Here is a 288358-nt window from a genome sequence, read left to right on the forward strand (position 1 = left end):
AAAAATATAATTCATAGGGCCTACCCCAGACCTGCTGAATCAAAATTTCTGCCAATGAATTTGAATTTATTTTAAAGTTCCTCTGGTAATTTTGATAACTGACCAAATTTGATTTTTACTGAATAAAACTCATGTTAAAAACTGCTATCATTAATACCAGTTTTAACAGCTCATTTTTACAGTGTGATTATGTGTTTGCTTGGCAGTTTAGTGCATGTGATACATGATACCACCATAGAAAAGAAGAGCCATGGGTTAATCTCATTTGACAGATTAGGAAACAGGAATAGAGGTAAAGTAACTCACTGAAGTTGACAGAGTAGGATGATGGCAAAGTTGGGGTTGAAGCCTAGGTCTTTCTGGAAACTTAGGTTTCCCTAACTCTAGAACTAGATTGGTAATCTTCAGCAGTACCCTAGTCTACCCATTCTAAAACACTACCCAAACACCTCTCTGTTTTTGGTCATATGGTGTTCAGTAGCTCCACAACAACTAAAACCATTTGAGCACATTTTTTTTTTTATTGGGTTTTGAGCAATGGGTAGGAATGTGTTCCCAACTGCAAATCCATATGAAATTATGAGCAGATTCCCCTCAATTCTTCCTTCTGTTCTTTTAATAGTGTCAACACATTTGTAGCTTTTAGAATTATCTACACATTTTAGAGCTAATTAGAAAGCTTTTAAAAAATGATGAAATATTCACAAAACCTTTCTTTTTTTTTCTTTCTAAACACAAACAAGAACAAATACCCCTTTACTTTTAGAAAACTACTCATCAACAAAAGAATCCAATGCTTCTAAAGACCATTTTTTTTCTTCTTTTTATTTTTCTTTGATCTTTATTTGTTGGCTTCCATTATAACCGATTTGTTAGTTTCTAGACATGAACTTGGACCTGTATATGATATGGACTTAGAATTATATGTGAAAGATCAGTTATAGTTACTAATGGGAATTGCTAACTTTGTATTAGTAAGGATGCTGACCACACCTCTGCAATGAAAGGTCCAAAAACAGAACATCTTATATAATACACGCATTTATTTTATTTTTCATGCTCATTCAGGGCTGTTATAGAGGGTTAAAGAGATTGAGCATCCAAGGTTCTTTTACCTTTTGGTCTTGACCTTCTTCCATGTGTGATACACAGATCATGGTTTAAGGACTGCATTGACCCGGACTTGCAGTAAAGCCAGTGTGAAAAGATAAAGATAGGAAGAGTGGTGCACTTCTTTCTTGTATTTTCGTGACCCCAAAGTTGCTCACATCTCTTTTCTGCCTATGCCATTGTAAAGATCTGAGTCACATGGCTACACCTAGATGCCTGGGAGACTGTACAATATGGCTAGATATGCAGCCATGCCCTCAGGTAGGACTTACATTACTGTATAAGAGGAAAGTGGACATAGAGGAGAAGGCAACTGGCAACCTCTGCCACCATCTTAAAGATCCCATTGTTTAGGAGGTAAGCATTTATGAGTGTTTAGAAGAGGTACAGTTCTATTTTTTCCACCTTGGTGCTGTTTCTTGACCTAGTTCACCTAATCCGTAGTTAAAATTTAATAAAGAAAGCTTAAGACAAAACTTAGAACAGACACCGATAGCATCAGTAAACATTTCTTCTTTTTTGACTGTGCCTTCTCTCCAGGTGCTAATGGAGTCCTGATGGATGATAACTTTACACTAAATCCTAAGATTTTTTTTAAAGAAAATATTTTCTATTAATGTAGTGCAGCTTCAGTGCCTTCTGTCAAACTAAGCATATATTCTGCTACTGAAAGCAGCATAAAAAATAGAAAGGACATTTAACATTCAACAAATGTCAGGAAACATTCATCCTACTCTTGACTCTACAGGTGACTAACTGAATGGTCTTTGGCAAGATATATTGTGACCTTTAAAGTGTTGTGGGCTAAATAATGGTCCTCCAAAGACTTCCAGATCCTAATCCTCAGAACCTGTGAATATGACAAACAGGAATTTAATCAGCAGGTGGAATAAAGGCTGACCTTGAGATAGTGAATTTTACTGTATAACCCTTGTGGCTCCAATATGATCACAAGGGTATTGTTTTAAATTATTATATTTGGGGTAATTTGTTATATCAATAATAGAAGATGAATATTCAATTATATTTATTTTTAAATGATTTTTTTAAAGATTATTTTAAAATACTTTTATAGGTGGACCATTTTTAAAATCTTTTACTGAATTTATTACACTACTGCTTTTGTTTTATGCATCCCTGACTCTGAAGGTGGAGTCTTAACCATTGGACCACCAGGGAAGTCCCTACATTATATTTAGATTCAAGAGTTTTACTACATGATTCAAATCATCTTTGGACTGGCACACTAAATACACCATCTTAGTTAATCCTTTGAACTCTATGAAGTGGTATTAAAGGAGACCCAGTAAACAAGGAAGTTAAATAACTTGCTCAAAGTCACGAAGAAATTGCTTTAGAGTTTATGATCTCTTATTTAAGACATTGTCTTTAAGAATCTTAGAGGGGTTCTGATGCGTTAATTTTAGGTTATATTGAATATCACAGAATAGGAATTCACAAACTTTTCTATAAATAGCCACACAAAAAAAGTTTTAGGCTTTGGAGGTCAAATATTCTCTGTTCGTCCTCAGTTCTACCATGGTATTATTGGAACAGCCACAGACAGTATGTCCAACACAACTTAATTCATACAAATTTACAAAAATAAGCAGTGGGCCAAAATTAGCCCATTAATATTGTTTACCAACTACTGCTCTAGAATAAAAGAGTTTAAATATAGGGAAATCTTCTATAAAATAATTCTGCTGAATGGAGATTATCCACTATGTGTTGGTAAAAACTTAATAGAAAGTATAATTAATGATGAATTGGATTTATACTAGTACGTCCCTAAATAAAATTCCTTATGATAATATGAGGGAAGTGAAAAATAGATGTAAAGAATTAGATCTGGTAAACAGAATGGCTGAATAACTGTAGATGGGCGTTTGTAACATTGTACAGGAGGCAGGGACCAAAATCATCCCAAAGAAAAAGAAATGCAAGAAGGCAAAGTAGTTGTCTGAGGAGCTGAATGCAGTTTCAGAGAATAGCAAGGAGAGATAGGAAGCCCTTTTTAAATGAATGATGCAAAGAAATATAGGAAAACAACAGAATGGGAAAGACAAGACCTCTTCAAGAAAATTGGAGATCCAAGGGAATATTTCATGCTAGTATGGGCACAATAAATGACAGAAACTGTAAAGACCTAACAGAAACAGAAGTGCTTAAGAAGAAGTGGCAAGAATTCACAGAAGAAGTACACAAGAAAGTTCTTAACGACCTGGATAACCACAATGGTGTGGTAACTCACCTATAGCCAGACATACTAAGAGTATGAAGTCAAGTGGGCCTGAGGAAGAATCGCTACCAACAAAGCTAGTGGAGGTGATAGAATTTCAGCTGAGCTGTTTCAAATCCTAAAAGATGATGCTGTGAAAGTGCTGCACTCAATATGCCCACAAATTTAGAAAACTCAGCAGTGACCACAGGACTGGAAAAGGTCAGTATTCATTTCAATCCCAAAGAAAGGCAATGCTAAAGAATGATCAAACTACTGCACAATTGCATGCATCTCACATGCTAGCAAAGTAATGCTCAAAATTCTCCCAGCTAGGCTTCAGAAGTAGGTGAACTGAGAATTCCAGATGTTCAAGCTGGGTTTAGAACAGATAGAGGAACCAGAGATCAAATTGCCAAATCCACTGGACCATGGAAAAAGCAAAGGAATTCCAGAAAAAAAAAATTTACTTCTGCTTCATTGACTATGGTAAGCCTTTGACTGTGTGGATCACAACAAACTGGAAAATTCTTAAAGAGATGGGAACACCAGACCACCTTACCTGTGTCCTGAGAAATTTGTATGCAGGTCAGGAAGCAACAGTTAGAACTGGACATGGAACAACAGACTGGTTCAAAATTGGGAAAGGAGTGTGACAAGACTGTACATTGTCACCCTGCTTATTTAAATTCTATGCAGAGTACATCATGAAAAACACCAGGCTGGATGAATCACAAGCTGGAATCAAGATTGCCAGGATAAACATCAGCAACCTCATATATGCAAATGATACCACTCTAAATGGCAGAAAATGAAGAGGAATTTAATAGCCTCTTGAAGAGTGTGAAAGAGGAGAGTGAAACAGCTGGCTTAAAGCTCAACATCGAAAAAAACTAAGATCATAGCATCTAGTCCCATCACTTCATGGCAAATAGATGAGGGAAAAGTGACAGATTTTATTTTGGGAGGTTCCAAAATCACTTCAGAAGAATTGATGTGTTCAATGTGTGATGCTGAAGATTCTTGAGAGTTCCTTGGATTGCAAAGAGATCAAACCAGTCAATCCTAGAGGAAATTAACCCTGAATACTCATTGAAAGGACTGAAGCTGAAGCTACAATAAGTTGGCCACCTTATACAAGGAGTTGACATTGGGAAAAACCCTGATGCTAGGGAAGATTGAAGTCAAAAAGAGACGGGAGCAACAGAGGATTAGATGCTTAGATGGTGTCACTGGATCAATGGACTTGGATTTGAGCAAACTGTGGGAGATGGTGGAGGACAGGGGAGCCTGGTATGCCACAGTCCATGGAGTTGCAAAAATTTGGACATGACTTAGGGAGTGAACAACAACTAGTTCTTTCCAGAAGCTATTTCCTTCCTGATTTGCATCCCTCCCTCCCTTTCAAATCCCATATCTACACAGCTAACCCCTCTCCTCTCACTTTATCATCTAATCTCATCTTCTCTTATACCTACTTTGATCAAACCATTTAAAATGACAACATTTTTGCCATTATGGCATGATAGATCCTATTTTCCTTGTTTTACATATTTTTCCTCTAAGATATTCCTTAGCTTTTAATATATAAAATATTTGTACACTTTATTTATAAGCTAGTGCCTGTTTTCTCCTAATAAAAATGACCTTTGCTTGGTTTGTTTGCTGATATATCACAAGCACCTAACACAGTACCTGGTACATAGCATACTATCAATAAGTATTTGTTGACACTTATTGTTTGTGATATATTATTTGTATTTTTTTGATCAGTCCAGATTTGTAAACTATTAATTTCCTACACTTTTAGTGCCTAAGTGACCACAAGATTTCATTTAATAATAAATATTATTTTCCATTCGAATATTGCATCTTCACTGCCTGGCTAAACACAAACCTGATTTCATCTAACCTACTGAATCTTTCTGCAATTCAAATGGAGATGAAATTTTCTATTCCTAACTCAAAACTCACCTTCCAATGCAGTTTTGAATGTTTGTAGCTTTTCTCCCCAGAAAATCTCACATCAGTGGTCATAAAGCACTTTGAAAATATTTCAGAAACAAGTGGCTATTTAAATGCAAGCTCCATATGATAATGAAGGAAAGGAAAGACATTGCAAGACACAAGTGAAAGATAGAGCATGCTTGTGTTTATCCTAGAGCTGTATTGGGATTCCTATCATGATTAATGATGCAATAATATAATAAGAACTCAGTGGCCATGAGGCAGTGGCATTTGCAAGTAAAGAATGAGATCGGAAAGTAATCAGCAGCAAGTCTGAACTTAGTTAAGGTTCCAAGTTATGCACCATTTTTTATATCATGTTAGTTCATTTCCTTTCATATTACTACCCTAAATCATTTTGCTCTAAGGAAGAAAGAACAGCTGAGTGGAGTATGAAGATTAACAGGCAGTATATCTATTTCTGTTTGCTACGATGAACACCTAAAGTTTAGAAAGCAAATCAGAACTTCTTGATTTGCAAATTGGATGGGAAAATTGCCCGAGAACAGATTTCCTGCTGAACATACTCTCTAAACCTGGTCCTACTGAAATAATGGAATGTTGGTCCTTGTTAAACCACCTTTGAGCTGTGAAGAGACCACAAATATATAGGTAAGCAATCACAGTAAGTAGAAAAAAACCAAGTTTTCACAACACTTTAATCAAGTTGAAAGTCTGATGATCTGAAAGGGGACTATTCATTAATTCAAAGTCTGCATCTCTGGAATTTTGCATTTCTTTCTTGATATCAGCCCTTCTTTGGAAACCCAGGCCTTGTTCTTTCTTTTTCTTACTTTTAAAAAATACTTTTTATTTTATATTGAATTGTAGCCAATTAATGATGCTGTGACTGTTTCAAGTGGACTGCAAAGGGACTCAGTCATATATAGACACGTGTCCATTCTCTCTCAAACTTCCCTCCCATCCACATTGCCACATTAAATTGAGCAGAGTTCCCTCACTATACAGTGGGACCTTGTTGGTTAGATTCCATTTTAAATATAGCATGTATGCTTGTCAGTTCCAAAGTCCCTAACTGTCCATTCCTCTCACCCTTCCCTCGGCAACCATAAATCTGTTCTCTAAATCTGTGAGCCTGTTTCTGTTTTGTAAATAAGTTCATTTGTATCATTTTCTTCTAGATTACGCATATAAAGGATGTCATACGAGAATATCTAGGTCCATCTGTGTTGCTGCAAATGGCATTAAATCATTCTTTGTAATGGCTGAGCAATATTCCATGGTATATATCTATCACATTGCTTCACTTCTAATTGACTGCTTGACTTCTCCATCTATAAATTCTGCCTAAGTCCATTGACACTATAAATCCATCATCCCCACACAGAATTTGTTCCGTTCCGTTCCGTCGCTGTTACCTTCCCTTAAAATGCCTGTTTATAGCACTAGTCGGGCTTCCCTTTTAGCTCAGCTGGTAAAAAATCCACCTGCAATGCAGGAGACCCTGGTTCAATTTGTGGGTTGGAAAGATGCCCTGGAGAAGGGATCAGTTACACACTCCAGTATTCATGGGCTTCCCTGGTGGCACAGAGGGTAAAGAATCTGCCAGCAAAGCAGGAGACCTGGATTCGATCCCTGGGTTGGGAAGGTCCCCTGAAGGAGGGCATGGCAACCCACTCCAGTATTCTTGCCTGGAGAATCCCATGGACAGAGGAGCCTGGTGGTCTACAATCAACGGGGTCACAAAGAGTCAGACGTGACTGAACAACTAAGCACAGCACAGCACCAGTCACACAGATTTGATTCCTCCTGTACTTTTACTGTCTAATCACTTACTAAAATCATATAAATCTTACAGTGATGCCCCTGTTCTGCAGTTTTGGTTTCTGCAATTTCAGTTACCTGTGATCAGTTACAGTCTGGAAATGTTAAATGGGAAATTCCATAGATTAGCAATTCATGTTTTAAAGTGGATGGGTGCTGTTCTAAGTAGCATGATGAAATCTGGCACCATCCTGATCTAACCTGCCCAGGACAAGAATTATCCCTTTGTCCAGCATATCCTGCCTGCTAGTCACTGAGCTGCTGGCTTAATTTCCAGATTAATATCTGTAGTATCGCAGTACTTATATTCAAGTAATCATTATTTCACTTAATAATGACCCCAAAGCACAATAATAGTAATGCTGGCAACTCAGATATTCTATTGAGAAGCTGTAAAATGCTTCCTTTAAGTGAAAGGTGAAAGCTCTCAACTTAATAAACAGAAAAGGAGTTGTATGCTGAGGTTGCTGAGATCTATGGTAAGAATGAATTGTCTATTTGTGAAATTGTGTAGCCTATTTGTGAAATTGTAAAAGAAAACCAAATTCATTCTAGCTTTGCTCTTGCACCACAAACTGTATAAGTTATGGTCACCATGTATGATACACATTTAGTTAAGAAGGAAATAGCATTATATTTTTAGACTAAAATATTCACATAACTTTTATTACAGTGAATTACTATAATTGCTATCTGCTGATAAAGCAGAGACATTACTTGGCTGACAAAGGTCCATCTAGTCAAAGCTATGGCTTTTCCAGTAGTCATGTATGGATGTGAGAGTTGGACTATAAAGAAAGCTGAGTGCCAAAGAAGTGATGCTTTTGAACTGTAGTGTTGGAGAAGGCTCTTGAGAGTCCCTTGGACTGCAAGGAGATCCAATCAGTCCATCCTAAACAAAGTAAGTCCTGAATACTCATTGGAAGGACTGATGCTGAAGCTCCTGTACTTTGGCCATCTGATGAGAAGAACTGACTCATTGGAAAAGACCCTGATGCTGGGAAAGATTGAACGTGGGAGGTGAAGTGGATGACAGAGGATGAGAGGGTTGGATGGTATCACTGACTAGACAGACAAGTTTAAACAAACTCTGGGAGTTGGTGATGAACAGGGAAACCTGGCTTGCTGCAGTACAAGAGGTTGCAAAAAGTCAGGCAAAACTGAGCAACTGAACTGAACTGATAAGTATTTTATCATTAATTGTTGTCATTCATCTCTTATGGTGCCTAACATGTAAATTAAATTTTATCATAGGTAAGTATGTATAGGAAAAATATAGTACATATAATGTGAGGCTGTGTGTGCTTAGACACTCAGTCATGTCCAACTCTTTGAGAACCCATGGACTGTAGTCCATCAGGCTCCTCTGTCCATGAGATTCTTCCAGCAAGAATTCTGGAGTGGGTTGCCATTTCCCCCTCCAGGGAATCTTCCCAATCCAATGATCAAACTCACAGTTCCTGTGTCTCCCACATCAGCTGTCAAATTCCTTACCAGTAATGCCATGCCACCTGGGAAGCCCATAGGGTTCACAATTTCACGCATCCCCTGCGGATCTTGGAACACATCCTTTTCAAATAAGGAGGTCTATTGCATATTCTCAATGTCCTTCATATTGTGTTCATTTTCACCTATGTTACACTAAATCAGGCCTTTATAACGTTTCTACTTTGTCATTATAATAGTCTTCTCACTGGTCTACTGCCTTCTCTCTCTTCAAGGCAACATTCTGCAGCACGATTAATCTTCCCAAATTATAACTCTGACAATAACCTGCTCACATCCTCGCCCACTCTTCAGTACCTACCATTAAGGATGTACTTCTCTTTGCATTCAACTCCTCTGAGATATTGTTGAACTACTTTACAGAAGCATCTCCAAAATGCTGCCAAACACAGAGACCAAACTGTGGCAAAAACCTCCAACATTAGTGCTTTTGCTCGTGATATATTCTTTATCTAGAATGTTCTCCCTTAACTCTTCTGCCTGTGACAATTCTACCTATAAATCTCAGACGTGAATCTCTTTGTTAACATATTCCCATTTTTCTTAAAGTGTTGTATCCTGCCTCTGTTGAATGTGTGTTATCATTTGTTAGTATTTTTTATATCCTCAAGCCACTCCAATTAGGGCAAGAACAGTGCTTCATCCACATTTGTATCTTTCTTGGCTTCTTGCAAAGGTATCATAGTCAATAAGCTCTGATTACATGAATGTGGGAACTTCCCAAGTGGCTCTAGAGGTAAAGAACCTGCCTGCCAATACGGGAGACACAAAAGACACAGGTTCGACCGTTGGGTCAGGATGATCCCCGGGAGTAGGAAGTAGTAATACTACTAATACCCTAGTATTATTGCCTAGAAAATCCAACAGACAGAGGAGCCTAGTAGACTACAGTCCATGGGGCCGCAAAAATTCAGACATGACTGAGCACACACATGCATGTGAAAAAAGTAAGCTGAAGCCAGGAATATGAACAAGAAAATGCCTAAAGATTTCTAGAAGCTAGTGATTTTCAACCTTTTTAAATCGCCCTATTCTGAAACTTCTGAATGATGCAATTTTTTTCACAAGGGAGATCTATGTATTGGTATTCAGTTAATCAAGTATTTGGAACTGTCTAAGTTTCTTAGGGCCTAGAAAGATCTAAGTTTCTTTATAAGCACTTTACTTAGCAAGATTTAACCATGGATCTAGAAGCAACTGTTACGCATTTGAAGTATTGATGAGTATAAATGTTTTAGAGAGATATCTACAATTAATATAATGGTCTATAAAAATATCTGTTAATTAAATAATTGACAAATCTCAGATGTCACTAAGATTTCTGTGATTTATCATTAAAGTTATAGATAATAAATAAGGTTTGTTGCCTATACTGGTAACTAAAAGTGTTAAAGAAATATTTCAGTTAAAACTAATGAAAAAAAGCACAGTCTTCTCAACCTTCTAACTCTGCCATTGTATCTCCATTTCATCATGGTAAAGTAATCTCAAAACACATTTATATATTTGAAAGAATCTTAGTAATTTTTTTTGCAATGCCCACTGAGACACTCTGCATCATTTTAGAATATCTCAAAGCAATAGATTTGCCTCAGTATCCAAAAATCTACAGATAATGACTCCCAAGAAGATTCTGCAATAATTATTTTACAACTGCAAAGACCCTATTCCAAGTAAGCTCACATTCTGGGTTCTGGGTCAGCCTAACTTTTATTTAGAGTACATTATTCAGCCTACTGTGCTGTGTGCTTAGTCACTCAGTCACGTCCTACTCTTTGCAACCAAAAAGTATACCGCTAGGCTCCTCTGTCCATGGGGATTCTACAGGCAGGAATACTGGAGTGGGTTGCCTTGCACTCCTCCAGGAGATCTTCCAAACCCAGGTCGCCCACTTGACAGGTGGATTCTTTACCACCTGAGCCACCAGGGAAGCCCAAGTCAGCTTACTACAATTACAAAAACAGAAATATTTCCCATTACTTTGCCAACAAAGGTCTGTCTAATCAAGGCCATGGTTTTCCAGTAGTCATATATGGATATGAGATTTGGACTGAAAGAAAGCTGAGTGCTGAAGAATTGATGCTTTTGAACTGTGTTGGAGAAGACTCTTGAGAGTCCCTTGGACTGCAAGGAAATCCAACCAGTCCATCCTAAAGGAAATCAGTCCTGAATATTCATTGGAAGGACTGAAGCTGAAACTCCAATACTTTGGCCACCTGATTCGAAGAACTGACTCTTGGAAAAGTCAGTTTTTCCAATGCTGGGAAGAATTGAAGGAGGGAGTAGAAGGGGATGACAGAGGATGAGATGGTTGGATGGCATCACTGACTTGATGGACATGAGTTTGAATAAGCCTCGGGAGTTGGTGATGGACAGGGAGGCCTGCTGTGCTGCAGTCCATGGGATCTCAAAGAGTCGGACATGATTGAGCAACTGACCTGAACTGAGCCAATATTTTAGGCTTGTCTGGTGGCTCAGATGGTAAAGAATCTGCCTGCAATGCAGGATACCTGGGTTCAATCCCTGGGTCTGGAAGATTCCATGGAGAAGGTAATGGCAACCCACTCTAGTCTTCTTGCCTGGAGAATTCCATGGACAGAGCAGCCTGGTGTGCTATGGTTCATGGGATCACAAAGAGTTGGACACAGGTGAGTAACTAACACACACATACACACACAAAAGCCATGTTACATTAGCTATCCACATCCTCACCCTGAACCTCAGAGGTTTAAACCATCAAAGATTTCTGTTTCAGTCATACTACATGCCTGTTTCAGGGCAGCTACCCCATATCTACCCCATTCAGTGGCCCAGGCTGACCCCATATCTACAATCTCTGTGGCAAGAGAGTGAGGAATCTCCCTCTAAGAATGATACCTTTTCTCACATGTCACTGGCTAAAGTTATATCTAACTCTGTGGGTACAGAAAAGTGCAATTTTACTTATGTGCCTAAAAGAAAAAGAAAAAGTGCTTAGTGAACATTCCTTCTAACTGCCAAGGTGTATCTTGTACTGACCCATGGGTTTTACTGGGCAAGTGCAATATGAGCATTTTCCCTTCTCCATAGAATACAGATGCCTGATACCCTGCCCCCACCCCAGGCATCTTTATCTAGTTCCCCACTTCCACAGGGAGAGTTGTGTAGTTTTGTCTATCAACTGAGCCTTTGCCTGAGAGAGTAGCGCAAGTCAGGAGAGAGAGGATTCAATTTTAAGGTATATTATATTAATCCAGCTTTATAAATAATAAAGCATATGGTTTAATTCCTAAGAACTCAAAATTCTATTTCTCCACTTTAAAAATATCTGACAGTAAAGAGAATAATTAATCGTTATTAATAAATGGAATTCATCAGAAACCTCAACATTTAAGGACACACATCATCCTGCAGTATATTTTTGCCAAAAATTCTTTAATTTACTCCTGAAAAAAATATCAGTCTCAAATAGAAGCATCTTACAAAAATTTTGGCCAATTAAAAATATAAAGATCATGAAGACAAAGAAAGACAGGAACTCTTCTAGATTGAAAGAGAGACTAAGGAGATGTGAAAACTAAATGAAATGTGGGATCCTGCATTGGATTCACTTTTAAAAGGAATAAAAATGAAAATACTGAGATACTTGACAAAATTTGGAATAGTATTGCAGAAATGCTAATTTCGCGTTTTTTATTATTGTGGTTACATAAAATGGGGATTTCCCAGTGGTTCAGATGTTAAAGCATGGCCTGCAATGCAGGAGACCTGGGTTCGATCCCTGGGTCAGGAAGATCTGTAGAAGAAAATGGCAACCCACTCCAGTATTCTTGCCTGGAGAATCCCATGGACGGAGGAACCTGGTGGGCTACAGTCTATGGGGTTGCAAAGAGTCGAAAATACTAATTTCATGTTTTTGATTATTGTGTTTACATAAAAAACTACCATTTAGGTGTATGTATGCTCAGTCATGACTGACTCTTTGGGAGTCCATGGACTGAGTGTAGCCTGCCATGCTCCTCTGTCCATGGAATGCTCCAGGCAAAAATACTGGAGTAGGTTGCCATTCCCTTTTCCAGGGAATCATCACGACTCAGGGATCTAACCTGCATCTCCTCAATTAGCAGGGAGATTCTTTACCGCTGAGCCACCTGGGGAAAAACTAGATGAGAATGACTTGGCCTATTTTTTATGATATTTTATATAAAATGATTTCAAAATCAGAAGTTTAAAAGGAAAGAATAAACTTTAAAGAAAGAGCATAACAATTTTGAGAAGCAAAATCCTGGGCAGAAGCACTTCCAATTTCCTTGTCCAAATCTTTGTCTTCCTGGAATCTTTTTCACTTAATCCAAAGTATTAATCATTTCCATACTGTTGTTGTTGTTGGTGGTGGTGGTGTTAAGTTCCTCAGTCATGTCCCACTCTTTGCAACCCCATGGACTGCAGCAGCACAGCAGGCTTCCCTAACCCTCACCATCTCCCAGAGTTTGCTCATACTCACGTCCATTGAGTAGGTAATGTCATTCAGCCATCTCATCCTCTCCCATCCCCTTCTCCTCTTGCCTTCAATCTTACACAGCATCAGGGTCTTTTCTAATGAGTCTGCTCTTTGCAGGAGATGGTCAAAGTATTGAAACTTCATCTTCAGCATCAGTCCTTCCAATGAATATTCAGTGTTGATTCCCATATTACCAAGTCTAATGATCCTAAGCATATTTTGTGGTTGGCCCTGTTGGATTATCTTTATCTCTTTTCTTTCTTAGCAGTTGCTCTGGGAATTGATCCATGTCTCTGAGACTCCTATTTAGAACAAGTCACTTGTACACTTCTGGAATTTATTTGCTTAAAGGAAAAAAGAGATTTCATGTAAAGAAAAACCATATCTTGTGCATCACAATATAACTTAAAATGCGATTTTGCCTTGGTGAACTCAAGGTAAATGTAACTGTTAATTATTATGATGCTGTTTAATCACTACATTTGCAATATTTGCTTCAAACCTAGTGACAAGTTCTGTTTTGAAAATGACCACTTTTGATGAAACAGTCAATAATTAGAAAATCAATGTTCAGTGAGCTTACTCAGACACTTGAACCAACAAAAGAGGACACAAATCTGATCCAATCTTTCTAAGGAAAATTATGCCTCAATGCAGCTACTTAGTTCCACTTACATAACCTGGCTTCTAAATAGAATTTTTCTTTCCCTCTTACGTGCATGCTCAGTCTCTCAGTCATGTCCAGCTCTTTGTGACTCCGTAGACTGTAATCTGCCAGACCCTCTGTCCATGGACTTTCCCAGGCAAGAATACTGGAGTGGGTTTCCATCCCCTTCTCCAGAGGATCTTCCGGACTCAGGGATCAAATCGGCGTCTCCTGAATCTCCTATATGGCAGGTGGATTCTTTACCCTTGAGCCACCTGGGTCACCATCCCTCTTACTTATTACTTTCCAAACAAATATATGCATTTACTCAAAGGTAGAAGATTTCAAAACTAGTGTTTCTACACCATGTCCCATAACCACTAAATTTAGAGTCTTTAATATCTCTTGCCTAAAAGTCTGTCATTATTTGCCTTTTTGCTCATATGCATGAGCTGAGACCCATGACACTACATATCACCCAAACCTCACACACTCACAAGCTGCAAATCTGTCATGTACATGCCAAACAAGCAAATAAGCAAATGCCACCAATTCATAAAGGAAAATGGTCCAAAACTCCTAATGCTGATTTCAAAGTTCTGTATAACCTGGTCCCTCTCCAGTCTCCTGCTTTGTTACCAGACAGTAAAAATATTCTCTCCTGACATGCCTTTGCCTGGGATGGACCCCGGGGCCTGAAATCTCATCCACTCAACTGGCATCAGTTAGTAACAGTATGTTGGAGAATTTCTCCATGCTGTTAGTAGCCCAGTTTTCCCTACTGAACTCCAGACTACATTTTCAGATGTTTATTGCTCTTCTTCAGTTTCATGTATTACAGTTTCTCAAATTCAAAGAGACCCTAAAGAATCACCATTTTCTCTACCACCCAAACCTATTTCTTCTTATTTGTTCTCTATATCCAGGAACGAAAATTTATTGCAGCAGTGATCTCAAGTTAGAAATTAACGCTAACCATTTTTTTTTCTCTCTTGCATACCTTATGCATTTGTTGTTGTTCGGTTGCTAAGCTGTGTCTGAGTCTTTGTGACCCCACGGACTGCAGCACGCCAGCCTTCCCTGTCTTTCGCTATTCCCTGAAGTCTGCTCAAGTTCATGTTCTTTAAGTAGCTGGTGCTAGCCAGTCATCTCACACTCTGTCACCCTCTTCTCTTGCTTTGTCTTTCCCAGCATCAGGGAAGTCCAGTGAGTCAGCTCTTCTCATCAGGTGACCGATGTAGTGGAGCTTCAGTTTCAGCATCAGTCCCTTCAATGAGTATTCAGGGTTGATTTCCTTGAGGACTGACTTGTTTGATCCCCTTGCAGTCCAAGGGAGTCTCAAGACTCTTCTGCACCACAATTCGAAAGCATCAGTTCTTCAGTGCTCAGCCTTCCTTATGTTCCAACTCTCACATCTGCACATGACTTAAACACACTCAAAGCTATATCTTGTTAAAGACCTAACAATATCTTGAATCCATCTGCTTCTTTCCATTCCCACTCTAGTGCTCTAAATGGACACCATCTTATCTCTAACTTTCATTATTTAACTATTTTCTCTAGTCTCTTCATCTGTCCTCCTAAGTATGAGGAGACTTTCCTGTGTATTTTTTTCTAATATAGACATAAGCCTCCCCAACTAGACCACATCTCTATTTTTTACAATTGTAAAAAATTTGCATGCCTTGTATAGCCTCTAGTGTATATTCAGTTTTTGTAATTATTGTTAAAAATGTATAAAGTATTGGTGAAAAATAAAAGTGATTATTTTGTTAGCCACAACAAAATGAATAGAATAGAGCTGTATGATATAGAAAAAAAAAAGAGTACTTTACAAGAACAGATCTAGAACCAATTTTTTAAGAGCTGATTTGGATATGTATGTAGTTTCCAGTTGCCTAAAATCGTTTATTTCTTCACCTTCACAAAGCCAAAGCTGGACTTCTTGATTGTTAAGACAGTCTCCCATTCTGAGCACTTGACACATCAAAAGATCTCAGGGTCACTTACATCAAAGGATCCTTGATGATAAAAGAGATTTTTCACCGAGATAAAACCTAAAAGTCTCCATGGGATATTGATTTATTATTGGACCCTTGTTCTAAGATCAAACATGTCCCAACTCAGCCAGATACCAATCTACACAAGGTATCAATTGATTAAAAGGTGAGAAGCTGGAAGGTGAAACCAATCAAATGCTAGGGTTTGTATACTTTCATCCCTGAACACTGAGGTTCTTGAAGAATATTCCATTCACATCCTTGTAAAAATGGAGGCAGTCTTTTCATTTAAGCTACCCACTCTGAGTCATACAGGCAAGTGTGAGTCAAGTTTTATAGTCAATCAAATCAAAACAAAAAATTAAAGTCATTAATGTCAAGAATTAATAAATCCATTGAAAAATCTATTGAAAATCAGAGTACCACTCCTGTTTCTTTGTCCTAAACTTTTGACCCTAGGGATTTGGATTTGTAACGGTATAACTAACATGTCCTCACTCCTTTAAAAATAAATGCTTTACTATTTCTACTTTGCAAATAAGTTCATCTGTACCATTTTTCTAGACCCCACATATAAGCATTGTGTGCATTCATGCTTAGCTACTCAGTCTTGTGTCTAACTCTTTATGACCCTATGGACTGTAGTCTGCCAGTCTCCTCTATCTATGGGCTTTTTCAAGCAAGAATACTGAAATGGGTTGCCATTTCCTCATCCAGGGGATCTTCCTGACCAGGGATAGAACCTGGGTCTCCTGCATTGACAGGCAGATTCTTTTCTACTGAGCCATCAGGGAAGCCCCACATATAAGCATTAATATACAATATTTGTTTTTCTCATTCTGGCATAGAGAATAAACTTATCACTACCAAGGGGTTGGGGAGGGATGGATTGAGAGATTGGGATTGATGTATATCCACTACTACGTTGAAGCAGACAGCTGGTGAGGGCCTACTCTATGGCAAAAGAAAAAATAAAGAAGGTATAGTCTGTGGGACATATATTAACTAAAAATTTCATTCCAATATACATTCCATACAACAGATACTCTTTGATTTTACTTATACAAGGTACCCAGAATAGTCAAATTTATAGAATCAGAAACTGCATCAGTAGATGTTAGGGGCCAGGTGGTAGGAGGATGGGGAGGGGGAATGGGAATTAGTGTTTAATTGGGACAGAGATTCAGTTTAGGAAAGTGAAAAATCTGAGAGATTGAATGATGATGAGAGTTGCACAACAATGTGAATGTTCTTAGTGCCTCTGAACTATACAGTTAAATACGCTTAAAATAGTATGTTTTATATTATGACTTTTATATATGTGACTTTTACCACATCAAAAACATTTAAAAATTATAAATAGAGAAATAAATAATTCCCTCCATGAACACAGGCAGTTAATTCAAATCTGTATCATTTTGCTACTTGTTCGGTGTTCACAAGGCTCTTCCATCAGCTTTAGGATATGTGAAAGCAGATTCACTGTTTTTTTTTTTTTTCCTGATGCTCAATTTCAAGCACCAGGCCTGGCACTTAGTAAACATCTAAGTGTTATGAAGAGACTCATTGATTATATCTGTGCAATTTTGGTACTTTAACTTCATTCTACCTGATATCTAACCATTCTCAGGAGAGACATTTTTCCTATCACGAGTTCTAAACCTTGGCTGTAAAATTAAAATCACCTAGGAAGCAATTTTTAAAATATTCAAATTGCTTCATCCCCTACACCAGTTAAATCAGACAGACTAAGGGGTCCAAAATGAGTACATCTAAGAATTACCATGGAGTGCTTGTTAAAATTCAGATCCCTGGGTCACAAGTCAGAGAATTCGAATCATTATACTTAGGTGGGGCCTTGGAGTCTGCCTTTTAAGAGGTACCCCTAGGTTGTGATCTTCTGTGTTCACATTAAAATGACAGTGCTACATTTAATCTTTTCTGTAATGTGTTTGTGTACAGCTCAGCCTGGATTCAACTCTTTAAAGGTCAACAGAGTTTGCTGCTGTGCTCACAATTTGTTTTGTTCAATGGACACTTAGTCATGTCTGAGTCTTTGCAACCCATAGACTGCAGCACACCAGTCTTCCGTGTCCTTCACTATCTCCCAGAATTTGCTCAAACTCATGTCCATTGAGTCAGCAATGCTATCCAACCTTCTCATCCTCTGTTGCCTCCTTCTCCTCCTACTCTCAATCTTTCCCAGCGTCAGGGTCTTTTCCAATGAGTCAGCTCTTCACATCAAGTGGCCAAAGTATTGAAGCTTCAGCCTGAGCATCAGTCTTTCCAGTGAATATTCAGGGTTAATTTCCTTTTGGATTGACTGGTTGGATCTCCTTACAGTCCAAGGGACCCTCAAGAGTCTTCTCCAGCATACAGTTCAAAACCATCAATTCTTTGGTGCTCAGCCTTCTTTTTTTGTTGTTGTTGTTGTTTTCTTTTTCTTTTTAAAATTTATTTATTTTAATTGGATGCTAACTACTTTACAATATTGTATTGATTTTGCCATACAATGACATGAATCCACACATGTACACCCGGGGCGGATTCAGCCTTCTTTACTCTAAAATCTATAACTATGCCTAACTCTAAAATCTATACATCACTACTGGAAAAACCGTAGCTTTGACAATATGGACCTTTGCTGGCAAAATGATGTCTCTGCTTTTTAATATGCTGTCTAGGTTTGTTATAGCTTTTCCTCCAAGGAGCAAGCATCTTTTAATTTTACAATGTTCACAATAGTCATGGACTAATTATACTGGAAGAATCCCTTCCGGAAAATCTATACTTCAAATTGAAAATAATGCCTTCTGAGAAGGCTCTGTTGTCATCAGTGCTAATAATTAATAGCTGGGTTTTGCTGTAATAAATTTATTTCTTAATTGTTGAATGCTCTCTTGATGATTTGCTTTATGTTAGTTCTACTCTGCAAAACTCCTTGAGGTTATGAATGGTTATAATCACAGAATATGGAGTCAAACTTGGATTTTAGTCCCAGCTGAATTACTTCCTAACTAAATCGTATGTCCACACAGTCTACTCCTCTGTAAAATGAATACAAATGCATCTAATTCATAGGGTTGATTTGCCATCATTTAATGAAATACCTAGCTCAACACACAGGAAACACTGCATTTTTTTAAAGCTACCAGTTACTTCTTTATAATATTTTGTATACTTTCTTGCACCAGGAACAAGCCTGGGCCTTTTACAGGTATTTACTAAATATTTTCAATTGCACAATAGTAAAAGGGACTGATACTTTTTAAATGTCTACTGGACATACCTTACTGTGCTAATGTTTTGCATTCATTTTCTCACAACATTGAAGGAAAGTTGACAGGTAGAAAACCACATTCAGAGAGTCTGGGTAATTTAATTAGAGTCAAAATGTGAATGAGAAGCATAATTGATATTGGAAACTACAGTTGACTTCAATGCCAATATTGCACTACACAGAACCAACCTTGAGAGGAGCGTATGCCAGGGTTCCTTGCATTTAGGTGGCCCACTCTGGCTGTTGGACTCTGCTTTCCTATGGAGTAGAGACATTGCAGGGAAAACGTTCAAGACAACATACCCACTAATGTTTGCACCCACATTCTAATCCATAAATCAGTCTCCCAGGACCCCAGATTTCTCTACCCAAATATCCCTGGGCCAACGGAAGGCAGATTATGGCATGCTTCAGGTCCTGAGGGAGGGCCAGCATGGTGGACCTTGGAGGTTTATTGTCTTCATGGTCCCTGGAAGAGCTGGATGAAACTGGATTGGGAGAAGAGGAGATGGGGTTTCAGCATGAATCTGCCCCCAAAGTCACCATGTTCTGCTGGTCCAAGAAAGTCAAATGCTCCCCTGCCTTCCATTCTGGAATAAAGGCAGATTTGTCAATGTATTTTGTTTTCCAGTTTGTTAGTTTAATGTTGGAGTCAGGCACAAATGACTGACTCCATGGGATCACAGAGTCAGACACAAATGAGCAAGTATTGTGTGGCCTAATTTATAACTTTTATTGATTTAGTATGTAAATAGGTATGTGGCTTTCCCTTCATAGTCCTACCCAGAACTCCATGAATGCTATGGTGTGCTGAGTGCTAGGTTGCTTCAGTTGGGTCCGACTCTTTGCAACCCTATGGACTGTAGCCTGCTAGCCTCCTCTGTCCATGGGATTCTCCAGGCAAGAATACTGGAGTGGGTTGCCTCCTCCAGGGGATCTTCCCAACCCAGGAATCGAACTTTCATCTCTTATGTCTCCTTCATTGACAGGCAGGTTCTTTACCACTAGTGCTACCTGATAAGCTGTGGTGTGAACACCTGTAAATAAATACACATTTCTTGTTTGATTTAGGTGAGAAAATTATTATTTAACTCTGATATGTCTCAGAAGCAAGATTATAAGCATGCTTTTTAAAATATATTTAGCAATTACAGTTAGGTTACTGGCTTCAAAAAATGATTTGAAGTGATTTATATTAAAAGACAGAAATAAAATAATCAAAGGAGAAAAATTTTCACCTGCATAATCAAAGGGGAAATCCAAAATCACTGCAGATGGTGATTGCAGCCATGAGATTAAAAGACTCTTACTCCTTGGAAGGAAAGTTATGACCAAAGTAGACAGCGTATTAAAAATCAGAGACATTACTTGCCAACAAAGGTCCTTCTAGTCAAGGCTAAGGTTTTTCCAGTGGTCATGTCTGGATGTGAGAGTTGGACTATAAAGAAAGCTGAGCGCTGAAGAATTGATGCTTTTGAACTATGGTGTTGGAGAAGACTCTTGAGAGTCCCTTGGACTTCAAGGAGATCCAGCCCATCCATCCTAAAGGAGATCAGTCCTGGGTGTTCATTGGAAGAACTGATATTAAAGCTGAAACTCCAATACTTTGGCCACCTGATGCAAAGAGCTGACTCATTTGAAAAGACCCTGATGCTGGGAAAGATTAGGGGCAGGAGGAGAAGGGGACGACAGAGGATGAGATGGTTGGATGGCATCACCGACTCGATGGGCATGAGTTTGTTTAAACTCCAGGAGTTGGTGATGGACAGGGAGGCCTGGCGTGCTGCGGTTCATGGGGTCACAAAGAATCGGACACAACTGAGAGACTGAACTGAACTGAATCAAAGGGGAAAAGAAATATGAGCATGGAGGCTGACAGACTTTATAAATAGCAATAAAAGGCACATCAAATTAAATAGGCTCTGTTATATTTGAATTGGGGATCTGGAAAGTGCTAATTTTAAGTCACCTAGTTCTTATGTCCCGAAAATTGTGTTAAGAAATCTTTCCACACTGTGAACACCACACAGAGTGAAGCCAAGGGGCCTCCTCAGTGTTTTCATTAGCATAACTGGATATGTGATATTCCCCACCTGAAACTTTCCAACCAAAGGAGAAACAAGCAAAAGACACAGGCTCTCAGGTAAACTCCATGCTTAAGGTTTTCTGCTCTTTAAAACCATCTTTTATGCAATATCCACATGAAGACATACACATTGGATGACCCCAAATAGAAGGACATTTGGCCTCTAGAGGCAACTAAAAAATAATTTCCTTTTATTACATATACTATGTTTCTGAAATGTTTTTGAACAATTTGTATTTTTAAAATTTGATTATTTAGAAAAATTATTTTTCCTATATTAAGATTTTAAATAACGTTTTAAGAACTCTAATGACAAATGTTGTCTCTATTATAAACTGGTGCAGGTGAGATTTAGGAGTAAAGTGAAAAGTATGTTAACACCTTTATTGATTGATTCATCCTCCAAATAGTAGGTGAGTGAGTGTCTATCGCTGTGCCAGGCAGAGAGAGGCGTTGAGTAGGCAACAGTCTATATATGATATTTGGCCCACCATTCTTGGAGCTTCTAATATTGCACAGGACCAGCAAACTAAATAGCAAATTTCTACACACACTAAATAGTAAATGTTTCAGTCTTTGTGGGCCAAGAGGCAAAACAGAGGTTGTTAGCTTCACAGATGACACTAGTGGTAAAGAATCCAGCTGTCTATGCAGGAGACACAGGAGCCGTGGGTTCGATCCCTGGATCAGGAAGATCCCCTGGAGGAGAAAAATGACAACCCATTCCAGTTTTCTTGTCAAAAGAATCCCATGGACAGAAGAGCCTGACGGGCTAAAGTTAATAAGGTTGCAAAGAGTCAGACGTGATTGATCATGTAAGCACACATGAAGGTATTGAGATATTCAGTGAGAAAACAAACTTCCATAAATTTGGTATCAACGTGAGAAATTCAAAACCAGGGTGAAAGGGGTGGATTTGAGCTACTGCTATAGTTTGATAACTCCTTGCATAGTGTATAGATAGTCTTTCACCAGTAATTCAAGGCATAGTGTGAACTAGCTGCTGCAGCTTGCATAGTGTATAGATAGTCTTTCACCAGTAATTCAAGGCATAGTGTGAACTAGCTGCTCAGCTTTGACTTAAATTTATATTCACTCATTCATCAAATATCTTATACTCTTGCATTGTGCGGGCCTGATATAAAGGTCAATCTTAGTTCATCCTCCCTCTCCATTTCTTTTTAATAAAACTACCCAGTTAATAATTATATGGAAAAATATTTTTTCACACACACATTTTTTTCTTTCTTTTTTTTTTTTATTTTTTTATTTTTATTTTTTTTCACACACACATTTTTTTCAAGTACTCCATGCACCATATTATCGAGGAAATATAAGCCAGCCCCAATTAGGAGATGAGAAAACTTAGAGCCAATAAAAGAATGTAAATTTGAAGCCAATACAAGAATGAGAATTTCTTTTTAATATTTAGGTTATTTATTTATTTGGCTGTGCCGGGTCTTACTTGTGACACTGAGGAACTTTACACAGAGTTTTTAGTTGTGGCATGTGGCATCTAGTTCCCTGATTAGGGATAGAACTTGGGTCCCTTGCATTGGGAGTGCAAAGTCTTAGCCACTGGACCGCCAGGGAATTCCAATAATGAGAATTTTTTAGAGACATTCGAACCGACCCCAAAGACATGCTTGTTTAAGCAAAATCGTCTGTGTACTTTCTTGGATTTTTTGTTCGTGATTTTCAGTAGAAAGCAGAAGTGTAGGGGGGAGGGCCATGCCTTTGATTCAAACACCCATTCATCCATTTGTCCATTCATCTATTCCTCCATGTTTGTTGAGAACCTATTCTATACTTTTTGTTGTTGTTCAGTTGCTCAGCCATGTCCGACTTTTTGCGACCCCTTGGACTGCATCATACCAGGCTTCCCTGTCCTTCACCATCTCCTGGAGTTTGCTCAAACTCATGTCCTTTGAGTCAATAAAGCCATCAAAACCATCTTGTCCTCTGCCGTCCCCCTCTCCTCCTGCCTTCAATCTTACCCAGTATCAGGATCTTTTTCAATGAGTTGACTCTTCGCATTAGGTGGTCCAAGTATTGGAGCTTCAGCTTCAACATCAGTCCTTCCAATGAATATTTAGAATTGATTTCCTTTAGGATTGATGGTTTGATCTCCTTGCTCTCCAAGGGACTCTCAAGAGTCTTCACTAATACCACAGCTGAAAGGCAGCTATTCTTCAGTGCTCAGCCTTCTTTATGGTCCAACTCACATCCATACTTGCCTACTGGAAAAACCATAGCTTTGACTATATGGACCTTTGTCAGCAAAGTAATGTCTCTGCTTTTTAATATGTTGTCTAGGTTTGTCATAGCTTTTCTTCTGAGCAGCAAGTTTCTTTTAATTTCATGGCTTCGGTCACCATCTGCAGTGATTTTGGAGCCCAAGAAAATAAAGTCTGTCACTGTTTCCATTGTTTCCCCATTTATTTGCCATGAAGTGATGGGACCGGATGCCATGATCTTAGTTTTTGGAATGTTGAGTTTTAAGCCAGCTTTTCACTCTGCCCTTTGACCTTCATCAAGAGGCTCTTTAGTTATTGAGGATAAGATATACACCTAGCCATATGAAAGACTAACTAGCTTTAACATAGAGTGTCTCTCTCTCTCCTGAAGGGTAAAGTATAAGCTTATCTCAGGAAAGGGCTTGAGAAAATAAAAAATTATTGCTTTCTCACTGGATCTCTTATTTACTCAGGTAAACTACTAGACTGACCTTATCCACCCATAGACAGCCCTTCTCTGTAAACAAAATATCTGAAAATAGTCATTGAGTAATTCCATCAGTACCAATATCTATCTTTGATTTGAATCTTCTTGCATACAGAATGATTTTAAAATGCAATCACATCCAACTTAGGTCAAACAATTCCCTGAAATAAATCTGTGACAGCTCTGGTTCCCCTTGGCTTCTAGTGGGGTCTAGTGTACGCTGTCTTAACCAAGGACACTAGAAAATATCTGTTGCTTAGATTGGAAAAAAACATCTTATAAATTTGCTGTTTTTCTAAAATACATAAGCTCTTCAGTATAATAGTTGGCCAGTTATAAAAATTCTACTTTATTGGCAATTGTCTAGTGCCAGAGGCCATGCTAATACTTGAGATATATTCAGTTCAGTTCAGTCGCTCAGTCGTGTCCGACTCTTTGCGACCCCATGAATCACAGCACGCCAGGCCTCCCTGTCCACCAACTCCCGGAGTTCACTCAAACTCATGTCCATCGAGTCGGTGATGCCATCCAGCCATCTCATTCTCTGTCGTCGCCTTCTCCTCCCGCCCCCAATCCTTCCCAGCATCAGAGTCTTTTCCAGTGAGTTAACTCGTTGCATGAGGTGGCCAAAGTATTGGAGTTTCAGCTTTAGCATCAGTCCTTCCAATGAACCCCAGGCCTCATAAATACTTCATGGTGTCATTAGGCTATTATTCCATTTTATAAATGAATAAACTGAGGCTTCAGAGCTTAAATTGTTTCCTTTTTCATGAGTGGTGCATTTGAGATTCAAATAAATGTTCTGAATCCAGGGGCTTATATTTTAAGGACTTTACTATAGAGTTGTTTACTTAGTTGTTGCTATAAGAAATATCCTTTCTCCTGAAGAAAACTCATATATAATAATATACAACAAATTGCAATATTTTATTTTATAGATATATATTTTCTAGCAGTAGCTTAGGCAGACTAATCATGGAAAGATAAGGAAAATTAGACTTTTAGGCTGGTTCCCTAGCACACATGAGGAGTAAGTGTCATCTTCACATATTTTTCTCTTTTATTGGTTCTTCTGTTAAAACAGTATATATTATCATTTTGCCGCACATCTGAAACTATCACAATATTGTTAATCAACAAAACTCCAATATAAAATAAAAAGTTAAAAATAGTATACATTGATTCGTAGTTAAAAATTAAAGAAGAAAAATGAAAAAAAAGAAAGGATGAAGAAAAAAGAATAGCAACATGATTAATAACATAGGAAATATCAACAATGATAGTGAAATAAACATTTGAGATAAAACACAATGTTTTAAAAAGAGCTATAGATCCAATACTTTTCTAATAAAGAGGACAATGAAATATTGAAGTGTTAGAATTCGTTTAAGAGAATTTGTGAAGAAATAAGGGCTTCTCTGGTGGCTCAGATAGTAAAGAATCTACCTGCAATGTAGAAGACCTGGGTTCGATCCCTGGGTTAGGAAGATTCTAAAGTTATTTTGAGGTGTCTTTTTTTTCATCCTCTCACCTTCTTTTATGAGGTTATTTTCAGCATAGGCTTCAGTACAAATATCCAGAAGCAGAATCACAAACTTCTACCATGTTGCTAAATCTGGAGGTAAAATTCTTCATTCTTCCCCCCTCCATTTATCTTCCTCTGTCTGAGGAGAAATACATGATAGGAGATTAAACCTCCTCGACCACAAAATTTACCTATAAAATTATCTATAAAATTCAGCTTCCTGTTTTCTGTGAAGCTTCTATCTTTCTTATCCCATTCAAAGCCTGTGGTTGTCACATCCTTAAAGATATCCTCGGGTGGGAAATCACAACTTTGTATTCCTACATCCCAGGTCCCATCTATACACTCAATCTGAAAAATATTAACTCCTTTGAGCCTCAGGGATTTTGTTGGTCATTTAAACTCATCATAAAAGTACATAGTTGGCAACTAAGACTATACTTTGCACAAGTAGCCAGTTTATATGGATACACATTTATAATCATTCAGCTGTCATCAAGTATTGTTGTGGTTGTTCAGTTGCTAAGTCGTGTCTGACTCTTTGCAACTCCATGGACTCTAACACATCAGACTTCCCTGTCTATCACTGTCTCCTGGAGTTTGCTCAAACTCATGTCCACTGAATGGGTGATGCCATCCAACCGTCTCATCCTCTGTCATCCTCTTCTCCTCCTGTACTCCATCTTTCCCAGCATCAGGGTCTTTTCCAAAGAGTCAGCTCTTTGCATCAGGTGGTCACAGTATTAAAGCTTCAGCTTCAGCATCAACCCTTCCAAGTCCATTTTAACCTCCATTGGAAGCTTTATGCTTTGCTTCTACTGATACTCTGTTGGGTTTGCCAATGTGTGTGTGTGTGCTATGTGCCATCATGTCCCACTCTTTGTGGCCCCATAGGCTGTAGCCCTCTAGGCTTCTCGGTCCATGGTATTTTCCAGGCATGAACACTGGAGCAGGTTGCCATTTCCTACTCCAGGGGATCTTCCTGACGCCGGAATCGACCTCATGTGTCTTGTATCTCCTGCATTGGCAGTCAGATTCTTTACCACTAGCACCACCATTACGTAAGATTAATCTGCCTATGGTTACTAAAGCATTTAGATTGGCATTTTTCAAGTCTAGTTTATATCAGAACTGTAAGCTGATCTTTAAAAAAATTGTTGCTTTAGCTCCATCATAGACCAGTTCAGTCAGAATCTCTGAAACACACATGAAACATGAATATCACAATTTTGAAAAATCTTCCAACATACTTCTAAACTAGAATCAGAATTGAGAAAGGCTGAGTAGAAACAGTTAAGTAGGAAGCAGAGGCTATGTATAGAATCTTTATGGGAAAATAATCTGGATAGAAGGTTTTCTTTTCTAGGATTACCAGGCAAAGAAAAATTTCCTTATTGCTTATTATTCCAAATGGAGATTTGGAACTTGTTTCAAAGCACTTGGAAGATAGATTGAAAGTTGAAATATATGTCAAGTCAGAATCCTCAAAATATTAGATATTAGATTTAGTGAATTTTGGGCACATTTCAACTGGTCTGCCAACTTTCAAATGTTGTGCAATTATTATCCAAAATGTACTTGAAACCAGCTTAATTTATTCTTTTATCTTCTTTTTGATGTAACTATAGATGGAAGTAGAACGCAATGTAATTGTGTTATTTCAGACAATAAAACAAATCATCTACCACAGGGAAGTAATCAAGCCATTTAAATTTATCATGGTTGCCTGAACACCTGTCTTTTTTTATTTTTAGGCCTAACTATATTCCCCTAATAATTCTAGTTGAAAACGAGTCATCAACACAGCAAAGTAAATATTTCTTCAGGAAAACAGCATGTAATTGAATCATCTATTCAATGTATAAGCTCAGCATAAAATAATGTGAAGGTTTCTAGAGAATATTAGCATTTTAGAGGCATTGACTTTATTTCTTTTTTTATATAAAAAGAAAAGCTTCTTGATTAAAACCTGTGGGCTAGTTTTCTTTTGATAATGAAATTCTTGTTAATTCGCTTTGATGCAATGAAAAACATTGAAGGTGGTAATAAATTCTGCAACCAGTGAAGCACTAAAGTCATTTCAAAGACCTATTTTAAGTTATGGGCAACTGTCCAGTGCAAAATTTTATTTATGCATAAATAGCACGCTGTTTCAATATCTATAATACTAATGGGCAGTATGTAAATGGGAAAATGAGGAAAAGGTTCTTCTAAAGAATGCAAATATGGGACTGAGTCAAACTATTACAAATTCTTAATCAATATAAGTTACTGTTTGACTGCTTGTGATCATGCTGCTGCTGCTAAGTCACTTCAGTCGTGTCCGACTCTGTGTGACCCCATAGACGGAAGCCCACCAGGTTCCCCCGTCCCTGGGATTCTCCAGGCAAGAACACTGGAGTGGGTTGCCATTTCCTTCTCCAATGTGTGAAAGTGAAAAGTGAAAGTGAAGTCGCTCAGTCATGTCTGACTTGTAGCGACCCCATGGATTGCAGCCTACCAGGCTCCTCCATCCATGGGATTTTCTAGGCAAGAGTATAGAGACTAATTAATTTCTTCCTAAACCAGAGGTTAGAGACTATCTATGAAATGTGAAATAATAAATATTTTAGACTTCTTGTCATATTGTCCCAACTGTAACTAAACCCTGTCATTACAGTATGAAAGCAATGATAAACACCAAGTATATCAACTGATAGGCTTCGCTGTGTTCCAATACAAATTTATTTACTAGTGGTACTTCTCGACAGGTAGGGAGTAGTTTGCTGACCCTGATTCAAATAACCTTTTTTGAAAGTGAAATTCTGCCTCTTGGACCCACATCACTAATCTGGAGATTTTCTATATAGTTTGCAAGCTTTTTGATGTATCTGCTGCTTTCTGGTCAGTTGATTTGAGATTTCCAAAACTTTTTGCTAGCATATTTTAGAAAAATCAAGGGATTGGATAAGTCTAAAGGAGATTTGACAGAAAAGAAACCACATTTAAAATAAGTCTGGGGCTTTTACGATCCCTTCTGACCCATGAATCAACTAAGAGTAGGGAGACTAACTGGGCAAAAATAACCACAAACTATATATAAGTTTGAAGACATGAAATTAAAAAAAACAGCTGTTTTGTAAAGGTTTCCTTTAAAATTAACTGACATATTTCTATGGTGTTTGGTAGCTGTCATATGCATTTTACTTTAAAATTTGTTACATCTTCCTATGCCACCCCTTTGTGCTTCAGTATAACTGTAACCAAGAGTTCCATTTCTCAAGCTACCCTCAACCCCTGGATTTAGAGAAAAGCAAATGAACTCAAAATTCTAGAACTGCATCATGTAGATATTTTGTAAAAGTCTTCAGACTTAAAACACACTGCTTGGCAGAAATATGATTGAGGCCAGGAGGTGACATCCCAAGAGCCCATATTAACTCAGCTCTGTTGAGGAAGCTAGTCCTTAGAAGTATTAAGAAGAGAGACAGACTCGGCATCAACTTTGCAAAATCATAAACTCTGCTTTTCACAATGATTTCTTTCACATCCCTAATGGATTTCTTCAGGGCCTCATTTCAAAGTCTTGGGTTTCAGGTCACTGAAAGGAGTCTGTAATGCTGAAATACATTTCCAAGACACAGAAATGGTTTAGGACCAGAGTTTTTGTGTATGATTAACCTTTGTGGGGCATGTTCCCTTTTATGGATCTGTAAAAGAGAGGCTGAGTGAAATTAAATTATATTATTAGCTTCCTTCTTCAGTTCTTTCTTTGAGGAACTTTTTTATCAAACAGGATTTAATAAAGCAGTCTTTATATGTAAGCAACAAATATAGTAGAGTTCCTGTTCCCTGAGACTAGGAATTATAAGAAAAGGAATAAAAAGGATATGCAATTCTGGCCCGAGTTTTCTCTTTCTGGGATAGACTCTTTAAATTCATTCCTTATATTTCTCTCTCTCTCACACACAAAAAGATATCACATAGTCTTAATGATGGAGGCAACTGGGAAACTTGAGGAATATAGAAACAATTTCATGAACTTAAAAGTGGTCTGAACTGATAATTCAATAAATGTTATCCATTAAAAATTTAACAAAAGTACAATAATATTAATTAAATTATCAATAATGTAGATACACAAATGACATGCTGGGGAAAACCTTTTTCTCAGATGGAAAAGAAAAATAAAAATGTGAAAAAATGATCTTGCTTTAAAGTCAAAACCATTTTATTTTCACTATTTTGAATTTGTCTGGTCAGTGCCTCCCTGGTGGCTCAAATAATAAAGAATCTGCGGGAATGGTAACCCAATCCAGTATTCTTGCCTGGAGAATCCCATGGACAGAAGAGCTTGGAGGGCTCTTCCATGGGGTCACACAGAGTCAGACATGACTGATCAACTTCCAGTGCACAAATTGATACAAAGCAAAAGTACACTATTCAGCTTTCTCCTCTGCTGAATTTAAGCTATTAAACTGCTAACAGAGATGAACTACTCTTCTTTGCGTTCACGGAAAATGTGTGTCCCGCTTTGCAGCGAAAGAAAGAAGAATATGAACACAGTAAAGAACCACATGAATTTACAGCCTACCCCACACACCCCTGCTCCCGCCTCATGCACACAAATATTACAGACTTGAAATTTCAAAGAAGTAAAAAATGTATGGGAATTTGGACCCCTAAAAATAAGAGCTAAAGTGTAATAACTAGCAATTCGGTGGCTACTATGAAAATAAAAATATTCGAAATTGAAACGCTGAATAGTTGGAATTAGAACAGATGCAATGGTTTGATGATATTTTACCTTTTTCCTTTAGGCTATTTCTATTCCAAAAATTTATGATTGGAACTCAATGACAAGTGAATAAATCTAATAGAGTATGACTTGATCCAAGGAAAGTATGCCTAAATAACAATATATGTGCTAAATGCTGAAAGGAAGCTTATAAAGCAAATATTTTAAAAGGTAGGACATTTTCCATAGCCATGGAATAGCCAGACAAAGATTTCCAGGTGTCAAATGAGATAAGGAATGATAAAAATCGTGTTTTGCAAATATGTTTATGGTCATGCTTTCATGACCAAATGAATAAAAAGATAAAAGGTAAAAAGAAAATCTCAGTACATATATTTGTTTCATTGGGTATAGAGTTTAAATGTTTAATGAACTTTCATTAATTAATTAAAATATGGAAATTAAAGATCATCAACCCCAGGCAAAAAAAAAACTATCTAAATTCTACACTAAATTTTCCATTTTGTGACACACTAAGAAGACATGACATGAAACGATGATGGACTTCCATGGATGCATGCTGCTAAGCATCCAATCAAAGAACCATAAAGAAACTAATGGAAAATTCAAACCACTAGTATGACGTTTACAGACTGAGATTGTAATTTCTGTAAAGATCCTAGGTCTGATTAAAAACTCCTCTCCTTGCCTCTATTGTGTGCCCAATTCTATAATTATTATCTCGATCCGGGTGATGCTACCTGCTCAGCATCCTCGATTTTTCCATCATTCAATAGTTAGCATAGAAAGAAGAAAAAGGGCAGTCGAGTTAGATATCAAGACGGTTAGATATCATCACAGACTTAATGGACGTGAATCTGAGAAAATTCTGGGAGATAGTGGAAGACAGAGGAACAGAAATATTTCACTCTGATCTGCACTCCAAGCATGACAAATCCAGTCATCATGACTCAGCAAAGATGACCCAAGTCTCCTTTTCTAAATGTTGCTTATTAATACAGTCAATTATTATTGTGTGATAAATACATATCTTGCTGTATATCTCTGTCAGTATGAACAGATAACTTGATGATAATGTTTTATTGAAAAATAAATTAAAAATCATTGTCATTTACTTACCTAGTTAACTTTTCTCTTGGAACAAGTACCAAAAATTTTGAAAAGCTTTCAGATCCTTATATTAATTCTACATGTGATACAATTAAACATTAACCGAGAGGCCCTTGAGATGGAAGAGATGTATTATTATGCTTCTTGTCTATGTCGTGGTGCTCACATCTTGCGATGGTTATCTGCAATCTGGTTACCTGCGATCTGGTGTCTAGAGATTTTATTCATTTCATATTGGAGTTTTCACTGCTTTTTTTTTTAAACATTATCCTCTATATCGTACTCACAATTATGCTGTGCTGTGCTGTGCCTAGTAGCTCAGTTGTGTCTGACTCTTTGGGACCCCATGGATTACAGTGCACCAGGCTCCTTTGTACATGGGGATTCTCCAGGCAGGAATATTAGAGTGGGTTACCATGACCTCCAGGGGATCTTCCCAAACCAGGGATCAAACCCAGGTCTTCCTCATTGCCGGTGGATTCTTTACTGTCTGAGCCTCCAGGAAAGCCCTCTCACAACTATAAAAGCCTTCATTTCTCCCATTCACCACAGTTCTTATCTCACTACACTGGAAAATGGCCACTGTGCTTATTTGCTCTGAGCTTAAATCACTGCGGATGCTGATTGCAGCCATGAAATTAAAAGATGCTTACTCCTTGGAAGGAAAGTTATGACCAACCTAGACAGCATATTAAAAAGCAGAGACATTACTTTGCCAGCAAAGGTCCATCTAGTCAAGGCTATGGTTTTTGCAGTGGTCATGTATGCATGTGAGAGTTGGACTGTGAAGAAAGCTGAATGCCGAAGAATTGATGCTTTTGAACTGTGGTGCTGGAGAAGACTCTTGAGAGTCCCTTGGACTACAAGGAGATCCAACCAGTCCATTCTAAAGGAGATCAATCCTGGGTGTTCATTGGATGGACTGATGCTAAAGCTGAAACACCAATACTTTGGCCACCTCATGCGAAGAGTTGACTCACTGGAAAAGACTCTGATGCTGGGAGGGATTGGGGGCAGGAGGAGAAGGGGATGACAGAGAATGAGATGGCTGGATGGCATCACCGACTCAATGGACATGAGTTTGAGTGAACTCCGGGAGTTAGTAATGGACAGGGAGGCCTGGCGTTCTGTGATTCATGGGGTCGCAAAGAGTCAGACACAACTGAACGACTGAACTGAACCGAACCATGATATCAATTAATAAGTTATTTAATAGGTGGCAATAGTGGTAAAGAACCTGCCTGCCAATTCAGGAGAAATAAAAGATGTGGGTTTGATCCCTGGGTCAGGGAAGATGGAAGAGGGTACAGCAACCCACTCCAGTATTCTTACCTGGCGAATCCCATGGACAAAGGAGCCTGGTGGGTTACAGTCTATGAAGCTGCAAAGAGTCGGACACAACTGAAGCTACTTATCACACACACACACAAAACCTAATTTCATTCCCATAATGGACTCCGTCATATTTTGAATTTCATGTTCCATTAGTACTCCATTAAATGCAAATTTTATTACTCCATTTTATATAAAAAGATGAAAGAACCTCCTAAAATGGATTCTTTTGTTATTCAGTTATTCTTTTGTTATCAAAAATATGTTTCTTATTCTCTCGAAATGTTGTGAATTATAAAGCAGTCTGGATATAGAGATCATGAGTCCATGATTATTCAGGAAATTTTCTTTATCTCCCACTAATAGTGGTTCACCCATGTCATATAGATAAGAGAGTACAGTTAATTTTTTAAAAATCTAGGGCATTTTTCTGTCATTTTTTTAAGCCTAGCTAGATCGAGATTGACAACTTCATTGATTGACCATTGCATTCTCGTAAATTAATCATTCTGATATAAATATTTGTCCACATGTATTTTTCTTTTCCATGGCTCCTTTATTGCCTATGGAATTAAGTCTAAATTCTTTAGACTAGCAGCTAGCTTCCCTTGACATCTGTCTGATTCTTATTTTAGTTAATACCTGCTCCCACGAATCTACTTCCACATTTCATTTCGAATTCCGTCAAAGTAGTCTATCTCATTGACTCCACTTATGCCCTGCCAGTTAATTTCCTCTCTCCATGGTAATACAGTTTCCTTTCCCCTTCTCACTCACTCACATCAACACATGCAATCATTTAGTAAAACTTTTCTTGCTAAAGCCATCACTAACTTCCGGATTGGCAATTTAGCAGCTATTTTTAAATTTTTTATATGATTGCATTTATGCCCTTTGTAAAACTCTATTTGTCTGGCGCTTCTAAATCTCTTGGTTCTCCTCTTCATTTCTTTGTTCTTTTTCTCCTTGTTCATCTTCTTCTTTAAGTCTCAGGAACTTAGCCTGCATCAGTTTCTTTTTCATAAGGCTCTCCCGTTCTCTCTCCTTGCTCCACTCCTCTTTGCCTGGCAGCAATTCATTTCTTCTCTTTTCCCTTTAAAAGTCAAATAATCCCATGGACAGAGATGCCTGGCAGGCTATAGTACATAGGGTCGGAAAGAGTCGGACATGACTTAGTGGCAGAGTACGCATGCGTGCATTAAAGAACCCTCCTAGGCTAAAAAAAATTCCCTTGTTTTACACCCTCAATTTTCTGATCCTAAAATTTTACTTGATGGCACTTATCACAACTGTAACTAAACAATTATCTGTCTTCTGTCTTCCCTTTTTTCCCTGAGATGTTTCTTCAGAGTAATAGGGTGGAGGTTTAGCATAGAGCCTGGCATGTAGTAAAGACTCTAGGAATATTTCTTTAATGGATTTTGAATAAAAATTTCTCTTCCTTGCCACACCTATCAAATGTTACTATTTCTCATTGTCCTATCCTTTACCCACTGTGTACTGGGTGGTGCCAATCTATCATCTTTCACTCCAAATTTTATATTGATGACAGCAAGATAAATATCACTCGTCCAAAAATACTTCCTGCTGGACCACACTACTTAGATTCCCCAACAGCACTGTAGAACTAAATTAAAAAGAAGTCACTTGTGTCAGGGATGAAATGGAGACAGTTAAGCACGTGCATAAACAAAATTTAACCTAACCTGACTGAAATGTATGGCTCTGTTCTAAGAAGTCAGCAGAGATTACCAGTCAGTCTCCAAACATTAAGTATGTTCACCCCGTCTCTGAACTTGTCCACATAACTCAGTGATTCTGATTCAAATCGGTAAGAATAGTAATCAACCCATCAGCTAAAAAAGCCAGGTAACTTTTGCATTTACTCCAACTCTGTGAGCAACTCAGAACTTGAGCTTTCTAACTTGAAACTTAAAGCCTTGCAATAAACTCATCTTTCTCCTTTGTATTACTCAGTGTGAAGATTTTGTTTTTTGATAGTATTCAAACTTTGTATATCTAACATTTAGTGAAGGTAAAACCTTGCTCCCCCAGCCACCACCCTGATAGCATACTCTACTTGAATTGCTGGCTATAAACATTTTCTACTCTTGATGCTCAGAAAGATTGAGGGCAGGAGGAAAAGGAGGTGATAGAGGATGAGATGCTTGGGTGGCAGCATCAACTCAAGTGCCGTGAGTTTGAGCAAACTCCGGGATACAGTGAAAGGAAGGGAAGACAAGAAAGCCTGGCGTGCTGCAGTCTGTGGGGTTGCAGGCTAGGACACAACTGAGCGACTGAACAACAGCCCCTTGCATGTCTCTAGTTCTACTAGTTAAACAAATCTAAGAAATCGTGTCTCCCTCTCCTGTCCCCATTGACCAATGAGCCAGCAAGTCCAGCCAACTCAGCTTGATTTTTTGTTTGTTTTTTAACTGGTTCCTTCAGCACATCCCACCTGTAATTTCCATTAACCATCTCTTTACATTTGTAGTGAAACACGCTCCTTGAAATTTTCTTCTTCTGGCATATAGGCGGCCTATCTAAAGCTCAAATGTGAGGAGCCCACACCATTGCTTAGATAATGTTGATGGTTCATCATCATCTATAAGCTAAATTCAGTAGGTCAACATATTCTACAAGATCTTTAATCATTGTCTTAGCTTGGCTTTAGCAATCTCCAAATTGCATGTTTTGCCCCACCAACACCAAACCACTTGGAATTCCATCATATGTGATGTTGCTTATTCCTTGACCTTGCTGTCCATTGTGATGGGTAAGTTGATGAATGCACTCCTTTCACCTGACTAATTCCTACACGTCCTATAGGACTCAATGCAGGCTTCATTTCATAGAAGAGGCAAACCTGATTTCCTCTCCCTTAATCACACAGCCCAGGTCTATTGCCCTTCTTTCTGCTTACATTGTATGCACTGTCTCTGCCATTTAATGCTTCATATTAGATTTGCAATAGTACAGAACTCCTTGAATTCAAAGTCTGTCCTTATTCTTTGTATTTCTGACAAATGTACTCATTGTAGGCACTCAGTTAATGTTTCATGAATAAACAAATAAGTATATTTAGCAATGAAAAGATGCTAAAAATTGTCAAAGATTTAAAACCAACCACTCATGTTATTAAAACATCTACAACCAGAGCCCTATACTCAAGTCTATCACTCATGTCTTTATGTGGAGAGAAAACTTTCCACTGTACTTCATTGCATATAGATGCTTAAATATGTCAGTACTTGGTTGGTTAATTAATTTTTTTAAATTCAGAATTGTCCCTTTGACTCTCTAGTTTTCAAAAGTTAAGCTCTAGACTTTGGGGGTAGGGTCTATGTTTTTTCTCTCTTTGAGCTTCTAAAAAATTGCCTGGTGTTTATCTCTTAAGTAGTTTAGATAGCTTTAATATGTTGTAGCCAAAGAAAGATAAATATTGACTTCATAAAAACAGATTATATGTTTTCATATAAGCCGTTTAGTGTGTGTCTTCTAACAAAGATAAATATTGACTTTATGAAAGCGATTTATATATTTTCATGTAAACATAACAATTAAGATCGTTAAAGGGATTTTTTTTAATGAAAAGGAATTGGAACATAATTTTTAGTTACTGTGTTATTCATAAATATATCCATCAATGACATTTGATTAGAATGTAAATCATAACACAACCTTAAAAATAATATACCTAAACCTCATTGATTATGATAAAACTAGTTTGACTGAATCATTTTTATCTTTGAATGCTAGCTGATCTATAATGTTTCCCATTTGAAGTGTCTCTGTGAAATTCAATATTTGTCAATATTCAGAAGGGAAAAAAAGGCTAATACCCAGTTACCAAATTGTATCCCCAAAGAGAGGGGGTTTCCTGGTAGCTTAGATGGTGAAAAGTCTGCCTGCAATGCTGGAGACCAGGGTTCAATCCCTGGATTGGGAAGATTCCCTGGAGAAGGGAATGACTATGCACTCCAGTATTCTTGCCTGGAGAATTCCATAGACAGTCCATGGGGTCACAGAGAGTCGGATATGACTGAGCGACTAACACACACACTAACATCCCCAAGGAGAATGCTGTCTTCTAGAACATGATCTAATAGATTGCAAGAGATAAAGTATTCTGAGGAGACTGTTAACAACTTCTATTCTGAATAATAAATGCCATTGCTAAATCACCAATATTCTTCTTTTAATCTTAATTTTCTATATAATTTTTGTGCCTTGGAAAGTTTACTCTAATGCTTTCATCTCTAAAGTGGAGATAATGTCTACCTTACAGAGCTTTATAAGGACTGGAAATAATGAGTGGAGATAAAGTACTATAAAAATATGATCCTTGTCAATCCTTGACTATAATTCCTCCTAGAGGGCAAGTGGTGCCTTCTGTACTTCTGTTGCATCTACAGAGAATAATCTAGAAACTTTTGTACAGAGTTTGACATTACAAGCATTTGCTTTTATGACCTTGCCCAACTTAGAAACAAATGTTCTGACCACTGCATACTAGTGGCAGTGTTATCTGGCATTGCCAATAACAATGACATAAGAACATTAATATGATTAATAGAATCAAGATAATAACCTGATGATAACGTTTGTATGACCAACCTAGACAGCACATTAAGAAGCAGAGACATTACTTTGCCAACAAAGGTCCGTATAGTCAAAGTTATGGTTTTTCCAGCAGTCATGTACAGATGTGAGAGTTGGACCATAAAGAAAGCTGAGCACCAAAGAATTGATGCTTTTGAACTGCGGTGTTAGAAAAAGACTCTTGAGAGTCCGTTGGACTGCAAGGAGATCCAACCAGTCAATCCCAAAGGAAATCAACCCTAAATATTCAATGGGAGGACTGATGCTGAAGCTAAAGCTCCAATACTTTAACCAACTGATACAAAGAGCCAACTCATTACAAAAGACCCTGATGCTGGGAAATATTGAAGGCAGAAGGAGAAGGGGACGACAGTGCACAAGATGGTTGGATGGCATCACTGACTCAATGGGCTTGAGTTTGAGCAAAGTCTGAAAGATGGTGAAGGACAGGAAAGCCTGGCATGCTGCAGTCCACGGGGTCACAAAAAGTCAGACATAACTGAGGGACTGAACAACAACAAAAGGTTGTAAATGTGGCGAAGTGATAAAGAATCCATCTGCCAATGCAGGAGATGCAGGATTGATCTCTGAATTGGGAAGTTCTCCAGGAGTAGGAAATGACCACCTGCTCCATTATTCTTACCTGGAAAATTCCATGGACAGAAGAGCCTGGTGTGCAGCCCATGGGGTCACAGAGTTGGACATGACTGAGTGACTGAGCGCGCGCGCGCACACACACACACACACACATACACACACACACACAAGGTTTGTAATTAGTTTTAACCAGCCATCCTGGTTTGCCTTGAGCAAAGAGTCAGACACGACTGAGCGACTGAACTGAACTGAACTGAACTGAAATGGTTTCTGGGATAGAGAACATCTAGTGCTAAAACAAGGAAAGTCTAGCAAAACCAAACTGAATTGGTCACTGAATCACCTAGGGCTTGACTTTTGCTCACTGTTGTATAACCAAAGTCTTCAACAGGGCTTAGACTTCGATTAATTTCTCAATTCCTATTCACTATGTGCATGAATTCATTTTAATACAAAAATAGTCTAGCCATGTTCTATACTTTACCATTTACTTTTTTCCTCCAATGATTTATTTTCTTTCTGTCTATGTTTATGGCTTCAAAATATTAATACTTTTACATAGAGACAAATTTGATACATTATTAAAATGCTCTTACATATTATTCTTTCATGGCTTAACACATGAGAAAACAGGTGAAAGCACTTTCTGAGCTATAGAGCACAGAGTTTTTATTTTTGAATTATCCTATGAATACCTAATGGCATCCCACTAAATTCCATAAGCCCAGTTTATCTTTGACATTAATCTAATTGTAGATTTTCACTCCTGAACATCAGAGCTTTCTCTGGTTACTAATATGGCTTTTAAATAACTATCACAAATCACTCTCAGGATTTATTAGAAAATTAATTTTATAAAAGTTTAATGATGTCAATAAATGGAAAACATGTTGACTAATAAATGAGATTTTTATCTTAGTTTCATTGTCTGGTGAATAATCTAATCTATATTGGCATTTGTTTTCAGTAGGAAGTATGGTAACAAGTTTATGTTCATAAAATTATATATATATATATACATATATTCTGCATCTGTATTTTTCAGTATTGTGAATTTCCTGCTTTCTTCATTTTTCTTGACGGTAGAAGATATATTAATCATAATAAAAAATATCAGATCTCTAAAGTGGAGTTCAAGAATAGAAATAAAAGGAGGTATCACTCTGAAAGTGCCTAGGAAATAATTTATTCACCTCTATAAGTTGTCCCAATATTGATAGGGTTGAACTCCAGATTGAATAACTAAATATTGTTTAGAAATGACAGATTCTTACTTTATAGTACTTACAGAAAAATTTGAAAACATGCTAAGGAAAGAAAGCAAGGAATAAAATATACTTCCACGTAAAGATTTGTCCTAAAAAAAAAATGCAATTGAGCTCATAAAGGCTAGTATTAACTTTTTAAGAGTGACTTATTTGCAAGACTATTGAAAAAAATTTAGGGGGAAATACATAGCTACACGACATTTTTGTGGTCAGCATTAACTAAAGTTCATTTGTTAACATCCATTTATGTTAAAGAATATCTTTACAAGCATGCGTTATTCTGCTTGAGAGCTGCTGGAAAGAGAAACTTTATTACTTCTCCCTTTCATTTTGTAAAACTTTATTTTTTAAAAATAGAACTAACCATAGGACCAGGAAGTCCAATTCAACATTTGACTTTTGAGGCATTTTACAAATTTTGTTATAGTTAAATTTTTTCATAATGATTCCATTAGTAAAGAAACCCATGATTTCTGTAGTGTTAACAAATTATTTGATTTAAAGTTTTATAGTATCTACCATAAAAAAGTATATACCAGAAAATACATCATAATTACTCTTGCATATGCTTTAATATATTTAGTTCAATTGAAGCTTCATTTATTTCTCTCAGAGAATTAGACACTTTACAAAACTACCAACTCTGTTTAAATGAAAATTAAATTCCATTTTAATTTACCAATTTTAATGTGGGACTAAGGACTGAAAAGAAAGAATTACTAATTATCAATCTGAAGCCTTACCAATACATAGACATGGTAAAGGGTAGGGACTCCCATAATGGATGGATTTTTGTCAGGATCTCCTAGGGCTGAGTTAGGTGGGTGTTCTGCCAAGTTCTCAGGGTTGGAGGACATAAATCAGAATGGGTGCTCCTGCCTCCACAGAGACCAGCCCCTCTCTGTCAAATAACATTGAATCTTCTCTTTGATCCAAGTAAAAAGCTATATATTAACTACTTCTGCCAACCAGATAAGGACAGGATTGATACCATTTGGACAAATTCAAATTCAGCGATTCGGCATCAAATATATAATACAGTGTAGCATTAATAACCTGGAAAATGAAATTAAATTACTGGACCAAATATTGAAAGAAAATCTTCATGGTCTGGAGTCTTGTAGAGCTTTTCCTTCTGTATTTTGCTCAGATGATGTGGAAAAGAGTCTGATGCTGGGAGGGATTGGAGGTGGGAGGAGATGGGGACGACAGAGAATGAGATGGCTGGATGGCATCACAGACTCTGTGGACATGAGTTTGAGTGAACTCCGGGAGTTGGTGATGGACAGGGAGGCCTGGCGTGCTGTGATTCATGGGGTCGCAAAGAGTCGGACATGACTTGAGCGACTGAACTGAACTGATATATGAGTATCCTCATTTACTGTGCATTAATAATATTTATAAAATATAAGGATTTTCCAGTAACATGTGCTTTCATTAAAATAGCTTAATGCATCGCCTATCTTTGCAGCAACACTCCATTCTCTCTCTCTCTTTCTTTTTATTCTGGACTAAGGCAAAAAAAAAAAAAATGGAGTTTTCTCACTGCTGCTAGGCACTTGTTATACAATTTAATTATATAATTTATATGCAATTTATATATTTTCTCAAATAATTCAAGAAAGGTTGAAATCTCAAAAGTTTGGTTGGCATCTCTTAAAGACACAAAATGATGGGAACTGGTTTTTAAATGTGTTTTAAGAATGCTTCTTTGAGCTTCTACATTTGGATCTTAATTGACAGTGTACTATCAGTAATTCTAGGAGATTTTTTTTTTCTCTCCTAGAACCAGATGTATCTTATTTTATATCCTGGAAAGACAACCGCATCACAGCTGGCTTCTATCTAATACAGAGTGTGCAGGAATTCATATTTCTTCTTATGGCAGAAGAGAAAAAAATAGAAGGTAATTTAATGTTTTAAGGCAACAGATTGACTTATTTTTATCTGGTTGCTTTTGTAGAAATCATATTCTAATCAAATACAAGAATGTGTATATACTTTGGGGAGAGTTTTTTAAAAAAGAGATTTGACTCTGTGAAAATATATTTTATGAAAAACAGACACCTGGCTTCCTAGAAGACTATGACTCCTCACTCAAGCATTCATGTGTTATACCTGTGATATTTAGTGATAAAATTGTCTTCAATATCCTTATTAATCCCAGTAAGCTGAAGCACCAAATAAACAATTTAAAACATTATTTAAAAATTTGTTTCAAAGCACCACACTGTCCATAAGCACTCATCTGACTCTTTGACTTGTCTAAGTATTTTGAAGATTATGCTAAGAGGATAAAATGTTTAAGTTTTCTTTTTTTCACCTTGATCAATATTTACTTTGGAAATGTGGGGTAGCTTGGTGCCATCCACCTAATACTTTCCTCATGTTTCAGTAAATCTTTTTCTATAAACGTCTTCTTCATTTTCTTTCTCCCATACAAATAACCCTTCCATTGTCAAGTTATTTATCAACAGAACTAAATTCAGAATTTCAGAGTATGCAGGTCTCAAATAATGTCCTGATTTTTGACATTTTGATTATAAAGCCTAAAAGCAATTAAGCAATTAAACAATTCCTCAATAAAAGAATTGAACAATGTTCCAATCATTAACCAATGGTCCAAAATTCTAAATACCTACTTTAATCTTTGGAAAAGATGGCATTTGATTCCAAAATGTTCAGAATATGAGGAAAAATGATCAAAGCTATATCAGGTCCTATGTATGTGAATTATACCAAATTCTTCTCATATTTTGCCACCATTAATGTGTTTGGACACATGCAAAAGAATTCAGGAGTTTGAGATGATAGCCAGTTATAAAAGAGCAAGAGTCCAGAATAGAAAAAAAAATATTAGAGAAGATTCCTTCTAAAGCATTTTTTGATATTTCCCCCAAGTCAACTGCATATCCTTAGTAGGAAAAATAAATATACATACTAAAATTATCATTACATTATTTTAACTTGGTTAATTGTGAATGACATATTTTGATGCACATGAATATTTAAGCATACTGCTGCTTGGTTACCTTTGGATAGAATAAGAACAGTAACAGACATAAAAGGTGTGTTTAGCTACAAGGATATCAAGGATAGACCAGATATTTAAGCAGTGAAATGGACCTTCTGCTGAACCAAGGAAGTCCATTTTGAGTGATGAACTCTGGTTAGTACAGCTACCTTATTGAAGCTCCCAAAACCAGTACACGATGCATAGCAAATACATACACTGCTAATCATAAACTCATATAATTCATTTTCATGTCCTTTAAATAATACTTTTATAGTACTACACCCTTCATCCCTAAAACCTGCAATGAGGAACTTTTGTCAAAAGTATTTCTAAATTGACTGGAAAAGTCAAGTGTGGCTTAACAAATCGTTTATCAATACATGTAGATTTTTTAAAAATTCTAATATGTATTCATTAGGGCAACTATAATCTCTTATGGCACTATATTCACCTTTTATTCTAGTAGAATTTATCTAACTACTCAGCCACCCCTCACAGTTAAGTTCAGTTCAGTCGCTCAGTCGTGTCCAACTCTTTGTGACCCCATGGACTGCAGCATGCCAGGCCTCCCTGTCCATCCCCAACTCCCAGAGTTTACTCAAGAGGAATTGTATGTTGGAACTAAGTTCTTAAGAATTAAAAGCTCAAATGAAAGAAAGTTTATAATCACCAAAGACAGAGCTCAGAGATCAGAAACCAAGAAGAGAAGGCAAGATGCTTTTCCTTCTGGGTTTATACCAGTCTTCTTTGTATTAGCACTTGATATTCCTTGGTGAGTTGTTTGGTTGGTTTCTAAGCTGATCTGCAGTATGAAGTACATGCAATACTGAATCACTTGACAAATGATAGCCAACATGTGTTTTCCCTTGAGTCTTCTCCACAGTAAAAGCTAATGTGAATTGTATTCCTAACAAAGAAAGGTAGGATATGAGGGAGAAAAAGCCACTGAAGAACTGGTGCTCAAAAAATAGAGATGAGATCCTTGTGTGGTCTCATTTGTTTGCTATCTCTTCTTCCCAGTTCTGTGACCTATTTTGCTAGTAATTTGTTTTTCACACCTGGAGATCACAAAACCCTGGTGTGATGTCCAGCCTGTAGAGTTATGTGTGAGTATCCAAGTTGTTCATTCATTAGGAGCTGAAGTTTTCTCCAGTTTATCTCTAGTTTTCTCTAGTTTAACACTTATCTCACCAATGATGTGGCAGATTTCAAGGGCCAGCAATAAGAGGCCGATATTTGGGAAGATCTCCTGGAGAAGGGAATGGCTACCCACTTCAGTATTCTTGCCTAGAGAATTCCATGGACAGAGGAGCCTGTCAGGCTACAGTCCATGGGGCTGCAAAGAGTCCGACATGACTGAGAGACTAACACACTGTTACACTACTGTTTTCACTATGCTTCATGTGCTAAGGACAAAAGTCAGACATACACTATATTAAAATATCAGGAGAGTGCTGAGGTATCAGTAACTAGAATGTTCCTTTTTAACTTGCAAGCTAGTGGATATTCTCATACCAAAAATATCTCCGGTTCCTTGAAGTATCTTTAGTGAATGACTAGTGTGTTAGCATTACTATCTCTTGGTAACCACCCATTGGCCGTAGCAAATCCATACTTCTTTACCACTCTGCAATCTGCATTTGGAAGAACAGAATCATCTCTTCCAGAAGAATGGGGGAAAAAATCATGAGGAGATTTTGATCATAACAGTAACCTGATTATTTCAAAACTCTAGGATCCTGCCACCTAACAGGAAAATTAGAGCTGGCCCCTGGTAATCAACTGATGTTTCTTTAATGATATTACATATAGGTCATGAGTGATTCAAGTGCAGAAACCAGGTTTACTAATAATGTGTCCACAGCACTAACATCAGTGTTTAACACATAGTAGGGCTTTAAGTTAGTGTTGAATTGAACTGAGTTTGTTGACACTCAGCACCAACAATGATTTTTCAACTTGGATAATTTAGAATTCTGGGATTGTACTTCATCTAGACGGCAGAATTTTATTTAGGAGCCAGGGAATAAATTATACTGAAACTTTCCTTCAAGTGGAATTGAATTGGCTTCACAAAAATCTAAAAATGTGAGCATTCTATAAAGGGTGACACTAATGAAAAGAAAAGAAGACTACAGCATCTTTCAATATAGATCAGAAACTCACATCATCTAATGAAACAGGACCCTGTAGAGTCTGGTGCTGTGACTGAAGATTACTGTAATATTACCTTTCTCAGAAAGCAGGAAATCTAGTTACCTTCAAGTTTCTCACATTTGAGCCAAACTACAAATGAGTTGTATCCACGTACAGAAAAACCAACAATATTTTATTTATAATCTTATTTTTAGTTTTTGAACTACAAATCGGATTCTAGATTTGTTTAAAAGATCATGGGTTTTATAGATGCTCATATGTAAATTAATCTGTTGCTTGCTTCCTTTTTTTTTTTTTTTCTTTCCCATTGAATGGTCCTCCTCATAAATACAGAACAGGTCATTACATGAAAAATATAAGATCTTGCATTTTTTCCTTGTTCTCCCTTAAAAATCTATTTCTAATATTGCATTCCTCATTGGACTACTTCATAAGGGCATGAGGGGGAGGGCGGAAAGAAAAGAAAGAGAGAGAGAAAAAAAAGGAAGACAAAATAAGACTGGATCTCACCACTAGAATTCACCATAAAAATCTCAAAGTATAACAGAATTGTTACAAAATTTCCTAGACCGGTTCTTTAGGGAATTGAGATCTCCTACGAAAAATATGGTGATAGGGAAGGCAGAGACGAGATGTGGGAAATAGTAAATAAGTGCAGCAAAAACAGGTTCTGAGGAATACACATAATTTTGTCTGCTTTAGATCACAATAGAATTTTTAATAAATAAATCTTTTCTTTTTTGTTTTTTTTTTTGTAAAGACACTTTTTTGAAACAGTAGATTTAGCCCAGTCATTTGTGTCATTTTTAATAAACTGTCTTTTTTTTTTATTGTTTGTTTTCCGTAACTGTCAGTGTTTTTATATTTGAGTCTCTTGGACATTGTCTTTAGAGTTCATCCGGATCAATAACGGTTCATGCACTGAACTGTGTATTGAATTTATTGTGTTCACTGTGGTTGTGTGGTTGAAAGGAGATTTGTAAGAGTTATAGTGATTGAGGTGCTCGTGCTCAATCGCAGGCATGGGCAGGTGGCTCTCCATGGGCGCGTCTCCTGTGATCTCATCATCCACGTTAATGATTTCAACAGTCCTCGTGGGGGCGTGATGGTTCTGCCGATGATGCTGCTTCCGCATCTTGTAGAAAATGACCAGCATCACTGCCGCCATGAGCGTGATGGCCACGAAACAGCCAATGATGATTTTGGTAGTCTTCATGACCTCATCGATGCCTGGGATCCCACTGTTTACGTCAGTCACGGGGATGGTGAATGTTTTTTCTGTTGACCTTGTGCTCTGTGGCGTGAGGGAGGTGGTCACGTTAGTGGTCTCCCAGTCGATCACCGGAGTGGGACCCACATTGTTATCTGTGGTCCGTGCCTCATCCTGAGAAGGTTCCATAGTCTCTACCGTGACAGTTGAAAAGTAAGAGAAGGGAGTAGTGGTTGCTGCAGTAACATTCAGGGTGGCTGAAGCGGTGGTATTTCCCACAGAATTACTCACCATACATGTGTACACGCCTGTATCTTGTACGGTTACATTCGTGAAGTTTAACGTGCCATCGCTGAGCACGACTATCCGCACTTTATACGCCCCATGTGTCATGACGGTTCCGTTTGGAGTAATCCAAGATACGGAGGTTAGGGACGTGGAGGCCCGACATTTCAGCTCAGCTGCCATGCCTTCAGTGACATTGAGGTCTGCTGGGGGCTCCACAATGACAGGAGCATAGCATGTGAAATAATTCTGGTCAAGCTCCCCAATGTACCTCCCTTTCAGATTGGGAGGGGTGTTACACCGGGCGCAGCAAGCTGTATTGGAGGGGGCCATGTCTTTTATCCACCAGCTGAGCCACAGGATGTCACAGTTACAGTTCCAGGGGTTGTGATGTAAGTGTATCCGCTCTAGATGATGCAAGGGTGTGAAGAGGTCATGAGGCAGTAATGTCAGATTGTTGTGTGCCAGGTTGATCTCCACCAGTGACTGAAGGTTATCAAAGGCATTCCGTTCAATCACTTGAATCTGGGACTGTATCATCCACAGTTTCTGAAGGTGCATCAAGCCCTGGAAAGAGCCAGGCCTGATGGCAGACAGATGATTCCCAGAAAGATCCAGCTCATCTAGTTTTATGAGCGGTGTGAGGTTAGGGATTTCTCGGAGGTTGCACATGGCAAGGTTCAAATACCTCAAGTTAGACAAACCTTCAAAGGCACCTTCTGAGATGTATGAAAGCCTTTTCAATTCCCCTAAGTCTAGCCGGCGCAAAGAAGGGATTCTGTTAAAAGCATAAGAAGGGATGCTTTCGATGGGGTTGTTTCGCAACCAGAGCTCCTTCAGTTTAGACAAATATACAAAAGCTCCATTCGGGATGGTCGTAAGACGATTGTCAAAGAGTTCCAGCGTGTTGAGGTTTGCCAGACCATTGAAGGCCCCGATTTCAATTGTTCTGATATGATTCCTACTCAACTGTAGGATTTCCAGGTGCCTCAAGTGTTTGAAGCTGTTCACTTTGATGATCTGGATTTGGTTCTCATGGAGGTTCAGCAGCCGTGTGTTGGTGGAGATGCCATCTGGAACGTCACGTAGGTTTTTCCGAACGCAAATCACCTTGCTGAACTGGTTGCTGCAGGAGCAGACGGAAGGGCAGGTTTGAGCCCGCACCAGACCAGCCACCACAAGAAGTTGAAGAGCCAGCAGCACCACAAGCAGGGGGTCAAATAAGGCCCTGTTAAACCTAGGACCTATCATTATCTGCTGTGGATGTAAGGTCATCTTGTTCAACATTCATAATTTATCTGGTGTTGGTCCTTCTGGAGTTCAAATAATCTGCAATGCAATAAGAGCAAAAAAGAGTATTAGATCTCCTCCAAATGTCTTTCTCGAGTCATTGTCAGTGAGACAGTGTATCAGCTCAAGCCTTCATTTCTCAAACTAAGATAACAATAAATCTAATGCCATGTACTGAGTGATGGGGCTCATATTTATTAAGAAGTGTTTCCATGCTTTGAGTTATCAGCCAGCCACAGCCCATATTCCATCATTTGTGCAATCACAGAGAAATGGAAGCATGAGGTAGAGGGTTTGACTGTAGTGTTTATCAACCAAGGGTGACCTGAATGCATGAGGACACATGAAATGCACCCCATCATTAGGTTCAGTGTCCAGACCAGATTGGAAAAGTTCAGAAAATAGGGGGACTATACCAATAAACTAAAAACTCCCTTGCAAAATTATTAATAGCTGACATTTTATCAAGGAGGAGTCTATGTGCCATAGGCTATAGACTTCACAAACAATCCAAGAATGGCTACATAACTTGCAGGGCTCAAGGCAAAATGCAAACATGGGCTGTCTTGTCAAAAATCGTTAAGAATTTCAAGGGGTTCCCTGATGGTCCAGTGGTTAAGAGTTTGCCTTCCAATACAGGAGGTGTGGGTTCAGTCCGTGGTTGGGGAGCTATCCTACATGCCTCTTGGCTAAAAAAGCAAAACATAAAATAGAACACAATAGACTTTAAAAGTGGTCCACATCAAAAAGAAGTTTTAAAAATTTTACTAAGGATTTCAAATCAGTTATAAAAGAACATTAAGTCAAGCATGGGCCCTTCTGAATATGGAGTCCTTTGTAACTGCACAGGCTGCGTTCCCTGATCCTTTCTTTTCCTTACTGCACTTCTCTGAGGAAGGAATTGTTATAGCCTCCATTTTGAAGATGAAGACATTTAATCGTTCGGGAAGTAACATGCATATAGTCACATGGTTAACAAGTAGAGAATCAGGGTTCAGATATTCATGTCACTGGTCCAGGAGAATATGATCTCAAACATTCCGCGAAAAAAGTTTCTGCAAGAATGATGGCAAAAGCAAAATATTTTTCACAATTATTTTTGTTAAAAAACCTTTCCTTTGGGGGTCACCTCAGCTGCAAACACTGGCAACTTAATGTATGGTACCTGTGAAAATACACTGAAATAATGACACGCACAAATATGTGTAAATTTCTAGAGATTTTTATATGTAAATCTCATGATAACAGAGCCAACTGCTACCTATAGGTAGACATACTACCAATTAAATCACATCTCATGAAACATGTTTATGTACAGAAAAAAATCATAGTATTAAATATAACAGGATTGTATATGTATTATGTCCTTACTCTTATTGATTTCTGGGAAGGGAAATAAAACAACTTACTTTCTGCATCTCTTACACCACAAAGAGGAATTCCAAAGCTTGTGTTACCCAGTATACACCTCATTCAACTGGCTTATCATGAATTGGGCACCTGTGTGATAACTTCTCCCAAATTCCTCAATAAACAGTGCTTCTTCTAAGAATCTCTTGGGAAGAAAAAAATGGGAGACTTATCATAACCAATTCAAAAAGGCATTGAGACAGTAATTTAGTATTTACCATGTGTCACCTTGGGCAGGTGACTTATCCTCTCCATGGCTCAATCTCATTTGCACAGTGGGGATGATATTATTATATAACCCTTAGTGTTATTGTCAGTAAAAAAGTAATATCATAAAGAGCTTAGAAAATGCCTTCCACACTGAAGGAACTCAATAGACATTACTATTACTACTACTACCATTTTGCTATTTCCCTTAGTTAGACATTTTGCTAAGTGCTGAGCACACAAAAGTGAAGACTATAACCCTCACCCTTGAGGGAACTATAATTCAGAAGGGAAGACAAAGAGATGAAACACAATAATATATGTTCATTGCTATGAGACCAAGCCACACTGGCACATGGGCACCAAAGTCACAGCAACTAAATCTGTGATGGTATAAGTAGTCAGGGGATTTTGAAAGAGGAGAGTCATCTGATCTAGATTTTGTAGAAGTTGTTAAAGAAAAGAAAAAAGAGCAGAGGGACCAGCCTGAACCTAGACAAGGAAATAAGAAAGTACTAGTATAACCAAGGAATCATAAATCCCCTATAGCAGGAGCTTGGAAGGCCCAGGAAAGAGAATGGGAAAGAAGTTGGGATGAGATCGGATCAAGACTCAAGGTAAGCATTCCCGCTTATCCTGCAAGTGACTATTCAATATTCTGCTTATAGAAAGAAATGCTGTCATCAGCTTTGTTTTCAAGAATGGTAATGCTACATTAATATAGGAGACAGAAAATCTCTAGAAGAAACCCACAGCAAGGAGAAAGATTAGTGAAATCTTCCACTTGCTCTAAATGAACCTTGGAGAGAAGTCAATGCCGGAGATACTTGGAATTTCTTGGCCACTTCTATGCATACCATCCAAGGTCTTGAGAGATTGGCTGTATCCTCCTTAGGACATAACCCTTCTACCAGTAGTAAGATTCTCAGTATAAATTAGCATTTGTAAATAAACACATTTTCTTAGAGTACACAAACAGAGAGGAGACTCTGTTCCAAAACTAGGAGATGTTTCACTCAGTAGAGATGTCTGTCATGAGCAACTCTTAAACACACACCCACATTCACAGACTGTAGAAAGTGACCTGAGTCTTATGAACATGAGGTTTAAAGTCCAGATACTTTCTGGCTTTAGTGGCTTGTTTCGGTCTCCTTCCCTACAGCAGCAGAGAAATTTGAGCAGTAGGTTGTGAGTTATTACTCTTTCTTTCAGGACTTGCTTCTTCCCTCCAGGTTCTTGCAGCTCTAGGCTGACTTCTCACACCATCTAGTACTATGATCATTTATCACTGGTTCTGTTTCCTGCACTAGCCTGTGAGCTCCCTGGGGACAGTGGCCATGTCTCTTCTTAGCCTCTGGACAACAGAGTACCTAGTGTGCTGTAGACACTAAATCAAATGACTGTTGAAAAAGTGCAAAGCATTTACTACCTAATTCCAACACTTCATATATGCATATTTTCTGAATTTTCTGATGTTTTGGTATCAAGGCCTTGCTGATTCTGGAGAGTCAGCCCAACCAATAAAAACTGTTAGTTGCTCAATCGTCTCCAACTCTTTGCAACCCATGGACTACAGCCCACAAGCTTCCTCTCTTCGTGGAATTCTCAAGGTAAGAATACTAGAGTAGGTAGTCATTCCCTTCTCCAGGGGGACCTAGGGATTGAACCAAATTCTCCTGCATTGGAGGCAGATTCTTTACCATCTGAGCCACCAGGGCTGTGCCCATCCAAAGGCTAGCCAGATTCTAGAGATAGTAAAGGGCAGGCCTACAGGCATGTCTGTCATATTTAAACCAACCATTCTGAAGCAGGCACCCCAACCACTTCCTTTAGCAGTTCTTACAGTGCTCTTTAATCTCAAGCCACTACCCCTCTGCCCTCATCATCTCAGGGTCAGATTCCAGGCAACCAGACAGACCCTATGTCCCAGAACCCACTGCATTTACTCACATCACAGCAGTGTGGTGGCAGGCTTCTCACCCTAAGTAAGGTTAGGAGGTACCTTTCATTGTAAATTGAAACACGACCTTAAAAACCCTTGTAGATTTCCATTTTAAATAGGTTGCTATTTAAGTTGCCAATAAACATAACCATTGAAAAATTTTCATTCCTGTGATTCAGTTTTTCTTTCACATGTTCCCCGCTTCTCAAAACATACTTCTGAAAGTAATTGGGAATTTGAAAGAAAGAGAGGGAGAAAGGGAAGGAAGGAAGAGAAAGGAAAAAGAATATCACCTAAACTCTAATATATTAACTGACTGATGCTTTTAGGTTAGGGGTCCGAGAGCCCTACTTTTCTATCCCTCCTCTCACCTCCCAGCCCATGACTCTCCCTAGAGTGCTAGGGTCTCTGGCACTAGAGGTCAAAATAACTGGTAGACTGGAAATAGCACAAAGTGAAAAAGGTAAGTCCTTACTCGGCCATTTGCTACTGAGCGACTTCACGTTCACTTTTCACTTTCATGCATTGGAGAAGGAAATGGCAACCCATTCCAGTGTTCTTGCCTGGAGAAACCAGGGACGGAGGAGCCTGGTGGGCTGCCGTCTATGGGGTTGCACAGAGTCAGACATGACTGAAGTGACTTAGCAGCAGCAGCAACATCCCTTTAAAATATGAAATAATAAAGACAACCATGTCCAATGGGCAAGAGAAGAGGCTTATGATGAATTCCTGATTTCATATGCCTGCTTGAATACACACAACCCTATTAATGGGAAAGTTACTTCATCTGTCTATAATTTACTCTTCCCATCTGTAAAAGTAGCAGAGCTAGTTAATCAATAGGCTGTTATTAGTACTGTCATATAATATATACAAAGTTACTGACTCATAATAAGTAATATACAATACTGAATAAATATTTAATACATATTAAAATAAAGTGATGTAAGCTTCTCCCATCACTTCATGGGAAATAGATGGGGAAACAGTGGAAACAGTGTCAGACTTTATTTTATATGCTCCAAAATTACTGTCAGACTTTATTTTTGGGGGCTCCAAAATCACAGCAGATGCTGATTGCAGCCATGAAATTAAAAGATGCTTACTCCTTGGAAGGAAAGTTATGACCAACCTTGATAATATATTAAAAAGCAGAGACATTACTTTGTCAACAAAGGTCCGTCTAGTCAAGGCTATGATTTTTCCCGTGGTCATGTATGGATGTGAGAGTTGGACTGTGAAGAAAGCTGAATGCCGAAGAATTGATGCTTTTGAACTGTGGTGTTGGAGAAGACTCTTGAGAGTCCCTTGGACTGCAAGGAGATCCAACCAGTCCATTCTAAGGGAGATCACTCCTGGGTGTTCATTGGAACGACTGATGCTAAAGCTGAAACTCCAATACTTTGGCCACCTCATGCGACGAGTTGACTCACTGGAGAAGACTCTGATGCTGGGAGGGATTGGGGGCAGGAGGAGAAGGGGACAACAGAGAATGAGATGGCTGGATGGCATCACCGACTCGATGGAGGTGAGTTTGAGTGAACTCGGGAGTTGGTGATGGACAGGGAGGCCTGGGGTTGCAAAGAGTCGGACATGACTGAGCAACTGAACTGAACTGAAGCTTCTTCCTCTTAGATAAGATAGGAATAACACTAATACCTATTATTCAAAGTTGTGGTAAGGATGAACTGGAATGACCAGAAACACACTATCAGTAAAACATATCCAAATATGATGCATTGCTCTTAATTGTAGAGTATATGTGTCTCCCTGTTTTCAGTCTCTGGGCTGTTTTATTTTCTACTTCTTGCTTACTTCAAGGTCTTTTTGCTATTGCAATTAATGAGATTGCCTGTAAATCAGTCATAGGTAATGATTTATGAATTATAGCTGGTTCAAAACTAATTTATAACCTGCAGCAAATAAAGTTTGGTACACACCCAGAATCAAATAAACTACTATCAACAAAAGGTTCCTATTTTAAAATCTAAATTATGTTACTTTACATCAAAAGCCAGGTTTCAACATCTCTTTCAGAAGATGTTTTTATCACATCAAAAGGAAATTAATTTAAAGGTGCACACTATCCATTACGATGTCATCTCGCAGCATTTATTTACAAATGGATCTGTGTGGGTTTTGAATTAAACTATAATACTCTTAGCCTTGTCCCAGAGGATATCCTGACTTTGTCAAGAGACCTTTCTTCTTTCCTTACCCATGCTTCCGTGCACTGAGAGACACAGAAGGGACTCAGGAGGGAGAGTAGCTAATGGGGATGCTTTATTTAGCACAGTATCATTGCTAAGTCAGCATAGACTGCTGTCTAGACATTGGAACTAGTTTGCAAGTGAGGTGGGAGAAAGATAAATTTAGTTAACCACAATCAGTCCTCATGTTTCAGTAGACCACACATTCATTGTCATATATACATGCAACGAACCTCTGTAAACACTGAGAAGCCAAACCATTAACCCCCATACTCAGAATGGACACTGAGACCTCCAGACCATACCTTACCATCAACATCAACTTGACTTAGCTCTCCCATGGTTTCTATTAGCAACTCTATCCTTTTCTGAAACTCTCCTGCCAAAGCAAACAGTTTCATGGTCCTTACAGAAATTTGCCCAAAGATCCTTCAACTCTTTCACAAAAAGCATTAACTGTGCTCTAAGATTCTTTGGGAATTAAAATGGACTGGAATGGGTGATCACTGACCTAGAGCCAGACATCTTGGAATGTGAAGTCAAGTGGGCCTTAGAAAGCATCACTACTAACAAAGCTAGTGGAGGTGATGGAATTCCAGTTGAGCTATTTCAAATCTTGAAAGATGATGCTGTGAAAGTGCTGCACTCAATATGCCAGCAGATTTGGAAAACTCAACGCTGGCCACAGGACTGGAAGAGGTCAGTCTTCATTCCAATCCCAAAGAAAGGCAATGCCAAAGAATGCTCAAACTACCGCACAATTGCACTCATCTCACACGCTAGTAAAGTCATGCTCAAAATTCTCCAAGCCAGGCTTCAGCAATATGTAAACCGTGAACTCCCAGATGTTCAAGCAGGTTTTAGAAAAGGCAGAGGAACCAGAGATCAAATTGCCAACATCCGCTGGATCATGGAGAAAGCAAGAGAGTTCCAGAAAAAACATCTATTTCTGCTTCATTGACTATGCCAAAGCCTTTGACTGTGTGGATCACAATAAACTGTGGAACATTCTGAAAGAGATGGGAATCCCAGACCACCTGACCTGCCTCTTGAGAAACCTGTATGCAGGTCAGGAAGCAACTGTTAGAACTGGACATGGAACAACAGACTGGTTCCAAATAGGAAAAGGTGTACGTCAAGGCTGTATATTGTCACCTTGCTTATTTAACTTATATGCAGAGTACATCATGAGGAACGCTGGGCTGGAAGAAGTACAAGCTGGAATCAAGATTGCTGGGAGAAATATCAATAATCTCAGATATGCAGATGACACTACCCTTATGGCAGAAAGTGAAGAGGAACTTAAAAGCCTCTTGATGAAAGTGAAAGAGGAGAGTGAAAAGGTTGGCTCGAAGCTCAACATTCAGAAAACAAAGATCATGGCATCTGGTCCCATCACTTCATGGGAAATAGATGGAAAAACAGTGGAAACAGTGTCAGACTTTATTTTTGGGGCTCCAAAATCACTGCAGATGCTGATTGCAGCCATGAAATTAAAAGGCGCTTGCTCCTTGGAAGGAAAGTTATTACCAACCTTGATAGTATATTAAAAAGCAGAGACATTACTTTGCCAACAAAGGTCTGTCTAGTCAAGGCAATGGTTTTTCCCGTGGTCATGTATGGATGTGAGAGTTGGACTGTGAAGAAAGGTGATCGCCGAAGAATCGATGCTTTTGAACTGTGGTGTTGGAGAAGACTCTTGAGAGTCCTTTATACTGCAAGGAGATCCAACCAGTCCATTCTAAAGGAGATCAATCCTGGATGTTCATTGGAGGGACTGATGCTAAAGCTGAAACTGCAATACAGATGCGTGCTGTAATTCATGGGGTCGCGGAGAGTCGGACACGACTGAGCGACTGAACTGAACTGAACTGAACTGAAGATTCTTTGGACCTTTTGCCTCACATTGGTGTTTTCTCCAACACTGGATCTTTGTATCATTCTTCTTACTTGATACTCATCAAGTTCCCATATTGAAAAATGCTCCTAAAAATTAAAATTCTAATTCTCAATAAATTATGGCTTAATCATCACCATTCCATTCAGACTTTACTGGATTTCTATAGGGTTTTAGTAAGGAAAAAGACTCAGGTCTGTCTTACCAACCATTCTTGCTGGTAACATTTTCAGAATCAACTGCTTTATGAAACTAAAGTTGGGTCATTCATTTGAAATATGCTTGAACTTCAATCACTCTGTCTTCTTCTTCTCTAAATTTGTTGTATACCCAATATCCTACTCCTGTACTCTTTCCTTAGAAAATTTTGTTCAGAAAGATTCAGTCTCTTCTTAAAAGAAAAAAAAAAACCCACAGAATTATTTGCTTTGGGAGAAGGTTATCCAGATTGATGTATTAATAGAATCTGGCTTAAGTTAGGACCAAGCAAACTTTTTCTGTGAAGGGCCAGATAGTAAATAGTTTAGGTTTTTAGACCATATGGTCTCTAGTTGCTACCACTCTGCTCTGCCACTGAAGCTTGAAAATAGCTCTGGTCAAAAAGTCAATGAATGTGCATGGCTATCTTCCAGTTAATGAATGCACATTCGAATGTCTCAAATATTCTTAATATTTTTTCAACCATTTTAAAATTTCTAAATATTCTTAGTTCATAGAGCATACAGAAACAGATGGTGGGCTAACCTTTGGACTATTGTTTGCTGAGTTCTTGTCTAAACAAACATTAATTGTTCCATTCTTATTGCCAGAGACTGGTTGGTTCTGCACATGTGACACCATCTGGCCAATAAGATGCAAAGAGAGGTCAGCTGAGGGGATTCTGGGAATTTTTATTTTTTTCCCCCAATAGGAAGAAAGACAGGGGAAGGAGTAGTTCTTTATTCTGTTTCTGGATGTTGTTGTGGGTGTAAGATACTGAGAACTGCTACAGACAATTTGTGGCCAAGAAAGCAGGCAGCCTGAGGACAAAGCTGTTGTGCTAAGGAAGGAAAAAATGGAAAGAGGGAAGAATATGCATTCTTGATATTGTGACAAGCAGCTACATTAACAAATCTGGTAACTGTTTTTCCTCTCTATTTTTTTATTATATGCAATAATCAGTTCCATACATCATAAACAGCTCATTATTTTTCTGGTTACATGTAGTCAAACCTACCTGATATTTTCATATTTGTTCTCCTCTCTCCCTCTATCTGTTTCTCACTACTCCTGCTTCCAAAACCAAAAGCAAAGAAAAGGCAAAAGAAAACAATCTAATTTCTTAAACCATTATATATCTGAGACCTATCAAAAAAGAACAAAGTAAGCTGAGGCGACGTGATTTGCTTGTAAGAAAGGAAGTGAGGCTCATCCTCATCTTACTAAGAAAACTTTCTATTATAATCATTTCTCAAGATAGCTCTTTAAATTTTTAAGAGTGCTATAATACACAGGAAAAGGGAAAACAACAAATTAAATAACACCATTATCAAAGGTAGCTCACCCCTCTAAATCTAATTTATTTTACAAATATTTCCTAATATAGTTCAACTTTTTCCCATCTGAAACCCAATTTTGCAAATCCGTTGAGCTTTCCACCCCTCATGGAGGAATATATGGTTCTGCAGATTTTCAGGGAAAGAAAATTTTTGTAAATATGCCTAGGGCTGACCCTCAAGGCAAATGTAATGGAAATGATGCAAGGTTTAAATGGCTGTAACCCAGGTATTCAACCTGTCAAGTCAACAAGAGACTCTGGCTGTATACACTGACCTTGCAATGTTTCTAGAAAATGTTGGGACTTAAAAAAAGATTGATATTTAAGGAAAGAAAAACTACCTAGCTCTGCATTTCACTTTTGTATACAACCTGCTCGACTTACAATAAAAAAAAACAAAAACAACTATATGTGTTTAGTGTTTAGAGGTAACAAGATTACAACATCATTAGATAAGAAGATGGAGAAGGCAATGGCAACCCACTCTAGTACTCTTGCCTGGAAACTCCCATGGATGGAGGAGCCTGATAGGCAGCAGTCCATAGGGTCACAAAGAGTCAGACATGACTGAGTGACTTCACTTTCACTTTTCACTCTCATGCATTGGAGAAGGAAATGGCAACCCACTCCAGTACTCTTGCCTGGAAAATCCCATGGACAGAGGAGCCTGGTGGGCTGCCGTCTATGGGGTCGCACAGAGTCAGACACGACTGAAGTGACTTAGCAGCAGCAGCAGCAGATGAGAAGAAGCAATGAGTGGAGAAAACTACATATATATATATTTTTAAGTAAGAAAAAACAAATTAAATGATGTGGCCAATACGTTGCTATATTCTGTCGAGTATAAAAAGGGATAGAAAAGAATCTAAGGTGACCATACCTTTTAGAACTTTACAAACTTACTGGAGCTATAATACAAACGCATAGATACCTATCAAAAATAAAAAGCACGCATATGTGTATCTAGAAACTAATGTAAATCAATGTAGTCAATATTCAAATCCCATAAAACATTGTCAGATGTCATAACCAGAGAAAGTTTTAAGAGGGTTTGAGATTTTATGTAGGTCCTTGCTGCTGCTGCTGCTGCTGTTGCTAAGTCACTTCAGTCGTGTCCGACTCTGTGTGACCCCATAGATGGAAGCCCACCAGGCTCCCCCGTCCCTGGGATTCTCCAGGCAAGAACACTGGAGTGGGTTGCCATTTCCTTCTCCAATGTGTGAAAGTGGAAAGTGAAAGTGAAGTCACTCAGTCGTGTCCGACCCTTAGCGATCCCACGGACTGCAGCCCACCAGGCTCCTCCATCCATGGGATTTTCTAGGCAAGAGTACTGGAGTGGCTTGCCATTTCCTTCTCCGATATAGGTCCTTAAGGGGATATAATTTTGTATTGAAGCAGGTGGTAGAGGAGATAATGGATGACTTGTAAAAGCAGAGGGTCTTACTACATGGCTCAGTGGTAAAGAATTCACCTGTCAATGCAGGAGATGTGGATTAAATTCCTGAGTCAGGACAACCCCCTGGAGAAGGAAACGGCAACACACTCCAGAATTCTTGCCTGGGAAATCCCATGGAAATGAGCCTGGTGGGCCACAGTCAATATAGTTGCAAAAGACTCAGACAGGACTAAGCAACTAAATAACAGCAATTGTAACAAAAGCAGGGGAGTAGGAGCATGAAATGAAAGAGAAATGACTTAACGGAAGCATGTGACTTATACAACAGAATGAAGATTGCTAATCTGGCCCTGTTGAGGGGCACTATATGTCTGGCAGGAGAGTTTGGATTTGCTTCAATGAGGAAATTTAGGAAGAAACTCCAGGCTCTTAAGCAGGAAAGGGTGAGAGCATTATTTGGGGAGGCTCTGCCCTTATGCATAAAAGAAACTGGAGAGAAGAGTAGTTGATGGAAAAGTCAAATGACTTCAATAATCAACATCCTTAGCATTACTTTAGAACTGAATGGAACAGGTCTTCAATCCGATTATCTGTTGATATGGATAGCAATCCAATATCTATACATTATGAGACATGTAAAGCCTCAAATTAATCAGTCCAGCTTGAAATCCTGTAGAGGATGAAATACCAATGAAGGCAAAATTAGCTTCTAGAGACAGAGAATGAGATGACTGGATGGCATCACCGACTCGATGGACATGAGTTTGAGTGAACTCCGGGAGTTGGTAATGGACAGGGAGGCCTGGCGTGCTGTGATTCATGGGGTCACAAAGAGTCGGACACGACTGAGCGACTGAACTGAACTGAACTGATGCAGTCACATTAAAAACTATCAGGTTACACAGAAGCAGCAGACTATCACTTTGAAACTCTGATGCACAAATAAGGAAAGATACAATGTTTTTAATCTCTAATGTGGTTCATGTCCACACTGTAAATTATATACAGAGAATGACTAAATATACATTCAGCTTTTGTTCTTTGATGATATAATGCACTTCAACTTTATGTTGAAATATAGAAGGATATTCAGTCTATATTAGCAAAACCCAGTGGGACAAAAATCAGATTTAAAGTGAAATCAGGTCGGTTAGAGGGTTGGCCAAGTATTACTAATCATTCTTTGGTAAACTGGCTTTCTCTGAGCTGCACCTTCCTAAGTGGGAGTGATGATAACATTAATAGACATTGAGAGGATTATATGAATTAGATGCTATAGTATCTACTGAAAGAAAATTCCCAAACCTGCCCTATACCTTCATAAATGCCACTAACATACATCCAAATGCTCAAGGCATAAATGGAAGGATCTTCCTTGACTGTTCCTTTTCTTTATTTGCATTTAGCATAACCCTACTCATTAAAATATTGACTTCACTATTAAAATATAAGTGTATTCCTCATTGTCCCTTTCTAGATAAAATAATCTTCGTTTCCAACTTGGACCACTGAAATACCCTATCAGTTTCTCTACTTTTTCAAATGCTGTACCACAGTTAATTCTTCATACAGTATTTAATGAGGTAGGAAATAGCAACCCACTCCAGTATTCTTGCCTGGGATATCCCATGGACAGAGGAGCCTGGTAGGCTATAGCCCAAAGAGTCACAAAGATTCTGACATGACTGATACTGAGCATTCACACACAGCATTTGGAGTGAAGTTTAGAAATATAAATATCTTCATGCCACTCTCCAGTTTAAAATGTTCCTATTAGCTTCATATCCTTTTGGAGCAAAATGGAAGCTTTTTTTGCCACTAATATATGATTATCTGATACTTGCGTATCCTCTTATCCTTCAGTTCCTCTCATTTCCCTCTGTCTTCAACCATATTAAATTTCCTTCATTCCTCAAGTGTCCCAAGCCTTTTCCTCCCTCAGGAACTTTGCACTGTTTCCCTCTGCCTGCAACACCTGGCCTTTGGTTTCTTCATGATTGATATCCCTTGTCATTCAAGACTCCCTTTAAATTTTATTTTCTCAGAAAATTCTTTCTTGATCACTCAGCCTAAAACAGATCTTCTATCACCATCAATCAGATTACCATTTTTATTTTATTTGTATATTAAAAAAATTTTTTGCCCACTCCATGTGACACATGAAATATTAGTTCCCTGACTAGGGATTGAACCCATGCCTCCTGCACTGGAAGCATAGGGTCTTAACCACTGGACCATAAGGATAGTCCCCAGAATACCATTTTTAATTTTCATCAGAGTACTTCTAATTTGATACTTTCTTCATTCACTTCAATGTTTATTTTCTTACTGCTTGGCTCATCTGAGTAGAATGCTAAATTCCTTGGAGAAACATCTTATCAACCATAGTGATATTTTTCCAAAAAATACTCATCAAACATTTGTTAAATGCAGGAAAGAATACATAGGTGTTCAAGCAGACAGAAACAGTGTGTAGATAGTTAAGGCTATCCATTCACTGATGACCTAAATAATGTCATATTTACTAATTGATCCTTAGCATCTAGTAGAGTCCAGCTCACATAATGGGACTTCCCAGGTGGCTCAGTGGTAAAGAATCCACCTGCCAAGCAGGAGATGCAGATTCAATCCCTGTATCAGGAAGATCTCTTGGAGGAAGAAATGGCAACTCATTCCAGTATACTTGCCTGGGAAATCTGGAGGAGCCTGGCAGGCTACAGTCCTTGGGGTCAGACACGACTTAATGACTAAACAACAACAACAAGCTCACATAATAGAAATTTCATTAATTTCTGGAATGATCCTTGTTCAGTTTTTGGTTATTTTCATAGAGGTCTTACTACAAAGAAAATCTGGAGAGAACAAAGCAATATAAAGGTCATTCCGCTGTCTCCTTGCCCTCTTTGTTTATTTATTTATTTATTTTACAGGAAAAGCCTTCTCTGTTTCTTCATCTATTCTTGTCAATAGCAGTCCTGTTTTAAGTTTGGCCAGACAATGCCCTCTGCTGTATGTGCCTAAAATAGCATGATTGCCTTGAAAATTCCAACCAGATGATGCAATGAAGTCTTTTTCTTGATTTGCTTCATGTGGCACTCAGATGCACTGCAGATCTAGGGAGGTTTGATTCAGCTTTCAGGCCCTCCATTAGGGCAGACCACTTAGGGCAGAACACAAGAATTCTTATAAGCAGAAAGTCAAATCATCTACATACCTCCTTTAAAGTGGAAGAGTATCTTGATCATTACGTCCCTGCTTCTAGAACACATCTGAAGCATTAATTAGAAAATCCTTGTGTGAAAATGATCTAATTCTTCTGTTGCAATCGAAAAGAACAAGATGGATTAGGCAAGGTATTGGGGTAGGCGGTGACAGTTCCAACTTTGCCTTAGCAACAAAAAGTCAAATCTATTTCATGTTAGGAAAGCAGACCTAGAAATACAGCCAAAGACTTGGCAAGGCTAAAAATAAAATTAATTTGTTTTTTCCCTGTTTTTTAAGCCTCACATGATGTAGGAAAGCTAAAGTGTACCTAGTACGATGCTTTTGACTATTTATGAATCCTTTGGATCATATGCATGTTCTGAGCTTGATTATTTATGAAGAAATGAAATATAGATGACTCCCTGTTTCTCGAATTAAAGGGTGGGGTTTGAGGTGTTCAGGGCTGTGTTTGCGTTTTTATGATAGTTGTCGGCTATGTTGGTTTAGTGAAATGCATAGCCAAGGAAAAAAGCTTGAAACCTCAAGCGTCATATACTGCTTGATATTTCACTCTTCAGGAAATGAAATCAGACCATTCCAATGATCAGAAATGTTGCCTGCCTGTAACAATGCCTGTATTCACTTGTGCACTCATATTTTTTTAAGTCTGGAGCCTTCCTTCTCCACATAGGAAAACTTCAGTTTTCCTCTTTTCCTATTCATTCTTTCTTTTTACTCCGATTCAAGGTTAACCAATTGATTCATACATGCTATTCCTTATCTCCAAATTAGTCTTTTCTTTTCATACTGTTCTTGAGGGAGATTTTCAAAGTAATGCTTTGCACACTTTGTGTAAGAACACACAGGGACCTTGGCAAGTAACTGTCTAAGAAAACATAACCCAGCAATAGTCTCCCAGTGCTTACAGAATAAAAAACTAAACCTCTTACATCCTCTACCCACTAATGCCAGCAGCACCCCCAATTGTGACAATCTGCAGTGCCTCCAGATATTGCCAATGCCCCCTGGGCGGCAGGGAATGTGACCTCTTGAAAACTGCTGCCTTAACGTGACACTTAAGACACTCCACGACGCTCAGCCATACTGTTTCTCCATCTCCTCTCCCACTGTTATCCATAGTACAGTCTAGGCTACAGTCTGTTTCTGATTCTAAAAATATACTCCCTACTTCTCTTCTCTTCTTCAGAGCCTTGCTCCTGTTTTTCCCATGCCCTGGAAAGTCCTACCTGGATTTTTCTTTCAAAATTGTATCCCAGAGATAATTTATAGTGACCATTTCTAGTTGATCTTTCTTGGTTTTACTAGCCAGCATTAATCCATCCTTTCCCTAAAGATCTCCCATGCCAAAACTAAAACATTTATGAAATCTGTGTTTGAATGCAAATGTTTGGGAATGCATTCAATCTAGTTAATCATAAGCTTCTTAAAGGCAGGAATTGGATCATGTCTAGGCACTCAGTAAATACCTGCTGAATTGCATTATGGAATGTGCTGCTGCTAAATCGCTTCAGGCGTGTCCGACTCTTTGCGACCCCATGGAGTGCAGCCCGCCAGGCTCCTCCATCCATGGGATTTTCCAGGCAAGAGTACTGGAGTGGGTTGCCATTGCCTTCTCCTTATGGAATGTAGTCCATATTTAAATTCATAGTCAGGAGCCAGGTTTATTAGGCAATTTTATCAAGGTTTAGTGATAAGACCCATATAAAAAAACAAAACAAAAAAATAAAAATAGCACACAACTTAGCACAAATGGTAAAGAGGGGTCTCATTAATAACTTCTTGTCTTCCTACCCCCCCTATAAAAACTTATAAATACAATAACTTTGAGATGAAGTAGATTGTAAAAAATCAACATGTATATGGATGATTAAAAACAATTGATTAGGATAAAAAATAAAAATCTATCCTTATCAGCAATAAACTGTATCCTAAAGACCACATCTGAGTTCCTGGCACATGGTGTATACTAAATATCTACGTATTGAGAGAGAAACAGAGAGAGAGAAGAGGGAAGAAAAGGAAGGAAGGAAGAATAATGGGCTCAAGAAAAAACTGGTTGGTGCAGATTATCAACTACTTACATAACTAAGTGAATATTAACGGAATATAGAATGTTTTTTTAAAAAATAAGAGATTGAAATGTGTGTCTTGTCTATATACTTGTCTGTAAAACTGCCTATAGGTTGGAAATGATACTTTGATTTATATACTCCATTTGTGAGCATACATGAGTTAATAAAGAAGGATTTCGAACAGTGTCTGGTACACAGTCAATACTGTATGAATGTTCATTGCTGTTTTTCTTGCTATTTTTCTAATTCTGGTGACAGCTGAAATCCAATTGCGGAGAATGATTGATGCATCAGGCTAACATAATCTGATGCTAAAGCAATCCAAATCATACAATCAGATTTTGTTAGTTTGACTTCTTATCAGCCACCTTATTTAATTATAATTTGCTTTTCCATGAAAATTCATAGTTCAATCCCTGGATTCCTGAGACATTCATGAATGGATTTCAAACTATTTATAAATCTCTTGAAATCATGTGTAAATTTTCTTATAAATGTGATTGTATATTTTTATAGGAAGATTATTCATTGGCTATGTCATCACATTTTCAAAGAGATTTATGATTCAAAAAAGTTTAAATCGTACCGAAAACGATTTGACAGACTAAAAAGCATTTGAAGGGTTTGCTAGCTATAATTTAGTAAATTAGCATTCTGTTCTCTATTCTATATTTCCGATGTGTTTAGTAAGTGTGACTACACCCTTCTCATGATGAGCTACCAAAACCAAATTTCTGAAATGAAGAAACTAAAGACTTGATCGAGGTCTTGAGTAAATTCTTCCAGACAAGTGTCCATTGGGAAAAGTCTTGGAGTGCAGTCTTCTCTGGTGATGATGAGACCTGTCATATACCTTAAACATTGGTACTCAGGGATAATTTGTCACTCCATGTCATTTCTTTAAAAAATTCATGTCAGCATAAGAATCAGAATGATGCACAATGAAATAGGATCCAGAATTTCCTCCACAGAAAAGAAACAGGGACTTCTCTGCTCTAGAATTTTCCTTCATTTCGCTAGCTGAATTTGCTGTTTATCTGTCTCTTAGAATATTTTGGATAATCATGACTAATTCCAAAGGAGAATAATGGTTATTACTATTAGTGAAGGTCTACTATATAACAGGGATGAGAAAAAATAATATTCCATTAAAACAAAAACAACTAAACCCTAATGAAAACCACCCTCTCCATCAAAAAAGGAAAAGATCTAATGTTTAATGAGGTTGAATTGCAAAAACTGGACACATGTTTTAGCCTCTCAGGATGCACAATAAAATGATTCTCTCTAATCTTTCAATTTGAAAAATGGAATAAAAGAAGCAAATAAAAGAGGGTGAGAGTTTCCAATTATATTTATAATTACATTTAATCAAAATATGAAAACTTATTTTTCTAATAATTACATTCCCCTGTTGGTCCACAGAAGCTAATGTTTATTCTTCTGTCTTTTTAAACATATTTGTATATTAAATAAATAGTTTTATACATTTTCTGTCTGGGATAATGAAAGGGCAAGTAACTAAAGAAACTTTTGAAAATCCAACAAGCCTATCCTAAGCATAAGTCCTTGGCAAGGTGGGTAAAGAAGGATTTGATTTCTGGAAGTTGGTCATACAGTTAATGACCTAGATTTCCATGTTTCTTTTGGACTTAGCTGAGAGGAGCTGATAGCCATTAATACCCAACTGATCAAGAATCCTTAGGAAATGCCCTGTGCCAAGGTCATCATTGCCTTCTTAGGTTGAAAGTAAACCAACTACCAATAGCAACCAAAATGCATATGGATTTCTGTAATTACTTTTAAAACAATTTAAATTGCCATGCAAAGAATCTGAAGAGAATAAATACCACATATACAAAGAAATTCAGATGTTTAAATCACCTTCTACTACTTTGTCAAGTACTTTCTTCCCTGTTATTATTAAACTTTACACAGCCTTAATTTCCTAGATTGTGATCACACACACATACACATATACACACACAAACATATACATATGGGCGTGCTCAATCTGTCAGGTCCAACATTTTGCCACCCTCTGGACTATAGCCTTCCAGACTCCTCTGTCCATTGACTTTTCCAGGCAAGAATACTGGAGTGGGTAGCCATTTCCTACTCCAGGGAACCTTCCTGACCCAGACCCAGGGATTGAACCCGCGTCTCCTGTGTCTCTTTCGTTGGCAGGAAAATTCTTTACCACTGAGCCACCAGGGAAGCCCTATATGTGTGTATGTATATATGTATACATGCATACATACATGCCTGGGCCTCCCAGGTGGTACTAGTGGTAAAGAACCCACCTGCCCGTGCAGGTAAGACATAGAGACTCGGGTTCGATCCCTGGGTCAGGAAGATCCCCTGGAGAAGGAAACGGCAACCCACTCCACTAATCTTGCCTAGAGAACCCCATGGACAGACAAGACTAGTGGGCTGCAGTCCATAGGATCACACAGAGTCGGACATGACTGAAGCAACCTAGTAGCAGCAGCAGCATATATGTGTAAATATATACATATATACCTACATATATATGTAGAGATGTCTGGGATTCATTTCATAGTAGGATGCTGGGAAAGAGAATCTCCAAAAGTCATTTCAACTCCAGTAATATATGATCCTAAGTAAGTTCACCAGCACTGTATGAATTCTACCTCTGAGGGAACTCCTCCTACTCTGTAACTGCCTGTCATTTGATCATTTGAAACACTCTGTTAAGACATCCCTAACACAAACAACAGTCATGAACCATGCCATTGTGTATCCTGAGTGTATATGTGACTGTGGGGATAATTACAAGGAGGCTGGTGTTCAGAGAGAACCAGTAAGATTTAAACAGTCAGTGCCAGCTATGTAGACATGAGATTTAGTAGGATATGTACATTTGGATAAGCAAAATGTCTGGCATTCCAAGAGAGAGAGAAAAAAAATAGGCATTTGTTTCTTCAGTAATATTTGCTGAGTGCTTCCCAAGTGTCAAGCAGCAACCTCAGGTCTTGACACTTAGGGCTAAGTGTCAACCCACCCATCAAGAATCTTTTAGTTTGCGGACTTCCCTGGTGGCCCAGTGGTTAAGAGTTTGCCTTCCAATGCAGGAGGTGCGGGTTCAATCCCTGGTAGGAGAGCTAAGATCCCACATGCCTTGAGGCCAGAAAACCAAAACAGAAAACAGAAACAATATTGTAACAAATTCACAAAGACCTTTAAAAATGGTCCACATTAAAAAAAAAAAAGTACAGTTTAGTGGGATTCATAGGGGAGTGAACAAGGAACACAGCAGAAAGTGCAAGGGAAGAATGCATGTAATAGGAAACACACACAAAGGCAGAGAGAGAGAAAGAGAAAAGAGTTTGCAGGAAAATAGGCGTGTGGTGGGTGGGGAAAGTATGGCAGCGAATATAAGCATTAAACAGTCTGATTTCTAGACAGTCAACCTGATTTCTACTAGGAATCTATACTGAAAAACAGGTGGATAAGGTAGAGGAAGTAAAATAACACCAGATTGTGAAGAATAGACAAAAGAAATGGGAATCTATATTGATTCGTGGGATGGGTTGCTTGGACTTGATTTTTTTCCTTTTGTTGGTAAGGAATAGAACAATGAGAAGGGTATGAAAAAACAAATTTGAATAATAGGGGATATGGCTAGGAAAGAGAGCACTGTAAGGCCTGATGGTCAAATACAAAATTATGTCAATGATTGATGTTTGAGTTAGTAGGGACCGGTACTGAGCTCTGTTTTTACCTAAAATATAGGGTGAACACGCCAGCATGCTCTTTTCCTACATCTGGCGCACAGTCCTTAACTTGGTGAGACTCCCTTCACACCTCATCGGTCTCCTGGTTCCTGACCCACCACTGACTGCTTCACATCTGTATAGATTTGGCACTCTCTAAAAGATCAGACTCGGAGAAGACAATGGCAAGCCACTCCAGTACTCTTGCTTAGAAAATCCCATGGATGGAGGAGCCTGGTAGGCTGCAGTCTGTGGGGTCGCTAAGGGTCAGACGCGACTGACTGACCTCACTTTCACTTTTCACTTTCACACATTGGAGAAGGAAATGGCAACCCACTCCAGTGTTCTTGTCTGGAGAATCCCAAGGACGGGGGAGCCTGGTGGGCTTCCGTCTATGGGGTCACACAGAGTCGGACACGACTGAAGTGACTTAGCAGCAGCAGCAAAAGATCAGACTATGCCAAAGCCTTTGACTGTGTGGATCACAATAAACTGGAAAATTCTGAAAGAAATGGGAATACCAGACCACCTGACCTGCCTCTTGAGAAACCTGTATACAAGTCAGGAAGCAACAGTTAGAACTTGACATGGAACAACAGACTAGTTCCAAATAGGAAAAGGAGTACATCAAGGCTGTATATTGTCACCCTGCTTATTGAACATATATGCAGAGTACATCATGAGGAACGCTGGGCTGGAAGAAGCACAAGCTGGAATCAAGATTGCCAGGAGAAATATCAATAACCTCAGATATGCAGATGACACCACCCTTATGGCATAAAGTGAAGAAGAACTAAAGAGCCTCTTGATGAAAGTGAAAAAGGAGAGTGAAAAAGTTGGCTTAAAACTCGACATTTGGAAAACTAATATCATGGTATCTGGTTCTACCACTTCATGGCAGATAGGTGGGGAAATGGTGGAAACAGTGTCAGACTTTATTTTGGGGGGCTCCAAAATCACGGCAGATGGTGATTGCAGCAATGAAATTAAAAGACACTCCTTGGAAGGAAAGTTATGAACAAGCTAGACAGCATATTAAAAAGCAGAGACATTACTTTGCTAACAAAGGTCCATCTAGTCAAGGCTATGGTTTTTCCAGTAGCCATGTATGGATGTGAGAGTTGGACTATAAAGAAAGCTGAGTGCCAAAGAATTGATGCTTTTGAACTGTGGTGTTGGAAAAGACTCTTGAGAGTCCCTCAAACTGCAAAGAGATCCAACCAGCCCATCCTAAAGGAGGTCAGTCCTGGGTGTTCATTGGAAGGACTGATGTTGAAGCTGAAGCTCCAATACTTTGGCCACCTCATGCGAACAGCTGACTCATTTGAAAAGACCCTAATGTTGGGAAAGATTGAGGGCAGGAAGAGAAGGGGATGACAGAGGATGAGATGGTTGGATGGCATCACCGACTCAATGGACATGAGTTTGGGTGAACTCCGGGAGTTGGTGATGGACAGGGAGTCCTGGCAGTTCATGGGGTCACAAAGAGTCAGACACGACTAACCAACTGAACTGAACTGAACTGAAAACATCAGAACAAGTCCTGTACATTTGGTCCTGGCTCCTACTGAAGATCTCAGGGCCGTCCCCTTCCAGTTCTCAGCATGACTTAAGAGTTTAATAAATTCACCCAAATGACCCAGAAAAACCTGATAAGGAAACTTTAATTGAGTCTGTTTATGAGATGTGAGCAAGGGGAGGAAACAGAGTAGACTCTTTCTGTGATTTCCAGGCAATGTTGTTTAATCAGAATACAGATAGCAGGAATGGCCTCCTAATTGAACCTGGAACTGGTTTCATGTAACCTCAACACTGTTCACAATGCATAATGAGGAAACCTGGGTGATGACATGTCAGATAATGGAAGTGACTGTCATCACTGATTTCTTTGTTTTCCCTTAATGACCACAAAAGAGGGAATTATGTGGCAAATGCAGGCATTTGAAATAAGATTCTTATTTATTTACTCAAGGCAGTCCTCATTTTGTTCCCTGCTGTGTTAACCAGAGGTCATGCATTATCGAAAACAAGTCCCCTTTTTTTACACAGTTCTTTTATAACAGATTTGCTCTCAGTTACCATGGAACCTTGCAAAATGAGGACTCAGTTCCAGTATGCACAGGCTTCAGTTAACACAGTACCATGCAAAGCCAGAACTCCCTGTTATTCATTTGTCTACAATGCATCATTTCCAAAAATATATCATGGAAAAAACTCAGGAATATACATGACAAGCAAGAAAGAACTGGATATCCTATGGTATCTTAATGGGGTAAGAAAGTAGAGAAGTCTATGCAGGTCCTTATTCAAGCCATTAGTTAGCTACTTTCTTCATGATTTAGATAGTGAAAATTACTTTTTGGTTATCTCTCCTACCATCTTTATTCCTTAAAGAATGCACTTTCGAAAGAAAAATCCAATTGAAAAACCACAATGGTAACAGTCATATCCCAATACAGATATTATAGTTGTGGGGTGACACCTCTAATGCAAGCCACTTAAATTTTCTGTACCCTTCTAAAAGGTGAAGACATACTACCTATGTCTGCCTATGCCACAGGAATACTGAAAGGATAAAATTTATTCAAAAATAAGTATAACAAAGAGTAAAACCCACAAAATGAGGGTGATTATGATATGGTTGTCACCACACACTTCCCAGTTTTGTCTTTTAAGCTGTAGTTGCCACTTGAACAGAAACACAAGATAGATGGAAATGTAGGAAAACAAAAAACAAAACAAAAAAACCCTCCAAGATCAGTAGCATTATCCACAGGCAAAATTGTGCCCACTATTTGTCTTTGTCAATAGAGTTTTATTGGAACACTGCCACACCCATTCATATCTGTATTTCCTATGGCTGCTTTCATAGTAATGTGCCAAATAGTGTAGTTGTGCTAAACTATATGGCTTGCAAAAAAAAATAAAACCTATACAGCTTCAAAACACTTACTCTCTGACCCTCCATAGAAAGTTTGTTAATCCTGCTCTAGAGCACGTGGAGGAATTCCTTTTCTTACACATTTTCCTCGACCCCTAAACAAACAGGATGATCTATTAGGGCATAAATGAAAAAATATTAAACTTTCTATTTATCATTCACTGTCATGTAAGAAAGAAGAAATAGAGATTCAGTTCCACTAATTTGGCGATAGTACCATGTGTCATGTAACTTTTATGAGGAATCTGAGCAGGAGAGGGAGTTCCACAACTCGGCGGAGTTTTCTATGGAGTCATTCTGTGTCCCTGTGGTTTTAGTACATCATGACGGACTGCTATCTCCATGTGTCTAGCTCAGTGACCTTGGGATTTATTTTATTTAGTTTTAACTAGACTAAAACAAAACGGAGAAAGGAGCTTAAAGAAATTCTTCTGAAGACAAAATAAACAAATGGGAACTAATTAAAATTAAAAGCTTCTGCACAGCAACGGAAACTATAAGCAAGGTGAAAAGACAGCCTTCAGAATGGGAGAAATAATAGCAAATGAAGTAACTGACAAAGGATTAATCTCAAAAATATACAAGCCACTCCTGCAGCTCAATTCCAGAAAAATAAATGACCCAATCAAAAAATGGGCCAAAGAACTAAACAGACATTTCTCCAAAGAAGACATACAGATGGCTAACAAACACATGAAAAGATGCTCAACATCACTCATAATCAGAGAAATGCAAATCAAAACCACAATGAGGTACCATTTCACGCCAGTCAGAGTGGCTGCTATCCAAAAGTCTACATGCAATAAATGCTGGAGAGGGTGTGGAGAAAAGGAAACCCTCTTACACTATTGGTGGGAATGCAAACTAGTACAACCACTATGGAAAACAGTGTGGAGATTCCTTAAAAACCTGGAAATAGAACTGCCATACGACTCAGTAATTGCACTCCTGGGTATACACACTGAGGAAACCAGAATTGAAAGAGACACATATACTCCAATGTTCATCCCAGCACTGTTTATAATAGCGAGGACATGGAAGCAACCTAGATGTCCATCTGCAGATGAATGGATAAGAAAACTGTGGTACATTTACACAATGGAGTACTACTCAGAAAAAAAAAAGAAAGAAATTCTTCCAAAGACAGCACAGAATGAATATTCTGGTCATGAGGCAAGCAGAAGCACAGAACAAATGAAAACGGCAGAGCTAACATTTTTATCTCCAGATATAAAGTTTGGCTTGAAGCTCAACATTCAGAAAACAAAGATCATGGCATCTGGGCCCATCACTTCATGGGAAATAGATGGGGAAACAGTGTAAACAGTGTCAGACTTTATTTTTTTGGGCTCGAAAATCACTGCAGATGCTGATTGCAGCCAGGAAATTAAAAGAGGCTTACTCCTTGGAAGGAAAGTTATGACCAACATAAATAGCATATTGGGCTTCCCTGGTGGCTCAGAGGTTAAAGCGTCTGCCTCCAATGCGGGAGACCCGGGTTCGATCACTGCATCGGGAAGATCCCCTGGAGAAGGAGATGGTAACCCACTCCAGTATTCTTGCCTGGAGAATCCCATGGACGGAGAAGCCTGGTAGGCTATAGTCCACGGAGTCACAAAGAGTCGGACACGACTGAACGGAACGGAACGGAAATAGCATATTAAAAAGCAGAGACATTACTTTGCCAACAAAGGTCCATCTAGTCAAGGCTATGGTTTTTCAAGTGGTCATGTATGGATGTGAGAGTTGGACTGTGAAGAAAGCTGATCGCCATAGAATTGATGCTTTTCAACTGTGGTGTTGGAGAAGACTCTTGAGAGTCTGCAAGGAGATCCAACTAGTCAATTCTAAAGGAGATCAATCCTGGGTGTTCATTAGAAGGACTGATGCTAAAGCTGAAACTCCAATACTTTCGCCACCTCATGCAAAGAGTTGACTCATTGAAAAAGACTCTGATGCTGGGAGGGATTGGGGGCAGGAGGAGAAGGGGACGACAGAGAATGAGATGGCTGGATGGCATCACCGACTCAATGGAGGTGAGTTTGAGTGAACTCTGGAAGTTGGTGATGGACAGGGAGGCCTGGCGTGCTTGATTCATGGGGTCTCAAAGATTCAGACATGACTGAGCGACTGAACTGAACTGAGGAGCTCTCTGGAGCCATACAATGGTTATATTTCAAAGAAATAGTTGTTCTGCTTAGTCTTGAATATGCATGTGGGCCTATGTGAAGGGTAGGAAGAGGAACAATCACTCTCTCCAGAAGTCCTGTCCTATCACTCTCTTATCCTAGCTGTATACTCTTTTCTGAACTCTCTGTGTACCTACCCACATCTCTGACTGATACCTGGCTTCTTTAGCATTTTTTCTCCCCATGCCCTTTTAAATCAGCAACATTAAGACACATTGCCCTACAAAATCAATGCCTCATTTATACCTGGAATTGAAGATTATATTTCCGCATCCCCCTTTGGATCCTGGGAGAATGACCTAAAGACAGTCTGCAAGAGACAGGCTTTGCAGTTACCACCTCCTCACCTTCCTTTCTTCTTTCCTGCTAAAACGTTCTCTCTCTCAACACTGATTAGACATGTGTGTGTGTGTTCAGTCATGTCCTACTCTTTTGCATCCCAGGAACTATAGACTACCAGGCTCCTCTGTCCATGGAATTTTCCAGTCAAGAATACTGGAATGAGTTGTCATTTCCTTCTCCAGGGGATCTTCCCAACCCTGAGATTGAACCTGAGTCTCTTTCATCTCCCGCACTGAAGGCAAGTTCTTTACCATTGAGCCACCTGGGAAGCCCATTGATTAGATAGGTAAGTTAGAATCAGTTGAGTTTAGGCTTAAAATTCATGAACATGGGATGCAAATTAAGAATAATAGACTTTGAGAGTTTTAATTATAAAAAGAAATCCTAGGGAAAGAAGTCCAAACTCCATTTCCTCATTTACTATATGGAAACCTTGTCAATAACAACTCTGAATTTCACTTCTCCCAACCTGTAAAATGGATGTGATCTTATCTGCCTTTCCTTTCTCATTGTTATCAGGATAGCTTGAGATAGTTTATGAATTATGAAATAATTTAAAACTAGATGTATTACACAGAGTTAGGAGACTGATTGTTTTTTCACTTTGTGTCCATACAAACAAAACAAATCAGAAAGTTGGGAGGGAGAGAAAAAGCAAAAAGGGTAGTATATAGATTTCTACATGACTGACTCTCTGTGTACTTAACATGCAGCTTTATTTAATCCTCATAAATCCTGGGTGTTCATTGGAAGGACTGATGCTAAAGCTGAAACTCCAATACTTTGGCCACCTCATGCGAGAGTTGACTCACTGGAAAAGACTCTGATGCTGGGAAAGGTTGGGGGCAAGAGGAGAAGGGGACGACAGAGAATGAGATGGCTGGATGGCATCACCGACTCTGTGGACATGAGTTTGAGTGAACTGCAGGAGCTGGTGATGGACAGGGAGGCCTGGCGTGCTGTGATTCATGGGGTCGCGGAGAGTCGGACACGACTGAGCAACTGAACTGAACTGAACTGAAATGAACTGAACAACTGCATGAAACAGATACTCTAGTGCTTTGTCACTTACCCCAAACTGCACAATTAGGAACTGACTTTAGGTCTAAGTCCACTCCTTTTCATCACTGCAATGGACAGATCCACTTTCTACTAGCCGCGCAACTTTTGGATACCTGACGCACTTTTTTGGCTGCTCATTTTTCTCATTTATAAAGCGATGAAGACAAGGATCACTACTAAGTTATACTATCTGGATTAGCATGTCTCATCCTAATAAAACTCCATTTCTTAAAAATGCTCATATTCATTCTGTCTTTGAGAAACCGAGACAGAATATTTATTTATCTATTTTATCTTAAACTTTTTACTATATATTGGAGTAAGGCTTTCTTGATGGCTCTGACCATAAAGAATCTACTTGCAATGCAGGAGACCTGGGTGGGTTCAATCCCTGATCGGAAAGATCCCCTGGAGAAGGGAATGACTACCCACTAAAGTATTCTTTCCTGGAAAATTCCATGGACAGAGGAGCCTGGCGGGCTACAGTCTATGGGGTCATAGAGTTGGAAGCAACTGAGCAACTAACAAACAATCAATTAGCAATTTTGTGATAGTTTCAAGTGAACAGCAAAGGGACTCAGCCATACATATACAAGTGTCCATCCTCCTCCAAACTCCCCTCCCATCCAGGCTGCCACATAACACTGAAGAGAGTCCCCCATGTTATACAGTAGGTCCTTACTTGTTATCCATTTTAAACGCATGTGTACGTACCAATCCCAAACTTCCTAACAATCCCTCCTTCCCATCCTTCCCCCACTGATAATCATGAGTTCATTCTCTGAGTCTGTTTCTGAGACAGAGTACTGAAGCACTATATTCAAGGTTTAGATCCAGACTGTGATGAAGTCTGAATTTCAACCACCAGCCCCAGTTCCATTTTCCTTTCAGTCCATGGCCTGGCTATACATTTTGTGGCATTAGCTAAGACAACCTAAAGGAAAGTACCTAGTAAATTGTCTGACACAGTTACACAGTATATAGTATGTTTTTGTCTTTCTAAGTAAACTCCTCCTTTCTCTTGGAATATGATCAGCACAACAATTATATGTTCCATTTAGAAGAGTGAAAATTAGGATGGAAGAGAAACATCAGTCTGGGGTAACTAAATCAAGGAAAAACCATCGCTGGGGTATGAATGTGGACTGTGATATGTCGCCTGCAGACTTTCAACTGGCAGCTAAAGCTTCCTTCTTATAAGCATGCGCCACTTCAGTAAACTTCACTCTCAATTCTTTTGTTTTTGAAGAAAAACATTTCCAGCTAATAACACGATTACACTTAAGTATCAGAGCTCATTTTAGTATTATTGCATTTGTTAAATCTGAGTCCAAATTACTTCCTCATTGCTAATAAGAGAAAGGGGGGGAGGAAAGTGGAGTGGGGGAGGGGACCAAGATGGGAAGAGGCGGTTGTGAAGGTTAAAGGAAAAGAAAGACACATACACAGAGAGGCAGAGAGAAACACAGAGCACCATCAATGCTACATATAGCCTCAACTCCAATAAATGTCAGTTAAATTCGCGGCCCATGGTTTCTATGGAAACCCTCTTAAGTTACGAGTGGAACACAGACATTTTTTGGACAGCAATTCATAAGCTGTTTATTTAATTATGATGAAACATGAAACTGTAAGAGACAATACCATTATCATCCTCACAGTATTTAGAATTCAATGAATAAGTATGAATAAATAAAAAAGTTGTGTTTTTTTTTAAATCATTAGCTTCATATGAGTTGCATCCAAATTAAATGCACCTTGTTTTTCTAGGACTTCACACGTTATTTCCTGCAGGCGAACCCCAAATTAGCCAAATGACATTCGTTAAGAGGGTGTTCTTTGTAGGCCTCATGCCAATTACCCCCTCCCCCATATCCAGCGAACAAAACCAAGGTCACAGCATATTTTCAATTAAACCCAGGATGGCACCAAAGTGCAGCACAGCTGGAAGAGCAAGCACATTATTACCCCATAGATCATTTTTGAGCATTGAATAGGTCTCTAGTGTTTTTCTGTTTTACAGGCATTTGAATATAAAAATAAAGAAAATAGCTTCAGATTAGTTTCTGCTTTCCAAAATAAACAACCACTTTGAGGGCATTATTCCTGGTGGTCTGGCAAAGAATGACTGGAAGCCATGACTTTTCTGTCCCTGATGGTTGGAAGAGGTTTGCTGAGACTTTAATTAGGCAGCAGGGAACCACATGACTGATGGACTCATTCATATCTTCGTTCCTTCAGTAAACAAGCACCTGATGCCTACCTACTATGTGTCAGGGCCTGTGGCTGGAACAAGGGAGGCGAGAAGATTAAACTCAAGCTTCATTGTGGATTTTTACAAAGGAAATACATTAATTTTGTTGATAAATATTTGTAGAGGGTCAACCATTGCTCATAGACATTAGACTAAGTAGATAAATAAACCCAGGATCCTGCTTTATAGGAGATCACCATATAATGAAGACAGAAAGACACGTGACCCTAAGTCTTAAAGCAAGGAGGCAGTATTTCTGCCTCCTGCCTTCTGACCTTCTCTCTCTATTAGGTAGAAATACCATCCTCAGATGCCGTGGGGCAGCAGAAGGTAAATGTGTTTATGTGAATGGCATCACTGGCTGGTGGAGGGTGGAGAGGGGTGGGGGAGCTTCAGGAGTATTTCCAGAAGAGAACCACATTTCCAGCTCTGTCTATGCGCGGTGGCCTGAGATCATCTTTAGCCCGTAAAATACAACTGAAGGGAGAGGCGCTCACAAGAGAAAGAAATCCCAAGAAGAGCCATCTCTGGTGTCAAGCTGGGACCATGAAGGGCATTTCAAAAGTGAGAAAGAGAAATTTGCAAATATGACTCAGAGACTGTCTTTTCCACTCTCTTGAAGCCAGTTGTTTTTTTCGTTTTTTCTTTTTTTGCAGTTCAGTAGTGGTTTGCAGTAGCTAGGCTTCCCACAAGTTATTCGTGCTGCAGCAAAGCCAGTCTTTGGCTGTTATTGGATTTGACAGTGTATAATGAGCCACTTCACATTAGCTGCTGCTGTAGTGTTCAGCATATTGTGGCAAAGATTTAGCATGAATCATCACCCACCTAGCTCTCCACTGTGGACTCTATGCTGTAAACAGGCAATGTGTTTGCCAATCTAAGAGGGGGGAGAAAGCATCCATTAGAATAATTCAGCACATTTCTCGATCTGCTGTTCCCCCCATCACCACAGACAACACTGGTGACAATATTTGTTAAATTGCCACTGTATTTTTACACTCTTCTGGGCAGAAAGCCAAAGCAGCTATTTTAACCACTGGCCATTTTGAACAATGCATTGTTTAATGCCAATAAAAAAACACATTTAGAGTTGGAAGATCTGTTGTCTATACTTGGTTCTGACTTATTAGATGTATGACCTGAAGCAAGTCACATTTTCTCTCTGATCCTCCATCCTGTTCAGAACCACCTCTTCACATCAAATGAGATCATGTCTTTTGAAGATGGATAGGACACAGTTAAAGAGATACTCTGAAATATTAAAATCAAATGTGCTGTTAAGAGTTTGACACAGGCAACTGCTGCAAACTCTAACTGGGATATTTTCTACATCCCCAAGCAAGAGAGATACGAACATTTCTTCCTCCTGTGCATCCCTCATCTACCACTACCCCCTTCTCAACACTCCTGTGACAATGGTAAATCAAAAATTAGAATCAAAGATAGAGGGCCACACAGGACTTGGAGCAAAGAAATACAAAGGAATAGAGCTGGCATTTTGCGAAGTATAGTGAAGTAAACTAAATGATTTCTAATGCCAACAAATTACAAATCTTTCTAGGCCAAACCTCACCATACAGTTGGTACAAACAGGAAACCACTAGAAAATGCAGATGGAAGAAATCCATGAAATTAGCAATCAAGATCAAGGGACTGACACGAACGTTGAAATCACCAAGAATTATATCAGGAGGAGGGCTGAAGAAAGCATCGGGAGGCAGATGTTAAAATCATCAAGGAACAAAGAGGAGAGAAGACTGGGTGTGTGGTTGATTCCAACAAGGAGGCGTTAGCGGGTGTTTGGTCTGATGGTGCAAGCGTCAAAGCTGGGCATTTTGCTATGTTAGAGAGTTTTGTTTGGAACAGATAATATAAGTAAAGAGCTTCTCAAACTTCTCAAACAGCACTATTACTGTATAAGTAAAATTGAATATGAGTTTGAGTGAACTCCGGGAGTTGGTGATGGACAGGGAGGCCTGGCGTGCTGTGATTCATGGGGTCGCGGAGAGTCGGACACGACTGAGCGACTGAACTGAACTGAACATCTATTTCAGAGATGCTATGTGGATTTTATATCATTGGCTTTAAAAACATGTAACTCAAACCTACAGGAAGTTTCCCTAAATCCCACGTTTTCAGGAAACATTAACAACCCTTCAATAGGAAATATGAAATTTGAGTTAGAAGGTAACATGCCTGGTATTTACAGCAATGTGAGAGTGAGACGGTAGGTAGGAACGAGCCTGTGCAGAGAGGGAAGCAAAAAGCTGGGAGTCAAAGCTGTGTTTATTACTGAATCCAGTGGCTGATTCTGTTTTCAGCTAGCTTAAAATCAGCAACATTTGACATCAGTGACTTTTCTGTCCTTCCTGAAACACTCTCTGCACTTGACTCCTAGGAAACTGCTCTCTCTCCCCGCCACCTCTTTGTTTACTCTGCTCAAATTCCATCGCTATGTCTGGCGCTTCTAAACGTTGGAGTGTACCAGGGCTCAGTTAGTGGGCTTCTCCTTTGTCCAAGTGATTCTTTAAGTGAATCCTACAGTGAGTTTAGAAACCATCTACAAACTGAGCACCGCCAAACATTTATCTCCAGCTGGCAATGCAGACTTGTAGTATATGTATATAACTGCTAATGCAAGACTTCCACTTGAAGGTACTGAAAAGCAACCTGTCCCAAAATAAAACTCTTCATTCCAACTCAACCTCCATCCCTAACAAAGACTTTTCTAACAGCAACTCTATTCACTCATTCCTTCAAAAAAAAAAACATTAACCTCTTACCAAGTGCCAAACAATGGTTCCAGGGACCATCCTTGTAAGAACTCAGGACAAAGTCCCCTTAATACTTTATTTTTGGGTCTCATCCCTAGTTTTGCATCCTATTATTTCTAAATCTTATTACCTTTACAGCCTATTGTCTATACAATGGAAATTCTGGTTATCAAGGGTCTTGGCACTTCTCACCTCCACTGCTACGTATTCAGTTCAGTTCAGTCGCTCACTCGTGTCCGACTCTGCGATCCCATGAATCACAGCTACATATTAGTCCATTATAATTGGATGATTTCAACAGCCTGTTTCAATATTTGGTATCTTTGCTTCTGTTCTTGCCCCTCTTCAGTCTTTTCTGCACACTGTAGAGAGATCCTATCAAAATGAAAGTCAGATCACATTCGGTCTTCTGCTCAGTGCTCAATGGCTTCTGATGTCACTCAAAATAATATTACAGGGCTTCCAGTGGCCTAGGGGGCCATTCAGAGTTTTCTTCTGCATCTCTCCTTCTTTAATCCTATCTTGCTACCACTATCACCTGGACACACAGCTTCCTTGTTTTGTGATTGTTGTTGTTGTTAGGTCGTGCCCGATGCTTTGTGAACCCCATGGGCTGTAGTCCACTCCCAGGCTATTCTGTCCATGGGATTTCCCGGCAAGAATGCTGGAGTGGGTTGCCATTTCCTTCTCCCAGGGAAACTCCTGACCCAGAGAGCAAACCCATGTCTCCTGCATTGGATTCTTTACCACTAAGCCATCTGGGAAGCCCACAGCTTCCTTGCTGCTCCTCAGATATACCAAGAACACTTCTTTCTCAGGGTCCTCACACTTTCTCTTCCCTCTCCCTGGAATGATCTGCACTCAGACAGACCTGTAGCTGGGCATACACATGATACTGGCGGTACCACCTTTCATCCAGATACTTCTATGCTTTGCTTCTTCGCTTCCTCCAGGTCACCTGCTCAGAGAGGCCTCCTTTCCTTGAAGATGCTGCCTACAGTATAACTGCCCCTTTCCCTACCTTTCTTTATCCCTGTATTTTTCTTTATTTCTCTTCATAGCATTTTTCACAACTAGAGAAAATACACACGTAGTTATGTATTTCGGAGAAGGCAATGGCAAGCCACTCCAGTACTCTTGCCTAGAAAATCCCATGGATGGAGGAGCCTGGTAGGCTGCAGTCCGTGGGGTCGCTAAGGGTCGGACACAACTGAGAGACTGCACTTTCACTTTTCACTTTCACACATTGGAGAAGGAAATGGCAACCCACTCCAGTGTTCTTGCCTGGAGAATCCCAGGGACGGGGGAGCCTGGTGGGCTTCCATCTATGGGGTCACACAGAGTCGGACACGACTGAAGTGACTTAGCAGCAGCAGCAGTTATGTATTTATCTGTATGTATGTTATTTACTTTCTGTCTCCTCCAACAATCTGAGGACACAGAGTTTGTAAGATTTGCTTATTGATGGAGCCCCATAATAGTCTTATTTTATATAGATGAGGAAACTAAAGCTTCAGAAAAGATGAATGCCTCTCAAGTACTTTTCTTGAGAATTATCAAGCAGGAAGGAGAGTACAAAGATGGAAATGATGATGAATTCTAAATCAGGGCATGTGATAGACTATAGAAGTTAAGTTGATCAATTCTGTCATTAGATGTAATAAGTCTGTAACTTGGGCAAATACCATACTCTTCTGAGACTTCAGTTTCCTCATTTGTAAAGTAAGGGTGATAATACTACCAATAACCTCAGAAGGTTTTTTTTTGGCGGGGGGGCTCACCCTGTGACTGGTGGGACCTTAGTCCCCCAAGCATCAATCAAATCTGTAACCCCTGCAATGGAAGACAGAGAGAGTCTTGACCACTGGACAGCCAAAGAAGTCCCTCAGAAGGTTGTTCTGAACCACGAAATGAGGTGCTGACCAAAAACTACTAAACTTGGAAAATCGTAAGCTCTCAGACAATAGGAATGATTATTATTAACTCAGAGGTTTTCACTCATTACTTATTAAGCGCTGCTCTAAATACTTTCATGCTGAGTTACTTCGGTCATGTCCTACTCTTTGTGACGCTATGGACTGTAACTCTCCAGGCACCTCTGTCCTTGGAATTCTTCAGGCAAGAATACTGGAGTGGGTTTCCATGCCCTTCTCCAGGGGATCTTCCCGACCCAGGGATCAAACCTACATCTCTTATGTCTCTTGCATTGGCAGATGGCTTCTTTACCATTAGCGCTATCTCTAAATACTTGGAGAGTGGCTAAAAATTTACCTACTTTTATGAAATGATTATCTGGTGTTGAATGTGGTGCACATCCCTAAATATGTGATCATGCCTGAACATGGAAAATATAAATCAAGATGGTAAACCATTGACTTTTTACATAACACCATGGAAACAAGATTGGAAACAAGAAAGATGGTGATGAGAATGGTAACTTTTGTTTCTATTATTCATTGCAGATTAGAACATCTTCTCGCATACATTATCATATCAGACCATCATAATTATGGAAAGCATGTAGAAGTGATTATACTTTGTTTTTCATTTTTCAGATGAGATGTTAAAGTTTAAGGAAGTTAAATAATGTTATCAAGTTTCAAAAGCTAACATATAATAGCTATTGATACAGGAAGTTAAATCTTTGGAGCCCTAGACTAGTGCTTGGCCCAATATATGTTTTTAACATGAATATATTAAGGGAGGGAAGAAGCTACTTATGCTGTGAATTCTTCCAATGTTCTCAAAATTTGTAGGAAACTGCTTTTTTTTGTTCCTTGAACAGATTTCACTATTACTTCCATATGAGGAAAATGAAAAGAACATTTATTGAGCAATTATCAACTTTTGTGTTAGTCATCCACATTACACTTACATGTCTTTCTGCATCATTAGACTACATGTCCTATTGAGACAGGCACTATATTCCATTTTATGTGCATGCTCAGCTCAGTTACTGCCACATAGTATGCATTCAGTACGTATTTCCTAAATAAGTGGATGAAACAGCTTATTTGGTTATATACAGAAAAAAACGGTGGTGAAAGTACATCCTGAATCCAAATCACTTAATCAGTCAGTACAATTAGAGCAAACCTCAAAAAGTTGCTATCTTGTAATCACAACCTGTTGACATCGACAATTTCATATAGTCCAAGCTAATACTGATAGTTCCCAAAGATGAACAATGATTTTGGGAATGCTTTCCCAATCAAATTTCTGAAATTTATGGAAATCCTCTTCAGTTTACTTCTCATTGTAAAAATGTTTATGCACCAAAAAAGAGCCAATATTTTGATTTTGGTGGAAAGTCTTCTAGCTTAAAACATTCAATTTGCGAATGGGTAATTAAAATAAAACCAGAATAAGCACATTCAGTACTGAGATATAAAGAGGTCATGTCTATTGATTACCTGTATCAGGTCCACAAGCATACAGCAGAAAAGCCAACCACTTGCTCTGCCATAACCTTAAATCCAACGGTACAGACATTGGTACATCAAGGTATTCATGCTATTTTCTCCTAACATCGCTGCTCAAATATTATGACTTCTCATAGTTCTATTGTGACTTCCTCCTTTGTTATTTGACTTTCCCATGGAGAGAATTAATGATTTGCTCATCATTTTTTCCCCCACAGTATTCTCTTCATTATACCATCTGTAACTTTGGGAAAATCAAGACCATCTTCTATTCACTAGTACATGGCCACTACAAAACACTCTTCTGGGCGTGCACAGGAGGTAGCTCTCACTTAGAGTGGAGTACCTGAGGGATGCAAATCTACATGCTACATAAATGTTGTTTTGGCTCCTAGTAGTATCCTCGTTTCACTTTGGATGTGTGGGAGTGAGAGATGGTACATACTAAGTGTCCTTGATTCTCAAATCACAGCCTTCTGCTCTAACTGATCTATATCCCTGATCAGAAAGGACACAGGATAGTTGTGGTCTGCGTAAATGTGGCATTTATCTTCATGAGTGCAGTAATGAAGAATGGACCAGGATTGGTACAGTCATGAGTGACTCATCCCATTTCCCCTCACAAATGAGGATAAATGACACAAAACATCAGCACCTATGCATTCTGTATATTTCCCCACATTTATGTCTACAGATGCAAACATAGAGAAGGTATTTTCAAAGCCTGATTTTTTTTAATTTTATTTTCAAATATTCAGCTAACAAGAACAATGGAGAACTTGTGGGAAAGTCATAAGGGATGAAAAATGCTGAAATCACTTCTATGAGATAAGTGATGCCACTGGAGAGGACACCTCAACAGACTCTATCTCTGGAAATTCTAAAATGACTATATGCCTCAAAATAGGATTTCCATGGGTCTCTGGATGATGTTATTAAGATAATGCTATGAGAAAGTCACAAAGGACCCCCCAAGAATACTTCACTAGAGCACTCACCAACCTGTAGAAAATTCACAAAGATGGTACTTCCAACAGAGTGACTTCTAAGACCTCATATATGTATAACAGACAGTGCTACTGGTTTACTTTATTCTCATATGACATTCATTATCCTCAGAAGATATGCATTACTTAATTTCTGAATTGGACTAGGATATCCTCACTGAGCTTTTTAATTGCCGGTAAGATGGACAGGGTGCAGAGGACTGAATAATGGCATCATCCCAGATCTTTTCTGTGCCTAACCCTACAGCCAGATAATGTGGGGATTGAGTGTGAGCCCTGCCCTGTGGGGTATGGGGTTTTCTACATAACCATGATGTAGCACCATTGAGAGCACATTGGATCATTTTAAGTTCTTGCATTCAAATGTAAGCATATAGTAAAGGAAATTTAAACCTAATCAGAATCTCTCCCTGTTAGGAAGAATCTACTTCCCTAGAGTTAGTTCGCTAGAAAATTATTATTCCCAGCTAATCAGAAGGCCAAATCTCTTCTCTGCCAAAGCAGTTGCGAGTCACACTTTTACCTCCGATTACCCATATCTAACTTATTTCCAATGTTGTTAGTCTTCAGGATCATTTAATGGTAGGTGGTGGACCTCCACCAATAGGCAGAACAGATCCCAACCATCTTCTCCAGTCTAATTCTCATACTTGGCCTGATGACATCATTTTTTCAAATTCATCTTTGACCCTATGCTCCAGTAGATTACACTCTATTCTTGAATTACTTTGGGAAATGTTACTAATTTTATCCCAATTCCATTCCTCCATATTTATTTGCAACCTCTTACAGGGACTCTTGTCTTTGTTATTATAAAATATTCAAGAACTGAGGCCCTCAGTGACTAAGGGCCTGGCTTGTTCTTCACATTTCTAGATACCCAAAATTACCAACTTAATCCCCTCCAACACTGATAGGTTTTCTGTTAGGCATCTCATTCAACATGAATTGAATGAGGGATGATTCTAGACACTTAGGATTCTGTAGCACATCAGAAATGGACAAAAAATCTCTCTTCATAGGGCTTGCTTTTGAGGGTTTAGACAGATAATGTAAACAAACCAGAAAAGATCAGATAAAGATGAGTATTGAGATGAAAATTTAAGAGTGATGAGTCAGGGAATGACTGATAGGAAATACTACATGAATTTGGTCTAGGAAGACCCCTCTGAAAAAGAGACATTAAACTTTAAGAATGACAAGAAAGAACTCAGACATAAATATAAATATATATATATATGAGAAAAATATTCCAGGCAAAGAGAACAGTTAACATAAATTCTCCAAGTTTGAGGAAGTGCTGTAGTCTAAATGTTTGTGTCTACCACTCACCCAAATTCATATGTTAAATCCTAATAACCAATGTGATGATGTTAGGACATGGCACTTTTGGGAGGTGATTAGGTCATAAGGATGGGGCCTTCATGAATGGGATTAATGCCCTTATAAAACAGGCTCCAGAGAGACCCCTAGCCCTTTCCTCTATCTGAGGATACAACGAGGAGTCTGCAACTAGGAAGAGGGCCCTTACCCGACCACACTGGCAAACCAAACCTGTTTCTGACTTCCAGTCTCCAGAAGTATGAAAAATAAGTTCTGATGCTTATAAGATATCCAATCTGTGGTATTTTGTTATAGCAGTCCAAAAAGACAAGACAAGAAGCATGTTATACTTAAAGCATAATAAGGGGAAATATAGGCTAGTCTGGTATGAATAAAGTGAGAAAGCAGAAGAGTAAGAGATGTGAATGAGGAGTATAATAGTTTCCTTTGGTTTCCATAATTATCACAAAAATGATGGCATAAAACAACAGAAATTGATTATTTCCCAGCAGTCTGAAATTAAGAAATCAGCAAGGTTCTCCAAAAACTTTAGGGGAGAATTCTACTTTGCCTCTCCCAGCTCTGGTGACCCCAGACATTACTTGGTCTATAGCCACACAACTCCAACCACTGCCTCAGTCTTCACAGGGGCTGCTTGTCTTCTCCATGTGTCTCTTGTATGACTGTCTCTTATAAAGACACTGGTCATTGTATTTAGGCCCACCTGGATAATCCAGGATGACTTCATTGCAAGATACTCAATTACATATGCAAAGATCATTTCTTTTCAAATAAGGTCACATCTGTAGGTTCTGGAGCTTAAGACGTGAGCACATCTTTTAGGGAGCCAACATTCAGTTCATCACAGAACATTAGCACTGGGAAAGAGTCCACCTGCAATGCAGGAGACCCCAGTTCAATTCCTGGGTTGGGAAGATTCCATGGAGAAGGGATAGGCTACCCACTCCAGTTTTCTTGGACTTCCCTGGTGACTCAGATGGTAAAGAATCCACTTGCAATATGGGAGACCTATGTTTGATCCCTGGGTTGGGAAGATGCCCCTGCAGAAGGGAACGGCTACCCACTCCAGTATTCTTGCTTGGAGAATTCCATGGACAGAGGAGCCTGGTAATCTACAGTCCATGGGATCACAAAGAGTAAGACACGACTGAGCGACTAACACTTTCACTTGGTAAGACTGGTAGGTCAAGGAAAGCAATTTCTTTGTATACTATATGCAGTGGCAAGCTCTTGCAGAGTTCCACAATGGAAAACAATACAGCCTCAGTTCAGTTCAGTTCAGTCACTCAGTCGTGTCCGACTCTTTGCAACCCCATGAATCACAGCACGCCAGGCCTCCCTGTCCATCACCAGCTCCTGGAGTTCACTCAAACTCATGCCTTATTTGACTTTTAAACTATCACACTTCTAGCATGAGAACAGAATGAGGTCACAAGTAGTAGGTCAGTAGTACATGTGAGAGATGGCTTGATCTAGAGTGGCAGCAGAATAGAGAGAATTAGATAATTAAGGCTTTTTCCTGGAAGGTAATGTCAAGAATATTTGTCCAGGGATATGGGGATGACAGGAAAAGAAACCAAAAATTTGCCTTCTGCCACCTTCCAACCTAGCAGTCCAAAGAGCAGCTGTTCTGATCTCCCCACCACCATGCTCCACATGCTTGTGAGAGCATTTGTGTCAAGAGAGCACTTCCACTTCCCTAGCTATTCTTAGAGCTTTGAAAATATTATCATCTTTCTTAGTCTGGCCCTTGTCCGAGTCCTTATGGCTGGTTGGGTCTCATCTCATTTTACTTCAAGCGTCTGTCCTGCCCAGTGACCAGTCTTGCTTTATTTATTTATGTGTTTATTTATATATGTACTTTATTTATTTATTTAGACCAATCGTGTCAAAACAGTAAACAGTCCTTTCCCATTCCAATTCAGTACCCTGCGCATCCAAGAAGAACCTCAGTGATTTGATTATAACCTGAAAATAGTACACTATTCAGGTTATGTCCAGGAATGTCGGAGATTCTGCATTTTCTTCAGGTTAAGCTGGCACTCTGGGTACAAGTCTAACAAAGTTTCAGAACCTAACTACAACAGTTACCCTCTCTGTCACTTGCATTTATTCCACACTTAAACTTCTACAGAAGTTTCAGATTATCTTTTTACTTTGGGGACATCTTCTGAATACACAAAGAGATTGACTTAAGCAAAATAATACCCATTTTTTATGGTAATGTCTTTTGAAGAAAGGATAATTTCAATCAAGTATGACATTTCCCTGGTTAGGTTGAAGTTCTGATAGACTACTGAAATTTAGGGTATCTGAGTAGTTCAATGAAGACAGAGAAAGGAGAAGGCAATGTGCTGTGGTTCATAAAGTGAAGTCCCTGGATAAAGGCCACATCTTCATATTGAGTGAGCCATTTGATGGAATGTAAATAGAAGCCGAGAATATTCTCTTGGATTCTGGGAGAGAAACAAAGCAACATGAAATCATTGTCCTTATTCTGTATATGTAGCTGTTCCAATATAAGCTGTTTCTAGAAGTTATTCCAGAGCCTTTACATAATATTGTTTCTGGTAAGTGCCTCTCAAGCTTATTTCTAAATAAGTTCCATTTTTCACAATGATTTCAACATCAAAAGCTACATGCATCTGAAACTAAAATTTCAATTTATCTATTACAGTTTGCAATCTATTCTTCTGTCTCTTAAGAGCAAAGGAAAATTTAGGATTTGGTATTCCAAAACTAACAGTAGTTAGAAATAACCTTACTAGACCAAGCTTAAAACCTACCAAGAGAATATATTCTCTGATATCTAGCGGCAATGAAAAGGAACCTCTGCGGTCTGGCTCTGAATAAGAACATTTGCGCATCTGAGAGACCTTTCCTGTGATCCATCAAAGTGGCAATTGTTTAGAAATACAGGTCACCAAGGACTTCCCTCATGGTCCAGTGGTTAAGCATCTGTCTTGCAGTGCAGGGCACGTGGGTTCAATTCCTGGTAGGGGAACTAAGATCCCACATGAGGCAGAACAGCTAAGCCCGTACACCACAACTAGAGAGCCCACGTGCCATAACTGCTGAGCCTGCGCGTTAAAACCAGAGAGCCCTGCATGCTGCAACAGAAGATTCTGTGTGCTGCAGCTGGGACCCAACGCAGCAAAATACATAAGACACTTTCAAAAAAAATAAAAGAGAAGAAGAAAAGAAGTACAGGTCACCAACTTAATACCTATCAGCATATGGAAAAATTAGATTCAGTCCTATTCTTATGTTGGGTCTATTTAAATGAGGACTGCTGTTTTCATCATGAAACCTGTATCAATAATTTGTGGGTTAAGAGAAGGAAAAGAGTACAAGAAAAAAAAATGCTAGATGAATATTCATCTCTTTGCTCAGTTATTTAGTCATTAACTAATTATTTTGTTAGCTTTAGGTCACCTACACCTTACTGGGAGAAGGCAATGGCACCCCACTCCAGTACTCTTGCCTGCAAAATCCCATGGACGGAGGAACCTGGTGGGCTGCAGATCATGGGGTTGCTAAGAGTCGGAAACGACTTCACTTTCACTTTCACTTTCATGCATTGGAGAAGGAAATGGCAACCCACTCCAGTGTTCTTGCCTGGAGAATCCCAGGGATGGTGGAACCTGGTGGGCTGCCGTCTATGGGGTCGCACAGAGTCGGACACGACTGAAGTGACTTAGCAGCAGCAGCAAACCTTACTGAGTTTGAAATGATTAACTGGGAATTGGGCAGACAGTGAAGTTAGGGTGGATCTTAATTATGCTACACTGCAAGAGAGTGAAGTCCATACTTCCGCATAAAGGAAAAAATCCCCTTAAAGATGGAAATTGGTCATTGATTTTTTTTTTTTCCTTCTTCTTCACACTCAAGAGTCAAATCCTCTTCCCATTGTTATTGTTTGGAGAATCCTGATCAAGACAGAGATCTCAGATGTCAGAGAAAATGTTCAAATTGGAGTTAGAGAAGCCATTCCCAGGTTAATGAGCACAGAGCAGCAGGCATTTAGGAGAGTTTATTTGGAGAAAAGAAACATCTGCAGAAATCAAGTGATTAAGATGTGATACTCAAAGCGAACTCTGAGCGATCTCATTAGCAGAGACTAAGAATAGTCAACAAATGTAATAAGAGCTCTGATACAAGGTCACAAGCATCCCAGTACAGGCCAGCTGTGTGGGACTCACTGAAGAGGAAGATAGGGAACCTGACTGGATCAGATCACGAAGTCTTCCCTAGATGACATGAGTTTTTTCCCAGGTCCTAAGGGAGGAAGAACCAGAAAGTTTTGTACAAGTTTTCATTACATTTTACTCATAGTTCTCCAGATGTGCTTATCTATATTAAAATAGGCTTCCCTGGTGGCTCAGACAGTAAAGAATCTGCCTGCAATGCAGGACACCCCAGTGATTCCTGGGTCAGGAAGATTCTCTGGAGAAGGGACTGGCTACCCACTCCAGTCTTCTGCCTGGGAAATCCCATGGACGGAGGAGCCTGCAGGCTAAACCCACTGGGTCACAAAGTGTTGAACAGGACTGAGCAACTAACACTTTCGCTTCACTTTTTCATATTAAAATGCATTCCACAATTTATTATTTATTGTTCCACAACATGTGTGCTAAGTTGCTTCAGTCATGTCGGACATTTTGTGAGTCTGTGAGCTGTAGCCCGCCAGGCTCCTCCATCCATGGAGATTCTCCAGGCAAGAATATTAGAGTGGGTTGCCATGCCCTCCTCCAGGGGATCTTCCCAACCCAGGGATCGATCCCAGGTCTCCCCCATTGCAGATAGATTCTTTACCATCTGAGCCACCAGGGAAGCCCCATTCTACAATATCAGTTCAGTTCAGTTCAGTTCAGTCGCTCAGTCGTGACCGACTCTCTGCGACCCCGTGAATCACAGCACGCCAGGCCTCCCTGACCATCACCAACTCCCGGAGTTCACTCAAACTCATGTCTATCGAGTCGGTGATGCCATCCAACCATCTCATTCTCAACTACTTTGAATAGCTGCTGTACAAATGTCACTTTCTCAGATTTTCCTTCACACACGTTCCTCAAAGGACCCCCTACTCATTTGCACATAGCTACTCATATTCTTGCTCTGAAATTACCTTTTTTAAATCTATTTCTTTTTCTTTAAAAAAAATAGCTTGGCTATGCTGGGTCTTTGTTGTGGCATGTGTGGGTTCCTCTAGTTGTAACACTAAGATTTAGTTGCACTACAGCATGTGGGAACTTAGTTCCCCATTTAGGGATTGAACCTTTGTCTCCTGCGTTGTTTTTTTTTTTACTTTACAATATTATGTTGGTTGGTTTTGCCATACATTGACATGAATCTGCCTCGGATGTACATGTGTTTCTTAACCACTGGACTACCAGGGAAGCCCCTATTTCTGCCTTTTTAAAGCTATTCAGGAGAATATGTTTCATGAGTATCTGTGTGTGTTAGTCACTCAGTCATGTCCAACTCTTTGTGATCCCATGGACTGTAGCCTGCCAGGCTTCTCTGTTCATGGGATTCTCCAGGCAAGAGTACTGGAGTGGATTGTCATTCTCTTCTCCAGAGGATCTTCCTGACTCAGGGATCGAATCCTGGTCTCCTGCAGTGCATTCAGATTCTTTACCATTTGCGCTATAGGGAAGACCCTTGTGAGTAAAGGGACATTACATAGCTTTTCCACTATCTTATTTCCCGAGCCTAGAATAATATTTGGACAGGATAAGTCATTCAAATGATTATTAAATTAAAAAAATGCTTTTTTATGCCTTTGTAAAATCACTACCTAAACTACACCTTTGTGTCTTACTATATAAATGAAAGAATGTTGAAATGGAGATTTCAGCCAAGGAACCAAGATACAGTAGATGATACATTTTAAGGAGACAGTGGAGACTTACAGTGGAGACAGTCATAAGTGCCCTCACAGCTCATAACCTCTTATACAGACCAGATATATATGAATGGGCCAGAGAAAGCTCATAAAAAAGATTTCTTTGGAGAGAGCTATCCTATGCATCCCAGTCCTAAGGGAAAGGGTGGGGAGTCTTACATCCTATTGTTGTTGTTGTCCAGTCGCTAAATCATGTCTTTGTGACCCCATGGACTTTGTGACCCCATGGACTTCAGCATGTCAGTGTTCCCTGTCTTTCACCATCTCCATCTCCTAAAGTTTGTTCCAATTCATGTCCATTGAATCAGTGATGCCATCCAATCATCTCAATGTTCTGTCACCCTCTTCATCTGCCCTCAATCTTTCCCAGCATCAGGGTCTCTTCTAATGAGTCAGTTTTTTGCATTAGGTGGCCAAAGTATTGGAGCTTCAGCATCAGTCTTTCCAATGAATATTAAAGACTGATTTCCTTTAGGATAGACTGGTTTGATCTCCTTGCAATCCAAAGGGCTCTCAAGAGTTTTGTCCAGCACCATAGTTCAAAACCATCAGTTCTTCAGAGTTCAGCCTTCTTTATGGTCCAGCTCTCACATCCATACATGACTACAGGAAAAACCATAGCTTTGACTATGTGGATCTTTATGGGCAAAGTGGCACCTTTGCTTTTTAATACATGGTCTAGATTTGTCATAGCTTTCTTTCCAAGAAGCAAGCATCTTCTAATTTCATGGCCACAATCACCAACTGCATTGATTATGGAGCCAAAGAAAATAAAATCTGTCACTGCTTCTACTTTTTCCCCTTCTATTTGCCATGAAGTGATGGGACCAGATGCCATGATCTTAGTTTTTCAAATGTTGACTTTTAAGCCAGCTTTTCCACTCTCCTCTTTCACTCTCATCAAGAGGCTCTTTAGTTCCTCTTCACTTTCTGGCATTAGAGTGATATCATCTGCACATCTGAGGTTGCTGATATTTCTCCTGGCAATCTTGATTCCAGCTTGTGAGTCATTCAGCCTGGCATTTCACCTTATGTATTCTGCATATAAGTTAAATAAACAGGGTGCCAATATACACTCTTGGCATCATCCTTTCCCAATTTTTAACCAGTCAGTTGTTCCATTTAAGGTTCTAACTGTTGTTTCTTGACTTGCATACAAGTTTCTCAATACACAGGTAAGGTGGCCTGGTATTCCCATCTCTTTAAGAATTTTTCACAGTTTGTTTGGATCCACACAGTCAAAGGCCTTCTCATAGTCAATGAAGCATGAGTAGATGTTTTTTTCTGGAGTTCCCTTGCTTTCTATGTGATCCAGCACAATTGTTTTGAAAATTTAATCTCTGGTTCCTTCATCTTTTCTAAACCAAGCTTGTTCTTGTACACATACCGCTGAAGCCTAGCTTTAAGGTCTTGCATCCCAACCCTTCATCTAGTAAAGAGAGGCTTTAAGAAGATTATTAGAGGAAACTTTTTGAGTAACTTATCAGTGGGCCATGACTTACCATCATCAACATGAAAGAGAAGATTGTAGAAGAATCCTATCCCTCATCTCAAGACTAAAGGTAGGACTGTGATGGCAGACTAGAGAAGATCCAAGGGAGTTCTGTCTAAATCTCATTTGAAAAATCCCAAAGGCAAGAGACCAAATGTTGCTCACACATTTTAGGGAGTTGATGAGAGTCTTGGAGATATTTTAGATCCTATGCAAGAGGTTTGCTTGCAGGAAGTCAATAGCTTACCAGAAGGAATCTGCAAGTATTTCTGGATGCCCAGAGGCTGACGAAGGAGTCAGTGATGTGTCAGAGAATAGATCCTCACTCTCAGCAAAGCAAATTTGGGGGGAGTGAGAGTGGAGGGCAGGTCACCAAAGAACACATGCACATGGAATGTCACTGTAAAAAAGTCAGTTTCAAACGTCTGGCAAACCCAAAGGTATCAATTCAACTCAAGACAGTACCAAGCAAGGAAAAGCTATTCTGGCCCCCTCTAACCTGATTTGCCTAACCATGATCCAAGAAGGAAGAGTGGGCAGAGTTGGCAGATGGAAGAGGAGAAGGAAAAGAGAACTAGGTGACAATAAAGAGAAGAAAACAGTCTTGTCTAGACCCTAGACTGTCATGTGAGGCTTCCTACTCAAAGTCAGGCCTGTGCTAGAGAAGGCAGGAATCTCAATGTGAAAATAAGTTCACAGTTTTAAGCACTAATATAATTTGAATATGTCAATTACTTACCACAGGGCCTTCAGTTCAGTTCAGTTCAGTCACTCAGTCATGTCCAACTCCTTGCGACCCCATGAATCACAGCACGCCAGGCCTCCCTGTCCATCACCAACCCCCAGAGTTCATTCAAACTCATATCCATCGAGCTCGTGATGCCATCCAGCCATCTCATTCTCTGTCGTCCCCATCTCCTCCCGCCCCCAACCCCTCCCAGCATCAGAGTCTTTTCCAGTGAGTCAACTCGTCGCATGAGGTGGCCAAAGTATCGGAGTTTCAGTTTTAGCATCAGTCCTTTCAATGAACACCCAGGATTGATCTCCTCTACATAAATATTTCCAGAAAGTTTTCATCTAGAGGCAGAAGCAAATCTAGTTCCAACAGGATACATTTTAATTGGGAGAGAAAAATGAAATCATCTTATGATTCCATTATAGTTTATATCTATTCAATATAATAGTTAACTATAATTTTACTAATAACAACATCATGGGATTTAGAGTTTGAAATTCCCAGTACAAAGCTCTCAAATTTCAAATTTTAACCTTATTTCTCCCTGGCTATGCTTCACATTTTGCTAATGATTGGCAATGAAGAAAATGGCAGTCAAATAAACTATTAACTTTGGAATAGGACTTCCAAATCGATACACATAAATCATTTTTTAATCAGCAACAAGCAATTTCCAGTGTTTAAATATTTCACAAATATCTGGTATTTCTAAAAGAACTCATGAAAGGACAGTACATTCAGGAATTATTTGAAAATTAAAGGCAATACATCCTGTCATATATTCAAACTTTGCTGAACAATGTAAAGAATCTGGAAGAAAGAGATAAAATAATTATGTGTGGAAGGGATGGGATACATGATAAGACACAAAGATTAGGAAAATACAAAGCAGTAAATATTTGGGGGGAAAATTAGGTACTGAAAAGGATTGCTTCCATTTCAGTCGTGTACTACTATTTAACCTCAATGAATCTTTCTGAGTTCTCGTGAGTTTTATACAATATTTGACCACAAAAATACATGATTTTACCAAATGCAGCATTCATACGGCTACTTTGGCCTGTTTGGTTGTTCAGTTTCATTGTGTGCCCCATATTTTCCCTTTCTTGACTGTCTTTAATAGGAGTACTTGAAACATTCATTCTGTATAGTAAAGAGTAGTCAGCTGATCTGACTGGTTGAAAGGTTGAAAAACAGCCAATTTGCATGTTTATCCCAACTTAATGTTTGTCAGATAAAGGCTCTTGGTCACCTTTAAAAGCTGGCAAGCTAAGAGAAATGCAATTCAGGAGCATTATTAATTAATAAAGACAGATATTAATTACTTAAGTTATTAGGACAAACTTATCCTGATAAGAAGTCTTTAGTTTCAACACATATCAACCGATTTGACAATATTATCACATATTAAATGCTCTGCTCTGAGCTATAGGGAAAATAGAAGCAATTGAGACTGAGATATACACAAAGGTTTTGTCCTTTTTCTCATTTTTGTAATTCTAGAAACCATTGCTGACAGGAAGAAAAGAAAGGGAAAATAGATGCAGAAAAGGTAGTATTGTTTCCCAAACATTTTATCCCTTGAGACTAGAAAAACTCTACAAAGACGAGTTTGACTAAGAACACAGCACTTTAAATATTCATGAATGAGTGCAAGTGAACAATGGATCATATTCATAGATCCAGTGATTCAAATCCTTACTCATCGTCATCATTGCTTTTATTGTCTGGAAAACTGGTTCCGGAAAAAAGGAAAAAACAGAGAGACTGACCATTTGACCATTTTTATCCCGGGTGTCATTTCTAAGTCCCAGGTTTGCCGTCCGCTCCTCAGGGACTCAGTCTGTCTGTCCTTCATTAGCTCATAAGCATCCTATTTGCAAACTCTTTCACCTTTGCTTCCCTTTTGCCATTGTCCTTTGGTGGAAAGGTTAAAAGAAAATGATTTCTAATAATTTGGGGTAGAAAGTTAGAGAAAGAGATATAGACAGAATTAATAAAGAAAATGCTTCTTGGACTTGCTTGGTGGTCCAGTGAAGAATCCCCCTTTCAGTGCAGGGTTTGATCCCTGGTCTGGGAAGATCACACATGCTGCAGAGCAACTAAGCATGTGGGCCACAGCCACCAAGCCCATGTGCCCTGGAGTCCGTGCTCTGCAACCAGAGAAGCCACCACAATGAGAAGCCCACACACCCATCTAAGAGGAGCCCCAACTCACCGCAACTAGAGAAAGCCTGCCTAGCAGGAGGACCTAGCATAGCCAAAAGTGAATCAGAAAAAACAATCTTTTTTTAAGAAATTCTTTCCTTTAGGTCCAGGGTAAGAGGGACAACAAGGAATCGCCTGTTGATTACCTGGGATCTCTACTGCAGACTGAGACTTCTTTCATCTCTTCTCTTGAGTGAGTCAGGACACTGCTCTGTAACTATTCTTCTGCCCAAGTAGCAAAGCCCCTCACCCCGTTTGTAATGACCTCCTTGAAGAAATACGCAAGGGTTTTGTCATCTTTGTAGCTACAAGTTCTTCTGCTTCTTCCCTTGTTTTCTGTGTCTATTAGGGTCAAGTACTAAAATAAATGCTGTATGTAAGGTATGTCATTTACATCTTCTTCAATGGTAAGGAAATAGTGACATGATAAGATTATTGAGGGGCTTCCCTGATGGCTCACATGGTAAAGAATCTGCCTGCGATGCAAGAGGCCTGGGTTCAATCCCTGGGTCGGGAAGGTCCCCTGCAGAAAGAAGAAAATGGCAACTCACTCTAGGATTCTTGTCTGGAGAATCCCATGGACAGAGGAGTCTGGCAGGCTACAGTCCATGGGGTTGCAAAGAGTCAGACACGACTGAGAAGCCAACGCACACACACACACACCAGGTTATTTAGTCAAAGCTGGTGATCAGCAGAGCCAGGTTTCCAGAAGCCCAGGCTGTCCAAAATCAAAGATGAGGCACTTTAACTTATAGTTCTAAGCACCTAGTACTCAGAAGGAAAGGGTATGGTGGCCTTTACTGCGGTCATTTTCATGAAATAGGATTTAATTTAATTCCCAACTTATCCTTAGCCTTTCTGGATGAGAGGTTCTCGTTTGCCATCTCACCTCATCTGCAGGCTCCATTATCCCTCTAATCACGTCCACCACCTGTCTCTTTTGTCTTGTGCCTTCTATGGTCATTTTGTTAAAGGGCAGCAACAATATTGCACCATGTCTTGATCAAGCAGGCACCCTATTTGTCAAGGAGCCAAGCAAGAAAAGTCCTTAGAGTGGTCCCTTTAAGACAGTGCTTGGCCTATTTCCCAGAAAGCCGGGTGCATCTTATCCGTACCCAAACCTCTGTACCACATACAGGTACATCTATATCCATGAAAGGTTTCAGAATTATTTTGAACCAAATTTGACAAAACAGCCTAGAGAGAAGGACAGCTCCACAGTATCTTGAAGGCTTGATTTTAATAAGGATTGGCTCTCTTTCAGAGGGTTTAGAACAAAGTGTGCTGCATTTCAAAAGGGGTTACCACCTCCTTTGATATTCTCAATCTCTTCTTATTCATACTGAAGGTGAGAGTAAGGTAACATAAACTCTCTCTTAAAGAAATCACTGAGCAAAATATTTCCACTCTAAAGCCATCTGGTGTTCAGGTATCAAGTGTACAGATTGAACTGTGGCTGATTCCAGTCCTCTGTTAGGATGTGAAATTGAAAGGAATTATACATATATTTTACTGTCTATATATGCATGAATATGTGTATATTCTGAAATTCAACATGTTGTTATGTAGGAACTGGACACTAAATTGTTTCTACAGTCAATACGTCCTGTGAATAGATATTGATTATAATAGCATAATAGCAGTTATGGTTACTTGGTAGTAAGTACCACATAAAAGAAAATTCTAAAGTCAACTGTGGTAGGCACAATTCTAAGATGACCTTGAGTCATATCACTGTATACCCTCTCCACTCTTTTGAGTATGAGCGGCACTAGTAATCAGCTTCTAACCACTAGAATATGACAAAACTGGTGGGATTGTTACTATCTTAATTGGGGTACATTATACAGCAAAGGTGATGGAAGGTCACTGCCGTGATTGTGTGTGTGTGTGTATTAGTCACTCAGTTGTATCTGACTCTTTGCAAGCCTGAAGTCTGTAACCCACCAGGCTGCCCTGTCCATGGAATTCTCCAGGAAAAAATACTGGAGTAAGTTTCCAGTCCCTTTTCCAGGGGAACTTTTCTATCCAGGAATGGAACCCAGGTCTCCTGCATTGCAGGCAGATTCTTTACCATCTGAGCCAGCAGGGAATCACCTGATGCAGTGATTACATGATGTTAAAGAGGCTGGGAGCCAAACAATAGATGCTTTTGAGCTGTGGTGGTGGAGAAGACTCTTGAGAGTCCCTTGGACTGCAAGGAGATAAAACACTCAATCCTAAAGGAAATCAACCCTGAATATTCATTAGAAGGACTGATGCTGAAGCTGAAACTCCAATACTTTGGTCAAGTTCAGTTCAGTCACTCAGTCATGTCCAACTCTTTGCCACCACATTGACTGCAGCACAACAGGCCTCCCTGTCCATCACCAACTCTCTGGAGCTTGCTCAAACTCATGTCCATCAAGTCAGTGATGCCATCCAACAATCTCATGCTCTGTCATCCCCTTCTCCTGTCTTCAATCTTTCTCATTATCAGGGTCTTTTCTCTAATGATTCAGTTCTTCGCATCAGGTGGCATAAGTAGTGGAGTTTCAGTTTTAGCATCAGTCCTTCCAATGAATATTCAGTTTGATTTCCTTAAGAATAGACTGGTTGGATCTCCTTGCAGTCCAAGGGACTCCCAAGAGTCTTCTACAAGATGAAAGTTCAAAAGCATCAATTCTTCAGTGCTCAGCCTTCTTTACAGTACAACTCTCACATCCATACATGACTACTGGAAAAACCGTAGCTTTGACTATACATACCTTTGTCAGAAAAGTATCTCTGCTTTTTAACATGCTGTTCAGGTTTGTCATAGCTATTCTTCCAAGAAGCAAGTGTCTTTTAATTCCATGGCTGAAATCACCATCTGCAGTGATTTTGGAGCCCAAGAAAATAAAGTCTCTCACTGTTTCCTTTGTTTTCCCATCTATTTGTCATGAAGTGATGGGACCAGATGCCATGATCTTAGTTTTCGGAATGTTAAGTTTTAAACCAGCTTTTTCACTCTCCTCTTCCACATTCATCAAGAGGCTCTTTAATTCCTCTTCAGTTTCTGCCATAAAGGTGGTGTCATCTGTGTATTTGAGGTTATTGCTATTTCTGCTGGCAATCTTGATTCCAGCTTGTGCTTCATCTAACCCAGCGTATTGCATGATGTACCCTGCATATAAGTTAAATAAGCAGGGTAACAACATACAGCTTTGACATATTCCTGTCTCAATTTGGAACGAATCTGTTGTTCCATGTCCAGTTCTAACTGTTTCTTTATCTGGATACAGATTTCTCAGGAGGCAGGTAAGGTGGTGTGGTATTCACATCTCCTCAAGAATTTTCCACTATTTGTTATGATCCACACAAAGGCTTTCTCATGGTCAATGAAGCAGAAATAGATTTTTTTCTGGAATTCTCTTGCTTTTTTCTATGATCAAACAGGTGTTTGCGATTTGGTCTCTGGTTCTTCTGCTTTTTCTAAATCCATCTTGAACATGTGGAATTTCTTGGTTCACAAACTGTTGAAGCCTACCTTGGAGAATTTTGAGCATTAATTTGCTAGTGTGTGAGTTGAGTACAATTGTGAGTTAGTTTGTAAACTTTTGGCATTGACTTTCTTTGGGACTTAAATGAAAACTGACCTTTTCCAATCCTATGGCCACTCCTGAGTTTTCCAAATTTGCTGGCACATTGAGTGCAACACTTTAACAACATTATCATTTAGGACTTTTAGGGCTTTGAAATAGCTCAGCTAGAATTCCATTACCTCCACTAATTTTGTTTGCAGTGATGCTTTCTAAGGCTCACATTCCAGGGTGTCTGGCTCTAGGTGAGAGAGCAAACCTTCGTGGTTATCTGGGTCGTGAAGATCTTTTCTGTATAGTTCTGTGTATTTTTCCCACCTCTTCTTAATATCTTCTGCTTCTGTTAGATCCATTACTTTTTGTCATTTATTCCACCTATCTTTGCATGAAATATTCCCTTGATATCTCTAATTTTCTTGAAGAGATCTCTAGTCTTTCCCATACTTGTTTCCCTCTATTTCTTTGCATTGATCACTGAGGAAGACTTTCTTATCTCTCATTGCTATTGTTTGGAACTCTGCATTCGGATGGGTATATTTTTCCTTTTCTTCTTTGCCTTTTGCTTCTTTTCTTTTCTCAGCTCTTTGTAAGGCCTCCTAGGACAATCATTTCACCTATTTGCATTTATTTTTCTTGGGGAATGTCATGAAACTCTGTTCATAGCTCACCAGGCATTCTATCAGATCTAATCCCTTAAATCTGTCACTTCCACTGTATAATCATGAGAGATTTGATTTAGGCCATACATGAATGGTCTAGTGGTTTCCCTACTTTCTTCAATTTCAGTCTGAATTTGGCAATGAGGAGTTCATGATCTGAGCCACGGTCAGCTCCGGTCTTGCTTTTGCTGACTGTATCGAGCTTCTCCATCATTGGCTGCAAAGAGTGGAATCAATCTGGTTTCAGTATTGACTGTCTGGTGATGTCCATGTGTAGAGTCTTCTCTTGTGTTGTTGGAAGAGGGTGTCTGCTATGACCAGCGCGTTCTCTTGGCAAAACTCTCTTAGCCTTTGCCCTGCTTCATTTTGTATTCCAAAGCCAAACTTGGCTGTTACTCCAGGTGTTTCTTGACTTCCTACTTTTGCATTCCAGTCCCCTATGATGAAAATGAAGTCCTAAAGGAAATCAACCTGAATATTTATCGGAAGGACTGATGCTGAAGTTCTGATATTTTTGCCACCTGATGGGAAGAGCTAACTCACTGGAAAAAGACCCTGATGCTGGGAAAGAAAAGGTAGGAAGAAAAGAGGACAATCGAGGATGAGATGGTTCGATGGCATCACTGACTCAATGGACATGATTTTGAGCAAGTTCTGGGAGATAGTGAAGGACGGGGACACCTGGCATGCTGCAGTCCATAGGGTTGCAAAGAGTCAGATGTGACTGAGTGACTGGAAAACAACAATATAAGATCTGCCTGAGGAGATTGTTACAAGAGAGTCCTCTACGGGCTTCCTAGAACTAAGCCACTGGGTGTTGTTAAAGGGTGATGTGACAAAGAACTACATGTGGCCTTTAGGAACTAAGAATGTCACCCAGCTGACAGCCAGCAAGAGAGCCAACACTTGAGTTCTAAGCTCCAAGGAACTGAATTCTACCACTAATTACTTAAGCTTATAAAAGAACCCCCACCTCTACCTAGAGTCTGACCGATACCATGACTGCAGGCTTTTGAAACCCTGAGCTGAGAATCTAGTCAAAAACTGTACCAAAACTGGGATGATAACTGCATGCTTCTTTAAAAAAAAGATTTTATTGGAATATAGTTGATTTACAATGCTATGTTAGTTTCTGCTGTACAGAAAAGTAAACTAGTTATACATATACACATATTCACTCTTTTAAAATTGTTTTCCCAAATAGGTCACTACAGAGTATTGAGAAGAGTTCCCTGAGTTCCAATAGGTCCTTATTAGTTATCAACTGTATATACAGTAGCATGTACATGTCAATCCTAATCCTACAATTTATCCTCCCCCCCTTCTCCTGGTAACCTTATTTTCTACATTTGTGACTCTATTTGTGTTTTGTCAATAAGTTAATTTGTACCATTTTTTAGGTTCCAAATATAAGCAACATCATACGATATTTGCTTTTCTCTGTCTGAATTACTTCACTCTATGACAATTTCTAGGTCCATCCACATTGCTAAAGGTGACATTATTTTATTATTTTTAATGGCTGAGTAATATGTACCACATCTTTATTCATTCCTCTGCTGGTGAACATTTAGGTTGCTTCCAGACCCTAGCTATTGTAAATAATGCTGCAATGAACACAGCAGTGCATGTATCTTTTTGAATTAAGCTTTTCTCAGAATACATGCCAGGAGTAGACTTTCTGCATCATGTGATAGCTCTATTTTTCATTAGAGCTAGGGAACTTCCATACTGTTCTCATAGTACCTGTACCAATTTACATTCATCTCCATACCCTCTCCATCACTTAATGTTTGTAGACTTTTTGACAATAGCCATTATGACCAGTATGAGATGATATCTTATTGTAGTTTTGATTTGCATTTCTCTAGTAACTAGTGGTGTTGAGCATCTTTTCATAAGATATGTTGTTTTAATCTAGTATATTTTTAGCAATTTATTACACAGCAATAGAAAGCTAAATATATATGTACAAATATATTTACATATATTATATATATATATATATACTGATCTCCAAAGTGTAGGATCTACATTTCAGTCATTGACAAAGATATCTCCTCTCCATAGATCAGCAGAATATGAATAGAAAGTGTTCCTCAGGGGGAAAATAAACCCCTACATTAGATATTATAGCTTATGAATTAGTGAACATTAGCACGTCCAATAGATTTTGAATGAACAAGTTTGATACCAATCTAGTAATTAAGCTCAGTACATGTTACCAAAGTAGAGTATAAATGTATTTCTCCAGAAAACTTAAAACTGTAAAAATGAAATCACTGTAAAACTAAATTATGCACATGTGTTTACTAAGAATCCGTGCATCATACAGATATAATCTTAAAGAACATATTCTTTTGTTGGCCAAAGTGTGAAATACGAAAAAATATGGCATATAACCAAGTATGCCAAAGTACTTGTGTGTGTATCTTGATGTGTATCTGTGTTTGCGTATCTCTGCATGCATCTGTGTGTGCCTACATGTTCACAGCCATATGTTATGTGCATGTCTATCTGTGTGTCTCTATCTGCTTATAAACATGTCTGTGTGTTTCTGGGTGTATATATTGGCTTGTATTCCGTTTTGCTTGTGTCTGTGTGTGTTGTGGGAGGCTGTATGTATTTCTATAGGGAGGAAAGAGTGTGTGTATGTGTCTGTGTGTCCATGTATGTGCAAGGACTTGGAGAAGATGGAAAATGGACAAATGACCTTTTTAAAGACCTCCATAAGTGTTAATAAGGAACAGAGAGGAAAAAACAAAGCCATTGACTTTGACTCTGCAATTCAATATTAGTTCTAATCCTATAATATATTAGCTCTGTGACTTTGGTAACCTGCTTCAGTCCTAAGCCTTGATTTTCCTGTGTAGAAAATGAACTGCTTCATAAGAATTAAAAGCATCTCACTGCTGGTAGGAACATAAACTAGTTCAACCACTTTAGAAAATTGGTTGTTTTAACAAAGCTGAACATAGTCATGCCCTATGACGCAATAATTCCTATCCTACAGCCACTATAGATGTGTACTTGGTTTTACCAAAGGCACGTATTAGAGTGTTTACAGCAGCACTATTTAGTCCTTATAGGCCAAAACCATAACTGTCCCAACGTCCATCATCCAATGAATGGGTAAGTTCTGTATGTGCATACAGAGGAGAAGATACAGAAATGAGAATGAACAATCTCACATTTAATAGTCTCACGACAATATGAATGAATCTCACAGATATAATGTGAACCAAAAAAGCCAGATACAAAAGAGTATCATATGATTTATACGAAGCACAAAACACATGTGAATATAACCTAAATAGGCAAACTTCATCCAGGCCCTTAGAAGTCAGGATAGCCAGTGTCCGTGGGGAACATCCCAAGGGAGCATCTGAGGTGGGGACTTTTGCCAGCTTCCTGTTGTGGGTGCCGGTTACCTAAGTGTGTTCAACTTGTGAAATGTCAAGAACATGAATGCTGCTGATATGTGTACCTTTCTTGCTAAAACATGAAATATTAGTATTCAAAATGCTTCAAGGCTCTCATAGCATCAGGCAGCTGTGAGAAGCACACAGGATAATGCATAGGCAAGTGGTGGGAACAAGCTGAAGCATTGCAGCCCTATAATAAAATGGTTTTCAAACTGGGTAATGACCATTCGCTGGCCATGAAATCGACTGATGGCTCATGACCTGCTTTAAACAAAATGAAAGAGGATATCAGAGAGCATTGTAGATTGGAAATTGTTTTGTGATATATGCATGTTTATAACAGAGTTATAAATATGTGTTTATAACTGGGTTGAGATGTAAAATGTACTTTTATTATGGGTCACAATCAAAGAGTCAAAGTTACTGCTATAGTGTGCGCTAATGTAAGTTCATCCAGGAGCATCCCTGGCTCATTGAATGCTCCTACCCATCCTGTCCCTGCATGATGACCCCTTGGGTCAGAGACTTCAGGGAATCCCACATCAATCAAGTGAACAGGCATTTCAACAGGGGCACCCAGGAGTGCAATTAAAGCACGCCCACTATATATTCTTCAGTAATACCAATTCTTGGACTTATCACTCCTGGTCCTTTGTCAGAAGACCTAGGACTTTCCACCCAGTATACGACCTAGAATTCTGCAAATTGCTCCCACAACAGGGAAAATTGCTCTCTTCCAAATCAGAGGTTTTCCTTGAAAGCACACAGGCTCTGTTTCAACCATTTTTCTCCATAAGACTGTAGCAGATGTAGAAAGTGGTGGCACTGTGTATCAGCGAAGATGTGGAATGGAAAATATTGCTCATTTGCATACCCTCAAAATAATGGGAGGAAGATAATAATTAATAGCTATTTTTACAGCCCTTGATTTAATTAATTCCAGCTTAGATGTTTGTAAACATGTGATGTTATGTTTGGATAAATGTGTCAATGTGAAAATTAGTCACTAATACAAGGCATTAAAGGAAAAAAGAAAAATGCCACAAGCAGAAGGCAGGCCTAGGTGGTTCCTCATTTTCTAGTTTAGGACATGTATACCCACAGAAATCACCAGTGGTGATATTCCATGCAAAAAGGGCTCTGGAGAAAGGCTGGGGAAGCAGTATGGAAAGAAAAAGGAATGAATAATAGGATTAGGTGTGGATTGAATAGAGACACAGACATAGAAAATGGACATGTGGACACACTGGGGGAAGGCGAGGGTGGGCGAGTAAGATTGACATATACACACGATCGTGTGTAAAACAGATGGAACCTACTGTATTGCACAGGGAGCTCAGCTCAGGACTCTATTAAGAACTAGAGGTGTGGGATGGGGAGTGGGGAGGAGGGAAGTTCAAGAGGGAGGGGATGTATGTATACATATTGTTGATTCACTTTGTACAGCAGAAACTAACACAATATTGCAAACCAAACATACTGTAATAAAAATGAAATAACGAATCGCCAGTCCAAGTTCAATGCATGATACAGGATGCTCGGGGCTGGTGCACTGGGATGAACCAGAAGGATGGGATGGGGAGGGAGGTGGGAGGGGGGTTCAAGATGGGGAACACATGTACACCCAGGGCAGATTCATGTCAATGTATGGCAAAAACAATACAATAATGTAAAGCAATTAGCCTTAAATTAAAATACATAAATTTAAAAAAAATAAAAAATTTTAAAAATGAAATAAAATATTGGATTCTTGTTCAAATATCTATTAAAGCAGAGTAGAAAATGTCAGTTTCTCAAGGTGGGGGCCCTTTACTCCCAACCTACTTATGCACAGTACTTTTTCCTGTGGAAAGGAGATTTGAAAGCAGGAAACAAAAAAGGGACATAATTGAAGAAGAAATTTGTTTCACTGAGAGGCAGAGGTTATTCCGAGGTCTTCGCAAAATCAAATGGGGACCAACCAGTGTTAGAAGAAGGACCGTTAACAGGCACAGTGATATAATATGCAAGTTCACTGAAAGATTAAAATTTGGGGGCGAGTCATTTGGTTTAGAGTCATATGGCAAAGATTTTAAAAAATGGGGCTCTGGATAGGGATGCACAGTGGACAAAGTAGCAGAGTGATCTGGGGATGATCAGGAGGGGCTCTTTCAGACTGGCCCTAGTTCGGATCCAGACACCTCCGAATCAATGAACCCACTCCACATCTGTGTGAATTGGTAGCACACAGGGCAGGAAAGGACCCTGGCCATTTCCACAGTATGAAGGGGGCTTCCTTGGAGTTTATTAAAGCTGGAAGCACAGAGGACACAAAGGTTCCAGGCCTTCTAATCTGACAAATGCTTCTGCTCTGTGCAGGGTCAGATGGGGAAGAGAAACCTCATATCGGAGTTAATGATCATAGTCCCGCTTTGCTAATTAATGCCACTGACTCATGTGGTGTGAAAAGGCAACTTAAAAGGCTCCACACCAGCTGAGAAGTGGGAGCTGGAAGAGGAAAAGCACAGGAATCCTTTACGTAACTAAGAATGAAGGAGAATCTTTAATTTTCTGTTAATTACATCTTTTCAATCTATAATTTCTGAGCAGGACAGGCAGGCAAAATCAAATCACTGCTGCCGTGACACAGCGGTTCCATTTTAATTAAAAGCCACCTCCTTCGGATCACCTCACGGAAGGGCACAGGCTGGAGCTACCCTGGGTCTCATATTTATTTTAGTTTTTCTCCTTTAATTTTTGCATGAGCAATTCTAACCCTTGACTTTCACAAAATAACATTTCAATGGAGCCTTTTAATTCATAATAGCTATGAAAGTTAAACAGTATGCACACCCATGGACTTATATACATTTATATACAGTTACATATGAGACTATAAGGTCCAAAGAATAATATGATATTGCATTTTATGTTTCAAGGGCATAGTGAGCTCCAAGTGGGAGGACCCTGAAATCTTGAAAGGGTTTATGTTTTCTGTTAACTACTAATAGCTCACTTGCCAGTCACTTGGTGGATAATTCTTTCCATACAAACAGTTTCAGTATTATATAAAAATGAAATTCTTGCACAGGAAAGGATATAGATATCAGTACATATATACATTATTTTAGAACTCTGATTAGGAGATCAATTCTTACATAAGATAGAGGGTTTTTTTAAAGATGTTTTTGATGTGGACCAATTTTATGATTTGCTTTATTTTTGCCGCTAAGTATATGGGATCTTAGCTTCCCAACCCGGAGAAGGCAATGGCAAGCCACTCCAGTACTCTTGCCTAGAAAATCCCATGGATGGAGGAGCCTGGTAGGCTGCAGTCCGTGGGGTCGCTAAGGGTCGGACATGACTGAGCGACTTCACTTTCACACATTGGAGAAGGAAATGGCAACCCACTCCAGTGTTCTTGCCTGGAGAATCCCAGGAACGGGGGAGCCTGGTGGGCTGATGTCAGTGGGGTCACAGAGAGTCTGACACGACTGAAGTGACTTAGCTGCAGCAGCAGCTTCCCAACCAGGGATCAAATCAGCACCACCTGCATTAGAATGCAGAGTCTTAACCACTGGGCCACCAGGGAAGTCCTACAAGATGGACTTTTAATGTATAAATATTTGAGAGGTGGGGAGTCAATCCTAGGGTATGAAATTACCTGAGATAAATGTATTTAATTACCATTTTCACCACTGAGGTGTGCACATTTTGCATTATGAAAATATGTGTATATATAATACATATAAATGCATACTTTGATTTGATAAAGTCTGTTTAATGTGTATATTTATTTTGGGGAAAAAAAACCCGTTTGTCAGTCGCAACAAGTTTACTTTTCTGTTGTATTATCTGTTATCTACTATGAATCAGGGGCTTCCCTGGTGACTCAGATGGTAAACAGTTTGCCTGCAATGCAGGAGACCCAGGTTTGACTATTGGGTCAGGAAGATTCCATGGAGAAGGAAATGCAAGCCACTCCAGTATGCTTACCTGGGAGATCCCATGGACAGAGGAGCCTGGCAGGCTGCAGTCTATGGAGTCACAAAAGAACTGAACACGACTGAGTGACTGAATCACACCCTCTACCTCTTGACCAACTCCAGTCTCCCGCATAAAATATATATAAACATAATGTTTCGCACCATTTCTTTATAGGCACTAATTATATATACAGACAGGTCATTTTGTTTCAAACAAACCCCTGACTAGCACTGATTCCTGCTATATTATTAGAATGTTAATTTGGAAACTTTCTAATTGCCCTTCCCTTTGGAGACACAAGCTAATGTTAGACTTTAGTTATGAGACACATTTAATTTCTTTTGTGCAAGAAGATAAGCTCGTAATGTTAGCCTGGCTTTACAATAATGTAATACAGACAGTGGTGCCAGAAAAGTCTTCATGGAGGTATTATTGAACAGAGTCTCATTCTGACCACGCATGATAACATTGCTAAAACTCTACCTGAAGGGGGTGGGACGGGTGAGTGGGCTTCTGCTTATGAATATTTATCTTCTCCTCTAACCCAAGACACACACAGGAATTGTTCAAAGCAACTAAAAACTGTTTACCCAGTGAGTCATCACACAATCCCTGCTTTGTCATAGCTGCACATTAATCTGGATGGAAACTCTGTTCCAGTGGTAAATACAAAAGCAGAGCACCTCATGCACCCAAGGAGACATTTGAAAGGGCTCACTTAGTGAAAACATCTGCAGGGTCTATTTTAAATCGAAGCCTCAAAATTATCCTCAGTGAAAGTAAACTACTCATTGCACAGGGAACTAATGGGCCTCAAGTAAAGCTACACTAAGAGAAGAGAGAAGAAAAAATAGAAAAAAAATCTAGAGAGGAAAGGCAAAGTGGATAGAGGAAAAAGTGAGATAAGAGGACATTCCAGAATTATCCCTGGGGTGCAACAAAAGCTACTAGCCTTCATGTCTCCAAGGTTAGAGAGATGCTATGAGAAATCCAAGGGCTACCATAAGGCCGTCTGGGGTTAGAACATTAGAAATCCAAGGTACGGGAAAATGAAACATTCTAACTGGCTACCAAGTGCGAGTTGACCAGAGAGCTGACACTTCTGCCTCTGGGATTTTCAGGCTCACTTTATCTTCCCAAAGCATGAGTAGGAAATAAAATGCAGATGTTTTTGTTCACAACGGAATAGATAGTTATGTGACTTCTCAGAGCCTGTTACAGGCTAATATACTTTTTCCAAGGTCAAGGAGGAAGTGTGTAATATATAGTGAGAAAGTGGACCAAGGGCTCCCTTTATCCAGAACATGTACGTTTATATTTATTCCCCATAGCTTATTTTTGGAAAAACTTTTAAATTAAAATGGGGTTCCCAGGTGGCTCAGTGGTAAAACACCTGCCTGCCAATGCAGGAGACTCCTGTTGCATCTTTGGGTCGGGAAGATCCTCTGGAGGAGGAAATGGCAACCCACTCCAGTATTCTTGCCTGGGAAATCCCATGGACAGAGAAGTCCAGTGGTACAGAGCATGGGGTCTCAAAGAGTGGGAGACCACTGAGTGAGCATAGCACGTATCTCAGTTAAGATATCTAACAACATCTTAAGATATGTCTAAAAGCTATTAAAAACTATGAAAAAGTTTCTTCTTTAAGCTGGAGTAGAGTTGGCTTAAAATGTGTTAGAGTCTGCTTTACAGCACAGTGATTCGGTTTTCCATATATATATATATATATATGTATGTATATTTATTTTATAGTCTTTTCCATTATAGCTTATTGTAAGCTATGGACTGAAGTAGGTAAGGCACACGAAACAAATGGTATAAAATCCGTTCTGAGCTCCCCCATGAATTCAATGCCGCAGGTGCACAGTGTAAACCTCTGTGGGCCTTGACTACTTAACCTAGGTTTCATCGATTTCAATAAAACTGAAGACCAGGAATCACTTTCACATGGAGAAGCCATATCCCCAGGGTTATTGTTTAACCCCCAAATAAATGGATGAGTTTAGAATCCCCCAGAAACATGAGCTATCCCTTTTCAAAACTGTCACCAGAGCCTGTTAGATGGCTAAGAACATCTACAATTCATGGCGAATCTGAAGGAGATACTGTTGCCAGCAGCTCTGTGTGTGTGTGTTACATTTTTTAAATTTTTTTTTTTCTGCCTGAAACTATATTTATAAAGTAACCATAGAAAACTCCCAAGTGTGTCTTGAAAATCTTCTTCCTATGCTACAACCATAATCACAGTCTAGTATTTATCCATATAACATTGCTGTTCACAGAGACAAAGGAAAAAGTGCAAGAGTCATAATAATAAGCAATGGATATTTTATTGCATTTTAGTAAAGTATTTTCCTACTCATTAGCTTACTTGATTCTCCCAGGGGAGAGGTCAAAGAATTTATAAATAATATTTCCATTTTAGACCAGAAGGAACTGTGGTCAAATGCTTTCATTAAAGTCACAGAGCCACTCTGTGATGGGGGTGGTACTAAATCTGTAATTTTCAACCTCAAACCTCCTTTCCTTTCATTATAATTTGCTGCGGACTGAGCGACTGAACTGAACTGAACTGAATTATGTAAAAAGTGAAGTGGGAAGATTAATGGTACAATATAGTTAGAAGGAGAGATGGCAAGATTGTAACTAGTCTCTTCTATTTCACGGTAACATAATCTTACTTTATCATCAAGAATTACCTCTTACCCACTTTGAGCACTAACCCCATCAAGCAGTGATTGCATAATATATTTGATTGTGTCAAACACATGAGGTTGCTTACCCACAAAGCAAATGGTTTAACATCAGAGACTAAATTTACCATTAAATGAAAATTCAGAAAGTTGCCTAGATGTTTTAATAATTCCAAATCTCACAGAAAAAAAATGTAAAAAGAAAATGGTCACTCTGCTGTCTTAACATCCAGGCTTCCCAGTGAGAAGGGAAAACCAGATTCAAGTCCTATTGATCTCTGGGAAATCTTCCACCTAGTCACATTCATAGCTGAATTCATCTACCCTTAAGAAGACATGATTCAAACCTAGACAAACAACCTACAGACAGAAACCATTTGAAGTCAGAGTCTCACTTCTGGAGGGATGTTGGAGACTGTCTCATCAAGGCAGTCTCTGCTCTGTGCATGCTCAGTCACTCAGTCATGTCCAACTCTTTGTGACCCCATGGACTGTAGCCCTCCTGGCTCCTCTGTCCATGGGGATTCTCCAGGTAAGAATACTGGAATGGGTTGCCATGCCCTCCTCCAGGGGATCTTCCCGACCCACGGATTGAACCCACATCTCTTATGTCTTCCGCATTGGTAGGTAGATTTTTTACCACTTGTGCCACTTGGGAAGAAGTGATGGCATTTTCTCATCATCTGGATCCTCAGGCCCTGACCCTTCGGTGCTGCTACAGACATACTAAATGCAAAGGCTTGCCCTTGATGAGCTGCAGAAACCTAACCAATCCCAAAGCACCCAGTCTTGCTTAAAGCTTCCAGAACGCAAGGTCTCCTCCCTACACGGAGAGTCGGACAGATTCACAGTTTGCAGCAATTCAGCGCTTGATTACACACTGTCTTCTGCTCTCTAATTGTTTTCTGTGTTTCTCTCTTGTTTCCCCAACACACTCCTTAGTCATTTAATTTATTTTGAACTCCCAAAGCATCTCAACCCATCACTAGGGTATACGACTTCAGCTACTCTGTGCCCTGCCCTGAGCTATATTCTGGGGCCATCAAGGTGATAAATCAGGACGCTTTGTCCTTCAGAAGCCCCCAAGGTACCAAAGGGGACCCTCACATTTACAGGTCAGATGGATAATATGCAAAAGCTGTATCAGCAGAATAAATACACTGTGTGGGTAGTTTGAGGGCGAATGAGACGTTCTCTGATGGAAAGGGAGGATGTGAGTGAGGCAAGGGTGTTTCAGGTAAGAGGAGTATGACCTGCTTTGCCTGGTTTTAAAGAGGAGATTTGGCATGTTTTGAGAACATCAAAAGGTATAGTAAGACTGCACACAAAGGATGCAGACATTCAACTGGGTGGGCTCACACAGTGAAGGGACCTTGCATAGTCTTCCTGCTATAAGGTAAGTTCACTGAGCGCAGAGACACTGTTTCCTTCAGTGCCCCATCACCAACACCTAGGGCAGTGTCTGGCAAACGGTAGCTATTTAGGAACATTTACATATAATTAGACGAAAGAATAAACCAGTAATTCCATGATACTTAAAGGGAGCTGAGCATGCTATTCAAGCAGTGGAATAACATGATTAGATTGGGGTTTAGTTTTTAAATTTTTAAATTAAAAATTTTTTTTGATGTGGGCCATTTTTAAAGTCTTTATTGAATTTGTTACAATATTGCTTCTGTTTTATGTTTTATTTATTTATATTTTTTGCCTGTGAGGCATGTGGGATGTTAGCTCCCCGACCTGGGATCAAATCCACAACCCCTGCATTTGAAGGCAAAGTCTTAAGCACTGTACCAGGGAAGTTCCTAAACTGGTTTTCAAAGACAACTTTATCTCTTACCAGGATTCTTTCCTTCTACTTTTATAATTTCTCTTCTTATAACATATATGATTTAGTATGTCTCCAGTTTCTGTATCTGTCCTGCTATTATGAATTCTTAACGAAACTACAAGGATACTTACTTAAAAATACAAGCCAAGTCAGGATCCTCTCTAATCAAAACCCACCACTGGCTGTCCATCTCACTAAGGGTAAAAAACATAGTCCCTCCAATGACCTGAAAGGCTTTATACCATCAGTATATCATGACTTCACTGTCTTTTAATTCCAACTCTCTCCCCTTACTATTTCCTTTCCAGTCCCACCTGACTCCATGCTATTCTTTGAATAAACCAGGCATGCCCCTGCCCATTCTCTCAATTTGGAACCAATCTCTCTCAAATCTATGGAGTTCACTTCCTCAGTTCATTTCAGTCTTTGCTTAAAAGTCACTTCTCATAATATGCTGCCTTAAGCCAGTTGTTCAAAATTTCATACCTTATCTTTCCTCATCTCTATTCCCTTTACCGACTCCACTTTTAATATAGCATTTATCTCACTCAACCAACTCAATAACCTTTTTTTCCTATGTATTATTTGTTTTACTCATCTTCCCTCACTTAACAAGAACAGAGATCCTGTCTTTATTTTTCCCCACTGATATAACCTATGTGTTTACGGCTAAAATTAAGCCAGGCACATAGTAGGTGCTTTATAAACAATTGTTATTTTTTGCATTGAATGTTTAGATATTTGAATAACAAATTCAGTTTTGGTAAGTATAACACAGTAGGAGATTCATATGACTTGCCAAGTTTCAGTTCAGTTCAGTTCAGTTCAGTCACTCAGTCGTGTCCGACTCTCCGCGACCCCATGAATCACAGCACGCCAGGCCTCCCTGTCCATCACCAACTCCTGGAGTTCACTCAGACTCATGTGCATCGAGTTGGTGATGCCATCCAGCAATCTCATTCTCTGTCGTCCCTTTCTCCTCCCGCCTCCAACGTTTCCTAGCATCAGAGTCTTTTCCAGTGAGTCAATTCGTCGCATGAGGTGGCCAAAGTATTGGAGTTTCAGCTTTAGTATCAGTCCTTCCAATGAACACCCAGGATCGATCTCCTTTAGAATGGACTGGTTGGATCTCCTTGCAGTACAAGGGACTCTCAAGAGTCTTCTCCAACACCACAGTTCAAAAGCATCAATTCTTCGGCGATCAGCTTTCTTCACAGTCCAACTCTCACATCCATACATGACCACGGGAAAAACCATAGCCTTGACTAGACGGACCTTTGTTGGCAAAGTAATGTCTCTGCTTTTTAATATACTATCAAGGTTGGTCATAACTTTCCTTCCAAGGAGTAAGTGCTGGTAGGAACCAAAAAGTGCAGACATATCCATTTGCTGCTAAAGGTAAAGGTAAACTAGACAAGTTGCAGAATATATCTGGGATTGATTGTTTCATGCTTAAACTTCTATGTGTGTGTGTGTGTGTGTGTGTGTGCATGAAAGCCCACTCCTTGTGACACCACAGACTGTAGTCGGCCAGATTCCCTATCTATGGAATCTTACAAGCAAGAATAACTGGAGCGGGTTGCCATTTCCTTCTCTAAGGGATCTTCCCAACCCAGGGATCAAACCTGCATCTCTTGCATCTCCTTCACTGCAAGCAGATTCTTTGCCAGCTGAGTCACAGAAAAGCCCAAACTTCCATGGGTCCTATATGAAAACCAAATGTCCCATGATTTCTGTTTGCTCCTCCAGACCCAGCCTCCATCCTAGTAGGACAAGTGCTTATACGTTAGAATCAATGGCTTCACCCCACAGGGCACACCTGTATCTGAAGGGAGGAAGGCAGGCCATCCCTGTGGGGTCAGCTGGGTTCTCTGTGACCTTCTACAAATCCCATTGCTCTTAAAACGATCTCTGCAAAGCTCTCTCCTTCTGGTTGCCAGTAACCTCTCCCCACGAGAGCTCTTCTACCATCCTAAGGTTACTTACTCCACAACCCTTGTGGTTCAGCAAACCACTGACAGCTTTGAAAAGCCATCCCTTTCTTAAGCCTTACGTGAATTTTGCTAATTTGATTGTGCCAGCTGTTGAGTTTCCTGTTGAGGCCTCCACAATTCACATAAACTCTTTGGAATTTAGTTTTCACATCAATAAAGTAAAAATAGTATTCACCACTTACAGCCATCAGTTCAGTTCAGTTCAGTTCAGTCGCTCAGTCGTGTCCGACTCTTTGCGACCCCAAGAACCACAGCATGCCAGACCTCTCTGTCCATCACCAACTTTCGGAGTTCAGTCAAACCCATGTCCATAGAGTCAGTGATACCATCCAGCCATCTCATTCTTTGTCGTTCCCTTCTCCTCCCACCCCCAATCCTTCCCAGCATCAGAGTCTTTTCCAGTCAACTCGTCGCATGAGGTGGCCAAAGTATTGGAGCATTGGAGTTTCAGCTTTAGCATCAGTCCTTCCAATGAACACCCAGGATTGATCTCCTTTAGAATGGACTGGTTGGATCTCCCTGCAGTCCAAGGGACTCTCAAGAGACTTCTCCAGCACCACAGTTCAAAAGCATCAATTCTTCGGTGATCAGCCTTCTTCACAGTCCAACTCTCACATCCATACATGACCACTGGAAAAAGCATAGCCTTGACTAGACAGACCTTGGTTGGCAAAGCAATGTCTCTGCTTTTTAATATACTATCTAGGCTGGTCATAACTTTCCTTCCAAGGAGTAACTGTCTTTTAATTTCATGGCTGCAGTCAGCATCTGCAGTGATTTTGGAGCCCAAAAAAATAAAGTCTGACACTGTTTCCACTATTTCCCCATCTATTTCCCATGAAATGATGGGACCAGAGGCCATGATCTTTGTTTTCTGAATGTTGAGCTTCAAGCCAACCTTTTCACTCTCCTCTTTCACTTTCATCAAGAGGCTTTTTAGTTCCTCTTCACTTTCTGCCATAAAGGTGGTGTCATCTGAATATCTGAGGTTATTGATATTTCTCCCGGCAGTCTTGATTCCAGCTTGTGCTTCTTCCAGCCCAGCATTCCTCATGATGTACTCTGCATATAAGTTAAATAAGCAAGGTGACAATATACAGCCTTGACGTACTCCTTTTCCTATTTGGAACCAGTCTGTTGTTCCATGTACGGTTCTGACTGTTGCTTCCTGACCTGCATACAGATTTCTCAAGAGGCAGGTCAGATGGTCTGGTAGTCCCATCTCTTTCAGAATTTTCCACAGTTGATTGTGATCCACACAGTCAAAGGCTTTGGCATAGTCAATGAAGCAGAAATAGATGTTTTTCTGGAACTCTCTTGCTTTCTCCATGATCCAGCGGATGAAGGCTATTTGATCTCTGGTGCCTCTGCCTTTTCTAAAACCTGCTTGAACATCTGGGAGTTCACGGTTCACAAATTGCTGAAGCCTGGCTTGGAGAATTTTGAGCATGACTTTACGTGCGTGTGAGATGAGTGCAATTGTGCGGTAGTTTGAGCATTCTTTGGCATTGCCTTTCTTTGGGATTGGAATGAAGACTGACCTTTTCCAGTCCTGTGGCCACTGCTGAGTTTTCCAAATTTGCTGGCATGTTGAGTGCAGCACTTTCACAGCATCATCTTCCAAGATTTGAAATAGCTCAACTGGAATTCCATCACCTCCACTAGCTTTGTTCTGAGGCCCACTTGACTTCACATTCCAAGATGTCAGGCTCTAGGTCAGTGATCACGTTATCGTGCAGCCATAGTGACCATTAAATGAAAGAACACTTGTAAAGTTCCTAACAAAGTAGCTGACCTGGAAAAAAGTATTCAAATAATACAAGTCTCTTGATCTGCCTTGTTTGTAACTTATCACACTGTACTATGATCACCTGCTTACGTTGTCTGCTTCTCCTTGGGGACTAAGTGTTCTTTAAGGGCAGGGCCACGGGCACAAAGATCCAGACCTGTGCACACAGCAGGTGCCTTGGAGATGTCAGTTACATGACCATGGAATGAGCATAGAACACCAGCAGTAGCGAGAAGAGAGGACCCTGAGGTCTCGTCAGATAAAACCAGAATATAAAGCCGCAGAATTTAAAGTTCAAGATGTTATAATTAAAGATAGGAAAGTCTACTTTGATCTTTTTGGCTATATATGTCTATCAACAATGTTGATAACCCCTGTCTTGAATGTTTATCTGTGTGTGTATTTGCATAAACATAATAGATAGATGATGGATAGGTAGATTGAAATATAATATATATATCACAATCTCTCAGTCAACTGTTATTTGGCACATTTTCAACAAGAATGATGCCTTGAAAATGAAATGTAACTAATTAAGTAGATAATTACACAGAAACCATTTTCAATTACCTAATATCTTTTAAAAAAAAACTATTGGATGAGTAATTAAAGTAAGAGTGAATTTGATTTCTAAAATCTGACTTTGTATTTATGGTCCAAATAATATAATTATCAAAACAGTCAAGGTAGTAGTTCTTAAAGATTAAAAAGCTAAAAATCATGCATGAAAATACAAACCTAGTCACCTATACACATACATATGGGAAAATTGAAAGACATATTTTTTTATTTAAAAAATGACAATGAACAACCTAATATGATGGTTTGCTCAGCAATTTCCACTGTTAACTTAGAGTGGAAATGCATCTTTTAAAAATCCCTCATGCCCCAGGCTTTCAACCTAGAGACCCTAAAGTCAGAGGGAGTGTATGCTGGATGGAGGTTATCCTTGCAGCATATCCAGAAGTCTAGTCTATGCATCATGCACCAAATCAGCAGAATTAAGGGAATGCATAAAATAACACATTTCCGGGGATTCTTTCCTTTTAGAACACAGCGAGCCCCCAGTTTCATCTCACTTGTCTGTTGATCTCCTCTTTGCTTGGCTCTTGCCAAGAGCAGTGCTTCCTTTTGCATCTGTCACTGCACCTCTGCACCACTGCACCCAGACGTGCTGCTATTCTGTTGCTGAATTTCATGACTGTTGAGCAGTTGCTTGTGTGCATGTGTTTGTTAGAGCATATAAGTACATAAACTAATGTTTGCCTTTCAGTGGAAATGGCATTCTGCTTTTTTGCTTTGCATTTTTTCATGAAGGCGCCATCATTTTTAATTTGACAGCATCAGCAGCTAAGAGTGGATTCAGGTCAGAGAGGGGTGGCATATTGCCTCTGACTGTGACCCCCAGCAGCGCTGAAAATCCAAGAATGCTACCTGAGGTACGAAGGGTTGTGTGTTTAGCACACACTTCAGTTAGATGCACTTAGGATTGAGAAGCTTCTGCCACTCCTCCTTATGTAGCCTTGGGCATGGCACTGGCTTTCCCCAAATTTCCCTCCTTTTAAAAGACATATAATTAGAGGAACGACTTCACACTGTTAGTCTGAGGAGTAAATAAGATGATATATTTACCATAGTACGATGATAGATTTCACACATAGTAAGTGTGGAAAGGAGCATGATGAAAAAGAAAGAAGACAGAAAAGGAAAGGCAGAAAAAAGGCAGTGAAGTATCAGAACAGCCCAAAGCTGAGAAGAGTCAGAAGGGTGCATGAATGTATGGAGGGAGGCAGGGAGGCAAAAAGGCAAAGCAGGAGGGAAAGGTCATGACCCTCCTGCTGTTCAACAGAAACTCTGTCAAAGGGAACTTCCTCCTGGTCTAGTGGCCAATTTACACAGTGCTCTATTTATTCTGAACAAATAGCACAGGTTCTTTAATAATTCCAGTCTTTTCCATACCTGCAAAATATAATTATATCATGTTTCTTGGTGATCTCTTAGTAGTCACTGAGAGAAGAAAAGGCGAGAGGTATATAACTTCTTTTCCTGAATTTCCGTGGCCCTTTAGCTACAATTCTCAAATGAGATTTCTCCTTTTCTATCTTGATTTTTTTTTTTTTTTCTGAATGGTGTACATGTCTTATCGTCTTTCCTTAGACTATATGCTCCTCCATGGTATGCTCCTTTCTGATTCACATCTCTGATGTGATATGATTGGTTTAACAGATCTTCAGGAAGGAGATGCATGTGTGTGTAAACAACCAAAAGATAAGTAGCAAAGCAATAGGCTGCCAGGGCCATTGGTGATTAATACTGGGAAATAGCAAAGAGGCTTATAGCAAGGGTCCCTAATTTGCTGTTTTGTATGGAAATCAGTCCTGAATATTCATTGGAAGGACTGATGCTGAAGCTGAAGCTCTAATAATTTGGCCACCTGATGTGAAGAGCTGACTCATTGGAAAAGATCCTGATACTGGGTGGGAAAGATCCCACTAAGATCCCACAGGAGAAGGGGACGACAGAGGATGAGATGGTTGAATGGCATCACCAATTTGATGGACATGAGTTTGAGTAAGCTCAGGGAGTTGGTGATGGACAGGAAAGCCTGGCGTGCTGCAGTTCATGGGGTCACAAAGGGTTGAACACGACTGAGCGACTGAACTGAATTGATGACAGGGAAATAAGTTTGCTAGGAAGTCAGGAAGGAAGGGAGGGAGGAGGTAGGGAAGGAAAGAAGGAGGAAAAGAAGGTGGAATGAATAAAGGAATAAATTCAGGAGAGCGGGAGATAGAGAGGGAAATAAAATTTGCTTGTTAAGTAAAGAAAGTTCAGCCTGTTTCACTACTGCAGGACTTCTTCCCCAGGGCCATTAATGTGTTGGAATTAATATTCCCCCATGAGGAATCTCCTGGCTGCTCAGTAGTTAGGACTCAGTGCCTTCAGTTCCAAGGCACTGGTTCAATTCCTAGTGGGGGAACTAAGTTCCCACAAGATGCACAGTGCAGCCAAATAAACAAAATCCCTAATAAAAATGGACATTAAACAATTCCCATGTTGGGTCTATAGAACATATCACAAGTACCAAACATATTTGACCAAGTAATTATATCTCTACATATCCTGAAACAGTAGTACTCATCATATCAATCTGGATAATAACACCTTTTGAATATTTTTGGAGATTCTTTGTAGCGATGCTAAGCCTGAAAAATATGTTCTCTGTGCCTCAAACTAAGATGGCTCATTGTCATTCCACTATCATCATTCTTTCTCTCCAGGATATAATAGAAAAAAGGTGCTTTGTCCCTCCCTCCTTTCCCCTATTTGAGACATAATACTCTGTATAATATTTATTGAGAGTAAGCGCTGGAGGAGAAGGGGACGACAGAGGATGAGATGGCTGGATGCCATCACCGACTCGATGGACATGAGTTTCAGTGAACTCTGGGAGTTGGTGATGGTCAGGGAGGCCTGGCGTGCTGTGATTCATGGGGTCGCAAAGAGTCGGACATGACTGAGCGACTGAACTGAACTGAACTGAAGAAGAGGTAGGGGAGAGAAATGAGAAAAACAGTTATGATTTTTTTTTCTCCTCTCCCTCCAGTGAGTTTGAGGTTAAAATTCTACACTTCACTTGATAGTAAGGCATACTGAAAATTATTCTCTTGGGCTCACCTCTGCTCCTTAGGTTTACAGGGTTAGTTACAATACAGAAAAATAGATCAGTGTGGGCTTCACGTGCAATAGAGGCGGCGTGCTTTGTGATGAACTTTCCATGTAGATGACAAACTTAGATGTCACAAAGAGTCAGGTGAAACAGGACTCGTTATCTTGCTGCAGACTGTCTGAGAGCCAGGCTAGTTCAGCTTCGTTTGATGGCCACAGAGCAAGATAACGTGGGTAATTGAATAGCTAGTAAATTCATTTCTGGTCCATTCTTAGCCAACCATGAGGAGAGAGCTTAATAGGGAGTACGATGAGAAAGACACAGAAGCACTTAAATGAGCAATAAGAAAGAAGAGGAAGAGAAATGGAGCTTAGCCCCATCACAGTCAGAGGTCACCCAGAGCTGGTACCTAACCCCAGCCCACCCAGGATTCAGAGTCTTCTTCCTCCTTCGGATGGCCTCCTGAGGCCAATTCCTTCCTCTCCCATATCTCTGAGTGATGGACAAGAAACACAAGTGACTGAATATTCACTAATGCGAGGATTTTTTATCCCCTGGTATCTTCTCTCTCTTATTAGAAGGGCTAACTGAGTTGGAAGGAAGCAAACCCAAATATTTACATCTGTTTCTGCCTATTAATTGGGAGGTACTTAAAATATACTCTCTTGAGCAATAAGTAAAAATTATCAATAATAACGATACTGATTATAATTTATTAAACACTTATTATGCTAAGCACATTACATGCCAGGCTCATTTAATTTAATCCTCATAACTCTATTGTGAGATAGACATTATTATGTCTATCTCCCCAAACTAGGTCCCTCTCTAACCCTCATGGTCCCATCCAACCTGGTCTAAACTCCCAGGTATAAATCTCACAGACTACCCTGCCATCAGCACCGCAGGAAACAAAAGATCCAAAAGAAAAGGAAAAAAAAAAATCATCTCCGGTTCTTCAGGGTATATATAAATTACAGAAAAGCAACTCTTGAATTTCTGCCTCACTTTAGCCTCTCAATGTAAGGCTTATATTTAAAATAATTATACAAACTAAATGCCACAGAATAAATCATTTTTAATATTCTTATTTTGTAATCTTATACAGCCCCCAAATTATGAAAATAATGCTAATTGCCTGCAAATTGCCTGCAAAATGCTCAATGACAATGTTTAGTTAAAAATAAAAAGATACACAGCCATGTTTACAGTGTGACACAGATATACAAACACATGATAACCAAAATGAACACATCTCAAATTGTAAATGTGCGTGGAGGGATATGTGATTTTTGTGTTCATGTGTTTCTTTCAATCTGTCTCTGTATTTTCAGAGTGTTCTTAATTTTCTTTGTAGCTAACATATACTGAATATTCACCATGCACTATTCTAAGAATCTTGCATGTATTAACTCATTTAATCCATGCAACAGTGTTACAAGGTAAGTGCTGTTACCACTCCTATTTTACAGACGAGCAAAATGAGGCACAGAATTATGACTCTTGCAAAGGCAGCAGATACCTCAGCCTACCCAGGTGGTGTGCTCATAGAACTTTTAACCATGACATGCTGTTCCCTAGTAATAAGATTAGCTTTCTAACAAGAAGAAAAACTACATTAAAATATTAGTTTATTTTTAAAGTGCACTCTGCAAATGTGGTAATCATCTGGGAAACTCGGGGATGCACAAACTGGGGTAAGGCCAGAAGGAATTTAATCGAGGCATTTCTTTTTCTTTTTTTTTCTCTTTTAAAACCATCATTTCATTGGGTTTCAAAAGCCATCAGATTTGCTTCAGGCCATTAAAAGGCAAAGTGGACATTAATTTTTGAATTTGAGTGCTTTTTTTCCTTTGTACTTATCAATAATGAAATTAAAATGGAGTTCCTGTTTGGGGCAAAAAAGAAAAAGACATTCAATGCTTTGCTTTCTGTGCTCACAGTTCCAGAAATGTACCCAACAGCTAAGCTTGCAGATTGAAATGTTCTTCCTGTAATAATCAGTCGCCTCATGCCACCTGCCACCCAGGGGGGTAGGAGAGTGGAGTGGATTACTGAGAGGCTCACCACTGTTCAGGTGTGTTCTTTTAAGACCTTCAGTTCTACATTGTGGTTTATGGCCTGGAAAGTGGCTTCCACAATGTGATCAAGCTAGGATAATGATCTAATTATAAAACCAATCAGAAACTTGTGCAGCGTTTTTTTGGTTTTTTTTTTGGTTGTTGTTCACTGAAAGGTTGGGAGATAAAGATAGAGAAAAGAAAAAACCATTGGAATGTTTGGAAAATGGAAACATTGATTGGAATGCTTGCATTTCAGAAGTGTGAATCTCAGCAGAGGCCAATTGTATTCCTTCTCAATTCTCAATATCTACTCTTCCATGTCACATCTAGTCTGGGGCTAGATTTTAGACCTTATGGATATGGTTGGGGTTGGAAATCACTCTACACATGGATGTAATTGGGGGGATCAGCAGTGCAAACTAAAGTTCTTGAGAAGGGGTCAAGAGTTGAGTGCTGGCAGTTCTGAAAAAGGCAGTAATATAAATCACTGACAGAAGACAGAGCTTGGGGTTAAGATTGAGAGAGGAACCAAGTGGCAGCCAGAGCATGTCAGTAGCAAGGAAGAAGCAGGTAAGTCAGAAGCAAAGAGCACGCGCTCAGCTGGGTGCTCAGCTACGTATGTGTTCTTCAGGTAACATGATGGTTCAGTTGCCCTGGACAGTTCTGGTTTATGTCTGTTGTCCACTCAAAAGTGTCCCAATTTAGAAGATCAATTATAAGAGCAAAGTAAGAATTGCTGATGTACTTCTGGCAAAGTTAAATTGGCTCCTAGAATCAAGAAGGAAGCCGAAGCTCCTATAAAAGGGAATAACTGAGAGGCTCTTCAGAAAGAATAACGTTAAACACTGAGATTTTAAATATGCCCCATTCTTATTGTTACTCCTTAATGGTCCATAAAATTCTTTATACAAGCTGTCTCTTCTGAGTGGATACAGGAGGTAGAGGGAACCACGGGAGGTTTGTGGTCAATATTTGAACTGATACCAGAAGGAAACAAGAAAATAACCAGAGAAGAAAAAAGGAATAGAGTATAAGAAGGAATCACACAGTTTGGAAACAGGGAGTCAGAAGATACACAGAAGTGCAGATGCCGGAAGAATCTGTGGTAGTCTAAAAAAAGGCATTTGACTTCCACCAGAACTGTGTGATGGAGTCCACGAAGTCCAATCTACATTATAAGAAAGAGAATGATTACGGATAGTATCAGAAATTTATTAAACACACACACTCTCTCTCACACACACACATCACCTAGACAAGTCTCTTGTCCCTCTCAGAAGAGAAAGAGCAAGCACCATCAGATAACTGAATCTCTAGAGGGAGGGCATGCAATCTCATGAACAAGAATTCTCAATCAGAATAAAGGGATTTTTTCCAATTTTCTTTCATAAAAGAGCAAATTAACTCCCTTGTCCTCCTATTAGGACAGCTCGTGCTCACAAGTTACCTTCTTTTTATAGTGCTTTTTATTATAAATCCAAAGTCATCCCAGGAGAGAGTCTTTCATACAATAAAATGTAAACACGGTGTGCAAAGTGACTTTTAAGCAAGTCTCATGACAAGTGTAAAACCTTATGGGGGAAACTACCTGTAAGAATCAGCTATCAGCTAACACCTTGGTCGAGAGCCACCTGAGGACAGCAAGGGAAGATGGCAGTGGGCACAGTCCAGAAGTGCAGAGTGATTGCTGGCGAAGACAAAGGGATCTAAGAAATACGCTAGGAAGCTGCTATTTCTCAACCAAATATGGGCCACCTTGAACTTAGTTATCCAAAGACAAAGAATAGTGGGACTGAAAACCATGATCTCCAACTTCCAGACCTTTAACACAAATGGTAGGCAATTGTCAACAATGTCTGACTCAAGAGCCCAAAAGAGGTTTCTGTGGTCACCCCACCCCCAATCTCAACTCTTCCCAGGCTGAGGACCAACATTGCATCATCATCTCTCTCTTTAGTCGCTAAGTCGTGTCCGACTCTTGCAACCCCATGGAGTGTAGCCTGCCAGGTTGCTCTGTCCATGGGATTCTCCAGGCAAGAATACTGGAGTGGGTTGCCATTTCCTTCTCCAGGGGATCTCTCCGACCTAGGAATTGAACTTGGGTCTCCTGCATTGCAGGCAGATTCTTTACCAACTAGGCTATGAGGGAAGTAAGTATCTAATATGTGTTCAAATTTCACCAAAATATCTATATTTTATCAATATTTGTATTGAAGTATAGTTGATTTAAAATGTGTTCATTTCTGCTGTACTGCAAAGTGATTCAGTTACCCATTACTTACCCCGCTTAAAAGGGTACTGTCTCTAGGAAGACTTGCGACTTTAGTTAGGATTTTAATTGAAAGTGTGGTGAAATAAATATGAAGAGAAGAATAAGAAGAACTGAGATTTGGCAAGCCCCAATAGACTGCCAGGTATTGTGCTAGTCTGTCATTTTATACTGAAAGACTCTTCCATCAGTAGCTTATAGCTTCTACTATTCCCAGTTTTCAGATAAAGAAAGAGGATGAGAGAAGGGAAGAAACTTCATCAAGGGAACACAGTGAGAAAGCAGCAGAGACAAAATTAGATACCAGAGGTCCTCGATAAGGGTGGAAGGAGGAAGGTTATCAGAAGCCTGAGTTCCCCGAGCATCTGAGAAAATGACAACACTCAGAAGTCTGAAGGAGAAGGCAATGGCAACCCACTCCAGTACTCTTGCCTGGAGAATCCCAGGGATGGGGGAGCCTGGTGGGCTGCAGTCCATAGGGTTGCTAAAAATCAGACACGACTGAGCAACTTCACTTTCACTTTTCACTATCATGCATTGGAGAAGGAAATGGCAACCCACTCCAGTGTTCTTGCCTGGAGAATCCCAGGGACGGGGGAGCCTGGTGGGCTGCCGTCTATGGGGTCGCTCAGAGTCGGACACGACTGAAGTGACTTAGCAGCAGCAGCAGAAGTCTGATCTGTGCTTCCTCTTCCCCGCTGCCCTGGTAGCTCACTGTCCTTTTTTGCCCTCATAGAGACCTTCTCCAACCTCCAAGCAGCCTCTCCTTCCTCTACGGCCCCCAAGGGCCAGTTACTATGTAAAATCATTCATTTCTTGGGCAGCACTTCCCACCATCTGTATTTACCTTGTTTGCTTATTTACTTGATGAGAATTTCTAGCAAGGCCAGCAACCTAGTTGATGCTGGTTTACCCTTCTAGAACATATCTACCTGAGGCTCTTCCCATGGTCAGTGTTCCACGTGTTGAATGGATTCATGGGTGTCTGAAGAGATGGATGGATGAATAAATGAATAGTCAGTGATACAAACAGAGGGTCTAGAGTATCGCAGGACAGATTTACTCTGTTTCACAATTTGGCATAACGCTGTTGCATTCTCTGTCTGGGAATTTCTCTTGACTCCTGTCTGTAAGCTTTTTTTTTTTTAAACTCCTGGCAATAATGCCAGGGAGAAGAAAGACACAGATTCGCTGGAGGGATGGAGAAGAGAACATGACAAGGGTCTTCTTCCTTCCTTCTCCCCACTCCTTCCCAGAACAAATCTCAACAAATTGGCCGAGTCTGTGAAAAACAAACCACAAAGCTTTTATTTTCAGTGTCTCCTTGCAGTCTCAAAAACTGGGATGCCCCTTCTGCAGGGTCACACAGAGGTTACCACGGCTGGATCTATGAGTCACCATCACCTTTATGTTTTCTTCTCCCAAATGCAGGGACCATACAATCTTTGCTCTGCCCACTGGCTCTGCCCAGTGACACAACTACCCTGGGCTGTCGGGCTCAGCCTAGTCTTTCACTAGGGCACGTCAAGTCCGTGCACTGGAAATTCACCCCTGCCATGGAGAGGTAGATTTCCTGAAAGCTCGCCTTTGCCGTTTTTGCTCAGTGAGGGAAGGACACTGATGGATGTATTTAGCTGCCTCCTTTAAGTAAATCCTCTCACTGCTGTGGACCCTGCCTCTTGATCTCTCTGGGTGGCCGGGGCCCCTGTGTCAGGAAGCATTTTGTGCAGGCGTTCCCAGTGACTCTTGAGTGGCAGGGCTGTGCCAGGCGGATCTCAGGGAAGGCCGCCTCTGACAGGTTTCAGTCAAACCGGAGCAAGCCTGTGCCAAGTCGGGAAGCCAACAAAGAAGCTGTGGTGACTGCCTGGGGCTCACATCACATCATCTCTCCCCTGTTCGGTGGGGGGGGCGGGGGGGTAGAATTCCAGCCACTCAGCAGTGGAGGTGGTGGGGAAAACCTTAAGAAGCCTGAACCCTGACACTTGGCTTTGCCGGCTGGCTCTGTGCCTAATGCAAAATTACATCTGAACTCTTAGCAGGGCTCCAAGTCACAGGGGCATGCTCTGCGGCAGACGAGGATACTTCAAGGGGAAATGCCTTTGGGGAGGATTTTCTTTTTCTTTTCCTTTTAAGCTGTTCAATCAATGTTCTCAGCTCCAAATGTTAGATTCCTGCATTTCTATTGGATCAGCTCTGTGCGTAAGTGTTTGGATGGAGAGTCCTCTTAAGGCCAGTTTCAACGTCCAAGTTATCAGACAGGCACAATGGCAAGGCCATCTCCCCTCTCCTTCTCAGCCCATGGGGCTGCCTCTGATCCTCTGTGAGGAAGGAACAACCCAGTCTCAAGCACCGTAGATACTGACATCACTGGAACAGGCCCTGGAGATTAAGCAGCCCAGCCATATGTGGTCCATGAGAATGCGTGTGACGTATGTGGTTGTTTGGTCGCTAAGTCGTGTCTAACTCTTTGCAACCCCATGGACTGCAGCACACCAGGCTTCCCTGTCCTTCTGTCTCCTGGAGTTTGATGTATGAGAAACAAGAAACAGAGGTAAAGACGCTTTTTGCGAGTTAGATGATTTCATCATGTCCCCAAGCGCTTTGTCCTCCCTGCAGCCTTCAGCCACCTCCTGGAGTGTAAAACCAGTTCCTCCGTCACTTGGTTGAGTAGAAGATTCCAAATGGTTTTCATAGATGAAGGAGTTTTCCAATCAGTACCCTGCAGGGAACAGATGCACCACTCCAAGCCTCACTCCAGAAATCAGCTCTTAGTGGGGAAATTGATGAAGGTGGGAGGGGAAAAGTGTGTGTCTGTAGAGAGAGAGAGAAGGAGCAGGGAGGGAGGGAAGAATGGAGGGAGAAGGGTGGATAGGGAGAGAGAAGGAGAAGGGTGTTCTCAAGAATCTTACCCTGGGGTGTGGTGCTTAGGCTTAAATATCTATGGTTTAGGGCACAATGTAAAATAACTAATTAGAGGACTCTTTAAAAAGAAGAATAGTGAAGGAAAAGCAACAAATCCAGCTAGAAGCACTAAGAAGACAATTTTGTCCTTATCAAAATAGTAAAGAACTACCATCAAGAATCAAATGGTATGGTTTCTACAATTGAGCTTTGAGTCATTTTTTACATGCAAACATCTTGGTTCTAAAAAGCAAATTGAAATTCTGACTTCCTTTTGGACCTAAAACTCTAAATGGTGCTTGCAAAAGATTTATTCTATACCTCTCTTTATATTTCAATAACTTTTCCTTATATATTAGACTAATGGACTTCCCCAGGGGCTCAGCGGTAAAGAATCTGCCTGCAAGCAGGAGATGCAGGGACATGGGTTCTCTCCCTGAGTTGGGAAGATCCCCTGGAGGAGGGTATGGCAACCCACTCCAGTATTTTTGCCTGGGAAATCCCGTGGACAGAGGAGCCTGGTGGGCTACAGTCTATAGTGTTGCAAAGAGTCAGACACAACTGAAGCAACTGAGCAGGCACATAGATGTGACTAGAGAGAACCCATGAGAATGTAATATATTTGGCATCAAGTAAAGAGATTTTTAGTAAAATCAGGAAGAATGTTTGTCCACAGAGATTATACTTTACCAAAAATATAAAAAGGAAATATAAACTATTTTTTAGCATGGGCTTAAAGATATTTCACTGTTCTGAGTTTTCATCTTCTATTGAATTCTTCCACCGTGCACATTTCTATTCATGTATATTTTTATTGTTATCACTTTTATGGTTTCAAAAGATTTGAATACAAAAGATTTAAATCATAGCAGCATTTGGTCTGTTCAGAACTGGTGCAAAGGCAGCAAGAGTTCTTTTCCATGCCCTACAAAACAGGGCACTACTAAGCACAAATAAGGGGGGAAAAAAATCTACATTTGATGCCAAATACAAATTGTGGTCCTGATTCCTAGAAAGAGGCTTCAAAGTGGACCTTGATGATGTGAAATAAAAAGGATGCAAAAATAGTTTGACATGAAAGCTTTCTTTGTGGACACCTGTGCAAGTCTTTGATATGCTATTGATTCATAACTTCTCTGAGGAATAAATTTCAACATTAAATTACCACAAACAGGCATGAAGGCTTTCTTTCAATCTCTTAAACGCTCTCGCATCAGGGAAATTTATTATGTAATGGGGAAATATGAGCATGTGTCAACAAAGCCAGCCTGTCTGCTGTTCCCTTTTGGATCTAGGCCAGGACTATATTAATCTGCTTGGGGTCTAAGATTTAGGTCATCCACCTGTAACTTGAATTTGACCCTTTGGCCTTATTTCTTTCCACTTTTTGTTGCAATTCAATAAGTAAAAATGATGGGGTTTTTTTTTGTTTGTTTGTTTTGGTTTTGGTTCTTCCTTGTTCACTTTTCCATTTCATAGTTTCTGGTAGGAAGGTTTTTTAAAATACATTTTTGATCATTTTTTTTTCTTAAATCATGACCAATTAGTTTTAAAATCCTGGTTCTTTATCTACTAGGGTATTCCATTTCATTCCAGTATTTTTTTCCCATGCAAATTCACTGGACAAAAAGATATTATAGATGTGCATGAGTTTTGAAATTGGGAAAACTTGGAATCAAGTTGCTATTGTGTTGGGCAAACTGCTTATCTCAGTGGGTCTCAGTTTCTGAACCTGTAAGAAAGAGGAATCATAATACCTTCTTCAAAGCTCTCTATAAAGAGAAGCGTGATGGTTGAGAAACATACTAAGTAGTGGGCTTCATGTATCACATATCAGCTACTTGACAGGAGGTAGGTTAACTAAAATCAGGAAAAAAAATTGGCTAAATATTCACACCATAACTTGAAAAAATGAGAGAAACACAAGGTGACAAATGCTGTATTTAAATTTTACTGTATCTGTCTCTGTCCAAGGCTTCTGTGTGGTCAGTTGAATATATGTGTGCATTTGAGAGCAGGATTATATTTAAAGGTAGAAAGGACCCTACGGCTTCCCTGGTGGCTCAGTGGTAAAGAATCTGCCTGCAATGTAGGAGAAGAGGATTCTATCCCTGGGTTGGGAAGATCCCCTGGAGAGGAAACGGTAACCTACTCCAGTATCCTTGCCTGGGAAATCCCATGGACAGAGGAGCCTGGCAGGCTACAGCCCATGGGGTCATAAAGAGTCAGACACAACTTAGCAACTAAACAACAAGGAAGGCCCTAAGGAGGAACACTGGAAATATTTTCTATGAGGATAAAATTGTGCAGTATAGGTTCACTTTCTAAATGTAAATGCTATTAAAAATGTACCATGTTGCTAATGATGATCATTTTCAAGAAGCAGCCATTTTTCCACACAGGAGTTACCTTTATGTACCTAGTCCCAAATTTCCATGATTGTGAAAAGAACGACAATAAGTGACATTTCCAAAAAAAAAGCAATGTTGTACGTGCCACTGTCATATTCACCAACATTGAAACAAAGCTAAAAGCTTTCCTGCCTTTTCTGTTTAAGTAAAAACAGCTGCAGTTTTCAGCTGACTACAAAACCCCAAGAGGATAGTAAAGATGTAACAAGGAGAATTAAAAATGGAATTTTGAAGCAAACGAGAGAATTTAGAAGCAAATGAAGAACTCTAGATCAAACCAGGTTTTATTTCCAGGTCATCAAACAACACTTAGAATCTATACCGATGTTTCCAATCCTAGCTGATCATCAGAAATTTCTTTAGAAGGTTAAAAAAATCAAAATTTTAGAGTACTAGTTTGGGGAGTGGAGCATGGAGAATACTGCAATGATTTTTAAAAGCTCCTCCAGGAGATTCTGAGGTTCTGCCAGACTTGGGAACCACTGGACGAAGGACAAATCATGTCCTTACACCATTATCAATCAACTCTATCCTGTGGCTCCTCTGGTGCACAGCTGCACTGCTTAATTCTAGATATGTTTTGATTAGACACAGATGCGTTTAATTAGCAGTTTGTATCATCAATTAGAACATGAACCCGAAAAGTCACCTTCTTGCTTAGATACACTTTGAACACATATTTCAATATAAGTGATGATTCCTGAAGAAAAAAAGGAGGGGCATTCTAATGAAGTCATTAGGACATGAAAATATTTCACCTAGGGATGTAGCCTAGAAAGTAAGGATTCCTGAATAAGCTAATAGTTAGCATCCTACATCTAACCTTAGTCAGAGAATCTGGGTACATAGAGTAAGAAAAAGAAAGTGATGATAGTAATAGGTTACATTTCATTTTTTATGTCTTTTTCTCCAAAGCATTTTCAAAAGCCACTCCTGTTCCATTTCCATGAAGGGAAGACATATCATTGGGAGCTTATAATGTCTGCAGATTCCCAAAGTCTTCCATTTGGTCAAAATGTGTTCATTTAGTTCTGATATCAACAGGAAAAACAATAGCTACCACTGTTATTACTATGAAATTTTACTCATCCACTTATCTAGCTTTATGCCAAGCAGATGAAAATATCAATCAAAATATGTCACATCCATTGACCCAATATTTAGAACTGAGGAATAGGGGGCTCAAAGAAATGGGAGCCAGAATTATTTGAACATAGGTTAGTGTGACACCAAGGCCGTAAACAGCACATACACCAGTTGAGAACATAGAGACTGGAGTTTAAATGACTTCACCAAGGAATGGCTTTCCTATCGCTCTTTACCTTCCTATATTGGATTCTACCTTCAGAATAGATGTTTCACTTTCTCACATCCACACTCAAAACACCCATTTATTCGTCACTTTCAACCTGTAAGTTCTATACATTCTCTATACCTTATTGTCTTTCTTTTAAAAGGGGGCAGTTACAAAATCCCTTGCATGACTGAAGGAATTCCCACTCTGATCAAATCACAGGCATCCATTACTAACTGATCATGTGAGCTGAATGCAGTTAGAAGTCCTCCTTATCAAAGCAACATAATTACATCTTCTCCATCTGAGTTGGTATTCAGGATGAAACCTATTTGCTATTTATAGTTAACATATTCCCTAAAGTTATTCTTCATTTTCTGATCTAAAGTTCCATAAAAAGTATACAAATCTGTATCTAAAGATTATATAAATCTGTGAATCAGTTTACATTTAAATGTGGGTTTATGATAATACTATATGGACACTTAATGAGTCTGAAGGATGTTAACCATATCAATAAGCGGAACATTCCAAGAACAGTGAAACAGTCAAAAGAGTTTCTTGAGTTCCAGAGGACAAGGAGCATTTGATTAACAGGTTTAAATATATATATATATACGAATAAAAATATATATTTACATATCTATGTATGTGAAATTTCTTAGAACTTCTCTAAGAGACAAAGAACAAGGGTAGTATGTGGAGTCATGAAGTATTTATAAGTTCTGGGCAATTTGTTGAAAATCACCACACGTGGAATTCTCAATATGCTTTAGTAAAAATCTATACAGTGTACTATGTAAAAGTGAATTTATTTTCTGGCTGCCAAAGACACTTTACCTGAACCAGGGGTATCATAAAGCTTAAAGAATCCCAAAGCTTCTCAGAAGGCAATTCTTTTTTTTAAAACTAAGAACTGTGGAATGTATTGCAAACTAAACTCTGTTTAAAAGCTTTTTACTCAGTACAGGTAAGAACTGAGAAGGCAGGTAAACTAAGGCTTTGAAGAGGAAAGCTTAGTAAAAATTTAGCACAGATACTACATGAGGGAAAAAAGGATGAACTAGACAACACAGAAACTTGTGACACAAAGCCCTCGGGGAACAGATATACCACTACATTTATGAGCCAGTTAGAGCACCCAGCTTCAAACCAGATGGACAGTAAAGGAAAACCACTCAGCTCAGTTCCAAGCTGGACAAAGAAATGAAGAGGAAAAACAAAAGCAAAACCTACTGTGTCATGTAGTTAGCCCATGGCTTGATTTCCTGAGATAGAGCACAGATAAATTACACCTTGGTGGTAATAACAACCTATAACTTACCTCCAAGCCTTTAATCGCCTTTCATATTTCTTCCTTACACAATACATGTATGTAGACATCCGTATTCACCCATGCATATATGTGCATAAGACTCAGAAACATGGCATACAATTCTCATTGTGAGGTACATTTCTCATGGGTATGGAGTAAACCTGAGATTTGCTCAAGTATCCATTCAAATAACTGATATAATGAACTTGGGCTCTGAGAAAGGTATCTGGCATACAGTGGGTAAATATTAACTATTACTATCATGTTAAAAGGGCCGGTAACTCTCTATATAACAATCTAATTACAATCCTTATGAGGATATTGATTGTGGCAAAATGAACTAAAGTTGTGACTTATCCAAGACCACTGGTGAAGATAGTGTTGTCATTAAAATCCAGAGATAGCTGGCCATGGAGCTGTGTTCATATTAAACACTATTTGATACGAGACAGCAAAAGAGACACAGGTGTATAGAACAGTCTTTGGGACTCTGTGGGAGAGGGTGAGGGTGGGATGATTTGGGAGAATAGCATTGAAGCATGTATATTATCATATGTGAAATGAATCACCAGTCCAGGTTCGACGCATGATACAGGATGCTCGGGGCTGGTGCACGGGGATGACCCAGAGGGAGGATATGGGGAGGAGGGAGGTGGGAGGGGGGTTCAAAAAGGAGAACACATGTACACCCGGGGCGGATTCATGTCAATGTATGGCAAAACCAACCAATATAATACTGTAAAGTAATTAGCCTCCAATAAAAAAATAATAAAAAAATAAAATAGAAATAAAAACAAAAATAAATAAATAAACACTATTTGGATATCAAAAGGGTTAAAAACATGCCCTACCTCACTCCCACCAAAAATTTAAGTAAAGTAACAAGAAAAAAATAACTAACCTAATCCAGAACCAGGAACTCATTCAGAAATACAAACTATAGGATTGATGGAGAAGTTTATTTATGCTTGAAAAAAATGAATGCTGTGTACACTGAAGCTTCCTGCACTAATAATTCTCTCAAGTATAACACTTCAACTTGAGCCTCCGTAAAGTGTGCGCACCTCAAGATTAACCCCCTTCCTTCACCTGCTTATCTGACCGATGGAAGTTTATAATTAATCAGACTGGCACTCACCTATCCTATCAATTCACAGGTTCACACGAAAGTGAACTATATTTGCCAACAGATAATCCATGCTGCACTCCTTGACCAGATATTAATCTTATTAAAAGGGTGATGCCATCAGGTCCTTTTCTTGCTCAGAAATGACCAAGGCTTCCTTGTAGCTGCTGGAGTGAGAGCCCCACAGCTCAGCACACATTTACAAGTTTACATGGGTGAGATCTACCCTCTAATCCAAAATTTTTTCATCACTCGTTCTTTGAATGAACCCACTGTTGTGGCAAGTCTGTTCTGCACGTGACTCTGGCTGATCATTTTCCCTTTCTTTCCATTCAAATTGTACTCTAACATCCCCCAGGGAACAGGCCACAGATGCTGGCTCATCTCTGAATTCCAACAATACCGATTATCGCAATCATTTTGTTTCTTATAATCTATTGCATTAAACTATGCTAGGAGATGGAGAAGGAAATGGCAACCCACTCCAGTATTCTTGCCTGGAGAATTCAAAAGACAAAGGAGCCTGGCGGGCTACAGTCTATGGGGTCGCAAAGAGTTAGACGAGACTGAGGGACTAGCACACACACATGCCAGGACAGGGGCTTCCCAGGTGTTGCTAGTGGTACAGTACCTGCCTGCCAACGCGGGAGACATAAGTAACGCAGGCTCGATCCCTGGCTCGGAAACCTCCTCTGGAGGAGAGCATAGCAACTCACTCCAGTATTCTTGCCTGGAGAATCTCATGAACAGAGGAACCTGGCAGGCTATATAGTCCATGGGGTCACAAAGAGACACGACCAAAGTGACTTAGCACACAGCACATGCTAGGAGAATGTTTTGTCTCCACATCAAAATTGCAAGGTTCTGGGAGACAAAGACTATTTCTGGCAATAAATGTTGTTTAGGACCTAGAACAGTGCTTCATATCTCAGCACTGGATGAATCCATCCATTCATCAAGCAAATGTTGTTAAACACCTATTCCATAGACTATGCTCTTACTTCAAAATACAAGCGCAAACAACATATGCATAATCATTGTTCTCATAGACCTTATATTGAACAAGATGGATACAATTACTTTACCAGCATTTTCAATGAAATGGGACATATGGGACAACTGGGGTAAAGTTCATGTTGTAGACAGGCAAGCGGCAGCGGTGGAAATAGGGTGAGGGTCGGGAAGGGCTTTTTGTAAGATACTATTTACTCCTTGAATGAATAATTGGATCAGGGAGAGAAGGAAGGAAGGAAAGGAGGAGAGATGAGGCAGGCCTTGAAAATTTATAATTACATGTCCCTGCACTTTGGTTTGTTGTTCAGTCGCTAAGTCATGTCCAACTCTTTTGTGACCCCATGGACTGTAGCCCGCCAAGCTCCTCTGTCCATGGGATTCTCCAGGCAAGAATACCGGAGTCGGTTGCCATGCCCTTCTCCAGAGGATCTTCCCGACCCAGGGATCAAACCCACATCTCCTTTGTGGCAGGCAGATTCTTTACTGCATTTACATAAGTAGACAGATACAGAGAGAGATAAAATACACATACCATATACATACCATATACACCACTGTCTCCCTACTTACTTACTGGGAGAAAAGTAACGTCTGACTCCAACTCATAAATCTGTAGCCAACTATTTTCAGTAGAGATCCGCCACAACAATTCCATTACACACTTGAATTAGTGGAAATCTAAGCTCAACGATTCAATTACTTTCCTGACTCGATGAACAATTATTTTGAGATACACAGATCCTCCACAAATATTCTTTCTTATAATATCAATGCAAATGCCCCTGATCCACATGTCAAGATGCACCATGGCATGTAATCAATTTTTATATTTATTTATCCCTTTGAGGGAGTTCAAGGAAGTCTATTTTGAAGCTCAAATAAAGTTCAGTTTTTAAATTCCAAGTCTAGGTTGAGATTTATGCCAGCTCTTATTAAGCATAGGCACCCACCCGTGTCCATAGGCCTTTCTGGTTTCTGAAATATGGAATAATTCTCCATGAATTTACATCCTTTCAGCCCGCTTATTCAGCAAGCTCTCTAAAAAGATGCTGGTTTGTGGAAGGGTAATAAAGGGAGCTAAAGGGGACCTCAGAATCAGGGCACAAGGTTAGCAACGGACATGATCACATAGTGATAATTACAAAAGTCCACACTGTGGATAGGTTTATTTTTGCAGAGATCTCCCCAGAAGGAAGTGAGGGAGTATGCTGGGTGGATATCCAGGAGATAATCAGGCAGCTGAAAGGCAAGTTCAAAAGTTTTAAGGCAGAAATATGTCTCATCTGCTTCACTGGAAGAACAAGAATGGGGGCGGGGCATTGAGACACAGAATTACTATTGTTTTGGCTGCAGGGGGAGGAGGGGTCCCACGCAAAGAGCCATTTCAAGAATAAAGTTTTCACCCTGATTGAAGTGAGCTATTGGGTTTTCAGCTGCAAAGTAATTCAATACACTTTTATTTTAAAAGGATTCCCTTTTTCTTCCTTGAAGAAGTGATCAGACTTTACCAGAAAGACCAGATAAGAAAATATCTTACTGGTGGTTAGAAATGACTGGTCATTTTATGAGGTATTAAGCTTCTAGAGTACAATAATACATTATTGCTTTAAGGGCTTCCCTGGTGCCTCAGATGGTCAAGAAGCCACCTGTAATGCAAGAGACCGGGGTTCAAGCCCAGGGTCAGGAAGATCCCTGGGAGAAGGGAATGGCAACCCACTCCAGTATTCTTGCCTGGAAAATCCCATGGACAGAAGAGCCTGGTAGGCTATACAGCCCATGGGATTGCAAAGAGTTGGACAAAACTGAGCGACTAACTCTTACCTTATCCCTTTAAGAAAGCCAGAAATCTGTTTGATTCTAGGGTTTTGTTTTGTTTTTTTCTAATCTGTTATTAATTTTGCTTCCAAAAAGTTTCCACAATGGGAAATTTTCTTGCAGGAAGTGCAAGGAAATGCACAACATGAGGAAGAGCCTCTGATGTCCTGCTAGAGACCCCAGGAATGTTCTCCGGTTTAACCCTCAGAGGAACCCTGCAGAGTAGGTGCTATTTTTCTAGAAATGAGAAAGCAGTTTGGAGAGAGTAATTGGCCTAAAGCCATACAGCTGGAAATGCAGGTGATAAAATTCAAACTCACTCACTTTGTGGATTTTGATTTTTCCATGCTGAATCAAAATGCCCTGTTTGATAATTAAAATTCTTATTATAACTTTTAAAAATAGAAATTCTAATTTTGCAAATAGTCTTCCAGAATTCTGATAAGCATGAATTAATACCACTGGATGCCGGGTCGGTGCATTGAAGTTTGATTGCTAAATTCAAACTCCTGAGTGTATGCGTGCTAAATTGTTTCAGTCACGTCTGACTCTTTGAAACCCCATGGACTGTAGCCTGCCAGGCTCCTCTGTCCATGTGGATTCTCCAGGCAAGAATACTGGAGTGGGTTTCCAAGCCCTCCTCCAGGGGATCTTTCAAACCCAGGGATTGAACCAGTGTCACTTATGTCTCCTGCATTGGCAGGTGGGTCCTTTATCACTTGTGTCATCTAGGAAGCAGTTAGACCATTTCTTGGTTTGTCCACCAAACTATAGCCATTCTTGAAAATGTCTGGAACAAAGCCTGATTTAATAAGGTGGGTAGGCATATGGTATGTATATTTATGTAATGCATGTGTGGATGCAGGAGTGTGCAGGAGAGGGACAAGAGGGATGAAGGGAGAGAGAAAGGGAGGGAAAGTCTTGATCCCAGTCATGAAAAAGTGTAGCCACACAACACACAGCTGATCCCACTCCAAGGGCACACAAGAAGAAAGCACACTTCAGGCAGCCTGAACTTGCCAGCCCCAGCCTTGAACCTCACTCGTGGCAGTGGGAATTGCATACCAGGGCAACCTCATCATTTTTAGAGCTCAGTTAACAACTGACATATTTCAGAACATCCATCTATAGAGTCCTTGCTTCTCTCCTAATCATCTCCTATTCTTTCTCTGACTTGCTTGCTATTTTTTTAAACTGACTTTAATTTTTTTTCTCCTAGAGAAAAGAAATGCATCACTCTTAGTGGGCACAGCAATAAAAGTAAATGAATCTTTCCCCCTCCATCAAAGAAAGAAGCTCTTTACTTTTATCTTCCCAAGCAGACTAGAATAGAGTCTTTCTTTCTTTCGTCTTAGCAGTGGGGGTGAACGCCTTCTATTCAACAACTTCACCCATGCACTTGGCGGCTGCCTTCTCAAAGGGCTGCTGAGGTCCGAAGAACTCACAGAAAAGGCAATGTGAGGGTGACCCAAAGAACCCTCACGGACAGCCGGATGTCCACTTCGAACTAAAACTGCTCTAAGGATTCATAGCTAGGACCAGAGCAAAATTGGTTCTAATGGAGTGAGGATTTTAGGATAAGGGTGTGTCTCCCTGTGTTTCCTAGGTGGCGCTAGTGGTCAAGAGCCCTCCTGCCAATGCAGAAGACATTGAGTCTCAGGCTCAATCCCTGGGTCGGGAAGATCCCCTGGGCATGAGCATGGCAAACTACTCCAGTATTCTTGCCTGGAGAATCCCATGGACAGAGGACCCTGGCGGGCTACAGTCCATAGCGTTGGGAAGAGTTGGACATGACTGAAGCAACTTAGTAGGGCCATGCACATGTGTCTCCCTAGAGACTTGACGGGGTGGAGGGGAGGAATCAAACTTAGGTTGAAATACCAGAGGGGTAAGGAAGGGTTGAAAGAGAGGAAAGACGACGTTACCAAGCAGCAAATTTAACTTCACAGGGTCCTCACTGCAAACAATTTGAATTATCCTTGCAAGTAGTTCCCTTGGGCTGTTGGATGAAGATGATAATGAAGCCAAATTAGCATAGAATGTTAGCTAAGGACCCAGGGCTTCCCTGGTGGCTCGGTAGTAAAGAATCTGCCTGCTAGTGCTGGAGACACAGGTTAGATCCCTGGGTTAGAAGATCCCTGGAGCAGGAAATAGCAACCCACTCCAGTATTCTTGTTTGGAAAATCCCATGGACAGAGAAATCTGGTGGGCTACAGTCCATGGGGTCGCAAAAGAGTCAGACGCGACTCGGCGACTAAACAACAATTGGCTAAGGAGCCAGGTGCTAGAATCACCAAGATCTCTGTTCCAATCCCAGTTCCTATACTTATGAGCTGTGTGATTTGGGGCAAGGTGTTTAACACCTCTGCGATGTCTAATTGAGCTCGGCAATCAGAAAGTGGTTGGGCTCATTAAGGTAAACAATGTGCTGGAAATGCTTATTCAATACAGTACCTGGACAGCCTTCCTCTGAGGGTACCGGCTGATTACAGCAGAAAGGGACTCCACAGTAGACCAGCCAGAAGGAGGCTGTCCAAAACAGAGGCAGTGTTCTGAAAAGCATAACTGATTAACAACTGTGTTCCCATTCGCAAATCAGCCCCAGTGCAACCCCTAACCTTGAGATAATTACTCAATCACAAAGAAAGGGTATCCGTTGGAGGCAAAGCCAGGCAGGGAGAGGACATCCAAGTTCTAATTCTCCTTCTGTGCCCAACAAATTATACTACCCTGGGCGGGTCTCATAACCTCTCTGGATCTCACTTCTCTTTGTATAAATTAAATGAGTTGGGCTAGACTCAACTGTGAGGCTCCAAATTCTAAAACTCTTTATGGGCTTATTTCCCCGTAAGAGGCGGGGCCATTCCTAACTGTAAGCATGATAGCATTTGACGAATGTCCCCAGTTCCTGGATGATGGTCGGTTATCAATTGCAATTATGGGACTAGAAGAGGAGCAGTCTGAAAACAGACTTGCAGGGGTTTGTGCCTGAAGGGAGGGGACAAAGCTATTAAGGGTAATGATCAAAGCCTGACCATTTAATGGGGAAGCTGTTAGGCAAATTCACTGCTTATCCCTGGCATCATTTCTCCTGGTCTAGCAGTCTGCAGGGCAAGGCATAGAAGAGGGCTCAGCCACTTCTCCCGAGGAGAAATATGAGTCTTGAAATTGGGCACTTACAGTATTAATTATGAAATCGTCTATTTACTTTTTCATCCTTTTTTACAAATCATCCTAAAAATAATATCGTTTAAACACTAATTCACTTGCTGTGCCCAAGTGAACTCCCCAGGGAAATCCTAGCCACTGTAATATTTGAAAATGCACCTCTGAATTAGCAAGCCTTGCACAAAGTCTACTGGCAGATTCAATCATCTGCCACTGGGTATTGTTATTTGTGGTTCCTTTAAAGAACCAGAGTTCGCTAGCCTCTATTTCCATTCAGGCTGAAATGACATGAAAAAGCTGAGAGTTTAGCGGCAGTGTCTCTGTTAATATCAGTATACAATAAAGAACCACACCGTATAATAAAAACAAAAGCTCCAAATGATATCTGAAAAGCCTTTAAGAGCAGAATAAATGCTCCACTGATTCTCCTCTTATCATTAAGACTCTTTTAAACAAGAGGGTATAGACTGTGTTGGTATTTACATTCAGGTGCAAGAAAAAAGTTGAGGGGGATGTAATAGATTTAATTAGTTCCATAATTCCTGGATTTTCCTAACCAAATGAGGTAGTCTGTTACTAAAAGTAGAAGTTGGTAATTTTTTATTAGAAGCACCATCACCTCATGTTGACGAAACAACTACAAAGAAATATGGAATCTTAAATCTTTGGAGTCTACAAATAGAATGAGAATAATTGGGGCTCCTGGAAGAAAGCCATAGAGAAGACTCCATGAAGGAAAAAGAACTATTATGAAACAGCATCTCACTCGGAAATGGGAACGCCGATGCTAGATTTCTAGACCAAAGTTCCGTGTACTAAAATTGGAAGCAGTTCATCTGATTCCAAACTGTGTGGAAGTGATGCCTGGCTGCCTTCTAGCTAAATGAGTGAAATTCCCCCACAGAAACCCCCCCTTCCTGATCTTTGTCACCAAATTGAAGATACAGGAAATGTCAGGTTTGTAAAGCATTTTAATAATGATAGGTTCGAATCACACATTCTATACTGGATTTCCAGCTTTATCACTTGCCTATGTGTTTAACCAAGATCAGCTTAACCTTTCATGAACTTGATCAATCTTTAGATGGGCTTCTTCCTGACTCTAGGACCCTCAGCGACCCTTTTCTTACAGCATTTACTTTAGAAAACCTGTAATTTTAAATCTCTTCTCTGCCCCTTGGAATATAAATATTTATTAAAGTCTCTGGTCAGTTTTTACCACCCAGGAATGTCTTTCTCAAGGTCCTGGGAACCATCTCTTTGAAATATAATCAACAAAGGAAATAGTACCCCAGTCTTCCAATTTCAGTGGAAGAGTAGAGACCTAACTTGGCAGGTACCTGGCTCCAAGTTGCAAAATTACCTCCTATCATAAAGGTATAAGAACTGTTTTTCCTTTGCCAATAAGCAAACCCAGATGGTCTATGACTTTAATAGCCTCCAGTACTTTTTCATTAGTACACAGCAGCCCTTAAACAAGTCCTACCTCTTCTTCTTCAGTGAAATTGAGTTCAGTTTTGTTGTGGCCTCTGTCCTTGTTGCAATAGCCTTAAAGTCTTCCTTGCCTGTTTGACTTTGGTCAGTGCAATTTTTGCTTTGACATCTTACTCATGCCCACACCAGAAGCTTTCTGATGATGAGGAAGGGTCCCAGAACCTCCCTGGGCAGCCATTCCTTGTTTGATCATCCCTGACATTAGACAGCTCTCCCTTACATTATTTATTATTACATTATAAATTCTACCCAACAACACTGGCTCTGCCCTTGGGGCCCCTGTGGAATGTGCCTGATATTATACAAATCTACAAAGATCTAAGAAAAATGCCTATTTTCTAGGTCTAGCCTTCCTAGAACCTTCACAGAGGGCTCTGAGCCTTAGGACTGGAGTTTGGCTTTGGCAAAGGATTTTCCCTAAGGGAATGTCTGAGGTGCCTCCAGATCCAGAAGAGGTAAATGGATAGGTTTTGTTTCACCTCAGATAGCTATCAGTGCAATAATTCAAGACACAACCCACAGATCAGGGGTCATCAGAATGACTTTCTTACAGCTTTCAGTAATGCTTTTTTTCTTTAAAAAAAAGAAATACATTTTTTAATTTATTTTTTATTTGGAGGATAATTGCTTTACAGTATTGTGTTGGTCTCTGCTGTACAACTCAAATCAGTCATATATATATACATGCATGCTAAGTCACTTCAGTCATGTCCAACTCTTTGCAACCCCATGGACTGTAGCCCACCAGGCTTCTCTGTCCATGGGATTCTCCAGGCAAGAACACTGGAGTGGTTGCCAGGCCTTCCTCCAGGGACGGGTATATATACACACACACATGCATACAGATGAACCTCCTCCCTTTTGAGACTTCCTCTCCTTTCCTGTCTCACCCCTGATGAACCTAGAACCTGTTATACAGAGTGAATTAAGTCAGAAAGAGAAAAACAAATATCATACATTAACACACACACACACACACACACACACACATATATATGGAATCTAAAACAATAGTACTGATAAACATATTCACAGGGCAGGAATAGGGATGCAGATGCAGAGACTTGTGGACACAGCGGGGGCAAGAGAGGCTGGGGTGGATTGAGGAAGTAGCACTGAGGCGCAGACATCATCACCCGTAAACAGATACCTAGTGGGAGCTGCTGTATAACACAGGGAGCCCAATCCGGTGCTCATTAATGCTGTCTTAACTCCATAAATAAAAGGAACCGAGCTGGAATTTGAGTACCCCAGGGTAAATATACCAAGGTTCCTCAGTGTTTTTGTCACCTAAAACTGTCAAAGAAAGAAACTGCACGTTCAATTTGGAGAGTGAGAAAGACAATAGCTGATAAATTCTTTCCTAGACTATAGACAAAACCTTGAAAAATCTGTACCGTTCATAAAATTTGTTGTTCTTTTATTCCATTTCTCCCCCTGTGGACTTTGTGATACATGATTACATATTTACCCTCCCTCCTTAACTGCTGCAAGCTTCCGCACATTAAGGTCTAGGAATTTCCCAATTCTGGATATTTTCCTACATTCTCACTTCTATCAAAATTTATTAGACAAATATCATATGATACTATTTATATGAGGAATCTAGAAAAATTATCTTATTTACAAAACAGAAATAGACGCACAGACACAGAAAACAAACTTATGGTTACCAAAGAGGAAATTGGGGAAGAGATAAAATTAGGATTTGAGGATTAACAGATACCCAGTGCCATATATAAAATAGAAGACCTGCTGGATAGCACAGGAGACTATCTTCAATACCTTGCAATAACCTATAATGGAAAATAATTTGAAAAAGAGCATATATATATATATATATATGTATATAATGTATAACTGATTCACTTTGCTGTACACCTGAAACATTGTCAATCAACTCTATGCCAATAATAAAGGAAATGAGATTAAAATGTTATTCAAAACTTATTAATGTAATACCCCATTGTATCAGGCATGGTTTACTTTTAAGAAGCAACCAATCAAACAAGCAGTCAATCAAGTTTTATTATTTAACTAAGCAGGCTCACCATCGAAGAAAAGTCACAAATGTGGTAATAGTTGACCTTAAGGGTGACACTGAGGGAAGGATGAAACCACAGCATCGTTATGTGACTTCTTCTTTCTGAAAGATTTGACTTTCATAATCCCTACTGCTTCTCCATCATCCCCTTCTGTTCAAAAGGAATCTTTTTATTTTCATAACCTATATAGAATTTTGTCTCTCTGTCTTATCAAGTATGCTTTCAAATTAATTTTATTGTACTATGTGGTGATGCGAGCTTCTCTTAGGCCTAGAACTCCTCAAGGGCAAACCTATTTATCTTTATACAGCTCATAATAACCAACACAGCACCTGCCACATAGTGTGACCCAATAAATATATTTAAAGGTGCAAGAATTGAGGAAATTAATTAAGGAGATCAACCCCACCGTGATGGAAGACAGAGAAAGGAAGTATTATTTATTGCCATTCTTCAGTGAGTGCTCAGTGCTCAACATGGGAGGCCGTCCTTCCTGGGTAGTGAATGTACAATCTATATGATGACTTTGCATGTGCAATCACACCTGAAGTTCCAGAATCCCCGTCTGTTGGAGATGTGTGTCAATTCTGGCTATTTAAAGAGACAGACTAGAGGCAGCATAAATCATGAGTGTGCTGTTTTAAATATGTGTGTGCGCATGGATGGTTGTGTCTGGGGGTAAGGGCCAAACTTGCGTATCACTGATTCTCATTCTGCTCTGAACACACAGAACCCACATAATCATCACCTTTGACTTTGGGCAGAATGACTTCTCCATTTTAGGTATCCAATAAGAAGTATAAATCTGGGGCAAAGGCAACACTGCCCGCACTCACTAATAAACAGGTAAACAAACAAAACTCTAGATAGATCCTTCCCTTGAAAGAAACAGTGGTGGCAATCCTCTATTTTAGACAACTTGGTCTCTCAGGCCTGAAATAGTTTCAACTTCAGAGAGTCCATGTTTGTGAACCCATCACCCAAGCTCTCATCAATCTCAGTTTATTGTACAAAATTGTTGGTGAGGCTGAAATGGTTTCTTATTTTCCATTTCCATCAGGAGGTAGAAATGAGAAATTTGAATAAAGAACATAAACACAGAGTTGCTTTCTGGGCTGTGGGAAAGCAAGAATCTGGCACAAGGGTACATATAGCCAGATTCCACGGTTTTCCAGGATTAGAGAGTCAAGGGATTTGTGAGAGCTGCTTTTCTGATATTTAAAATATCCTTCATTCCCTAAAAAATAAGAACGTTAATTAATCCATTAGTCATACCAGATAGCAATATGGCCAGATTTTATCAGTGACGTTTATAGTCATGGGTTCATCCAAGCTCCTGCTCATCAGGTATTTCATGACTCACTGAGTATTTTTGTGTCCTTGAGTCCCAGTCAGATGAAGAGTAAGAACCATAGGGGGGAAAAAAAGACTTAAACTTTATAAAGGAGCATTATATCCAGTCCCATAGCACCCTATACCTATGGCAGTCAGAGTCACCCAGCGTCCTTGGAACTCTCCCAGTCAAGGAAATCAAGCTTGCAGGATAGCCGATGCCACTGTCACCTGGCTGTCAACATCTAATAGTGCCTCTGGAACATGGGGAAACTTCTCTTATAGTTCAACATCAATCCATATTCTGGCCTCACAACCCCCTATATTGTGTTCAAAGAACTTTGCAAAAACATAAAATCATGACCCTCATGTGCATATAAAAAATATGTACACATATTCAAGAATTAATTTTGCTTAAATGTTCCCTGGCAGTCCAGTGGTTAAGACTCCATGCTTCCACTGCAGAGGGCACAGGTTTGATCCAAGACTGGGAAGCAAGATCTCACATGCTGTGTGGTGCAGCCCCTCAAAAATGTTATGAGGGAACCAAGAAGATGTTTTATGAGTCCAAAGTCAAAATAATACAAAATTTTATGGAATAAAGGAAAGTTGAGCTAAATTGCAAATGAAAACAAAGTGATTTTTCCACTGGAAGAGGGAAGTCAGTTCTACTGAACAAGACAGAATTTGCACATCCATCAGCTCCTTACAATTCATAGGGCTGGAAAATAGCTCACAACAATGAACAGGACTGGAATCAAACAGCCAGGTCTGTGTGTTATAGATCATGAATAGTTTCCCACCGAAGTACTATTTTTTTAAATATGAAAATTATCCTAATAATTTTTATGCAATTCTAAATTGCAAAAAAAAATGCCCTGAAAATTGAAAGCTATTTTGTATATGTCTGGCATTTATATATACCTCTTGTGTGAAAACCAATTTGTTTTAGAGCAGAAATATTAATATTTTTATTACAAGTATTTCCAGATTCCTCTGGAGGTATTACACACTATATACCATATTTACATATTCAGAAATCTTCTGAATTCTTAAACCCTTTAGATTCCTAGGGATGGCATGCTGGAGTCAGCTTTTGCCTCAGTCAATCATATGCTTTTTTTCCCCACTTCATGTCAGTGAATCCAACTTCATAACTTGAAATTAGCCAAGGTTGGAGGATTTATACAGGAAAATAGGCAAATGCTATAAATCAGGAATTGTGTGTGTGTGTGTGTGTGTGTGTGTGTGTATTCTGAGAACTGGTTGTTAAGTAGTTACCACCATACCACTGGCCCAAGGGGTTCAGATAGGGGATTATATGCCTGCAACCCAACTTGCACGGTCTATATGAGAATGAATAAGCTATACTCCCTGACCTTGAGGAGTTCACAATCCAGTAAGGAGCTGTGGCCTCATAAATAAATTTACATATTTATAAATGTAATATTGTTCTATGGTTTATGCTTCTCTCAAAGAGGCTCTTTCACGACAGATTTGTGCCTACTGTCCATCGTGAAATAGATTACACCTGCATGTGTGCAGGCTAAATCGCTTCAGTCATGTTTGACTCTCTGCAACCCTATGGACCGAAGCCCATTAGGCTCTTCTGTCCATGGGATTCTCCAGGTAAGAATACTGGAGTGGGTAGCCATGTCATCTCCTGGGAATCTTCCCGACCTAGGGATTGAACCCACGTCTCATAGTCTCCTGCACTGACAGGCATATTCTTTACCACTAGCGCCAACTGGGAAGCCCTAGATTATATCTAGATCAACTCAATTCAAGAAATAGGCAGGGGCATAGGGCCACTAGATGCTTCAAAGGATATACACAGCAAATCACATAGGAGATTTAACTGGAATGTAAAACCACACGTTTTCCTGAGTAATAAATTGTGATAAGGGCTAAAAGCTTCCCTTCAAATACTGATGTCTGGAGAGAAACAAATTACATAATTAAAACACAATGTATGAATTTCCTATTTACTTCACACTGTGAACATTAATATTAGTCTTGTCTTTAATGGGATATTCTTTCATATAATAAGACATATTTCCAAACACTATGTGCCTAGCGCTTTGTGAGGTATCAGAGTTTCAACAATAAATAAACGCTGCATTCTGTCCCTTAGGAATTTTTGTTCTACTGGAAAAGGATAATATAAGCAAATAATCCTGATAATACCCTATCATGCCTGATATAAATACTAGGCTGAATACAGAAAGAAGCAGTTGGCTCTGTGAGAAAGACCTGGGGAAATCATTTCAAAGAGCTGGCAATACCATTAAAGAAAAAGAAGATTTTGTCAGAGACATGAGGAAGGACATTCTTGTCAGAGGGAACAATATACACAAAATTCAACACACACAAGATAGAGTTCTTTAGGAAAAAATATAATGAGTTCAGGGGCTTCTCTGGTGGTCCAGTGGTTAAGACTTAGCCTTCCAGGGTAGGGGTTCAGGTTAGATTCTTGGACGGGGAGCTAAGATCCCACATGCCTCATGGCCAAAAAATCAAAACATAAAACAGAAGCAATTATTGTAACACATTCAATAAAGACTTTAAAAATGGTCCATATTAAAAAAAAATCTTAAAAAAATAGATGGGTTCAAGAACAGGATGGGGCTTAAGATTTATGAATATCTTCAAGAAAGGGGACAAAAGACCTTACTTTTAAGCTATAAGATACAAGGCTTATCTTGTACGTAAAGATTCTATTAAGCAGAGGAGAATAGGAAAAAATAAAATTTCCTGGATATACAGGTACAGAATGCAGAGATTATAAGCTTTCTGAGCTGACCTGTAGTCTCTAGAGAGTAAGTACTTTAGGACAGGAAGTATTCCATATTATTCATATTTTAACTTCTGGACTTAATCGAAACATCTCACACATGGCAGCCAATCATTAAATAACTGGTGAACTGAAGAAGGGGAAAATCAACACAAAAACATGGTCACTCATGTTCTGTTTTTCTTTGCCTGCTGCAGTATGCTATCTGCATTCTCCAAAGCGATGGAATTCTCTCCCCTCTTGGTCTACTTGGCTCTGATCTCTCTTCCTGTTGAATGCATCTCCTACCAGTCTCCCTGTCCATCCTTGAAGGCCTCCTTGTTCTTCCTGAGCACAGCATGGAAAGCCCTTTCATGATCTTTTTCCTGAGGGTATTTGTATTTCCATTCTTCCTGCTGGAGTGGCTCTCATGATCACCCGCTCAAAAATAACACTCTTCATCTCCCAGCCCTCTCTAAATCCTTACTATGTTTTATTCACCACAACTTGACATTCCATTTCAGGTTTATTTCCCCCATTCATACATATGCCCCCTATTGGCTGACACTGTGTATTGCTCTCTCTTTTATTCTCAGAATTGATGCTTTTGAACTGTGGTGCTGGAGAAGACTCTTGAGAGTCCCTTGGACTGCAAGGAGATCCAACCAGTCCATTCTAGAGGAGATCAATCCTGGGTGTTCATTGGAAGGACTGATGCTAAAGCTGAAACTCCAATACTTTGGCCACCTCATGCGACCAGTTGACTCACTGGAAAAGACTCTGATGCTGGGAAGGATTGGGGGTGGGAGGAGAAGGGGACAACAGAGAATGAGATGGCTGGATGGCATCACCGACTCTGTGGACATGAGTTTGAGTGAACTCTGGGAGTTGGTGATGGACAGGGAGGCCTGGCGTGCTGTGATTCATGGAGTCGCAAAGAGTCAGACACGACTGAGCGACTGAACTGAACTGAACTGAACTGAAATCAGTGCCTGGCATGTGAAGTTCCATAGCAGATTATTAAGCAAGAAGAACAAAAGGAAAAAGTGCCCTCTTTGATGATGCTTTTATGAGAAGTTTCCTTGTATTTTTTGAAAACTAATGCTTTATATTAATAAACTTTAATAAAATAAAATCATATAGAAAAAATCACAATTGAATTGTAAAGAGACTTTAAAGGATGTGAAAAAATGTTTCATATTATACGAAGTAAATATATTTTAAACATTTAAGTACTAAGGAAAATCAACAAACTACCAAGAGACAAAATAAAAGGTTAATTTTAAATGTGCTGCTGCTGCTGCTAAGTCGCTTCAGTCGTGTCTGACTCTGTGGGACCCCATAGATGGCAGCCCACCAGGCTCCCCCGTCCCTGGGATCCTCCAGGCAAGAACACTGGAGTGGGTTGCCATTTCCTTCTCCAATGCATGAAAGTGAAAATTGAAAGTGAAGTTGCTCAGTCGTGTCCGACTCTTAGCAACCCCATGGACTGTAGCCCACCAGGCTCCTCAGTCCATGGGATTTTCCAGGCAAGAGTACTGGAGTGGGCTAGCTATACACAAAAGACCATCTCTTCTTCCTTAAAATTTTAGTTTTCGTTTGGAGGCTACACTGAGTTCCAAACACAATATTGCACTTTCCAGAGTGTTCTCTACTTAGGTATAGTTATATGATTAAATTTGAACTAAATGATATATACATCAAAGTGTGCTATAAGAATTCCAAGAATTATGCTTTAAAGGAATAAATTCAGATTAGAGATGACCTCAAAATGTTCTTCCTCTGTTTTTCCTTTCTGCTTCCCAGAATATGGACATAATGGCTGGAGCTTTAGCAACCCTCAAGGACTATACTTTGACCTCAGGCTGAAAGCCTTGTGCTAAAACATTGGAGCAGAGCCAGAGAAGAAACCTGAATACTTTATGCCTCTGTATAGCCCCCATACCAACTTTGCATTATTTTCTGATTTTTCTATGAAACAGAATAAGCTTTGTATGCTGAGGTCATTGCAATTTTTAGTTTTCTTCAGTATTCATGAAATAAAGTTCATATTTTATGTAAATATCTTAAAATATCCTTAATAGCATGTTTATTGGCCTGGGAGGACACTTACCAGATTGGGCAGTAAATGTGGAAAACATGCTTACCAGACTCAGTAGTGAGTCTGAGTGATCTAAAGAAGTACTGTTGTTGCATTATTGTTCTGACTGCAATTGTTGATATATTCACCACCTGTTTAGGTAAGGACATCTGTCAATTTTCATGACTTCACTAAGTCCTGCATAAATATTAACTAAGCAAAATAGCTCTGAAAAACAAACTAAATGCTTGTTATTGTGGATTTAGGAACAAAGCACTTAGGGTAATTACATGCTTAGATTGGAAACTTCTTGTAGTTTGTAAAAACACACAATTCTTACATGGCTTAAGCAAGATAAACACAAGGAAAAGAAAAGAATTATAAGAGCATTTTAAAAAAAATCTCTGACTCTACTAGGAAGCTAAACCTTTGGGAATTAAAATGATTTGTCATTTCTATTCCAGTATGTGCAAACAGTTACATTAAGGATTTGCTTGCAATGAAAAGGTAATAATAATAATAGCCAATATTTCTAACAATAGCCACTGTGTGTGACATTCTAACAAGCTCTTTAATGTTTTAAATGTTGATTACATGTAGGTTCTTTACAAATGGTCAATGATTAATAAACGTCATGGCAGCCCTATGAGGTAGACACTATCATTATCCTTGTTTTTCTGATGAGCAAATGGAGGTGCAGAGACACCATAACTTGTTCAAGGTCCCACATCTAGTGAACACTGAAACCAGGATTGGATTCCAAGCAAGGAAGCCACAGATTCTGTGTGCTTAGCCATCATGCTATGCTACCACTGCAGGATAGCTGTGAAGAAACCACAACTCAGGGAGCAATCACTGGGAGATTCTAGTGAGGTGGCCGAGCTGGAGATAGCACCAGCTAAAGGAAACTAGACGATGACGCCCACACCACAGAGAATGAGATTTGAATCTAGAGGTTCAGGCTATACATCTTGGAATCAGGATGCCCGCAACACATGCCCTGTTCTCTTGATAAAAGCTGAATGTCCCACAACACTTAGAAGCTAAACTCAACTTAGACCAACCATTCTCAACCCATTTCCCAAAGTACCACTGGACTCCTATGTTGAGGAATGTCTCAAGTAACTTGTTATCATATGTGTCTGAGTAGCAAAGTTTGGAAAAAAATGTCTTCATTTTTTTTCTAATTTTTGATATGAAGCTTTAGTGCAGTATAATTGCTTTACAATGTCGTGTTAGTTTCTGCTGTACAACAAAGTGGATTGGCTGTATGTATACATATATCCCCTCCCTTTTAAGCCTTTCCTCAACCCCTCCTCCCCAATTCCATCCATCAAGGTCCCCACAGAGCACAGAACTGAGCTCACTGAGCTAGCAGGTTCCCACTAGCTCCCGATTTACACACGGTAGTCTATTCCAACCTCCCCTTCCCCCAACCTGTGTCCACAAGTCCATTCTCTCTCTTTGCCTGCTTCTCTATTCCTCCCCTACAAACCGACCCACCAGTACCATTCTTTTAGACTCCATGTATCACAAAGAGTCGGACCCCACAGAGTGGCAGAACTGAACTGACCTGATGTGTATTACAAGACACAATGTTACAAATGGAGGATATTCAAGATTGTGCCAGTCACTGCTTTTCTCCTTAACTTTTTTAAAAATTTTCTTCATTGAGTAAGAGCAAAAGGAATGGCATTTTGGCTAATGTGATGAAACTGGGTATTGCCAGCACCTGTGGGGATATGGCATGTGAGGATCATCTATGGACAAAAAGTTGGAAGAACTGGTGTAGTGGAAAGAACACCGGACTGGAGTCAAGAGGCCAGGAATCTTGGCTCTGCTATTTAATAGCTGAATGACAATAAGCAGATTCTCTTGGACTGTGATGAACTCTCTTTGCTGGTAGGCAGAAAAAAAAGGACTGGAACTAGATCAAGCTGGAACACCTTGATCCCCAAGGTCTGCTTCCTCTCTTAAAATCATGATGTTCTGATATATAAAACCCCCACTCAGAAAGCTGTAAGCAAAGGCAGAACTCACCCCATGTGACAAAATAAGGTTGCAGCATTAAATAAATTAAAAATTGAGTTTCTTTTTTTTCTGGGCTTCCCTGGTTACTCAGCTGGTAGAGAATCCGCCTGAAAAACAGGAGACCCCAGTTCGATTTCTGGGTCAGGAAGATCTGCTGGTGAAGGGATAGACTACATACTTTAGTATTCTTGGGCTTCCCTGGTGGCTTAGATGATAAAGATTCTGCCTGCTATGTGTAAGACATGGGTTCAATCCCTGGGTTGGGAAGATCCCCTGGAGAAGGGAATAGCTACCCCCTCCAGTATTCTAGCCTGGAGAATTCCATGGACAGAGGAGCTTGGCAGACTACAGTCCATAGGGTCACAAAGAGTCAGACACAACTGAGCGACTTTCACTTTCTTACTTCTTTTCTACCAACTGTTGCACTGACTAAGCATCTAATATATGCCAAGTTTTCTGCACATGCTTCGTGCTGAGCTCAGTAGTCGTGTCAGACTCTTTGTGACCCCTTGAACTGTAGCCTGCCAGGCTCCTCTCTCCATGGAATTTTCCAGGGAAGAAAACTAGAGCATGTTGTCATTTCCTGCTCCAGGGGATCTTCTCAGACCAGTGATCAAATCTGTGTCTCCTGCATTGGCAGCAGATGCTATACCACTGCACCACCTGAGAAGTCGCATATTTTACACATTCAGTAATATTTATTACAACTTATGTGGTAGATAACGTAATCTCAAAAGAGATTTTAAAAAAAGGAGCTCAGAGAGAATTTAAGTACTCACTCAGGCTCAAACAGCTAGAAAACAGTAAAAACCCCACAGTTCATTAGTTGGAATTTTGAACTTGGACTTTATTTTATTTTTTTGGGCTCCAAAATCACTGCGGATGCTGATTGCAGCCATGAAATTAAAAGACGCTTGCTCCTTGGAAGGAAAGTTACGACCAACCTAGATAGTATATTAAAAAGCAGAGACATTACTTTGCCAACAAAGTCCGTCTAGTCAAGGCTATGGTTTTTCCCGTGGTAATGTACGGATGTGAGAGTTGGACTGTGAAGAAAGCTGATCGCCGAAGAATTGATGCTTTTGAACTGTGGTGTTGAAGACTCTTGAGAGTCCCTTGGACTGCAAGGAGTTCCAACCAGTCCATTCTAAAGGAGATCAATCCTGGGTGTTCATTGGAAGGACTGATGCTAAAGCTGAAACTGCAATACTTTGGCCACCTCATGCGACAAGTTGACTCACTGGAAAAGACTGATGCTGGGAAAGGTTGGTGGCGGGAGGAGAAGGGGACGACCGAGAATGAGATGGCTGGATGGCATCACCAACTCTGTGGACATGAGTTTGAGTGAACTCCGGGAGTTGGTGATGGACAGGGAGGCCTGGCGTGCTGTGATTCATGGGGTCGCAGAGAGTCGGACACGACTGAGCGACTGAACTGAACTGAACTGACTGAAACTTAGACCAAACTCCATGTTATGGACTGAATTGAGTCCATGACCATGAAAATTGATATGCTGAAGCCCTAATTCCCAATGTGATTGTGTTTGAATATAGGGATTTTGTAGATGTAATTAAGGTTAAGTCCCTGGGTTGGGAAGATCCCCTGGAGAAGGGAAAGGCTACCTACTCCAGTATTCTGGCCTAGAGAATTCCATGGACAGTCCATGGGGTCACAAAGAGTCGGACACGACTGTGTGACTTTCACTTTCACAAGGAGTTGGTGATGGACAGGGAGGCCTGGTGTGCTGTGATTCATGGGGTCGCAAAGAGTTGCACACGACTGAGCGACTGAACTGAACTGAACTGAAGGTCATAAGGGGTCTTCCCTGGTAGCTGAGTGGTAAAGAATCTGCCTGTAATGCAGGAGACCCTGGTTCAATCCCTGGGTCAGGAAGATCCTTTGTAGGAGGGCATAGCAACCCTCTCTAGTTTTCTTGCCTAGAGAATCCCATGGAGAAAGGAGCCTGGCAGGCTACAGTTCATAGGGGCTATACAGAGTTGGACCTGACTGAAGCTACCAAGCAGCTGCAGCAGCAAAGTCATAAGGGTGGGGCCCTGATCTTATGGGAACAGTGTCCTTATAAAAAGAATCATACACATTCTCTCCCTCTACCAGGTAAGGACACATGCAGGAAGATGGCCATTCGCAAGGCAAGAAGGCAGCTCTCATCAAAACCCAACATGCTGGTAGCCTGATCTCAAACTTTCAGCCACTACAACTATGAGAAAATAAATTTCTATTGTATAAGCCACCCAGTCCATGATATTTTGTTAGGGCAGCCCAAGAAGACTACCTGTATACACTAAAATTTTTCTTTGTCATTTTGATTCAGCCATACATAGTCAGTATATTAAAAAGTGTCTGCAAAATAAGCAGAGGAATAGCTGAGGAGTTGGTGAGCTGACATTTTATATTAGATGGCTGTTACTGATGCTTCTTGGAGTTGTGCTGGCATAGCCTGCGTGGCCTTACCCCAAAACCCTTGCTACCATCTGCATAATCAACATTAACTTGGGACTTCCTTGGTGGTCCAATGGTAAAGAATTCACCTTTCAGGGAAGGGGACAGGACACCTGTCCTGAAACAGGACAGGGTTTCATCCCTGGTCAGGGAATTATGATCCCACATGCCCTGAGGCAACTAAGTCTGAGCACCGCAGCCAGATAAACCTACACTGCTCAAAGACTTAACACAGCCAAAAATAAAATAATAATAATAATAATAATAATTAACATGAACTAATAAACATGCCAATGGGTAACAAATGCTTGAACTGTCACCCCCCAGGACTACCACAATTCATGCTATTAATATTAGTTCTGCTGTTTCTATTCTATGTCCACCACTAGCATCTCCACATTGAGTCAATTTTTACAAAGGCATTAACAATCCATCTCCAACTAAAATTCTCCACACTACCCCCATGATATAAGTATTAAATCCACTTAGGTGGGAAGTTGAGAGAGCTGTCAAAAGTTACTAATCAGTGGCAAAGTCAAAACAATAAGTCAGGTCCCTGTTCAGCGTTCTTGACCTATGCCCTCTGCTGCTGCTGCTGCTAAGTCACTTCAGTCGTGTCCGACTCTGTGTGACCCCATAGACGGCAGCCAACCAGGCTCCCCTGTCCCTCGGATTCTCCAGGCAAGAACACTGGAGTGGGTTGCCATTTCCTTCTCCAATGTGTGAAAGTGAAAAGTGAAAGTGAAGTAGCTCTCTAAAGGTGCCCATATAGCCACCTTTCCTACTAAGCACTTTCACATCCACTATTTTATCATGTTTGAAATGTATTTTCCAGATGCCTAATACATTTCAGGATGGCAGGAATTATTTCCAGTTCATGCCAGGGAATTTCAAAACATATTCCACCCAACACCCCAAAAAAATCCACACTCAGTCAGACTAAATTCAGCCCTGGGAGTGTCGCTGATTAGTTACCTGCTATTCAGACAGCTCTTGGAGTTACCATGGTTGTTGAATAATTTTAGGAAAATTCATAAGATTGATTAGTTTAATTAACTCAGAAACCAACATATTAAAACAAGCAGGAAACCCCTGCTGTGTCCAAGAAATAAATAACAGACACACCCCAGACCTTGACTGCATGAAGGGCCCATGGAAATTTACCCATGAAGTAAAAAAACACTAAGACAGTCAGGGAAAGACCAAACTCAGGAGTGGTTCTAGAATAAATAAATAAATAAAAGAATTAGGAAACTGCTAGGAAGGCAAAAAGACTAAGGAGAGACCTCAAAGGACAGGAACTTTTTGGCAAGCCCAAAGATCAAAGAACTAAGACAGAAATTCTTAGTTTTCAAGCATTCATGAAAACCAAGAGGGTAAAGGTCTATGAGTTGAGAAGCATGGCCTTCTTTGTTCAAAGCTGGTAATGAAATTAATCTTTTTTGTGTGAGCAAATGGACCAAATAAGAAAAAAAAGAAGGGGAAGTCCTCTTGTTAAAAGTGTGTATTCTATTAGAACTAATAGATGTGTATATGTACGGCTGAGTCACTTTGCTGTGTACCCGAAACCATCACAACATTGTTAATCAGCTGTAAGAATGAAATATTGCCACTTGTAGCAATACGGATGGAGATAGAGAACACTATACTTATTGAAGTTGCAGAGAAAGACAACTACTAATGGTATCATTATACATGGAATCTAAAAATACAGCTGAATCTTTGTACAAAAGAGAGACAGACTCACAGACATAGAAAACAGACAAGGTCACCAAAGGGGAGGGGGGAGGGAAAGACAAATTAAGAACAGAAGATAACAGACACAAATTACTATACATAAAATAGACAAGCAACAAGGATTTACTATATGGCTCAGGCATTTATATTTCATATCTTGGAATAGCTTAAAATGAAATAAAATCTGAAAAAAATAACTGAACCACTTTGCTGTACACCTGAAACTCACATGGAATTATAAATCATTTATACTTCAGTTTTAAAAAGTTACTATTCAGTCACTGGTCCCTTTAATACATTATCGTGGGGTGCCATTCTCATTATCCATTGTTCTGGGTAAAGTTTTCACTTAAGTATGAAAGTACAGGCTTTATATCCCTCCCTTTCCCTTGCATTTCATTAATTTCAACTGAATGGTACAACTGCTAAAACTACAGATTTCTACTATGGCTAGAACCCTAGATCCACTGTGACTTTTATATTTGCTGCTAAAACTTACATAATGAAGGCAACCCTGGCCATTTTACTTGTGGTGGAGGATGGGTAGGTGTTCTTGTTCTTGTAGCCATCACAAGCCCTTATGTCCTCAGGGCTAAAATACCCACAATACTTTCCAAAGTCAGCCAGCCAAAAAGACCAAGACACCAACAGAACACTGATGTCCCTTATTCTCTCCCTGATTTTTCCTCTTTTCTGTGGATCAGCATTTACCTAGGAGGTGCAAAGTAGCACCTTCCAGGATTTTACTTTCTGTCTCCTGGGTTTCTTTTCCAGAAGGAAGACAAGGCTTTTATGATACCAGATGGATCAATGAATTAGAACAGACCACCTCTCTTCTAAAATGAGACCCATAAGTGGACGATGGTTGACAAGGGAGCAGGGAAACCCAAAATGAACATGAAACTTTGAGAAAAGGAGCCAGCGAATTCCCAGAAACTAGAACAAAGAAAATATCTTTCTGTGAATATCCTCAGTTATTAAATAAAAAGTGAAAGTGAAAACAAACTGCATCATCAACCTGCCTATCAACATTCTGCACTAAGCTGTTACGGTTACAAGTCATTCAAGCAATGGGAAGACGTCAAGTTCTTCAGAGGTGGGAGGGTATGTGGATAGACAACAAGATGCCAACGTCCATCTTTTTAAAAACACTGATTACAGGCAGACAGCAGTCCTCACAAGCATCTGAGGAAATCCAGGATCATTTTCATTTCTGGGGAAGGAAGTCATTAGGAGGCTAATCAATTTTCCTGTTAGCTCATTAATAACAGTATCTGGTTGCATATAATCTGTAAATTATGGAAGATCAAAATTTAGGAGTGGTGTGGTTGGAATGACTGAAGGAGCATAAGGTTTAGAAAATCTATTTTATTATACCACATGGAACTAATATGCCAAATAATGTCTCCCATTTCCTGCTTACACATGCAGAAACATTGATAAAATGATTAATGGTAGCTAGAATTTATGAATAATTCCTCTGTTCTAAGCACTTTGTTGCATGCTTATATGGATCATCTTATATAATACAGTAACTGTGGAACATATTTAATATTAATATATATCCCCATTTTGATTAACTTTTAAAGTTTTTCATTTTTAAAATAAATGGAGGTTAAATATTTTAAAATGATTAATAAAATAATCAGTGTACTATATACTGAGTATCTAGATCCAGGTCCTAAATAAATCTTAAGTGAATGTTAAAAACAAAAATCTCTATTTTATAGCCAAGGAAATGAAGGGCTAGCAAGAATAACTTGTAAGAAATAGTTAATGGGGTTTTTTTGTTATTGTTTTTCAGTCACTAAGTCATGAACAACTCTTTTGTGATATCATAGACTATAGCCCCCCAGGTTCCTCTGTCCATGAGATTTTCCAGGCAAGAATACTGGAATGAGTTGCCATTTCCTTCTCCAGGTTATCTTCCCAACCCAGGGATCGAACCCTTGTCTCCTGCATTTTCAGGTGCATTCTTTACCACTGAGCCACCAGGGAAGCCCCTAGAAATAGTGAATAGAGATAGAAAATAGCAAAACTAGAATGTAAAGATATCATTTTGTATATTTTTCTTTTTTTTCTTTTTTTTTTTTATTGGAGGCTAATTATTTTACAATATTATATTGGTTGGTTTTGCCACACATTGACATGAATCCTCCCTGGGTGTATGAGTTCCTCTTTCTGAACCCCCCTCCCACCTCCCTCCTCTCCTTATCCTCCCACTGGGTAATCCCCACACACCAGCACCGAGCATCCTGTATCATGCATTGACCCTGAAATGACGAGACAGAGAATATGATGGGAAGAACACAGATTTTACAGTTAAAAATGACCTGGATTGAGAACTGGTTCAATTATGTACTAGTGTGTGTTAAGACATATTTTATATCTCCTTAATTTTCTTATTTTAAAAATACAAGCAACTTTAGATACTTTGCAAGTTTGGTACACAAATGAAACGATATAATGCATGGATAGTGCGTAGTATATATCTATAAGGAAATAATAACAGACTTTCTTCATTATTTTGTCCATATGATACATTTACTGAGTGTCACTCAAAAATAACAGATAGGATTACTGTTAGACTCTGGCACATGGTGGGCACTCAAATAATATTAATGTCTTTGCTCATTCTTTCTCATCTCTCTTTATGCAACGACTACACATTCCTGACATAACTATTGACCCAAACAGATAAAATAAGAAAACAAATTTAAAAGGCAGCAATTTTAAAACATTGAAGCTTCATTGAATAAAAATATGACCCTGAATATACATTTTAAAGGGTTTCCCAGGTGACTCAGTGATAAAGAATCCACCTGCCAATGCAGGAAATGCAAGAGACCTGGGTTCCTTCAGTCCCTGGGTGAAGAAGATCCCCTAGCGTAAGAAATGGCAACCCACTCTAGTATTCTTGTTTGGAAAATTCCATGCTCAGAGGAACCTGGTGGGTTACAGTCCACGGGGTCTCAGAGTTGAATGTGACAGTGATTGACTTGACTGACGGACACTATTTTTAATTAAAGATAAACTTTGGATAACTACCCTTACAAAGCAATTAGGATCCTTTTCAAAACAAACTCATAGGTAAAGCCAAAATCTAAGATGAAAGTTTCCTGTATGGCAGCTAAGTGCCAAGAAGGTTGAAAATGTGACAGATATTATGGAGAGATGAAATTCAAGACAAATTTCCCTACCATCCTGTACAGTTTTGTGTGATAAAACCTCTAAATTCTAAAATGTTTTGTACTCAGATCTCCTGTGCCACAACCTATAACTCTCATTAATTTTACAGAATTGTCTGCCTATAAAAACTGGCATGTTTTCATCCACAACATGTTCCATTAGATTTAAATTTTAAAGATAAACTCAGTTAATCCTAAGGGGAAAAACAAATTTGCTGGGGTAAGGAGAGGGGTGTTCATTGGAAGGACTGATGCTAAAGCTGAAACTCCAATACTTTGGCCACCTCATGCGATGAGTTGACTCACTGGAAAAGACTCTGATGCAGGGAAATGTTGGGGGCGGGAGGAGAAGGGGACGACGGAGAATGAGATGGCTGGATGGCATCACCGACTCTGTGGACATGAGTTTGAGTGAACTCCGGGAGTTGGTGATGGACAGGGAGGCCTGGCGTGCTGTGATTCATGGGGTTGCGGAGAGTCGGACACGACTGAGCGACTGAACTGAACTGAACTGAACTGAACTGAAGGAGAGGCCTAAAGAGGGTTGTGGTCATCAGTATTATTCAGCATGGAGGGGGAATGCATGTCCAAGAGTTACTTAGAAATTGCTGAACATTTAAAATTCTAGACTCAATTAAAAAATTAAAATGTGACCCAATAAAATATTCTAGCTGACCTACAGGTCCATAAAGGACTTTGGAGTAACCAAGAGGCTCTTGTGAGTTTTGTATCTTAAATCTTCGGAGTAAGAATTTATACATATTCATCCATGCATGGCTGCATGCCGTCACTTCAGTCGTGTCCAACTCTTTGTAACCCCATGGACTGTAGCCCACCGAGATCCTCTGTCCATGGGATTCTCCAGGCAAGAATACTGGAATGGGTTGCCACGCCCTCCTCCAGGGGATCTTCCTGACCCAGGGATCAAACCTGCATCTTTTATGTCTCCTGCATTGGCAGGTGGGTTCTTTACCACTAACTTAACCTGGGAAGCCCCCCATATTCACACACACGTAATTAAATGTAGTCTAGGGTTCCTGACGGAGAAGGCAATGGCCAGCCACTCCAGTCCTCTTGCCTAGAAAATTGCATGGACAGAGGAGCCTGGTGGGCTGCAGTCCGTGGGGTCGCTACTAGTCGGACAAGACTGAGCGACTTAACTTTCACTTTTCACTTTCACACATTGGAGAAGGAAATGGCAACCCACTCCAGTGTTCTTGCCTGGAGAATCCCAGGGACAGGGGAGCCTGGTGGGCTTCCATCTATGGGGTCGCACAGAGTCGGACACAATTGAAGCGACTTAGCAGCAGCAGCAGGGTTCCTGATCGGAGAAGGCAATGGCACCCCACTCCAGTACTCTTGCCTGGAAAATCCCATGGGCGGAGGAGCCTGGTGGGCTGCAGTCCATGGGGTCACTAAGAGTCAGATACGACTGAGCGTCTTCACTTTCACTTTCATGCATTGGAGAAGGAAATGGCAACCCACTCCAGTGTTCTTGCCTGGAGAATCCCAGGGACGGGGGAGCCTGGTGGACTGCCATCTCTGGAGTCGCACAGAGTCAGACGCGACTGAAGTGACTTAGCAGCAGCAGCAGCAGAGTTCCTGATACCTTATCGCATCTCCCACTTTCTGCCCACATACTCACTCTCTTGCATATACAGTGGTCTGCATTGCCATTCTTCTTTCAAGACACATAGCAACCACTTGAAGGTCTTAGCAGTTCCCACTTGCTATGTCCAGGAAAATTTTCTTCTAAATATCTGCATGACCTATTCTTTCACCTCTTTTTTTCAGCAAATGTCTCTTCAAGATGTCTTTTCCGATCTATTTATAATTTCCATTACTCCTCTACACCCTGTCCACTTTTCATACAGGCTCTGAATCCTTAAACTACCTAGACCTTTGCTCTCCAATATGGTAGCTACTACCCTATGTGTTTAAGCTTTTACATTTGAATGAGCTAAAGTGTCCTTTAGTCAAACTAGGCTTCTTTCAAGGGTTTAATAGCCACTCATGGCCAGTGACTATCATACTGGACAGCAAAGCTATAGAATATCTGATATGAAGAAATTTCTATAAGACAATGTTGCTCTAAACATATATATACATATACACTTTATAAAGATTACTTTCCTACTCCCGTCTACCAACCTATGCATAAACATCCTAAATTGAAAGAAAAAGTCAGTACAATTGTCTGTTTTGTTGACTGCCTTATTCTCAATACCTAGAATAGTACTTGGTCCAGGGCAGATAGTCTATTAATATTAGTTGAGTGAATAAATGGACTAAATCATAACCACTCATTGTGGTCAGTCACTCAGTCATGTCTGACTCTTTGTGGCCCCACAGACTGTAGCCGGTCAGAATCTTCTGTCTGTGGAATTTTTCAGGCAAGAATACTGGAGTAGATTGCTACTTCGTACTCCAGGGGATCTTCCTGATCCAGGGATTGAACCCATGTCTCTTGTGTCTCCTACATTGGCAGGCAGATTCTCTACCACTAATGCCGCCTGGAAGCCCAAACATTCATTATTCCTGTTAAAAAGTCAGAAGCTATAGTGTAAATTGCATCACCCCTCCTAGGAGGGAATTTTAGCAGGTCAAATATCCCTCAGCTGCATTTCACCAGGACCACTTTATATACTGTTTATAATTGTCCAAACACCACTGAATGGTAAATCTTTTAAGACTACGGTTTCCTGTAATCACTTGTCATTTTTGCTAGAGTGAGAATCACTGAAATGTGTCTGGATTTATGGCAGAAAAGTCTGTCAACTCCTAAGCCTGCCAAAGACTGTTAACCATCATAAAAATTTTAGGAATTGAGCATTTCATTTGAATAGGTTTATCATATCCATACCACACCATGGAACATACATGTAGATTACTGATGGATGGAGACCATTAGTCAATCTATTTCATTTTCTATTTTAAGTACACATTTGCCCTGTAAAATTCATTTTTTAAAATTCCTATTTATACTTATTAGAATGAAAGCCTAAGTGTGAGTGATCACGTTCTTCCTTGGGTGACCTTGCAAAGAACAAAAAGGACTCCTGAAACTCTAATTCATTACTGCCAATACTGTACAGGATCATTTGACATGTATTAAAAATCCTTATACTAGTCAAGCAACATCTTTCAAGTTGGATCTAAACTTAAAAAGCTCTAGATCTGTAGGTATCATTTTTTTTTTTAATTCTGGAGAACTGAGTTTATCATATTTTCTTTACTCTTAACAAAACTTAGCTCAGATGGTAAAGAGTCTACCTGCAATGCCCGAGACCAGAGTTTGATTCCTGGGTTGGGAAGATCCCCTGCAGAAAGAAATGGAAACCCACTCCAGTCTTCTTGCCTGGAGAGGTCCATGTACAGAGGAGCCTGGTGGGCTACAGTCCATAGGGTCTCAAAGAGTCAGAAACAACTGTGCGAGAAACACTTCACTTCAAACAAAATGGAACTTCACAGAACATTTAAAAAGTACACAAAACATTTAAATAAAAATACTTTTAAAAAAATCACACATAATCTTATAATCCGAATATAATATTTGTTAATATTTTGGCATGTTTCTCTGTTGTTTGCCGTCTCCACCCATCCCTGTTTTTTAAATGCATTCTTAATTTTATGTATCTCTAATCAATCCTGGGTGTTCATTGGAAGGACTGATGCTAAAGCTGAAACTCCAATACCTTGGCCACCTCATGTGACGAGTTGACTCACTGAAAAGATTCTGATGTTGGGAAAGGTTGGGGGCTGGAGGAGAAGGGGACGACAGAGAATGAGCTGGCTGGACGGCATCACCGACTCTGTGGACATGAGTTTGAGTGAACTCCGGGAGCTGGTGATGGACAGGGAGGCCTGGCGTGCTGTGATTCACGGGGTCGCGGAGAGTCGGACACGACTGAGCGACTGAACTGACTGAACTGAACTGAATTGACTTTAAGCTTCCCTCTCTTAACACTATAATAGTCCTTGGCATTCATGTGTTCAACTGTTGTTACTTTATTTCAAATTGCCCTGACTGGTAATGATTTGCATTTTCTAAGATACAAATTTGAATCACACAGGGAATGTGAATAATTTAAGCTGATGAATGAGTCTATTAGATTGCCTATAATTTGAACCTCAATGTGGCTCTATTGCTCTGTCTTCATTGCTAGATACGTAATGACTTGCATTCATGGAGAAGCTGTCATTGGGAGGTGGAATACAGTGAAAACAACCAGTGACATTTGGGTTCAGATACAACCTCCATCCTTCCACCGAATCTGTGGATATTCACTTAACCAGGCGTGATACCAGCATCCGGATAGACAGACAGCTGATTCTGACTAGAGCTTTCTATGCTCCTGGTATTGTGGTCATTTGATCCTCACAACCAGTACTATCTCTGCGATACTGTTAATAGACACAAAGTGAAAGCAAATAGTTTACAAGTGATGAAGCAATGGCTCAAACTCAGGCATTCTGACTTGTCTCCCTCCTATTAACCATCATTGCTTCATTGGAAGTACTCGGTCTTGGAAAACTTATTTAACTACGTGGAGCTTCAGTGTATTTTCCTGTATTAAATAAGATGCAGGGCAACTCAAGATGCCTCTGCACATTTTGAATAATTAGTAGGTATTGGCTACTATTATTATCCTCTTAATAAAATGTAGACATCTTCGAAGGGAACAGGAAGAATTTCCTGTAGACATCAAGAATTTACTATGTAAAATCACCATTTTCCCATGGTATTAAAATCTCTTTGTAAGCCTTATTTTAATGACTGCAGCATACCCCAGATATGGATGTATTATACACATTTAAACATTTACTTTACCCCTAGGCATTTATATTGCTTCTGAATTCAGTTTTCACTTAAGCAACGACTAAAGCAAAGGGTTTCAGAGACATAATCCTTGTACATTCAATAAATATTTATCCATCATCTCCCATGCGAAAAACTCTGTGACAGAAACTTCAGGTACCACGGTGAGTGCTCACAGTGGGTTAAAATGAGCCCATAGGGAAGACGCCAGGCAGTGTTAAACAGGCTGAGAAGAGCGTGGGACCTCGTTTACCACGGAAGATCAAGACCTGTTTTTAGGAGATGATAGAAGAGTTCTGACAAGTTAGAAAATGCAAATAGGGGAGAAAGAGCACAGGGAGTATGGGAAGTGATGGTAAAGGCAGAGGGAGCGCTTTGAACGAAAGCTAGACAGTGGCCAAGTATGAGCCCCGTTTCACGGATAGTGAGTGGTCACTACACTGATTGGAGCAAAGACTATGGAGGAAAAGGGTAGAAGATTTAAAAACGAAGATAAAAGAAATATTCGAAATTATTTTAAAAGGTAAGAAATATGGACTGGTTGAGGGACAAGAAAACAAATCCATTATTTTTTTTTCCAACAGGGAAATCATAATAGATTTTCGCTGAATACAGTGGGTACAAATTAAAATGGCACAAACAGCATCATATAATGTCATTAGAAAAACAACTGAGGCCTGGACCAGCTAGGATGCAAGAGATGAAATACACAGATAAATCTTTTTTAAAAAAGTAAAAGAAAGAATACCTGCATTTACATAGGCATAGGGCACCAGACTGTGAGTGCCAGTCTGACCCAGGGAGTCAGAGTAACAAACACAAAATATCAGGCCAGTTGAATGGCTCCTTTCAATCTCATAATATTCTCTCTCATTGTTAACTAAGGAGAATCCAGGGATATTAGACAATATAAAGGGCCTCATAAGTATTTAACTGTTCAGTCATGTCTGTCTCTTTACAACCCTACAGAGCCCGCTGGGCTCCTCTGTCCATGGGATTTTCCAGGCATTTTCCAGGATTGCCATTTCCTTTTCTAGGGGCTCTTCCTGACCCCGAGATCCAACCTGTGTCCCCTGCATCTCTTGTATTGGCAGAGCCACCTGGGAAATCCAAAGAGCCCCAAACTCCCACTTATTAGAGATCTGGGTCGCTACTTCTGCCATTTATTTATAGACCTCCTTAAGACGGGACTAATCAAGACGGGGCTCAGTGTGTCCAGAGTGATGTGTCTGAAAGGTGCCTTTCTCATTTGCATTATTGGACAATCATTAGAGCACACACTATTCCAAAATGTCACCCAAGAGGACAGACAAGATACCAATAAGAGGGGTATCTGCAGAATGAAATGTGCCAACCACAGTTTTATCTGCAGTGCCTTTAGGGAAATTAATTCTTTGCTTCCTTTCCAAGACCTTCCATTCATGTATCCCTTTGCAAAACTAATTATTTTTAAATGACTGCATGTTTTCCATCCAACTGTAGGCGTCTTTAGTTTCTCCAACTTATTGTACAATTTTTTAGTTTCTACCTGAAATTGATTTTTGGAAAGGTTTTCTGTTCTAAGCTTTTTACTTACTTAGATTAAATTCATTATTTCAATACACTGAGACACACAGTTTGTAAAACTTAAAAGTTGTTTTGAATGTGTGTGTTTGTGTATGCCTTTAACACAGAGAGAACATTTTGGAGATCAGAGATATATTTTATCCAATTTAGCTCTATATCCCTCAAGTGATTCAGCTTCCAATATTTCCCATGAGATGACTTTCAAAATCCAATAGCTTTTTATTCTATGAAGGCTGCCAAACACTCAATAGCCTCAGCATTTATTAAAATCCTTATTGCACAATGTTGATCTGGGTTATATATAATTCCAGTTTCATTTAGCATCTGTATCTTCCAACATGTGTGTATTAATCCCCTCCCCATAACTTGGATTTATTTAAAAACCACTCATCTCTTAATATCTTGGTTTGCCAAATCTTATTCTTTCATTGTTTGCCTGTTTGTTCAGCTTTTTGCAACTTGCACTTTTTAAAACATGAAGTCTCCATGATAAATGCAATGTGATAACCACAATTTATAAAGACAAGACAACATAACCCAAAGATCACGACCTTTGACTTAGATAAATCTGATTTTTGGTACAATACTTTTATTCGTTTTCTAAATGCATATTAGAAAATAACCTATGGATTCCTATAAACCTGTATTTATTAATTCATCTATAAAATTAAAAAAAAATAGGTTTTACCTACAGGTTTTTTGGGGATTAAACAAATTAACGTATGGAAAATGCATAGCTTGCATGGAATAAGTATTCAATAAATTACTATAATTTCATCCCAAGGCACCTTCCTCATTTCCCATTAACAAATAGTCTTTCCTTTGCTTGACTTGTCTCAGCTCTAGTGCTTAGAGTCTGCTTTGTTCTTTGTTGTGCTCTCTTAGTAGTTATTTGAAGGGCTGCCTGAAGGCGTAATAGTTTATGCGCCATGAGTACTGGAGTGACTGACAAAAATGGCATGGAGAAGAAGCAAAGATCTCATACTCTTCCTTCGGTCTTCCTCCCTTAGCCAATCTCTTCTCCCCTAAGTTTTAGTTTAAGCACTATATTTTTTAGAAATGATTCTACCTCAAATGTAGTTAAGAGAAATTAACAGAATAATTAGTACTGCATTGTATCCACCGCACTAAAATATATTTCTCTCTCCAGATCCTGTACCCCCAAAGAGGGAGCTACTTCATATGGAGAACATGTTTCAATCCATTTTGTCTCTTAACCTCTTAAGAGCAATGTGACATGAAATGGGCACTGAATAAATTATTTTGAATGGGAGTCATAAATAACGCAGTGAGACTCATAATATCCATTCACATACTTTTACTGACCCTACTTCTGGAGCTTTGTAATATTGAAATATCCTCCAGATGTTATCTTGTTTATCTCCCATCATCTGGTCAGGCAGAAACCCATCAGGACAATGTCAGAAAGCTGGTGGTTGATCCTATCCTCTTAAAATAAAATGGAATCACCACAGTAACCTATAAGAATCTGTTTTATAGACCATGATTACTGACAGGACACAAAGCACTTGTAAAATAGAACACTACCAACAAAATCTGATGTGAAAATGAATCCCTATAAATTGCCTGTGTAAAAAAACATGAATTAGCCAGTTGAAGCTGAAATAATGGCCTACGTCTATTGCTCATATAAAACAGATATCATCTATTTGAATATCTAAACCTTTTGTCGTGAATTAGTCTAAACTTCTGTAGGGGTTGAGAGGAAGTCAGAGATGAATGTTGTTTCTTGATGACTTTAGGACTAAGTGATTAAGCTTACTCTGTTGTCAGCATAACTTAAAAAACTTAAAAACAAAAAGAAGATGCCATATATATATATATACACATAGAATATTACTCAGCCATAATCTGGGACAACCCAGAGGGGACGGGGGAGGAGGAAGGGAGGGGGGGTTCAAGATGGTGGGACACATGTACACCCATGGCTGATTCATGTCGATGTATGGCAAAAACCACCACAATATTGTAAAGTAATTAGCCTCCAATTAAAATAATTTTATTTTTTTCAGCTTAAAATACCTTTATTGGAAAAACAATCTAAAAAATATTAGTTGCTTTGAAACACAGCCTTAAAATAAATAAAAATTAAAAAAAAAAAAAAAACTGTGAAGTGATGCCTTTTGCAGCAACATGGATGGACCTAAAGACTATCCTACTCAGTGAAGTAGGAATCTGCCTGCAGTGCAGAAGACCTGATTTGATCCCTGGGTTGGGAAGATCCCCTGGAGGAGGAAATGACAACCCACTCCAGTATCCTTGCCTGGAAAATCTCATGGACAGAGGAGCCTGGTGGGCTGCAGTCCATGGGGTTGCAAAGAGTCGGGCATGACTGAGCGACTAACACTTACTCAATGAAGTAAACCAGACAAAGGAAGACAAATATTATGATGTTCCTTATATGAGGGATCTAAAATTACAAATGATATAAATGAATTTACATACAAAACAGAAATAAACTTACTGACATAGAAAATAGATTTATGGTTACAAAGACTTCCCTGGTGGCTCAGGGTAAAGAATCTGCCTGTAATGCAGGAGATGCAGGAGACTTGGGTTTGATACCTGGGTAGGGAAGATCCTCTGGAGGAGGAAATGGCAACCCACTCCAGTATTCTTGCTGGAAGAATCTCATGGGCAGAGGAGCCATGAGGCCACACAGAATCAGACACGACTGAAGCAACTAAGTACTGTGCAATTCACCTTTACCTGAATTAACTTATATAATTTTCCCCAAAATACATGATATAGAAGCTGCTCTTTCATTTTTTAAAAAGGGTACCTTGAGACTCAGAGAAATTCAGTGATTTACCAGAAATCATGTGATTAAGGGAAATGTTGACTTGGGTATTTAATTTTAAGTCACCTGACTCAGGGTCCAGCACTCATTCCTTTATGACCCAGATGACTAGCCTATCTTACCAGCAAAAAATTTTAGGCTAGATCAGTATTAAACCAATAAATTAACTCCCTCTTTTGTTCTGATATATACAGCAAAACTTTATGTATTTCCTATGAGCAGTTTTCAGCAATGCCTCAAATCCACCACAACAATGCATTAAACTTCATTCTATTGTGAAAGGTGGTTGCCGCCCTGGCAAATGATGTGGATTGTTGCCAGTAGTATTTCCTTAGTATAGAATTAGCTCCAAGCTTATATATTCCCCGATGCCCAATGGGATGGAAAGTCATTTATGATCATTCATGTAACAGTAATAATCCTGCTTATGCTTGAAAATAGTTTAAAGCCAGTCACAAACCATTTCTCCTTAGTTCTTAGTCAGATTCCATAAAGTCTACACAGAACATTTATAGGAGTCAGTCTTGTATGTTCCACAGAGCAATGGGCCTAAGAAGTCTGGTTTCTAGTTTGGTATCTGGTCCTAATAACTCTATGATCTTGGGAAAATTCATTTCTGAGCCCAGTTTTTAAATATATAGTATGAAGCTTTTTGTTTTGTTTTGTTTTTTTGTTTTAATTTATTTATTTCAGTTGGAGGCTAATTACTTTACATTGTTGTATTGGTTTTGCCATACATTGACATGAATCTGCCCCGGGTGTACATGTGTTCCCCATCTTGAACCCCCGTCCCACCTCCCTCCCCATCCCGTCTCTCTGGTTCATCCCAGTACACCAGCCCCGAGCATCCTGTTAAAATATATAATATACTAGCCTAAACCTCCTTCCTCTTGGAATATAGTTTATTTCACGCACGCGCACACACACACCCCCACACACACACACACACCAACACACAAACATGGCTTCCTTGGTGGCTCAGACAGTAAAGAATCTGCCTGCAATGTGGGAGACCCAGGTTCAATTCCTGGGTTGGGAGGATCCCCTGGAGAAGGGAATGGCAACCTACTCCAGTATTCTTGCCTGAGAAGTCCCATGGACAGATGACTTGATGCGCTATAGTCCATGGGGTCACACAGAGTCGTACACAACTAAGCAACTAACACACTTACACATACACACACACATACACACCACACAAGCTGTACTTATTGCATTTGAATAGTTATTTAAATTCCTATTAACTCATCAGGTATTTATTTAGAACTAAGTTCTCTGAGTTTACAGTCTTTTATCTCAGGTTCTGGGCTTCCCTGGTGGCCCAGGCAGTAAAGAATCAGCCCACAATGTAGGAGGCTGAGATTCGATCCCTGGGTTGGGAAGATCCCCTGGAGAAGGAAATGGTAACCCACTCCAGTATTTCACTTGGGGAATCCCTTGGACACAGGAGTCTGGTGGGCCACAATCCATGAGGTCGCAAAAAAGAGTCAGACATGACCTAGCAGCTAAACAACAATCTCAGGTTCTGGAGGATCTTATTTATTAACTGAGTCTCACAGCCCCCATTCCTGAAAAGTGAGACCTCAAAAACTATTTTCCTGTTATCGCCCATATGGTGCCATGACATGAAATTAACATTGGAACACAATGCACAGAGAAGCAACTCAAATAAAAAGTGTCCTTTCTGGGGAAAAAAAAAAAAAAAAAAAGGCTATACAGAGGACACACAATGCAAATGAACTGAACGGGGAACCTGGAAGGAGGAGCTATGTAATTTTTATGGTGGGGATCTCTGGCAGAAGAAGTTGTTTTAAAATTAAGTATAATTTGAACACACAGTAAATTAATGGTATCGCCTCCTCTCTCTCCTCCTAATGGATTAGTAGAGCCTATAAAACTCACTTTATATTTTTCTCTTTTAATCCATGTAAGCAGGTGATGCTTTTTCAATGTGATGATTATGATGATGACAGTTTTCAGCCTGCCTATATCTCTATTCCATCTTTCCCAAAATACTGCTTCTCTGTAAAGTTAGAATTAGGTCAATGAGCTTATCTCTAACACTGCTCTCCTCCCAAATATTTATGTACATATCTGGTTCAAAAGGACACAGCGGGGGAAGGAAAGGGTAGCATGAATTGAGAAAGGAGCATTGACATATACACACTATCATGTGTGAAACAGCTAGCTAGTGGGAGGCTGCTATACAACACAAGGAGCCTAGCCTGGTGCTCTGTGATGACCTAGAGAGGTGGGATGGAAGCAGAAGGATGCTCCAGAGGGAGGGGATATATACATAATTCTGGCTGGTTTGAGATGTTGTACGGCAGAAACCAACACAGTATTGTAAAGCAATTATTCTCCAATTAAAAAAAAAAAAGAAGCCACAGAGCTGAAGCATGGGTTTGTTTGTTTTCTGGAAGGAGACAGGGGAATATAAGGGTATAAAGTCTTAGATTGACAGAGGGTTTGCAGCTTTTCATTTGAATGCAGGATCATTTTGCTGCATTCTTGAGTCAAGTATTTCTTATTGAGAGCACAGGGTTACTTAAACTGTAGAAACAATGGGTGCTAAAAAGAGAAGGAAATAGTGTAAGAATACTAAGAGAAAGAAGGACCACAAAATATCAAAAATTTCTAATCATGGTTACTGAAAATCAAGAGACCTGAAATAGAACATGAATTTTTAATTTCTAAGGAAATTTAAAGATATCATACAATAAGGAGAAGAAAAAAAAAAGCTACCACTCAAGATAGACCTGCCACTGCAAGGTATAGAGCATGGTGAGTCATTTGGTACCCCGTGGGTTTCCCTGGTGGCTCAGCGGTAAAGAATCTGTGGATTCGATCCCTAGGAGGGGAAGATCCCTGGAGAAGGAAATGGCAACCCATTCCAGTATCCTTGCCTGGGAGATGCCATGGACAGAGGAACCTAGTGGCCTATAGACTGTGGGGTTGCAAAAGAGATATGCCTTAGCAACTAAACATCAGTAACAATAATCCAGAGAGCAACCGGTATGATAGACTTATTAAGGTGCTGTTTACAAAAGAGAAAATTGAGGAAGAGAGATGTGGTAGGCAAAAGAAGAGGAAGGAGGCTGTGAACCCAAGTCTTTCTGACTCCAGAATTCCCACGCTACAAACCAGAAGCTCTCCCTGTTTCCATTAACTCATATCTTCCAGCTCATTCTTCTCTTCTCTCCTTCAACCATCTCTTCAAAATAAAGTCCTATTAACCCATTTCAATCAGCAATATCAGAAAGGTTATGATATCTACTGGGCCACCTCCACGTGTGAAGCATTTCATTCTTCCATGGGTCAACTCTAATTGAATTTTGATCCCCATATTTTCCTGTGTGTGTGACTTCCAGACAAATTGGCAAAGCAGAATAGACTATAGTTTGGACTTCATTCCAAGGAAACTACAACATGCATTGTGACTTGCAGCCTTTTTATGAGAGTCTTACTTCAAAGTGAAACAAAACCATCATGGGGAAGGGGAAATAAAAACAGTTAATAAATGCTTCCTTTCAGTCCAGTTCAGTTCAGTCGCTCAGTCATGTCCGACTCTCTGCGACCCCATGAATCAATGAATCACAGCACGCCAGGCCTCCCTGTCCATCACCAACTCCCGGAGTTCACTCAAACTCATGTCCATAGAGTTGGCGATGCCATCCAGCCATCTCACTCTCTGTCGTCCCCTTCTCCTCTTGCCCCCAACCTTTCCCAGCATCAGAGTCTTTTCCAGTGAGTCAACTCGTCGCATGAGGTGGCCAAAGTATTGCAGTTTCAGCTTTAGCATCAGTCCCTCCAATGAACACCCAGGATTGATCTCCTTTAAAATGGACTGGTTGGATCTCCTTGCAGTACAAGGGACTCTCAAGCGTCTTCTCCAGCATCCATACTAAAAGCTATGGTATACAGACAAGTCTACATTAGTCTGGTTTATAGAAATCAGAATACGTGCAACACAATAATTGCAGAAGTATGTTCCTAAAGTGCTTCTTCATGAATTATAAGTAGCTCCTAACAATGATTCTTTGCTTGTGTTATGATGCTCACAAATCATCCTTTCAAATATATGACTCTTGTCTGCACTTGAGAGGTCTGCATTTGTGAATTACAAGCTCTTCTTTGGTCCAATTTTTCCTTCTCCCATATTATAAATATGATAACACATTGATCAAGGATGAAGTAAGTTCCATTTCCCCTTGGCATACTGGGAAGTGATCTGTAGGGTGACTGCTGCTGTTGCTGCTAAGTCACTTCAGTCGTGTCCGACTCTGTGTAACCCCATAGACGGAAGCCCACCAGGCTCCCCCATCCCTGGGATTCTCCAGGCAAGAACACTGGAGTGGGTTACCATTTCCTTCTCCAATGTGTGAAAGTGAAAAGTGAAAGTGAAGTCACTCAGTCGTGTCCGACCCTTAGGCTGCATAGACCAATAAATATGTATTTAGCAGTGAAACAACTGTTGCTAACGATGCTGGGCCATCATACCAGGTCAGGACACACAGATGAAAAACGATGTGAAATATTAAGGCACACCAAAGTTTCAATTCTTTTAAAAATAGAAGGAAAATACAGTCACTCGAGAATTCAGGATATAACAATCCATTAACTTAAGAAATATTCAAAGCAAATTGAATCTTCTCTCTTTCTACCCCTTCAAGGAGTAACTGTCTTCTTTAACAATTCCTCCCCCTCGAAGCAGTCTTTTCCTCTGTATCTACTGCACTATTCCATTTAAAACCACACATTTTAAAGACATAGTTAAACTTTTCATTTTCACCTATAGCTCATATTTGGTAGGATAAATAACTACTTTAAAATACATTAAAAATGAACGAAGGAAGAAAGAAAACAATTATAGTTATTTTCCCAATGATTTTTCCTAGAAAATTAGAAACACTTTCCCGAGTTCAGGGAGGTGTAAAACTCTAAATGCTCACAGTTTTGTTTTTTTTTTAAATACAGACTACGAGGAAGAATAGGATTCATTGCTTACAGTGGACCTACTATATATTCCAGATGCTTTTACACTTATGCTCATGAATTAATAAATGGCTTTTCAAAGAGCCTGGACCAGGGACTTACCTGGCGATCCAGTGTCTCAGACTTCACCTTCCAAGGCTGGAAGTACAGGTTTGGTCCCTGACTGGGGAGCTTAGATCCCACATGCCTCAGGGCCCAAAACACCCAAAACATAAACCATAAACAATATTATAGCAAATTCAATAAAGACTTTAAAAATGGTTCATATAAAAAATATCATTAAAAATATAAAATAAAATAAGGAGCATGGACCAGAAAGAAATTTCAGGAACAACTGGACTATGATAAGGGTCAACTTGTGATATCTTTCATTATTGTGATGTTGGTTATTTTTTAAATGACTAATAACAATGAATAACCTACTTCTTCATAAATATGAGCTGAAGTATGAATCCCCCATCCATATTTGAGCATTTGGACATTTGAAAAGGACTCTCGGATTCATAGCTGGAACTACCTTTAGAAGCATAAAATATCAGTGATGGGAAGGGAAGAGAAATTCAGCAAGTATATTAATGTGGAAATGTGTATGAGGATGTTTTTGAAGTTCGTAGATCAATAGAATTTAAAATTAGTACTCTGTGTTAAAGAGAAACATTTTCTACTCACAGGGGAAGGGACAACACAGTGATAACACTTAATAACAAAGGCACTGACTGAATTTTCTGAGCTTTCTCTCTAAGCACTGCTGCCTAGCAACTTGAGATTGTTTTCTTATCCTACTAATTTGGGACATAAAGGTTCTGTGTGCATGTGTTTACCTAAAAGGGAAAGGAAGAATATTGGCAGACGATGAGGAGTCTTTGATAAAGTACAGGCTGTGGCCTGTAGACAGGCAGTGAACATTGACTGAGGCTTTGAGACTTTAGTTGGGGTGATTTCCTGGGTGATCATACATTTAACAAGAATTAGACATATAAGGGAGGAAAAACCATTTTTGTGAGAGGAAGGAACATAATGAATTTGTTTTAAGCAGAATGAATTTGAGAGATCTATGGAACATCTACCAACAGATTGCCAAAAGTCAGATGAAAATAGGATTCCATTTTAGGGTAAGAAAAAGTGATAGCAATTACTGATAATCATTTGGTTGTCTTTAGTATGTAGGTGGTAGATGAAGACAAGAGGGTGAATAAAAATAGATACTTCGAAAGAAATGTTCCTTTAAGTTTCCTCTATTTAATTTCTATCCTTCTCTATTTAGTTTAATGGTACACAAATATGTACATAATAATTAACCAGATGTTATCTAGGAGAACAAATACATTCTTATTTTAAAAGGATGTACTGCATATTGTTCACATCATTTTTATTGCAATTACTTGCTTTCTGGTTTGTTCTCCTAGCCGACTGTAATATTCTTAAGGATAGGCTGTAGTTGTTGGCACAGAGTAGAAACCTAATAAATATTTGAATAAAGGAATAAGTGAGTAAAGGAGAGAGATCAGGATATAGAAACTGCCAGAATAGAATCTCAGCACATGTGAAGTCATAACTTCAGGGCTAACATTCAACTTTCAATTTATAAATATATTGCCAGACTATAAATAACCCACTCTCCTCCCCTCCAAAAATGCAAAAGCAAACTAATTTTACCAAAGATGTCTATAAGAATATATGTAATTTTGAATATCACTGTACAACCATTGTTGTCATAATAATCAATAGTAAATTTACTGAGAAGGCAATGGCAATGGCAAGCCACTCCAGTACTCTTGCTTAGAAAATCCCATGGATGGAGGAGCCTGGTAGGCTGCAGTCCGTGGGGTCGCTAAGGGTCGGACACGACTGAGCGACTTCACTTTCACTTTTCACTTTCACACGTTGGAGAAGGAAATATGGCAACCCACTCCAGTGTTCTTGCCTGGAGAATCCCAGGGACTGGGGAGCCTGGTGGGCTTCCGTCTATGGGGTCACACAGAGTCGGACACGACTGAAGTGACTTAGCAGCAAATTTACTGTATGTAGGCCTTCCCTGGTGGCTCAGATGGTAAATAAGCTGCCTCCAATGCAGAAGACCCAGGTTTGTTCCTGGGCTGGGAAAATCTCCTGGAGAAGACAAGACTAACCACTACAGTAGTCTTGCCTGTATAATTCTAAGGACAGAAGAGCCTGGTGGGCTACAGTCCATGGGGATGCAAAGAGTTGGACATGACTGGGCGACCAACACACACAATGTACTGTATGTATGTGCACGTGTGTATATTTGTATCTGTCCTCCCAGATGTCAATAGTGGTAAAGAACACGCCTGCCAAAGCAGGAGACATAAAAAACACAGGTCAGTCACTGGGTTGGGAAGATCCCCTGGAGGAGGGCATGGCAAACTACTCCAGTATTCTTGCCTGGAAAATCCTATGGACAGAGGAGACTGATGGGCTACAGTCTATAGGATCGCAGAGTCGGACACAACTAAAGCGACTCAGCACGCACACGTACATATAAACTTATGTCACATTATCAATCAACATGTATAAATTTTTTAAAAGCCAGATAGTTAATATGTGATAATAAACTTATGTCTAAATTATACATACTTCCCTGGTAGCTCAGATCCACCTAAAATGCAAGAGACCCAACTTAGATTCCTGAGTCAGGAATAGCCCCTGGAGAAGGGAATGGCTACTCACTCAAGTATTCTTACCTGGAGAATTCCATGGACAGAGGACCCACAGGGGCTACAGTCCATTGGGTTGCAAAGAGTCAGAAAAAACTGAAAAACTAACACTTTCACTCTTTTCATTTGTTCAGTTCAGTTCAGTTCAGTTCAGTTCAGTCGCTCAGTCGTGTCCGACTCTCCGCGACCCCATGAATCACAGCACGCCAGGCCTCCCTGTCCATCACCAACTCCCGGAGTTCACTCAAACTCATGTCCACAGAATCGGTGATGCCATCCAGCCATCTCATTCTCCGTCGTCCCCTTCTCCTCCCGCCCCCAACCTTTCCCAGCATCAGAGTCTTTTCCAGTGAGTCAACTCGTCTCATGAGGTGGCCAAAGTACTGGAGTTTCAGCTTTAGCATCAGTCCCTCCAATGAACATCCAGGATTGATCGGAAGGAAAGTTATGACCAACCTTGATAGTATATTAAAAAGCAGAGACATTACTTTGCCGACCAAGGTCCGTCTAGTCAAGGCAATGGTTTTTTTTCATTTGTTAGATATATTAAATATTATGTGTTAGGTGCTAAATCAAGCACTTTGTCTAAGAGTTCATTTTATTCTCCGAGACATCCCATGAGAAAGAAAGTATTATATTTGTTTTAGACACATAAATTAAAAATACACATATACAGACCACTGAATAGGTTTTATAGATGCATTTTTATAGATTCCAAGTATATGTGTTAATCTAAAATATTTATGTTTGGCTTTCTGATTTCAGTCTGTATGATGGACTCTAGGTTCATCCATGTCTCTACAAATGACCCAATTATTGCTCCTGTTTATAGCTGAGTAATATTCCATTGCATATATGTACCATATCTCCTTTATCCATTCATCTCTTGATGGGTATTTGTATTTTTTAGCAGAACAGTAATAGTTAAAAACAAGAACTGATAAGTCAACATTTTTATATCTTCCCTATAGTGCAAAGAACAAAATGGAAGACCAATGCCACTAAATTTTAACTTTCTCTGTAAGATAAAACAAATAAATTTTTCTATTGTACATGATGGCTTCTTGAGGTAGAAATTTTGTATACCCAGGTCCATCTAGTCAAGGCTATGGTTTTTCCCATGGTCATGTATGGATGTGAGAGTTGGACTGTGAAGAAAGCTGATCGCCGAAGAATTTATGTTTTTGAACTGTGGTGCTGGAGAAGACTCTTGAGAGTCCCTTGGACTGCAAGGAGATCCAACCAGTCCATTCTAGAGGAGATCAATCCTGGGTGTTCATTAGAAGGACTGATGCTAAAGCTGAAACGCCAATACTTTGGTCACCTCATGCAACGAGTTGACTCACTGGAAAAGAGTCTGATGCTAGGAGGGATTGGGGGCAGGAGGAGAAGGGGATGACAGAGAATGAGATGGCTGGATGGCATCACCGACTCGATGGACATGAGTTTGAGTGAACTCCGGGAGTTGGTGATGGACAGGGAGGCCTGGCGTGCTGTGATTCATGGGGGTCACAAAGAGTTGGACACGATTGAGTGACTGAAATGAACTGAACTGAACTGAATAAATTAAGGTACATCAATTTAGACCAAAGTCTATAGAAACAGCGTGGGGGTGGGGGTGTAAAAATAATTTGTTACAAAAATTTGCTGATTAAATGCAGTAACAGATACTTTTTAAGCATTATACAAATAAAATTTAATTGCTGTACCTTTGGATTTTTGCTCATTTGGTAATAGACTATTCATCAATTGTAATCCTCTGGAATGTGGCCAAGAACAAATTCGAAGATAAATAAGCCAAAAAGGCCAAAATAAATCTTTCCAAGTCCAAAAACTAAATATCCTCTTTCCTGTCACAGAGAAATTTTAGGTTTTATTTCTCAGACTGTTTACTTCCACTAGATATACAATTTGCATGGCTTTCATCATATCTTGACTGGAGACTGTGGTAGCATTCTAACAAGTGTCTCTGCCTCCATTCTTTCCTGCTTTTTAGCCATTCCTCCGGTGAAAATCCATCATATTAACAACAAGCATATAAAGTCACAATTTTACATGCTTTAGAAGACCATATACGATTGAGACCTTGACTATCTTTATCAGTTAATCAATACTCCACCAACCTGGACTTTTTTTTTTGTCTCTAGCCATACTGGGCTTTAAAACAATGCCTTCATTTAGTGCCATGCCCTGTCCAAAACCAGGAATTTCACACACGCTATTGCATCTGCTTGTAATGCCTTTTCTCTTTGCCTTGCTAACACCCACTCACGTTTCAGATTGTCATTTGATGATCAGTTCCCCATGAAGGCCTGTCTTATATCTCATGCTAAAAGGGTTTGCCCCTAAGTATAGCAACAGATATTGCTCAGTCTTGGCATGGATCGTATTTGAATTAAATAATTATTTAACTGGCATTATTCTTTAATGTTTTCCTCTGCTAAATCATATACTCCAAGAAAGGACTGTTTAGTTTGGGTCACTAATATATCTTAGAGAGCATAGTACATAGTGTGTTCAATAAATATTGAGCAACTAATTAAATGCAATACTTAGAAAAGTCAAGAAAAGGTAGAAACCACAAGAGTAAGATAGTGGCTATCTTGATAGAAAGAAAGCAAAAAACAATATTTAGAAAAAGCAGAGAAAAGAATGAAACAGTCCAGCAGCCTATGGTAAGAAAAATCCTCATACATCAATAGTTTTAAAAGCTTCATATGTCCTAATTCAGTATAAGAAACAAAAGCTTGATGACAAAGCTCCTGACGGAACAATGAAATGATAAAGAGTATTTAGTATTTTTTTAAAAAGCAAGGGACTTTAAAATGTAAATTTAAAACTTATAATTTTAAAATATAATTTAAAATATAACTTTAGAATATAATTTTCATCACTCTGTTTTTAAAAAATGGGCTGGTATTTTAAATGGTAAAGTTTAGTTACTTAGAAAATGAATATACATGTTATGCCTTATCTAACAATATTAAGTAAATAAATAATAAGTGTTAACAACTGTCTGCTCCTAAGTCATAAACATTGTTCTAAGTACTTTATATTCTCATTTAAACCTCGAAACTCTAGAAGATACATACTCCTTATACCCTCATCTGATAGATGCAGGAACTGAGGCACAGACATTTCTAAGGCATTTGCTCAAGGTCACCTAAATAAGACTTAAAACAAAAAGTTGCCTGATCTAGAGGCAGTTCTTTCTAACACCTGGTCAACAGCAGTCTTTAGGGTCTCAAAAGTCTCAAATGTCTCTTTGGACTGTTAAACCAAAGTTCATCATTTTTTCAGTTAAAATATTTGATCATCAATGAATGCCAGGGATGATGCTAATCACTTTGTATATGTTCTCTCATTTCATCTTCAGAACAATCTGTAGGGTAAGTATTATTATTTCCACTTGATAAGCAATTAAACTAAGGCATGTGCTGTGCTGTGCATAGTTACTCTGTCATGTCCAACTCTTTACGACCCAATGGATCATAGCCAGCCGGACTCCTCTGTCCATGGGGATTCTCCAGGCAAGAATACTGGAGTGGGTTGCCATGCCCTCCTCCAGGGGATCTTCCCAACAAAGCTTGAACTCTCAAGGTCAAGACTTAAGCCAGAATTGAACCCCAGGTCTACTGACTCCAAAGATTGAGGTTTCAGTTACATAAGTTCAGTTATCTAATAAGAGAGGACTCTTTTGTACAAGATCAACCTTGGTGACAGGAAGTTTTTGGTCTGGATATTCTTGGGTTGCCCTATGCACTGCAGGATGGTTAGCGTATCTTTACTACTCCTCTCAGTCTTCCCTGATGGCTCAGTCAGCAAAGAGTCTGCCTGCAATGCAGGAGACTCAGGCTCAATCCCAGGGTCAGGAAGACTCCCTGCAGAAGGAAATGGCAACCTACTCCAGTATTCTTGCCTGGAGAATTCCATGGACAGAAGATCTGGTGGGCTACAGTCCATGGGGTCACAAAGAGTCAGACACAACTAAGTGACTAACACTTTTCACTCAGTCGTGACAACAAGATATTTCCAGACTTTGCCAATTGTTCCTGAGGTGAGGCAGAATAATGGAGTGGGTTGCCATGCCTTCCTCCAGGGGATCTTCCCAACCCAGAGATTGAACCCGCGTCTCTTATATCTCCTGCGTTGGCAGGCATGGTTTTGACCACTAGAGCCACCTGGGAAACCCAAACTTCCGGTTAAAGTGGGACTAATAATGGCCCCTGCCTTTCATAATTATGCAGACTAAATGAAAAGGTACTTGTGAAACACTCAGCCTAATACTTAGATTATAATGAATGCCCAATTAATGTTCATGGCCTTTCTAGTTTATCTTCAAAATCTCAAAAGTCATCACAGCTCCTCTCCAGATTGACTGAAAATATTTACTTAGAGACCCTAACAAAAATCCCTTATATGAATATCACTTAAAGTCAGTGAAAGTTCAAAATCAAGGCACAAAAAGCAACTGTAGAAAGGAAACATTTGACAATGAAAATCTAAATATTTAAGTCTTAAAGACAAGGTACCTAACAGTATGAAGCAGTTACAAACAGTAAACATTGTTCTCACCCTAATAAAAATTTTCATAAAACAGTACAGATTCTTATTCGCCCTTTCCTTATACATCACAATGACACAAATATTTCAGTTTCCAGTCATTTTTATGTAAAAGAGTTCTAAGAGAAATTCTTTACCAGGCCAAAAAGAAAATATCTAGACTTCCAGGAAACATGTCATCTTCAACCCAACACCATGGACCATTCATGCTCTCACGTCTAAACATACATGCATGGCCTTATTTTTTTATTTTTTCTACTCTTATTTCTCTACATGGTATAGATCTCTTCTTAAACTTTGTTGTTTGTATAATATGATTAATGCCAGAAAATTATAACCATATTTGATGATTCGAGTCATAAATGTTGAAATATTTATAAAGAGCAACTGCCCAACAAAACAACAAAAGAGCCATTAGGGGGTATGTCTTCATTCTGCCCTTCCTGGTTTCCAGTAGCAAGGAAATAACAGTGGACATGAGCCCACTAGTTCCAGAAAGGAATTTTGAAGACCCAGGCTTAATTTTTAAACACCTTTTGACCTCTATTGAAGAAAACAAAGTGAACAGCATGAAGACAAGAGAACACAAGGAATTTTAAAATCTCAAGTTAGTTATTTCAAATGAAAAAGAAATTCTCCAAAGGGAACCAGCAGCTGCTGGCTTGAGCCACAGGCTTTGCCAAATTGTAATACGACCCTAAATATTCCCCTATAATTATTGTGTTCCTCATAGAACTGCACAGCTCTCACTGGAGATGACTTTAAAAATGTAATCTGTGTTCTCTCAGAACTTGTGATATATCAACAGCACTCAGCAGTATCTATTAATCCTTTTCTTTCTCAGACAGGAGAAGGCCAGAACTCTGATCTGCCTCCTTGCCGTAGTCCTTACAGGTAGGTGGGGCTGGATGACCTCCACAAATGGATACACTTATTGATATCATGTATAAAATAGATATGACACTATGTATAAAACAGATAACAAATGAGAACCTATTGTAATAGCACAGGGAATTCAGTGCTCTGCGGTGACCTAAAATGGGAAAGAAGTTCAAAACAGAGGGGATGTATGTATAACTGATTCAATCTGTTGTACAAGAAACTAATACAACAATGTAAAGCAACTGTAATCCAATTATATATATATGTAACTTTGGGGAGGGGAGGCAGAGAAAATCCTCTCAAGGAACCTCTGGTTCTTTTTTCCCTGTGAAAACAATTTGGCAGCCACATGTTGAGAAGGGGAAGTCATAAGATAGAAAAGCAGACTGGGAACCTATGACATCACTTGACAGGGACCTGGCCTGTCAAGAGGTTATGGTAACAGTAAGACCCACGATAACCTTCAGTTCAGTTCAGTCGCTCAGTCGTGTCCGACTCTTTGTGACCCCATGAATCACAGCACGCCAGGCCTCCCTGTCCATCACCAAGTCCTGGAGTTCACTCAAACTCATGTCCATCGAGTCGGTGATGCCATCCAGGCATCTCATTCTCTGTTGTACCCTTCTCCTCCCACCCCCAATCCCTCCCAGCATCAGAGTCTTTTCCAGTGAATCAACTCGTCGCATGAGGTGGCCAAAGTATTGGAGTACCTTCAGTTCAGTTCAGTTCAGTTCAGTCGCTCAGTCGTGTCCGACTCTTTGCAACCCCATGAATCACAGCATGCCAGGCTTCCCTGTCCATCACCAACTCCCGGAGTTCACCCAAACTCATGTCCATAGAGTCGGTGATGCCATCCAGCCATCTCATTCTCTGTCGTCCCCTTCTCCTCCCGCCCCCAACCTTTCCCAGCATCAGAGTCTTTTCCAGTGAGTCAAATCGTTGCATGAGGTGGCCAAAGTATTGGAGTTTCAGCTTTAGCATCAGTCCCTCCAATGAACACCCAGGATTGATCTCCTCTAGAATGGACCGGTTAGATCTCCTTGCAGTCCAAGGGACTCTCAAGAGTCTTCTCCAGCACCACAGTTCAAAAGCATCAATTCTTCGGCGATCAGGCTTCTTCATAGTCCAACTCTCACATCCATACAAGAACCCAACTTTGGTTGTGTTCATCCACTGGGATTTCAGGGTTGATCTATTATCACAGCAGAGTTCAGACAATCCTAATATGACTCTGAACACAGTTTCTAGTACTTAGTAAGTGTTTTATATGAATCTCTTTAAAGAACTATTGGAAGTAAGTCAGAGGAAAACAACTACCATATGATAGCACTTAGATAGCATGATGATACAAATGAACTTATTTATAAAACAGAAACAGACTCACGGACATAGAAAGCAAATGTTATGGTTCACCAAAGGTGATAGTGGGGGTAGGAGAGAGTTAGAGGAGAGAGAAATTAGGAGACTGGGAATACCATAGACACACAACTATACACAAAATAGGTAAACAACAGGGACCTATTGTATAGCACAGAGAACTATATCTTCAGAAACATGTAGTGGAAGAAAACCTGAAAAAGACTATATATATATATATACCATGAATATATACCTGAATCACTTTGCTGTACACTTGAAACTAACACAACATTGTAAATTATACTTTAAATTAAAAGAAAATAGCAAATGGGCAGAGCTAAGAATACATTTTACTAATAATACCTAAGCCTAAATAGGGAATATAAAGGAAAAAAAAAAGTCATCTTGATGTATTTAAAAAATCAATTTCTGCATGTTAAGCATATACAGACTCTCTATCAATAGGTTAAACAGCTCAGGGCTGACCTAGCACTGTTCTAAATTGCTGAGTAAGGAACAAACAGGTCATATTCATGTACAAAGAGAATCATTCCCATAAAGTAGTCCATATATGTTAGGTTCAAAGCCTGAAAATGGATGAAGGAAATCTGATTTAAAATCGAGTCGGGAAGCTATAAAGGCAGATCTCTCGCAGAGGTACATCTTGCTGAGAATAAGAAATCACCACAACCCTGAACGCTCCTTCTCCTCAGCAAACAACCCTCCTCCGTTTCTTCCCAGACCTAATAAAAGCTAGCTTCCCCTTTGTTTCTTTAAACTCACCTATGACTCTCCATAACTTGCTTGTCCTGAATTGTAATTTCTCTGCTATTCCTAAATAAATTCATTTTTGCACTCAATAATTGCATTCATTTTGCTTATGGTCAACAAAATGAAGAGAATAATCTGGTTGGAAGGGAGTGGAACTGCAGCTTTGACTCAGTTCTCATCCTTTCTCTGCCTTTTATCTAAATGGCTTATCTTGGCATGGTTCAGACTACTCTGTGAACAAAGAAGGATGGCACTTTCCCCACAGCCACCACTGTCCCTTGTTTTTAGCCTGGTGGTAGAGAGCAATTAGAGATCCAGGTTCTGGGCTCAGCTCTGCAGGTGGCCATCTGCATGACTTTGATCTCTGATTAGAACCTGGCTTACTCTCTCTTTGCCCAGTGATGTCCCCAATGCAAGATGCAAGGTCATGGCAAGGACTGAGCATCACCATGTATACAAAGGAGCTAGCAAAGTGTTTGGTACGTGTTAGTTTCATTTCCTCATTACCTTTCTCTTATTTTCACATCCCTCTTTTGACCTTCTCCCATAACTCCTTTCAAGTCTTGTTTGTGTGCTTGTTTAAACTCAAAAACAAAGGGGATGGACGCTGCATGATACTCAAAACAATGCTCAGTATGAAATACCAATGCCCTTGATGTTTGCTTTTTACCTGTAACTAGAACTAAAACTGGAGAAGGAAATGGCAACCCACTCCAGTGTTCTTGCCTGGAGAATCCCAGGGATGGCGGAGCCTGGTGGGCTGCCATTTATGGGGTCGCACAGAGTCGGACACGACTGAAGCGACTGAGCAGCAGCAGAACTAAAACAATGATATTTCATAGCATCAACATCAGAAGGTGAGAAGGAGAGAAGAAAAATTGAAGAATAAAGCAATGCCAGAACAAATGACAAAAGGTGCAAAGTAACCTGTAAACAGCCAAAGCAGAATGGAGTTTTTATTTTTTTTTGAATTTTTTAAAATTTGTTTATTTTAATTGGAGGCTAATTACTTTACATTATTGTAGAATGGAGTTTTAAAAAAAAGAGTTTCCTAGGGTCACCCTTGTCTATTGTTTTCTTGGATTTTAATTCAGATAAGTTTAGAACACATTTTAACACCGGTGGTATATCACTTTGCTCATGTGTGCTAAATCGCTTCAGTTGGGTCTGACTCTGTGACCCTATGGACTGTAACTGCCAGGCTCCTCTGTCCATGAGGATTCTCCAGGCAAGAATACTGGAGTGGGTTGCCACGACCTCCTCCAAGGGATCTTTTCAACCCAGGGATTGAATGCAGGTCTCCTGCATTGTGAGCATATTCTTTACCATCTGAGCCACAAGGAAAGCCCAAGAATACTGGAGTGGGTTGCCATTCCCTTCTCCAGGGGATCCTCCTGACCCAGGAGTCAAACCGGGGTCTCCTGCATTGCAGGCAGATTCTTTATCTGCTGAGCTACTGAGCTACAAATACTTCCTTGTTGCTTTAAGCCAATCTCAGCCAACATAATCAATAGCCAGTAAGAACAAAACATCTCACACTGCAATTCCTCTGTTCTATCTAACTGTTTCTTGATATGTTCCTGATGACTTTTGAATTTTCAGTGTATTTCACCTCCTATGGCCCCAGACTTGCTCTTGGATTTGATAATGGCTTGGATTTGATATTCTTTGATTATCCTCACTTCTGTCTGCACTTGATCCTCACATGACATTGACTATAGTAATCTGAGATAACACCCCAATCCCATTCTATCTAGGCAATGATACCAGCTAGGGCAATTAGCAGTCAGACAAGGGTTGTAGAATTATTACTTTAAATGACTAAGTGCCAGCATGTCAAAGAGATACAAAAAGCTGCTTCTTTATGACCAACAAACACTTTAAAGTAACTATCATGGCAAAATTCATTTACAAAGGAATTTAAATTCACACAAGTTAGAGAAATGAACTTCCTTATCGCATCTAAGTGTTCCAGTTGTACAGAAGGATCACTTAATGGGTAAATGACTTGATATAGCAACACATTTTAAAAGCAGTTTGAAATCTTTTCTCTCCCCCTCTCTGACCCATGTACCTTCTGAAATGCCATGTCCCTAGGCTAAGGGGAAGTATTCATATAAAAGGTGACCATTTCTCCTCAAGTTTCCAATAAACTAGGCCCAATGGAGAAAAAAAAAAAAATCAAAGTTTGAGAGAAGCAACAGCTAAAACACAGTGCTGCTGTGTTCTCCCTCAAACAATCCCATTCAAACTTTAAGTATTAGCCTGAATTCCAAAGAAAGAGATTTTAATCTTATAATTTGACTCTGTTAGTCAAATTACACTAACCTATGTCTCTTTGATTTTACTCTCCAATTTATAGATCTACAAAATAACAATGAGTTAGTCTCGAGCTGTCCACTGGCCTCCATGTGCAGGTGATCTTGTTCCAAATTCTTCCCTTCATGAAGCCTTCCTAACTCCCTTCGCAGCAGAGCTGATTTCTATTTCTTTGAGATCTCTAACATGGTATTTCCAGATCTAGGATGTTTAAGCTCAGCCTGCCTTGTACTGAGTTAGCCAAAAAGTTTTTTCAGGTTCATAAGTTGCTATGAAACAATCCAAATGAACATTTTATCCATCCCAATACCTGGCTATTATGCTTCCCTTCCAAATCAGTTGGTCTAAAGGAAGACTGAGGATTCCTAGGACCAAGTTTCATGATCCTTATGCTCCTCCCAGAGCATGGTCCACTACTTTGTAACCTAGTACTTTAGGAAATGTTTATTTAATTGAGTTGAACATTCAAAAAGAGAGGTATATCGCACATGATTTATTTCTGTTTCATATTTATATTTAAAGAAGTGAGTAACTCAAGTCAATGTAAATATACAACATGCCAAGGGAAAGCAGACTTCAGACAACCAATTACATATCTGATACTCTTAAGGTAGAATTCAGTCACCTCTGAGACAAGGCCTGCTAAAGGGACAGAAAGAACTCAACCACCTTCCTAATGTGCTGGGTCTCTAGATCTTGTTTATTCCTAATTGTGCTACATCAACCTCTCACTAGCTGCTATCTTTCAGCTAGAAACCTCAGCTGATAGAAATAGAATCCTTTGTCAACACTTACTAATGAAATTGGAAAAATTCAGAAAGTGCCTATATTGTGTGGCAAGATGGGGGATCTTAACCAGGCTAGATGTTATTCCCTTGATATGTAAATCCCAACCAACATGTGAACAGATTGATTTATTTTCCAGTAACATACTTAGTTCACTTTTGGCTATGCATATTAATCTGATGGGGGGTTTCCCAGGTGACTGAGTGGTAAAATATCTGTCTGCCAATGCAGAAGAAGCAGGAGATGTGAGATCGATCCCTGGCTTAGGAATTTCCCATGGAGGAAGAAATGGCAACCCACTCCAGTATTACTGCCTGGAAAGTTCCATGGACAAAGAAGCCTGGCAGGCTACAGTTCATGGGTCACAAAGAGCGATAGGATGCAATGAATTATCAATCATATTCCAAAGCAGGGTACAATTTCAAAATGTTTAACCCAAGTCCATATGCTGTACTGAGGTATATATCTGTACACAATGCAAAATATGAACTAGAACTTCAGCCTTCATCAGAATGTTTGAACACCATCATGTAGACACCAAAAGGCATCATTTTTGCAAAAACTTCTTGATTATTCCAAAGTGGAAAAGTCACATTGGAAGTTAAGAGTCTAAGATTAAAAACTGCATAAGTCAACTATTAAAATAAAAAGGAACTGTAGAGAAGTAGTATAGATCTACTTGTTGCTGTTCAGTTGCTGCCATGTCCAACTCTTTGTGACCCCATGGACTGAAGCAAGCCAGGTTTCCCTTTCCTTCAGTATCTCCCAGAGTTTGCTCAGACTCATGACCATTGAGTAGATGGTGCCATCCAAACACCTCATCCTCTGTTGCCCCCTTCTCCTCATGCCCTCAATCTTTCCCAGCATCAGAATCCTTTCCAGTGAGTCAGCTCTTTGCATCTGGTGGCAAAAGTATAGGAGCTTCAGCATCCCTTATTTCCATTTTATAGATTTGCAAAGAGAAGCTGAAAGAGGTCACACAAATTACTGCGGGTTCCACTGCTGTCTGTCACTGACTAGCTGAGTAACTCTGGGTAAGCCCCTCTCTCTCACTCTAGGTTTTGTGACTGAAAAATGAGGTGATTAGATCGATAATATAAGATCCCATATAGCCAGTACTCTGGCCTAGAAAATCCCATGGATGGAGGAGCCTGGTAGGCTGCAGTCCATGGGGTCGCTACGAGTCAGACATGACTGAGCGACTTCACTTTCACTTTTCACTTTCACACATTGGAGAAGGAAATGGCAACCCACTCCAGTGTTCTTGCCTGGAGAGTCCCAGGGACGGGGGAGCCTGGTGGGCTGCCGTCTATGGGGTCACACAGAGTCGGACACGACTGAAGTGACTTAGTAGTAGTATAGCCTGAAAATGCTATTATTCCACAAAATGAGGAGTTAAATCCTAGAACATCCCCACCTTCCAAAAGCAATATACAGGATGATGGAAAGACACTTAGGTGGCACTGGGCACTGCTGGTGTTCCAGCCTGTGGATACTGTTTCTTAGCTGGAGCCTTCAGAACCTCAGAACTTGCTGTGCCCACCACAGACAGACAGTAGAGATGATTGTCGGCATATTCTTTGCTTGAAAAGTGTTGTAGCTGTCCAGAGTGATGGGAAATCTACCCCTCCCCACTTCCGAGGATCTGGTGACTCCCTCTGTCTGGGCTTTGCCTCAGAGATTTCTTCTTAAGAAATCTGGGAAACCTGCTCTTGACCTAACCTCAGACAAAGATGCATTTCCTCCTGGAAGAATCCCTGACTGGAAAGTCATTCAAAATCGACCTTAAAAGGGACTTTAGGCTCCAGGGAGCTGCACATTTTAGCATCCTTTAGTCAACTGTCTGACTTTGTCTAGTCTGTAGTGAAACCTTTTTGTTTTATTACAATTCTATTATGCTTATAAACAAAGTATTGATATGCTCAGTGAAAAGGGCAAATTCAGTCTCTGAACGGAGGACCCGTTATGATGACTGGTCAGGCTTTAACTACATTCGCTTATTTTCCACCCCTCATTATTATATAAGGGAGTATCACTGAAATCGCTTCTATTTACGTTTTACAATGAGTTTCAATCTTTCCATTTTTCCTTTTTATTACTGCTGCTTTCTAATATGCAATCAGAAAGTCAGGCAATGGTTTAGGCTTTTTAAAGGACATTACATATAATCACTTAACGAGGCACAGCCCAGTTATTGTGCACGCGAAAGTGACCCTATCAATGAAGTCAATCACTGAACCAAAGTTCAATTGATTTGGCTCAATTTAATGATGCACACCAGTGAACTTGAAGCATTGTGTTGTATTAGCAGTACACATTTAAGGAAAGCTAGTATTTACAACTAAACACTGTGTCAATCGCTCAGTTTTGTCCAACTCTTTGACCCAGGACTGTAGTCCTCCAGGCTCCTCTATCTATGGAATGCTCCAGGCAAAAATACTGCAGTGGGTTGCCATTTCCTTCTCTAGTGAATGTTCCTGACCCAAGAATCCAACCTGTGTCTCCTGCATTGCAGGCAAATTCTTTATCATCTGGGCCACCAGGGAAGCCAATTATAGACAAAATGTGGTCGACCAAGAAAAGAAGAATTCCATAAGCAAAATCTAATCCAGCAAATATTGGGTTGGCCAAAAAGTTCATGGGCTTTTCAATATGATGTTATGAGACATCACATGTATAACATATGGAAAAGCCCAAATGAACATACATAATATCATATGGTAAAACCCAAAGAACTTTTGGCCAAGTCAATATCTAGCACTATCATTTGTTATTTACAGAGCACTTATTAAGTGTTGGTCACATTCCTAAATACTTTACACCATTGTCCTCTTCTAACCTCACAAAAACACTGAGATGTTAATTAACCCTGTCAGAAGACTTGGGGATAAGAAAGGGTCAAATAGTGGCCTCAAAGAAGTGCTACCTTGTTGAAAAATATGATCATAAACTTTTAACTGGCCTTATTAGGCAAAACCAAGAATGAAATTTCCAGGGAAATCTAGTTTGTCTCAAGTCCCAACTGTCTGAACTGAACAGCAGATATTCCTTGCCATCAGGGAGACTGTTTGTCAGTAAAAGTACTCAGAATCAGGGTTCTATAGTTCTCAGGGATGCTATAGAAAGGGATTCTAGCAATGGAAAGTATTGGAAGGGTTCTAAGGACATGCCAGCCCTGGAATTCTGGATAAAAATAATATTGTGAACATTGACAGCATGGCTGTACAAATAAACAAATGATTCAATACATGGATGATCAGTCTTAGAAATTTATCCTGTGTGTGTCTCAGTTAAAGTACTCATTCTCAGTTCAGTTCAGTTCAGTCGCTCAGTCGTGTCCGACTCTCCACGACCCCATGAATCACAGCACGCCAGGCCTCCCTGTCCATCACCAACTCCCGGAGTTCACTCAAACTCATGTCCACAGAGTCGGTGATGCCATCCAGCCATCTCATTCTCCGTCGTCCCCTTCTCCTCCCGCCCCCAACCTTTCCCAGCATCAGAGTCTTTTCCAGTGAGTCAACTCGTCGCATGAGGTGGCCAAAGTATTGGAGTTTCAGCTTTAGCATCAGTCCCTCCAATGAACATCCAGGATTGATCTCCTCTAGAATGGACTGGTTGGATCTCCTTGCAGTATAAGGGACTCTCAAGAGTCTTCTCCAACACCACAGTTCAAAAGCATCGATTCTTAAATGAGTTAAAGTACTCATTCTACCTTATGTGAATTCTATGCATGGCCTTTCATTTGCATTTCTATTAGATTGGAAGTTTATCGAGTCTTGACTCATCATGTACTAAATATTAACCTTGGGAAAAGTGCTCATTTTCCTCTTCTTCAAAATGGAACATGTCCTACAGCACTGCCATAAGGAATACATTAAATTGCACATGTAAAATTTAATGCCAGCCCAGTGCCTGGCATTGGTAAGCAGCAAATAAAATTAAATAGAGCTTTTAATTAGTTTAAATATTAGTACTATTATTTACTACTGTTATTATTGTGATTATTACTAAGTCACAGATAAGCATCTCAGGCTAGATATTTTTTATTTTAGAGCTTAAAAAACACCAACCAATAGCCATCTTTATATTTCAAAAGATCAATCAAAGCAGCAAGATTTTATCTTCCAACCTGCCAATCTAACTTGTCTGAGGAGAGAGAAACAAGCCCATAGCATACCCAAGAGTTTATCAAAGAGGCAATTCAACAAAATGGTTCATCATGCTGCTATCTTAAATAAATAAAGAATATGGAGTGAGGAAAAGAGAAAAATGAAATATTTTATTCCAATCTCTTAAAAATTATTATTCTTTGAAGCTTGTCTAATGCATAACAGGTGAACATACATTTCTCTCTATCTGTAATGAAGGAACTATTATATGCCTTTGCAATTAATTACTATCTTCAACATTCCTATGAAATTAATGTCAAATTCATTTGAATGTGGCTTCTGGAGTAGCAGGACCTCTTGCTCATTTCCTGTGTTACTATAATAACAGCAGGATGGACTTTTAAATTTCATGAGTTCAAACTGATTTAAAAAGGCAAATTTCTACAGTGTAATTTACACCAACATTTTAGCATGGAGCTCTTCCTTTTAAAGAATATCTTAGTCCCAACATAATCTAAGTCACTTTAGATACCTATTGTTGGCTAAGAAAATACTTCATTCTTGTGGAAGTACTGAAGGACATTCCTAGAGTTTGAAAAGTAAGTAGAAAACCAGCCATAAATCCAAATACCTTATATTATTGATGAGAAAAAATGAATCCCCAAAGGGGTAGGGAGTGATTTGACTATGCCTCACAGCTATTTAAAGGGAAAAGTTAAGACTCACACATTCATTCAACTCATGCTTACTGAAAGCCTTCCCTGTGCTCATTCTGTACTATGCTTCCTATATATCTATCACACTAATTACTTTTTAAAGTCATTCAATTTTCATTTGACAACAAGTCATTTGGTATCTAGTATCTACTAAATGCAGACACAGTCTTTGGTACAGTCTGCTGAGGCTTAAGTATAAAGAAAAGTTGCTATATGCCTGGAGCATTTTAAATACTAGTTGGGAAGTATACCAAGTATATAAATAAAGTAATTAGTAGAATGTAGGGTTTACCTGGTGGCTCAGATGGTAAAGAATCTGCTTGCAATACTGCAGGCCCACATTCAATCCCTGGGTCAAGAAGATCCCCTGAAGAAGGGAATAGCTACCTATTTCAATATTTCTTGCCAGGAGAATTCCATGGGCAGAAGAGCCTGGAGGGTTACAGTCCATGGGATCCCAAAGATTCAGAAACAATTGAGAGAGTAACAGTTTCACTTTCACTTCAGCTAATATTATAAGAAAGAAAGAAAATTTGGCAGGAGTTAATGTAATAATTTTCTAACCATTTATATATATTGTAAAACCCTCTATCCAATAACCAACCTTCAAATCTGTATTCATCATATAGGAAAAAACTGGAAATGTGAGTAGAAACATTCAAGAGCAACTAGAAGTTTACAGTCTGCTTAATTAGCTGAGATGTACAAATAAAATAATATTTTAAAAAGTTAGGACAATAGATAAGTGTTAAGCGTAATGAAGCTAATTCCATATTAGAGAACTTCTTAAAAGACAAAAGCTCAGTGTGAATTGACTTTGAGAATTTAAGAGGGCTTCAGGGAAGAGGTAGAATTTGACCTTAAAGTATTTATTATTACCATTTATATTACATTAGAAGCATTGATGTATTCCACTGCACCTAGATTTCTTAACACATGCTCACTGGAATAACTACAATACCAGACTTTTTCTAATTAGTTGCTCATGACTAACCAGCAAAATAAATTATAATATCAACAGACCCCTAAAAAGTCACCTAGTAGTTGTTGAAAAATTGAAAGCATTTCCCCTAAAGTCAGGAAAAGACAAGGGTGTCCACTCTCACCACTACTATTCAACATAGTTTTGGAAGTTTTAGCCACAGCAATCAGAGAAGAAAAAGAAATAAAAGGAATCCAGATTGTAAAAGAAGAAGTAAAACTCTCACTGTTTGCGGATGACATGATCCTCTACATAGAAAACCCTAAAGACTCCACCAAAAAATTACTAGAGCTAATCAACTAATATAGTAAATTTTCAGGATATAAAATTAACACACAGAAATCCCTTGCATTCCTATACACTAAAATTGAGAAAACAGAAAGAGAAATTAAGGAAATGATTCCATTCACCATTGCAATGAAAATAATAAAATACTTAGGAATAAATCTACCTAAGGAAACAAAAGATCTATATATTGAAAACTATAAAACACTGATGAAAGAAATCAAAGATGACACAAATAGATAGAGAAATATACTATGTTCATGGATTGGAGAATCAATATAATGAAAATGAGTATATTACCAGAGCAATCTATAGAATCAGTGCAATCCCGATCAAACTACCAATGGTATTTTTCAGAAAACTGGAATAAATAATTTCACAATTTGTATCAAAATACAAAAATCCTCAAATAGCCAAAGCAATCTTGAGAAAGAAGAATGGAACTGGAAGAATCAACCTGCCTGACTTCAGACTATACTACAAAGCTACAGTAATCAAGACAGTATGGTACTGGCACAAAGACAGAAGTATAGATCAATGGAACAAAATAGAAAGCCCAGAGATAAATTCATGCACCTATGGACACCTTATATTTGACAAAGGAAGAAAGAATATACAATGGAGAAAAGACAATCTCCTTAACAAGTGGTGCTGGGAAAATTGATCAACCAAATGTAAAAGAATGAAACTAGAACACTTTCTAACACCATACACAGAAATAAACTCAAAATGGATTAAAGATCTAAATGTAAGACCAGAAACTATAAAACTCCTAGAGGAAAACAGGTAAAACACTCTCTGACATAAATCACAGCAGGATCCTCTATGACCCACCTCCCAGAGTAATGGAAATAAAAGCAAAAATAAACAAATGGGACCTAATTAAACTTAAAAGCTTTTTCACAACGAAGGAAACTATAAGCAAGGTGAAAAGACAGCCTTCAGAATTGGAGAAAATAATAGCAAACAAAGCAACTGACAAAGAATTAATCGCAAAAATATACAAGCAGCTCCTGCAGCTCAATTCCAGAACAATAAACAACCCAATCAAAAAATGGGCCAAAGAACTAAACAGACATTTCTCCAAGGAAGACATACAGATGGCTAACAAACACATGAAAAGATGCTCAACATCATTCATTATCAGAGAAATGCAAATCAAAACCACTATGAGGTACCATCTCATGCCGGTCATAATGGCTGCTATCAAAAAGTCTACAAACAATAAATGCTGGAAAGGATGCGGAAAAAAGGGAACCCTCTTACACTGTTGGTGGGAATGCAAACTAGTACAGCCACTATGAACAGTGTGGAGATTCCTTAAAAAACTGGAAATAGAACTGTCATATGACCCAGCAATCCCACTGCTGGGCATACACACCGAGGAAACAGAATTGAGTGACATGTGTACCCCTAGGTTCATTGCAGCACTGTTTACAATAGCCAGGACATGGAAGCAACTTAGATGTCCTGCTGTTGCTGTTGCTGCTGCTAAGTCACTTCAGTCGTGTCCGACTCAGTGACCCCATGGACTGCAGCCTACCAGGCTCCTCTATCCATGGGATTTTCCAGGCAAGAGCACTGGAGTGGGTTGCCATTGCCTTTTCCGACCTAGATGCCATCAGCAGACAAATGGATAAGAAAGCTGTGGTACATATACACAATGGAATATTACTCAGCTATTAAAAAGAATGCATTTGAATCAGTTCTAATGAGGTGGATGAAACTGGAGCCTATTAAACAGAGTGAAGTAAGTCAGAAAGAAAAACACCGATTCAGTATATTAATGCATATATATGGAATTTGGAAAGATGGTAATGATGAACCTATATGCAAGATAGCAAAAGAGACACAGATATAAAGAACAGACTTTTGGACTCTGTGGGAGAAGGCAAGGGTGGGATGATCTGAGAGAATAGCAGTGAAACATGTATATTACCATATGTGAAACATATCGCCAGTCCAGGTTTGATGCATGAGACAGGGTGCTCAGGGCTGGTGCACTGGGATGACCCTGAGGGATGGGATAGGAAGGGAGGTGGGAGGGGGGTTCAGGATGGGGAACACATGTATACCCATGGCTGATTCATGTCAATGTATGGCAAAAACCACTACAATATTGTGAAGTATTTCAGTTCAGTTCAGTCGCTCAGTCGTGTCTGACTCTTTGTGACCCCATGAATCACAGCACGCCAGTCCTCCCTGTCCATCACCAACTCCCAGAGTTCACTCAAACTCATGTCCACAGAGTAGGTGATGTCATCCAGCCATCCCATTCTCTGTCATCCCCTTCTGTTCCTGCCCCCAATTCCTCCCAGCATCAGAGTCTTTTCCAGTGAGTCAACTCGTCGCATGAGGTGGCCAAAGTATTGGAGAAGTATTTAGCCTCCGATTAAAATTAATTATTTTAAAACATAAAAATAAAAACAAGCAACAACAAAATAAGCATCAGCATGTAGTTAAACAGCTCATTCTTCAGCTACTTTGTGACTTCTGCTGTGTCCATTCTGATTTTTTTTTTACTGCTAACCTAGTAAGCTTTTCAGAATTGACTAGATTTCCATCAGTTTTGGCATATTGTGAGACCACCTTAGAAGTGTTCACAGTCTTGTCTCTTCCAAAATTCCCTTACCAATTCTCAACCAAGTCAAATTTCCATCTCCCTCCTCTGAACAATGTAATGGTCTGCATTTTTCACTTGAAAAATCTTTTTAATGGGTGAGTAGTACTCCATTGTGTATATGTACCAAAGCTTTCTTATCCATTCGTCTGCAGATGGACATCTAGGTTGCTTCCATGTCCTGGCTATTACAAACAGTGCTGCAATGAACATTGGAGTACATGTGTCTCGTGTCACCATATTGTTTACAAATAACTTTTTTCTCATCTATATCAGAAGCATAGCTTATACCTAAGTATAGTGTTTTGAGGAGCCTAGCAGGTTACAGTCCATGAGGTTGCAAAGAGTCAAATATGACTGAGCAACTGAATACACAGTGCTTTACAAAAAAGGCTCTTAATAAATAGTCAATATTATAATTTGGTTGCAGTGGATAGGCCCACATGAGTTGCAGACACACTGTAGTTCACAGCCTACAATTTATTTGAGATGCTTTATTCATTTAACCCCTCACTCCTAGGAAGAAAAAAAGAAGAAGAAAGGAAACAAAAATAAAGAAAATCACAACACTTAACCCTAAATAGTAGGATCCCCATACTCTAGTCTCAAGTATGCCACTAATTAGCTGAGCATTGTTGGATCAGCGTGTCTACTCAGTCTTCTCCATATAGTAACTCTATGGAATTGACAGTTGGCCGAAATGTTGTATAAGGGTCATTCTTTCAGATCGTTAGATACTAAACAAGCTAACCAGGAACATGTATAATATGAAAATTATATTTATTTTTCTTTGCATAATAGAAACATAGGGTGAAATATATGACCAAAGTATTCTTTATAGTAGTGGTTCTAAAAACTTTAGTTTTATACCATATCTCCCAGCAAAAAATCTGTCTCTCTCTCCCTCTCTTTCTCTCTCATCACTATCTATATCTTTTTCTTTCTATCACACTCAAAACTGAAAGTAAAGCCTCACCAATCACATCGCATAATAAGTGATGTACTCTGGCCGGGAGAAATATCAATAACCTCAGATATGCAGATCATCACTTCATGGCAAATAGATGTGGAAACAGTGGCTGACTTTATTTTTCTGGGCTCCAAAATCACTGCGGATGCTGACTGAAGCAATGAAATTGAAAGACGCTTACTCCTTGGAAGGAAAGTTATGACCAATCTAGACAGCATATTAAAAAGCAGAGACATTACTTTGTCAACAAATGTCCGTCTAGTCAAGGATATGGTTTTTTTAGTGGTCATGTATAGATGTGAGAGTTGGACTATAAAGAGGGCTGAGTGCATAAGAATTGATGCTTTAGAACTGTGGTGTTGGAGAAGACTCTTGAGAGTCCCTTGGACTGCAAGGAGATCCAACCAGTCCATCCTAAAGAAGATCAGTCCTGGGTGTTCATTGGTAGGACTCACTTTGAAGCTGCAACTCCAACACTTTGGCCACCTGATGCGAAGAGCTGACTCATTTGAAAAGACCCTGATGCTGGGAAAGATTGAGGGCAGGAAGAGAAGTGGACGACAGAGGATGAGATGGTTGGATGGCATCACCGACTCAATGGACATGGGTTTGGGTGGGACCCAGGAGTTGGTGATGGACAGGGAGGCCTGGCGTGCTGCGGTTCATGAACTCACAAAGAGTCAGACATGACTGAGTGACTGAACTGAACTAAGTTTTTAATTCTGTTCTATTATATTTCTAAACTATTCCATCCTGTTGCATTCTGCATTACTTTATTCTATTTTAGAAATTGCAGATTTGTTGAACAAATAAATTGATTCCATCACCCTCTCTGGATGCATGAATTCAATCACATTCTTAATCTTTTCTAAGGAATATTTCCTTCATTTGTAGAATGTGAATAATAATTCTCTTTCTCTCCATTAGTATTTGCTTTATGTATTTGGGTGCTCCTATATTAGGTGCAGATACATTGATGGATAAACAACAGAACAGTACTGTATAGCACATATTCAATATCATGTGATAAACCACAATGGAAAATCATATAAAAAGAATTTATATGTATAACTGAATCACTTTCCTGTATAGCAGAAAATAACAGAACACTGTAAAATAATTATACTTAAAGTTTTTTAAATTCTATTTAAAGGGTTATTGTTAGAAATAAATAAAATACTGCTGCTAGCACTGTGCTTTGGGTTTAGTATTCAATATTGATGTATTATTTTATAGTTATTATTTTAACTATTTTGATCATTCTAATACTATTATAAACTCTAAGTATTTGGAGACTGTTAACGAGTTATGCTTCCCTGGTGGCTCAGTTGGGGAAGAATTGCCTGCAATGCAGGAAACATGGGTTCGATCCTGGGTCAGGAAGATACTCTGGAGAAGAGAATGGCAACCGAATCCAGCATACTTGCCTGGAGAATTCCATGGACAGAGAAGTCTGGCAGGTTACAGTCCATGAGATCACAGAGTCAGCCCATGACTAAGCGGCTAACACTTTCAGGCTCAGTATATGTTATGGTTCTCACGTATATGACACAGATTAAAGCTAGGAAATTCTGAACTTTGGAATTTGGATTTCAATTTCAATTGCTAGGAAAAATGAAAAAAAAATGAATAGAATTGTTCCATACTTGTTCCAGACATTGAATATTCAATATTACTTTGGTTTTGGCTAACTCTGCAGACTTTTGATTTAGTACTTAATCTCCATGGTGATTAAGGGATGTGGAAAATGATAACATTGCGTTTCATTTAGATGTTTTTGTGAGGTGACATATATGACAGATTAATTCTTCTAACTTAACAGTGTTGAAAATCATCTCATTTCCTATTAGCAGGAGAAATATGAGCAGAAGTGTGTGGTTCCTTCACCACTAATATTTGTACCAGGGGGAAAGATATTAGCTAAAGAAAACTGAAATCCATCTTCTGATATTTTAATAATCCTAGTTTGAAGCCTCAGATCACTGTTAACATAAGAGGCTATCTGTAGAAGAATCATATTTTGATTTCTACCTTTTTTAGGTTAGAACAGGTCATTCTTTAATGATAAAATTCACTATTCAATGAAATTTTAAACTAAAATATAAACATTAGAAATAAAATGTATGCATGTGACATATATCTTCTATGCTTACAAAGGGCAGAAAACAATTTGTTTACCATTCTTGCCATGACTTAGGAATCTGAGCAAAGAGGAAAAATATCACCTGCTCAGCAGGAGATAAGTTTTAACCATTTTCCCAGGAGGACTTTATGGTTGTCTTTTAATCACTCAAGAGATTGAATTTTTTTAAATGTGAACTAACCTTGCTTGCTCTCAACGTCACACCACCCCCCTCCCAATCCTATAATTTCCTCCATTTTGAAACCAACTGAAATATGGAGCTTTTAACATCACCATGAGTGCCATCAGCACCAATGGTTCAAAAACATCTTCAGCGTAACCACTCCGTGTACCACATTCCCTTCATTTTGTTAACTGAACAGTTCTTAAACAACCTCATTATCTGCCCACAGCACTCCACATTTTCCTATTATAAAGACATTCCTTTGCAATGTCTCCTCTACCAACCAGGAAGGTTAAATCTTGCTTCAGATCCCCATGTTTTCACAGCACAATGGGCAGAGTGAAAATAATTAATACTGAGTGCCTACTACAAGTCAGGCGATAAATAGTACTGTATTTAATCTTCAACGCAATCTTATGATACAGATATCATTATATGTATTTGAAGAAGAAAGTAAGAGTCAAAGAGATTCTGTTACTTATCAAAAGTCACACAAGGGGCAAGTTCTTGAGGAGAGCCTCTGAGAGCCCACACTCTGGGCCATTGCACAGTACCAACTGGACTAAGGTAACACTGAATTACTCTCTGGTCTTTTCCTTTTCTGTCAGGGAGCCTTTTGAAGGTCTTAATATTCTGGATTTTCCAGATACTGGAACCAAGTTAACTCCCAATGGACTCTAAGCTGTGTAAAGCTCTTGTCCAGAGTTCAAGTTCTAGATCATTTTGGAAGAGAGAAAGAGTTAGCAGTCTATAAACACACCGGCTGCACTATGGTAAAACTGAAGCCAGGATGCCCAGAAAGCTTCCTCCTGCGAGTGGAAGATGATTTTATGCCTTCTCTTCTCTTAAGAGGTTTTGAATGTACAGCTTAAAAGCCACATTTGAAACAAACAAAATCCCTCCCACATAGAGTTATGGCATTACCCTGGTCTGCATACAATCATGAATCAAAGACTGCCTCAGTGGTGGCTGCATACAGCTAAAGCATTGTGGCATGATTCATTTTCTATGTTTTGCTCATTGTTGCCCCTGAACCCAGAATGACTCTCTGCCTTTCCACCCTCCGTAAAGGAAACCATTCTTCACTGTTCTGGGCGAAGCACCAATGTCACTTGTTCCACAAAGATTTTTCCAACACCTCCCTACCGCTGGTTCATCTCTGAGTTCCCCCAGCACTTCATTCATGTCTCTAACATAGCATTTATCATAGTGCATAATATATTCTTCTACCCTACAGACAAGGATTTTCAGCCTCAGCACTACTTCCTTTAGAGGCTATATAAATAATTTTTTATAGGGCTATAGTGAGGATTGTGGGATGTTTAGAAGCACCCCTGGACTCTAGCCATTGAAAGCCAGTAGCATCTCCCCTTGATCTGTGATAACCAAATTTATTTCTAGAGATTGTCAAATGTCTTCTGAATGATAAGCAGCATCACCCTCACTTAACAACCACTGCTTTAACTCATGGGGACCACATGAACAGTGACTGTCCTTTTTTTTTTTTGTGAGCCTCATATACCCAGAAGTATCAGACCTATTACAAATAGTTAATTAAATCTATTGGTTGGAAACAGATTAGTCTCATTTCCCAATAACTGCATACAGTATGAGTTCATGCTCTTTCAAAAGTGAAACAAGTGCTCAGTTGCCCATTCGGGTCCAGCTCTTTGCAACCCCATGGACTGCAGCCCACTCGGCTCCTCTTTCCATAGGGTTTCCCAGACAAAAACACTGGAGTGGGTTCTAATTTCCTCCTCCAAGGGATCTTCCTGACACAGGGATTGAACCTATGTCTCCTTCTTTGGCAGGTGAATTCTTTAATAGTGAGTCACCTAGGAAGCAACAGGACTGCTAAATTACATTCTGGATTCAAAGAAAGTGATATCGAAAGTCATCAGATGTCAAAGTGAAAAGAAATACCTTTCTCTACATATTTAAGAAATCAAAAAATTATATATATATAGTACATAGAAATTATATATATTAACACATTGTTTACATATGTACACACACATTTAATGACCTTCCCTGGAAAACTGCATTCAGAAAAATAAATGAAAGCAATCTGGTATCTCTAAATACATCAGATTTAAAATAATTTGTTCACTAAAATATGCAGTGCATTTCTAGCTTTTTCCCCCCTCAAAGATCCATTCATAAAAAAATGATGCTTATTTTGAAATTCCCAAATCAGAGTGACTTGATTAAATAAACAGCACAGACAGTATGATATTGCCTTTCTTCCTGACAAGATATTCATCTCTTCCCAATTTAGTGCAGAACAATTTAAAGACATCTGACTTTGCTCATTTCTGTAGACTAGTTAGCTATTTATTTGAATGGAAAAAACAGAACCACAGTGATCTTAACATCAAGTTGTGATAATGAAAGACGTTTTCTCACCTCAGAAGTGAACTGGCTCTGCATATCTCCATTTATTTCTCTACTTGAGGTTTTAGTTAAAAGTGACATAGATTTGTCTTTTCAGATTTATGTAGTTTTACCAAAATCAGATATTTCATTGGGATAGTACAAGCAGGAATGGTGCATTTGGCAGGTCAGGAGTCTTTGTAAGAAAGAAATACAAACACAAGACCAGCCTCTTCAGAGTAGTTACAAAGGAGGCCACTCAGAACCAACAAACATGTTTTGCAAACTGGAGAATACCATCATTTCAGTGGCCATATTTTATTGGTTGTCTCTTTTTGGTTTTAAACACATTCATTACACTTTTCATTATAATACTGGTTGGTTTAGTCACTAAGTCATGTCCGACTCTTGTGACCCCACGGACTGTAGCCCGCCAGGCTCCTCTGTCCGTGGGAGTTTCCAGGCAAGAATACTGGAGTGGGTTGCCATCTCCTTCTCCAAGGGATCTTCCTGACCCAAGGATCGAACCCAGGTCTCCTGCACTGCAGGCAGACTCTTTACCAACTGAGCTACGAGGGAAGAAGCAGCGATTATTCTCGCTCCTAGAAAGAGCAAGTAATTAAATATCAGGGCAAACAAACAAACAAACAAAAATGCATGATGCCATTTAACTATTCAGTGGGTGAAGCAAAATTTACCACACGGTTCTTCTCTGATAACAAGAGGCAAGGAACTCAGTATATAGCTTTCTGTTGTGCAACCCATCTTCCTCCAAACATCAGCCACAATTATATTCACACTTATGACCACAGGCATTTTCAAATCTTCTCACTCCCTCTCCCCTTGGCTTGCCCTCAGTCAGCACCCACCACCACCCCATCCCCCACCGCACCCCCCACTCCCATCCTCTAAGGCTGCAGCAAGGAAGGTAAAAGTAACTGAATCTCAGGGGAACATGCATGTTTGGAAGAGTTCATTCAGGAGTTGAAGGGTCTGTATACCTGAGATAAGAAACAAACAAACATAACTTTCACCTCCTCATTTCATATCAACTGGTATCCTTTTCTCTGATTTTAATTTAATGAAATTCCTGGGCTCCAACAAATTACAGAACTTTAATTTTAAAACGTTTACTTCTTGCCTTAAACAGATTTCAGTTCTTAGGATGCAAACAAGTTATTTTCTTATATTCTCCCTGCAACCTTCAGTGAATCCTTCATACTTATGTTTAACTTATTATCTCTCTGTATGTACCTCTCTGTCTATCTATCTATCTAATCTCCTAATTTCAAAGAAGTGAGTGAAAAGTGAAAGTTGCTCAGTTGTGTCCAGCTCTTTGTGACCCCATGGAAGGTAGTCCATGGAATTCTCCAGGCCAGAATACTGGATTGGGTAACCTTTCCCTTCTCCAGAGGATCTTCCCAACCCAGGGATTGAACCCAGGACTCCCACATTGCAGGCGGATTCTTTACCAGCTGAGCCACAAAGGGAGCCCATTTCAAAGAAACTGAAGACTAAAATGAAATGCTCTAGGTAGCATTGTGTAAACCACAAAACATTATTCACATCTAGCAACCAAGCAATTGCACACACACACAAACACACATACACACAGTGCCAGAGGGAACAGAGAGAGCTTTCAAGACAAATACATCTTACCACACACTCTAAGGTTCCAAGTCATCACAGACAGACTTCACTGTATCTTGGTAGGGGTGAAAACATTAAGCGTTGACAGGTTTCCAGGAGGAGAGGAAAAATAAAAAGCTCTTTCTAAAAATTTTTACTCCATTTTGCTTTCATTCAGGGTTTCTGTGTGATGCAGAGATGGTTTGAAATCCACAGGATGGCAAAGATACAGTAGCCAGCTTCTAAATGTGTACTTAGGATCAATTTTACTTGTTCTTATCACTCATAATACACAAAATGGAAAGCTCCTATATTGCTGCAGTAGAGAATATATGACAAATATATGAATATAAATATAAACATATGACAAATATATAAATATATGAATATATATAACAAATATATGAATGTCAACAATCAAAGCTTTACATAATCCATATATTAAAATATATGACATTCATTCACATATACAATGTTTTATTGAAACACTTTTCTGTAGACATATCACTGCACAAAACATCAATATTCTCTTTTTGAGAAATAGAGACTCTAGACTCATTTTCCCAGACCTTAAGTGCTTCTCTGCTACTAAATGAAGTGTTTACACAAACACTTTAATGACATCTGGGTAAAATTTTAGAGATGACTGTGACCATGGAGAGAAAAGATTTTGGGATCAGCAGAAATTCCACCTAATCCCCAAGTGTATAGAATGCTATTTGGCCTTTATACAAATACAGACAAGTTCTAAATATCATTATTATGATTGCAGAAGCATTCTAGGCTGAATTCCAAAGTTATCATTCACCTAGATTCTCAATCTATACCTTTATGTTCAAATATCTAGCTATTATTTTTGCACTCGGAAAATTAAAAAAGTTGTAAACAATTTTAAGTCTCTGGAATATGTTTGGCTTTATGAAGTTATTATTAGAAAACAGAGTATACCAGAACACAATGAAAAACAATCTCCTTCTGTTTGCTTGTTTGTTTACTTAGTTTTTTTTGTCTAAATACCAAGCAAAGAAGCAGATCGGTACACAGAGCTGGTGTAGAATCACTTACATCTTGTTTTGAATCCCAGATATTTGTAGCTGAGAGACCTAAAACTTATTCATTAATCTCTAGAAATCACAGTTATCTATAAAGTAAGAATAATGGTAACTATCTCAAAATGTACTCATGATGTATAAATTAGATTACCAAAGGAAATTACTGCCTCTGCCACCAGGGTCTCACTTCCCTTAAAAGGTTCAGAATGGACATGGTTTGTCCTAGGTAAGGAAGGTGGTAGAATAAACTGATTTATGAATCACTTAACTTAACCTTGACGCTGCATGACAGCCTAGTAGCTACCCATTACCTTGGGTTCAAATCCTGGTTGTAATACAAAACAGCTGAGGGACTGTGCATGAATCATTTAACATTCTGCCTGCAATTTCCCAACTGTAAACTGGGAAAACATTGAGATATCTTATTGTCTTGTTTCAAGGTTTAAAAGAGTTAACTGTGGAAACAACAAACTGTGGAAAATTCTTAGAGAGATGGGAATACCAGACCACCTTACCTGCTTCTTATATTCCTGAGATATCTGTGTGCAGGTCAAGAAGCAACAGTTAGAACTAGACATGGAGCAACCGACTGGTTCCTAATTGAGAAAAGATTATGTCAAGGCTGTATATTGTCACCTTGCTTACTTAACTTATATCCCAGGGATAGAACCCAGATCTCCCACATTGCAGCAGATTCTTTAACCAGCTGAGCCACAAGAGAAGCCCTATATGCAGAGTACATAATGCAAAACACCAGGCTGGATGAAGCACAAGCTGGAATCAAGATTGCTGGGAGAAATTTCAATAACCTCAGATACACAGAAGACATCACCCTTATGGCAGAAAGTGAAGAGAAACTAAAGAACCTCTTGATGAAAGTGGAAAAGGAGAGTGAAAAAGCCAGCTTAAAACTCAACATTCAAAAAACGAAGATCATGGCATCCGGCCCCATCACTTCATGGAAAATAGGTGGGGAAACAGTAGAAACAATGAGAGACTTTACTTTCTTGGGCTCCAAAATCACCGCAGAGGGTGATTGCAGCCATGAAATTAAAAGTTGTTTGCTCCTTGGAAGAAAGCTATGACAAACTTAGACTGCATATTAAAAAGCAGAGACATTACTTTGCCAACAAAGTTCCATATAGTCAAAGGTATGGTTTTTGTAGTAGTCATGTATGGATTTGAGAGTTGGACCATAAAGAAAGCTGAGTGCCAAAGAATTGATGCTTTTGAGCTGTGGTGTTGGAGAAGACTCTTGAGAGTCCCTTGATGCAAGGAGATCCACCCAGTCTATCCTAAAGGAAATTAGTCCAGAATATTCATTGGAAGGACTGATGCTGAAGCTCCAAAACTTTGGCCACTTGATGGGAAGAACTGACTCATGGAAAGGATTCTGATGCTGAGAAAAACTGAAGGCAGGAGGAGAAGGGGATGACAGAGGATGAGATGGTTGGATGGCATCACCGACTCGATGAGTTTGAGCAAGCTCTGGGAGTTGGTGATGGACAGGGAAGTCTGGTGTGCTGCCATTCATGGGGTCACAAAGATTAGGACGTGAACTGAACTGAAGAGACTGAAATTACTGTTTAAGTGTTCAGTCAGTGTTGTAAGGTATTTAAGTATTACATGTCTTAAAATTCCTTAAATTACACATATTTATACTTCTATGCTTTTTATTACCTATCCCACAATATTCACTGGATGTCTACCATATGCCTTCTTCTAGGAATTGGGGATGCCCAGGGAATACCACAAAAAACCCTCACAGAAAACACCCTGCCTCTTAAAGTTTACACTGAAGAAACAACTAAACTCCATTATATCTAATATGATAAATACTTTGGGCAAAATGTGGCACTAGTGGTAAAGAATCTGCCTGCCAATGCAGGTGATGCAGGAGATGTCAGGTTTGATCCCTAGGTGTGGAAGATCTCCTGGAGAAGGAAATGGAAACCCCCTCCAGTATACCTAGAAAATTCCATGGACAGAGGATCCTGGAGGCCTATGGTCCATGGGGTCCCAAAGAGTTGGACAGGACTGAGCACATGCTCCCATGCCAATCAAGGTAAAAGACTAGAGGGGCACAAAGATTGTACATCAATGATATAATAATCAAAGATTGTGCATCAATGGTCAAGAAAATCCCCCTGATTAGGTGATGTTTGAGTACAACTCTGAGGCAATCTGGGCTATGCCATAAAGCTGCCTGCTCTAGACCATTTTGAAAAGAAACAGCAAGTTCAAAACCTGCGTGTAGGGAGCAGGCCTAACATATTTGAAGAACACAAGAAATTTCCTGAAACTTTCATGATAATTTCTAGCTATTACTCTGAAGTGTCAACATAGCAAGTGTGATAAATACTCAGTTCTCTGATATATCTGTCCTGATACTCTAAATATATGAAAACCACCCAAACATTATTTATAATCTCTGAGAGAGCTATTTTTTTTTTAGAATTATGCAAAGTAATTTGTTTAACACAATAATGGCTAACCCACAGAGTGTTTAAGCAAAGGGGAGGGAAATGAAATGCATCTGCTCTTGCTTGAGCTGTAGACTTTGTGCAGGCTATTTGGTCTCTCTGAACCTCAGTCTCCTCGTTCATACAATAGAAAGAGTGGGCTCTGTTCCATGCTTGTCACTAATGTTATTCCAGTCTTGGATTGGAAGGCACTTTATAAAAAATGACTTGCCACACACATGCAAAATATTTTGGTAAAATCTCATTTATACCAAGGCCATCTGTCTGTCAACTTTACTCATATGAGAGATGGCTAAGCCTTTTTAGGGAAGCCAAAATGTCCTGTAGAAGACAAATTGATATTACATCATTGATATACCAAACTCATATATTTCACTTCTAGAAAGGCTCAAAGACTCTCACTTTAGAGTCCATTTATTCATCCCTTAAGCATAAGTTTAATATTCTTGAATGCATAGGTTTCTATTACAACCACTAGTTGACGTCAGCATTAAGATGTATAACTCCGTTTTGTTGGATTGGCTTGGATCTACTCACAAGTTCTGGGGAGCTTAATAATAGAGAATTATTAGTAAGTCTATCTGGGTATCCAGATATTAAGGTAAATTTGTGATTAGGGGAGAAAACAATCTGATTCATGATGGAAAAATTCTAATTGTGGAGTGCCATAATCCTGGGTTCAAAGCCGAGATCACCACTGCCAATGAGAGTCATATTAAATTGTGAACTTAGTATCCAAGCCTTGATATTCTGTTCCAGGAACTGGCAGTATTGATAAAAGTCCTACAGAACAGTAAGGAGTGCTAGGAAGGAATTATGTAGAGGTGATCTTAATAGAGTGCATAGTATAATTCCCTTCACTTCCTCCACTGCCCTACCCATGACCCAAACCTAGGACCTTGGCCTCTGCAAACCCTAATGTTCCCAGCACAACATTACCTGGAAAAAAGCAGCTACCTTTTTGTAATAGCATGAAAGTATGAATGAACCAACTAATGAATGAATGAAGAAATTTATAAAATTATCAATTAACTGCATAATAGTAGCTCCCAAAACTCACAAATCATGAAGGCAGATACCTCTTCATCATATCTTCTCTTACTAAATACTAAATGGTGTAGGATTCTTGATAGATAATCTTTCTTATCTTTACCGCCAGGATCCTAATTTAGAAGGCACAAAGATATCGGGCTGAGAAATGTGCTCCTAGGCACTCTGGCAGAAAGCAGGAAGTCATTTTCTTTAAACCACTGCTTTAGCGTCAGCCACAGTTATTCATTCTTTTTAGAAGGAGGAATTCATTTATGTCTTCAGGAGACAGATGTATCAAGCCATCGGGTGTTTCTGCCAATCACCTCCTGCCAAAGCCCTGATGTTTTATTTCATTAGTGCAGGCACTTTCCATTAATTTAGATACTGTTTAAGAGTGTTAGTTCCAAAGGACATTGTTTCTTGGCTCTTCTATTCCGAAGGGCTATTTAATACATTACTGCAATGAATTGACCCTTTGCCAAGAAAGAAGCAGTGGCCACCCAATTCTAATCAGTTTCTGACAATGTGATTCTAATGCTTGGCCTGATGATATATTTATTGTGTTCTACCTGGAACTGGCAGAAACAAGCCAGATTTCTACTGGCTGAGCAGTAAGACTGAACAAAGCACATTATAGAACGCTTTCCTCTTTCCTTCCTTCCTCCTTCCCTCCCCTTCCTTCCTTTTTTCCTTCTTTCCTTCTCTTCTTCCCTTTCTTTCCCCTCTCCTTTCTCACTTCTTTCCTTCCTTTCTGCTTTCCCTCCTTTCTCTTTTTTTATAAAAATAAGAACACAAGAGTATTCCACTACATGCCAAGTGTGAGAGACACTGCTGATGCCTAAAGTCATATATCCTTATCCCCATTCTTTCTCATTCCTAAGTAAACCTCTTTTATTCAGCTCCTCCATGCAGCTCTCCATGAAGCTTCAAAGAACGGATCCTAACTCATCTGAGACATCATGGTTTTCTCATTTCCTTTGCAAGTGATTGGTCTGAGTATACAATTCGAGCCAATGAAACACAAACATATGCTTAAAGGAGATTACAGAGGAAGTTTTCCTTAATCTGAAAAGACTCAAGAAAGAGCTAAACTCTTTGGTCCTGGCCTAGATCATGTCTGGATATGATGTTTAGCACTGTTACAATCTCTTGTGGCCACAGGAGGCATTTAACTAAAGACAAGAACACAACAGGAGAGCAAAATGATGGAAAGATGTCTGTCCTTGCTGCTGCTGTTGAACCAGGGAGACAAACCCAACCACTCTTTCTCTGAACTTCATGTTCTATGTGAAAATACATTGCTTTACTTTCTGAAAGTCAGTCGACATTGTTAAGTGCTATATTAGGCCACGGGCGAAATAGCAACAGAGTATAAGCTTCTGTAATAGAATTAGCCCTTCAAGAATGTTGGAATTACAAAGTGAGCTCCTCTGTATAGTTAAATATTACAGCAATGTGCTTGTCTCTTAAAAATAGCAAAACTGAGCATTATGATTTACATAGATCATGCTCATAGTGTGTACATAAATCTGACATTACCACAATTATAGTGAGGAGTATATTTTACAGTGATGCATCCAACTTTCTGGACTGCAAGTTTTCACTTGGACCCAATCAAAATGCTCAGATACTTACATGAACTTGTTTCACAAATAGTTGGAAGCTTTGGAAAAAGCCACCTCAAAAAAAATTTCTGTCTAAACTTCTCAATTCTTTCAACTCATTTTGGTTCTCAGTTTTTTCAATATGTGTTTGGTGAATGGTAATTATTTGAACTATCCAATTTCTATGCCTATAGGTATATAACTATCCAATTGCAGTAGTTTTCCTCTAGGTATAATGTCTATAGGTATACAAATATATTATACAATATATACATTATATACACTATATATATTATACAAATATTATACATTTACTTAAATATATTTACTTATATAGTTATACATATAATTTCTTCACTTACATATAAATGTGTATATATATATATATAATTTATTTCATATGTCTTAGCCTTTTTCATGATTTCCTCATTTCCTTTGCTAGTTATTGGTCTGGGTGTACAATTTGAGCCAATGAAACATAAAGTGAGGCTTAATGGATTTCAGAGTAAGTTTTCCTTAATTTTAAAAAACTCAAGTAAGAGTTACACTCTTTGGTCCAGGGCTATATCATGTCTGGATATGATGTCTAGCCCTATTTCAATCTCAAACTAGAATTTAAGATCCTTAGCAGCAATGTCTAAATTATTTTTGTATCACTTGTAGGCTCTAACCAAAAACTACCTACAGAAAAAAATGATCAGTCATATTTTGTGGCCAGTTAAGGTACTGAGTAGATATGGCAAATAACAATCTCAATACATCTTTCCTTCTACCATGAGTGTTGAGACCTGACTTTTATTAAGCCTATAATTACATTTTGACTCTAACCTAAATCTGTTCTGAATAGTAAGAGTAAAGAAAAATTCAGATTCTTCAAACTATTCTTTGCTTAAAATCCTTTTGTCCATCTAAGTATACTTAAACCAGTGAGGAATAGTTCACTTGCTGCATTTGAACTTCTCAGTGTCAACAAATCAATACATCTAGCAATCAAAATATGAGCACACTGATAACAGAATGATTATTCACCAAGTCCACAGAAAGATGACAATGAAGAAAAGATGACAAACAGCTAAAACTGTATCAGTTGCTTACCATGTACCAGGCACTCTCACATCCATTTAACTTCTTTAATCTTCACACTAACTCTCCAAGTTTCAGCCTATTGTTATCCACATTTTGCAAATGAAGTAACAAAGACACAGAAAGAACACTGATTTGCCCAAAGTTTCACAGCTTACAAGTTGAGTGGCAAAGACAAATTTAGGGAAGTGGGCTGTTTTACCTTAAAAAATCACCAAAGCGGTCCACCCTCAAAGTGTCCTATTCTCCATGCAACTAAGAGAACTACAGAAATAAAATAAATACTTGTCCAAGGAGCTTTCTTGAGAGATGACTGGACAAGCAGCAAAGACCATCATTCCTGTATTTTCTGAAAATAGCATACAGGTATAAAGCACTAACTGGGGTTAGTAGATTAGATGCAAACTATTATATATATAGGATGGACAGACAACAAGATCCCACTGTATAGCACAGGGAACTAGAAAGAAGATTCTGGGATAAATCATAATGGAAAAGAATATCTAAATAGCATATATTTGTATAACTGAGTCACTTCACTATACAGCTAAAACTAACACAACGCTAAACCAACTATATACTCCAATTTAAAAAATTTAAAAGGAATAAAGCACTAATTCACTACCAAGCAACCACTGACATCGCTTCTCGGCCTTTTGGCAAAGATCAAGTGTAGTATCTTTCCATATATTGCTATTTTAAAAGCTAATCCTTCCTCTTTCCAAAAGATAAACAGAAAAATTTAAAGTGCATGCATACACAAAATGATTGCCAAATACATATAAAAGAAACAACTATTTTTAAAATATTATGTAGTCTAAAATTTTAAAAAGAAAAAAAAAAGAAAAGTGAATGTTCTAGTAAAAAGGAAAAAAAAAAAGTTGACTCAAGTGAGAATTTTCTCCTTCTCTTCATAAAGTTCCTCCAAAATGTATAGGTTAGAGTTATGTGTTATCAGAAAGGAGAACCATTTGGTGTGGCTAATATATTTTCCAGTGCTAAGGAGAAGGGATTCTTCAGTGGGGTAGCAAAGAAAGTCTTTACTGGAAGACAATAGAAACCACTTTCATCTTTCCTAACTGACAAGGTTATAAATCTGGGCAATAAAAATGAGTTCAAAATTTATGAGATATGGGAAGGGTATGACACAAAGAACCAGGTTCAATTATAAAAGTATGTATCATTAAAATAGAGAACATAACCACTTAACATTAGAAACAAAAGTTCCATGCACTGTTGAAGCTGAAGAAAGGACACTCTTTGGCCAGAATTTGAAATTTTCAACATACACTCAATGAATCGAGTTGCCTCATATCCCCAATGGGGGAAAAAAAAAGACACATACAAAACATCTACAAAATACTACACAACTCCTTGAATATAGTAAGTAGGATCTTACTAATATTGATATATTAAGTGTACCTAACTCAGTGGTAAAATAATCTGCCTGCTAAACAAGCAACATGGGTTGGATTCCTGGCTCAGGGAGATCCCCTGGATAAGAAAATGGCAACCCACTCTAGTATTCTTATCTGGAGAATCTCATGAAAAAAGAAGCCTGGTGGGCTACAGTCTATGGGATCATAGGAGAGTTGGACACGACTTAGGACCAAACAACACCACCAACAATTACAAAAATAGCTATAAGATCAGTTTCTCAGGCAGAGAGAAACGGTAGTAGTGTTTAAGAGCACAATTTCTGTGCTAGATTGCTTGGATTTCACACTGCCCTGGCTACGGGATCAGTAATTTTAAACAAATGTGATTTAGTTCCCAGTAAAGATGAAAATAAACCTGGTAGGTCATTTTGAGTGTTAAAGAGGTTAATATATCATGACAGAAAATGCTCATTGTCTTCCCATATCCACTCTCCCCTGCTTCCTTTTAGTACATTCCAAACAGGGCTGCTCTGCAGCCCAACTTCAGCGTCACCATTGACGTTATAACCTAGAGGAATGGCAATCCCAGGAATCATGCAATATGGCGGACTCATCCCCTTGTTGCTCAGTCATGTCCAAGTCTTTATGACCCCGTGGACAGCAGCACACCAGGCTTCCCTGTCCTTCACTGTCTCCTGGAGTTTACTCAAATTCATGTTCGCTGAGTCGGTGATACTATCTAACCATCTCATCCTCTACCTCCCTCTTCTTCGTCTTCAATCTTTCCCATATTGGCAGAATAGAAGGCTACCCAGTTAGAGTCCAGGGTCCTCTTTATCTTTTGCAAGAAAGGCTTTTCATGTGACTAACTTCTGGATGACAAAATGTGAGTACAGGTGATGCGTGCTGCTTCAGGATCAGGTTTGTAAACGAAGCTACTTGTCCTGCAGCCTGATATGGGGGCTTGGTTTTAGACATCCAGAACTACACAAAAGAGGATCAAACTCAACAGCATGAAGAAGGTACCTGGATGCTGGGAGGATCTTGTGGACAAGCGCATCACTCCTACCTAGGCCATCCACCTCTTTGTTGTTAATGTGACAGATAAATGAAATCTAGATCTTGTTTGATCCATTGTACTAGGTCTCTGCACTCTAACAGCTGGGTATATTGCTTATTAAACACTTCTGCATTTAAAAAAAAAAAAAAAACTTGGAACTGTGCTTGGCACATAGTAAACTCTCATTAAATGTTAGCTACCATCTCAATAAGTGAAAGAGCCAGTATTTGAAAATGGAGAACACTATGTACATCCAAAACCCATGTTCTTTTCTTTCCGGGAGAGAACACTGTCTCCAGTGCACAGACTGAAAAGGCAAAATTATTTGCTATAAGCACATCAGTTGGAAACACTTTAAAATCACTTACAGGAGGAGAGGGTTTTTTCCTCACATTCCCCAAACTTTAATGAGATTCTCAGTTCAAAATCGCTTTTTAAAAAGGTGTTGGTTTTAAAGTTAGTTTGGCGAATAACTTGAAATTATCTGCTACTTGTGCTTTGGGCTCACTCCCCTTAGTCGTCCCAAAATACAGAGTGGTGAGACAGAAAAGAGCCAGAAAAGAGCTCCCTGCATATTCTTCCAGTCGAGTTTCCTGACCATTAGACATACAGGATTTGCTTTCTGTGGGCCAAAAAAGATTCTTTTCCCTCTAACCTGATGACTACGTCCAGGCTGTCCTTGAAGAGCCATGTCTGCAACCTGATCTGGATGAGAATTCCAATATTATCATTCTGCCTCTCCTCCCAAGCCCTTATCCTGGGTAGAACTGCCAAGAAGAGGGATCTCATCTTCAGGATCAACTATGCTTATTATTTCAGAACCTGCTCTCATTCTCTAGCACAAAAGGCGGGGCGGGGTTGGGGGGCACTTTCCACATCTTCCAGTCTCCCAGTTGCCTGTCTACCCACCTTCTAGGAAATTCAAAAAGTTAAAACATATACAGACAAGGAATTCCCTGGTGGTCCATTGGCCAAGACTCCTCGCTCCCAATGCAGGAGGCTAGGGTTCCATCCCTGGTAAGAGGACTAAACCCCACATACCAAAACTGAGTTTGCGTTCTGCAGCTAAGACCTAGGGCAGCCAAATAACTAGATAAATAGATAAAATATTTTTTCTTTTTAAAAAGAAAAGAAACATAGACCTTCCATTTCTACATATATGGCATTTCCACATATATGACTAATAGGCTCCTTCAGGGAAGCAGAGAAATGCATTGTTGCGGGATCACTTTAGTTAGTTCAGTCGCTCAGTCGTGTCCGACTCTTTGCGACCCCATGAATCACAGCACGCCAGGCCCCCCTGTCCATCACCAACTCCCGGAGTTCACTCAAACTCATGTCCATCGAGTTGGTGATGCCATCCATCCATCTCATTCTCTGTCGTCCCCTTCTCCTCCCGCCCTCAATCCCTCCCAGCATCAGAGTCTTTTCCACTTTATAACACCGAATTAAATAGCTGAAGGTCAGGGTCTCATGCCATTCATTTAAAAGGGCAGACCAAGTATTTTTGTGCTGGGAATAACTGAGAAATCTGCTGTTTTGAAGGCAACAGAGATTTAAATAAAGCCTTCTCTTCTTATCCTCATTCCCCTCCCATCTCTAGCACAATTAATGTTGCTTCCTTCTGTTTTCCCATAGCCCTTTGTGCAAAATTCTATCCACATCTCTTCCAGTGTGCTATAAATATCTGCTTCCATGTCTTTTTACCCTGAGTAGACTCTGTAGGTCTGTCTTTCGTTATCCTCTTGGCATGATTGATCTCATTACTTTGCCCTTTTACTTTGCCTCATGTATTTCATGTTTGTGCTTTCCAGTGCCATTTTATTATTGCAGCTGTTGAAGTAATTCAAATATGCTTTGAGAGTATACATAATGTTGGGAAACTTATTTTTCAAAGTGAACCTCACAGATTTAGACATTTTAAAAGGGCTTCAATTTTGCCCTTCTTTATAAATCCTCCACAGTCTAAATACTCCGTTATCTCCTTTTGCAACTCCAAAGTGTCTCAATTAAAAACCACACTTCAACTAAAGTCACAACCAATGAAGATCAGATTGTTCTCTTTTCTGGAGGATAGACACAGCAGGTATTGAATATTTCAGCAAAACTCAACTCCTAACAGCACTAACAGTGCCATTTGGCACTAATGCATTGTCAGGAATAACTAATATCAGAATCTTGAGTGTTCACACTATATATTAGTACAATAAAAAGCCACATGAAAAATAAATAAATAAAATCTGAGCAGCAGAGTTAGGAGCAAGACCAAAATTATATCAATAAAAATTAGCTCAGGCAACAAGTATGTGGTCTGCATTTGATGGAGGGATTATATGCATACATAAATAAACCATTATAATCCTCCTGCTAAGAGTCTGAACAATTCATGGTGATTTGAGCTGCTGAAGGGGCAATGGCAAATCTAAACATAATTTGTTTGTTTGCAGGATGAGAAGGAAGAATTTGACAGGTTTTGAACACCTGGAGATAGTCCATTTCTACATTTGTAGTATAGTTAATATGGTATTTCAGTAAAATTGTGGAGCACATTTTCCAATGTGACTTTGCAAAATAACTTTTATTTATTTATTTTTTGCAAAATAATTTTTAAAAATATAAACTGCTATGACTGAACTGAACTGATGGTCAAGTCCTATTCCAACAGTTCCCAAGGCACCATCTAAATACTTCGTCAAGTTTATCATGTATTATAGTGAATACGATATTGCTAAAGGTACTGAGAGTAGAAAAAGAAGTTACAGACACTTATGAAATCCTATGCTTAGCTATATATGCTTGGGGCTTCCCTAATAGTTCAGTTGGCAAAGAATCTGCCTGCAATGCAGAAGACCCCAGTTCGATTCTTGGGTCAGGAAAATCCACTGGAGAAGGGATAGGCTACCCATTCCAGTATCCTGGCCTGGAGAATTCCATGGACTCCACAGTCCATGGGGTCACAAAGAGTCGGACATGACTGAGTGACTTTCACTGTCATGCTTAGGTATTTTATGAAATCCTTATGACTCTCTAAGGCAAGTTTATTAACTTCAGTCAAAGATAAAAAAAAAAAAAAATAAAGAAAGGCTTTGAATCTTGCCCCAGTGGAATATGATTGAGACAGAATTCAATGGAAAATTGCTTAGGCACTAACATCCATCTTCTCCCATTGCCTTACACTGGTTGATATAAAATTCATTTTAAAATGTTGGATTTCAGGGCATGAATTACTTCCTGTCTATTCAACACACACATATGCATCACTCTTAATTTCCTCTCTGTCAAAGGCCAATTTAAATTTTGCCTTTATCCTAAGACCTTCCCATTTTTGATCTTCAATGGCATGCACAGCTTCTATTACATAATTCCAATCTTGAGAGCATACTGTCATGGTGGGAGGTGGGGGAGTTGAGTAATTAATTATTTCTCAAAACTTATTATGTATCATCAGATAGACTATGATAATTCTCTTAACCTAAGAAATATGTCCAACTTCATATATAAATTCAACAACATACATCATCTTGGCTCCTGATAAATATGTATCAAAACTTGTTCTGAATTATTATAACTAAATTATTACACAATATTAGTGAGTCGTACTTCATACATTAAAGTTGTTTCAACGTAGTCAAGTACAAACAGGATCTCTAGGAAGATATTGTGTTTAAATGAGGTGCCTATTGGGACCTTGTGAGGAACTTTTTATGTAAAACTAATAATTGTACCTTAAGGTATAATATGTGCAAGTCTGAATTTTCTTCTATTAAGTTTGCTTCCAATGGGAGTACAACTGCAAACTGAAAGGAAAGTAGGGGAATATAGAATGAACTTTAATAAAAAGAAATAATGGTAGGTCTGTATACGAGAAAGTGTAATAGACTCCCTGCTATCTCCTGGAACATATTTAACTTTCTGTAATCACTACTTTCATAAACTCCCTACTTCAAACCTTCATTGCTTTCCCTGTTCCTCTTCCATCTGGAGATGAAATTACATACGGACAGCAAGTCAGTTGAAAGAAGAGAAATTCAACCTTTTAAGAGAGTGGTACAAAGCTTCCTATTGGATTCAGCAAAGAATCCAATAAATTAAAAATAAATAAATAAAAATCTGAAAAAAAAAAAAAAGAATCCTGCCCCTTACTGTATCACTGATTTTCCATACAATACAAGAAAGGGTAAGAATGCCTTTCTGGGGAGAGAGTCTTTTATCCTAGGTTCCATCCTATCAGATGGTGAGGTCCTTCAGACACAAACAGTGCTTTCTACTTGGTGAGTGAACTGTTACAGCATCTATCTCGCCCATGTCTTTCTACAATGAGAAAATAACAACATTAACTATTGCAGCCAAAAATGCTTGCAAATGAGATACAGGAGGGTCATGGGTTCACATTGCATCACAGTCCTTCAACCCAAGAAAACTTGGAAAAAAATCATGATGCTTCCTAAATTAAGTACAAAGCAAATCATTTTGTGATTCTGATATTATAGAAGGAAAGGTGCATCTGATTGTACATTTTTATGATTATATGCCAGAGCTTTAAAATTCACCCTGAAATTATATTAAAATATTCTGTTTTAAAAATGAAAAAATAAATAAGCATTCTTTTGGAAAAATGCCATAAATTTTCAAGGCTGATTTAGAATTTATATAAGTTACAATTGTGGCACTGGCAAAGAGATCAGTTGAAAATAAAAAAGGTTAAAAGTACACTGTTTCAACAGGACATTTTGGGACCCATCTGGGGAGTCTATTTAGAATCGTGATTATCAACACAGGCTGTATGCACTTCAGAATCACTAATGGAGCTTTTGGAAATTTACTCATCCCTGGAGAGTCTGAATCAGCGGGTGATGCTCCCATATTGATAACTTTAAATTTCTTCAGGAAATCCTGATGCACAGTTGGGATTGAAAACCACTGATTTAGAGACTCTGGGTAAAGTCATTTAAGTATCTTACTTTACCAAGCCCTGTTGATTTTAGCCCCTTTGAAACCTGGTTTGAATTCTAAACTTTTCAGCTTTCACCTTCTGAAGGATGAAGCTAATATTAGTACTTAAAGGCTCTGTGTTTTAGATAGAAACTTAGCTTTACAGGCTTCAAACAGGATTACTTTGAATTTATTTAAAATGTACAGCTGATGTTGCTATCTCAAGGACTTTTCAGTCTCATCTCATCCTAGGAATAACTTTCATGCTACAGATATGATATTTCTCATAATAAAGGATAATGACAATGATGCCTAACAAACAGTCAACATAAAATGTCTGTTTAACTTAAAAACTGTTCCACTGAAAGGATATGTTGATAGTAAATGCCATAAAGAATACTAGTAGTTAACATTTACTGATTTCTTTCTATGTGACAGTTTACGAGGTGTCTACTCTTTTCCCCTTAATGATAACAGGATATAGTGTATATTACCAATATTCTTTTCTACAGTGACTGTTACTATGCCTATTTGCTATTATCTCTATGGCAAGAAAAGCAATATTTAGGAAACATAAGTTCTAAAGGAGATTATAGTGATAGCATCCAACCATGACAAAGTTCAAAGTCTATCTTACTTGCTTGTAAATATCCCACCATACTACCCCAACTATTACCACTGCTGTACAGCAATAACAAAATCAAACTAACAAACTTTCACTTTTTCTTTCTCCTTTATTTAACCTGAGATCTGTCTTCCTAAGTACTACACAGTAAATAGTAAGTTCATATGAATAGTGAATAGGTTGTTGATAAATAGCCTTGGTTTTGTGTATTCTAAGAGATGTAAATTTCTTATTCCTGCCCCACTTCAGGAGGAAAAGATCCTTGGAGAGCAAGTTTTAGGAACTCTAAGGAGTCTCTGAGATGATCTTTATTTGTGGGGCAGATCCTGGTATACCTGGCTAAATAATACTCTTTTAGAGCTTGGAATTTCTTCTTGGAATCTGTATCTCCTGAAAGAACTGCTGAATAGAAGGAGGATATACCACCCAGTGAAGTGAAATTCACTCAGTCATGTCTGTCTCTTTGAGACCCCAGGGACTCTAGCCTGCCAGGCTCCTCTGTCCATGGAATTCTTCAGGGCAGAATACTGGAGTGGGTAGCCATTCCCTTCTCCAAGGGATCTTCCCAACCCAGGGATTGAACTCAGGTCTCATATATATACCTAATCCCCATGTGCCGGAGAAGACAATGGCAAGCCACTCCAGTACTCTTGCCTAGAAAATCCCATGGATGGAGGAGCCTGGTAGGCTGCAGTCCATGGGGTTGCTAAGGGTCGGACACAACTGAGCGACTTCACTTTCACTTTTCACTTTCACACATTGGAGAAGGAAATGGCAACCCACACCAGTGTTCTTGCCTGGAGAATCCCAGGGACGGGGGAGCCTGGTGGGCTGCCGTCAGTGGAGTCGCACAGAATCGGACACGACTGAAGTGACTTAGCAGCAGCAGCAACCCCCATGTGCGGTTTCTAAGGTTAATGTAAGGATTCTCATAAAAAAGCAAATCTTGTACACTCTTCCTCCCATTCTGGTGGACAGTCGAGCTGATGGTCTATGCTTGCTGGAGGTGATGATGAGAGAATCCACTCTTTTGATAGATACATAAATCAAACCATTTTTCTAGTATGATCGTCATGGCTTACCAATCCAATTAAGGAAAACGCTATGTATCCATTTGCTCAGGCTGCCATCACAAAATACCACAGTGACTTAAAATACCACTGAAATTTGTTTTCTCACAGTTCTGGAGGCTAGAAGTCCAAGGTCAAGTTACCTGCAGTTCTAAGTTCTGAGATCTCTCTAACTTGCTGTTCTCACTGTTTTCTCACAGCTTTTTTCTGTCTGTACATGAAAGTCTGTGTCCACCTGTCCTTTTTATAAGGACAGCAGTTGTTTGGGATTAGAAGTTGCCCTAAAGACCTCACTTTAACTTAATTACCTCTTTAACAGCATTATCTCCAAATACAGTCACATTCAGGGGCACTGGAGGGTCAGAACTTTGAAATATGAATTTTGAAGGATAAGATTCAGCCCATAATACTCACTCTTTTTCTTTAAAAAAAAATCAGAGATAAATACTAAGATGTAAGATTCTCTTCCATTTTATATAAAAACCTCTACATTTTCAACCAATCTAAGAACCCAAATCCTTCTTCTGATGAGACAGAGGTGAAGAAAGGAGAGGAGGAGTATTGACTTTCATGTTCACACAGTTGCTCCTCGCACAGTTGATTGGAAGCTGGAAATTCAATCAACAAAGATTTCCGCTCCCACTGGGTGTACAGCTGCAACTAACAAGATCATTGACTGTTTATAGGCAGAACGAAGTTGAGCGTTATCATGCGTATCTGGTGATTCTGATCACAGTAGTGTACACAAACAATCTGGATAAGCCAGCCCTAATGCTCTTTTCTATTTTTCCTTCTTCAATAAGGTGGCCACTGGGAAAAAGGCTGAGCATAATGACCCTGGAGCACCTACTGTAAGCCAGGTGCTGCCATGGAGATGTAAACTCTCAATTTAAGTAACCTGTCAAATTCATAAGAGGTTTTCAGGCACTAAAGGGTTGGATGCATTTTATGCATCCAAAAATAATTTTCATCAACATTTTCACTCCCAATTCAACCCAGATGTATATCCTATCTAAAGAAAAACAACTAGCCTGCCATTCAAAAGCCAGTCCCCAAGGGATCCCTTCCTTTCCAGTAGACTGGAAAACCAAGGCTTTTTTTTTTTTAATATATAAATTCTGTAGTTTCCTCTGCTTTGCCATCTGTTTCTATCTTTTCAGCAGTACTAAATGTGGGAAAGACAGCAGAACAGCTTCATTTTACAGATCAGGAAAGAGAGCTTCAGAAGGGTTAAGTGACTTTCCAGAAATGGTGGAACACAAAGGCTGGTAATGAAAGTTAAATTTGCTTCTATTACTAACTTTAAAACTCTATGTATTTGAGAGGATTTCCTAACTAGCATATATTGGCAGTGGCTAGCATGTTACAAAACAGACATTTGATAATCTGTTCTGCACTGAACTATGTCAGCTATGCCCAGGTCCTGGCTCTGGCTGACATGGATTCAATGAATAGCAGTTGGGGCTATGCCTTGCCCCCTTAAACTACTAAAATAATACTTCTGTTCAACCCTAAACTTCTCACTGGGCTTTGAGGCATTCATTCTTCACTCTCATCAACTTTGCAAGGAGATTCCCTTTGGCTATGTGGGCGAGGGCACGTGAGGAACTCTTTCAAGACTGGCAAATATGGATAATCTTCTGGACATCAGTGGTTTCATTCTCAACTACATCCCAGGCCCAGAGCAGCAGTGACAGCATTTTATTTTATCACATCCTAGTATTTGACAAACTAGAAACAAACCACAGAGTGCAGGCCACTTGCTTGATCGCCTACCCCGTTCAGTTATTGGTATAATTCCAGTCAGACAAGCACTCAGTCCTGTTCCAAAAGGTTCCGTCTGAAGTTCAGTGCTATAAAGTATCATTAAAAATCTTAGCATGACACATTCATCCACGTCTGCACATTACAATGTGCAGCCTCCAAACTGACTATATCCCGAACAGAGATATACTCAGGAGTTACGGAAACCTGAAAGTTTTTCATTGAGTTGAAGCTGTTTGAAGAGATGGAATCAATAATGGAAAAATATTTTGAGATTTCCACGAGGAAAGAGTTATTTGCTGGCTTTCTTGCAGCTAACATTTTTCTCCAACAGCCTCAAAAATGAAAAACCAAAAGCAAACAGAAAAAAAAAAAAAAAAACAAGACAAACAAAAAGCCGCAACAAAACTCCTTCACAAAGAGCAGGCTACAGTGGATCCAATACCGCATACTCAGGAATAAGACAAAATGAGTATCTGGGAGTATAATGAATTTCAACTTTTCTTGATTCACTCATGTTTGATTCAGAAATTGAAGGCAATGATAAATACATAAGGAAATTGCTACGAATTCTAGCTTGGTAGATGATCCAGGTAAACCTATTAATAAGAATCACATCAATGAAACAAGAACCACGATCCATGGAAGAGATTCTGTGAACCCCTTGACATAATTGAAAAATTGTGTGTATGTGCAGAGAAAGGGTAAACATCCTATAGAGAAACAACAATGGTCCTCAGACCCATTCAACTTAGTGTATCCAAAAAAAATTCCTGTTATAAATCATAATTTCAATAAAACATTTTCATTTAGTTCAAAGTCCGAACCAAAAATCATGTTGGAAGAAAGCAAGTCTTATTATAAGAACATTAATTAAATTATCCAGACTCTATGAATACAGTGTAAACCGATGATTCATTTTCTTTTTTCTGCCACTGTAAAAAACACCAAATGCATTACTGCTTCAAAAGGCAAAGAAGAATCCTGAATGATTATTTATCTTTTAAAAAACGTGCAAATTCAAATTCTTCACTCAAAATCAATAATCTATATATACTAGCTCTCCTATCTTTAGTCAGAGATCCTACTTTGTGGAATGCATGCACTTCCCTGGAGTTCAAAATTATGGAATTGTATCAAAACTAGCCAAAGTACCCAATACTTGGTGAAACTCTTATTTTAATCAGTTATTATAGCTCAACTGTAAAAAGATGTTAGAAGCTAAAATTTAGCAGCAAGCAAGTTCTCAAATGGAAATCAATGTGAACATTTGTATAATATGGTTATACAAATTATTATATAAATATATACAAAACATATTATATAAATTATTATACAAATAATTGTCTTTTAACTTTGTAGTTGGGCTATAATCTTTGTTCAAAACTGTTAAAACAATAGTATCAGGTTTTCAAAGGAATGTCATTTTGAAATAATATTTTCTTGTATAATTTATTGAATGAGCCACAACTATATTACACTAAATTCCAACTATATGTAATCCCTTTTATAATGAAAATGTGGTCATTCCTGTACAAATGCAAAATAACCCTCCATTAACCTTATCTCCCACTCTCTATTCATAATTTTAATGACAGCATAATGCTATTATCATTATATCTTGTAGGCAAAATACTGAGATTAAGACCATACTTCTAAATTATGATCTACTAAGGAATATGCATGCATACCTGTGCACATATACATACATATTTATACGTATGGGTATATGTACATATATGCCTATGTTTATATATTAATACATATAAACACACATGTATATAAATTTCAGATATTATCAAATGAAAATATTTTTGAATTTGAATGCAACAATTAGGCAAAACTCATTTGTTTTGTTTATACCATAGGATTTTGAAAGGTATTTAACAATTAACAGTTTAATTTGACCTAAGGTAAGCCAGTGTTCTGGCCTGGAGAATCCCAGGTCCGGGGGAGCCTGGTGGGCTTCCGTCTATGGGGTCACGCAGAGTCGGACATGACTGAAGTGACTTAGCAGCAGCAGCAAGCTATTATCACCTTAGATTTCTTCACTGTCTTTGTGTTTTCAGAACAAACTTACAAATATAAAATAGTTACACTATAAAAAGTAGAGCTTACTGATTATACTGGGAACTTTTTTTTTTCCTTAATAAACATTATTGCCTTACTTGGTTAAAAGTAGTTAGTTCTTTGAATTATAGTGATTCATCATATTTTTAAAACCATGTGTAGATATGTGTTAAGACCTAAAGTAGTATCCTAAAACACAAAGTCCTAGAACAAATTTAATAGCACTATTAGATAGACTAATTCAAAATATCATGATATTGAATATTACAAACAGAAATTTTACTCAAATTCAAATTGTATTACCAACAGAGGGATCAAATCTTGCTCTAAACAAATTCTACGCTTCAAGTGTTCACTATTCCATTTATTTTCTTAAACATTGATTACCTACTATCTACCAAAGACGTTCATGAATAAGTCTGGCTCTTACACAGGAAAAATGCAAAATTATGTGGAGAAGATTAATAATAAACATGTAATTACTAGATGATGTGATAAGTACCATAGTCAAGGTGTGTACAACAGAGGTTGTGCTATAATAGAAAGTTAAGGTCAATTTAAGTTAACAACCAATGCACACAATGTACTAATTGGGACAAATAAAATTAACTGTCTTAAGGCATGAGCACACAGTTCAGAACTTTTAACAGACACACAAGATAAAGAAGGTATAGGAAAACAAAGAACATTTATTTAGTACAGTATTCTTCTAGTCCATTTGCTTTAGACAAGTAACTGAACTGTCTGGATGGGCTCCAAGAAAGCCTTCTTTTACAGTGGAAACGACTGTATTACAAACCACCATGTTCCATTCCATTTTACCATAAACATATTTTTTTCATTTAGATCCTTATTTGTTGGGATGTGAAAGAAGTTATGAATCCCTACACAAATCAAAAAAATCATAAAAAGGTAAATACAATTCTGTGACAAATGACCACCTTAACTGTTATTCACTTGTGGTTATTATGGGCTAAAGCACAAAAGAAGGAAACACGATTTGATGGTTGAAAACAGAAAAAAACTAGATTTTAAGTGACTCCTTTTTCTGAAAACCAGTTGATGATTCTAATGCAGGGTATGGAACCCTAACAGCTTCTTACTTGAGTTCTTTTTGATGGCAACACGGTGAAGGTTTCAACCAGGTCTGCAGTCCTACTTTCTTCTTGGGGTTGGGGGTAGGTGGACAGTGGCTGGGTGGGCATCTGACATGGAATAGACATGCCTGAAATCTCAGTAGTCATCAAAATGAAATTCTCCAGATATCAAAATGGCAAACCCTTCCAGAATTCTTGCCTGGAGGATTCCAGGGACAGAGAAGCCTGGCGACCTACAGTCCAGGAGGTCGCACAGAGTCAGAAAAGACTGAAGGACTGAGCACACACGTCCCCATAAGGAAAGTAGAACTGAAGGCACAGCAGGAAGCTTAGAGAGAAGAAGAACAAGCAAGGATTGTTTCTGCAGTCACAAAGAATGGAATTCCTGTCTGATGCTGCTTCGGTCATTTGGCTGCTCCCCAGATGCATGAATACTTCTGAGAAACAGCGAGATCGCTATCTAGTGTGGGAAGTCAAAGGAAATTTCAGGGGGAGGGACAGATTCCCGTCAAGCCTCTGGCCATATCCAGGGCTTCCCTTTTAATGAGTTAATATAAACATCAAACCAAGTGCTGAATCAATGAATTCATCTACTTAATTTTGTAGTTAATTAATGGGAGCAAGTCTAAAATGAAGTGCTTATTCTGCAGAATTTGCCACGCACGCAAAATAGGCAACTCTAATGCAAAGAAAGACTTGGCAAGACAGAGACAGAAGAAAGAAAGAAATCTGACAGCATGATTTTTAAAAAAAAGAAAATGAGAGGGAAGGGTAAGAAGATGTAGAGAAAGGAAATACGCTGGCCAGAATATCTGAGAAAATGAACAAGGGAAAGGCATTTCCATTCTCTCTGGCAAATGCAGCCTTGTTACCTGCAAATGCCTTAGACTCTAGAAAGAGACTGCTCAAGGGAATACTGCAGAGCATCTAAACCCAGCTCCTCATTTTACAGATATTGAAGGATACAAACAGGAAACTTGCTTAGAGTCCAGAGGCCAGGGAGTAGCAGCATCAGTCCTGGAGAAAGTTCTGTTTGAAAACAGCATTCAGCAGTGGGAAATGACCATTACCAAGATGCTGTTGGGGAAGCTGCAGAGATACAGGCTCACTTTCCTGTTTTACTCAGAATCACCTGCTCCAGGTTTTTTCTAGGGCTCTAATGTTTAAAAGACGCTTACTCCTTGGAAGGAAAGTTATGACCAACCTTGATAGTATATTAAAAAGCAGAGACATTACTTTGCCAACAAAGGTCCGTCTAGTCAAGGCTATGGTTTTTCCCGTGGTCATGTATGGATGTGAGAGTTGGACTGTGAAGAAAGCTGATCGCCGAAGAATTGATGCTTTTGAACTGTGGTGCTGGAGAAGACTCTTGAGAGTCCCTTGGACTGCAAGGAGATCCAACCAGTCCATTCTAAAGGAGATCAATCCTGGGTGTTCATTGGAAGGACTGATGCTAAAGCTGAAACTGCAATACTTTGGCCACCTCATGCGACGAGTTGACTCACTGGAAAAGACTCTGATGCTAGGAAAGGTTGGGAGTGGGAGGAGAAGGGGACGACCGAGAATGAGATGGCTGGAAGGCATCACTGACTCTGTGGACATGAGTTTGAGTGAACTCCGGGAGTTGGTGATGGACAGAGAGGCCTGGCGTGCTGTGACTCATGGGGTCGCGGAGAGTCGGACTCGACTGAGCGACTGAACTGAACTGAACTGAACTGAATGTTTATATCTTAGGCAGTGTTCTAGACTATTGAACTATTGAAATTAACTGAAGTTAATGATAGATACTAGAGTCATTTGTCACAGACCAATGAACCCACACAGACACAGCAACTTATCTTGCCAACTACAATGAAATTAGCAGAATATATACTTTTTAAATACCATAATCATTCACCTTTGAAAAGGTCATTTGGAACCTAATAAAATGACAAGAAAATAAAAACGAATAAAAGTCAGTTTTTAAATCATATCAACTTAATTTTGTGAGAAACTCACTATATTCAGCTTCTCTTCCACGTTTGTTCTTGCAATTCAGCATCACACCGAGCCATTTTGTGGATTCTCAGGAATCAATGCCATGTATAAGAATAATATGGAAATATGGCCAGGAGATGTAAAATGGTCAAACTTCTTTGTTATGTTCCTTGTAACTTTCATAGCACAGGAAGTTGGAAAAAAATGACATCCTAAACGTGGACCTTGGTCAAGCCTGGGAAATCCATCATCGTGTGAACACTACAGAAAATTGGAAGCTAGTAGACCTCTGCGGAAAACATGCCTGTCTCTTCCCACAGAGGTACCATTGCTTTGACTTGGTACCTTCACATCCTTGCTAAGCAAACAACCACAGGAAACCTGAAGCTCTGATCTGCTGCTCTTCAAACAACTGCTCTCTAAGTGTACCCTGCAGAAAACTCAGCAAAAGAGAATTCCTCTTGTGTCAAAGAAACACTGTCAGATGGGGTCCTCTAACAGAAAAGGTTGCCTGTCCCCAAGTAGAATCTATGAGGCTCTTTATTAAGAAAATTAATGAAAATCTAATTAAAAACAAAGTACTGCTCTGTAAAATCTTATTAGATCAGCAATTAGAAGCTTATAAAGGAAAAAAAAAATTTTTTTTTCCCAATGGCAAAGCATATACTGAGCATGTCTTATAGGTAAGGCTTGAGGTGAAGACACAGAAGTGACAGCCAAAGGACTGACCTCAGAGAGCATTCAGTCTAGGTGAGAAAACAGATAGAAGGTACATAAAATGATTACCCATACAGAGCAGGATATAGGAAATTAAAACAATACACCCTAGCCAGAAGGACCAGAGACCAAATTGCCAGCATCCCCTGGATCATAGAAAAAGCAAGAGAGTTCTAGAAAAACATCTATTTCTGCTTTACTGACTGTGCCAAAACTTTTGACTGTGTGGATCACATCGAAGTGTGGAAAATTCTTAAACAGATGGGAATACTAGACCACCTTACCTGCCTCTTGAGAAATCTGTATGCAGGTCAAGAAGCAACAGTTAGAACTGGACATAGAACAATGGACTGGTTCCAAATTGGGACAGGAGTACAACAAGGCTGTATATTGTCACCCTGCTTATTTAACTTATATGCAGAGTTCATCATGCAAAACACCGGGCTGGATGAAGGTCAAGCTGAAATCAAGATTACCGGGAGAAATACTAATAATCTCAGATATGCAGATGACACCACCCTTATGGCAGAAAGCAAAGAGAAACTAAAGAGGAGAGTGAAAATCCTGGATTAAAACTCAACATTCAAAAAACATTCAAAAAATGAAGATCATTGCATCCAGTCCCATAACTTCATGGCAAATGGATGGGGAAACAATGGAAACAGCGACATACTTTATTTTCTTGGGCTCCAAAATCACTGCAGATGGTGACTGCAGTCATGAAATTAAAAGATTCTTACTCCTCGGAAAAAAGCTATGACCAACCAACCTAGACAGGATATTACAAAGCAGAGACATTACTTTTCCAACAAAGGGCCATCTAGTCAAGACCATGTTTTTTCTAGTAGTCATATATGGATTTGAGAGTTGGGCCATAAAGAAAGCTGATGCTTTTGAACTGTGGTGTTGGAGGACTCTTGAGAGTCCCTTGGATTTAAGGAGATCCAACCAGTCAGTTCTAAGGGAAATCAGTACTGAATATTCATTGGAAGGATTGATGCTGAAGTTGAAGCTCGAATATTTTGACCACCTAATGTGAAGAACTGACTCATTGGAAAAGACCCTGATGCTGGGAAAGATTGAAGACAGGAGGAGAAGGGGACAACAGAGGATTGAATGGTTGGATGGTATCAATGACTTGATGGACATGAGTTTGAGCAAGCTCCAGAAGTTGGTGATAGACAGGGAAGCCTGGCATGCTGCAGTCCATGGAGTGGCAAAGAGTCAGACATGACTGAGCGACTGAACTGAACTGACCTGAACACCATAGCCAAGACACAAACTGAAATTGAAAGAAGAGGAAGAGTTGAGAAATAGAGGCCCTCTGGCAGAATGCCAGTTTTCAGGGTCCAGTACTTATTTCATAAGTGAGGCTTTACTAGCAGGAGAATCGCATAGAAGCAGTGCCTTTGGAAGATAAACAACTGGTGATAAAGATAGACAGGACTGAGAAGGATAAATCAGGACATGATTATAGTTATCTTGGCCTGATAAGTGCTAAAAGCCTGAGTTAGGTTAGGAAAGGGGCATATTCTACATAGAGTGTAAAATAAGAACCTACTCTGTCTTGCCAGCCCCAAGGGACAGGAAGCAGTGGTTCAGATATTATAAAACAGTGATTAGCCCAAGCCTCTTCCATTTGTTTTTTAAAAGGCCTTAGAGTGGGGGATAAGAAGCCACAATTGATATTAAAATCACTTCATATTCTTTGAACAGAAGATATTGGGTCAAATACATGGGAGGCAATCAGGAGAATATTTCTCAGCTGTCAAACCATGCCTGGAATCCACAGTCTATTACCATGTACGGAGTTCTTTCTCTTTTTATCTTGAGCCCTAGAGAAAAATAAATGACACATGTCTCTAGAAGGTCCTTCAGAAGGCAGGTGGGAATTTGGGACACGGAGGTAAGGCTCTGGGGATCACGTGTGTGCATCTGTATGTGTGTATACAGGTGCAAGTGAGCAAGCATTTGTATCCATATCTCCTGCCATGACAGAGTGTTGTGTCTGCTTTCCCTGTTCCTGCAGGGTTTGTCTCATAAGCGAAAGAAAGGGAGGTATGCTGAAGGAGTAAGAAAAGTGATTTGGGGCATTGCCTCCGATCTGGCCTGATGCCCAGATGAGCTGAGAATAGCAATTCTGTTGGGTAGCTTCTTGGGAACGACAGCAAAAACAGTGTCTCAGAGCTATGTCCCCTTCTGCCTCTCCCACGTACCATCCTCGTGGGGAAGAGTAAAGAGTCTTAGGAACCACTGAGGAAAGGGCCAAGTGTTCCTTTTCTATCTATGGAAGAAGACATCTTCTGATGTTTACAGCTGAGTAAAGAAATGCATGGCACAGCCTCATGCAGCCAAGCTTGTGATTATTAGTATCACTGCATCTTAAGGAAGAGGGCCTGCCAACCACTAATATCTGCAGACGTATTGAAAGTTCAGTTGCCAGGAGACTACTGAGAGACAAAAGGTTTCTTCACTTTTCCCAACATATGACAAACAAGAAGCCCTCCTAAAACACCTATCAGGTTTATGTGTGATGATCTTGAATGGTTATATTTAAAATAAATGGGGAAGGTAAAGCTTTACTTTTGCATCTAGAGTTGTGGTGGGGCAGCTGCCCTGGGTTAAACTGCTGCTGCTGCGTCACTTCAGTCGTGTCCAACTCTGTGTGACCCCATAGACAGAAGCCCACCAGGGTCCCCCGTCCCTGGGATTCTCCAGGCAAGAACACTGGAGTGGGTTGCCATTTCCTTTTCCAATGTGTGAAAGTGAAAAGTGAAACTGAAGTCGCTCAGTCGTGTCTGACCCTTAGCGACCCCACGGACTGCAGCCTACCAGGCTCCTCCATCCATGGGATTTTCTAGGCAAGAGTACTGGAGTGTGGGTTAAACTAGAGGCTGAAACTAGAGGCTGAAAAATACTATAATGGATTGTCAAAATGGAGACTAGCTAAGAAAAGAAAGGGAGGGGAAGGCAGAACAAATAAAAAGCAAAGGAAGTTAAAGGAAAGACTTACTTTGGGATTTCAATTTCTTGAAACTTAAAAAAAAAAACAAATTTACGATTTTGTTTTTGTTTTTAGTTAAGTAATCTCCTGTAAGAGGCAGCACAGCAAAGCACAAAAACTGCAGGGTTGACCTGAAGTTCAAAAGAGAACTGCTATTTATTAGTTCTGTGATTTGAGGAAGTCATTAAGCCTATCCAAACTTTCCATTCTTCATACTAAAAAAGGTGCACTTATTTGCTTGGGGATTCAATAGTGTTACAAAGCTAAAGCATATGGAATAGCACCTACACATAGTAATTACTCAGTAAATGTTCCCTATTATTGGTTTCCTTTTAACCATTGGATGCTTTAGAACTGTGGTGTTGGAGAAGACTCTTGAGAGTCCCTTGGACTTCAAGGAGATCAAACCAGTCAATCCTAAAGGAAATCAATCCTGAATATTCATTGGAAGGGCTGAAGCTGAAGCTCCAATACTTTGGCCTCCTGATACGAAGTGTTGACTCATTAGAAAAGACCCTGATGCTGAGAAAGACTGAAGGTAGGAGGAGAACGGGATGACAGAGGATGAGATGGTTGGATGGCATCACCGACTCAATGGACATGAGTCTGAGCAAGCGTCGGAAGATGGTGAAGGACAGGGAAGCCTGGCTTGCTTCAGTCCATGGGGTTGCAAAGAACTGGACACAACTGAGCGACTGAACAGCAACAACAAATTATTGGTTTATCATACTATTGTTTTTATTATTGAAATTTTGTAAGGCTGTGAGATAAAATATGTAAAATAAACTACTATAATTTCTACCATATAACAGGTAATCAAAAATGCCCACCTTTCTTTTAACTTTCCCGGCACAGCCTCTTCCACCAGTAATTTTCTCTGCATCTTTTATGAGAAGCATATGAACATGGTTTGAGTCTCAGAATCAGTGCAAGACAGAAGCATGTCACTGCATGAGTATGAATATGGTGCCTACATTATGCATTAATATAGCTACAGAGTGTAAAGACTACGAAAGAGATTGTTCCCAGTCATAGAAACTTCTGAGCAGTCCCCTGCCTTGAACAGGACTTCTCAACAAATATTTGTATTCAAAGCCCAGACACTTATTTCCTCTACCTCACCCATTAAGAAGCAAAGGATACCATGTCATATTACCTGAGTCACCATCCCTGGGTGGGCAGAATGGAGAATTTAGGAATGGATGGCGCGACTGCTGAGATCTTTGCTGTGGCAAATTCAGTGAAATCAAAGCTGGATAGAAGCACACCCATGGCTGGTGCAATTGACCAGGAGCGTGGGTGTTTGAAATGATTTAAAACCCCTACCAATAAAGTGAAGAGGATTCTTTTGTTTTTGCTTTTGTTTCCTTACTTCCAAAAAAGCCTGTAAATTACCTTTCAAAAGCAAGGACTTGTTCCTAAGAGATGAGAGGAGCAATGCAAAAATAGCATGAATGCAGATGAAGTTGTTGCTCTGAGAAATTGATAGCTACAGCCAGATGATTGCTGGAAGAACAGAACTCCTTAGATGGTTATTAAAACCTCAATACCTATACAACATAGCATTACAGAGAAGTAGAAACAAAATTAATCCTTGTAGCAAGTTACAATGTGAAACAAAATAACCCATCCTTCCTGCTCGCAACCATTCAGTTCAGTTCAGTCGCTCAGTCGTGTTGGACTCTTTGCGACCCCATGAATCACAACACGCCAGGCCTCCCTGTCCATCACCAACTTTGTGATTATCTTTCCAGCTGCAAATTCCTCTTGTCTCTCAAGAGCCCCTAAATTCCATCTAGGGATATATCTGACCCTCAATTCCATTCCCTTCAAGGCCGTGATTGGTCCATGAGTGAGCATATGTTCTAAATTAGTCTAGTCAGCTTAGATCTCAGGAAGCTTTCTGGGAATAATGGGATAAGAGTGTGAATCTTTTTTTCTTTTTTTGGTGGAAGGATGAGGGAGGACAAACCCAATAGCCTTAGGATGAAAATAGCCCATGTAAGAATACTAAGCCAAGAGAATTGCAGAAAAAATAGAGCAAGAATTCCCATGACATTGTTAACATCTGGATCAAATCATAACTAAACTCCATGCACTGGAGGGCTTTTCAACTGCATATGTCAGTAAAGTCTCTATTTTTGCTTAATCTAGTTAGATCTTTTAGCTTTTTCCAATGTAAGACATCACAGCTGATACAAGACATCAGTTCACAAGAAAATTCTAACATAGTTGAATTTAAACTTTTGATCTAGAATGAATGCAACAAAAATCTATTTCAATGATCCTATCTATTCTTCTTTCAAACTGTAGAGTTATACCAAATATATCAGGAATTTACAATTCCAAATTCATAAATTCATCTTCCAATATTATTTTTCCTTTTTTTCATTAAGCAATCTGCCCTTAACTATTTTTAATTTTGTTCTGCCTGGAGGCACATGCCTAGTGATTATTTCATAATACTGTTGTATGAAAACACCTCTTACATTTTTACAAATAATAGTTTGAGTGTTCTCTACATGCAAGCATCCTGCTAAAAGCGTCACGTGCATTATTTCAATTATAACTCACTACAACTCTGTACTATATTTATTCTAATGCTGCACATGAGAATGTGAAGTTCAAAGGGGTAAGTAAATTGGCCAAAGCCACAGATCTAAGCAGGGACAGGACTCCAGTCAATCTGGCTCCTGTGTCTATGCTGTCAAATTAACCATCTTACAGAATCATTGGCCAGTCTAAATAAGAGACATGCACAGTACCTGGCATATAGCATTCAGCATTTGGCAGCTACTACCAATGGGGCTACTGAATAAGAATGCTCATTGGAAGGTCTGATGCTTAAGCTGAAGTTCCGATACCTTGGCCACTTGATAAGAAGAGCCGAGCCTTAAAAAAGACCCTGATGCTGGGAAAGATTGAAGGCAAAAGGACAAGGGGGCAACAGAGGACGAAATGGTTAGATAGCACCACCGACTCTGGACCTGAATCTGAGCAAAATCCGGGAGATGGTGAGGGACAGAGGAGCCTGACATGCTGTAGTCCATCAGTCACAACGAGTCAGACACGACTTTTAGTGACCGAACAACAAGAACAAATGGGGTAGGCCTTGGGAGATGTAATTTGATTCTAAAATTTCTAGTGTATGAATCTCCCCCCAAAGCAAAAAGTCCCTCTTTATTTAACGATACAAAGTCTCTGATGACTCAGGGCTTCCCTGGTGGCACAGTGGTAAAGAATCTGCCTGCTAAGCAGGAGAAACAGGTTCCACCTCTGAGTTGATAAGATGGGAAGATCCTCTGGAGAAGGAAATCGCAACCCACTCCAATATTCTTGCCTGGGAAATTCCATGGACAGAGGAGCCTGGTAGGCTACAGTCCATGGGGTCACAAAGAGTCAGACACAGCTTAGCAATTAAACAACAACAATGCTAATGACTCATTTAGCCCTGAAATACCCATCATCTCTTTCAGGTGAGTATCTGGGCATATGTGCCGGGAAGTCTAGAGACAACTTTGATGCCAGCTGTAGGGAAAAGAGAGGGGACCTCTGGGTGTCAGAAGCCACTGGCTGCCTCCAACCTATCTGTGATGCTCGAAACCTTTCACGTGTCCTCTCTGCAAACACCTAGGTGTGTTGGGCCTCATCCCGGCCCACAATGAAAGGCCCAGGGCCGTCCTACAATGAACAGTAGACACAGAATGATGAGACTGGAAGCTTTAATACAGACAGAGCCTCTGTCCCTTCTTGGCTGCAGCCAACAGCAGCAGGGTTGGACCTGAAGTGATGGCGCGGTGCCGGCAAAGCACTTTGGCACATGCCAGGATATGAAAGGCTCTAATGAGACCCATTTCACAATTCACTGGCCACGTGCATTCAGCAGGCAAAGATTTCTTCTGAACGTCCCCACAATATATCCTCCGGCCCAGGTCTGCAACGGGTCCCCCATCACCCATGAAACCAGATCTCTCACTGTCCCCTCATGTCTCTTTCTTTGGCTGTAAAAATCAGCTCAAGGAGAGGCAGCAGCCTTCCTTGAAAGAGATAGGAGGCATTTGCAAGGCAGAGCTCTCTCTCAGGGTCTGCAGGAACCTTCCTGAGACCTGCAACGCATGCTAATCCTTCTCCAGTTAAGGTAGTGGGCTCTGTCAAAGGAAAGTCATTGTTCTTTCTAATTGTCAGAGACTGCTGCTCTGCGCTTGCCTGCAGCGATCCGATTAACACTTCGCCACAACACCAACCCTTATAATATGTTTTGTGTCCTACCAATGAGGGAAAGCCCCAACCCTGCTTCCAACCACAGCTTCCATCCAATTAGGTCTTTACTAGGTAAACACAAGTGGGAATACAGAAAGCCAGAGAGGAAGCTCTATGTCTGACTTACTTTCTGCATAAAAGTGGCTCCTGGACTTGGAATATTTTTGTGGCTAATAAGGAAAGAGTTGAGAAGGCGAGAAAAAAATGAAAAGACAGACAAAGGGAAATAAGGATGGAAAGATAAGGGCTAAGCATTCAGGGAGGTAGGGAAGGATAAGGGGAGGATGAGAAGGAGAAGGAAACCCTGTTTGCTGCTTTGGGGAACTGAAAAACATGTAACTTCTGCTGGATACGATTGCCATGGCAACGTTCAAACAATACAGAGAAAGCCTTCCTAGTTCCATTCTTGCCTTCCAGAACAGCACTGTGTGGACGTTAACTCTTTTAGCATGGCTCCTGACTTTCTGCCTTTTCAGTTAGAAGAAATCACAGTCCCCCCAGTCACTCCCCATAATGCATTTGAATTCATTCACCACACCCAGGCTCTGGTCCCTGTCCAGGGACCTGCTTCTCTCTAGAGATCCACTGACTGCACTCAGCCTGCTCTCTGCCCAGGTTTCAATGGCACTGAAGCCAGGCTCAGAACAGAGCGACCCCTCTCTCTCTGTCTTCCTCCCCCCTTTCTCTCCCTCCTTCCCCCAAGGTTGTAAAAACAGCACATTCTGAGATCGGCTCACATTCAACCTTAAACCACCCTAGAGAAGCACAATTTTTACATTTTCAAATGTCATGCACCTTAAAAAATGAAACTTTTAGTTAGTGAACTTTCCAACATCATTATCAAGTCAATGGTTAAAGGAAACCAAGCTATTGTCTTGAGAATGACTTCCTTAATACTATGATTCTTAGGCTCAGAAAAAAACAACACAAAACTATATGGACCATAGGATATTTATTAAAACATTTCAAATAAATCAAATGACTTGTTCTAGGCAGGACCACATCTACAATTACGGATGATTTTAATAATTAGAGAACAATAGTAATCATCCTTAGAGAAAAAAAAATAAGTACTCTTTTTTAATCTATGAAACTTAACCACCGTCCCTGATACCTATCTTATCAACAAATATATATATATATATATATATATAATGGAATGGCTAGATTCTCTTATATTCCCTCCACTGACTTGGTGAAAATTGATGGAGTAAAACGCATAGACCCTTCCCAAGCAAACAGGGTTGTCTCAGAGATTTACACTTTGGCAGAAGCAAGTTTGCATTTGCTGTTATTAATGGAGCCAATGCTGAGCTTGCTCTCTCATTTACTATGGCTATTATTAGTGATTACTATTAGTATTATGAGAGATAATAATAGCAGCCCCTAAACTGGGAAGAAAACATCTAAAACTAGAAGAAAAACATGGAAAATATACTGAAAGAAAAGCGTATGTTCCAATTCAACATATTCAAGACATTTATAGTCAAAGGTTGAAGAATAAGATTAAACTGTAATTAAATGGGTCTTACCATTTAGCACTTTCATTTAACTTCAGTGTCTTCTGCTGTTTCTTATGAAAGAAAGGAGGAAGAATCCTTCTAAAGCATGAAACCAGAGCATCTCCTGTGAATATATACCTAAGCCAGGTATTAGCATGTTGCAAAAAGTGACTGCAGCTTGCCAAAGTTTTAATCCAGACACTTTTAGTAAGGAGAATATCTTTTTTAATTCTCCCATTACATAAGCCCTTATTTGGGCACGACCTAAAATTAAAAGTCATGATTCTTTCCAGTAGTCATTGCTGACTAAGAAGGTCCCCTTCATACAACTGGGCAGCTCCTGCAATGCCCAGCTCCAAGTCACACCTTCACTTTTGGGAACAATCTTCTTTGCGAACAATACCATTAAGAAGTATGCATTGCCAAACCTGCACTGAGCCTATTAGCAGCTCTAAATTAGAGCATAAGATTAGCACCGACATATATTTCCAGAACTATTTTAAAGACTGGAAGCCTCAAAGACAACGCTTATCAACATTTCAAAAAGCCATTTAGAAATCATGCATGTACTCCTATAATGGTGAAAGGTCTTTTGCAAAACATCTTTTGGCTTAGTTTATATCAACTCAAGGTCACAATGTTCAATCTGCACATTACAAGAATGGGGATGGGCAGGTATATGCTTGTAATTAGGAAAATGGAGGAACAAGTTGCAATGCAATTATTGGGCAACGTTAAATTTTGAAACATGGATCCCTAGAGGAAAAAGAATAAAAAGTTGATCTTAGTGGGAAAAATATTGGGAAAATAATGGCCTGTACCATAGACTGAATTCAAGGAAGCTCTTCACCCAAAGGATGTGTTAGATCAGCCCACCCCTTGGATGCTCCACTAAAATACATTTGAATACTCCTGTGCACTGAATTAACTAGATGTGGGAGAGGACAAGCAAGTAACATGAGGTTCTTTTCCTAAAAGAAGTCACAATCTAGTAGGTTTCAGCCAAGTAGATATTGACATAAGAGTGATCAGAGCTATCGCAGCTCTATGAACAAGGTGCTGGTGTAACAGACACAAGAGGATTCCTTGGGTCTAGGAGATCTGGGAAAGATTTTCCCAGAGGAAGTAACCGGCACTGAAATTTGACCTGGGAAGAGTAGATCCTAGGCAAATGGAGTAGCTTTCACAAAGTTGGAGCCAAAAACTAGCCTGGGATATCTCCAGAGAAATAAAACATTCAGTATGGCAGGGAGACAGGGTGGTACAGTGGTAAAGAATCCATCTGCAAATGCAGGCGATGCAGGATATGTAGGTTTGATCCCTGGGTCAGGAAGATGCCCTGGAGTAGGAAATGGCAACCCATTCCAATATTCATTCCTGGATAATTCCATGGACAGAGGAGCCTAGCAAGCTACAGTCCACGGGGTCATAAAGAGTCGGACGTGACAGGGCATACACGCATGCACCTCTGCTATGGCAGACAGACGAGATGAACAAACAGGCTGGTCAGAGTGTGTATCATTAGGAGAAGAATCTGAATTTTATTCTATATTCATAGAATATAGAGGAGGGAATGCTCAGCTTGATTTCTTAGTAAGGTCCCTCTGAAGGAAATACGAATGATGGAGCACACTGAAGAAAAGTAAGCATCAGAAAGATTAGTTAGGAAGGTATCAAGGAAAGAAACAATAAACCCTGGACTGAGGGATAGAAAGGCTAAGTTTGAGACAGTGAGCAAATGGATGAATAATTTGATTAGTGGTTAAAGAGATATTGGTATGAAACTGAAAATATATAGGCTTCTGGAGAGACAGTAATCAAGTACAGTAAGTGTATTAGGTTTGTGAGGCCTACAGAAGACCAGGTAAGAAAGGGAGATCTTGCTGGCCCTGGAGATTTAGGACTTGTCAGATTACACAAGGTGGTTTAGGCCAAAGATTTGAGCATCATCTCTCCAAACAAGCCCAGCAGACACCTCAGCGATGCAGAGACTGGGAATAGAACTGATTCACAGAAGAGGCTTTCCACATTTCAGGAGAGGGCAGGAGGACAGGAGGAGGATAAAGTGAAATGAATAACGGAGGTGACAGCAGACGGCAGATCAACCCCACAGGAAGCGTTTCAGAGAGCCAGTGGCACCAGTGGTACTAGGTGCTACAGAGATCAAACATCCAAGGACTGACATCAGGTCATGGGGGGATGCTGCCCACAAACAGGCGTCCACCAGGTTTGTAGGACACCATAACAGAGCTGCAAACTTATTACTAGCACTGACCTTATTCTTCATACGATCGTGAATTTCCAGACGATCTCATAGCATTTTGCAACAAAGTCTTTCTGTCTAGTAGTTGCGTTGAGTGAGTTAGGACATATTTTTCCCCAAGTCTTTCTTAGAAGTTATCTCTTTCTCAGGTAGGGGCATACTTGGCTATTAAAAACAGACTGACCAAAAGATAGATGCAAGGTATTCATAATCTCACATCTGATTACAACCTTTGTTTCAGCAAACAGGAAAGCTACAGATATCTGAGTCCTAATTAAGATATTCAGTTTGAGTATTAGGATAGAGGACAGTGAGCTGCCATGCTTATTTGTTACCAAGGCAACATGTTTGCATTTACTGACTCTGATCCTGTTTCTAAAGTCCTGAACAATGGAGGTCCGACCTCCAGCTCTGTCAGTTGTTGGATAACCTTAGACCAATTACTTATCTTCTTTACATTTCAGTTCCCTAAGTGAGAACTTTGGAGAAAAATATAAGTTATATTATCACCATAGTGCCTGGTACATATCAAGTGCTCAATAAATGGTAATTACTATCATAATTATAAAATTATACCCATAGCCTCATAAGTGTTGAAAGCACCCACAGCATTAAAAGCTGTTATCCGCTTATGCCTAAGTTGAAATAAGTTTGTTAATCTTACATAAGTTGTTCCTTATTTATAAACTTCACTATGAATCTGACATTGGAAAACATTATCAAAAATAACATTATCCACTTTGAGAGCAAAATTGTAAAAGATCCTCATTTACATACTCAGTAAATGTAAAGCAAAACACTCACAGACTTTCAGTTAAATGTTCCCATTTCTGTGGAAAATAACCAACGAATTCAATGAGAAGAAAGAAAGTGAGCTAGCATTTATTGTGTACTAATCATGTGCCAAACATTTAGACATCTTAATTAATGCTCCCAAAATAACTGCCAGAAAAATGATCTCCATTTTTATAGTTGAGCAAAATTGAGACATAGCAAGGTTAACTTTCCTACTTAGGATCTTCCAGCTAACAAGGAGCAAAAAATATTTGAGAGCCAATGTTTGCCTTCTCCAGATTTATTCTATTTCCCCTTCACATCCTCTAGATATTTTCTTTAACTTTTTACTCTACATATCTGTCATTGTGACATTAATTCTGCCTTTCTCACAGAATACATTGCTATTCTCCACGTTTTGACAACTCACAAGCTGGGATCAGAGATTTTATATGTTTTCAACTCCTAGGAATCTTGAATTTCTTGGTAGTCAGTTATGAATTCAAAATCCTAAAGTCTTAGTGAGTGAGAGAGCCTTAGTTTTTAACCATTATTTAACAGGAAAGAATATACTCCAACCTAAGAGAGATGAGGTGATTTTGTCAACTGTTATAGTCCATTATTGACAGCACTAAGATTAAGAAAAATACACTGTATCACAGAGCTTTCAGATCTCAGCTTTTCCAACAGAAAGAAACCACTCAAAGGGTGCTTAAAACCTCTGTGTGAATGTGCAGGCATGACAACACACATAAACACAGAGCCATTGCGCTCACTGACGTTTCTCATTAAGCTTCCACAAATTCCTAAAGACCAGGCTTCTTATGTATATACACCTGCATTTGAGTTCTTTGGAGGTGATTCTCTTAATTAAGTTCAATTAGACATTCAAGGAATATCTACTGCAGGCACACCAGTTGTCAGACACTCTTCTGAGGTGCTAAGGACACACCAAAGAACAGATAAAATCCTTACCCTCAGAGAGTGTTACAAGCACACTGTTTCTGCCACAAGACCTGCCCAATCAAGTTTCAACTGCCAAATTTACATTTCTCCAGAGAAATCATTTTGAAGACACATGCAATAGACTTTTGATCCCTTGGAAGCATCTTCTAACACACTGTTTATAAATTATTATTTTGTATGCCTATATCATAAAATACTTGACAATCTAAAATTTACATAGACAGTACATTTTCCACAATTCATAAAGTATGCTGTAATCTTTCTTAAAGAAATGGCATTCACTAAAGCACTTCCAAATATGTTTTAAATGTCTAGGACCTTACCAAAAGCAGTTAAATCTATTTGTGTTACTCTAAACTTGTCTATAAATTTCTCATTTTTTATCTATATCAATAAGAATTTATATGAACAGCTTCCCTCAAACAAGAGCCTATCTGTTTTTTGCAAACTGTGTGCTACCTAAACTGAAATCAGAGATTCTCAATTTAAATGTGCATTTATTGAACACATTGTACATGACGTATGACAGTCTGATCCCATCTTCATATCTGTCAGCCCCACAAGGTTGTTGTTTTTACCTCTCTTTTACAAATAAGCAAACAGGCTCAGAGAGGTTAATGGTTCACATAACACAGGAGACCCAATGGAAACCTGAGTATTCAAATCAGGATGCTGGAGTTTGAGTTTACCAAATTTCTCAGTCACCCTTAAGAAGCACACCAAAAAGTAAAATTAACAAAATGGTGAGACCGTTCACAAATGATTTCCATCTCTTTTTAAGATCAGTGAAAATAGTTAACTTTGGGATGCTTTCCCAAAGCTAACATAGAATTCAAATTGCTTTCCTAATTGAAAAGAAGCAGTACAAACATCCAACGGGCAACTCCTCAGCCTGACTGTCTTATCCGCAGCTGAGACATCAAGAATACTAATAATTAAAACAGTAGGATTCTTTTTCCCTCAGAGGGAGAACAGGTTTCCAGAAGCATATTGAGGAAATGGACAGAACTCTTGGCTGCTGATGTAGAGAATGAAATTATAAACTGTGTCTGTGACTGACTGTCTCAGAAAACTACTGGCAAGTCGGTGTTGGAAGATTTGCACGTGCAAACAATACGACACGTATGTCCACATGAAGTCTTGACCCCATAGAGTCTAGTGAGTCTTTAGCCTTTCACAAAATGAAGATATATAACTAACATAGCTGATTCATTATAGCTAGGAAGACCGTAAAACCAAATTGTGGACTTGGGTATCTTAATATTAGTAATGTAATTTTAAACCATCTAATTTAATCATATGATTATGAAGAAATCTGCCTTTACTTTGTGCATTCCACATCCAGATAATGTAATATGTAGCCAAAATTATACCATTAATATATAACTATCTTCTTCAGCTTTTAGACCAAAGGAACACAGAACACGAGAATAGCAATATTTTCCCCTAAAATCTCATTTAAGTATTACTTTTGCTGAGAATTATTTTTCTAAGAAAATCTTGATTTTCAATTTCCAGCTTGAAGCAATATTTCATAATCTAAAATGATATATCACAAAAATTCTCTCCTCATAAGACCTCAAAAGAAGAATCTGGCAACTACTGTAGGGTAAGTTGCACATTTGCTGGTTCTTAAGTGTAGCCATCAGAACTTGTAAAGTGCTTGGCCAGGCTGTATTCATTCCCAGGAAGTTAATCCAAATTAATCCAAGAACAGCCATAACAAACAGCTCTCCTTAGAGAGCCTATGAGGCTGGTGCTTTGCATACCATTACTTTAAATTCACAGGACCACTCTAATTTGTTGAAGTCCAATTTGTTAATATTATTCCCATCCCACAGTTGAGAACACTGAAGGCCAGGGAAATTAAAGATATTGCCTGAAGCTCATAGCTGTTAAATTAGAGGAGGAAGACATTTGAAAAGGTAACTTGAAACCCTGCAAACCTTGGCAGCTTTCTGGGCCTGTGGTCTCCAACAAATCCCACTATACAGTTACCCTGCTCACAAACGTCACTCAGAGGGTACCAACTTCAGTCCTGAAAGAAGCTCATGAACTAAATTTCCAGATCTACAGTTGGCCACAGCTCTTTCATCAGTCCACGAGCAAGTTGCCTAAAATACATGATTGCCAAACCAAAGGAACTAAACCCCAGTCTGGGCAATGCATGTCCTGAAATGTTGTACTGGTGATGTGATTCACCAGCCTGAAAAAGGATGACATCCTTAGATGTTCCATCATCTCCAGATTTGAAGAACAGCTTCAAGCGGAGGTGGGTGGGAGGACACATTTCAGCCCACGATTTTAAACACGTTCATATTTTCTCTCCCTATCCCCCATCCCCTTCCCCCTCTTCCTCAGTAAAGTCCGCATGTGGGTGTAACTGTGGAGACGGGGTGACAATGTGAAGGAGAGGGATGCATGTTGAATCAGAGGAGCAATGAGGATATTTTGATGTCAAGAAAGAAGGAGAGAAAAAAAGAAAGAAGGCAGGGAGGGAGGAAAGAAAGAAAGACAAAATGACAGAAAGGAAGAAATAAAGAAAGGAAGATAGAAAAATCCCCTTTCCTGATTGGCAGAGCCAAGCTGATTGCATGGCTGGGTTTCCCATGTGAATCCCAGAGCTGAGCTACACAACAAAAATCCTCAGAGTACACTTTTTTTTTTCTTCTTTTTTCTTTTTTATCAGTTGTGCTAAGTTGCAATTGAGTAGGAATTTGACATAACTGGTGTCAATCTAATACCACCACTGATGACTTAACAGTGGTCACATAAAAACAAAATAAACATGCAAAAAAGATCTGCAAGGACTAAGATATGCAGAAACCTACAGGGATCTCGGGGAGTGGGGTGTGGGGGGACAAACACAGTCCTGTAATATTATTTTCATAGATCAGTAAATGTAGTGCCTGAGCTGTGTCCCAGCTGGAAACATGTGCCCAGAAAAATAAATTAGAGAAGTGCTCAGCTGTAGGCTAGTTTAGTTAGGGGTAATGAAAAGGATAAGAATAGATGATATGAGTGAAAGAACAGACTCAGAGGCTTTTAGCAGGGAGTTTCTGGTTTCTATTATCATTCTCTCATATAAATCTAACTCCACAGTTCTTTAATGACTCTCCAGGGACCACCACTCACTGGAATAAATGTGCCCAGCACCAAAAAGGACCCAGAAGACGGCTGCCTTTCATCTCCTTTAGGATATGCCAGAAACGTGGGTCATTTTTTTATTTTCAAACAGTATTAAGGGTAGGGTTATCTGAGTTCTTCTATTAACTATAAAAAAAAAGACTTAAGAAAAGATATGAATGCTAGAGATGGACTACCCTTGACGTCTGGAAAGTCAGGAGTTTACTGCAAGCTCTCAGGATAAGTACCTTCCTTGACCCTTCTAGATAAACATGGCAGCTTTGGGGAGAAGTCATTCCTTCCAAGTATGACCGGTTCCTGTCCAGTTTGGATCCTAAACTGACTTTCATCAGCTATTGTGGGAGTCACCTGTCTCCTATGATCTGGCCATTCACCAAAGAGTTATGGCTTTTCCAGGCCTCAGTTTCCTTTTTTATTGGCATGAGATCTCTGGGGAGTCTTCTGGTTCTAAAGTTATATGAGTCTATGATTCCGAGAGAAGGCCCTGGAGAGAAATACTAGAAGACTGACAGGCAGAGTTCTGTTATAAAATAAAACTAAAGAAAAGCCAGCTCTCTGACCCTAGCAGCGATGGGGGATGGAAGAGATGAAAAGGGAGATCTTCCAGACCCTCAGGCTCTCTAAGCATTTTCAACCTTTTTAAAAAATTTCCTTTGGTGGCCTCTTTCCCCCAAGACAAAGCTGGCAGAGGAGAAGCAGTGATGCTCAACCCTCAGACCTTTATCTAAGTTGCCACAGGACACAAGATTTCTGGTTCTTTCTTAAAAAGAGCCCTGCCCTGATCTTTTGGGGAAGGTTTCTGGCAAAATGAAGGCAACTGACTGTCCCCAGGCACCTTCAGGGACAGCCTCTCTGTTACTCACAGAAGTGGTTAGAAGGGGGTGGGGTTGAAGGGGGTGGTCCTCTCATTCCCAGCACTGGGGAGCATCTAGGTACCTTCCAGCTTGTGTGAGCAAGAGACGTGCAGCCAGCCAGGCTCTCCCTCACTTCCTCCCCCATCCTTCTCCCGCTCCCTCTACCCACCCACCCACCGGCCAGAAGCCATCCTTCATCTGCTGGGTTTATTATCATATTTTTGTGTTAATACATTCCGTTGATCTGCGATGTCAGGCTGGATAATGAAATTTAAATTGGGTCCCTTCGATTTCCAATGGCTAAACATCTGTGAATCTAACTCTGGGGCTGCGAGGCAACTTAAACGCATTCTTGAGTGTCAATCACACAGCACAAGGCACCCCACACTGCAGCGGCTTTCCTGGGGATTTTTTTTTTTTTTTCTGATGAACATTTGCAAAGGCTGTTTGCCCCGGGTTGCAGACAACCTGCATCATTGTAGCAAACCAGCTTATCAGTGAGCACAGCCCAGTGGAGCAAATGTGTGGGCCACCTTCTCCCTATTTTCTGGCCTCCCACAGCCAGGTCTTTAGAAACCACACTCATGGGGTGAAGGGATCAAGGGATCAGGGATGGTAAATTCATGGCCATTTTCTTCACCAGTAAATAAGAAAAAAAAGGTTCACTCACTGTATTTCAGACTGATCACAGCAACATCCAGATGGATATCCAGGTGGTTAAGAACAAGCGGAAAAACGCATGATCTTGACACCAAAAAGAAAAAAAGTGGGGGTAGGGGGGAGAAAGGAGGTTGATGAAGAAAAATCCAACTGCAATTATCCATCAATTTTAGTCAACATAGGCACAAATCCAACTGTCCTCTGCTGGCTTCTCCCCCAATCAATGCCTCACATTCTGTCGCGGTCAACTTTTCTTCTCCGAAATTTCTTTGCAGATGTATTATTAATTCCCTCTCTTCTTGTGGGAAATTCAAAAAGAAAACACCACCATATCAAGTCTTTACTTTCCTAAAAAAGCCCGAAACTTTTCATTCCAAAAATATCTCCTTGGCTTACTTTCTCCTTTATAGAAAAAAAAAAAAAGCACATACTTTTCTTTGTGGATCCACGGTTCTCCATTTCCAATCATCCTTTGGGGGGGGGGGTCGCTGTTTTTATGGTTATTTGTTTATGTCAGAATACATCAACCCCCGCGGGTCTGACACTGGTTTATTTCATTTTTCAATGCTCCCTGTGTGCACATATACACATGTGTGTTAAGATCCAGGTCTCACAAGAAAAAGCTTCATTCTTCCTTCTCTCTTGCACAATCAGTTTATCCACTGCGTTCGGTTCCAAGAGATAGCTGCGTCCCGCATCCTTCATTTTTGCAACGCACCCAACCGCCACCGCCACCAAAAAAAAAAAAAGTCTCCTTTTACATTGCCGATTCCTCTCCCCAGCCCCCACCGCGAAGAAGAATTTGGGGCTCAACTCCCCTCACTCGCCACCCTTCCGGCCGGTCCCTTCTCCAAAGATCTGATTAGATTTCTCATCACAACCCAGTGCGCAATTGGATTTTTGATTTCAGCCACCCGGCCAGCCACCTTCCCCTCTCCCTCCAAACTCTCTGTTATATCCTGTCTCCTTCCCTCCACCGCCTCTGCAATTTCATAATCTCACGTTAAATGGAGTGCGGGGGGCGGGGGCGGGGGTGGGGGCGGAGGTAGTGGAGGAAAATTTCAAGGCTCCGTCAGCTGTCAAGAAGAAACCCATTCCTTCCCCCAGCTACTTCGTCTTCTTTTCTTTTTTAAAGGCTCGGGTGGCTTGCGCTTCCTCTGTCCCCGCCCCCACCCCGGCACCCGGTCCAGATCCTCCAGGTGTAGCCGAACTCCACGATCAGGGCCGGGATCACGGGGGAGACGCGTGCCGCGGTCCCTCGCCGGTGGCCCCTGCCAGCCACCGGGTCCCCTTCTCATCCATCAGCGGGCTGCGAATCCAGGGGCGCCGCGACGAAAGAAGTTCAAACTGGTCTTTTATTTCAAATAAGGAGGGCGAAGCGAGGGGCTCCAAGGGGGTGTGAGGCAAGTAAAAAAAAAAAAAATAATAAGGAAAGAGGATAGAAAATGGAACGAAGGAGGTTAAAAAAAAAAATCCCTAGTCGCTGGCTCCTCTCCTTCTCGAATGAAACTGCAGCTCTGATCTCATTTCCAGCTGCGTCGGGTACATTTTGGAGCCACAAGTTGGTCCCTCTTCTTGCAGACCTTCCCGACGCCGGCTAGTCCTCTGCCAAGAGATGCGTTCCCGGGAGCGCAGCTGCTCCGCGCGGTCCTTAGCGCCATCGCCCCGGCTCGCGGCTCCCAGCGCGGCATACACCCCGCTCCCCTTCCATCCACCTCGGCTGCAACTCTCTGCCTCCCCCGCCCGCTCCTGTCTCCCCGCTTTCCCCTCCGATATTAAATGCGCTCCCAGGGCGGGCGGCAGCTGCTTTCTCTAAGCCAGGGCCACGTCCCGAAGGTTGGCTTCCCCGCTCCCCAAATCTCCCCTGGACTGCGGTCCCCTTCCCTCCCCTGCCCCGCTTTCTCTCCCTTTTTCCTTTCCCTTTCTCTGCTTGTGATCAGTAAAATACAATTACCCAATTACCTCCCATCATCTTAGCACTGATTGGTCAATTGCATTAACACTTGAAGTCGGGGACGCGGGGATTGGAGCCTCTGCTGTGTGGCACTGCTGCCACCTGGAGGGCAGAGCCGGAACAGCCGCGTTTCAGAGCCACCCCCGCGCTATGAGGTTAGTAATAAGCAGAGAAACTGAGGGGTGTGTGGGAGAAGTTATCTTTTTTTTTTTTCTCTCTCTCCCAAAGCCTGGCTGTTCCCATCCTGAAAGCCAGGAGTTAGAGCTACAGAGGGGAAGACATAGAAATCAAATCACCATTAGCATCCTGAAATATCAATTACACAATGCTGTTGCTTTCACTGAAAGCTGAACACGAGCTTCTTCCCTCCCTAGGTAAGGAGACTGCTCACAAGGTAAGGATTAACACAGTACTATTACCTAGGATGTACTAGTCGGAATCTAGGAGGAGCTGAAAAGTGGCCAGGAAGGAAGCGTGTGGTCTTGCAGGATAAAACACCAGGAGGAAACATGGTAAAAGCGAGATAGGAACCTTCAGCCTATGCAGTGTTGCAGTAAATTGGCCTGTTCAGTTTGTACAAGACATCCAGGACAGTTTGACAACTCAATTCCAACATCCCTCTCTCCTGGTTATGGGCTTTTCCATCAACTTATTTTAGGGGCAGGGGCAGGTGGCATATTTCAACTTCACTGCATCTTAGAAAGATGGAAGGAACACAATAATATGATTAATAACATATTTATGTGGATTTCTTTCTCCACTATACAACTGTCAGAGGCTTTTTCTGTAAGCTATAGTTATATTTTATGCCATTCACATATGTGACCTTGAGATACGAAATAGATTAAATGAATGATAAGTCAGACAATAAAATATTATATTCATTGGGAGAGGAAGGCAAATAACTATTCCTTTGTTTTGGGTTGCATTATCAATGATTTCTGTGCTGCTATACTTTTGAAAAGTCAGAATACATACTTGGCTTGAAAACACTTTTAACAGGAAGCAGACCACTCTATTAAAGCATATTATATACTTAACATTTGAGTCTTTATGTTACAAATCATAATGAGTAGGAACATTCAGCAGAAAGGAAGAAAACTTTTACTACGGTAACATTAAAGGCATATAGAAATTCACACCAAATGTTATATATATTTTTTCCTATTCCCTTTGTAGTACATGGATTTTTTCCTCCTTTGGGGTCTTCCCAAGTGGCTCAGTGGTAAAGACTCCACCTGCCAATGTAAGAGACACGGGTTCTAACCCTGGGTCAGAAGATCCTCTGGAGGAGGAAATAACAACCCACTCCAGTATTCTTGTCTGTAAAATCCCATGGACAGAGAAGCCAGGAGGGCTACAGTCTATGGGGTCGCAAAAGAATCAGACACGACTTAGTGACTAAAAAATATTTCCTCATTTAGAGTTAAAAAAGAACTACATCTGTAAATTTCTTTGGGTACTAAGCACATATTCTAAAATGTATTACCGATGTCAGCACATGCAAGAAAAAAAAGCCTTTTTTACACATGGATTGTAATTTACTTAATTTCTCTGTTTTTGGAGAACTTTGATATAGTTATGAATTGCATAAAATGTGAATTTGTTGAGGGGTAAGGACATTGATTCTATTTTTAAAAGACAACTGTACTGATTGATTCAAAACTCTAGTGGGCAGTTGACTGTAAGTTTAATTTGTTTTTTGAAGCTCTTACCCTTATCTGTCAATTACAGTTTACCAACTAATAAACCATTAAAAAGTGCTTTCACTACCTGCTCTAGATAGCTTCAAAGGAATCTACCTTCTGGTTCTGAACTAAGCTAGAAGTCATTTGAAACGAAAATTTCCCTTTTAGGGATTTTGACAGCAAGGGAAAGGCCAGTGATTTGTTTTTCAAAGATGATTATTAGCTACGTACCAGATATATTTAAAGCCTTTCAGATTGAATTAATCTATCAAACAAAGCAGCAGTGAAGGATCAGTGTTATTTAACCAACAAGAAAAAGGAAGATCTTCCCCTTTCTATTTACCTTCCCATTCAGCAGCTACAATTTCTTTTCCCACTTCAGTTGCTCCTTCACACCATATGACCCTGAATTAGTCATTTGGCTTTCATTTTTTGATTCAAACTCAAACAGTGTTTTGGGGTCATCCCTATGGCATGGTTTTCTTTTGGTGACTTCTCATATACATCAATCACTCACCTTATTTAAAACTCAAAACAACCCCTTGAGATATTTTTAAAGATGAGGAAAGTGATGCTAAAGCCACATATTTGGTAAATATGTGTTTTCAAGACATAGGGAAGTCTTGAACTCAGACCTGCTCAATTCCAGTTCTTCCAATTTTGCTATAGTTTCTAGATTTCAGGAACATATCTAAGACAGTCATAGGTGTGCACACTGCCATGATCAGCACTGAATCCCAGAGATGAATTTGTAACTCCATGGGGGAAATTGACACATTTGTCTCAGAATGATCTTACTCAAAGAGAACTGAAGTAAGTAGTCCACAAGCTAACTGTTGTACAAATGCACACACAAACTAAATTGATAACTAATGACATAAATATAGATATTTTTTGAGTAGGAGTTGCCAGGTACTGTCAATGATAACAGCATGTGTATTTAAGCAAAATTCTTCATGAAAGTTATTTTATAGGAAATAATTACCCAAAGATTAATGGATTGATCATGTTGTCACGCTTCCAGTTAGTTCATTTAGTTATCAAAAGCATGAGCAGGACTGATGCCATTAAAATGTGATGAAATTAAAGGAAGAGGAGCACCGTGCTCAACCGGGCAGGTTTGTTCTATGAACTTTGCGGAGTCTAGGTTAATTCTTTCCTGATTTGTAGGCATTTGGGTGGGGAAACAAAATTATGTTGTTTCACTATATGCCAATGACTCTACCTGGTGTCATCTTTAGCAAACAGCAGAGGACAGCATCTTGTAATTGAAAATACAAAATAGCAAAGAGAATGAACTTGCCAACTTTGCTTTACAGAGAAAAAATGCATTTATTAATGTATGTATTAATTTGATTTAATAGGCTGTGCGCTACGCTATTCAAGCACAACACATGAGATTTGAGCCTTTGTGTTAACACATACTGGCAATAGATACTCTCTTTTCACTTCCAATACTATTAAAAGGGACCAGACTGTCCTGTGGGGTAACAGTATCAGGCTTGTCTCTGTTGTCATGTAAAATGAATGGCATGTGAATTAACTTCATTGGACCAGCTTCTTCTGAGAACTCCTTTAATGATTTTAATGATCAAATGTCATATTTAGTGGGGACTTACTGTATGTTAGGTTATGCAAGAGTCCAAGAACATTGTAGTACATAATTAGAAGATATCATAATCATCATCTATTCCTTATTCCTTGATATATACTGAAGATACCAAAGTCCAAGTAGATTTGTGAATTTATGGGTTTTAAAATATCTCCTCTACTACCCCTCCACTGAGTCTGTACCCTCTATAGTCCTACTTCACTGTGCCTTCATGCTTTTAGATTTTTAAATAAAAAACCAGCCCCTTAATGGTTGCTTATGAGTATAAAACACAGTTCTAAGTGTGTTACAGATGTCAGTGTAGGCAATCCTCCCGATGACTTTATGAAGTAGGTACAATTACCATCTCATTTTATAAATAAAGAAAATGGAATTGAGGTTAAAGTAAGGTCCATCTAGGAGGTGACAGAAGAAAGGTGTCCAACTAAAGTTATTTTGCTTCAGAGATCATCAATCGTTCCTATTACTACTTATTGCAATGGATGCAAATCGTTTGCTCATCTATTTTCCCACTAAACCATGGTTGATTTCATGAGAGCGCTTTTTTGTATTTCCAATACTGTACGCCTAGTTGAACAGATGAATATCTAAGATTAAGACATGGCTTCTCAGGTGGCTCAGTGGTGAACAATCCTCCTGCCAATGCAGAAGATGCGAGAGACACACGTTCAATCCCTGGTTTGGGAAGATCCCCTGGAGTCGGAAGTAACAACCCACTCCAGTATTCTTGCCTGGAGGATTCCATGGACTGAGGAGCCTGGTGGGCTACAGTAGCTCTTCTGTTCATGCGGTTGCAAAGAGTTGCACACAACTAAGTGACTGAGCAGGCACACATGCAAGATTAAGACATTAGGAAAGGTCTACATTTTTTGTCTCTTACTGACTCTTCTTACTGCAGTTCACAGAGTGTTAGTAATAGGAGATATTTAGTGCAATTATTAAATAGAAAAACTTAGAAAACATGCCACCAAATGAAGTCATTTAATCATAGAATTATAACTTCTTTAACACTTAGCTATTGCTGCATAATAAACCTTTCCAAAATTGGTAGCTGAAAACAGTAATTATTTATTATTTCTCATGATTCAGTAGACCAGACAGGGGATTGGTTAAATGGCTCTTCTGATCTTGACTAGGTTCACTGAGAGCTGATCTAGAATAGTCTCAGCTAAAGTGATTGGGATAACTCAACTTCCTTCATCAACGTAACCCGAGCACATTTCTTGGCAAAAGCAAAAGTTCAAGAGAACAAGCAGAATGTACTTTTTCAAGTTTCTGTATGAATCAAATCTACCCACTTCCCACTGGCTAAAGCAAATTATTTGGTGGAACCCATCATTAAGGAATTGAGCAGATCGTACCGCCTACAATGAGAAGCCTCTGTAGAATTACATGACAAGTGAGTGAAGAATCAGGGTGATCATCACAACTTCGGTTCTTTACAAATAACAAATTTCCCTAATCATTACTGGGGTTTGCAGGAAAGAAAATTCTCTGCATTTAGCCAGTCACTTACTTATTTCAGCAGATGAGTATTAACCTCCCATTATGTGACAGGTACTATGGAAGTTATCATTGCCTCCCCGGACTGCCTTCACTTTCCTCATCACATCTGTTGATGCTAATTCAGGAATGACTCATTCACCTGCCCAGTTCTCTCACTGTATTAGTTTACTTAAGACCATTCTCAAGTTCCTTAGCTGACTTTTGCACTCGTCTTTCTTCTTATCCATACCCTCCCCTCTCTAGCACTTGTTAGTTTCTGAAAAAGAGACTGGTGAGAAAGTTTAAAAGAAGAAACAGTAAAGAAAACATATGTATCATAACAAACAAAATACAAGGAAAACTATTTGCAATGCAGAGAACAAAGGATCCATATTCTCAGTCATAAATAGTTCTTAGGAATAGCTTTGAGAAATAAACGAGAAAACCACAAGTAACCTTCCAGATAAGTGGGAAAAATACGCTACTAATCCATTTGCAGAAGTACTAGAATTGAATACTTATTATTACTTAGCACAGTGCCTAGCCCTCTGGCATCCAAATACATTTTGATCAGTTGGATGAATTAACTGTTTACTTGGTTGTGGGAGGAAAGTGGGTATATAGTAAGTATGGTAATTAAAGCAATGGTGGTATAATAATATCTGGTCAAAATTTTACCAGAAAGATGTGTAAAGGGACAGCAGAGGTGGCAGTAACGACCTCATTATGCGGGCAGTCACAGAGGACTCCACATAGAAAGAAACTAAACGTGTTCAAAGCTTCATGAATGTTAGACTACAATCAATGGATGCACACTCGCAGCCAGAGGACAGAGAATGAAGTTTATTCTAAGGAAAAAATAATTTGTGGCTCAAAGATTGGTAGGGCTAAAGCTTAGCTAAATGATATGCTTAGTTACAGGAGGTGTGATCAACTAGGTGAAATGTAGAGATCGAGACAGTATAGATTTCGAAGGGAGCTGTAATATGCTTTTTCTAGAAGTGCACCAAGCACAAAGGACATCTGGGAAGGAAGAGCATGAGGGAACGGGGAACATCTTGAGGGAGAATGTGTCCGTTCTCAGACCACTCTAGGCAACATGACACATTCTAGGACTTACTTAGCGTAACAAGAAGAAAACTGAAAGGAACAATGCATAACAATTTGGAAACCAATTCTACATCAGCTTTGACCCAATTACATTTTAGAAATTTTTTTTTTAATTTTATATTAGGATATAATTGATTTACAATATTGTATTAGTTTCAGTGGTACAGCAAATGATTCACTTGTACATGTGCATGTATCTATTATTTTTCAGATTCTTTTCCTATATTGGTTGCTACAGAATATTGAGTGGAGTTCCCTGTGCTATATTGTAGGTCCTTGTAGATTATCTATTAATATCTATTTTGTATTTAATAGTGTGTGTACGTTAATCCCAAACTCCAAATTTATTTCCCCAACTTTTCCCCTTTGGTAACCATGTTTATTTTCTAAGTCTCTGAGTCTGCTTCTGTTTTGTAAATAAGTTTATTTGTATCAGTTATATATATATATTCCACATATCGGTGATATCACATGGTATTTGTCTTTCTCTGTCTGACTTACTTCACTTAGTATGGTAAATTCTAGGTCCATCCATGTTGCTGCAAATGGCATTATCTCCTTAAACGGTGACCCACGCTCTTGAAGAACACAATCTCCTTTGTCAAATGTTTCAAAGAAAGTTGGTATTTGTGCAGAGAAGCTGCATGGTGGCATCTTTGTACTGTCTAAATTAGGAGTCTTTGCACTGAGAAGAAAATTGCCTGTAAAGGTATCTTTAAAACTCCACCAGGAATTAGTAGATGGTGTGAATCCAGTTGTGTAATTTGGGAAGACAGCTGCATTTGATCTCGCTAAATCAGCACTTGATACTAAACAACTCCTAAAGTATGTCACTTTATTTCTGCATTAGCCATGCAGTGCAAATTCATGAAATGATAGGCTTGTTTTCCCCACCATATTACTATTGTGTTTTCAGGAAATGAAGTGCCTAGACTTCAAAATTCAGTTCTCTGCCCATTGAAGATGCATGAGTACATCTGTGATTCTAGGCCTCCAGCTGATTTAGTAATACATGATTCAAAGAATGCTCAACCATCTGCATTTTTAAATGTCCAGGTTTCTGAAATTCACAGTATTTTTGAGGGAAGTAAATGACTGTCTAGGAGATACTGCAGATTAAAAAAAATAATAATAACATACTGTATTTACACAGAAAATGGAAGCACTTTTATCACTGGAATGAAATAATTCTCCAAACACTATAAATAAACATATGTAAGAGATATATATCTCTTTCATAATATATAGAAGATATTCTTCTCAGAGTGACTTTGAAAATGGGGAAAGGATCTTTAAATTCATCAACATTTTGTGAGTTTCACAGGAAATGAGCTATAAAATAAACATCCTTGTCACAGGTGAAGATTGTGGGATGTGCATGGACTTGCAGTCCTTTGAACAGAGTGAACATTGGGGGACTGTGAAAGGATTGAGTGTTTGACTTCTACTGCAATCTAGCTGACAATCTTTCTGAAAATAATGTTTTATTAAAATTGTATGAATTTTAATAGAAGTTTATATTTTCACGAGGATAGCAGCTATGTCACAGTGCAGAGGACTTGAACAGATGTTTTTCTGAAGAAGACATATAGATGGCCAACAGGCATGCAAAAAGATGTTCACTATTACTAATCATCAGGGAAATGCATATCATACCTGTTAGAATGGCCATTATCAAAAGGGCAAGAGTAAGAAGTGTTGACAAGGTAATGGAGGAAAGAACTCTAGTGCATTGTTGGTAGGAATATAAATGGGTGCAGTTACTATGGAAAAACAGTATAAAGTTTCCTCAAAAAATTAAAAACAGAATCATCATGTGATCTAGCAATTCCATTTCTGGGTGTGTGTGTGTGTACACACACATATATATATGGAAAAAATGATTTTAAAGAGATACCTGCACCTTCATGTTCATTGTGGCATTATTTATAATAGCCAAGATGTGGAAACAATCTGTGTGTCTACTGACAGATGAATGAATTTAAAAACAAATTAAAAATAATGTATTATATACTTGAAAGCTTCTATGAGGGTGGAACTTAAATGTTCTTACAACACACACACAAATAAAATGGAATCAGATGGAGTGATAGAGGTGTCATCTTACTTTGGTAGTCATTTCACAACACATACATGTATCAAATCATCATATTACACAGTGTTATATGTCAACTATATCTTAATAAAGCTGGAAAAATGACTCAAGAATACTGAAAAATAGTATGCTATGTTAGAATTTAATTTCTTACTTTAATTCTTATTAATGATGTCTCCATTTTTTTTTTCGGTTCTTTTTGATTTTAGTGGCTACGTTGAAAAGGCGACCGAGGGGTTAGGCCACTTCGTGTGACCATCATGACTAAGGGAACCAGGAATCCACAGAAACCAAGAAGCGTCGCAAATCGGTTTGCTTCAAGGATGAAAGGAAAAAACCGACCCATTGTCAACGGAGATACAGAGGCAGTGTGAAGGCACGAAATATGACCATGAGTGTCAGAAGACCTCTAAAAGGGACTTTGAAAAAGAAACTCCGATCATATGCCACTCAGTCGATGAAGGTGAAAAAAAACCAAGAATACCAAACTGGTTTCTCTGTTCCTGTGCACGTAAGACAATGAATCAATGCTGAAAAAGTTACCAAAATATAAGGCATAGTTAAGAAGGAGGCACAATTTAAAGAGAAGGTAAGCTTAGCCACCCCAGAATGAGGGACCCTGGAGAAGTACAACCTGGGCAGCCAGTAACCGAATGCCAAAGGTCAGACAGTTTAGAATTGTTTATCCAGACGTCTGCTTTCTTACAAATGGCCAACCAGGAAAAGACTGACTCTCACGGTAACATTGTAAACTGATGGCTGTCATTAAAATAAACATCAAATGGTGAAAAGATGATATTTGCTTATAGTTTTCTTTGCTGTGCAAATAGACAGCCTTCAGAATGGGAGAAAATAATAGCAAATGAAACAAGTGATAAAGGATTAATCTCAAAAATATACAAACACCTCGTGCAGGTCAAATACAGAATAATAAGTGACCCAATCAAAAAATGGGCCAAAGAACTCAACAGACATTTCTCCAAAGAAGACATACAGATGGCTACCAACACATGAAAAGATGCTCAGCATCACTCATAATCAGAGAAATGCAAATCAAAATCACATTGTGGTACCATTTCATGCCAGTCAGAATGGCTGCTATCCAAAAGTCTACAAGCAATAAATGCTGGAGAGGGTGTGGAGAAAAGGGAACCCTCTTACTTTGTTGGTGGGAATGCAAACTAGTACAGCCACTATGGAGAACAGTGTGGAGATTCCTTAAAACACTGGAAATAGAACTGGCATACGACCCAGCAATCCCACTACAGTACATACACACCGAGGAAACCAGAATTGAAAGAGACACATGTACTCCAATGTTCATTGAAGCACTGTTTATTATAGCCAGGACATGGAAGCAACCTAGATGTCCATCTGCAGACGAATGGATAAGAAAGCTGTGGTAAATTTACACAATGGAGTACTACTCAGCAATTTAAAAGAATACATGTGAATTAGTTCTAATGAGGTGGATGAAACTGGAGCCTATTATACAGAGAAGTAAGCCAGAAAGAAAAACACCAATACAGTATATTAACACATATATATGGAATATAGCAAGAGGATAACGACAACCCTGTATACGAGACAACAGCAGACACATGAATGTGTGGAGCAGTCTTTTAGACTCTGTGGGAGAGGGCGAGGGTGGGATGATTTGGGAGAATGCCATTGAAACATGTATATTGTCATATGTGAAACGAATCTGACGTGGCTGGGGGCTCCCCACCTCAACACTCTGTGGATTCAAGAGCCCGTTCCTTCTGGAAGTGTATAAATTAGCCTGGGATAGAACCTGCACGCTGAATTTACAAATTAAGAAATGAAAAACCAGAACTATAAAGGTGGCCTAGAGATACAAGAAACCATTCTTAAGTAATCTTTTAAAACTCTGAACAGAGTTACAGATTTTACCATTTGCAATAAACTGGTATATATAATTTAACCAGAACCAAAAGAAAATTAGTATTGTGTGAATTCTGAAGCACTTTCAACATGTTGTAGGAATAATGTGGACTTTCTTGAGTTTTACACATTCATAACAAAATGGTCTGTATCTCGTGCCTTTGTTGGTTTTCTGTGAGCTGTAGTTTCTGGGAAGTGAGCAGCTCTCACTCCTGTAACTCTTGTAATCCAGTCATTCGTGTGCCTCCTTCAGGAGGATTCAGTGTGGCTGTGGTGCTGTTGTCCCTCTGATAGGAACTCTAACTCTGTGTAAAGCCCCAAAGGTCTGTTAATTATTTTTATTTAATATTGTACTACATGTCATTTACAGTATTGTGGTTGATTCAGGTGTATAGCAAAGTGATACAGTCATATATATATATGAATTAACAAAAGCAATTCCCGTCTTTTAATGGGGTGATCATGGTTTATAACATAAATGGCATTATTTTGAGAGATGGATAAATTAGGTATGGCATAGGGATTTTTTTTCTTTTTGCAGAGTGAGGCAGTTGTAAAATAACTTAATGTAGCTTTTTACAACTGTGTATTTATAGCATTTTTTCATTTGGGGAAATTTAAACTGTTAATGTTGTTGGCATTGTGCTTTGTACCATTTATTAAATAAAAATTTAAAAAAAGAAAAATAAAAAACAAAGATAAAAAAAGATAAAAAAAAAAAAAAGGTGACCGTTTCTGCTTCTTTTACCTCTAGAGTGATAAAATAATGATATTGGAAAAAAGCTTATCTTTGGAGAGTTCCACCCCCCTTTTTGATGTCTTTTCCTTTTTATTCTTCTTCATAGAAACCTAAGGCCCCACCTTATATATTTTTCTTCTCCAGTAAAAAAGATACTATAAAAACAAATTTCCATGTAAGTGCTAGTTAACAATTTAGCCCAACTGAATCCAGTCCATTTATTTATTTAATGAAATTTTATCAAGCACCAAATTCATTGGGTTCTGTATGTACAGACAAAGGATTAGGACCTTTCCACTATTTTCCAAGATTCTTACATTTTCAGAAAGGATATGTGTATATTCACAAAAAGGATATGCTTGATTCAAGAAAAGAGCATGGAGTAGTGCCCAGAGTAGTAAGTTTAGAATCACACAGACCTGAGTTTGAATTTGTCAAACATTGTTTGCACTTTAGGAGAACTGCAAATACTTTAGGGCTGGAGTTTAAGGAGAAAGTGTATCAGGGAAGGGGATGAAATGCCAAGAAATGAACTTGCATAGAGCAGCCTGATAAAGGATTTTTTTTTTTTTAAGAAGAAGTTCATCCAAATATCAGTATCATTTATCACTGAGGGATATTAAGTTAAGGGGCTAACATGGTAAGTTTGGGAATTTCAGAAGGCATTCCAAAGGACATTATGCAAGTAAATTACAGAAGAGGAGCAACTTGGACACAGGAGAGCAATTAGGAAACTAAAGGAGGTTGTGAGAATCCAAACAAGGCACCAGCTTTGGAGCAGGAGAGAGGAGAAGAGTATAAAGAAAAGTCAGGTGTTAAAATCTGCCAAATCTTACCAATTTGCACGCCTTCTATTTGCGTGTGTGTGTGTGTGTACATGTGTGACGTTAGACCTGGTGTCTGTACATGACTCCCATTTCATGTAATCAAGCACTTCCTGAAAATAAACCTTTCTTCATGAGGAATGAGCCCTTGTAAGATTGTCATTGAAGTTGTTCAAGCCTATGCTGTAAGTTGTGTCTGAGTCCTTAAGGCAGGTGTAGATTAGATAAGCAATTTCCAAACATCAGTTCAGTTCAGTTTAGTCGCTCAGTCGTGTCCGACTCTTTGCAACCCCATGAATCACAGCACACCAGGCCTCCCTGTCCATCACCAACTCCTGGAGTTCATTCAAACTCATGTCCATCGAGTCAGTGATGCCATCCAGCCATCTCATTCTCTGTCGTCCTCTGCTGCTCCCGCCCCAATCCCTCCCAGCATCAGGGTCTTTTCCAGTGAGTCAACTCTTCGCCTGAGGTGGCCAAAGTACTGGAGTTTCAGCTTTAGCATCAGTCCTTCCAATGAATACCCAAGACTGATCTCCTTTAGAATGGACTGGTTGGATCTCCTTGCAGTCCAAGGGACTCTCAAGAGTCTTCTCCAGCACCACAGTTCAAAAGCATCAATTCTTCGGCAATCAGCTTTCTTCACAGTCCAACTCTCACATCCATACATGACCACTGGAAAAACCATAGCCTTGACTAGACGGACCTTTTTTGGCAAAGTAATGTCTCTGCTTTTTAATATTCTATCTAGGTTGGTCATAACTTTCCTTTCAAAGAGTGAAAAGTGAAAGTGAAGTCGCTCAGTCGTGCCCAACTCTTAGCGACCCAAGGACTGTAGCCTACCAGGCTCCTCCGTCCATGGGATTTTCCAGGCAAGAGTACTGGAGTGGGTTGCCATTGCCTTCTCCATCCAAGGAGTAAGCGTCTTTTAATTTCATGGCTGCAATCAGTATCTTCAGTGATTTTGGAGCCCAAAAATTAAAGTCTGACACTGTTTCTCCATCTATTTCCCATGAAGTGATGGGACCAGATGCCATGATCTTTGTTTTCTGAATGTTGAGCTTCAAGCCAACCTTTTCACTCTCCTCTTTCACTTTCATCAAGAGGCTTTTGATTTCCTCTTTACTTTCTGCCATTAGGGTGGTGTCATCTGCATATCTGAGGTTATTGATATTTCTCCCAGCAATCTTGATTCCAGCTTGTGCTTTTTCCAGCCCAGCATTCCTCATGATGTACTCTGCATATAAGTTAAATAAGCAGGGTGACAATATACAACCTCGACGTACTCCTTTTCCTATTTGGAACATCATCCCCGATTAAATTTCTACTAGTCCAGCACAGCAAACTGAGTAGAGTAAGGCCAATGGATTGGGTTTGTCCTGTCAGTTCAGTTCAGTTCAGTTCAGTCGCTCAGTTGTGTCCGCCTCTCTGCGACCCCATGAATCACAGCACGCCAGGCCTGTCTGTTCATCACCAACTCCCGGAGTTCACTCAAACTCATGTCCACAGAGTCGGTGATGCCATCCAACCATCTCATTCTCTGTCGTCCCCTTCTCCTCCCACCCCCAACCCTTCCCAGCATCAGAGTCTTTTCCAGTGAGTCAACACATCGCATGAGGTGGCCAAAGTATTGCAGTTTCAGCTTTAGCATCAGTCCTTCCAATGAACACCCAGGATCGATCTCCTCTAGAATGGACTGGTTGGATCTCCTTGCGGTACAAGGGACTCTCAAGAGTCTTCACCAACACCACAGTTCAAAAGCATCAATTCTTCAGCGATCAGCTTTCTTCACAGTCCAACTCTCACATCCATACATGACCACAGGAAAAGCCATAGCCTTGACTAGACGGACCTTTGTTGGCAAAGTAATGTCTCTGCTTTTTAATATATTATCAAGGTTGGTCATAACTTTCCTTCCAAAGAGTAACTGTCTTTTAATTTCCTGGCTGCAATCAGCATCTGCAGTGATTTTGGAGCCCCTCAAAATAAAGTCTGACACTGTTTCCACTGTTTCCCCATCTATTTCCCATGAAGTGATGGGACCAGATGCCTTGATCTTTGTTTTCTGAATGTTGAGCTTCAAGCCAACCTTTTCACTCTCCTCTTTCACTTTCATCAAGAGGCTTTTGAGATCCTCTTCACTTTCTGCCATAAGGGTAGTGTCATCAGCATATCTGAGATTATTGATGTTTCTTCCAGCAATCTTGATTCCAGCTTGTGCTTCTTCCAGCCTAGTGTTCCTCATGATGTACTCTGCATATAAGTCAGATAAGCAAGGTGACAATATACAGCCTTGACACACTCCTTTTCCTATTTGGAACCAGTCTGTTGTTCCATGTACAGTTCTGACTGTTGCTTCCTGACCTGCATACAGGTTTCTCAAGAGGCAGGTCAGGTGGTCTGGTATTCCCATCTCTTTCAGAATGTTCCACAGTTTATTGTGATCCACACAGTCAAAAGCTTTGGCATAGTCAATGAAGCAGAGTAAATTAGTTGAATTGCAAACAAAAATCTTCAGTTGGTGATGAATTTTTTCTTATATTTTTAACTCTGATCTCCTTTCTTATTTTTATTTAGTAACATCTTAAAATGTAAATAGCTGGCAAAATTCAAAGTTGCGGACATTTTTTCAAACTGCTGTATATTTATTCATTTAATGACATGAAAGGTGTTAAAGACTGAGACTTGCTAGACTGATGACTTGCAGGGGCCCTTTGGTCTCTTAAATTGTATGCTTTTATCAGAATATGTCTGCCCGGAGAAGGGCTTTCATGTAGATCCACGGAATGGTGTGACCGACATTATTCAACCTTTCATAAAACAAATTGGTTTGTCTCAGACAAGAACTGCAGAAAATGCTCCCAAAGTTTTCAGCCCTAACAGAAAGCCAAATTCTAAAGTGAAATTGATGACATCTTACAAATCCTCGCTCAAATGTTCCTTTCACAGCAAAATAACGACATTGGAAAAATGTTAAGTACCAAATTGCCAGTATCAGTCACCAAAGTGGGGTATTTTGGCTCTCCCCATGTACAGACCTACAGACCTGTGTCAAACAATCTTCTGTATGTAACCACTGACCTGAGGGGCCTGGCAGTCCAGACTCTTTCCTTGAGGTGCTGCTGACAAGCAACACCATTAAACTCAGCTTCAAGTCATAGAAGGGTGCCTCAGTGCCTGTGTGTCAAATGCCACAGGATTTCAAATGGAAATGACATGAATTAATTTCCTGAGAACAAAAAGAAAAGGAAAGATCAAGAAGAAAAGCAGCGTCTAGGAGCACAGTATGCAGATTAATGGTACCCACTGATTGACTGAAGTGTCAAAAACACCTTTCAGATTTAAATGAAACTGCTGAGAGTTTGGGGCTCACTCTCTCTTATTCGTATGAAATATTAACTCATAAAGTCAAGGTAAAATTAAGTTTTTCTTGGTATCTTTAACTTTTCTCGACCCTGAAAGCTAAACCTTTGGACACCTGGTAAAAATGATGAGATCTACTCAAAGGGGATCTCATCGCATGAGGAATAAAGTGAAAAATCCTTCAGCCGTTCTTCAAACTTATCTTTCCTCATCTCTTCTCACACCTTAGCTTCTCCTTCTGGAAGGGTCTTCTTTCTGTGCAGACCATAGGGTCTTGGCACTAGCTATTCCCTGGAGTAGGAAATGGCAACCTGCTCAGTATTTTTTTCTGGGAAATCTCATGGACAGAGGAAGCTGACGGACTGCAACGGCAGGGTCACAAAGGGTCAAACACAACTGAGTATTCATGCACACGCTGGGTATTCCCTCCAACTAGAACATTTCCTCTCTGTTCTTTGCAGGCACTGATCTTTTTGATCCTCTGAGAGATGCCATTTCTCCCAGGCATCTGAGGTAGCCGTCCAATGGCTATCACATCCCCTTATTTTAATTTGGGGCAGAACACGTAATCTGATTTCTTCTTTTTTTCTATTTGTGGAGTTGTTAGTCTTCGTCTGCTAGAGTGGGTTGTCCATGGGACCAAGGGCACTGACTTTCTTGTTCATGCTGTATCCTCTACTCAGAGAATTCACAGGGAAGATGATGAATTTAGATTTTTGAAAGAAGGGCTAAGATGTAAAAAGTGAGGTTGTACAGCATTGATAAGGAATAAAGGTGGGGATTGACAAAATGATCTGTTGTGTCTTGAACAATTCTTCTTATGGCTCGACTTCAGTTCATTTCAGTTGCTCAATCATGTCCGACTCTTTGTGACCCCACGGACTGCAGCACACCAGGCTTCCCTGTCCATCACCAACTCCTGGAGCTTGCTCTAATGCATGCCCATCTAGTTGGTGATGCCATCCAAATATCTCATCCTCTGACGTCCCCTCCTCCTCCTGCCTTCAACCTTTCCCAGCATCAGGGACTTTCTCAAGGAGTCAGTTCTTCACATCAGGTGGCCAAAGTATTGGAGCTTCAGCTTCAGCATCAGCCCTTCCAATGAATACTCAGGACCGATTTTTTAGGATGGACTGGTTGGATTTCCCTGCAGTCCAAGGGACTCTCAAGAGTCTTCTCCAACACCACAGTTCAGAAGCCTCAGTTCTTCGGTGCTCAGCTTTCTTTATAGTCCAACTCTCACATCCATACATGGCTACTGGAAAAACCATAGCTTTGATTAGACGGACCTTTGTTTGCAAACTAATGTCTCTGCTTTTTAATATGCTGTCTAGATTGGTCATAACTTTTCTTCCAAGGAGCAAGCATGTTTTAATTTCGTGGCTGCAGTGACCATCTGCAGTAATTTTGGAGCCTCCCAAAATAAAGTCAGCCGCTGTTTCCCTATCTTTTTGCCATGAAGTGATGGGACCGGATGCCATCATCTTAGTTTTCTGAATGTTGAGTTTAAAGCCAATTTTTTCACTCTTCTTTTTCACTTTCATCAGGAGGCTCTTTAGTTCTTCACTTTCTGCCATAAGGGTGGTATCATCTGCGTATCTGAGCTTATTGATATTTCTCCTGGCAATCTTGATTCCAGCTTGTGCTTCATCCAGCCTAGCATTTTGCATGATGTACTCTGCATATAAGTAAAATAAACAAGTTGACAATATACAGCCTTGACTTACTCCTTTCCAGATTTGGAACCAGTCAGTTGTTCCATGTACAGTTCTAACTGTTGCTTCCTGACCTGCATACAGATTTCTCAAGAGGCAGGTCAGGTGGTCTGGTATTCCCCTCTCTTTCAGAATTTTCCACACTTTGTTGTGATCCACACAGTCAAGGGCTTTGGCATAGTCAATAAAGCAGAAGTAGATGCTTTTCTGGAACTCTCTTACTTTCTCGATGATCCAATGGATGATGGCAATTTGATCTCTGGTTCCTCTGCCTTTTCTAAATCCAGCATGAACATCTGGAATTTCATGGTTCACATACTGTTGAAGCCTGGCTTGGAGAATTTTGAGCATTACTTTGCTAGCGTGTGAGATGAGTGCAATGGTGCGGTAGTTAGAGCATTCTTTGACATTGCCTTTCTATGGGATTGGAATGAGAACAGACCTTTTCCAGCCCTGTGGCCACTGCTGAGTTTTCCAAATTTGCTGGCATATTGAGTGCAGCATTTTCACAGTGTTGTCTTTCAGGATTTGAAATAGCTCAACTAGAATTCCATCACCTCCACTGCTTTGTTTGTAGTGAGGCTTCATAAGGCCCAATTGACTTCGCATTCCAGGATGTCTGGCACTAGGTGAGTGATAACCCCATTGTGGTTATCTGTGTCATGAAGATCTTTTTTGTACAGTTCTTCTGTGTATTCTTGCCACCTCTTCTTAATATCTTCTGCTTCTGTTAAGTCTGTACCATTTCTGTCCTTTATCGAGCCCATCTTTGCATGAAATGTTCCCTTGGTATCTCTGATTTTCTTGAAGAGATCTCTACTCTTTCCCATTCTATTGTTTTCCTCTATTTCTTTGCACTGATCCTTGAGGAAGGCTTTTTTTTATCTCTCCTTGCTATTCTTTGGAACTCTGCATTTAAATGGGTATATATTTCCTTTTCTCCTTTGCCTTTTGCATATATTTTTTCTAAGCTATTTGTAAGGCCTCCTCAGATACCGATTTTGCCTTTCTGCATTTCTTTCTCTTAGAGTTGGTCTTGATCACAGCCTCCTGTACAATGTCATGAACCTCCGTCCATAGTTCTTCAGGCACTCTGTCTATCAGATCTGTTTCTCACTTCCATTGTATAATTGTGAGGGATTTGATTTAGGTCATACCTGAATGGTCTAGTGGCTTTCCCTACTTTCTTCAATTTAAGTCTGAATTTTGCAATAAGGGGTTCATGATTTGAGCCACAGTCAGCTCCTGGTCTTATTTTTGCTGACTGTATCGAGCTTCTCCATTTTTGGCTGCAAAGAATATAATCAATCCGATTTCATTATTGACCATCTGGTGTTGTCTATGTGTAGAGTTGTCTCTTGTGTTGTTAGAAGAGGGTGTTTGCTTTGACCAGTGTGTTCTCTTGGCAAAATTCTGTTAGCCTTTGACCTGCTTCGTTTTGTACTCCAAGGCCAAATTTGCCTATTACTCCAGGTATCTCTTGACTTCCTACTTTTGCATTCCAGTTCCCTATAATCTAGAAGGTCTTGTAGGTCTTCATAGAACCGTTCAACTTCAGCTTCTTCAGCATTACTGGTTGGGGCATAGACTTGGAATGGTTTGCCTTGGAAATGAACAGAGATCATTCTGTCGTTTTTGAGATTGCATCCAAATACTGCATTCCAGACTGTGATTGCTACTCCATTTCTTCTAAGGGATTCTTGCCCACAGTAGTAGATATAATGGTCATCTTAGTTAAATCCACCCATTCCACCCCATTTTAGTTCACTGATTCCCTTAGGTGGGGCTTAACTGAATGACAACTCTGCAGTCAGTCTGATAGATTTATTCTGTCAAATTACAAAACGAGGAAGCATTTGTGTTTCTAATGTCTAGCACACATATGTGTGTTTGTGTGTGTGGGGTTTTTTTTTTTTTTTTTTTTGGTGTGTGTGTGTATGTGTTAGTTGCTCAGTTGTATCCAACTCTGTGACATGGAATTCTTTCCATGGAATTCTCCAGGCAAGAATACTGGAGTGAGTGCCATTCCCTCTTCCAGGGGATCTTCCTGACCCCATGGATCGAACCCGGGTCTCTCTTGCATTGCAGGCAGATTCTTTACCCTCTGAACCACCAGGGAATTCTAGCCACACCTGTATAATAGTGTGTCACAGCTTGGACACTTGAGTCCGACAGCTGAGGTTTGAATACTGGCTTCACTACTTCCTAGCTGTGTGACGTTGGGTAAATCACTAACCTCTTGAGCCTCAGAGACCTCTTCGATCCCTGGTCACATCTATTTCACAGAATTATGAGGATTAAAATGAAATAATGTATAAGGAATAGTCAGCATGGTTACTGGCATCTCATGAGCACTCATTAAGTATTAGTGATATTTGCTATTGTTAATCGGAGAAGGCAATGGCAAGCCACTCCAGTACTCTTGCCTAGAAAATCCCATGGATGGAGGAGCCTGGTAGGCTGTAGTCGATGGGGTCGCTAAGGGTCGGACACGACTGAGCGACTTCACTTTCACTTTTCACTTTCACACATTGGAGAAGGAAATGGCAACCCACTCCAGTGTTCTTGCCTGGAGAATCCCAGGGACAGGGGAGCCTGGTGGGCTTCCATCTATGGGGTCACACAGAGTCGGACACGACTGAAGTGACTTAGCAGCAGCAGCAGCAGCTATTGTTAATAAACATTTTACCCAGTTTTGAGTAACCCTGGGTTCCCTTGTCTCTCCCACATATTGCTACCTGGCCAGCCACGTGTTTCGGTTTTATCGGTTCTCCCATAATAACGCAGCACATGTGACAGCAACAACAAAACAATACAGAACCTCCCCATGAGCTCTTTCTTGGTATCTCCATGTATCTCATTCAGCCAGAATGCCTGACCAGACGTTAAAGTTACTTTCACCTATATATATGTACATAACAAAACAAACGTTAAAACGGGTTTTTTTGGAAGCACATTAAAGGAAATGTCATTTTGTCCTTATCTCTCCTATGAAGACTTAGTTATTGTATCTTTAAAAAGGTCAAACTTTTCTTCTCCCTATATTTCTAAAGGAAGCTTCAAATGCCGTTGACTTTGAACTGATTGCTTTACCTTTCTGTGTCTCAGTTTGTCTGTTTTAAGTAAGTATCATCATTCCTAACACCGCAGCTGTTCCCTTCATGGTGGTGAGGTGAAAATTAGTTTCTCATGTTCAAAATCAGAGTCACCTTCAAAACTCCCCCCCACAACACACACCCACACTTTCCTTCATTTGTCAGGCTCTCCAGCTCCCCATGGGTAACAATCTTTTGGCATGTGTCTCTTCCTGCACAGACCACCTGCTTTCACTCCATTCAGATTCTGAACACCCTGCTCTGGTCCCAGACTATTTTTCAGTACCTGGCCTCTCTGTCCTTCAGTGGAACCCCCTCACAGCTGATGCCTCTCTGAAAGCCCCACTGGCCACTGAAAACAGCGGGGAATGTTTACTGAGCGCTTACTGTGTCAGACCCTGGGCTAAGCATTTGACCTGCATTGTCATGTAATTACAGCTCCAGTGACTGATGTGCCCACAGTCAGAGACTCTCATTAGTTTCTTGATTATACGTGCATTCCTCACTCTCTAGATTGGGACCCTAATGTTGGTCTGCCATTTATCATTTAATGATCTCATGCAAGACGTGTACTCTCAAATGGTTCCATTTCCTCGTCTTGTCAAATAAGGAAAAAGCACTACAGCTCCATAAGGTTATTGTAAGGTTTATTATCTGTGGCACAATTTGGCATCTGGGGTCAGATGATTCTTTGGTGGGGGGATGGTCTACGCATTCCAGGATGTTTAGCAGCATCCCTGGACTCTATCCACTAGATGGCAGTATCACCCTCCCTTCTCTGCACCCCCAATCCCTCCCACCCCCATTTTAGAAATCAATGTGTCTCCTGATCACCTTCTCAGTACAAACATATTGAAAACTAGGGTATTGGAATGAATAAATTAGATATTCTTAGATGCTGGAGGTAAACAGTCCCTTTCAGTCTCTTAGATCTTGGGAACTCCTTGTATGTTCCCTACCTCTCAGCTTAACTAGAGGACTTGTGTTTCCCCCTACATGAGTCCTCCATTCTTTGGCCTCCTTGCTTTGTGGCTCTTTCCACTGATGACACGCTCCTATGCTGTCACTACCTTGCAAATTCTAACCCATCCAGGATACTTCTGCAGAAATTTCACCTAAATTTCCCTAACTGAATTATAGCTTCTCCCTAAAGACTTTTACTGTGTATCTTTGTACCTCAATCATTCTGCCATATTACATAGTCATTGGTGTAATTGTAATAGTCTCCTGTTGGAACTGAAAACTCCACAAGAATGAGATTCTTTGGGTTTTTTGCCCTTTCATCCACAATAGAAGTGAACATAATTTCCGGCATATATTATTTGCTAGTTAAATGTTTGTTTAATTGAATTTAGAGCACAGAAGAAATAAATGATTGATTATAAGGTAACGCCTCCTAATGTTCAAGCAAACTAAAAAATGTTAGAGAAAAACTTAAAATTGTATCCAGATGCTTGTTCAAATAATCAGATAATTGAGCCAATAGAGGTTTATTGTTTAAATGATTCATGCAACCGCCGTGGTTCTCTGTTTCTCTTTGCACGTGTAGGAACAGCTGACAATGAATTATAGTTGTCATTTGAAAACTATTAAGTGATTTGCCTACTGATGGAATCCATATTCTTCTGCTAGAAACAGAATTTATCAAATAAAGGAGGTACAAACAAATCTACATTACTGCTTTGTTAATCAAGAGGGAGGGTCAAGAACTCAACAGCATCTGTGGAATGATGCAAGGTGCAAAGCGAAATGGGACATTTTTTTCTGCCTCTTCCTGTTGTCTTAGAACAAAGAACCACCTCCCCCTGCCTATCACAGGCAAGCACACGTACACACACACACACACACACGTGTGCACAGAGATTGGTAGGTGAAATGGTAGGTGAAATTCTTTCCTCTCCAGGAATTTGAAACCTACACAAACTTATACATAGCCCCTGGTATGTGAAACATCTGTGATAAAGTAGAAAAGACAGTGATCTTCACTGTGGGAAACATGAATTCAAGGTTAGCATTCTGCATGACCACTTAACAGCACTGCGACTGTGTTAGGTTGAATGACACCTACCCACCCCTCCCCCTACAGGAGTTCTACATCCTAATCCCCAGAACCCATGGATATGTTGCCTCATGAGGTAAACAGGACCTCACTGATGGGATGAATCAAGGAGATGATATTGGATTATCCAGGAGGGCCCCAGTAAGAATAAGGCAGGTCAGAATAACAGAGAGGGGCTTGTGACAATATTATACTGCTGTCTTTGAAGAAAGAACATGGGGCCACAAGTCAAGAACACTGGAAGCTAAAAAAAGTCAAGAAATGAACTCTTGCCTGGAGCCTCCAAAAGGAAAGACACCTTGCTGACACCAGATATTATCGCCTGGGGCCTGGGTTTAGATTTCTGAGCTCTAGAAACATTTGTTGTCATTCAACTGCTCAGTCGTGTCTGACTCTCTGTGACCCCATGGAGTACAGTACACCAGGCTTCCCTGTCCTTCACTGTCTCCAGAGTTTGCTCCAACTCATGTCCATTGAGTTGGTGATGCCATACAACCATCTAGTCTTCTGTCACCCCCCTTTCTCCTCCTGCCCTCAATCTTTCCCAGCATCAAGGTCTTTTCCAGTGAGTCAGCATTGATGGCATCAGGTGGCCAAATAATTGGCGTTTTAGCTTCAGCATCAGTCCTTCCAATATTCAGGGTTGATTTTCTTTAGGATTGACTGCTTCGATCTCCTTGCTGTCCACGGGACTCTCAAGAGTTTTCTCCAGCACCACAGTTCAAAAGCATCAATTCTGTGGTGCTCAGCCTTCTTTGTGGTCCACGTCTCACATCTGTACATAAGATATTTGTGTTGTTTTAAGCCACTAAGTTTGTGGTTCTTTGGTACAGCAGCCATAGGAATCTAAAACAGTGAACTTGATTCACTCTTCTATCTCTTTAAGCCTCAATTCATAAATTTCTAAAATTTGGGCAATATCTGTGTAACCAGATTATTTGGATGACATAAAAATTTAAAGTAGTAGACACTGGATACTTTAGACATTTTACCATGTTTTAATTATTCTTTTGATACTGCTTCTCAGTTTTCTTTTTCCCCAGGTCTTAAGGCTCAGACACTCAGATAGGGTTGACCACCTCATACAGTTATGCAGTAGAGTAGCCTGATGGGCTGCAGTTCACAGGGTTGTAAAGAGTCAGGCATGACTTAGCCACTGAGCATGCAGCAAATAACTTGACCAATCCATCAAAAGAATTAGTTGTGAGAAGGCAGGTCTCTCAAGGCATGCCAACCACAAAATGTTTTACAAGGACAATAAGGAAGAAACTTGATCCATTGAGGTTGCCAAAATAATGTAAACCTATAGTTGTTTGGGGATTTCTTGGCCACCACATAGGAGACACTGCCTGAGAAAAATGCTAGCAGTGATGAGAACAGAGTTATGAGATTAACAGTGATAGATTTCACATACTAGCTATGGAGTACCTAAATCTACCCATGCCTAAAACTACACGATCTTGATTTTGGCAAAAATTTGCTAGATAAAATATGCATGATCCATAAGAGAAAAAAAATTAGTAAATAGGACTTAATCAGAGTTAAAAGCTTTGACTCTTAAAAAGACATTTTTTAAAGATAAGGGAAAGATAAGCTACAGAATGGAAGAAAATATTTACAAATCTCACAAAAGATATAACCAGAATACATAAAGAACTCACAAAACTGAATAAGAAACAGACAACTCTAACAAGAATAATGGCAAATAAACCATAAGCCATATAGATGGCAAGTAAGCATGTTAAAAGATGCTCAACATCATTAGTGATTAGGGAAATGCAAGTTAAAAGCCATCATGAGCTACTACACACCTGTTAGAACGACTAAGGTCACTAAGTGTTGGCAAGAAAGAGAGGGGTCTAGAACTATCGATCATTGCTGGTAGGACTGCAAAATGGTAGGAGAGTTTGTTGCCATATGATTCAGCTGCTCTACTGAGTATTTATGCAAAAAAAATGAAAGCATGTGTCCATACAAAGATTTGTTAGTCAATGTTCATAGTATCTTTTATTGCAATAGCAAAATACTGGAAATAATCCAAATGCACATTAAAACCTGAATGAATAAGCAAACTGCAGTATAAATATATAATGGAATATTACTCAGCAATAAAAAGCACTGCACTTTTGAGACATGAAATGATGTGAATAAGTATGAGAATAATTATGAAAAGAATGTGGATAAAAAAATTACATACTGTATGATTCCTTTTACATAAAACTCCAGCAAATAAAAGTGAATCTGCAATGACAGAAAAAGATCAAGAATGGCTTGGGAGTGAGTTGGAGGAGGAGAGTCAATTCGAATACAAGGAGAGCAAAAGAGAACATCAGGAAAATTTGGGGGTGATGGATAAACTTATTATCTTGATTATCATGATTGTGGTGACTGTTTGACAGTGTTTACATAAGCCCAGGCTTCTGATATTGCATTTTTCAAATATGTCCAGTTTATTGTCTACCAATTATACCTCAACATTGTGGAGAGAAAATAAATGGGAAGGGAGAAATCAAATGAATAACGCAAGGAAGGGCACAATCGCAATCTGGGCACAGCAACCACTGCCGTGTTCAGATCATAGAGGATATAACAACAGAGGAAGCGCGTCAGCAGTGTGTGAATAGCGAGGTAGTTAAGAGCAGAATTCTGAAGTCAGACTACCTAAGTTCAAACCTTGACTTTGCCACTTGCTAGCTGTGTGACCTTGGATGATTCATTTTTGTTAGTTTGTTCATATTAGGAAACAGAGGGGCTTCCTTGGTGGTCCAGTGGCCAAGATTCCATGCTCCCAATGCAGGGGGTCCAGGTTTGACCCCTGGTCAGAGAACTAGATCCCACAGGCTGCAACTAAGAGTTTGCGTGTCACACCTAAAGATCTGCATGTTGCAACGCAGGTGTGGCGCAGCCAAAAGCAAGTAAATATTAAAAAATAAAAAGAGAGAGAGAAGAAAATGGAAATAAAAATGGTACCAGCCTCAGAGGGTTATTTTGAGGGTTAAATAGATATGCAAACTTAATATATGCCAAGTTGAAACATACAAAATATCCCATGCAACATGACATGGTGATAATAATTTGGGCCATTCCTGTTATTGGTTTTTAACAGTTGTATTGAAATATAACCCACATACCATGCAATTCACTCATTTAAACAGACGATTCATTTGCAACATTTTGTCTCCTCAATAAGAACCTCCTTACCCATTTGTGGTCGGGTCATTCCCATCTTCCTCCCTTGCCTTTGGCAACCACTAATCAGCTTTCTGTTTCTATAGATTTGCTTAATCTGTATTCAAATTGATATCGAACTATATCCATATCATATTCATATGCAACATTTCATATAAACGGAATCATACCATATGTCATCTTTTATGTCTGTTTTTTTCCACTCAGTATAACGTTTTCAAGTTTCATCTAAGTCATAGAATATAGCAGAACTTCATTCATTTTGTGGCTAAATACTTTTCCATTGTGTGGATGTAGCATCCTTTATTCCAGTTATTATTATTGCAGAATAAAGTGTTTTTGACCAAGGGGAAAAGGAAAAGGAAGGAGCAGAGGTGTGATTTTAGTACTGCCCAGAAGCCCAGGAACACCAATTATATTTGTCTAGAGAAAAGAAAGACTGGTGGAAGAATACCATTGAACATTTCACAAACACATGTCAGAGACTCACACATTTCCTTAGGGCTGGCACCCCCAGAAGTCCAAGGAATAACAGGTGACTCATTTATTCTATATAGAGGCAACCTAAAGAAGAAATTCCTGCTTTCTTACTCCCTAGTTCTGTTAGCGTGGGCAAGTCACTTCACTCCTTGAAATGTCAGTTTCCGCCAGTCAGCTTCCCGCCCCTCCATTCATCCCGTCCGGCCCTGGGCTTCCTCCCAGCCCCCTTGTGAGCATCATATCTTATGAAGGTAAAAGTATTTTGTTAACCAGAACATATTTTTTAAAGTAAAAACCTGATTCCATAGTACAGTGTACTAGAGGCATTTTGAAATGTTTTCTGATCACCAAAAAATGCTTTATAGGGCCCTGAATTTCTTAGGAGTTGATAGATAAGTAAAGAAGAAATCAGAAGACAAATCATGACCTAACTAGTCATTGCAGTTAGTCAAAAATGTTCTTTTTTTTTTTCTTTTTAAATGTTCTGATAGATACCGACACCCTGGCAGGTAGGACTCTATTCTCTTAATGTTTATTTTGTACCACATTGTTTGTCACAATTTCCAGGATATGGTGATATCTCAATATACTTATTTTTAAAGAAAAAAATGAATTGCATATTACTATGTGTTACTGTGTGCTTTATTTTTAATGAGACAGTAAGGAGGTATTATTGATAGTAACCTAGCTTATGTTTAACGAACATGTACTGTGTGTCTAAGAGTATAAATTCCTTATGTGCACTGACTCCCCAAAACCCTGCTGCATAGAGGATCTGAACACAAGAGAAATAAGTAACTGTTTCAAGTTTTGAAAGTAATTTGCAAAGCTGGGGCTTCACCCCAGTTTGATTTAAATCCAAAATCCTTGAAAAGGAGGGCTCCCCAGGTGGGGCTAGTGATAAAGAATCCATCTGCCAAGGCAGGAGACACAAGAGAGTTGAATATGATCCTTGTGTCAGGAAGATCCCCTGGAGTCAGAAATGGCAACCCACTCCAGTATTCTTGCCTGGAGAATCCCATGGACAGAGGAACCTGGTGAGTTACACTCCATAGGGTCTCAAAGAGTTGGACACAACTGAAGTGACTTAGCACACATTCATCCTTGAAAAGGATTTCAGTTTACTTTTTTTTTTTTTCTCACTAGAGTTAAGTGTAATCATTACATATTATCTCACGTACAAAGGGTTTTAGAGTCTAAAGAAAGGATCTGTAGAGGGTGTCTTGTTTTGCCTTTTGTTTAGACTCCACTTAAAAATACTCTGAAAAACACATCAACGCTGCTATCTGAGCCTCCCAAACTGGTTCACCTGAGCCATCGCCTAATTCAAATTACACTCCTTGAAGACACTGAGGACTCTTCGAATCCTTTGTGTCATGCTCTCGGCCCAAATCAAAAATGTCTCCATATTCTGTACCACCATACTTTATTCTGTCACTTTTCCCCCAAACTTTTCAAAACTCAATTCATCCATGAAATCCGTGATCAAGGCGGAAGCCACCCAGACGTTCTGTTAATATCTTCAGTGTGATTGATATTTCTCTCCTGCAGCGTGGCAAGAAAGCATATGCGTATATGTGGGCAAGCATATATATCTTTATGTTAATGTGCATCTGTTCCTCTCATCTCTACCATATACTATTAAGATATTAAGCTCCTCGGGTCTGTCCCTGCTTCCCTCCACAGAGGAGAGCTTGAATTCACCTGGGTCACCACGGTGTCTAGCTCCCTGGCCTGATATACCTGTTCAATAAGCATTTGCTGAATGAGTGGGTGAGTGAGTGAGTGCTCCACATGGCAGTGACAACCTTAAAGGGAAATCTTACCTGACACACAGAGAAAATAAGATCATGTATAAATTAACTGCAAATAGCTTGTCTTCTCGGGTATTTTATTTTTAAGCATTCTTAGCTGAAATGTGCTGCAGAACAGCTGAGACTTCGCAGGTAATTTTCATTTCACCTCTGTTTTCCAAATAGCTACCACTTAGCAAATATACCACCCTTAGAGTGTGCTTTTCCCCCTTCAGGTACGATACTACCATACAATGCTATATGCTTTGGACATCTTTCCTTTTTAAAGCTATGGAGATCTTTCATATAATGTTATTAATATCTATGTGTGTGTGTATGTGCTGTGTGTACCTCAGTCTATCAGTCGTGTCTGACTGTTTGTGACCCCAGGGACTGTAGCTCATAAGGCTCCTCTGTCCATGGGGTTTCCCAGGCAAGAATATTGGAGTGGGTTGTCATTTCCTTCTCTAGGGGATTTTCCCAATCTGGGGATCCAACAGGAATCTCCTGCATCTCCTGAATTGCCAGGAGGATTCTTTACCACTGAGCTACATCTGGGAAGGCCCCAGCAAGTGCCCTTGGCAAGTGCCAATTTGTAGTTGAAACCCTCTTTTGTTATTAAAAGAAGAATATCTGAAACATCCAAAGTCTGAGCCCTGTGGGCCTCTGGCTTGGTTAAATCTGATGTCAGTCTGATTTATTAATTAACGGTAATAATGTTAATTATCACGGTTGCTTCAAACAACAGTCACCATAAATAGACATTGCAATGTGTTCAGTTCTACACAGAGTCAGGAGAGCTGCCAAGGTTTAAGAATATTTGAATCATACAGTCTAGATTTTAGTCCCACCTTCACCTCCTTTCTATTTGAATGGCCTTGAACAGGAACTTAACTTCTCTCCCCCTCAATGTCTTTATCTTTGAAATGAAGGTAGAAAGGGTTCTTGAGGATTCATTGAGATAATTCCTATGAAGGGGCTTAGTTCCAGGAAGTCATTCCTCCATTACTGTTACCAGCCATTATTTCTATGATAATAGTAATGATAAGAGGTTCCCATTCAAAACCTCTTAGCAGAGAAATTCCTAATCTTTCATGGCACCAACACAGCTTCATCCAAGAATGTTAAGTGGAAAGTGATTTCCAGGGAACTTAGATTTACGAGGCTGCTCCTGCCTTAGCCTTAACTGCAAAGGATGCTTTCTTTACCTCAGGATCACTAACTACTCCATGAAGGCAGTATGACAGTGGTTCTTGTAGACAAAAAATGTTGCCTGCCCTTTCAGTAAACAACAAATGTTGCCCTGCATCAAGCCATCAGCCACTGCAGTCACCCCCAATTGGTGAACCCTTAGGGAAATTCGGATGGAGAAAAATAGAATATTGGCCTTAGATAGTTAAAATGCATATTGAAGGGATAATTTTGATGAGCCCAGACTCTTGTATCTTCCTATACATAGAAAAACATGAGAATCATTTATTTGAGATATCTGATTTTTGTGATTAGCAGTAATCTCTGGATGATGAAACATATATTTTTTTTTTACTTTTTTCCAGGAAAATCTCCTGTATAACCTTCTTCCTCCCTTACCTCTTTGGAACTGTTCCTCAGAGCTACCTGAGAGACTGATTCCTGGGCTATAGTCCTCAGTAAGTTCCTCAAATGAAACATAACTGTCAACTTTTAGATTGTTTTTTCTTTTTGGTCGATATTTCAATATTCTAGAAGGGGCAGTGTCAACAATCTGGATGAAAGGAGAGGGGGCTTAAAGGGCATTAACTGGAGCACTTAGTTGCTTCCAAATATTGGAGTGTGGTTCTACAAGGGCTCAAGATCTCCCAAGCAGGACTCAGTGGGTGCCCTTTCTTAAGTACTTTACAAGCTTGAAGGACTGTGAATTGGTCATCTTCTTCACTGTCTCTCACGCACTCCTTTCACTGAGAATCAAGTAAGTTCCGCAGCAGGAATCATCCTGGCTTTACCCTGTTACCGAGCACATGTATTACCGCCTTCCTCTTTCAGTCACCTCCAAGGCCGCTTTTCAATCCCCTAGTCCTGGGAGGCATGTCTCACAGTCTTGCTTAGTCCTATTTGTAAATGACAACTGGTTTTGTTTAGTTTTAAGTCCCCCTTCCTCATGCTTTTTATCATATTGTTAGTGGTCACAGTCCCTCAAATCTGTCATAGAGCAACAGTCAAGAGATGATACCACTTATAAACTAGGACAATAGCAATCACAGCTAAGTCCCATTTCCAGGAAAACATGATAAACCCACAGATTCACTTCCTTTCAAGGCTCCCTTCTGGACTAAAAACAGTAAGGATTATAAAGAGGTAGTATGTGTGTATGGTTTTTTCATAGAGGTAGAGGGTCTTGTCTTACTCTTTGAAGAACTTTTCCCTTAATCTGCCATTTATTTTATTCTCTCAATTTGTATACTTACATGTCTATTTATTTCTATTAAAAACCAATATATAAAAAAATAAGCCATAATTCTATTACTCAGATACTTTTTATACATATATAATACATAACATATATGTAATATATAATTATTGATGTCACACTTGCATAAATTCCTGTAATCAGATTTTTTAATTGCTAATGTATTGTGAATATGTCTCATGTCTATATATTCAGAGCAGAAGCATCGTTGCCAATGACTGAATAGTGATTTATTATACCAATAGGCCATATTATTATAAATCCTTTGTTTTTCAGACATTTGGGTTGTTTCCAATAGATTGCACCTATTTATATTGCTGCAATGATTATGCATGTACATATATCTATATTCATTTGTTCAGTGATTCTTTAAGGTAAGTCTTAGAAAAGAAAATGTCAGGTCAGGGGCAAGCACATTTTAAAGACTTCTGACAACATGCTATGTTAGTCTCCAGAAAGTGAAACCAAGTTACACTATCAACAATTTTATAAAACACTATTTCTCTACACTCTTGCCACTACTGGGTGTTTTAACTCAATTTTTAATTTAAAGATGCTGGGAGGAGGCATCCCATAGGGTTTGAAATCTCCCTGAATAAGGCTACACCAGATTTATGGTATAAAGATTTGTTAACCAGGGCCTGAGTTATGGGAATGTGGGCATGCTTTTTCTATAACCATGAACTCTGTGAGTCAGATCTAATATCTATTTCAGTCACAACCAATACTGCCCAAAGAGACAACCCAAACTGGAAAACAAAAACCTGTGTACTTTTTATCCAAAAATTCCCATGGATGTGATAATAGCAAATATCCTTTTAGTTCTCTTTAGACTGGGGCAATAATATTGTTTCACTTGAAATTACATATCTCATTTTAAACACAGGAAATGTAATTTGTAGATATATTTCTAGGAATAAGAGGAATTCTATCTGTTCCTAAATAAAAATGCCAATGAAGGAATAGCCACTGTAACTTAACCCAGGTAGATATCTCCTTTTTGTATATGAACCACAAACCTGACAAGACTATTTGGAAATTTACTTGTTCCAATCTGTTGTTCTGCTCATATAACCACCTTTCAGAAGACAATAATTCTCAGTCCTTCTATTAGCAAGGAGAAATCAGAAATGAGTACTGGTAGGCCAATTCTTAATAACATTTCCAAATGGGACAAAAGTCTGCATGGCAGAGTTTATACACAATACATAGGGAAGAGCTGTGGTAGTTAATCAAAGGAAAGGTTGGATTTTCTAATCTCCTCTAAGATTTTAATATGTTTTTGCAAAAGATTCTTGGAAAATTTCCCTAAATACTCAAAATTCTTATGGAACTCATTATCCATTCATTTTACCAACTGACTCAAAATCTGATTAGAAACTTCACAAATCTCAAGACAAAATTAAACTAAGAATGCTACCACTATAATCTGATTTTAATTTACCGTGATTTATTGGTGCCCAGGAATCAGGTAGCCTTGAACTTCTGAGATAAATTCTTTATGATAAATCTATCAGGGATGCATAGTAGTTTCCTCTTAAGTTACCTGTGCCTTTTTGTTTTGTGTTTTTTCATTTTGGTTTCCTAATACTAAATGCATGATGTTATAAAGGCTTTGAAGATATGGAGAAAGGGGAGAAAATTGGTATTGACTCATTTAAAAACAGATGGTTAAATATGTATATTTTGAAAAATTGTCTAATATATTGATAATTATTCATTCAATCTCTTTTTTTTCAACTAACATTTACTAAATATCAACAGTGAGTACATCTTCTGTTGAACTTAATCTGGAAGAATCTTGAGGTGTTAAATTAGGATTCTAAATTAAGATTTGCATTTGTTTCTTCCCGGAATAGGAAGCCTTACTGACCTAGGACTTCCTTATCCCTCTTTAAAGGTTTTTTGTTTGTTAAAGATTCTTAGGTTTGGGTACCCCAGTAAATTTCATTTTTATATGTCCTTACTTGTTCTGTTCTCTCTTTAAGCATAAGATTTTTCACTTTGGGGGAACTACTTGATGTCATACATTCAAGCTGACATAAAACTTGCAGAAATACAACTTTTGAGTGTCAAGTTAAAAGGTTGATCAATCTGGTAGTCCCTTGACATTTTTTAAGGATGATTTGCTAATAATCAACTAATAATAGAGCAAGAGACATTTGCTAATAATCAACTTTCTAAATGTCACTATAGCACATACATTTTTGTAATTACCCATGTTAATAGGTGATATACCCTTTGTGCTATAAGGTGGTGTGTAATAAATATTACTAAATATTGACCCCTTCATCTGGAGGATAGCCCTATCTCATATTTGATTATTGTTAGTTAATCATGATTAATTATTCTCCATGATATGTATTCTTGGTGGAGTGGCAAATTCAGAAGACCACTGTTCCATCATTGAAGATAAAATTATCCAATCCATATGGATTCTTTTGCTATTCCTGTATAACCAAGGGGAGGGCAAATCACTACAATTTGACCAAATTGCATGACCAAAATAAATCAGATTTTCTTGCATGATCTCGAATCTCAGATGAAGAAATATCAATATGAAAGGAACAGGATTTGTTCATTCTAGAAGCTCCATCCAGTTGAAAATATTAAGTGGGTACTGCTGCTAAGACCTTCTACAGATACTTGTCTTGGTTTATGGCCCTATATTAAGTCTATTATTTTTACTTTTCTTCAAGCTTATGATTTTTTCCCTTTACTTTCAAGAAATCCCCTTTCCTTAGTTTTATTTTTACCAACAAATCATGCAACAGACAGATGATATATTAAATTATAATTACAATTCCCATTGAAACAAGTCCACTGAAAAGTAGTTAAGTTCACTTACTACCTGGATAAACTATTTCCTTCATACTGTCTTCACAGAATGATTAAAGAGTGTGCCTGAAAAATTTTAAATTACTATATGCATGTAATGGGCTTTTAAAAAATAGCTAAAACCACAAGTGCTGGCAGTCTATCATATTTGCTCTATGACAATGCAGACCACGTGTCCATTGTGCTTCTGATAATACATGATGTCTAATAGGCAGCTGGCAAAATTTCTGTTTATAGGGCAGGCCGCCATGTCAGGGGGGGCATGCAGTTGCCCCGGACTTCCTGGGATGGATGGGTAAATCTATTCAATGGTGGGGTTAAATGCTAGGAATGATTGTTGCACAATGAAACAACATTGATCCTCAGTGCAAAGAAATCACTGCAAACATTTCATCAACGCAAAGAAATAGAGGAAAACAATAGAATGAGAAAGACTAGAAATCTCTTCAAGAAAATTAGGGGTACCAAGGGAACATTTCATGCAAAGATGGGCACAATAAAGGACAGAAACAGTATGAACCTAACAGAAGATATTAAGAAGAGGTGGCAAGAATACACAGAAGAACTTTACAAAAAAGATCTTAATGACCCAAATAACCAAGATGGTGTGATCACTCACCTAGAGCCAGACATCCTGAAATGTGAAGTCAAGTGGGCCTTAGGAAACGTCACTATGAACAAAGCTAGTGGAGGGGATGGAATTCCAGTTGAGCTATTTCAAATCCTAAAAGATGATGCTGTGAAAGTACTGCACTCATATGCCAGCAAATTTCAGGTTTCATTTCAGTCCCAGAGAAAGGCAACGCCAAAGAATGCTCAAACTACCACACAATGGCACTCATCTCACATGCTAGCAAAATAATACTCAAAACTCTCCAAGCCAGGCTTCAACAGTATGTGATCCACGAACTTCGAGATGTTCAAGCTGGATTTATAAAAGGCAGAAGAACCAGAGATCAAATTGCCACCATCTGTTGGATCATCAAAAAAGTAAGAGAATTCCAGAAAAATATTTACTTCTGCGTTATTGACTATGCCAAAGCCATTGACTATGTGGATCACAACAAACTGTGGAAAATTCATAAAGAGGCAGGAATACCAGACCATTTTATCTGCCTCCTGAGAAATCTGTATGCAGGTCAAGAAGCAACAGTTAGAACTGGACATGGAAAAACAGACTGGTTCCAGTTCGGGAAAGGAGTACATCAAGGCTGTATACTGTCACCCTGTTTGTTTAACTTATATGCAAAATACATCATGAGAAATGCTGGGCTGGAAGAAGCACAAGCTGGAATCAAGATTGCCAGAAGAAATATCAATAACCTCAGATATGCAGATGACACCAGCCATAGGGCAGAATGCTAAGAAGAACTAAAGAGCCTCTTGATGAAAGTGAAAGAGGAGAATGAAAAACGTGTCTTAAAACTCAACGTTCAGAAAACTAAGATCATGGCATCTGGTCCCATCACTTCACAGCAAATAGAAGGGGAAACAATGGAAACAGTGGCAGACTTGATTTTCTTGGTTTCCAAAATGACTGCAGATGGTGACTGCAGCCATGAAATTAAAGGACACTTGCTCCTTGGAAGAAAAGCTATGACCAACCTAGACAGCATATTAAAAGGCAGAGACATTACTTTGCCAACTAAGGTCCATCTAGCCAAAGCTATGCTTTTTCCAGTAGTCATGTATAGATGTGAGAGTTGGACCATAAAGAAAGCTGAGCGCCGAAGAATTGATGCTTTTGAACTGTGGTGTTGGAGAAGACTCTTGAGAGTCCCTTGGGCTTCAAGGAGATCAAACCAGTCAATCTTAGAGAAAATCAGTCCTGAATATTCATTGGAAGGACTGATGCTGAAGCTGAAGCTCCAATACTTTGGCCACGTGATACGAAGAACTGACTCTTTGGAAAAGACCCTGATGCTAGCAAAGATTGAAGGAAGGAGGACAAGAAGACAACAGAGGATGAGATGGTTGGATGGCATCACTGACTCTACGGACATGAGTGTGAGTAAGCTCCGGGAGTTGGTGATGAACAGGGAGGCCTGGTGAGCTGCAGTCTATGGGGTCGCAAAGAATCAAACACGACTAGTGACTGAACTGAACTGAAACGACATTCTCAGATATTAACTGTATCATTTATAGAACGTGGAATCTGGCTCTCCATTTCTTTACTCTTTTGACTTCTAGAACATCACTTTTTTTCCTCAAATTTGCAAGCTATAATGAAAGCTGCAAGAAAGCAGTTAGTGGCACCTGGAACTTACCTTATCAAAATTTCTCCACAGGTCCTGATCTTCCTGAGAAAATCCAAAAAGGTTAAAGAAGTGTTCTGGATTTCTGTAGATAATGTTTCTTTTATACCTGGAGAAAGAAAACATAAATATCATATGTTTAAATCATACTGTGAAATTGAGAACAAATTGAGGGTTAGATATGCCAGCTTGTCATACTCCCCCAATAGAATTTATCTAGTCATTCATCTTTTTAATATAGATAGATATTGATATAAACGTCAACATATAGATGCAGGTACAGATATAGATATTTGCCTTAGCTTACCCAACTCTAAATTTGACAGTTTTTCTTTCCTTTGTCAAGGGTCCTTGCAGTGTATTATTGAAGTGTGTCACATATCATATGTATTTCACTGAAGAAGATTTTTATATATGAATAAATTTTTGTACATAAATCTTGAGAAACTTCTTACTTAAAAAATGTATTTATTTATGTATTTGCCTGTGCTGGGTCTTAGCTGTAGGATGCAAGTTCTTTGATCTCTGTTGCTGCATATGAAATCTTTGGTTGTGGCATCCAAACTCTTAGTTGTAGCATGTGGGATCTAGTTCCCTGACCAGTGATCAAATCCAGGCCCCCTGGTCTGAGAGTGCAGAGTCTTAGCCACTGGATCACCAAGGATGTCCCAAGAGACTTCTTACTCTTACCTCATCCCCTGTCATGAGTTCAGAACAACAGAGATGATTATCTGTTTATTTTTAACCCTAATAGCCAAATGGACACTAAGAAAGCCTATAAAATACACACTGTAATTTACAGATTTCTGTTTGATACAACAAAGAAAATAAGTAAATATGAGCATTGGAGTAACAGTCAGAACTAGATTCAATTCATAACCCTACTATAATTAGTTAGGAAACTTTGGGCAAGTATCCAAACTTCTCTTTCTCTCTCCATATATGAAATTAAGAGCTTTGTGCAGAATTGCCTCCAAGTCCCCTCCCGTCTTTCAAATCCTGTGATAATTTTCCTTTTGAGGATGTGGTGTGATGTAGGTAGAATGGTCAGAAAGAATTTATGGTTGCAAACCCCTCATGTATAATAAAAAATAAAAAAAAATTTTTTTAATGTAGATAAAGCCTGAATTTTTCAAAAACTTATTCCAGGTACTCAATTACTGGCTTCTATCTCTGCTGGACAATTAGTTACTTATAAGTAAATGATACAAAGTTGATTGTAATCAATTATTTTCACGTTTTTCTACTGAGTAAATCAACAGTGTATCTCATGGAGCTTAACAAAATTGAATTTTTAATTCACAGGATTCATAATCCTCTGGAGTCGGTGATTTAGCTGTCTGTCTTCCTGCTATACTAATATTGAGAGAAAGAAATCTGAATTCTCTAGAAACTGGGAAAACTAAAGGCTACTTGTAAAATAGCTTATGGAATTTGACATTATATCATGTGTTCCCTCCATCCCTGTCAGATAGCTTCCAAAGGACAAAATATTTTGGGGAGAAATATTCATATTTAATTGATGTTTCATGTATCATTATCCTGCAAAAACAATAATTACTAAAATTAAGAATTGAATAATAACTGAAATTACTATTTATAAGGACAATTTTAAAACTAACCCATGAATATTTTTTGTTGTTGTTATTAAAGTAATGAATATTAATTTAAACTCTTTGTAGATTAAGCCTTACAAGTACCCTATGTATCCTGAAAGTTTGGATTTATGATTCCCATTTTATTGGCGAAGAAACTGAGGCATGAGTCAATTGCACAGAAGGAGATAATCAGTGGCAGAGTTAGCAGGCCTGTGTGATCCCAGTGCCTATAGTCCTGATTATGGTATGTACTCTAGCTCTGCACCTTGTTGGCTACCCCTCGGCCACTAGATATTTAATTTCAGTAGGTTCTCTCGGCCTGTTATTATCTTAGCCTCTGAACACACTGGTAATATTCATCTCTTGACATATGGAGGGCTTGTCTGATTTCTCTCTAGGACTATGGTTTTGTATTTCATTTCTATGTTCATGGGAACAAAATGCTGCTTTCTCCGTCTTAGCCTAAGTTTTCTGCCTGGCATTTAGCAGGTTTCAAAGAATGTGTTGCCAGCAGAATGTTTACTTTGTATGCATGTGACTACAGAGAACTGATCTAGGTGGGGCTGCCTGTAGGGGCAGGGGCGTCAGATGTGAAGACACTCTGGAGTGGGTGTTTGTGAAGGGAAGAACCAGGCAGAGGGTTTGTTGATCAGAACAAAATGAATCATAGCATCACACAAATTCACAGAACGTGGGACTGGAAGAGGCCTTGCTAATCAATTAGTTCAAATTTCATAGCCTGGTGGGCTGCCGTCTATGGGTCCGCACAGAGTTGGACACGGCTGAAGCGACTTAGCAGCAGCAGCAGGTGAAGGAAATAAGATACAAGGTGTTTAGGAACTAGGAACCAGGCTTCTGGATTTCATCCATCCCCCCAACTTCTCCATTGTGACACCAAATCCTTAATTACATGTTCATATGCATCTCTTCAAAAAGAAATCCATTATTCTAGGTCTGTATGTAACAATTCCACTGTGTGATTTAAGATTCAGCACACCGCTTATGAAAGACTTTGAGGTGAAACCAACATGACTCCTAGGGCCCGCAACATCCCTTCCTGTTTATGGAACTATAGGAAAGTGACATTCTCTTTCCAGGACAGTTTCCTAATCTGTAAAACAGGGTCAAAAGAGAAGCCCCCTCTCTGTGCTGCTTTGGGGACTAAGTGAGAAATTGTTTTAAAAGACTTTTTATCAGGATAGTCCATGGGGTTGCTGAGTCGGACACGACTGAGCAACTTCACTTTCACTTTCATGCATTGGAGAAGGAAATGGCAACCCACTCCAGTATTCTTGCCTGGAGAATCCCAGGGACAGAGGAGCCTGTTGGGCTGCCGTCTATGGGACTGCACAGAGTTGGACACGACTGATGCAACTTAGCAGCAGCAGCATAGAGTCAGAAAGCATATACAAAAATTTTCATCATCATTGTCATCAGCAGCATTATTTCTCTTACATGATGTCTTAAGACATCCTTTGAAAAATGTGTTTTCCTTTTAAATAAAGAAATGTACCAATGAAAGGGTACTCTGGATGAAGAACTAAGAAAATTGACTGAAATCACCAGCATGACCACAGAGATTTTAGGTTTCTCATCAGTGAAATGGAAAAGACACCGATCTCCATATATATTTGAAATTACATGTGCAATATTCTGAAATAATAGATTCAGAATTTGATCTTTTTGCTGAGGACTGTCCAGTTGCACTCAAAGCCAGAGGTTCTCATATAAGCTAGACCTTATAACTAAAACAAATGATCTTACATGACAAAACAAGAGAGAGAAAAAGAGAAAGCCTCATTTTTTTTCTTAATTGTAAGTTGGTGTGAAGAGATGTCCATTTGGATTCTGCTGCTACAGAGCTCAGTTATGCAATATTCATACAAAAATAGTTCCAAATCAATACAACATGTTTTAAATTTACATTAACATTTAAATTAATGAGAAGTTCAATGTGAATTATGGAGTTTTAGCTGTTTAGGACTATGTTCCTTCTTGCCAACTTGGAACAGGGTCTATTGACTCACCTTCTGAGTCTCATAAACAGCTTCCAGACTTTATGTGTTTTCAGTGCCAGAGGACTTTCAGGCTGGTGAAAGCTGCCATATTGACATCACCAGGGAATGAAATTGGCCCTCTCCACTAAAGACATAAAATGCTTCCAGCAACTACACACACTTTCCCTGAAAGGCAGATTGCCATACACAGTTGTCAAGTCTGGGAATGCTTTAAGATCGGAGCTTACTCCACACCCCCTGGTCTCCATTCATGTATCTGACAGATATTTCTAGGCCACCAACAATGGACACAAAACTGTGCTAAAACAACACAGATTCTTCTTCAAGGAACTCATCATCTATTGAAGGATACAGTCACATATGTAAGTATATAAATATTTTTAGGATAATCTGCCATCTTCTATGACAAAAGAAGGTACATAGTGGGTGCAATTAGAGGCATTTGAATTAGACTGGAGGAGAATGAAGAACAGCTTTCTGAAGAGACAAGACTTGAAAGACAGGTTAGAATTAGACAAAAAAAGGAGACAATCTAGAAAAGACCTCGAGACTTCGCTTCAATGAACAAGAAGTTCTGAATAATTAGCAAGAAATGTAGGGCAAGGTTGTGTCTATGTGTGTGTGTTCCTCTATTTTTCCTATCCCTAAACATGAAAATTCATTGGAAGGACTGATGCTGAAGCTGAAACTCCAATACTTTGGTCACCTGATGCAAAGAACTGACTCATTTGAAAAGACCCTGATGCTGGGAAAAATTGAAGGTGGTTGAGAAGGGGACGACAGAGGATGAGATGGCTGGGTGGCATCACCGACTCAATGGACATGAGTTTGAGTGAACTCCGGGAGTTGGTGAGGGACAGGGAGGCCTGGTGTGCTGCAGTCCATGGGGTGGCAAAGAGTTGGACACGACTGAGCGGCTGAACCGACTGAAACATGAAAAGCCTCCCACATTATGGACATCCCCCACAACAGCGATACATTCGTTACAATTAATGACCCTGCATTGACATATCTTTATCACCCGAAGTTTATAGTTTGCATTAGAGTTCACTCTTGGTATTGTATATTTTATGGGTTTGGACAAAAGAGTACTGACATGTGGAGCTTCCCAGGTGGCACAGTGGTAAAGAATCTGTCTGCCAGTGCAGAAGACGCAGGAAATTTGGGTTCAATACCTGGGTCAGGAACATCCCTCGAGGAGGAAATAGCAACCCACTGCAGTATTCGTGCCTGGAAAATTCCATGGACAGAGAAGCCTGGAAAGCTACAGTCCATAGGGTCTCATAGAGTTGAACACAATGCAACTGAACATACACACACACATACTGACTTGCATCAACCATTATAGTATCATACGGAGTAGTTTAACTGCCCTAAAAATCTTTTGTGCTCCATCTCTTCATCCCTTTCCCCTCCCCACTGAGCCAGGGCAACAAGTGACATTTGTTATTATCTCTCCTTTGTTTTGACTTTTCCAGAATTTCAAACAGTTGGAATCATATAGTACATAGACTTTTAAGATTGGCTTCTTTCCCTTAATAATATGCATTCAAATTTCTCAATGTTATATTTATGGCTTGATAAGTCATTTCTTTTTAGTACTGAATAATATTCCGTTGTGTAGATGTATAGCAGTTTATTGATATATTCACCTATTGAAGGGCATCTTGGTTGCCTCCAAGTTTTGGCAATTATGAATAAATCTTCTATAAACATCCATGTGCAAGTATTTGCAGACATAAGTTTTCAACTCCTTTGGGTGAATACCAAGAAGATTAATTGCTGAATCATATGATAACAGTATATTCAGTTTTAAAAGAAATCACCACTGTCTTCCAAGGTACCTGTATCATTTTCCATTCTCATTAACAATGAATGAGATTGCTTATTGCTCCACATCCTCACCAACATTTGATGTTGTCAGTGTTTTTAATTTTGGCCATTCTGATAGGTGTGCAGTGGTGTGTGGTTACTGTTTCAATTTGAATTTCCTTAATGACATATGATATGGAACATCTCTTCAGATGTTCATTATTCATTATTTGTATATCTTTGGTGAACTGTTTGTTGGGTCTTTGGCGTATTTTTTAATGGGGTTATTTGTTTTAATATTGTTAAATTTTACATGTTACACCTTTTAGATAACTGTCCGTTATCTGATGTGTCTTCTGCAAACATTTTCTCCCCTTCCTTGCATTCTTTACAGTGTCTTTCACAGAACAGAATTTTTTAAATTTTAATAAACTTTATCAACTATTTCATTCATGGATTATACCTTTGGTGGCATGACTAAATACTCACTTCCATAGCCAATGTCATCTGGAATTTCTTGTATATTAGCAGTTCTATACTTTTGCATTTTACATTTAGGTCTATGGTGCATTTTGAGTTAAATTTTGTGAAAGGTGTAAGGTTTGTGTCTAGATTATTTTTTCTTTTCTTTCTTTTCTTTTTTTGTATTGTGATTGCCTACTTGTTTCAGCATGATTTGTTGAAAAGACTGTCTTTGCTCCATTGTATTGCCTTTGCTTCTTTGTCAAGACTATGTGAGTCTTTTTCTAGACTCTTTATCTGTTGCAGTGATATATTTGTCCATTCTTTTACCAATAGTTTCACTGTCTTAATTACTGTGGTTTAACAGTAAGTCTTGAAGTCTAGTATTGTCAGTCCTCTGACTTTGCCTCCTTCAATATTTTGCCTCTCCATGTAAATTTTAGAGGGACTTCCCAGTGGCTCTCCTGCAATGCAGGACACGCAGGTTTGATCCCTGGTTTGGGAAGATCCCCTGGAGAATGAAACAGCAATCCACTCCAGTATTCTTGCCTGTGGAATCCCATGGACAGAGGAGCCTGGTGGGCTACAGCCCATGTGGTCACAAGAGTCAGACACATCTTAGGGACTAGTGAAATTGGAAGTTGCTCTATCATGTCTGACTCTTTGCGATCCATATTCTTGAGGCTAGAATACTGGAGTTGGTAGAGGTTCCCTTCTCTAGTGGATCTTCCTGACCCAGGGATTGAATCTCCTGCATTACAGATGGATTCTTTACCAGCTGAGCTACCAGGGAAGCCCTTAAAGCAACAACAAATAAATGTTATGATTGTTTGGCATATAACTTGCTGGTATATTTCTTTTAATCAAAATTGTCACTGAATCTATAGATTAAATTGGGAAGAATTGACATCTTGACATTACTGAGCCTTCTATTCATGAACTTGAAATATTTCTCCATATATTTATTTGTTCCTTGATAATTTTTACCAAAATTTTGTAGTTCTCCTCATGTATATCTTATACACATTCTGTTAGATTTAAATGTATTTCATTTTTTTGTGGTGCTAACATTGGGTTGACCAAAAAGTTCATTCAGGTTTTTCCATATCACAAAAAACCTGAATGGATTTTTTGACTGACCCAGTATAAATAGCAATATGTTGTTAACATCAAATTTTGTTTGTTTATTGCTGATATATGGGAAAGAGACTAACTTTTGTGTATTAACTTTATATCCTGCAACTTTGCTATGCTCACTTATTCTGGTAGTTTTTTGTTGATTCTTCCAGATTTTCTATCCAAACAATGATGCCATCCATGAATAAAGAAAATTTTATTCCTTTCTCCCTAATCTGTATACCTTTTATTTATGTTTTCTTGTCTTATTGAATTATATAGGATTCTGGTGTGTTTAAGTGGGCTTGGTTTAAGAACTATTGCTCTGGCAATACCACAGAGATGGATGGAATGTAGCAGTTCTTTCTCCACAACATTGTCAGATGTCAAAATAGGCCCCAGCAAGTCCTTGATTGAGTTCATGTGATACCAGATGCAAGGCAGGTAGTTGGGAATGTCCAAAAGACTCAGCAATGCCAACATTCATGGCTTTCTTTTCACTCTGGAGTGATATGGGTCAAGGAGAGAGAGAGGGTCTTTGAAATGCTTTCCCTGTGTTCTACCACTCTTATTCTTTTTTGAAAAACTATATTTGTTGAACACCAAGTATGTTGCAGGATATGTATTAGATTCTGTGATAGAATAATGAATAAGCCAGCCATTATCATTTGCCCTGTGGAAATTACATTTTGGTGAGAGATGAGGAAAAAAAGAGTTAAATAAAAACATTTATTGATTATGGAAAAATTGTTAAGAAATGAACAGGATGATGTTATCATACCAGGATGGGGTCAGACAGTGTTTCTTAACTGTCAATAGGGTGAACACTGGACAGAGACTCACTAGATGTTCTGTTGGCAAGAGTTTTTGTTTCATTTCCTCATCTGTAAAATGAAGGTAAATATCCCAGGGACGGGGGAGCCTGGTGGGCTTCCGTCTATGGGGTCACACAGAGTCGGACACGACTGAAGTGACTTAGCAGTAGCAGCAGCATTCTAATCCACAGGCTTTCTGTGAGCATCAAATTAGAGAATACATATACAGTGATTAGCCTAGTACTCAACACATAGAAATGCTCAAAATTATTTTGGTTGTGGTTATCATTACTGTTCTATGCTTACTGTTACTAATTCTTTGGATAGCTTGGTCAGGAAAAGACACTTTGAAAGGGTGACATTTGGGCTTTAGCCTGAAGGGTGATAAGAGCTGGTATGTGTAGACCTTTAGGAAGAGTGTTTTTTATACCATTTCCTAGACAGCGACAACACCACTTGGAAAATTCTTGAAATAATGTTAAAATGTTTTCAAATAACAGATATTACTTCAGTGTAGATAGTATGATAGTATATGTTTCAGTTCCTTAAAATTTGACTCCAGGAATAAAAAGGGCTATCTGTTTCAATCAGTAACCCATAATCCAAAGGTTATCAGCTAGAATTATATAAGAAATTTCACATTCCAAAATAGCTACCAAAACTTTCTTTTTTTAAATCTCTTCGTCAACACAAGATCATCAGCTAATTATCACAATTATTAGAAATAAGTAAACTGGTGTTTATTGGCAAATAAATGCCTTGATACTTGGCATTAAAATTTTATAGAAATGGCCTTTACTGGTGAAATTAAATGTATTCATGATATGTAGGTTGACCTACATATTTTGGGGACACTCCTCATCCATTTTTAAAACTTTATTATTATGGTTTTAGAATTGAATGAGACATGAAACTTACATTCTTATGTCAGATTATATACCTGAGGATTGATGCATAAATTGTTCACTGCTAAACCATGAGTTAGAACATTTCACTGGCTGATTCAACTAAAAGGATGTACTGACTCTGCCTCTGGAATGCTATCTGCTGAAAGGTGGCATTCAGAGCACCTAAAAGAACAAAAGGTGGAACTTAGTAGCTTGTTTAGAACTCTTTTATGCTTACTCACTAATGCAAGCATGCACATCTAATACACATTTGCTTGCTTGGCAAAATCAGGTCAGTGGCTTTGATTTGCTATTATTTAGTACTGAAAGGACAGCTAATTGTTATTAGCTCAGACTTCTTTGCCTGCTGCTATCTCTCAAAGCAAGGAATCCAGTGCATATATGTTGTTCAGGGCCAAAACAACTTAGATCGATTTGCAACACTTAGCCTGTGCAAGGGAAAAACAAGAAACTGTTGCATTCTGAGTGTGATAAGAAAGATACTATTAGAAATTGACATTGGAGAGGTAGACAAGAAGGAAAAATGCAGGGACTTTTAGCTCCTGATGATATTTTTGGATTGAATTCCCAGTGTAATAGAGAACATGTAAGATATAGAAGAGAATCTGATCTGCTTTGCATTTTTAAAGATGATGTTAATCAATGTGTAGAAAATTGTAAGGATATGATTGGGTACAGGGATGGAAGTTGGGGAACACTGCAAAAATCGAGGCAAGAGGAATAACGGTTTAGACTTAGTGATAGAAATGGATGTGAGAAACGTGGATGGACTTGGAGACATTTTTTTTTAAAGGAAGCTAAGTAGGATTTGCATGTGGATTGGAAGTGACAATAAGACAAGGAAACACTCCCAGATTTGAGGCAGCTGGTGAGAAATCGTCAATGCTGAATGTGGCTACTGGAGAAGGTCTATGTTGGAGGTCAGCTTTGTTGCCAAGGGGTGTCTATAGCAACAGCTGAGGAAAACAGCATAAGCCCTCTGCTGACTTCCACATTACTTTGCTAGTGTGTGAGATGAGTGCAGTTGTGTGGTAATTTGAACATTCTTTAGCATTGCCTTTCTTTGGGATTGGAATGAAAACCAATCTTTTCTAGTCCTGTGGTCACTGCTGAGTTTTCCAAATTTGCCAGCACATTGAGTGCAGCCCTTTAACAGCAACATTTTTTAGGATTTGAACTAGCTCAACAGGAATTCCATCGCCTCCCCTCGCTTTGTTCATAGTGATGCTTCCTAAGGCCCACTTGACTTCACATTCCAGGATGTTTGGCTCTACGTGAGTGATCACACCATCTTGGTTATTTGGGTCATTAAGATCTTTTTTGTAGAGTTCTTCTGTGTATTCTTGCCACCTCTTCTTAATATCTTCTGTTAGGTCCATACCGTTTCTGTCCTTTATTGTGTCCATCTTTGCATGAAATGTTCCCTTGGTACCCCTAATTTTCTTGAAGAGATCTCTAGTCTTTCCCATTCTGTTGTTTTCCCCTATTTCTGTGCACTGATCCCTGAGGAAAGCTTTCTTATCTCTCCTTGCTATTGTTTGGAACTCTGCATTCAGATGCTTATATCTTTCCTTTTCTCCTTTGCCTCTCACTTCTTTTCTTTCCCCAGCTGTTTGTAAGGCCTCTTCAGACAAACATTTTGTCTTTCTTTTTCTTGGGGATGGTCCTGGTCA

At 39.4% G+C, this 288358-nt stretch overlaps 1 protein-coding gene and 1 pseudogene across 1 annotated transcript; one reads left to right on the forward strand and one right to left on the reverse strand.

Moving 5' to 3' along the window:
- Positions 1-44434: 44434 nt before the first annotated feature.
- Positions 44435-242334, reverse strand: LRRC4C (leucine rich repeat containing 4C). The gene is made up of 2 exons (XM_055423859.2): positions 241322-242334; positions 44435-47014 (listed from the first exon to the last, which is right to left on the reverse strand). The coding sequence occupies exon 2, from the start codon at positions 46970-46972 to the stop codon at positions 45050-45052; it is 1923 nt and encodes a 640-aa protein (XP_055279834.1). The 5' UTR covers positions 46973-47014; positions 241322-242334; the 3' UTR covers positions 44435-45049.
- On the forward strand, positions 207831-207905 carry LOC148775662 (U2 spliceosomal RNA; annotated as a pseudogene).
- Positions 242335-288358: the final 46024 nt, after the last annotated feature.

This window comes from Moschus berezovskii, chromosome 14, assembly GCF_049115385.1.
Source record: "Moschus berezovskii isolate FMDL1 chromosome 14, NW_MosBer_1.0, whole genome shotgun sequence".
Lineage (NCBI taxonomy): Eukaryota > Metazoa > Chordata > Mammalia > Artiodactyla > Moschidae > Moschus > Moschus berezovskii.

Excerpts from the sequence above, each read along its gene's own strand:
- LRRC4C (XM_055423859.2), bottom strand. The coding sequence starts at position 46,972 with ATGTTGAACAAGATGACCTTACATCCACAGCAGATAATGATAGGTCCT.